The sequence below is a fragment of the Parasteatoda tepidariorum genome, chromosome 3 (genome assembly GCF_982258835.1).
Source record: "Parasteatoda tepidariorum strain Cologne lab strain chromosome 3, Ptep-v5.0, whole genome shotgun sequence".
Taxonomy (NCBI): domain Eukaryota; kingdom Metazoa; phylum Arthropoda; class Arachnida; order Araneae; family Theridiidae; genus Parasteatoda; species Parasteatoda tepidariorum.
This window is the reverse complement of record NC_141757.1, coordinates 68,865,748-69,154,105: the sequence shown is the minus strand read 5'-3', so window position 1 is coordinate 69,154,105 and position 288,358 is coordinate 68,865,748. Positions and strand designations below refer to the sequence as shown.

Here is a 288,358-nt window from a genome sequence, read left to right as displayed (position 1 = left end):
TTTGAATCTGCCTTATTACCAAACATCATAGATAACATATCATAACAAATACAGTAAATATGACATAACCTTAGAGAGGGGAGTTCGGGGATCTGAGGGGAGGAATTGCACCCAAGAGGACAAATTCTGGAAATTGTCTTAGCTAACGAAACTTTGTCATTGAGGATGAATTTTTTTATTAAGTGTTCACAAAAGATCCTCTTCTGTTTAGCACTTCACCTGCTTGGAATGTATCTGTCATCTTTCGAGGATTCACTGAGGGTTCCTGGATTTAATGGTTTTTCAGGAAAAGAAAAAAAAATCCGGGATTCAGAGTCAAATACGTCTGCCAATCTTCCATCATGTTTTTGGTTTTTGAGTACTAGTTCGGTGTGTGTTGAGGGTTCCAGGCGCCATGGAAGCCTTTTTCCATCATCATTGCTTTGGTAATCAACTATTTATTCCTCGAGTGGCCAATCCGGGGATTTCAACATTTCATCACGTTTAGCACTGAAGGGGAAGTTGTCTTGTAAGGTAAATTCTCTCCTTTGCCTCACAGTTGATCAGGCTACGAGAGCAGTAGATAGGAATTTCCTTTCGTTTCAGGTCTCTGTCTGGTCTTACTTCTTTTGCAGTTGGACCACAAAATAGTCAACTAGATTATCTGAGTTAAAGTTTGTGTTATGAAGAATTTCTTAAGGTGATTCATCATGTTTGACAGTCCTATCAAGAGTTCTTTCTATTTGGAGCTTTCAACAAGATTTCTCAAGAATTTCTGTTGAGAAGGGAACGGTGAGGGGAAAATGGAAGAACTTATCCTCAAAAGATACAATTCCAAGCTCAGAAAAACCCAAATTAACATTTTTAACACATATACATAAAAACATTCGTACAAAAATTTATGTTACTTTTTTTTTAAAACCTTATTTGTTTTGTTCGGTATCGAGTTTTGTTTGCATTTTAGAAATTGTTAGTGTAAGCTGTTCGATTTTTGTATTTAGATCATCTATTTTGGCTGCTGTATTATCTTCCGATTTAGCTTGAATTGCTGCCGCTAATTGCATTGGCTCAATTAACTTAAAATTTTCCTCAAACGTAAGAGTATGTTTTTTAAATTAATTATAACTATCTAGTGCGGTCGATGCAATTCCTCTTAACAATTCAACCCTTAAACCTTGCTTAGCAGCGGATAACAAAAGTTGTTCTCTATAACTTTCAAACTCTTCACCGCCATTACCTGGAATACAGTTATATGATATCCCTTCTAAACGGCTGAAAAACTGGCGTGCATTTTCACAAGGCAGCTGATATGCCTGTGTTAATTTGGTTATATACGAAGCCATATTCGATTTAGTTTCAAATCTTTCCCTTAACGACTTAACTAACAATTTAAAATCCTTAGTGTACCTTAATTCTCGCTGAGTGGATACGAATTCCTGAGCTTCGCCGATAAGGCGTAACGAAAGAGCCAAAATTTTGTCATTATCATCCCATTTACAATAGTCAGCAATCGAACTAAATTTATCTATAAAAGCAGAGAAATTAGAATTTCCGTCAAACGATGGGATCACGGGTAAGAACTCGGAAACTGTGTGACTTTTGACTACTGGAATAATGTCTATTGTTTTTACTCCCGTAGAGTTTGTAGAAAGACCTTCTAACTGGTTATCATTCATGTCTAGTTAAAGAACGGAAAAACCAACACTCAAAAAAAAAAATATATAAACTAAAATTTTTGTCTTAGTGAAAGTTTACCTAAAAATAATTGCTATTTCGAAAGCATTAATCTAATTAGCTTTGTAACCACTAATATCAATCTCATCAGGGGAATATATCACACATTCACATAAATATACCTTAATACCAGTAATACTAATAACAAAATAACACACAAATGAAAATAATATGCATCAAATTCAAAATCATTTGCTGAACATGACGTTAAAAAAAAGTTTTTTTTTTTCTAAATATTACTATTTACTGAAATAAAATTTTTCCTAACAGGTGTCTCGGCACCATTTGTTATATTTGCTTTATGGAGACATATAACAGTACCTAAAAATGTGTCTTTCATTAATTTGAATTGCGTTGTGAATTTGAATAACTAGTTAGTGGAGAAAAATAATTAATATTCCTTGATAATTACTCATCACTATCGAACCGTTTCATTAATTTAATTATGAAATTAATTAAGAAAAAATTAGAATTAACAATTTACTATTCTAGTTCAAGTCTAAATCAACACGTGTGGATCGACACGTGCTTCACTAATACTTAAATCTAATTGCATCTAGGCTTAGATTTCTTAATAAAATTATTTATCTTGATTTAATATTTTATTATTTTTATGCAATCAAAATAATTCAAGCATTTTCCTCCAAATAAATTATTTAAGCTAATCTAAAATCAGGTTCGAGCCTGTCAGGAAAATATTCAAATATATAACTAAAAACTACTAAAATCACAATAACTGCCTAAAGTGACTCAATTAATAACTGCTAATAAATGAGAGTTAAGTTTATATAAAATTACAATATTTATTGAAAATCATATTAATCATGTTCAGCTCAAACAATTAAGTATAACATTCCTCATGTGGTTTAACATTCTAAAACAATTAAGTATAACATTCCTCATGTGGTTTAACATTCTAATTTAAACATGACAATGAAAATCATTACTAATCATTTTAATACAATAAAAAAAGATTCTCTGGAGCAGGGAGAGATAAAAAAAAATATTAAGTTTTCATTTCATATTAAGTTAAATTAGCGCGAGCACGTGGCACAGCTACCACGAAGTTAAGTTTAATTATTAGAATTACTTATTTGATAGGATCCTACGGATTTAATAAATAAAAAAAAATAAATTAGTTTATTTAAATTTAGCGTTAAACGAAGCAATATGAAAAGAAATAGGAAAACTTATCGTGATGTCCATCGGGAGATAGGGACGCGTCCGTCCCGTCGCGTTAACTTTATTCGGACCCTGCAGGCGCCAGTCACGACCATCACCTCGGGAAGCTAAGAGAGAGAAAAAAAAAACTCTTCCTTCGTCGATCGCGCGCCACACCGTCCACGCTGCACAGGTTCGATGACGACATTATTTCGTCACAGCTATAGCTACTACCTATTGGTGGTTCGCTCGTACGTCAGAGCGGGAAAAAGAGAACTTGAAAACAGGGAATAAATAATTAATGAAAGGGATTTAGGGAAAACAAACATTACCTGCTCCAGGTTGAAATAATACCTTAACCTGCTTCCAGAGATTTAATACCCTAATATAATACATAGTTTTTCTTCATTTCCAAAATACTTGATTATACATTCACATACTTTATGATGTCTGGCTTTTAAAGCAAAGCCCAGCGATATAACAAAACTTTTAAAAATTTGAAAAACAAGGGCCTCCCTACTATGCATGGTTTCAATAGAAATTAGCTTCTATTAAACACACAAAGTCTATACATTTTTTTATGTATGTATATTGTTTGTTTCGAATCTTACAGCATTATTCTAGTAAAAAAAAGTTTCAGTTATGTAAAACACTCGGTAAGTAAACATATAAATCAAGTTATTTGCAATGCACAGAATAAAACTAACTGATACAGTTTTAAAAATACATGTGATAATTAAGATTTTTCTCTTAATGTATGAAACTAAAAAAAAGTTATAGATTATGAAATAAAACATTAAGAAATAAAATATTTGCATTTTATAAATTAATATAATTGCAATATTAATTAGCTAAAACAAAAACCGCCCTTTGTACTGTAGGTAACAAGTCTTACTTCTGACATTCTTCCTAAATCACATTTTGCAAATAAAAACCATTTCTTCATGAATTCATCATGCTCCTTATTTTCCATACCTTCATTTCAAGTAATTCAAAGCACAACAACCTGAATTATTTTTCATACATTAGAGAATGGCATTTGCAACTAAAAGACCTCGATTACTACCGCGCCTACATTCTGTACCTATATTCTATACCCTATATCAGTATATTCGGTACCTGTAACCACAGTATCTATCACCAATTGACCAGAGTTAATCAAACAACACTGGCGTCAATAGTATAGATGAAGATCTTTTTATAAGACTTTATCCTGGTATGAACATCCTGGTATAAGACGTTATCTCGCACAACCGGATACAGTAAAATTCAACACCAATTCCTTTATGGTGTTATAATCATGGGACACATTTCCATGTAGGTTTCAAAATTATGAGGAAAGAAATTAAATTAGCTGTAATATTAATTTTTTAAATTTTTAAACCTAATTTTTTAATCACTAGTTTCAATAATCAGAACTATATTATATTAAAGTGTTAATAGATATTTCAATCTAGTCTCTCATTTTTATTATCTCTTTAATTTAATCATTTAGCATTTTATAACGAAAACATGGTTTTTGAAAGACATCTTTAATTTATATAAAAAAAAAAATTTGCATTCAAGAACATATTCAAGACATTATAACAGAAGAATCATTTGGCATAAATACTGAGGTGTTCTAACTTCCTTCGAATACAAGAACATACAACTCTAATTCAGCATGACGTAGCGATCTGTACACCACGAGTACTTGATTGCTATAATAATTTGATAACAATTGAAGCAGTGGGTGTTATAGTTATTCTAACAATTTTATTTGAAAAAGTTCTCAACTTTCAAAATTCCCGTGATCTAAAATGAAACATTGGATTCTCCTCTAATGATTATTAACTAAATTTGGAGCACATAATAATTCTATATTTAGCTTACAATCATTAAGATGCAGCTAGTCTCATTGTAATTTTACAATTTCATTTAAAATTTAATTTATTAAAAAATTTTCTTCTCACTTTTCATCTTAAGTTAGTTTTAAAAATGCATTTATTTGTCAAATCTTCATAGGTATCCATTTGATCTTACTCTGATTTCAAATACACTTGATTAATCAAATAAAATATGCTATTGCCGAATATATATATATATATATATATATATATATATTAGGTTATTATAATTTATTAGCCCGAACATGTCGCACATGAGACTTTTAAATTTGTTAATATTTCAGTTAAATTTATGTAGAATAAATATTTGAAATATTTTATAAAGTTGTCGAAATAAATATTTGAAATATTTTATAAAATTATCGAAATAAATATTTGAAGTATTATATAAAGTTTTTTTATCTTCCAGGTATTCAACAAGTTTACCAAACACAGAAAGGGTATCATTATTTGGATGAGATAAATGAAAGAAGATTTACTATATTTTACAAAGATTTACAATATATGCACTACAATATTTTGTTTTGATATGTAATAAGTTTCAATACAAACTATTTTTATTGTTAAGTTAACACCATTTTAATTGTAATTTTTAATTCAATGTATACATTCAAATTGAGAATAAAGTTAGAAAATTTAATTTATTTATTGAGCTGATACTAACTAATGATACTAATAATTATATAAATTTCAGAATGAACATTGAGTTCAAGTCATAAAGTTTTCAATATTAAATTTAAATCAAATGATAAATTAAAAAATCTAGCTACATAACTTAAAGGTCAAATTTTTATGAAAAATGATAATAAATGATGTATCGTAAAATTTTAAATGCAAAAAAAATTTATTAATTAAATAATTAGAATAGGTAAAAAAAATTAAAGTAAAAAATTATGAAATTCTGAGAAAAAAATTTTCTTGCAATTAAATTTGCAAAAACATTTGGTGAATGCAATATAACAAATTACTATAAAATACCCACTTTACCAGTTTATACAAACTTTCAAATTTTTTTCCATTCATTGTGAAAAACTGTACATTCAAATCGAAATTGAAAATAAAAAATTACTTCATTAACGATTAATCTTTCTATACGTGCTGCGAGTGATAAAAATTTAAATGTTAAAGATACTTAAAAGTGATTTGTGTTGAAAAAATTATTCACGTGAGTTTATAATTCATATTTAGAACCATTCCGATTCGCGATCGCAACGAACTATAAGGGGCGTTGTTGTATGAGACTAATACCTGCGATTTCTATATGAACAGTCATTCAGTTACTCTGGAGACGTCGTTAATGTAGCACGTAAGCATTGCAACGTTCCCTCTTTATTGTGGCTAATTAAATTTAAAAAAGAAAAATGCTTGATATTCTTTCTGATGCAAACGAAAACAAAATGGTATCTCTTTTTATTAGAGAAGGAATTTCCAAAACACATCGGAAAAATATTTGTGTATTAACAGAAAAAATATGTATATTCTTATAAGAGTTAAAACCTAATGCCCGAGAAATAGTTTTACTAAATTTAATGATATAACATGAAAGGCCCATTTAAACTTTACATTCTATAGTTTTAAGAATCATATTACTTCAAAAATTAAAATGAACAAAAAGTATACATAAGCCTCATAATTTTATGAAATTTAATTTTGTAAACAAAGTTTTTTATCAACAATTTTTATCGAAAAATTTCAAGTTTCAATAAAAATCATTATTTAGAAACTAAGAAACGTAAAATAAAGAATGCTGACGAAACAAAAACAAAAAAACAATTCTTTTTTGTCGCCATTTTTAGTGCTACGAAAATTCGTCTTTGGGATTTGCCAAAAACAAAACAAGATGCAATTTTATTTTTTCAGGAGGGAAATATTTTACCGAAAAAACGAAAATGTACCAATTCCCACAACATGAAACTTTATTTCGGTAAACGTACGTTTTGGAAATGTTATTTCATTTGGAATCTTATTTATCAGAGTTCATATGGCGATATTATTGTTTGGAATCTATGCTAAACTCTATATCGGCTCATTTTCCACCGAAATCCGATTGACTATTTAGATTTTAAAAAAAGTGTTTTATTTTATGAATTGTCGCAAAAATTTTAAGTGTAGATTGGCGGCACTTAAAAACCGCCAAATCTGTAGCGGCGGTGGGGTTAATACGTAAGTACCGAATTTTTATTCCATACTTTTCTGAAACATATTACTTCAAACATTGGAATATACAAGAAGTATACCTAAACACATAATGTTATACCATTTAATTTTTCAAAAAAAGTATTTTGAGAACAATTTTTATCAAAAAATTATAAACTAAAAAACGAAAAATAAAGAATTCTTAGGATAAAAAAACGATTTTAAGAATTCTTTACATTGAAATAAAAACTTTCATATTGTTTCTTTTTTTATTATTCTTATAGTTCTTAATCAGATGTAAAAAACCATTCTGTAGAGAACTATCATCAAATGAAAAAAAAATATTTACAAGCAAATTTTTATTTTAAAAATCATTGCACTTACCTGATTTATAATTCCCGGAGAATTCCAAAATGATAAGTTCCTTGTTTGAAAATTTTATTCTCAAATAATAGATACATAGTTTATCCCTTCATTACTTTTAGATAGCATACTACACAGCAAAATTTTATAATTGATATGAATTTGAATATGTAGCTAAAAACAGAATAGCTGAATTCTAGTTAAACTTATTCTTTCAAAACTAAAAAATACTTACCAAGAAAACGATAAAAATTAATTAAGAATCAGCACAAATGGCACTATTTCAAGTAACTTGGATAATTTTTTATTGTTGTTTTCCGAATTATATGGATACAGAAATATATACTATTCGATAACGAAGAAGAATATGCAGGGATGAGAGTAATCAGAAAGTAAAAAAGAGGAAATCCAAGAATATATATATATATATATATATATATATATATATATATATATATAAATCGAACTTTTTTGTCTAATTTTTGTTTAAACTTGTAATCCATGTGATTATAAATACCAATATGAGGCTTTTAAATCACGTGCATATAAAACTCTACATCGGATTTAAAAAATGCGAAAATACAAATCATGATGCGTAATTTTTAGATCAAGATGCATAATTTTAAAATCGCGCGATATTACAACCGCAAAAACGAATCACGACATTGGATTTTAAGCTCGGGTCGGACCATATTAGATTTTTAAATCTCGTAAATACGAGTCATAATGTACGATATTTAAAAAGCGTAAATAAGAATTGCAATGCGCAACTTTTAAATCAGGTAAATACGAAAATCGATGATTGATACTAAAATCGCGTGAATAAAAATCGAGATATTTGCAGAGTCGGGACTTGGGATTTCTAAAAGGATTGTTTGAATTGTTTTTTGTTTACACAATAAATAAAAATTTACAAGATTAATTGAATGAACAAATAAATATTTTCACCACAATTCCACCTCTATTTTTTTTCTCTTTTTTTGTTTGCTTTCTCTCCAGAATACAAGAAGCAGCGACGTCTAAATTACGAAAATACGAGCTAACCGGCCGACGGATAAAAAATAAGGAAAATCTTATTTTCTGTGCGTGAAATCGGAGAAAATAGCTAATATAAGTAAACATGCGGAAGGATTAGCAGCTAGGACGTAGTTTGAATTTTCTGTTTTTCTTTGAAAATCGTAAATAAATATAATAATTTGACTTCAACGACTGAATTTTTTTAAAAAAAAACGGGATATTTATAAATAAATAAATAAAACGAAACTTTCAGAGAATCTGAGTTTTTGATAAAAAAGGCTGAAATTCGAGAGAAAAAACTGAAGAAAATCTCATCCCTGTATAAAAGTCAACCAGTTTTATCCCAAGGAAATGATTTTTACAGAAACTTCAGAGGGAGGAATGAGGACTTCAATAATTTCGCTCCGCGGAAAATTAAATTCCTCATAAAATATTTTAACTTGCGCAAAAAAAATTTCGGCGGAAATTAGCGGGGAAAGTGGAAAAATCAGAGAAAAAGCGGAAATCCGCGAATCCGCGGAAGAATCTCATCCCTGAATATGCTATAACTATTACAATTCTGTATGTTCTGAATTCATATTTATTCACTGGAATGACGAAAGCAATGTTGACTTCACTTTAATTCGTAATGAATTGAAGACAGAAGAAATGCATTTTACCTTAATACACACATCTGTAACAGTATCCGAAATCGGAAGTCATCAGTTGCAAGTTTGTTGATAATAGAAATTAAAAATTATTGAGGAATTTTTCTTCAAATGTTTGGCGTGTTCTGTTCCTGAAAGATTTACTAATATTCTGGAGATTTTTTTCAAGTTCTTCGGCCTTTTCCTTAGGGAAATTTTGTTTCTTATTTGCTGCTAAAAAATGGCGTCTGATTCAGTCAATGACTTTGATGGAACTAAATGAAAACGTGATAAATTAATGTCTGATATTTACAGGCTCCCGCTAGACGGCGTACTCGAGCGTTGCGATCGCGAATTATGAAATCATGGACATTGAAAGACTATTAAATGCAATAAAAAAATTGGATGAAAAGTACATTAAAACTTAAAAAAAGTTTAAGTCAAAGGCAAATGCATTACTTCTTAAACTTTAAAATGCCTCATAAATATTCTAAAACTGCTTTGTGTTATAAAGTATTTTTCCCTAAATAAGATTTTAAAAACTTTTTATATAAACTTTTTATTAATATAGCCTGTAAGTCTTTTGGCAATTGATGAAATTTTTCCCGCTGTCCCAAAACTATAGGGTGTTATATAAAATGAATAAAAATTTAATGAAAAATAAGTAAAACGTTCAAAATCTATTCTCTAATAGTAAGTGTAACTTTTATTTATCCATAGATTTTGTTAGCATTTCTTCATAAATACGATTTGTCCTGCTGGAAATAAGATTTTTGATGTTAAGCATATTTGTGATGATTCTGCAGCAATTGATTATTTCAGATCCTCAGCACTTTCATATTGCTTGCTGTTTCCATAAACATTTTTTGAAATGATTGCCCAAATGTTCTCTACTGTGTTTAGATTGAGTGACCTTGCTGACCAGCTCGTAAGTTGGATTTTCTTGGAATGCAGTTATTCTACTCTGAGTATGGAAGCTCTATCTTGCTTGCAAATCATTTTTCATCTAGGAAAATTTTCTGTTAATGTTAATAGGTAATTTTCTGATGTGTTAGGATAATTTTTGTCGTTTTTATTCCCTCTCTCAAATGCAATATCCAATTTTGAATCAAAATAAAATGTCAATTCACCACTGAGCCTTCTCTCATTTGGTGGTGCCAGTAATATTTATACCCTTCGGCACCATTCAAATGAAATTTTTCAACACAAACAATTAAGTACCTTACCAATACCATTCATAATTATAGGACTGCTATTTTGGAAACTGTAGATGAGTGTCTCTATTTCGCTTTTCCTATGTGGTTTTGATTCACTTTAACATATTTTTGTTATTTTTCAATTTAACCGAGATTTATAGATATAATAGATTTTGATTCAGGAGCATTGTCAAGATTAGATTTTTTTTTAAATATTTCATTTAATTAAAGAGGGGGATGTCTAATTTAACGGTATACAAATTCTTGCATGCGTTTGTAAAATGTAATTTTATGTGGGAAAATGCAAATTTTGCACGAAATCGGTCGAATAGTTCCTGAAAAATAGAATTTTTAAAAAGTCATAAATTTAAAATTTGATTTCTCAGAAATTATTCGACCTGTTTTGTACGAATTTTGCGTTTTTCAACATAAGTTTACATTTTTAAAAATGTATACCTTACATTGCAATTTTTTCAACTAATATTTCGGTAAAAAAATTATTAATAATTATAAAAAATTACTTTTTATATGAAATAATATTTGGTTGTACGAATATTATAATTGTGTACAAAAAATTTTCAATTCGCTTCAAAAATGTTTTCCAGATTATGGCGAAATATGCAAGAAGGTGAACAGAAGGTAAAAAATAACATAAAGAGATAGATACTTTCGCTAGCTGTCCTGACCAAACTTCTAGGACCATATTTCCCAGATTGCGGCTACTCACCCTCCTAATGTCTTGGAGAGCAAAAATCGGAATCTATCGAAAACACACATGTTTATTCAGAGAAAGTACGTTTTGTGCCTGTTTACGTAACTTAAAATATCTTCTGCAATAATTAGCATTATGAGGTCACCCCTTTATTCATAAAGATTGTGCCTTAGTACGTGAAAATCCGATCATTATATCTACAGTTATTTAGAGTATTTCGTTTATTTTTGCGCACTGCAGAGTCCAATTCCACAAGACGAATAAATTGATCCTTAAAGTCATATAAAAGAAATGAATAATTAGAGAATTGAGTTTAGAGGAAATATAAACCAATAGGAAGAGAGAAAATGCAAGAAAATTGGAAAAAAATTAATCAAAATTAGTGCTGGGTGACATCGGAATTTCTATTTTGGGATAATATATTGGATACAAAAAATATTGATATATCGTGATTATATTCCACTTAAACAAAAGTTACATTTTTTTACATGCGTCCATTTTTCTGTTAATCAAATGAAATTTTTTAATATCCACAATTATATTGTATTCAATTATTATCTTTATTTAAAATAATCGTGATATTGTCGTATTCGATGCTCATAGTTGTCGATAAGAACACTACACTACCGTATTCGATGATTATCGTTGTCAATAAATGATAATGATTATAATGCAGTATATTCGTTATGTTTCGTAAGATATAATTTTCCACTATGCATCACGAGAATACATTTTCAAATATTCTTTACGCACTGTCAAAAAATATCGATGATTCATGATTCCTCAATATATTGCTCAGATATAACAGAAACAAAGAATTTACGTAAAAGTGGAAGTAAAGGTGAACGAAAGAACAGAACACATGAAAATAAAACCATATAAGTAAGTCTTTTGAAGTAGTAAAAAGAAACTGAAAATCTAAATTTTAATTTCTTTACAAATGATGTTTAAAACTACAACTAACATTAAAAACAATTTTAACATCTTGAAATTCAAAGGATTGAGTTCTAATAATGCTTGACTAGTAAAGATTCCAAAATTTCTTAATAAACCGAAACTATTCTTTAACTCTTTTTTCCCAAATAATCATAATAAATTAATGAAAAATATCTATACTTCAAAAATACATCAATATATTTAATTACTAGGTTAAAGTGTGTCTAATTTCACATAATCAGTTAATACATTTTATATAAAGTGAAAAAAAAATTAAAAATTTTACCTACTCTTTTCATCTGTTATTCCTGAGAGTTTCAACTGCTATTCCATTTTAAAATATATTTCCTAAAAAAGGAACATATGAATATGCATTATATTGTGTTGATTACTATTTTTCGGAAAGAAATTGGATTTTCCAAATGTTCACGAAGATTTCTATAGTATTTAAGAATAGGTAATTCAAAATGTCAGAGCCCAAATCAGTTATCAACATACCATTAAGGAAAAGGAAGTATGAAACGAATGACTATAAAAATTACCGAATATAAAAACTACCGTACCTTGTAGTATTTAGGATGTAATAAAACACTCTTTAAATTATTTATTTGAGAAATAAATAATTGTGTATTTTATAAAAAAAAAAGTGAAATTGGAAAGTTTTACATTTTAAGGTTCAGCTGTTTTAAAATGCATGTTATTTTCTAAATAAATTTATGTATTTATCTTTATATTTTCAATGATAAAAAGGATTTGTAACGAAATCTTATAATGCTAAGAAATAGATTTAAAACTCTCTCTACATTTGAGGAAAAACTGATTACGAAATATTTATTTTCGCTTTTCGATCTACGGTGCTTTTTAAAAATAAAGTTCCTTTCTCTTATATACATGACCGACAACAGCAAAAAATGAAACAACTTAAGAAACCAGATCTAGTTGATTTTTAGTTTTTATTCGAAATTTTGCAATATATGTTTACGAGAATCGAAGGAAGAAAAAAAGGAATTTCGTACTGTACTCAAAATCGAAAAACGAAATTTTTTTTAAAAGTAACCAAAAACACACTCCCCTTTGTTGTGGTTTTTCCTCTACCTTTTTAAAACAGTGGAAACAGGTAATTCAATATGTCAGAGTTCAAATCAGTCACCATCAGATAATGATTAAAGTCTTTGGTTCCTTTTATACTTCAGCGAGGAAATACTATTTTTGGCGACATAATCTCCCTTGAAAAAAATTTAAATTTTAAAATACTAAGAAAAATATTTATTACCAGCTGGAAACGTTACTAACAACTTGAAGACGGTTTTTAATAAAAGTGTTATACATTTTTTTTTAAAATTAATCAATATTTTCAAATTAACATGAAAAAATCTATAATAATTAAAGGAAAAGTTTGAATAGCTTCTGTCAGTTTGTGTATTTCTCTTATAACTGTAGAACCGTTAATGATTTGAAAAATAGCTAGTCAGAAGTGAGCAATGTTACTTGAGTTGTAAATTATAAAAAATTATTTTTATTTATCATTCTTATTTCAGATATGTAAATGACAGTGAAAATGCTCTAATTTTTTTAGCCAGTCACTTAAAAAGAAATTCATAAGACAACTTTTATTTACATATGATTTCTGTATACTGCTTAATGAGCTAGAAATTTGTTTAGATTGGTTCAGGCTGCAAGTTCCATACCTAGAATTTGTGTTTTAAATAAGTTATAAATTCAATCCGTCACTCGTCATTAGAACTACACTGTTCACATACGAACTATTAAAAAAATTTCACGTTTGGCAGAAAATGTTTGCAGATTAGAAATTTGCGATAAAACGTATTAATATTATAAGACGCATTATAATTACGAAATTTAAATACTAACTTTCCATGCTATTACTTTTTTAATCTCAAAATTAATCTAACTAGCCCTCCAGCCTTCTTTTATTGAGTTTGATCGCGTCAAATAGGAGAATATTCTTAAATTTTTATTCTTATTTCTGTCTTTTTTTTTTTTTTTTTTTTTTCATGAACACTTTTTTACTGGAGCGTACGTTGCAGTTTTGTAGTATTAAACATTTTTGGACATTTTTGTTGGCAAATCACATTTTTAAATTGCCCGAAATTTTGAAATACTTGGTTTTGAAAAGGTTAAATGAGCTAGTAAAATTAAATCTTGCATATTGTACTGATAAATTTTCAAAAATGTTAATGTCTGTTTTCCCCCTTAATACGTAATAGTAAGTTTTAAAAAAAAATTTCACCGTGATTGCATTGTACTGCAAATGTAGATTTCATATGCCTGCATATATAATTTCATGTGCCTTTCATATGTAGATATATATATATGCCTTCCAAGGAGAAGTAATGCGTAATCTTAAGCTACAGAAAGCAGAAAGGACCCCCAGACAATTAAAGGTTCAGGTGAATCACCTTGAAACATAATCGAGTACCTGTCTATGTTTCCAATCGTATTATTATAGTTAATTTATTAAATTTAATGCTTATAAAGTTTATTTTTAGTTTTATTTATATAGTTTTTTTTAATTTATTTATTATTTTTCCTTCATATTTATATACATTCTCGAACCCACATACTTGTTAAGCACTCGAACTTTCAATTTTCTAAATTCCTCCGATAAATTCTGCTTCCCATTATGTGATTTTATGCACTTCAACTTCGATTTTGAATATTACGTTATATAGTCTTCCTCTGACTTGATGCTGGTTTATTTTTTTTCTTGGGGCAGTGGGGATATGATTGTTTGCGGTAATATACCGCCAATCACTGAAAATGCTCCCTCACTGGCTGCATGGTAATGCCCACCCCCCCTCCCCTGATGATGTTACCATGTATGTCAGTGCTTCCATTTTAATATTTTTCCTTTTTGATAGTTAGGCACATTTTAACTTCTTCTCTTTTCATAACTCTTAATTCTATTTTTTTTTCATGTTTTCTCTATATTTTTAACTTAAATATGCTTGTGGTTACGAATTCTAAATATTAATGGAATGGCTCGTTTTTCATTTACGCCATTTTTGATCGAAAACATCAGATATCTATTTGGAGCCCTTGATTAACAAAATCAACTGACTAGAAACAAGTTTATCAAATCAATTTAAGCTTAACAATAAAAAACATTCAGCAATATTAAGATAAATACTATATAACTGTACAGATATTATTTAGACTAAAGCAGAGGACTTGGGATTTTTTTGATTTAAATCGGAATTTTTTTTTATTTAAATCAGATTTCTTTTATTTTTATTCAAATACACTGTAAGAACTTTTATTTATGATTAAAAAAACTTTATAAATGTTTCATCAAAATTAAATTAATATTAAAACTATATTATAACAATATTTTAGAAGCTCTAACTTGCTGAAATAACTTTTCCTTATTATACATAGCTTTGAATGCATAGCACCTATTTTGAGACAAATGTATGATTGAAATTTAAAGACTAAATCAAATAGAGAATTTAAAGAATGCTTTAGGGGTTTGTCTAGGTTTTTCTGAAAGGTACCAATTTTGTGAAAATTTAGACATAATTTGTGAAAATTAAAAATTGTGTTAAAAAATCAACTCGAAAATATAGTAGAAATATGGATTTATCGTTTCTTATGAGACACAAAAATGAAATTTTAAGAAAAAGTACTTTGTGAAATTTCCTAAAGTTGAATTTGTGAAGGTACCGCTAAACGACAGTATATTTGGCCTGGACAGACCCCTGTACTTTAACTATTAAAACAGAGTTTTAATAGTTAACCATAATTTTACTTAAAAATTGTGATTTCTTTTTTTTCCCTGGATTTTTGAAATGACAAAATAAATGTAACAAATTGTGTTTATAAATGTAGTCATTCATCAAAAAATAAATAAATATGTAGCCTATATATTTTTGTATCAAAATATTCATTTTTAATCCTATATCAAAATAGATAAGTTAAGTTTTAAAAAATCTATGTACTCATTGTAATTTTTTTTTCACAAAATTTCTCTATAGAAAATCTGATTTTGTGAACATACATTATGAGAAAAAAAACAGTTAATAACCCTACTGCTTCAAATAGACTTTGAAAGAGATTGAAATGGAAGAGTGACACTATATCGGGAGAAAAATTTCTGAATTTATCAGCCTTTTTTTTCCTATTTTTAGCATATTAGGGTATTTTTTTTTTAATATAACCTCAAGCCTTAGAAAAATACATTTTCCACCAATAAAATATGATGTAGATTTTAATTCCACTTTTTTTCAATCGAAAGGTAGAATTTTAATTAGCATTATTTGAATTGTTTTGTTGAAAAAAAATTCATGTTTATTAATTACTCTCTACATCTATGCAAGTCTATATTTAGACAGCATTAAATGTGTACTTAAATATGTACTTTCAATCTCAATAATCAAAAGATTTTTAAAAATATAATTTCAAATATGTTGGAATTTAACACACACCAAGAAAGAAAGTAATTTCGTTAACTAAAATGAATTAATGCAGCAATTTATTTAAAATAAATTTTAAAACTAAGAAAAGTATCAATAATTTAAAACACTGTTTGTTAACTTTTAATATCAATATATATGTAAAAAAAAAACAATTGATTTAAATCAATGATTTTTTTAAAAAAATCGTTTGATTTAAATCAACAAACTGTGTGCCTAGAGGGGAAAAGAATTATATAAAATAAATGAATATTTACTGCACATTCTTGGCGATTTGGCATCTATGGTAACCCAAAAGCACAAGAGAAAAATGTTGGTTTTAGAAAATAGCGATCGTTTCGAATGACTCGTTTTTACTGTAAACATTGAAATCTTCTTCCATATTTTCTTCATTTTTTCTGAAACAAATAAAAAAAAAATTCAGTTTATTGTTATTTCTTTATTCTTGACGTTTTACGAGATGAAAACAGCAAACAGGCATTTTTCTTTCTCTAAACCCATAATAGTAAAAGGTAAAAAATAAATTTGAAACTGTTTTTCGATTATGACTCGGACAAAATTTAATTTAAATTTTGATTTTTTTAGAAAGATTGTATTTCATAGAAAAAAAAAGCTACCTTTAAGATTGAAGAGATTAAGTTTTAAAGAAATATAAGAATTTTATATATGAAACGGTAGATTGTTTTAATTTTTTCTTTGTTTAGCGAAATGAATTTTCGAAAACAGTTTCGAATTTCTCAACGTTTGACATTTTAGAGCGAGTTTTAATAAATATTTTGAGTGATGTTAAACTTATTTGAAGAAATAAGTTACGGTTAATGTAACAAAATACTACAATATAAAACATTATAAAATTAACAAGCAAATAAATAGGTGAAACTATTAAATGAATAAAAATATCAATATAATAAGATTTAAAAAAATATATTAATATTTTAATATTAATGAGTATTCGAAGTACAAAACCGACGTAATTTAAATTCAATTTTACGTACATTTATTTCATCAGATTTAGGTCGTTTGTCGTATTTATTTCATAAGATTATTTAATGTGTTTATTATTTTTAATTCTACACTTAGCTGTGCTCATTTATTTTATTTTATTTTGCAACCGTCGTTGAGCTGCCAACCCAATTTTTGGGTTTACGACTACTAATATTCAACTCCGTAGCCATGTAGTTTTGAACCCAATCCAGAAGACAAGGAAACTTCCGGATCAGTACCACCAGAGTTACGATTTGCTATGGGAACATGGAGGACTTTGTGACCCTGCAGATTTTACGGGCATCAGTCGCCATTTACTATACGGGGTTTTTCGGCCAGCGTGAATCGAATCCACACTCTTGGACTTGGGCCCACCCTGTGCGGTACCAACCAGGCTATCGCTCGGCCAAGTGTTCATTAATTTTATATATTTTTTATTTTATAACCGTCGCTGAACAGCCGACCTAATTTTATGGGTTTACGACTACTAATGTTCAACACCGTAGCCTTGTAATTTTGAACCCAATCCAGAAGACAAGGGAACTCCTGGATCTAGCATTGGGAGAAATTTGTCCTCGTGGAGGACTTTTCGTTGGAGCTGAACCGCATTTGCGTTACATAGAGAGGAATACCACGAGAACCTCCCACGGTTAGCCTGAGGGCAAGGGGACTCTAACCCATAATCCGTCTACCACTGAGGATATTTTACGTCTGCACTGTGGTTGGTGCAAGTCGGATGCGGAATTCATATCGACTGGGATTCGAACCCGGTTTGCCTCATTGGAAGGCGAACGCTCTACCCCCTGAGCCATCGCGACTCAGTGATCATTAATTATAAAGTTCATTAGTTATGCCTATAGTTATGCATTTTGATATTTAAATGAAAATGTGCTTAAATTTGCACTCAAAATAAAATGTGGTTCTATGCAAACTCCTTCCTTAAAAAAAAAAAAAAAAAAAAAAAAAAAAAAAAAAAAAAAAAAAAAAAAATTAGCTATTCATGGTAGTAAAAATCCACTAAGAGTGCTTGATATTTTGACGTGAAAACTTAACTGTTTAAAAGTGTTGAAAACAACTTAGTTTCATATTTTTTATATACATTTAGACCTATTTTATTTAGAGATATTTATTGAAATTCAAGTATAATAAGTTATTTATAATTATAATTCTAATTATTTTATATAAATTGCTATTCTTATTTCGTTTAAAATACTTACCTGAAACGCATCAAGATATTTCTAAGTTTCCTCAAAGCTCTTTTTACATTTTGCGATACCTTTTATTATATCTAGAATATTTAGCTCATACAACTTTTTGATATTCTAAGTTTCCCTCAATTTATTTCTATGTTTTAATATAAATTCAAATGTCTATTTATTTATTTATTTTTTAACTAAAATATCTAATTGATGTTTCACATTTTTTTTAATAAAAGTATTAAAAAGTTTTCAGAAATTATAAAAAACAGGCTAATGGTTTAAGTACTATAATTGAATTTTTAAAACTTTTAAGCACTTTTATTTGAAAGCAAGATTTTTTCCCGTTTTTAAAAATTTGACCAATTTTTTGCAACTTATATTAAAATTATTGCATTGTTAAAATTGTGATTTCTCTTTATAGCGTTGAAAAGAGATAAATATTATTTATAACGCACTAGATATTTATCTTTTCATTGCGTAACGTTGCTATCGTGTCACGTAGATGCATTTAAAAAAAATTCACCTGCCCTGAAAACTATTGCATTTTTATACAAAATCTACACTACCGCTCGATAATTTTATCCCCGATTCAGTAATTTTTTTTCTTAACAAAAGTATTAAATAATCGGATAATCCGTCTAATAATTTCTTATATCTCTGAGAATCGGACCCTAGTTCTTCAATATGAGAGCTCAATACCTTAACTAAGGTGAACCGCACCGCTTGCTCCTTGTTATAACTCGTTTGTTTGTCATAACGTAAATAAACAAACTCAAATTTAAGAATGGGAAAAAAAAGAAGTGTTTATGAATTTTCTCAAATTTTACTTAACATTTCTCGGTGAATTTTCTCAACTTTTATCATACAGAATGTGAACACATAAAAATAGTTTTATTCGTATTTATAAATAAAGTTTAAGAAGCTTAAAAAACTGTAATTTCTTGTACGTCCGTACATGACGTGGAATATCTGTTTTTGTTTGACATAAAAGTGAATGGTTTATCTTCATTACTATATTTATTAATAAAATACCGTGTTAAGGCTGTTATTTGTTGTTATTAAAATAAAGAAAAACTCCACAAACACGTTTTCTATGAATAACACTGGGAAACTTTTTTTTTCTTCTGTTGTATGAGTTTTTTTAACAATTCTTCGGTACTTTTGTATCCCTGATTTCAAATCTGCAATCTGTTTCCCCCACCAAGCTACAGTTTTCTTTTAATATGGCATCTTCAGGTTGGGTTTTGTCGAAGTGTACAAGTTTGAAAATGTTGTATGTAAGAGGGGGTTAAATAAGTATTGCGACAAACTTCTAGGGGAGTTAGGGCACATCATCAGGATTGCATGTGATCTTAAAGGGCTTTATTTTTTGACAACAGCTGTTTGGAACTAAAAATTAGAAAATAATTCAGAAAACGTGACTTTTTATAATATTATTTGCAATAATATTATTCAATAATATTTAAGAGAAATTTACATGAACTTCAGAGCGATTTGTAACGTTCTAGAAAATATGTCGATCCATATAGTTCTCTTATTTTACATGGATAAAATTATGTTTGTTTCTTTTATTGTATTTCACATACGATTTTATTAATTTTTATTACTATATTCTAATATATCATTGTGTAACAGGGTATAGAGCGTTCACCTCCTAATGAAGAAATCCAAGTTCAAATCCCAGAGATAGCTGGTTTATATGAATTCTGCTCCCGGCACGCACTGACCACAGTGCTGACGTTAAATATCATCAGTGGTAAACAAATCATGGGCTAACCATCGGAGGTTTTCATGAATTTCCTCTCCATGTCACGCAAATGCGGGTTAATTTCTTCAAAAAGTCCTGTACGAAATCCAGTTTGCTCCAATGCTTGATCCAGGAGCTCCCTTGTCTTCTGGGTTGGGGTCAATATTACATTACTACGGAGCGGGACATTGATAGTAGTTAACTCAGAATTTGATCTGCTGTTCAGTTCCAGTTACGAAATAAAATTAAATTAAGCAATGGTATTTTAGGAAATATATGCCTAGAAAGTTAGTTTTAAAAAGACATTCAATTAAAATAGTTTTTATCTCGTGATTATTTGAAAAATTAAAACAACGTGTTTCGTTTATTCAGAAATACAATTTGAAATTTGGAAGCTTTACATCCAATTTATCTGATTATTAAAAATTAAAAAAAAGGGAAGTATAGAACAAATTTTTGTACCTCTTTTTTCCTCTTTGTTTATTTTTATAGTTGAATTTTTCCCATGAGACTTTTCTGTGTAAATAAAATTTTAAAATTATTATCAAAGGCCAGATTTCTTATAAATAGAGGCAAAAAATGATCATTAAAATTTAAGCAGAAACATCATTATAGATAATGATATTTATTTCAGTTTTTTCTAGAGGAGAGCAAAGCATTATAAAAACAATTTAAAGCCGCCAAAATGTATCATAGACGCAGACGGAAATTCAACAAAGTTATTTTATTGAATAGAAGTGTGTAATTTTATTTTTGAATAAAGAATCAATTGGAAAGCAAACATCTATTAAGTGGAACGCAAACATCTATCTTGTCTCTGATAGATTCTGTATCAAAATTACAGCATAGAGCTCAAATGATGCCTATAATTATTCTTAATTTTGATTTACTTTAAAAGCATATTTAGTTAGTTTTTCCCCTAAATTGAACTAAGATTTGTTTTTTGTAGCAATTTCTATGCAGATTTTTTTAATACACATTGTAGAATATTAGTTTAAGCAAATGGTTAGTAATCTTTCTGTAACAAATAAAATAGATAGATATAGTTAAATATTTAAACTAAACATAATAAATTATTTGGAAATACTTCGGAAGGCTAGTTAAAACAACTATATACTTGAACTGCTCGTTTGAAAAAATAAGTATAGCTCATATGGTTTGTGTTGCAAATGTAATTTTGATTTTGAAAACCTAATTAGAATTTTTTTGTCCCTTAATTGATCTTAAAAGTTGTTTTTGAGGATATTCCGGGATGAGGATATTTTAATACGCATTATGTAATGTTAGATTTAACAAATCGTCAGTGAGACTTTTGTTTTAAATATAGTAAAAAAAGTGTGTTTGAGAAATGAACTTAGATTTAAAAAATTGACACATAATTTATATTAAAAAATGGACTCAAAAGAAGATGTTCGTTATCTCAAATGCGTATTTAGATTTAGCAAAATAAAAAGTTCACTAACGAAATGTAGCAAAAGTCGCTGAAATATATTCGCAAGTATCCGAAATATTTCAGCTATAATGCACTGTATGCTTCCCTTAAATTTAATAAAACATTGTAAATAATGAAGATGAATGGTACGTGACTCTGAGTTTTTCGTAATTAAATGTTTTAAGTAACTAAATTAAATGTACTATTAATTAAGCCAGCAATAATTTCAGAATTACAACATAGATGCTTCCTTACTAAACATCCTTTACGAAAATCGACTGTACATATGAATGCCTTTTAATCACTAACTAATTGAAGTAACATTTAAAATAAGATTCAAATAAAATTGAGCTTATTAAAATTGAAAAATTTACTAAAGTAATTTAAACTCTTACCATTTCGTTTGAATTGTGCAATAAAAACTGTCTAAGGTATTGAATTACAATAGTCATTGTCAAGATTTATAATAATCAAACGCAAATAAAGGTACCAAATCTAAGTTTTGTTTATAATTTATTTTTCAAACTCAACGGTGAAATTTTAATTTGAGAGTATTTCCTTTTTTTAAAAAATAACAATCCTTTCGTCACGAATCATATGATTTTGACGAAACGTGATCTCTCAACTATTTGAAGATGCTGTTTCCTCAATCCTTCGTCACCTCTATACATTCTGGATGCTCCCTGGCATTTTTTCCCATCTGGTTTTAAAATTGTTTGCATTATATAACAGAATAGTTACAGGCATACCCTCCAACTGCTACGGAATTTCCGTAGTTTCAGTAATCTTCTTTTCAGACGGTAGCAAAATTAATGTCTTAATATTTAAAAAAAATTAATTTTAGCGTAACTTGTCCACTATTACTTATAAAAGTGCAGGCCATATGGCTAGATTCTTAAGTTCTGATAAAAGTTTTATGAGAGATCCATTTGCTTTAAAAATTTCTACTTTGGTTCGCTACCACTAGAAAGAATTATTTTCAAAATCTTCATAAGTTGGAGGGTATGGTTACAGGTGTAGGTGAACTTACTTATTAAGTAGATTTCCCCCTGTTCAAATTCCGGTGATGACAGAGAGCTTATTCACCCATACTCCTTTTATTTTAAATAGCATTATATAATCAATGAATTAATCTATACTTAGCATTAATTCTAATGCTTTTGCAAAAATTCGTATCCCAAAATGACGATAGTAATTGCATTAATTAAACGAAATGCCCGCTTCGAGATTTTCTCATGAAATGGTTTTGTCAAAAACCAGCAAAATTTAGAAGTAAGCCTTTTTTTGGAAACACAAAAAGAACACCAGTGTTCAATGCTGTGTTTAATATCCAAAAATTATTAAAATGCTAAATATAATATGTTCCACGCATTTTAACCTAAATTAACACAAAATAAGGAAAAAAGCATGAAAAATATGTTTAAAATTCTGCTTCAAAGGTTTAAAGTTATGAAGTTTTACTTATTTGTTTTTATTTTATTTGTTATTTATTTTATATATTTATTTATTATTACTTTGTTTTATTCATTCTTATATTTTATTTATTTACTTTTATTTTTACTGATTTATTTTTCCGAAAGAGATAGTATACCATTTAAGTTTTTTTTTTTTTTTTTTTTGCACCGAAATCTCAAAAGAAAATGATAAACATTTCATTGTTGTTACACTTAGGAAAATGAAAAGTAAACAAAAAGCATCTCTCTACATATAAACATACTCGCATTTGGAGGGAGGGGAGGAAATACTGATTGTTGCAAAAGTAAATTCACTACGAGACTCAACAGCCATAATGTCTACATATTGCGGAACAATAATCGAGCACTTTTCCCTCTCGAGAAAAAGTGTCACTCGAATGTTATGTCTATTAGGGATCCCGTTTTGTTTCTGGAGGGGCCATTGGAACTTCCATCAGAAGTGTGCACTCAAGAGCGATTGGATGGAGGGGGAAGAGCGTGTGAAAAATGGTCGCTCTGAGTGGAAGACTGGTGGTTGTATACATAAGACGCATGATGGCAGTTTAACACCCTCGCTAGGCCCCCATTCATGTAAACTTTCGATAAAGATTATTGTTAGAAATCTCAATTTTGTGAAAAATGGTCTGAAGTGGATGAGGGCATCATTAATCCTGGGCGAAACTGAATGGACTTGTCTTGGATTAGATAAGCTGGCTTTTATTAAATTCTTTAAAAATGTAAACGTCAGAGTATAATGGGCAGTTGTCAGAATATTATTATTAATATTATTTAATTGAAAAGAATATCAAAAATTAAAAAAAAAAAATTGTTTTAAGAAATAATTACGTCTTTAAACCGATTTTAAGGACTTGAAATGTGTGATTGTTTCCTTTTTTGAAAATGTGGGAACTGATACTTTTTTTAAAATTGTATTAACGTTAAGTTTAGAACTTAAACATTACCCTAAATATTCGTTTTTAAAAATCTTGAATCATAACATTGGAATCGCTACGTAATATTTAAGTGAGTAAGAAAAAATCTATATCAAAATCTGATGAATCACTAATGATGAAGGTGAAGTGCAAAAAAAAAAAATTTTTTTTTTTAATGCCGAATTGAGTTTGGATGAATTTTTGATAACCGCTTTTCAACTCCTCACTGTCTCTTCTGACAATCAAACAGGTTTTGATTTTTTCAGTTATACTTATCTTAGTAACGATTTTTTGAAATGTCATTTTTTTCACTTTTGAATATTCTTCCAACACATGATGCTTAATGCATTTTTCCTCTAATATAAATATTTTTCAACATATAATGTGTACACAAGGAATCTAAAAATGTATACTAGGGGGTGATAACATGGAAAAATCCTGCATTTTCTTCTTACAAAACCAGTGGATAGCTATTGATTCATCTAGGACACTTGTTTTCAGCTAGTGGTCTGCAAGACTGTTTCAAAATCGTCCATGCGTCGACCGTATATGGAATCCTCATTTAAAAAAACAAAATGTTTATTATTCCAAAAAAAATTATAATAATAATTTTGAAAAATAAACAGCTTTATTTCGCCGCTTCTCGTAAATTTACTTTCAAGACAATTTTTTCTTTTTTTGAAAAAAGGGGAAATGGGAATGAAAAAAAATGATAAAGGGGAAATGGGAATGAATAAAATGATAATCTAAGATTAATTCGATATTGCGGGGAAATTGCAAAGCGCTGAGAAGGGCAATATTGAAAGATGCCACCTAAAGAATTACTTTTGTTAAGCAGAGTATGTCATATTCTAAATGCACATATGTTTAAAACAATTAAGACATATGCGCTGGCTCATTTTTTTTTTCTTGCTTAATGTAACTTTTCAATTTACAATTTTTTTTTCTTTACCACGAACAATAGCCACAAAAATATAAATGGACGATATATGGACGCTGCGAATCAGGGGCTTAGGCCGGGTTAATAAGGTTTAAAAAAATTACTAGCGTTTCAGACATGACATGGAATTGTGACAAAAAGGACAGGTATAAAAAAGTTAACTTGTCTCAACTTTTCATAATAATAATTTCAATATAATGTTGTTATTTTTTTTCTATTAAATAAAAACTTTTTACATCAATTTTGGAACAAAAGAAAACTATTTTACTAAAATTTTAAAAACGGCAGCAGACATGACACCCGCCTGCTGTTAAAGGAATTTACCAATTGCATTTCTAAGTTGTTTGTTTATTTTTTTTTTCAGAAAAATTGCGTTGGCAGTCACTTTTCGTGTGATTAATTTTTAATATGTTCAAAAAACGTAGAAACAGTTGAACTACATATAAATTAATTAGACTAATAACATGTTGTGAAGGCAGAACTTTTTACTTGGCAAATATTTTATAAATTCGAAACGATCGATTTATGTTATAAAAACGTTGGAGTATAATTTTTTTAAATCAAGAAAACTCAAAACGACTTGTCTTTCACCAGAGCTAAAACTAAACACATAAAGTTTTAATGAAAAGTTATTGCAAAATTTCTCATATAATGAGGAATTACTTATAATTTCAATTTTTCTTTATTTCTTTTTGCAAATATAATAATACATTAAGCACTTAAGAACTCCTTTAAAATTAAGCATAATTGAAAATTGATTAATTATAAGTTTCAAAATTGATTGAACTAATAATCTGTCTGAATCAAAAATTTTGCAAAGATATTTAAAAACAATTTTTCGTTTTGAAAAATCATTTCAAACATTAATTCGATCTCGTTCCTGACCCACTTCTCCATATTATTTAAAATATTATGAATCACTTTTAATTTTTTATATTTTTACTCTCAATTGCAACAAAAAAGTGAGTTAAAAGTTTCTTTTTATTATCCAATCTGATATTTGAGTGAAGGGATTAAGTGTGTCACAAAGTTTCAAATATGGTAAGACCCCTCATTATGCAACAAAGGGGGACAAAGAGATCTCCAGTGTTCAAGCATAAATAAAAGCAGCTGCCTTCGGTTCAAGAATTAAATGAGAATAATGCTTAAATTGAATTCGCCGCCCGTCCCTAAAATAGCTTCTAAAACGTGGTTGCGCATAAATACTTCAAATCAAGATGACACTTGACAAGCCCTATGCCACGTGCTCTCTTCAGAGATCGCCAACGGTTCCCATAGAAACGACGGTGGATCACGTGACTTCCCTAGGCAAATGTCATTTTACCTGAGAATACCACGTGATCTGCACTGTGATTGGATGCACTCAAGATACACTTTCTTCTCTCCTATACTCAAATATAACATTCTATTTCCCCCATTCTGTTTTGCTGCCTGGGAAGTACTTCGAATAAATTTCACTCCAATTTAAATAGAGAATTAATAAGAAAAGATTGATAAGAACGAAAAGAGAAAAAAAAAACGTTACAAAAATTTAAATGATTAGTGAAAATAATTTAAACAAGTAAACAAAAGAGGGAAATATGAGTAAAAAAGGAATAATTTTTTTTCGTAATTTTTATCGAATGCTGGTTGCAAATAGCAAGTTCTCCAAAAAAAAAATTACTAAAATTTTAATTGTTCTTTGAAACAATAACTTGCAGTGATTAATTTTTTTTTCTCTATATGATTATTTTCATTATACTTTGATTAATCCCCCTTCATATTTGTGGCGTTTTATTAATATAATTTAAGAAGGAATGGATAAAGGGATAAGTAAGATTTTTTTGAAAAAAGTTTATGAAATAATTTAAACTAATTTATTTAAAAATTTAGTTTTTATTCCATAAAAAAGAAAGATAAGTTGGAACTGTTTTAGAATGTTGACAAAGTTGCAGCAGAAACTTGATTAAAAGATTCAAAAAATTTTTAAATTTCAAAAAATCTAGTTTTTTTGTTAAGAGAACAATCTTTAAAATTTTCATGCACCGATCGTAGGAACTTATGCACGCTTTTTTTTAAAAACCTAAAATACTATTTTTTACGTGTAATTCCAACAAAAATTAAGTTTTCAAATTTTTTTTTTCCTTTAAAATTCATTCAGTCCATCTTTTCATTTTCTCTCAAGTTGCATTACATCAAATTCTAGTTTCAAGATGTAATAATTCCTAAACTAAGTGAGACAGGCTGAGGGGTAGCGTACTTGATTATAATAAAATATACCGTAACGTCATGATGTAAAGGCTTAAAAAAGTATCACATAATACAATGTGCCCCTCTCCCATAAAAAAAAATACCATAAATGACTTTTGATCTAATGATTGGATTTTCTTGCAAAAGGAACCTATCTTAATGGTTTCAGGTCTTAATCTTAAATATGCTTTTTAATTATTGCTGACGATATTTCATGTTATATACAAATATATAAATTATATGAACAAATAATTTGGAAATGTAATTTAAAATAATCACTTTGAGACTTTTCTGTTCTAAAAATCTAATTTTTTTATAGTAATTTTTGTATTTTCAAATTTATTCAAAAATATTTGTGTATTTATGATTCCTTTTACACTTGTCTTACAACCACCTAAAATGAATTTAATATCTTTTATGACTCAAAATTGTGAATTTAAGATTAAATAAATTAGGCATGTATTTCCTTGTTCCTATTGTAAAAAATGGAATTTAAATATATAATTATTAAAATTAAATTTTAATTACCTTAAACTCATTGCTCATTATTAGTTTTAATGTTTTTGCATTAAAAGAAAAAGTATAAACAATCATCACAAGGTACACAATGACAGAAAATGTTTTGAAAATAAAATAGAGGAAATTATCTTTATTTCCATTTAATTTTATTTCTGGAGTTCATAATATTTAAAGTAAATATTTTTTTTTTTAAATTGAGCTATGGAAAATAATAAATTAGTTACAAAGTTATTTAATTATAGAGTTGCAATCAATGCAAATAAGATTTAAAGTGCTCCAAGCAAAAATTTGGTGAAAAAATGATTCAGACTAACTTTAGACAGCGATAAAAAATAGATCAAAAGGCTTTGCGTATATAGTTTAGGTTAGATAGAAAATAGGTTTTTGCAGAGCCATCAGGATTGAAAGTACTAAAAGAAATTTATCTATCAAGTATTTCGCAGAAGTGAGCCATGGTGTCTTAGGAGATAAAACACTCGGCTCCCAGTGAGGTGAACCGGGTTCGATCCCAGCAATAGCTGGTGATGCGAATTCCGCAACTGACTCCCAACGACCACGGTGTTTCTTAGTTTTAGACCTCATGCAACTCGAATCGGGTTAGTACCTTCAAAAGTCCACCACGAAGTCAAATTTTTCCTAATACTTCATCCAGGAGTTCCCTTGTCTACTGCATTGGGTTCAAAATTACAAGGTTACGGCGTTGAACATTTCTAGTCGTAAACACTGAATTGGGTCGGTAGTTCAACGAGGCGATTTTAAAATGAAATAAAAAAGTTTCTCTCAGATATGAGCTCCAGCTGAAATGTTAAAAATAATAAAAAGTTTTTACATTCAAAATTATTTAATGTCAATCGAATCAGAATATATTGCAATAACTCTATTTATTGTTATTAAAAAGTATTTTATTTCCCTTTGTGTCAAGAAAATTACTTAAAAATTTCTTATAAGTGGCATATTTTATATATTCTGGAAATATTTGCATAAATATGCGTTAAACTTTAAAATTTACCTGATTTTTTTTTCTTTTCGTGTATGCAAGTAAATAAACATTTCTTCACAGCAGATTATTTCTTTAATTTCGAATCGGGCTCAACCAAAACTGAAAATATGACGATCAAAATTACAATAATTTTATTGCTTATATTCTAATCTGCTAACTTAGAATAAGTTTATTATAAGTTTTGCATTTACAAAATGAAAGCCGTAAATAAAAGCTGAAAAACAAAAGCCGTAAAAAATGAGAAATTTTCATTCCCAGTTTAATTTTGAATATTTTTTAAATTATGATAAAACTTACATTACAAAACTTAATAAATGCCCATAAAGTAAATATTCTTTCAATTTTATGTTATTATTTTTATTTTTCAGTGATAAACAACCGGAATATCAATCCAAGCAATGATAAATATATATACATTTTAAAAGCATCTACCAAGTATTACAAAAAATAAATTCATAATTTTAAAAATCATAAACCAAGACATATTCTTCTTATATTTAAGATATCAATCTAGCAAGGGAAATTAAAATATCTATAAAATAAAAATTATCAAAATTGATTGACCGTAAAAATGACTTGAAATAGAATCAGGAAAATGCAATAAATATTTTACCTGGTATTAACAACTTTTTTTTTTAATTTCAATAAATTTCTTGTTTTCATTCTATTTTAAGTATTATGAACTAAGACTTAGTCTTTTCACGTTTATGGAATCAATCAACAAATAAAAATAAAAACAACGTTAAGATGAAAATTATAAAAATTGGTTGATTATAAAAATAATTCAAAATAGAATCGATGAAATGTAACAAAATTCTACCTGTTATTAACAACTGTTCTTTAATTTTAATAATTATCTTGTTTAGATTCTAATAGGCTAACTTGGAATAAGTTAACAGTTTTTCAAACAAAGTTAAAAAAAATCAAAGACTAGTCAGATAGCTCTAAAAAAAATTTATTTACCTTTACAGTGGGAATGTGGAAAAACACAAAAGAAGCGAAATGATATAAATGAAACCGCTGAAAAATTTAGACATCAATTCAAAATTACTCCTCATGGTAATAAGAGTTCTTTAATTTTAATTTTTTTCTCTTCATTTTCAATCACTTTCCAAAACTTATCGTCTGCAGATAGTTGATATTCTTCCAAATAAAATTAAAAATATCAAACGATAACAAAACGTTTATTGGATTACAGTAATAAGCTATGTAAACTTGTGAACTTCCGTAGTTTTTAAGTTTTTTAAAAAGAGCAGACGATTTCAATTTTAAAAAATCTTACAATTTCATCAGAGACCTTCTAATTAAGTGTTAAATAACTTTGCTCCATTTATAGAATAGTTCTTTAATAATCTTCTCTCTCAGCGAATGTATTGTATGAACTAAATTAATTCAATACAAACAGCTGAAATTAAAACAAAAATTTGAAAAATTTATCATCTCAAAAAAATTTTAGAAAATAAAAATACTAAAACGTAAATAACTGATGGAAAGAACAACAATGCCATTAAAACTTCGAAAAAGAAACATCTATCAATTAATTAAAATTAAATCAGCACATAAATGACTGTTTAATTTCAATTTTTATTCTTTCTTTTTCGCTTGCTTTCCAAATCATTATCATCTCCAGAGAAAATCCTAAAAATTAAAAATAATAGCAGGTCCTTTATTTAATTGCAGTAATGAAAGAGACAGGAACTTGTATTTAAATCAGGAATAAAGTTAGTAGATTGACATCAATCATTTAAAAAAATTTGTCATTTTAACTAACTGTAGCATTCTAACCGGATAGGAAGCCAAACAGTATCAGTATTTTCGGATAAAATAAAGAAAACATTCAAATAAAAATATTTTTCTCTCAACAATATGACAGAGGTTATGTTAGCCATATTTCCATCAAATTTCAAGTAATACTCTCAAAATTTAAAAACTTTTTCATTTATTTTCGAGTTTGTTATCGTCATCAGAAAGTGAAAAGTTTCGCAAACAAAAGCTAAAAATATCAAACGATAAAATAATAAACTTCTCAGAAAACCGTGCGAGGAAGCACTTTTCCGTGACGATCCAAAAATCAGCGAACTACATCGTTCTTCTTCTAATGAGCGCGCCTGTGGTATTAATTAATTTCCAAGGAAACAAGTTGCAGAAAATCTTTAACCAAGCCATGCGACAAACAGAAAGGAGAATCGAAAAGGTATAAGACGCGACATTGATAGAACACGGGGGAGGGAATAAACTGAAATCGAACGGATCAAAAGGTGTGTGGGGAAGAGTTCCGCCCTGGGGGTGATCTTTCTTGACTGAGATGGAAAGGATGGAGCGGTGGTTGTATTTGGTTTGTATGTTTAGAGCCTTCGAGCCACGGGAGTTGACTAACACAGAGTCGCCGGGTCGGCCGTCACAAACATCGGCCGCTGATTGCGTCAATAAGGCTGAAAACACGCACCAAAACCGTGACCGCGGGCTTCTCTGTCATTAGTGTTGCAGTAAAGGGCTTTTCTCTTTCCACACAGCCCCTGTTTCCTTCAGTTCACGCCAAGGGTTGTCGTAAATAAGATATACTGGGGCGGTACTCTATATCTTTGATTGTTTGAAAGCGTCCTTCTTTACCAGTTTGCCAAGCAGCATATAATGGCGATCAACACACACGATACATGCATCAAACGATTTCTTTTTATTTTGCTTCTCCTGGAGAAAATTCGACTGTTTTCTGTAAGAATATATTCTTTTCCCTGTCGTTTAGAAAGAGAATACTTTTCTGTTGTATTTTTTCAGCAATGCGTATTGACTTTTCACGAAATGCTTAGGTTATATCTTTATAGTGAACTACTAAAAAAAAAAATTATATTTTCCGTTTTAACGAAACAAATTAAATTTAAATATTCTAATAAGATAAAATAGAAGTTCTGAAATACAGAGTTTCATTTTATTTTTTAAAAAATAAAGTTTTTCAATATTTTCACGAAAATCAATTGACTTCAATTGAAAATCAATTGACAATATATTTGTGTAATATTTTCTTACTGTTCCACTAAAAAAATTTCCGTTATTAGTAATAAAGGGGGAAATGAAGTGTAAGTATTGCAATAGAATAAGAAAATAGAGCTTCGAACTAAAAACAATTCAGAAAAGAAAAATACACTACACACTGAATTTGGGGTCAAAATAAAATATTGAATAAAACTAATTTGGAAGTTATATATCTGATGCATAATAAGAGTTTAGTAAAATTCATCTACAAAGTGCAAAAGGAAAAGCGGACCAAAATGACTTTTAAACTTAAATAACTTAACTTAATTGGTTGAAAGAGTGATCTCTAAGCTAATTAATTAACCCTTGAAAAGGCTACCTGTGAAAATCACTTAAAAGTGGTAAATTTTAACTAACATGAGTTGGTCGCGAGTAAGCCAAGTGATGCTAAATAAATTTTATCTTTATTCCGATGATATGAATTGCAAAAACGAGCTTTGCTTATTTCAATAACACAAAACCACTAAAGATTACAATATATAATATTAAATTGAAAAAAATAATTGAAACTATTTTGGCTATATTCATTGAAAAACTTAGTGGAAGAATCAGGTAAGCGACATTTTCAGAATGAAAAAAAGAAGTCGTAACCAAATTATTTTATTACCAATTTATTAGAAGGTGGGACTAATAATTCTTTGCTTTATTTTACTCACCACTGCCAAATTTGAAATAAAAATCACGCAAGCATACTAAAAGCTAATATGGATTAGTTATGTTAAGAAAAAAGCGAAAGCAACAGCAGTTTTGTTACATTAAACCATACCCATACAGACGCATCCACTTTATGTTATTTTCTCTAATTGAATAATTCCTCTAAAAATGTCATTCACTTGTTCTTCCATCAAGCTCTTGAATTGTGTCAGTCTATGCCTTTCAGCTCTGAGCATGATTGCGTTTTGTTTCTCAGTGCTGATTTATTGATTCTTTTGTTCTTTTTTTTATTCACCTCGTGTGAAGAACGGGTATTCTGTTTGTAATTTATAAAAACAAAATAAAGAAAATATTTGTACTTTTAACCTCTTTTAACAATCATAACTAGAAACAATCATAGTCTTTTACCTAAGTCTACTTGTAACACTGCACGTATTAACAAAATATTTTTTTATATGTTGATCATTAATTAATTAAATTATAAAACCTAAAAAAATTACGTATTAAATCACATCACATCTGTACGAAAATTGCCTATTTATAAAGAACTGAATAAATTTCACACAATGCACTGTTATAATTTGCTTATAAGTAAGTAATATTTAGAAAAAATATGAAAAAAAATTAGTTTCAAATATGTACCCTTCATCACTACTCTAAAAAAGTAAACCTTTTACAAAAGCAGTACTTTTTAGCACCTTATTATATCTGTAATTCTATTGGTTGTTATTCTTTTGAATTTTTAAATCTATTTACTAACTATTTATTTTCTCCTCTAGTTGGACTTCGCTGTAAAAATGGTTTCACTGCGTTTAGAGTCTATTTGCAAAGGAAAAAACAATTACGATTCATCGCTGTCTAATGTATCTTTTTTTTATTTATTTATTTATTTTTTTGCTTTTAAATCCAAAAATGATATGGATGACAACAAATAATGAAAAACTGACAAACTTTTTTCCTCATAAAAAATCTTTAAGACTGTTTGGCGTCTTTTATGTAAAAATTTCAATAAAAGACTGTTAATGCTATATAATTTTATAAGTTTTTACTGTTACTAAATTAATCATTTATATGGATATAATCTTATTTCATTTTCACAAAAATTGCATTACTTCCACTTCTTAAATATAAACTAAGCATTTTTTTTTTCATCTAAATTATCTTTCATGGCAAATATAATAGTAATTTAGAAAAACTTGATGAAGCTTCAATGCGTAAGTTTTTCGAATTTCAATAACTTTTCCAAAATTTAACTTAAGATTTTAAATATTTTCAAAAATTTAACATAAATGATTTAAATGTAAAAACTTTTTTTCTTTTTTGAATAATGAAAAGATCTTTCATAATTTAATTTTTCTTATAGCTGAAATTTAAAGAAAAAAAGATACTATGACAACTTGCGAACGTGATAAAAGTAATAAAATCCTATCAATGACTTGAAACAATTTTTAATAAAAATTTAAATATGTTTTTTTAAAGCCATGATTGTTCAAATAAATTTGAAAATAAAAAGTATTTTTAAATTTCTTTAAACAAACTTTTTTTTTTGGATTTTCATTAGAAAAAAATAATTTTTTTGATCATAAAAATAAAATATTTTCCAACATTCGAGTGCTTGTATAAATTTAAGCAACATGCTATACACAAATCAATTACCAAGCTTTAACTTAATAGGCCTGTTAAAAGTTGAAAAATCTTGCGAGCAAGGCGAAAATATTTTAATTCAGAGAAACAGATTTAAGGACGAAACGGTAAATAACTTTAAAACAAAATTTTTAAGTTATCAGACGATTCCAATTTAGAAAATAGATGTATCATTTCCTGTTTTTAAGTTGCAAGTAATACATACATAGTTACAATAATTTTGCTGTAACATAAGAAGTTTTTTTAGTATTATCTTATATTTGGGGTCAAATCACTCAGACTAAAATAGGTCATAGGTCGAAAATTTTGTTAGGAAAAACCCTCCAGAACCCGTAACTACGCTTAAAATTATAAACAACATTCATATTCTTTATGCTTGAATATTAATTAAATGACTAGAAAATCTTTTTAAGCTTGTTAACCTTTATTATACTAAGCAAAAAGAACTTTGAATTATTATTATTTTTTTTTAGTTTTGATTTAGAAAAATTGCATTTTTTAAAAAACATTGTATAATTTTTGCCATTAATAAAAATAGAGCTAAATGACTTTGAAGCAATGTTTAATAACCCGAGTACAAGTAACAAATATTTGGGATAATAATGAATAATATAAAAAGAGGGTTTTTTTAGCTTTTTTTTATACGTTTTTAAATTTATTTATTTATTAACTTTATTTACTCTTTACGTTCGTTTAATTTTATTGTTCCAACTGTTTTCGTTGCACGCACAATCTATTGACATAGGAAAAAACAATATTTATACTCTTTTTTCATCTAAATTATCTTTCATAGAAAATAAAATAGATAATTAGAAAAATTTAATTAAAAAAATTACCACAATTTTCTACAATAAAACATCATTCATAGTCTCTTAATTTAAAAGTAAATTAAAATGGGCTTCAATTTTTAAACCTCATTAAATAAAACAATAAGAATTTTGCATTTTTACAAATTTTGATTTAATCGCGTGATATTCTCAAAAAAAGTGTATTATTATTCCATCCTTTATAAATAGCTAAGTAACTTTCACACATTGTTTGCTAGTTTGTGTACCAGTAGCAAATATTTAGGATAATGATGAATGCCTAAAAGCTATAGTTATTGTTTTCTTGATTGCTATTTTTATGAATAATTTAATTTATTTATTTATTTATTCTTACTATTTATTCCTTCCGCTCTTTAGGCTTCACAGTCAAACTGGTTATTAATGCCTTCAAACTCAGTTTTCAAGGAGAGAAAAACTGTAACAACCACGCCGTTTTTTCATACAATTTATCTTTTACAGCAAATCTGATACCACATTAGAAAAAAATAATTGAAGGTAAAAATATAAACACTTCTAACCTATTTTGAAATTCGTTACAGCAATCATTAACATTTATGTAAATCTTTTGTAAAAGGCACTTTTAAAAAATATTTTAAGTTCTTACTCTTTAAAAAAATTAATCAATAAAAGCTGTACATTTTTTTTGAATTTGGATTTAATCATATTTCATCCGTACAAAAATCGTATTATTTCTACCACTTACAATTAAAAATCTTTTACATGATGTGTAAGAATTTACGCACAAGTTACGAATAATGATGAATATAAATTACTGCCAATCGCCTTTTATCACTCTTTCAATCAAGGTAAGTAAAAGAAAATAAACCTTTTTACTTTATTGTATCTGTGGTTTTTCCTGGCATTTTTATTAAATTTTAAATTTATGTAGAAGTTGACTGATATTTTCCATTTATTTGCTAGTTTTTTCTGTACAACTGTTTTCACTGCTGACAGAGTCTTTTTGCAAGGGAAAAAACAATACTTCCCCGCTATACTCACCTGAATTATCTCTCATTGCGAATTTCACAGTGCTTAAGGAAAAAGTAATAAGAAAATAATAGCACTTCTTACCTTAATTTAGTTACATCATTTGTCACATCATTACAATATACATCATTTACATCATTACAATATACATTTTAAAGTGAATGATGATGTAGAGTTTGCTAAAATTCCGTATCCTTTATTTAGCAGTCAATTAATCGCAGTAAACTATTAATCTTTATAATCGCGATATAACAAACTAATTTAAATATGAATAGATTCTCATCCGAAAAAAGTAAACGAATAAAAAAAGACTCTATATAATTCATTACGCTAATAAGCAATATTTATAATGCATATCAAAACTTTTTACTTTAATATTTCTGTGGTTTTCATTGTTTTTGCTTTTGTATATTTTTAATTTCTTTATTTTTTAATATCTTTATTCCTATAATTTTTGTTTTCGTTTACATTCGCCATTAAACTCTTTCCACTGCTGGGAGAATTTATTTCCAAAAGAGTGCATAAAATAATATGCCGATATGCAAATTTAAGAGCAATTGTGAAAAAACAAAGTAAATTTACTTACATACCAAATTAAAAGTATTTCTTAAAAAGAAGCATTTAAAAAAATTGAAAAATTGTAATCGTCAACTGCCGCATTGCAATTGCGCATGTTAATTATGCTGTTATTATTAATTATTCTGCAATTATTAATTATGCTGCAATTATTAATTATGTAATTATTAATTATGCTGTAATTATAGATATCATCGTAATTGTTCATTATGCTGCAATTATTAACATCGTCGACTATAATTATAGGTTCAGAAGCCTTTCTTTATAATCTGATACAACCATTCACTGTCCTCGCATTTTAACTGATTTAACTAGATCCATTCATCCACTGATTTAAGCATTCCCTGATTCAAACATTTCCTGAATCAAACTTTAACTGATTCTATCTTTCACTAATTCATCCATTTAGTGATTCTTTTCTTCAATCTTACTTCAATTCAAGAACACTGGGAACAAATTCTTGTTGCATTTACGCAGATGTTTGATTTTGTCTCGTTTGAGTGTGGGAATTTCAAAACTGAAATTGGTTTTTCACTTAAAGCTACAGTTTTTTTCTTTATAAAAAACTGTAGCTTTAAGTGAAAAACCAATTTTTGGACTATTTACATGACATTTTTTGCCTGTTATTGAAATGTACAGTATTAAAACATTATATATGTAACAGGAGTTGTTAATATGATTTTGCCACAAACTTTTAGGAGAGTTAAAGCACCTCATCAGGATTAAAATTGCAAAGAAACCCATGCCAGAAGTGTCATCGTACGCGTCTAGGCGCACTTACCTATTATGACCGGTTCAGAAGCATACGAAGCAGCGGTTCATAATAGATAAGTGCATTTAGCGGTGTATGACGACATTTCCGAGCATGGGTTCCTATGCAACTTTAATTCTGATGATGTGCTTTAACTCCTTTAGAAGTTTGTCGCAATATATACATTATCCTTTTTTTATGTATAACGTTTTTTTGACTTGTATTTTTCGATTTAAAGAAAAAACTAAAATTGTCCTTTAAGAAAACTGTAGCTTGGAGATAGAAACCGATTGCTGGTTTTAAATCAGCGACGTGAAAATATCCCAGATCTGTTTAAAAAAATCTTGCAACAGAGAAGGAAAAAAAATTGTTCCCCAATTCAATTCGTTTATTGGCTGATTCTCTGATTCCTTAATATGCTATGTTAATCATTCTTTGATTTCCTAATTTGGGATGGTTCATTCGTCTTCTTTTTTTCTTTTTCTTTTTTTTCGTCAACATTGTCCTTAATTGTCTAGCTTTATCAAAAATCTACTTCAATTTTTTTTTTCATCTGGTTAGTAAATGCATATATTCAATGAATTTCGGGGTTGTTGAATTCAATGGAAGAACCAGGCTCTCTCTATCATGTCATACATAGGGGTGGCAGTGCTAGTAAAGGAGGTGCATAATGCTGACATCATTGCCACCATAAGTTACGGTGGCTCACGGGGAAGAACACTTAAATCCTAATAAGGTACCCAGGTTCGAATCCCAGCATTGGTTATTCGATACGAATACTGCTGCGGGCTATCACCGACCCCAAATTTTCTCAGTAATAAATGGAATTCTCTGGTCATTAGATCAACAGCAAAAATTTTTCGAAGCTTTCATCCCCATGTAGCGCAAGTGAGGCGTAAATGAATAAAAAAATCCTCAACAAAGACAGCTTACTACTCTTGTCTTCTGAGTTGAGTTCAAAATTACAAGGATATGGAGTTAAGCATTGATAGCTGTAAACTCAAATGTGGGACGACAGTTCAATATCGGTTATGAAATAAAATGAAACATTGTTAGTTGCGAAATTGTGAAGTTTAAACCTCCACGACCTCTTCGGACAATAACTGGCTATTGCGGTAGTACCTTACTTTTTAAAATAATAAAATGACAAGATTAAAAACATTAATAAGCAGATTACAACTCTGTATTCCTTATAACATTTAAAATAACAATTTCAGCAAAAAATTTTTATATTGCGCTGAATCTACCAATTTTAATATAACTCAATATCAATTTGATTTCACAAAAAAGGTTAATGTCAATCAATTTCATAATTATTTAATTTTCGTAAGAAACTAATGAAAAATGCATTTTTTAAAACAATTAAGTAAATACTTTAAAAAATCTTACGCTATACAACATTTATGAAGGCTGCATCAGATTTTCAAATAAATAAATAAGTATGCATAAAATTTCGTGTTTAAAAACCAAATGAAAAATGGCTATGGTATAGTATTATTAATAGGAATGGTTGCTAAAGTAAAGCGAAACTATGATAAGGTTTTGAAATAAGACAAAAACAGTCTTAAAAATAATTAGGAGGAAAAATATTTAAATAAACATTATTAATTACCTCTCTTATTTTATTTTTTTCATTTGTAGGGCTTTTCTGTAAAACTGTTTTTACATCTAGCAGAGTATATTTGCTAGGAAAAAACCATACCTTAACACTTTTCTCATCTATATTATTTTTCCTTGCATTTCTAGCAATAATTCAAAAAAAAAAGAAATATTTAAAAAAAAAACATTTTTAATCTTATTTAAAATTAGTTAGAACATTCGATTTCTTTTACCAAAATCTTAGTGTAAAATAAAATACCCAAAGCAATTTTGCAAAGTATGGCATCATCACAATATTATGCTTTCAACAAAGCAGTATCTTTGCAAAATTTTTAATATTTTTATCATTGATGAAAAACTTAAAACTCTTCACCCAGATATTTAGATTTACCTAGATATTGGAATATTTAGATTCAATTAAGACAGAGCCTGATTAAATGAACCACTGGTCCTTAAGTAGATTTTTTATTTATAACCAACGTTGCACAGTCGACTCAATTCTGATTTTACAACCATCAATGTTTAAGTCTGTTGCCTCATAATTTTGACCAAACCCAGAAGCCAACCAGACTTCTTGATCAAGCATAGGGGAAAACTAGAACAACTTTGTGGAGGAAACAGCGAAAGCCTTCCACGATTAGATTGACTGCAAGGGGATTCTAACCCATGATGCATGGATTCTAATCCATCTATCACTGTCAGCACTGTGGTCGGTGTAACCCGAGAACAGAATTCGTATCGACCGGCCACTGCTGGGATTCGAACCTAGGTTACTTCCCTGGGAGGAGAATGCATTGTCATCCAAGTCACAGCGGCTCTCCACAAGTAGGTTTTATTTTATTTTATTACCGTCGTTGAACAGTCAACCCAATTTTGAATTTACTGCTACCAATGTTCAACTCCATAGCTTTGTAATTTTGAGCCCAACCCTGAAGACAAGAGAACTCCTGCATCAAGTATCGGGAGAAACGTGCCTTCGTGGAAGACTTTTTGATGGAACTAACCCTTATTTGTTTTACTTACTACATCTGAAACTATTTTTATAGAGCATTTATTCTATTTTGTAAGTGGTGTCGAACAACTGATCAATTCTGAGTTTACAACTATCGAAGTTCAACTCCATAGTCTTGTAATTTTTAACCCAACTTAAAAGAAAAGGGAACTCCTGGATTAAGCATTAAGTTGAATTAGCCTTCGTGTGGGACTTTTTTAATAGAACCAGCATTTGCGTTACACGGAAAGGAGAACCACGTAAGCCTCCCTTGGTTAGCCACACGGCAAGGGGACTCTAACCCATGATCCTTCTACCACTGAGGATATTTCTTAGATCGTCATACACAAAAATTAACATTAATATTAAATATTCAACTGCCGATTCCTCTGCTAAAAATTATTTTGTGGGCCCTGTGAAATTTGAGACCCTATTTGTCCTTGCAATAATCAGACTGTATGAGACACGAAAAAACATTAAATAAGCTGAAAACTCAACAAAAAAAAATATCCTTTTGTCTTTTTTCTTTCAATTTTTTTCTCTGCTTAAACTTTAAATATAAATATGGTACTAATGGGCCTTTTATATTCAAAATTTTCCCCTTATTTGCCTGTATATTTTTCCATCCGTCCCACTTCCTCTCAAACGGCAGGCAAAAGGCGATGCAATGTACCGCATTCAGTTTATTAATATCATATCCATGAAGATTAGAATCAGGATAATAGTAATAATGAAAATAAAAAAATAAAAAGCTTCTAGAGGTTTATTGATTAAAACCGATCAAGTTTTAGATCCCACATAACAAGAGAGCTAGAGGTCTTTTCATAAATTCCATTTCCAACTTTATGCAAAAAGCTTTCTCAGCAATAGAGGTTGTAGATAAACATCATACACGCGCAACAAGATCTTGGGAGCAGATTAAGCTCCATAATAAAGCTTCTTGCTTTTGTGTATTTTTTAAGCTCTCATATTGCATTTATGTAATGATAGAGGCGTATTATGATACCAAAGGAAACGACCATTTATAAAGGTTTTCCTCTTTGTGGGGATGGCAGGGTACAAAAGGTTGTGAAGGATAGCTTGTTTGGCCAGGTTGGCTCAATTTGTGATTCTTGTCATCTTCAAAATGTCATTGTCTATTGAAGCGTGCTCGCATAATGGCTGTTGGTCCTATACAATGCGCAAATAGCGGCCATTTTGCAGTGCTTATTTGGAGAGACTTTTATGAATAATGTCATCTTAATATAAAAGCTAAGAAATACATTTTTTGCGTTAAAAAAAACTGCAAATATTATCTGCAAAAATAAGTGCATTAAAAACAAATTCTTTTCAATCAAAATAATGCTATCGAACACTTGAATGTTCCAATGCGATTTAAATTTCAATTCAGTTATAAAAATATACACTATAAAAAAATCTGCTATAGTACGGAAAATTTAGAACAGCAAAGTTGTCAGAGATTATCCGTATGCTACGGTAAAAACACTACAGAAAATATCTTTAAGAATTAGATATTTTTCGTAGGTCAGGGTAAGACAGCGAAATTTAGCATGACTTTTTGACTATATACCCTCTGGTTTGCATAGTGAAACAGATTTATAAAATTTTGATAAGTTTTTTAATTATTCTATTTTCTAAGTGATTTTTCGCGACTTATGAGAAAACGAAAACCATCACTTCTGAAAGAAACGCAGTAGATTTTATTTGTAGATTTATTGTAGATTTTTATTTGTAGATTTGTAATCGTTTTTTTTTTTATCGTTAAACTCATACATTCCAAAGCTGGAATTTCCTGATATGATGCCAATTCCTTGACCACCATACAGCACAGACGGCATCTGTTTCAACGTATCAAATTACTTGTTGCCGCTTTGATACTAAAATTCTTCATATTCAGAACTGAAAAAGTCTTCACCCAACGAGTACAATGTGTATCAATAATTGCAGATTTTGTTCGCTAACAAAAAAAAAGACCTTTTTTTTCTTTTACAGATTACGATGTAGTTTAATAGTAAATTTTTTGTAATTTTAGAAAACAGGGATTTTCAATAGGAAAGTTACAGAATTATTATTTTTTTTAAGAAAATTTTTACTTTACAGCTGCGATTAGATTATCTATTCGGTTAGTAATTCGTAAAACTAATTTTCAATTAGTTCATCTTTATGGTTTAAATAAATTGAAATAACTTTTCAAAGTTCTACTTATGATGAATATTTTTTTAAAAATTATATCCCTTTATTGAGAATTGTATAAAAACAAATTTACAACTATTAAACGAAAGAAAACCTAAATGCTTTGATTACAATGCACAATACTTCAATAGAAATTTTATTTTTAATTTCTAAAATAATCGATATGATAATCGAATAATATACGATATGATATAATATGATAATGATAATATATATGATAATGATACGATAATCGATAAGATAATCAAATGATTTTTTTTACATAATATCGCAAGTTCATTTTGGAAGATGTTATATGGTTCTTGAGTAACAAAAATTCTCTAGAAACCGAAAATGGACTTAACAGCAAGATTTTACTCCTGAGCAGAGAGATAAAGCACTCAAAATATGGTGCAGGACACGATTTCTGGGCTTTCTTCCAACACAAAAATTATCACTTAATTCACCAGACTTGAATCCAAAGAATTTTTACAATTCATCGATCTTCCTTTTCTCTGATACCTTGTAGATTTACAAATATGACCTTTTTCAGCAGAGTTCAAGTTGTCCTATCTAAAAACAAACCCAAGTTGTCCCATCCGAAAACAAGCCCAAGTCATCTGATGCGGTAAGTTTTGGTAATATTAGGCTATTTGTATTACTTATAGACTTCTTGATTAAACAAAATTCTCCATTTCTCTCTCTCTCTCTCTCTTTTTTAATGGTTACCATTAAGTCCAATAAGAGCTATAAAAATATTTATTATTGTCTTAGAATTTAATAGTTTAGATTAACCCTGTTTAATAATAACCATGAATAATCAATTACCAATTACAAATTTAAAATTATTATCCTTAGAAATAATAGCACTAAGGGATACATAAATTGATCAACGTTCTCGAAAGCATAAAAAACTTCATATAATAAATACAACATAAATATATAAATGAATGAGTATTCGCTTAATAATTTAAATTAGTATAATTCCTATATTTTCTCACCGATCACATATTACAGCAAAACATTCTCACGATAATATTCTAAATAGTCCTATCCATCCCAATTTATTAACTTCCACATGGTACATCATTCTTTTCATCTAGCTTTACTTTGTGCACCGCTTGTTGTACCCCGAAGATCATAAGCGTAGATATCCCAGAAAGGATGGACGACAACGGTTATCAATTAGGAGAACGTTGCTTCAGAACATCTGCTCGAACACTTCCCACGATTTCATGCTCTCTTTCACCCCCTGTTGCTCAATACTGAAGGGATATAAATGAGAATTAAAGCACTGAAGGGCAATTAGGAAAACAAAAATGCTAAATGTATGCAGAATTACAATTTTAGAATCGAATATTATGATTAATCATAGAAAAAGACTAATGGAAATCGACATAATTAATTTTTGTAAGTGTAAAAGAACATTGAAGTAATGAATTACAACGTTTTTACAATCACAATTGAAGAATCCACGTAAAAATCATTATTTCTAATACAAAATATCACGACGCATATTTTTTTACTACACATTTTATTTTGTGTACAATAATATTATTTTGAATATTGTCTGAAGAGAATATTACTTTTTGAATAATATGTGGAGAGAATATTATCTTTTGAATATTATCTGTAAAAACTATAATTGAGCTAGAAAATCGTCGGTGCGTTTCTAAATCTGGACAGAATTCGAAATACTTGCTTTCGAAAATGTACACAGCTGAAAATGTGTGTTTATAAAAATTGACACAACTCAAAATGCACTTTTACAATACTAAGCAGTGAACCTTGAATTTCGACGCCGTTTCATATATTGTACAATGATACATTCTGTATGTATTCATATACAACATATATAACTATGCATCTAACTAAAATAGTAGAAATATATGCACTTACCTAAAATATATGCGCGCATATACTCTAAACAACCCAACAATAAAGAAGAGACACTTTCGGCTTTTGACAGTTTTTTTTAAAGTTTTTCCAGAAATACTTAAAGGATTATTTTGTAACTTTAGGTCATGCGATTTCTCATACTTATAAATAAAGTTTTAAACTTTCAGAGGTTTGAGAGACTAGTAATGAATTACGAACAAAAACAAGTATTTCTGAACACACTATGATACATAATTTAACAATAAGCTTGTAACTAGTATCGATTAATTTGGTTGTTTTCGATAATTAAATAAAATTTTGTAAACTTATCATTATTATATTTACGGAGATATATACATCTTTATGAAATAAATAACTAATCTTTTTGTTTTAGGTTATTTTTCTATGGCTTTAAAAATTTTCACTAAAATGAAACAAAATTTTCGGAGCAATTTTTAATGTATTACTAAATTATTATTTTTAAATTTGAATAAATTTGTCAAAAATTGCACAAGATATGAGCCTTTAAAATAATTCTTTCATACTACGCAAACCCGGGAAAAATTTTAAAAACAATTCTCATAATTTTGTAGTGAATCGCGTTTAATAACTAATAAAAAAAAAGTCCGATTTGAATATCTTGAAAATTTAAAAAGTTTCTAGCAATTTTTCTAAATAGTTTTTTTATTTTTCAAAAGAAAGCTCTGAATAATAAGAGGTTTTACACAAATTTTATTTTGTATTATCAGACAGAATTTAGTAGTTAATAATATCTTACGTTATTCGTCCGTACACACAAATGGGATGATATAAGGAAACAAAACATATTTTTATGGGGTATGATCTCCTACAATGCCAGTGTCATTTTTAATAAATCTTGTTTAATTGTATAAAATAGAATTTGTGAAAAACCCTTTATCGTTAAAAACTTTCTTTAAAAAAAGGACAAAAACTACTTAGAAATTTATTAGAAACTTTTTTAATTTTCAAGATATTCAAATCGGACTTTTTTCATTAGTTATCAATTACAATTCACTACAAAATTTTTTAAAAAAAATTAGTTTTTTCCGCGCATGGGTGGTATGGATAATTACTTTAATTGCTCATATCATGTGCAATTTTAAACGAATTTTTTTTTAAATTTTAAAATGATGATTTTGATATAAGTTAAAAATTGCTTCAAAAATTGTGTTTATTATTTTTAAAAGTCATAGCGAAAAAATTATGCCAAAAAATTTGTTTTTTTTTTTTCCATAAAAATGTTCTTACCTCCTTAATACTTAAGATAACGAAATTCATTTAATTATTGCAAATAATAGTAATTGATGGAAGTTGCAAGCTTATTAAAATATTTTATGACATAGGGTATTCAAAGATACTTGTTTTCATTCATAATTTATTGTCGATCCCTCAAACAGCTTTAAAATTTATTGATAAGTATGATAAATCGCATGATATAAACGCTTCTAAACTTATATAATAATCTTCTAAATATTTTTCGAGAAATTTAAAAAAAAAATTATCAAAAACCTGAAGCGTCTCTTCCACAGCTAAAATGCATGTAAAAATATTATGTTATTATGTACCTAAATTTTATGTAAAATTATATAAAAATTATGTATGTGCAAACAATATAAGACATGGTAGATATGTACATACATTGTTTATACAATGCATGAAGCAATGTACTTTAAATGTATGTAGTAATGTATAATGTATGTCCAATCATACATAGATCTGATGATTAAAATTCATACTGTAATCGTACGCTTTCTCAACTTATAAGAATTACATGTAATTATGACTGCTTGCAATTCTATCATATATTTTGAAATCTTGTAATCATGATTACATATAATCATATATTTTGATGACTTGCAATTTTGATTTCTTGTAATCGTTTCTTAATATGAGTAATAGTAATCATGATCTCGTGTAATCAGATATCATCTTTACTTGCAATCGTAGTTATCTGCAATCACGATTGCAAGTAATCGATTAATTAGTTTTAATTAACTGCAATCAATGACAGTTGATTTGAGCGATGAACAGTTTGAGCATTGTCCATTTTCGGAAATGCACGATTTAAGCTTTGTCCATTATTGAAAACACGCATTTCGAGCTGCATCGCATCCAGAATTAAAATCTCAACAACGGTTTGTTTCATTCATTCTTAAAATGTTTATTAGTCCTACTAAATTTTAAGATAGTCCGTAAAAGTAGTAAAATTAAGGTAGCTAATCCTACTGAAATTTAAGGTAGTACAAAATTCTTAATGCAAAATTTATGTCGGAGAAGTAATCTATATGAACTTGCATTCCATTTCAGTACCGTTCCTAAAAAAAAAGACACATTAAAAGAAAAGGTGGATTATGTAATGCTGGTTAATAAATTTGAATACTAGATCTGAAGTAAGCTAAATGAAAAAGCTCTTGAAGATTACAACTACTACTATCAAATCAATAATTTTAATATGACGAAACCATTTATAGCTGTTTATTTTAATCAAAATCAATTTCGTTTGACCGATTCAGTGTAATGATAGGGGTATGTCCGGTTATATAATCTAATGTAAAAGAACCACCATCGGAGGTTTCTTTATCCATTTACTAGATAAAGTCTTCATCTAGAAAGGAAAATAGCCGGTATTCAAAAACATTAGTATCTTCTTTTGAAGAGGGAACACTTTTAGTTCATTTTCTATGCGAGGGGAACGCTGTCGCTGAATAGATTAAAGGGTATGATACAACTAGTTCATTAGAAAATATTCCAGTAATACTACTTATAATGTCAAGTGTTATTTTTTCACTATATTCCAGTTTTTATAAATGAATTTATCTATCGAATAATGTTTTATTTTATAACCGATATTGAACAGCTGACCCATTTTTGGGTTTACGACTATCAATGTTCAACTCCCGTAGCCGTCTGAACCCAACACAGAAGACTATGGAGCTCCTAGATCAAGAATTGGGGCAAACTAGCCTTCGTGAAGGGCTATTTGATTAAACTAACCCGCATTTGCGTTACGTGGAAAGTCATCAAAACCAGAAAACCTCAAACAATTAGCCCGGCAGGAAGATAATTCTAACCCATAATCCGTCTGAGGATATTTTACGTCAGCACTGTGGTCCTAGTAAGTCGAAAGGAGAACACGCATCGAACAGTCATCGCTGGTATTCGAAACTTCGTCACTTCATTCGGAGGCGAGAGCTATACTCACTGAGGCCCCTTGGTTTTGTACCGAATAATGAATATATGCATATATACATTTTTACATTATTCAATATTTTTTGAACTCACTCCAAAATTCTTAATAAGTAGGGAGCTTTGCTCCTCCAATTGCTCCGTAATCATTTTCATTCCTTGAGTACACACTTTCATTTAAAAAAAAATTAACAGGTTAAACAAAAGAACTACATATATGAAACAAATATGCTCCAAACGTCAGAATTTAATATTTTATCGATGAAAAACCTTTAAACGCAAAAAATAATATTAATCCTATGAGCAACAGAAACTACATTAATTCTACAGTATGAAACAAAAAAAAATTCAGGTACCTATATCGGGAAAATATTGAGTCTTTATGTCCGTCAAGGCAAGGCCAGGATTGACATAGCATTTTTATTGATGTTGCAAAAATATTTCTTTAAAAATGACATACCTTCTTTTGTTGCATGAGAAGAATTTAAAATAAAGAACTTTTCATCGCTTTTAAAATCTGAATTATCGGATCAAAATCTGAATCAACAACAAATCATTATTTGATACTAGCTTGTGTTAATTTACAATTACAAAAATAAAAACAAAATTGTCCTTTATTTTAATGAATAAAGGATAGGGAGGAAGCAAACAAATACAAACACACCTCAATAATGTATCAATATGCATTATGAAGACACTTTTTTTTAAATTTATTTTGCAAATTTCAAAAGATTCAAACATTTACGTTTCTATCGACGGTGATAAAGCGCCAAACCCAGCACAAACGTTGAAAATCCTGCAAAATTTCCCCGCAACTAGAATTAACAAGGCTTAAAGGTTCGTGGGCTCGTTATTTGGTTTCTGACACCTCCCAATCTGCACTCCATCTCGTTAAAAGTATCCCGCTTTCTGTCAAGCCTTACGTGACAATCTTATGGGGAATTCCTTTCCCCACCCCTCCATCACGTAAAACTTCAACCCCCCATTTCCATTTGATGCTGGAAAAGGATGCTAAATATATGCGGTTTTCACCATGTGGTGCGTGCTTTTTTGATCTTGCAGAAATGACATTTGTTACATCATGATGAAGATGAAGGTTATCATTGAAAATTCATATTGTTATCGCTTTTCGCATCTGCGAATTTCAATTCCTGATCTTGACATTAAAGATGCGTTTTGTGTCATTTTTTCGCATATTTCCGCAGAAGATATTCGTTGTTTAATATTAAAGATTGAGTCGGTTATGAAATTTGTCAGATATATTCTCTATATATTTTCGTTCGCAAATTTTTATTTATTAGTATTGCAAAATTTATCTAGCCAGTATTAGAAAATTCAACTTATAAATAAAGTGTGTAAATGAAATTAGATAAAATACTAAAATATAAACGTATCTTCAATAAAGCACTCGGGTGTTTGGGTTATAAATAAGTGTGTAAATAAATAAAAAGAAAAAACAAACATTTTTACAAAGAAATTTTCATAAAATTTGTAAAATCAAAACCCTTTTTTTTTTAATTTAAAACTATACTAAGAAAATTAAACTTTAGCATGTGATGATTTATAATAAGAATTTGAAGCTTTCAAATCGGCTGTTACAGGTTTTATGCGTAACAGGTTTTATGCGTTAAATCGGCTATTACAGGTTTTATGCGTTAAATCGGCTATTACAGGTTTTATGCGTTTCAAGATTTTCTCCTTAAGTTCTATTTTTTTTAAATTATTATACAGTAATGATATTTCTTGAATAAGACTGAAATTCTTTTTTCTTTTTTTGGCAATATCGACATAATTAAAAAAAAAAGCTATTGAAAATAAAATAAAAAGGGGGTGGGGACTACTCCAACATCCATAGCTGCCAACATGGTAATTGTTCATGATATTTGTTCATGGTAATTGTTGCATAATGTACTAAATATTTTACCCATAGCAAATTTTAGGGATTTTAATAGTCATTAAAATAGAAAAACTACAATATTTTCTAGTTATGATTGACATTAATGAACGTGAAATGCTTACTCATAATTTCGAATATTAATAGGCATTTAATTCATCAAAGATTGCTAAAAGATTTCTCAATTATTTTAAAAAGAGAGTTCTGAATAAAAATTAACTGAAAATTTTAGAACAAAAAAAGTTTGTAACTGATTTCTACAAATGAGGTTCGCTTCATTATGTATCAGTAATACTTATTTAATTTTTAAACAGCCAAGGATGCAACAACAAGGATGCGTAGTCATATTTTTCAACAAAAAAAGCACTTTAAAAATATTTTTAATCACTTTCCAAAAAAAAAAATCATAATTAGGATCTGTGCAATAATAAAGATTGTTTTCTTATATCGTTTAAAATTCTTAATTTATAAGCATAAAATCAATAAAATTCAAAAACATTTTCAAAAACTTTTAAAAGATAGTTTTTAAAACTTTTAAAAGATAGTTACATTTTGCAGAGAAAATTGTGAAAATCATGCATTTTTTGTAATTTAAAACTATAATCGACGCCGCAAAGAAAAAAAAAATCTCTCTTTTTTTTAAAAAAGATAGAAAATTAAGCACTTTTTACAAACCTCGAATTAAAAAAAGCACCTTGAAGGGCTTTTAAAAAACGTAAATCAAAAATAAGCACCTTTAAGCACTTTTTAAAAACGCTAAGCACCCTGTTCAAACAAGCAAAAATCTATACAAAAATTCTATTTCAATAGGGATTTTTTTAGGAAACTTACTAAATATTAGGAAATTTTCTAAAATGTACAAAAAACAGAATTTTAAATAAATCAGTAGACCAGGAGAAATTGGCAAATCCAGTAGAGTTGGCAGTTTGAACATCTAATTCATAGATTATGGGGCAAAATATATAATAAAACACACATTTCATGAAACAATATTTCAGTCGACTCTTTTTAATTAATTTTGTACATTTCAATTTTATCATTCGCCGTTTCAAATCACCAGAAACCTGCTTCACCACCATGTACTCAAAAAATTTAAAAAAAACATTGCAAAAATGAGTAATAGCATTAGTTTTCTCCTTAAAAATTAAATTAAAAGCACATTTAAATGAACTCCTCATTTCAAATTCCTCCGAGGATTATTGGGTTTCGATAGAAACCCTTTTTCTTAAAGGATATCAGTGAAAAAGCAATCCATGGCAAGTTATCTTTCAAAAGCATTAGTTATTCAATTCCTGCTATTATTTCACACTCTCCCTACATATATTTATATATCTTGTTCAAATTTTCATCGCTAATAAAATACTTTTTATTCATCCACCCAAGTGCAAATACATTTTTTAAACTTGTAGTTGACACATTTTTCAAATATTAATTTCTTAATTAATTTTAGTTTCATATGACTCATGTTGAAATACGCCTACTAATGAGAACCAAACCATTCATAAAAATAACCAAGTTTGATGGAGTATTTGTTGACCTAAGTGGGAATTGACTAAGTACAAGAAAAGTACAAAGTACAGGAAAAAAAATTAGCACAGGAAAACCTAGAGTAAATTATGTAGTTTCTAATGCTGAATTTATTGTGTTTTTTTTTTCCATTTAAAATATCTAATTGCAAACAAATTAAGAGAAAACTTCTCCTTCCTCTCTTCATAATAGCAGCATTTGCAAATTTATTTGCAATTTGATATTTTTAAAAGAAAAATGCAAGCATTTAAAACTGCAAGCATTAAAACTTATTTTAGGTTTATCGTAAATCGTATTAGGTTTATCGTACCGTTTCTATACCTGAAATTTTAAACTACTGATACAAAAGAGAATTTTCCATATAAAGATATTCCAGGGTTGCCACTCAAATCCGGAAAAAAAATTTCCTGTACATATTATACAAAATAAATTAAGAGGAAACAACAATTACCGTGGTCTTGTGTGAGCTATATTGGGTTAACAATATTTATTAGTTTTGATTGTTGAAAAAAACAGCAGAACATACTTCAATAATGCTATAACAAATGAAATAGTTTAGTATGGCTGAAATATCAAAGTTAAATATCCCATAGATTACACTTTGAGAGGTCACCATTCTTTAAAAGACAAAAATAAGAAAAAAAATTCCCTGTATTTTCCCTGTTAGTCAAGAAAAAATCGAAATTCCCTGCATTTACCCTGTTATTTTAGGTGATTTTCAAAATCCCTGTATTTTCCAGGTTTTCCCTGTTCTCCCTGTGGAGTGGCAACCCTGTATTCTCATGGTATAGCGCCCTCTTAAGGGTGTTAGTTCCTTATTTTTGAAGAAGTAAAACCTAAAGAAGAAAAAGATGACCGCCATATTAAAACTGCAGGAAACCATTGAGTGAGAAAAGATTAAGAAACACGAAATGAATATGTTGTAATATATATATATTTAAAAGATATTTATTCAAATTAGTTTTATCATAAAAATATTTGTTAACTTATATTTGACATCATAGTAACATACGAAAATAACTGCACTTGGTGCAGAAATATATATATGTATATTGTTAAGAGATTCTGCTTTTTATTATACATATTTTAACAATAGTGCAACATTTAAATAGGGTTGTTACAGAAACACTAAATAAGAATCCCAACAAACAATCAAATTTCAATTTGGCAAGCTTAAATCGCAAGAAAAAATCATGTTGAAAATTAAAATAACTGAGATATAAAGTATCATAACATTAAAAACCCAAACATGATATAGGTGACAAGAAATATTTAAGGTGTATATTAGAGAGAAAAAATATAATTAAAAAACAGCATTATTGCTATACAAATCTACAAATCTATAAAATAGATGTTACGATTCATTCGCATGTTTTTTATGCTGCATTTTACACATCTCAGATTAAATATAAAAAATAAAAAAATGTACAAGAGATCTAAAGTGTGCTTGTGACAAAATTATTGCATATATTTCACTTAAATGCTTCAACGAACAAAGCAAATTTAAATCATTCTTTTACATAATTGTAATAATAAAATCGGAAATAATTTGATACTGGCTTTAAACAAGGGTGCCCTACCAAAACCACTTAGCGAACATGCTAATAAAATAGTTTTCAAAACTCAAATTACAATTAGAAAAATTAGTTTATAAAAATTTATTTTTATATATTTCTGATTTTTTTTTTTACTTTTTAAAAAGATAATTTATTTTGAAATCTGCTTTGTATTTACAATCTATAAAGAACACTAAAAAGTACATTCAGAAATGTAAGTTAAAAAAAAGTTTTATCAAAAAAATCTTAATTTCCACATTTTTAAATCATTTGACACTTCTAGCGAGTGAACAAATAAAAAAAAAAGGTACGACTCTCAACACCAAAACTGCAATAAAGTAGACTTCACACATAACTACCTTCTAGTAAAACAATATCTAAGATTAACAACAAAACAATTTAAACATAACAGTGAAAACTCTTATATTACTCATCTCATATGGCACTTTGAACTATTTACTGTGATTGAATGTGTATAAAAAGTTAGATCTTCTTCAAACAATTAATGACACATTGAAACTACCAATGACATACAATAGTCAGCTGATATTTTTTTTTATCATTTTCATAAAATTGGCAGTGGGAAAGGTACAGAGATCATACCCCAAATAAGGCAATAAACACTTGCCGTTTTTGTGATTGCAAATACAAAAATAGCTTTAAAAACAGTCCATAATAGTTTTGAATACCACACAATACTTTACAGTTGAAAGAAATTCACTAAACTGAACGTCTAGCACTATTTTCAAAAAATCTGGTATTAAATAAAAAATAAATATAGATGTTACTATAGCAAAAGCTATATACATTAAAAGCTTGGGCTTTAAATTATGAACATTAAATAGATAACATTTCATGTGACTTTTTCAGAGACACTACACACTTATAAAAATTGCGATAAGGCAAAAACCGGTTTGGATTTGAATATTGTTGAAAAACCTGCTAACTTTTTCTATTTCTAAAGAAAATTTTCTCAAGGGGTAATGAGATGAAAATTGCAGATAAAAAAACTTTTTTCCCCAGAACCAAAACTTGTCACTGTATTATTTATCATGTATTGATCTATATATTTAATTTGTTTATAAGAAGTGCTGATCAATATAAATTAAAATTAAATTTATACATTGAATGTATGAAAAGAAAAAATATGAATTTTGCCACCACTTTAAATATAAAAATAAACACCTACGAAAAATCCATAAAAGTTGGCAAATAACTAAATCAAAAGCAATCAAAGGAACAATGAATTTAAATTTTCAAAGAAAACAGAAATTTTGGCAAACTGGGAACACTTTAGATTATTTGAAAGGATGCTTCTAGGTAGAAAATATTGGATATACATGTATTTTGACTTAATCATAGTAAAAAAAATATTTAGGAAGCATTTTGAAATAAATGCAGATTCCTTATTATTAAACTAATGTGACGTTTCTCCAAATATACTTTATGTAATAAAACACTTCTAATAAAGTAAGTATAAAAAAAAAAGTGTAATAAATACACTTACTTAAATTACAGAGACACTGAAAAGTTATAAAAAGTGCATTAAGGCAAAAATCTGTTTGGCTTTAAATAGTGTTGAAATTACAAAATGTGAACAGCACAGTAAAAAATATTATTTCAGAAACAATAACTTTCTGAATTTTTGAAGAAAACATATTTTTACAATCAGGAAATAATATGTAATCATTTTTTAAGAAATATTATAATATAGAAAATTTGGGATACACATGTTTTCTAAAAGTGCTTAGGGAGCATTTGAAAATAAAAGCAAATTCCCCACTATTCAATTAGTGTCACGCTTCTCGGAACATAATATTTCATAAATACAATTCTATAAAAATGTTTAAGAAAGTTCAATAAGTAAATTAATAGCTGCCAATAATTTCATTATCAACTCAAATTTCAATAACTCACATTGAAATCAACACAAACCCAATGCATTATTCACGGTTGAAATTTAAAACAATTTCCTAAGACTTTTTGATAAATCTATCAATTATGGATAAAAATCAAGGGTGACACTCTTCAGAAATTACAAGACAGAACATTTTTTTTTTATGAAATTGTTTCGTTAGGCAAAGTGACAGTATCTGAAAATATTTATCACTTAATATTTTGAAGATATGAAAATTAGTAAATGGCATTTCTGATGCCTGATTTAAAAATTTCCATAGTAAACTAATATTATAAATTAATGGATGGCCCTACAATTCACCCTTAAAAAGAGCCATTCTTTCCTATTAAGTTCTACCGTTTCATAGAATTTAATTAATCAATATACTTTCATCATAAATTTATGTAAGACTTAAGACTATTAGTCCTGAAAATTCTGAAACCAAAAACAAACAAGAAAGGCAAGAAAAAAAACATATCAATCAATTTTACATAATTTGTGGACAATTCATTATGTCAACACGTCATAATTTTACGGCTGTTACGTTAATTTTACAGTTTGAGATAGTAAGAACAATGTAATGCCATTGTTAAACATTTTTAAGACAATTGGGACTTGAAAACTATAAGCTTATGCTTAAATCTTAATATTGCTGCATGACTTTAAAAAAAAAAATTTTAAAAACAGAAAGATACAACATAAATCTATCTTGTGTTTAAAAGAGTGACACCTTTGCAAAATACATAGAAAAAAAATATTTTAATACTTAAAAGGATTAGATATTATAAATATTTTAATACCTGAAAGAATTATAAATGAGTTTTTTTCCTTATTAGTCTTTTGCTTGTACAAATTAGTATGCTACATATTACTTAAAAGTTATACAACAATCCATTAAGAAATAATCAGCCTTGCTTCAGGTACAGATAATAAATACAAACAATCAGATATTAACCAAAGTTTTAACAGGGAAAATTGGTGTTAAGCATACAGTTATTTCACATTTCTGTGTAAAAGATTAGTATGTATCACACTAGGGGTTTCCAAAGTTTCTATGGATCCATCCATGGATGTAGTAAAATTACCTTTGCCTGCAAAAGCTTGAGCAATTTGTTTCTGGCTGGGGAATATAAACTGTAACAAAAAAATAAATAAAAGGTTACATTCAGAAACACATTAAGAGATTTTAAAAATGTCTCCTTTTTAAATAGATTGTTTGATTGAAGAAATAATACAATAAAGCTAAAAACGAGAATCGGAAAATACTCGGACAAAGACTATCATTTACCATTTTTTATATTGTTTTTGATAATATGATCTATTTTAACAGTCAGTGACAAATTTTAAGCAATTTTTAATTATTATAATATTATTTTATTTGTCTTTTGGCACTTAGATAATTGAAGAGTAGGCGACTATGAAAATTTGTAGAAATTATCTCACACAAGAAACATCTGTAATTTACACATTTTATTACTGTTATTTTATTTTTATTATAAAAATAATTCTTTTGTCCATTCATATTTCGTCTTGTTAGAAAACTTATTAAAATTGTCAAGACTTTCTAAAAATGCTCACAAACAACCAATTAAACATTTTCAAAAGCTGCAGAAGAAAAATCAAAATATAATTAAAGTTTCAGTTTAACAAATAAAATAACAATTTTAATTTAAACAGTAGAAAAAGACACTTACATTAGTCAAAACAATGTTCACCATATTATCAATAAATGTACCAACATGATGAGCTTCTCCAGTAAACCTAAAAACAAAACTAACAATATATTGCTTACCTTTTAAAACATAAAAAAGATTAATTAAACTGAAGATGGTTCCAAAAATAACCAAGAGTTTGAAAAATCAAAGAAACACAGAAGCATCTAGAAATATACCATTTACTACATTCTGCTTAAGAAGCCAGGTGTTTATTCAGCATTAACAATGTTTTCAAAAAAACCACTATTTGGAAAAACTATAAAATAAAAATGTTTTAAAAATAACCACTATTTGCAACAACAACCTGGCACAGTCGGAGGAGAAAATTATAAGATGGCCACGCAAATATTTCAATTTAATTGGTCTGACATGTAGCAAAAACATTGATCTATTTTTTCCCAGTTAATAGTGTCTGCTAATAATACTTTGAAACTTGGCACAAAAAAATTATTTGATTTTCTAAGCAAAATGTAGCAAACTATGCATTTTAATTTTTTTGCACATTTCTTTAATTGTTTGAAACACCCAATATTTCAATGTTCTTACCTGCAGTAACCCCACAAGCCCAAAGCAACTATGGTGAGAACCATAAAGAAATTTATTGATACAGCAAATGCTTCTAATCCTAATGCTCTTAGTAAAGTAGAATTTAAATAACAGATAACTATGATGAGAAGTAGAGTTGCAGGAGTGCGAACAGCATGAGCAATCTGTTTGCCATCATTGAATCGAACAAGGCTACTGTACATTTCATCTATTTCCTGAAAGTTAATAAAAATGTAAAGATTAAAAAATTAATTTCATGACTAATTTACACATGATAAAATTTAAACAAAATTCAGTTTTATTATGTTCATCTAATTTGACAATATGTTTTCTTTTGGTACATAATATGCTACCAAGATACAGATCATAGTTTCAAATTTTTAATTCTCTAGATTAATTGTTTTAGGAAATTATGGGGTTTCTGAATAATAACTGGTAAAATGCAAAAAATGCTTTTGTACTTTATTATAAATAGGCTGTATTTGAGGTTGAATCAGTTAAGAGCGAGTTAACTTTTTCTTTATACAAACGTAAAAATATAAAACTAACAATCAGGGTTCGTAAAAATATAAAACTAAGAAAAGATGATCAATCTAGAAAAAAATTAGTACCCTTCACAAAAATCCCAATTTCAAAAAAGTCCCTTAATCCAACCCTTAAAAAGACCCTTTCTCAAAATTTCTAACTTTTTTAAATACAGTCAGACCTCGATATAAGGTCACCCTAAGGGACATCGCAAAAGTGACCTTATAAGCGGGGTGACCTTTTAACCGATTCATTAGCAGTTCATAACTAAGCACGTAAATAGTACACATTAAGACTTTTTAAAAATGTTTATACAAACGAAAACAATCAGCCATAAATTAAATATTTAAGTCAATAAATTCTAACAGAATTAGTAAAGAATTAAAGAAAATTAGATTTTCAAAAAAAAATTTAATTTACAATAAAGCTGTTTAGAAATTTCCTCAAAGTGCACATACATACATTACATCTTACCTTATTTAAAATAATCATTTTATGCAGGTCTGTCTTGTTTTTGGTTTCATTTTTTGAACAATGTTTTCTAGATTTTGTAACTTCTCAAAATATTACTCAGCTCCCTCATGATTTTTAAAAAAATTTCGTATCACATTTATTGCATTGGAGGCTTCCATATGGGTTACAGCTACAGTCTCAGGATCACTGTCGTTGTCCTCACTGACCACAACTTGTGAAAAAATTTCAGAAATTGTAGCTTGTTCATTGGCTGCAACATTTTACTAGAACTCGAGAGGCCTTGTAAGGAAGTTAAATAGGCTTTTGTTAGAAAAGAGCTTCCCTCGCCTCAGATAACAATGACCTTATAAGCGATAACGATTTTTAAAACTTGACCATATATCCGATATTTTGCAACAAAGAATTCCTATTTAGTGAGCCAGGACTTTGGAAAAGTGACCTTATTTGCGGGGTGACCTTATATGCGGGGTGACCTTATATGCGGATGACCTTATATCGAAGTCTAATAATTAATATATTATATAATTATTATTATAACTTAATAATACTGTAACATAATCCAAATTGCACAAATGAGAAAAAAAATTTATATATTTAGTCTGTTTAAAAGACAAAAAATAATGAAAAAATTCCAAACAAACCTTCACTAATTTTTCTTTGAAAGAATGTTCAAGCTCTTCATTTCCCATTTTCTTTGTTTCTGAAAATTTCTGTAAGGCAATCTGGCGAATTTCAAAGTGTTTTCTCTCCAAAGTTTGATGGTTAACAAATGGTCTGTCACCACCACAAATCTAAATATTATTAATTGCATAATAAGTGTTAAGAATATATTGTACAATACATCAACTATAATTAATAAAATGCAACATTTCGCTTTATCTTAACATTCTTACCTTCTTTATCTTAACATTCTTACCTTGGGTGCAAAAATGCACAGAAAATCATAGTTATTCCTTTCTTTTATTTACTTATATATTACAGACATTTCTCCATTATTTACTAAACATATTACACTGATATTTTCCTTAGCATTTATCAGAAATATGGAACTCAGAATAACAAATATAGGAAATTTATATTTGCTATTTCAATTATTAAATATTTAAAAAAATTGCATGCTGATTTATGCCTTTTACTTTTATCTATATTCCTAATAAAACTTTTTTTTCTTATGCTCCTACAAATTGGAAAAATCTAGACTAGAATTTCCATTCAGATTATTACTGGTCAGTTTACCAATTACTGGTCAGTTCAGTTTGTCAAAAATTCGCATTAAAAATGTATATTCGTAATGTAACTGCATTTGTAATTAATACTTAAAAGCTGTATTTGCAATACTTGGGCATATTTAAATAAAATCCTTTTTTTAACAGTTTCTTCATAGAATATTATTAGGAAAACTAGTTTTCTGATAGAAAAAACAACCAGGTTGTACATATAACTGCTAAAAGTTATATACAATAATTCAGTTCCATTGATGCAACTCAAACTCATGTATATAATTTTTTTAATTGTAACTTATTCTTATCATTAAACTTAATATTATATTTTATTTTAAGCCTAGAATTTAGACAGGGTTACACATCTTTGTTAAGTTTTTGATTAAAATGAAAGCAAATTTCTTGATAATTTGATAAAAACCAATTCTTAAATTCTTTCTTTCTTCAATCTTTCAATTCTTTTTTATAACCATTATGAGCTGTGATGGCTCAGTGGTTAAAGCACTGAGCTGTTATTGTGAAGGGCTGGGATTCCTGATGGGTACCAGCTTGTTTAGGAAGTAAGAACACTATGAGCACAATGTAGACCACATTGTAACCATCATGTAATTGGCCCTGCAATTGCAAAGCCCTAACTTCAATGACACCACACTGGTCCACAACGGGCTGTTGCGGAAATTGTTTGCTTTTATTATAGCCATTATATTTTAAATAAAAATAAAGTTCATGGAATTAAAATAGCATATGCAATATTTTGCAAAAAAAATTCAAATAATATAATATATAAATTTCATAAACAATATACATTTAAAAATTAACAGTAAATTAAAATATGTATATGAAAAAAAAAACATAGTACAATAGTAATGCTACAAAATAACAAATAGATGAACATAGGAACAAGCACTTTTTAAAAATACTGACTTTTAAAATTATTTTTAAAAATTACCTTTTCCATTTCAGCAGAGTAGTATTCTTTTGAATTTGCAGCTGCTGACAGGTTGTTAGCTTCTGCAGTCGCCTTAAATAAGAGGCATTACAGTGAAAAAAAATACTGTGAAACGTTTTAAGTTTTATATAATGTATTTGCATATGGTTCAGAAACAGTATAATTTAAAAGAGCAAAAACAAAAGAAAAAAACATTAAAAAATTTAACATTTAGTTTTTAATTTTTTCATTATTATTAAAACATTAAACCCTTTGAAAGTGCATATTTTTCCCTATTTTAAATACATTGAAGATTAATAAGTCTTTCAGCATTTTTATAGGGAAATTAATACGTATCAATTTACTGTAGTCATTCCGAATTTATCATCAACTGATTTGAATTAAAATATTTTTAGATAAAGTGGGATTTTAAAAACTTGGATGCTCCATAGATTACTTTGGAATGAACATTAACTATAATTATAAAGTAATTTTATAATTTATATAAATAATCTAAAAAAAATTATCTCCTACATTTATACTTGATTTCATGGATTTTTTTTAAATAAAGTCATAACTAATTAACGAGAACACACTTAAATTTCTTTTAACTATAAATTTCTTTTAATGTGAACTAACTTTCAATGCCTTGCCAAATTGAATACCAATATAATGCTTTAAGTACTTATAACATGAATCTGCTTAAAATGAAATCTTTTTCAAGGTGAACAAAAATTTCATAAACCTTTGAAAACTTTTACATTTATCATGAACATAAAATTTAATTTTTTGCTGATAGATGAGAAAACTGATAATTAATTTGATTTCATTTAGTATAGATATTTAACTCTTTGCTTATGGAGGTTGCATGTTGAAGCCTGTCATTCTGGTTCACTTGTCACACTAGCCATAAGTAAATGATAAAAAATATTCCATATATTGTGTTACAGTGATGATTATTTTATTATAGCAGTCAATACAAGAGTTGAATGAATTGAACTGAATGTGAGGGAGGAATAAATTACTTAATATGAAATGGAAAATATAAAAAAAACTTTTATAGATTACTTGAGAAATTCAAAACAGGAATTCATGTTTAGAAAATTCTGCATACGAGAAATTAAAATAAACCTTTTTAAGCATTGAACACCTTAGATTCAATGTGGCATTATGTGAAATAACTAAAAAAATTAATGCATAAGTCACAAATACTGAAAAGCCTTTCTCTGTATTCAAGTCTTTATGAAAATATTTGTACTGAAATGTATGGTAAATATTTATTAGTAATTACATACTTTGAGAGATTTTTCTCAAAAACACATTAATAATAAACATTTTAAAACTTACATTCAGCATAGACTTAGGTTCAGGCAATTCCCCGCCTTTGAAGATTTCCACATATGCCTAAAATAAATTATAAAAACTTCAGTGAATAACTCACATATCTTTAAGCATTTTCATTCATATTACTAAATGGGTTCCTAAAGTAAGTGGATGCATGGAACTGATATTTTAGCAATTGCTGCCCTAAAAAATAGCTAATATTGCTTAAAAATAAACAAATCATGGATGAGCAATAAGTTCACCCATGATTACTAAGCAAATTCATAATACATTCAACTGTGTGTTAGTAATTCATTTTTACATTTTCTTTAATATGATAGTTACTTATAATAAAATTACAAAAATCAATATTAAAAACTTTTATGATATTACATAAATCATTATTAATTCCTCCTTCTTAAATACAATTAAAATACTAGAGTGGATTTTAAGAATGAGTTATGTAAATTATGCTTATATTCTCACCCTCTTCTATTAATTTTTGGTTCATTGTCTAACTCATAAGAAACATTCGTTACATGTATATAATAAGTAATATATCTCAAACAAAAATTATATGACTGAGGGCGCTGTGATAAAATTTTTAATCTCATCTGAGTTTCTCCCGATTTGAAAAAGTTTGGCAATCTCAGACACAATAAATGGAGTGCTCAGGACAATATAGAAATGGAAGGCTCAGTTTTTGATTATAGGAATTCCTGAACTAAGACGTATGTTGTCTGCATGCAGCAGCTCTTATTTTTGTAGAAAAGTTTTTTTGCTAATATTCATAAATGAAAAACAAAAACTGGATAACATTTGATGGTGTGATTAAAGTACAATAATACCTCTTTTTTATCCAAATACTTCTGTTAACTATAAGTAACAATGACAAGTACATAAATATGAATCACGAATATTGGATATTAAACTCGCAAGAACGAATCACGATATTGGACTTTTAAATCACGTGAATAGGAGGTGCAATGCACAATTTTTAAATCGTGTAAATACAAATCGCAATGCACGATTTTTAAATCGTGTAAATACAAATCGCAATGCATAACATCTGAATCAGGTAAATGTGAAAATTGATGTTTGATAATAAAATCGCATGAATAAGAATCGCAATATTAGCAATTTCTTGGGCTGTTCCAAATATTCAAAGTAGCGAGAATCCGCCAAAAAAAAATTTAATTGGCGAAAGAATCACATGTATGCATCAGTCTCATTAGTGCGGTTTAACAAAATTTTTCAACATTTTGTTGGATTATAAGATTTTGATTAGTGGAAGTTCGCAAACCAATGATCTCGAGATACGCAGAATTCTGTGACATTTGCAGAAAACTCACATGCCCTGCCTCAAGTTTTTTAGGCCTAGACGAATGATATAAAAAAATAAAATAAAAAAACGGAATTCCGGAGTACGTCTGGAATGCAATCATACTTCTACATTACAAATTTCTTGTCAGATAATAAAAACCACTCACTTTAAAGTAATTTATTAGGTCCTTGCAAGTAACATCACGGCCAGCAATCTGTTTTGGAAGTAAATTCGAGGGTGATAACAACAAGGAAACTAAATCCTGTAGAGATTCCTTGAACTCACTACGAATAACTACAAATAAATGTTGGTGGTTTATATCTTTTTGTTTAAAAAAGTAATAATTTATATAAATTTTCAGAGAAAAAAATTTGCCAAACCAGAAAGTCTTCCATCAAAGTTAGGACTTGATGCTACTTCAAGTCCAGGATGGGGCATAAGAAAACATCCCACGTCAGAAAAACAAGATCGGATGTGCTTACGAAGTTGTTGAAGCTGAGGATGTTGCTTCTCTGAAATCTAAGTGTTATAAAAGAGGGAAATATTTACAAAAGAATAGAGTGGAATATTTAAAAGAGAAAAATATTCACATTCATAATTGTATAAACACTCAATTAGATTTTTTTTTTTTTTTTAAAAAAACTGCTACATTTAATTTTTATATTTCCTTATTACAAGATGAAAATATCAAGACAATAGTACAAGCAAAATTTTGTTTCAAGAATTTTTTTAAAGGCACAACTAATAACTCTATACTAAGTAATAAACAAAACCAATCAGTAATAATTAAAAATATTATTGTCATTGTTTAAAATATATTTTAAAATTAAATAGCCAATTTCCTTCGTATCTACGTTTTGATCCAATTGCTATAGACTCTATAGTCATTACTATGTTATAATACAGCCCTCTATACTATAGTCTAGAGGGCTGTAATGGATATTTTGGATCTCGCAACAGAATTACATATGTTCTTAAAATGAAAATAATGTTTTACTTTCAAAAATCCAGCATAAAATACAAGTCCTGATTCCATTATGTCGTCAAAAGCTTAATTTTTATACTACTTGTTTTGTTTCTTTCTAACTATATTTTAATAATATTTAAGCAACTCTAAATACAAACATGATGACGCTTAAATTATTTTGGCAATGTACTTTCAGCTACAATTCAGCGAGTTGAGAGAGAGTTGAATTTTACCCAATAAAAATTATGAGTCGGAAAAACAATTTTGCAATACTTCGATAGCAAAACAAATCTGTAACAGAAACATTGTTTTCAAAACCCCTAGTAATATGAGAGTCCCAATCAAAATTTTAAAAAATATATAAAGTTAAAAACACGCAATACCAAGGACTATTTAGAAGAGATGTCTGTATTATTGTGCTTGTTAAAAACCTGCTATACTAAAAAAGTAACAGTCCTTGGTGTACTTTACCTCCAATCTTCTATCTAGAAGCATCTGCCCACCAACAGCACCATATTCGGCTTCATAAGGAAAACTCCAATCACGCACCAAAAAGACCAATTTCTAAAAATAAATAATAAAAATTCAGTCATTAATTGACATTAGAGAAATTCAATCAGAAAAATTGTTAGAAAGATTACTCAAGACTTTTTCAATTTAAAAAATACTATCACTGTACCTAAAATTTTACAGAGTGCATGTTTTTCACCAGCAAGAATATTATATTAAAAAGGACACTAAAGTATAAAGACACTGTTTTGAATCATTAACACTTTCCAGCCCAAGATGTTGAAGGCAAGGACTCTTAATCACCAAATTTGATTGATTAGGTATAATATCACCATAGTAATTTCAGCTATTTGAAATTTGTTGTTACAAAAATTTCCATCCTCTGTATTTATTTTAACAACCACTTTTTTCAAACTGTTAACTAGTAGCAATACTCTTCAGCAGCCATGAAACCTTACCTTTCTAGTAGTAATATTAAAATGTAATATTTAACATTTGATATTGATCTTCCATAAATTAAATACTAAAAATAACCAATTTTTTAAAAAGGTCAATTTCTTGCACTTATTAACCTAATTTTTAACACTCAGCTTTAAGTAGCATGATAATAACATATTACATTTTTAAAAAATATCTATTACATTAATACACACAGGCAAACACTCCAAACCCAAAATTATTTCACACATGTCATTAACTAAGTTTATTTTGACACATAAAACTATTAATGTAGTTAATATATTGCTAGCTAGAGGAATAATAGTGTTAAAAGTCTTACCTGAAATGGTTTTTCATCACAACCTTCCATAGCTAATCTACCATATTCAGTAAAAAGCTAGAAGAAAAAAAATTAAAATATACAATATTTTTAAATACACCTAAAACATATAATATCTATAGCAAAATAGAAAATCTGTCAATGATAAAATATGACACATTCCTTATTAAACTAGTTATAAAGATTTGTGGGCTTATAAAAAAACTCAGTCATGAGGTTGCAAAAGAGAAGATAATAAGAAAAGTGTAAGAGATTAAAATAAAAAAAGGCATGGAAAAAAAATCAAGAAGTCTTATTTTGAGAACAGTAATCTTATCAACTAACAATAATTCAGTTTAACTTCTGATTCATGAGAGAAAGATATCGAGTTTAAGCTTTCTTGCAAATGTTTTTAATAACATAATTTCCTCGAATTCAATTAAATAAATATTCAAATCACCTGGTTTTTTTCTTTTTAACATACTAAAAGTTAAGAATGATGTGATCATAACAATGATAAATAAACACTTTAAATGTGCTGCCATTAATAAAATTAAAAAGACATAACCCCAAAAAAACACATGAAAAATTTATGTTGAACAAATTTTTTGTGACTTTATAGAGCTAGCATTGCCTTACACTGAAGCACTAGGCATTAATAGGATTAATTGAGTCATTAAAAAATCTTTTTAACTATACCATCTAGTACCAGAATAAAATGGGAGGCAAACTAGGGTCGGTTGACAATTTAGACCTGCCAACTTTATTGAAAAACTTTTAATTACTGTATTGAAAAAACCTGCAAAGTATTAAGGTAAATTGAAAGACACAATCAAGAACAACAAGCCAAGATAAAAAGTAATAGAATAGTGGGGAAGGCTAGGGCACATCTAGGACTGATGTGCTAGTAAAGAAAGCATTAATGTATTAAAATAAAAATGTTGGAAAAAAAGAATATATCCTTACCTCCAAATGTTGCAAGTCATATTCATGAATATTTTGAGACAAATTATAGACCTAAAAAATATAGTGAAATAAAGTAATTTATGAATTAATAATTAATGATTAAATAAATAAATATATATCAGTCATAATGAACTATTTTACTTATCATATAAAATTCAATTCAATGCAGTTTTTAATCTCGATATTTTCAACTGTTTTAATTATAAAGTTAATGCTTTAAAAAAAACGGATTTATCGTAATTAGGAAACCATACTATATAAAATTGTTAAGATTTGCATTTGACGAATACTTTTGATATTTTACTAATTTATTGGATAATAATTAGAAATCCTAAGCGCGGGCCCTGTGTGTGTATATAGATACATACAGTGAAACGTCTGGGAAAGACCACCTCTATGTAGCGACATTCTCTATGTATCGACCTCCTCTATTTACAACCACTTTTGAGAGGCACAACATTTTTTCCATAGACTTTGTGTTGAAGAAAACCTTTAGGAGTAACCATTGAAAACTCTTCCCACAACCGGGCAAAACGCCTGCGCTAAATACAGAGAAGGTCATATAAAGAAACATGAAAAATGTCCACAGAAAATATAAGCAAAATAAATAAGTAGATTAAAATGCATTCCGAACATTTGTGTGAGGCTCTTATTTATAGAGCTCTTTTTGATGATCTCTGAAAGTGATCTACAACCTCATGTTGCAGTCAAAGTGCACTAAAGATGATTTATTTATTCTTAGATTTGAATGATTTATTTTTGATTTATTAATGATTTATTTTTAAAGTTGAAAGTTAAATTAGTAAAAAGTTACTTTAGAAAAAAACTAAGCATCTTAAACAAACAAATCTCTTCTCATCTTTTAAAGTTAACTAATTTTTATGTCATAAAATTAAATGCAAACTAAAAAACATAATTGTTTAGTCAAAATAGTTCTATCATTCATAATTGGAAAATTCGCTCTTACACAACATTATATCAGTAGAGATCATTTCTACTGACACACTAAATTTTAATCATTGACCCGATTTTCATGACGTCACACAAGTGGCGTTTCTGTACCAAGAAAACGACACTGACTAAAATTAAAATTGTTTATGAAAAATCATGCACCCTCGCTAACATTTTGAAGTCAATGGAGGTAATATCTAAGAACTGCCAACCTCTCTTTTAATTTTACTGGGGAACAGAGATTAGTCGCTTCCTAGAGGTTTCACTGTATGTGTAAATATATCTTTTTTAAATACTGCACTACAATCTATTCACCTTCATTATAGGTAATAAAAATAAAACATGTTTCACTAGCACCAAAAAAGTTAGAAAACAATAGCTCTTTAAATATAATTTTGCATTAACAAAAGTTTTATAGTACAATTGAAAAATGCATAGTTTCCTATACACTCAGAAAGAATAACCTGGCTATTTTGAAACTTATGACGTAACTAGTTTTTCCACTCTCGTCTTATTTATGAACATAAAAATATTACAAATCACACTTGTCATTAAAGTAAAAAGTAAATATTTTTGAAAAAAAAAATATTACAAATATTAATAAACAAATTAATAAATCTAAATAAAAATAAATTTAATATGATAAATCTAGTATAAAAAGAAATTACACAAGATAACTGATAAAAGGAAATATAAATAGTAAATACAACAAAAGTAAAAGATAACTGGGAAACAATTATTGTCATTTAGCATATATTTCCAAGATGAGATCTTTCTCTTGTGTCTTAATTTCCTAAATCTTGAAGAAAAATATAGATATTTCAGTAGTGCAATATTTTTTTACTAAGTGTTACATTTTAAAAAATGTTTTTTGAACAATGTTAAAATATATTATTTATCAAACAAACAGCATACTTTCTGGGAACAAATATGAATTTTTTTTTTTTTTTTTTTTTTGATAGATTTCAATTCTTAACCCTTGAAACAATGTAGGTGCCAACTGCAAAATGTGATCCCTACATTTTGATTTTAAATTTATTTTAATTTTTTCTTAAGTTTTTTTATACATTTTTACTACAGGAAATAATTGGATTATTTAGGAACAATTTTAAAGATTAATTTTAAATTTTGTCATAGAAAGCTTAACACACAATGGTTTAAATTTTTATACAATAAAAAAAAAAAAAAAAAATTTTTTTTAATCAAACAATAATAAAAAAATGTATTTTGGTTAAAAGACTTTTACAATAGTGTGCAAAATTCCTTTGACTCACACATTTTTATCTAAAGGGATATAATAAAAAGGCAATTTTTAAAAATATTCCATTAAGAGCTATTTGCCTCTCTTTTGATTCAATTATTGGAAGCCTATTTTTCAGATTTCAGTATATTTCAATGATAAAAATTGTAAATCCAACAAAATAAATAAATAAACATTTAATCCATAAATATGATAAATACAGTTTTGAATCATTTAAAGAAGCTGCAAATAATCTGGCTAAAAAATTTTTTTTTAAATTCATTAAGTAAAAAGTATAAATGTTAACCTGAATTGAGCTTAACATGGTACTCAAAGCAAACACCGTAGCACACTCTTTAACAGTGGAACTACTATCAAATGACCCTTGAGTATCCATTAAGAGTACTGCAACCTAATAAAATATAAGACTGATTAATTTTATTTAAAAAGTTAAGTCATATTTAAAATTAATATATATTTAATAATGCATATTTAAAAAAAAATACTTGATAGACAGTAAAACCAATTTACCTATGGAAATGGATCATATGGTAATCAATTATGCTTTTAGGAATAAACTGTTTCAAAGAAAATAAGATAATTTATTATTTTACAGTACTTAACTATAGTAACAGATTTTAGATTAAGGATGTGATGTTTCTGTTAAATAATTAAGTGCTTTTCATTTAACTTTTTTTTCTTTTTCATATTCTAATGAGCAACAATTTTGTTTATTATTTCCAGAGTAAATATTAGAAATTTTGATAGCATTAGCAAAATAGCTGCTGTTCATACAAATGCTGAAATCAAAAAATAAACACACCTGTCAAAATATATTCTTATTTATTCAGTTTCATTTACCAGGAAAAAAGAAAAAAAAATTCTTTAAAAGCTATTTTTTGTAAAGATATAACTAGGAAAATTATAGAGACATACTTCTTCACCAGATTCTAGTTTCAGAGGAAAAACTTTGCTCCATACTAATATTCCAGTAGTATCTCTTTCTGAACCACCACGCCATGAAAATCCTTTTAATGGTTCATCTTCATTACCTAACCAATCACTAGCTCCCTGAAATAATGCATAAAATTCTTGAAATTTATCTTTTTACAGTAAAATAATTTTTAAAAAAAAATATTTATGAAATTCACCAATTAAAAGTAAAAATAAAATATTGTTAATCAAAATTTGCCTTCAGCCACAATAGTTTCGACCCCCATTTCTGAATATTTTTTCGCCTTTTGTGACAATTAATAACAGGTGGATTCATAAACCTTATATTATTGACAAGTTACACATTTTTATGTCTTAGGTAGTAAAGATAACTTATTTAAATTTATTTAACATGAACCCATTAGTACCTAAATAAAGATTTTGCAATAAAATTAAGTATAATAATATTTGATGTAGAAAAATTAAATAAAAAATTACTACAAAAAAAAATGCCAAAAAACAGGGTTGGCAGGTTTTTGACATGTGACAGTTTTTGACAGTTTAAACCATGGTTTAAACCGTCACGTCAAAAACCTCACTGTCAAAAATGTCAAAAACCTATATTCATATGTGAAATTTAATTAATACATAAAATTTATATATTTTTTAAAGGATAGTGTTTCTAAATATGTTCTAGAAAAAATAAATTTAAAATTTTGAAGAAACACTTATATTTTGAATAGTAACCAAAATCTTGTACTTTTGAAAACTCACATCTTTTGTAATATTATGTTTTCATTTTCATGTGTTATTGAAAATCTGCAGTGATATTATTAAGAAATTTATTTATAACCAAATTTAGTGTATAGTATAGATTATACTAAAAATTAGACATTTTTAAAGATAAACATTAGCAGTTTTGTACATTGGTCATCTTCTTTTAAAGAAAAATCTTTTTAATATTCTTTTAAATCTTCTTAATAATCTTTTTAACATAAGACAATACAAATTTAAGTGCTTTCTGTTAAATACACAGAGTAGTTAGTGTCGATTTACAGTATATTCAGCCTATTCATTTACTATGCAGAAAATTTAGTTTATCCAAATACTTGTGAATTTCATTTTGCTGAATACGATATAGTTTTGTTGAATATCTAAATATTCAGCTGTTGAATAATTACTTCTTGCTTTCAAGATATGCATTATTTGTATTCTTAATACAAGTGGAGAAAAAAAATTAAGAGATAAAAATTGTTTTAAAATGATAAGTGTAATAATTATAAATAAATATAATAAACAATTATGAATTATATTTATCATTATTCATAAATATAACTACTTTTAAATTCAAATTAACATACTGGATAATAAAGATATTCGGTATAACATTAAAAAAAAAAATTTATACACTTGTATCTTATATCAAGTTTGTATTTATACAACATAACTTGTAAGTTCCTGATAAATATTAGTTATATGTTCCTTATATGTCAAAAATGCATAGTAATAAACTTTTAATTTTCTTAAGTATCAAAAAGAAGAAGAAAATTTTTTAAATATAAATATTTAAACAATTTTTGTACAAAATTTTTCTGCACATGCATTTGAATATAAATTTCTGAGATTTTAAATCTGTTATTTTACCTTAATTTTAATTACAAAAATATTTTAAAACCTGCTGATTACCTATAGTATAATTAAATTTCAATATAATGCATGGCAACTTTTGGTAGTTTTGAAGTTTATATATTTTCTTGGCAAACTTCAGTTTTTGACATTTTTGACGGGTTTTTGACGGTTTAAACCAGTATTATACCCTTGTCATGTCAAAAACCACTTTTTGACGTCAAAAACCCAACCCTGCCAAAAAAGTAGTAAAATTTGTAAAATATTAATACTAAACTAAACAAAAGAAAGTTTTTGAAACAGACGTGAAAATAAAAAGGCTACTTGTATGTTCAATAGAATACTTTATATGTAACTACTCCTATTTAAAAAAGTTAAGAGAAAGCAGTACATAAACGTAATTTAAGTAAGCTTATGCAATGCATTTTAACAACTGTCCGTAACTAGACACCACAGCCCCTCCCCCTAAAAAAATGAATTACCTTTAAGCTTCTCATTCTAAAAACTGTTAGCAATAAATATCTTTAAAAAGAACTACATTTTCATATTTTGCTTTTCTCATTTTACTTTAAAACTTATTTGGTCTTTTTTTAAAATATGAATTGAAAAATTGTAAACTAAGAGTTTAATTTTTTTTTCTTAAAAAAACAAAAAAACAATAGGAAGTTGATTTATTAATGATGTTTAACATTTTCTAATTTTATGAAGTTATACACAGACTAGATAAAATGAAAAACTTTCTACACACACAAAATCTCAATTAAAACTCTCTGCAAGCAAATGATTAATTCTTGTAACTAGTTTCAACCCTTTTGACGCCACCTCATTTCAGCGAAATATGTGTTAAAAATCAGGATTTTTTTTAAAAATTTTTTTAATTTTTATAAAACTCTACATTGATTCATTTCACAGGGATGAATGAACAGGGGTAAAAAAAAAAAAAAACTAAAAAGCTGAAATAGAAATTCAAAAATGTTATGTGCAAAAACACTTTTTAAATAATTTAAAAAATACATGAAATTTGACGAAGAAATGTATGCATTTTTTCATAAATTAATATTTCATGAATGAGCTTATTTCAAGCAAATTTAAAATAATTATAAAAGCGAGATAAAAATAATAGGACCATTTAAATTAATACATTGAAAATTACAATTTTAGAACATTATATGCATGGAACAAAATAAAATTATTTTATAAATAAAAATTACGATTTATTTATTAATTGAAATTTTAAGCACAGAAAATGTAAATACAAAAAAAAAATTTAAATAAATTTTATTTTTACAAAATAAAATTTAACTTTTCTATTTTGAGGCCTTTTATATTCAAGGGTAACATGGCACTGCTCCACTCATTCTAATGGTAGCTAAGCCCTTGGTAGTTGGCCCAAGGGAGGCTACAAGTAAAACCTTTCATGTGATTTTTTATTGCTTTTATTTTTTGTTTCTTGTGTGTTATTCCCAAATTTTCACCAACATTCTACTAAGATATGGATACGGAAATCTTTCCCTACTAAAAATGTTAATATAAAAGGGATATATAATACATGAAGAAGAAAAAAATTGACATACCTGTGATTCCAAGAATCTTAGCATAAAGTTTAATAAGAATGACTTTCCCTTACGAAATGCTCCAGCAACCGACACAACCACAATTTTTCTATCTTTGATGTCATTATTTAATAGCACATTTCGTAAATTTTCTTCAATGAGTTCAAAAGAGTGATCTTCTGCACTTACGATGGTGATAGCTTCACCCCTCTCTTGATTCATTTTGCCAAAGAAGTTTTAAGAATCTGAAATGCAATACTAGATTAAATATTAATAAGTAAAATATTTCGATAAAACGCACTCAAGTGTCAGCCGGTAAGCATTACATATACAACACGAACTAATTCGATATATTAGTGATCACAGAAATAAAACATAAGTATTCATATAACGAATTATAATTTCGAGAGCCTGCAATACAAATAAATTATTTAAAGGGATAAATGTTGAAACTGTTTTATTTCAAAATATTTCCCAGTTAGCATAAACGAGGAAGGAGGAAAAAGTATTATCTTGATAAACGACTAATACAATACTAAGCTAAATTGTAAAATAAACGTTTGAAATAAGTCAAATATGATTTTAATAACCTTTAATATAAAATTTTCTTTTCCATCCAAAAATATATTAACTGTTGAACAGATTTTTCTCGCTCAATATTGATATATCAACATACAGGTAGCTCACGTGCATTTGTTTGACTCCGTCAGCAATAATAAATACGTCATTTCCCGCTACTACGTTCACTATTTTTAATTTTAAATTTAATAAACTACCAGTAATAGTATAATCTTTAGAAGCAAAATAAAATGACTATTTACTTCTTCAAATATAAAATCATTAACTAATTATCACTTCACTCAAGTTCAATTTAATCTACTTTTAGATAACCTACAGAAATGGATGTTGTTATGGGTTTTGTTTTGATTTTGTTCGTTTTCTTCGCAGTTCATCTTTTCCTTCCCATCATGCCTCAAACCTAAATTTTCAATATCGCACTGTCTTGGCTGACCGCCCTCTTATAACCCTAAACTTTGGCGATCAGCTGAAATGGGTGATTGCCAAACGAAATCTATCGCCAACTGCTCGGATGCCCGCTTTTTGAACGTGATTGAAAATGGCGAAAATGTTTCAGCTGGACGTACTCGGAATGATTAAGCAATGAAACGAATTCGCTAGGTAAGTCATATTTTTAATTGTAAATTTACTATATTATCTCCAATGTTCTTTCGAATGCTAAGAGCTGCACCATTTGCTCAATTAATTTAAAATGCCTTGGATATTTTTACTTGCTACCCATATATTGCAACTACTGAAATCAGTTATTTTGCATCTATAGTTTCCTGTCATATCATAAACAAAATTATTTTTCAAAGCCATTTTCTAGATTTGATTGAGCTGGATTTTATATTTTGTCATCATGAAAATTTTATTTACAGGTAATTCTTATTAATTAAAGATTTATAATATAAGTGTATGTTTTAAAAGCATTATATTTTAAAAAATCATGAGATTTTGTTAATATTAAGAGATCATACTAAATTTCCTGAAAATGCAAAGATTTAGAATTTAAATTACATAGTTTGTTTTCCTTTATGTGTAAAATTTATGTATTTTTGAAAATCATAAACCAAAAGAAAAAATTTTCATTTATCAAAGTTTTTCCATGTTTCCAGAAATCTTTAGTTAGATTGTCTAGAATTAGCAACGCAGTTTAGTAATGAAATTTCTTAAATTTAAATGATGAGTTGATTTACGTTTATTTCAGAGACATAATACAAAGAGATTTTTTTTCTAGAAAATATATTAATTAAATTTTATTTTGATAGGAAGCTTTTGTATTGAATTTTCTTCATAACAGGGGAGAGTTCTTAAATCATATTCAAAATAGTTTTGTTTCAATTTTATTATAAACTTATGTTAAAAAGAAATTCTAAATATGAATCTGTAAAGAAACAGAAAAATTCTTATTTTGAATTTTAGATAATATTTATCATTTTCGTTCACAATTACTGCTCTTATTATTCTTTTAGATTGTCTAAACTATTACATAAATTATGAGCATGCATACTATAATCAAGAAATTTTATTCTATATGTATCACATTTATGTGCAAAACAATTTGTACACATAATTTAATTTTTATTTCAAATGCATATAAAATTATTATATTTCTTTAGAATATAACTCATATTAACAAATTAATAACAATTTAAATTAACTTATTTAGATTTTAATTTGAAATTAAATTTTTCATTTACTACAAACTATTTATATTTTTTTCTATCTATAATTTTTATTTTCTCAAAATTCCAAGATTTTTTACAGTTAATGTTTAAGTCAAAAACTACTATGTAAACCAAACCTTGCTTATTTCTTCTGTACTTCTGTCCCCTTCACTCTTTTTACTAAGGGATTCCATGGTGACATATTTAACTGTTTTCTTAAATGTTTAACCTTATTGAGATATTGATGTTGTCGCAGATGAATGTATTAGCAAAGATGGCATTCATTAAAACTGACAGGGCAATATTCAGTCTGTGAAGAATGCATGACTAAGTTGCTAAAAAGAAAGTGTATGTATACACGACTTTATGTTTACTTATATATATGTTAACTAGATTCATGAAAACATTGTACTCTTGTCTTGACATTTAAGCCTGATCAAACAAGAGAGAGTAGTCAAAGAACTGCATCAGACTTAGCACTTTGATGCTGTAAGGAAAAATATTCAGTAGAAAGTGTTTTTTTCCCTGATATTCTTCTTTGTACTACTTTACACAATGGAGAAAAATGTTTAGAGGCAATAGAATGTTATGAGTTAATTTAAGTACTAATTCTCACAACGGTTGTGGTTCTGCCCCTGAGGGACAGAGGGAAGATCGCTAAGAACATTGCCCCTGAATTATAAATACTCTTTCACTTTAAATATATTTGGTATATACAAAGTAACATTATACAAAACTAAGTAGAGAGATTACTGTAATAAAAATTTGTCTATTGCACAGAGATTCATCTAATTTTATTCTTTTTTTAGCTTAAATGACAGACAGATTAAGAGGAGCCAATACGAGTATTTCAGTTAGTATCAGTAGTTAGTACTATTGCTACTAGTATAATGTTTTTTATTTTGATTATTCAACTAATTGTATATTAACTGTGGCATTTTAAGTGTTTTAGTTTTTTTTCTTCAACTATATTGTTGTAGTATTCTGTTTGCAAATTAAAATTTTAATAAAATAATAAAAGTCAAAATAAATATCTTTTAATGTTTATCAGTATTTGTCTTTAATCAAATGTAGGTTAAGAAAAAGTCAATGTTTTGCTGGTTATTATCTTCCTCTATTATTATTAAACAATAAATTTATTAATATATTTTTTATATTAATTATTTTAAAAATTATTTATTCTATTTGCTTTATCAATTTTAGAAATTTATTATTTTAGCATTCAATCTCTAAAAATAGTGAAAGATTTTAAAAGTATTTAAATCTTACCTCTTAATAAATGAATTATCATGCATAAGTATTCAACATGGTTGATTTTTACTTATAAAACTTTCAAAGTAATGTAAGGTCTCTTTTTTCTCCCTAAATGACATATGGGCTAAAGAAGAAAACAGAAAAAAAAGCAATGAAAAGTTTATAAACTTTTATTATTAAACCATATTTTTGTTAATATTGGTTTGATGCTGTGGTTATTTTTTAAAGATTTGTATTTTCCCCTTTAAGGTTAACATAGTTCTTGTATCAGAAAGTTAGTTGTTTATGTTATTTTTTTAAAAATTTCTTATTTCAGCCATCAGTCTGTTACTGTCTGATCGGAAAAACCAGAATTAAGTTTGCAAGTTGTGTGGTATAAGAGGCAGTCTAAAAGAAATATGAGGTTTGTTTTTTAATATTTGATTCTATTTAAATTTTACTTGCTGATTTAGTAGTATTAGCATAATTCATAACACAAATATTTATCATGTTTTCAAATAAACTACAGTTACATAGTTTGGGCATAGTTATCCAGTAGCACAGTTTATTACTAGCAGTTTAGATGTAGAAATCATTATTTATTTCTCTTGAAACCATTATTTATTTATTTCTTAAGTTATACTTTAACAATACAAAGTTGAAAAGAAGCCCCTTTTTTTCTCTTTTGAATAAAAGGTTAAATTAATAGTATGTTACACCCTAAACTTAAAGTTACCAATAAGAAGTTATCAACTTTCCTTGATTTAGCAAGTTGAAGCAAGCCAGTCATTGGCAATTTTTTTATTTTTTTTATTCTAAAATTAGAACTGAAAAATCAAGTATTTCTTTCCTTATCAATGAGCAAGAAAAGTATTTTTAGAATATAATTTTGCAAAAAAGAAATTAATTGCTTTTGTATTTTTCAGCTATTTTATTGCTTCAACTCTTTATTTATTCTGTTTTTTAATTTAAAAATCAACTGAGGATGCAGATTACAACAGTTTTGGCTGTACCAATCATTTCAATTAATGTTATTATAATGCTTTTTTAAATTTGCTGTTGTGTTTTTGTCAGAGTGTTGTGTTTTGTAAAGTTTTGAAAAATTCTTGGAATTAATCATGGACTTGGTAATTTAAAATGTAGATTTTATTATATTGCTAGTTTTTGAAATTTGGATTACATGTGCTAAAGTTTTTATGCTTACATACTTCATTATTTGTTTGATGATGCAAGAATAACATTACTACTATAAATGATATTTTTAAATTAATATTAAGAGCTCATTAATTTTAATAATTGAAAAAGCACAAGTTGTGTTTCATGTTTTGTATATGCAGTTGCAATGCTAATAGTTTTCTTCCAGGTTGTTATGATCATCAGTTATTGTGATGCATCCTTAAATGTAGAGAGAAGGCTCCTTCATCGACTGAATTTTCAACCATGCTGGCCTGAGAATTATTACGATTTCCAGGTCAGTGCTTGTTGAAATTCCAGTTTTGATCCCTCGTGTCCAGTTTTCTGTCAAATCAACATTAAGAAGGAAGTTATGATATTGAATAAGTATAAATTTTAATTTGTTTTAAAGATATATTTAATCTTGGTTTGTTTACGGAGTTAATATATTACGTTGTACTATATTTTATATTAACCTTATCTATTATTAATATTTATAGTTTTATATAAAGAAAATTCTATTAAAAATATATGTATATATAATTTATATGTATTTTAATATCTTACATAATTATTAATATGGTATCTCATCAAATTTTGTTTCATTATTGTCGCATCATTATTTTTTACACATTTTTTGTGGTTAAAAGTCCAAATTATTTTTTGTTGTAGTGAGTAAAACAATTAATTGCAAGAAATATGAATTTCAATGTACTTTTACTATGTCTTATTGCCTTTATTAAATTTTACATACATTAAAGTTTTAGATTTTGTGTTTACGTTTTTTATTATTTGTAAGATTCTACTTATTAAACATTTCTGTAAATGACATTTTTAAATCTAATATTATAGTTCAGAATAATATGGAGAGACTAGTATAGAATTTGAATAGTTGAGAAGAAGCACAAGTAAGTAGCAATTGTATCACAAATTGTAATTTGTGCGTCTTCGTGTTTTGCATATCTAGATTTGTTGCAAGTTGAGACTTTCTTTTAATCAACTAATCAGGTGTATCCTTTAAAAGCTCCTTCAGCATGTCTTTGTCTTAAATGGGAGTGATGAAATTGCTTGTTATGACCATAATTTGTCGGAATAGAAATACCTACTGGAATACATGCTGTCAAAGACTTGTGTTGATGCTGAGTAAGTATAAGTGTCACATTTCTTGCCTAAATAATTGTTAGTGTGACAATTTCACTTGCTAGTCATTTATTGTTGCTGCCTCTCTGCATAAATCTAAAATTGGTATGCACCTCCGACATATTTTATATTTGTAGATATTTTAATCTCTTACATTATAATTAATTAGGTATCTTTTTCATTGCATTATATCTATGTGGGGTAAAGCAATTTTTTGTGCTTCTAATTATTATATTGGATATAGTTACTTATAATAGTATGAAAATATGCATATTTGAATTAGTTACTTGTGTATATTGAATATTATTTGAAAGGAAATATGAATGACTAATAAGTTATACTTTAATAATACACGGTTGGGAAGAAATCGGTTTTTTTTTCCTCTTTTGAAGGTTAAATTAGTATATTACACCCTAAATTTAAAGTTACCATTAATAAGTTACCAATTTTCTTTGTATAAATATCTTCAAATGGTATAAAAAATTGTTTTACATTTTATTATATTGCTACTTTTTAAAATTTAGATTACATGTGTTAAAGTTTTCTGTTTACATACTTCATTACTTGTTTAATGATGCTATGATTACATTACTACTATAAATAATACTTTTAAATTAATATTAAGAGCTCATTAATTTTAATAATTGAAAAAGCACAAGTTGTGTTTCATGTTTTGTATATGCAGTTGCAATGCTAATAGTTTTGTTCCAGGTTGTTATGATCATCAGTTAATGTGATGCATCCTTAAATGTAGAAAAAAAGGCTCTTTCATCCACTGAATTTTTAACTACTCTGACCTGAGAATTATCAGAATTGCCAGGTCGGTGCTTGTTGAAATTCCAGTTTTGATTCTTCAAAAATTCTGGGTACTCCAAATCAACATTATGAAGGAAGTGGAAATATTGATTTAGTATACATTTAAATTAGTTTTAAAGATATATTTAATAATGCATGGGTTATTTACAGAATTTATATATTATATAGTAGTATATTTTATATTGACTCTATATTAATTTGATTGAGTTAAGAAAATTGATTCAGGGTTATCTTTATAAATATAATGCTTTTAATTTATTTTTTTTTTACAGATTATTACAATTTTCAGGAATCTTTTCATGAGTGGAATTTTAGAACTTAAGTGACTTTTTTGTAAGCTGTACTGTGATCGTTTTCTTCTAATTAGAAGAATCTGTTTGCTTCACTATTTATAAAAATTTATGCTAGGCTGTAATTAAAGTGTAGAAAATTTAACAGTTACTATGATTTTTCATGAACATTATCAATTAGCTCAATATCAATATTATCAGTATCAATATTCTATGAATGAAATATGTATATGAAATGTATATGAAATGCAAATGCATACTAACAATGTACCACAAATTATTTTATAAGTAATATATATGTGTGTGTGTATCTCTTTCCATAATGATTGAACGAAAGTTCTAAAATATTTATTAAAAAAATTTATCAGGGCCATGAAATTCAGCTAATTATGGAGCAAAAAACCAGGGTTGGGAATTTTTAACTTAATTTTTTCAGTGGTAAAATATTTTAGGCAATTAATTAAAGTTGTTTTATTAGACTATTTAAAAAGTATTTCATAAAAACGTTTTCTACCATTAATATTTTAATAAAAAGTAAGAAATTTCCCTTTTTCCTATACATTATGTTAACAAGTCTACTTACAAATATAAATGTATTGGAAGCATATGTATAGGAGTGAGTTATGCTGGCTCTTTGCTCCTCAGTTCTATACATAAAAATGCTGTTCTTCAGAATTATATAATGTCCTTTTTCCAGGGTAGGTATATAGTTCAATTACTTATAAATTAAAGATATCTTGTTTTATTTTTCTCTTGACATAATGAAAGTTTTAATATTAAAGAACATGGAAATTCTTATGAAACTTTTAGGCATAACACAATATACTTATAAATAATGCAGTATTGGATAAATGCATTTATTACTTTAAAAAACTTTAAAAAAAAATTAAAAAAATATCGAATCCCTGAAAGAACCGATTCAGGTTTTTTCAAGGAATGGGTTTTTCCAATTTCGTCTGATTTTGTCTTCATTTCTTTAAATTTTTGTAGTTTAGTCTTGCTGCATAAATAAATACCATAAATTTTATTCCTAACCAAGCCATTAATAATAATTATTTAAACATTTCATTATCTATGTCATTAGTCACAAGTAACAATACTATTTTAAATGAGAGTAAAAAGGTCCAATTACCTTACCTTTGTAGGATTTACCTATTCTGTTTTAAAATAGAATTATAAAAAAAAACTGCTAAATGTTTTAACAAAGAATTAAATTATTTATTTTAATTCAAATAAAGTTTTTTACTTGGTTGTTGTTAATTTACGTCGCACTAGAGCTGCACAATGGGCTATTGGCGACGGTCGGGAAACATCCCGGAGGATGATCCGAAGACATGCCATCACAATTTTGATCCTCTGCGGAAGGGATGGCACCCCGCTTCGGTAGCCCGACGACCTGCGCGCGAAGTCGAGCACTTTACGGTAGCACAGTTTAGCGAGGACCAATACCGCACACCCTCGGTCCCTACGCAGACTGATCCAAGTGGTCACCCACCCGCACACTGACCGTAGCCAGTGATGCTTGACTTCGGTGATCTGCTGGGAACCGTGTCTTAACGTCCACTGCGGGACGGTAAAAATTTTAATAATATTACAAAATAGCATACAATGCCTTTTATGTAGAGTTTCATTAGAATGAATTTATTTGTAAATATTAGTTAGAATATTAGACTTAGAATATTTTCACATCCTACGAAAAATATAAATATTAAGGAATAGAAGTTCAAATTATATTATCAATGTTTGAATTTCCTTATGGGTGTAATATTCTAATTTAAAAAAAAATTGTTCATTTAAAATTAAATTTTACATTACAACCGAAATTTATTGTAACAAAAAGTTTAGGACCAGATATCAAATTCGTAGAAGTATGCTCCGAAATGCTATTGAAATATGGGAAATGTTGCAACAAGTTTTTACGGATTCGTTATCGAACTAATGAATGAACAACCGGTATAATAATTAACGTTGTAATGATACACTCAAGAGCCAAAACATTATGACCACCTCTTAATAACGAGTTGGCTCACCTTTAGCCCGTAACACAGTTGCAACCCGCCTTGGCATGGATGCCACAAGTCCTTGGTAGATGGCCGGAGACAGATTGTACCAGATGTTTAAGCAACGGTCACACAAATCCGAGATATTGCGACTCAGTGGTCTTTGAACTCTGAGCTGCCGTTTCATGACATCCCAAATGTGTTCTATCGGATTGAGATCCGGTGAGATAAGTGGCCAGGACATTAACTGGAATTCAGCGTCATGTTCCTGGAACCAGTCCAACACAATTTGAGCCTTGTGACACGGAGCGTTGACCTGTAGGAAAATTCCATTTCTAGCTGGAAAAACAGAGGCCATGTAAGGGTGCAACTGGTCCGCAATGATGTTCAGATACCCTGTAGCATTCATGGTCTGCTCTGCCACAACCACGGGCCCCAGTGACGCCCAAGAGAACGTCCCCCAAAGCATGATACCGTCACCACTGCCTGTGTATGACCTACAGTACATTGAGGGAGCAACTGTTCGCCTGGAAGACAGCGTATCCTGACACTGCCACGATGGGATGAATGATAAACCGTGATTCATCTGACCAGGCAACTCTCTGCCACTGATTCATGGACCAGTCGCGATGTTCCCGGGCCCAGCGCAGGCGTAGTTGGCGATGACGCTTGGTTAGCAAAGGCACACGAGTGGGACGTTTGCTGCGTAGCCCCATATCCAACAGTGCCCGCTGAACAGTGTGCTCTGATACTACTCTACTTGACCCTGCATTGTATTGGGCTGTCAGCTGAGCCACTGTCAGGCTCCGGTTTTGCTTCACCAAGCGAAACGATCCCCGACGACCTCTTTCTTTGATAGCGTGTGAAAGTCCAACACCATGTCGTCTACTGCTGGCTTCACCGTCATTCATCCACTTTGCATAAGCACTAACAACTGTAGATCGCGAACAACCCACGAGTCATGCAGTTTCGGAAATACTTGTTCCGAGCCTTCGAGCCCTTACAATCTGCTCTCTATCAAAGTCGCTTAGATCCGCAGCCTTTCCTATCACGCACAGAAGTAAGTGAAAGAATGATTCTTCAAACTCTCCAGCAACAGTTAATACCACTTCCACCTGATCACGTACCTTCCACGTCATCCAGGAGAGTTCGTTGCAAAATGTAGGGGTGGTCATAATGTTTTGGCTCTTGAGTGTATAAAAAATAAACTTCTCCAGAAATCTTGATAATTTTAAATAATTTTTTTATTATTTTATGTATTTCTTTAATAAATTATATATTAATGTCTTGTCTACAACCAATCATTTCTTGTTTACATAGCCTCTAAGATGATTTAAGGAGAAATTTAAGACAAAACAATAATAAAAGGATGGATACGAACAAAATTGATAAATTGGTTGCATATAAAACTATCCTCATTTGTCCTGATATTTAGTTTTCAGTCATCTCTTCAGAAGATCTTTGTTGATAGAAAATATCAATTCAAAGATTTTGTAAAAATCGATTTGAAGAATCAAAAGATTTAGAATTTTGATCTAACATCTTTTTATTCGCATAATAGTGCTAGTAAAAATAGCAAAATCTAATAAATCAAACTTGAGGACCGCACGCTGTGTATATACAAAGTTAATTTAAGCTCTGTGATTTTAACCAGTTTATAACATCTCAAATTTACAATCCGCTATTAATATTTAATAGGATAAATGTATCCTAAATTTAAACATTATACTATAACTTAATAGTAAAGTAGAAAATTTCTTAATTAAAAATTTTTTTTCTTTCTCCCTTTAAGTAGCACTAAAACTTAATTAACTTTATTTCAGATTCATTGCGCATAAAAAAGTAATATTCATGCCGTGTAAAATGCATATACAAATCTTACTTAACACTAGATTGCCTAAGGAAGTCATTTTGACCGCTTTTTCATTTTCAAAAATTGTACGAATAATAATGCATAAATTTTTTTCCCAAGTGAAGTAATTTTTATTCCCTTAATATTTATTATTAGCTTGTTATATAACTGTAGATAATATAAAAAATTATAAAAATTACATAAATTAATTTTTTTACACATTAGCCATTCTTTCAGAATGCAATCATTTTGACTGCTTTTGGGCAATATAGGTATATAGGTAAAAATACTATAGGTAAAAGGGCAGTATGGGTGAAAATTACATAAATTAATTTTTTTACGCATTAGTTACTCCTTCAGAATGCATAGTAATACTTTTTCAGAGTGCAATATAGGTAATACTAAGTTTCAGTCTTTCTAGTATTAATTAAAAATGTAGTAAAATTTTTGTGATATAACTTTACAAAAAGGTTTTCATGTCTCCTTTTCAGCCGTGTTACTGAAGACCGTAAACTCTTAAATTACCGGTAGAGGAATATTTAGAGTATGTATTTTTTATTGTTCTTTGTACTGCGCTGAAAATTTAAGGAGTTACTCGTTTTTTTTTTTTTTTTTTTTAAATCCTGAAATGTGCCTCAAGAACGATTGCAAAATTCACTTTTTATTTATAGCATGTGAGCAGAATACCTTTTCTTCGTATGGACTGAAAAAGGCAAACAGTGAATTAATCAGTGCTTAACCACATTGTGGAATATGCACAAGACAGAAAGACATAACAATTAAAAAAAAAGCGAAAATTTTTTAAATATTTTTATATAGTATTTAATTTAGCCTTAACGCTTGACTTTACATAATTATAATGAGCGAAACACATTTTCAGTTGTTCGTTATGATTAAACAGGGTCATGTTATGCACGAAAAAGATTTGCTAGATTTTTAAGAAACATATTATTTTACATAAAATGGTTTGATTAAAAAATATAACTAAATGTATTAATTTATATCAATTTATTTTAGAAGTTAAAACCCAATTTTTAAGCTGAAATAGTTTATCTACGCTAATATCTAATTTCAGAAAGAAATTTTCCATCCTTATAAGTTTTTTTTTTAATATCTAAATTTAATTTGTTAAAATCAATTATATATTGTTTATCTAATCTCTTCTGCCTTGATCTTATTTCCTTAAAAAAAATAGTTTTATTTTTAAAATTCAGTGATTTTTTTACGGAAAAAAAAAGGCAGTTATTGTTTAGAGAATATAACTATGATGAAGTTAAATTTATTCCTGTTCTGTTTTCTGCTCTAAATGAACTCTTATTTATCAAATCGTATACTGTTTATTAACTTTACTAAATGAATATAACAACAGTTATTAATTAGTTATTTGTAGAAAAAAATTATAACGAAATCATGTAAATATTAAAGAAGTTATCAAATACCTGAGTAAAATTTATATAAAATTTTTAAAAGCTTGTTTTATACATCTGAGAATGCATCCAAAGATTTTTTTATCGCTAAATAGTGTCAATTTGAATAAAAAAAATTTCAAAATTTCAGGAAATTGACTTGCATAACGAATAAAAGAAATTGAATAAATTTGCAATACATCGTAGTAAACTTGACATTTAGTGATAATCGATATACTTATATTTATTTCATTTAATGCCCAGACCAATCATATAAAAAATCATTATTATTGATAAAGGTTCAATTCTAAAAAAAGAACACATAAGTCATCTCTGCTAGAGTTAGCTAACTAGAAAAAAAATTCAAGTAAAGAAGAGTTAATCACTATATAGAATATATCATACAGTTATATTCAATATGAGTTTTACAATATTTCATTCATGTCAACAGGGTGCTCTACAAATGGGGATCTGAAATTTGCAAGTAAAACAAACACCATATTCTTAGAAGAATAAATAACTGGTGTTCATTTAGCATATGATACGAACATGCATGAGTAGTGCCTCTTAATGTAGTTTCTAGAGAGTTACGGGTGCGTGTGGAACACTTGAATAAAATGCTAGTTATTGAATTAACTGCTAAACGTCAGTCCTGAGATACAGTTGCAGATACATAAATTATAGTTTTGAAACAAATATTTATCACTCTAAACACAAACCAGCAGGAAAACTTCATGAAAAAAAACATTCTCACGTGCTTATGTAAAAACTGAGATATGCTTTTATCCTGACATTATATGTAATTAAATTAAATAAGTGGCAATGAATGATTTAAAAAAACAAACGTAACACATTATTAAAAAAAGAAGGAAAAAAACCAAAGCATTTACGCATGATATTGATTACTTTTTTTTTCAAACCTCTTCTTAACGTACTTTATGAATATTCAACTAATCATCTAAATAATAATTTTCTAAGAAAAATTACGATCGCAACAGAATTACATAATTGGGTATAAAATATTATACAGCTAAATTTCCGAAAGCAAATATAGAAGGAAAAAAAAATCTATACACAGAAATCAATACAAGTATATGTACCTTTGTACTATGTTAGCACTTTGTTGTAAAATACCTTGATAAGTATGAATACTATTTAATTCGTTAGAATCCGGAAGAAAGAAAAAGAGAGTACATATAGTATATTTATTTGATTTGAATTAACTCGCATGAGTCTGAAAAAAAAATACGCTTGCAAACCTTTCTTGCAACGATTTTTAAAAATAATTATTAGACGATTTCACCACTAATTTAAAAAACATATCATCAAAGAAAGCTCTTATTTTATTAAGCATTCAGTTAATTCCTTCTCCTCAGTTAAGTTCATTGACAGTTAGATTTTTATTGGATGTCATTGATACGTGACACCGATATGGTTGACACTGAGATATGATCACACACAAAAGTATCAAATTTAAATTAAATAACTGCCATTTTTGAAGAAGATAATTCAGTTGTTCTCTAATCCGGGCAGTTAATATATATTTTACGAATCCTTATAAGTAATGGAATAAAAAACGTGTGTAGGGATCAAATTAATATTTAGGAGAGAAAGAACGCACACGCTGCTGAACTTTGATCAAAAGCATGATATAACGAGGTTAATAAGAGATGAAGGATTAAAATCATCTGAAATTATTTTTATCGAGAACAAAGTTTTAAGGCGTTTGTGATAGAAAGCATATTTCAAAAAAATCAACAGGTATTTTTTGTCTCTTCCTGACTCAAAGAACATTTGGTTAGAAATTTTTTTTTCTCCAGATATATCAGATATACATATATCAGATATTTCAAAATACATATATCAGATATTTCAATATAACATATATCAGATATTTCAATATAACATACTAGAATAAGTTATTAGTAAAATAATAAAATCATAGGAACCCGAGTACTTAAGTTTTTTAATTTTAACACTGTAAAAAAAGTTCATGTTTATTTTATCATTTGGATATTTTCGCCATTACAAATATAATACTATTTGCTCGAATTTTATTCAGATGTTGACAAAAGACAACCTGATGAACCGTCAAATTTTCTAACAGTAATGTAGAAGAATCATTTTTCACTTAAAAAAAAATAATAATAATGGTAAGAAGGGAAGCAGAAAATAAATCAGTTTATTGAATCAAATTATACAGGCAAGTTCATCATAATTCCAAATTCTGGACGTATCAGTTTTATAATAAAGCATTTACTCTGGTTTTTGGAGTGGTTAATAATGGTATAAATATTTTTCTTCCTTGCTTGAATAAAAATTTGAGAAAACAATCATATTTTGCATTATACGTGAAGGGAAACCACGAAAATATCTTTCAGATCGCTTGATTCCATTTAGAAGTTCAGTAATCGCAATGAATTTTTTTTTATAATGAATCATTTTTCAGCATCTTTGAGAGACTTCTTTGTGACTATAACGAGATGTTATTCAAATTTTTGTAGTTTTTAACCGAAAATCAAAGTAACTCGCTATTTTAGTATCGGAATAAAACCATATTTACGTTATAAAAATAATTATGTTTATAAAAATAATTAAGTTATAAATAAATTAAAGTTAAGTTAAAATAATTAAGTTAATTAATTATTTTAATTAATTATTTTAATTAATTAATTATAAATTAAGTTAAAATAATTAAGTTAATAAATAATTAAGTTGTAAAAATAATTAATTATAATCAAGATTAAATTGAAATTAAAATTATCAAATTTCGCGTTACACGCTATGAAAAACAGACAAAAATGTTTTTCAGATCGCTGTTATTGGTATATAAAATAAAATAATTTGCAATTTAAGTATCGGAGTAAAAATTATAGATAAACATTTTTTCATTGTTATTATCCTTAATAGATAGGGTACCATCTTTCTGAACAGAACGAAAAGCTCTTCTTATTAACTCAACCCAGAAATCAAAGTGTGAGCTTTTTTATTTTGTGAATGTAATGAAACACCCTTATTATGCTTAATTCAATTCAGAGATCAAAGTAATTAACAATTTAAGTATCAGAATACAATCATATTCATGAAAGTTATAAGAATAATTTATTTTAATGAAGATTAAATTAAAGTAATCAAATTTGTGTTACATGCGAAGGAAAACCACGAAAAAGTCTTTTAAATTGCTTAATAGTAATAGGTTTCCAGCTTAATGTTGATTATCGCAATAAAATTATTTTTTAATAATCAATAATTTTTTTTTAATCATCTTTGATAAATAGTAAATGCTGTGAAATGCTCTAAATTTTTTTTGTACTTTTTTGAATTTTTGTAGGCCACCCAGATATCAAAGTTACTTGTAATTTAAATACAGGAATGAAATTATATTTTGAAAGACTTCTTGAATGAAAATAATTAGAATTTAGATTACGCACAAATGAAAACCATGAAAAAGTTTTAATAACTAACTAACTGAACGCTAACAGGCAATTATGAGACTCTATCTCAGCAATTATTAACATTTTCCAATTTATTGTTCTTCATGAAATTAAATGCTTTGGGCAGCTTAGATTGCTTATAAAACTGTTCTATTTTATTTTAATTATTTTATTTATTTTTTAGTTACTTTTATATTTTTTATATATTTTTAATAAGCACTTAAATTGTTTTTTTAATATTTATTTCAAGTATTTGAATTTCAGAACAATATAAAAATCAATTTTTTAAAATACATTAATTTTTTCATTTAAAATTTACAAATTATAAATCTTTAAAAAAAATTTGTTCAGATTTTTCTGGCACAGAGACAGAATGTTATTATTTATCATAACAATTTATGAAAATCAAATAAAAAAAATAGAGACCGGTGATGTGTCCAATGTTTCGTTCACCCTGACATCTGTTTGGTACAGTGATTGATCTTTCCATCTTTATGTCTTTGTTTGAGTATACGCAAGCAAAGGAGAGGATACAAGCATCTATATTCATTGTCTACGAAGTACTTCGATTGGTTTAAATAAATTATCAAACTGAGCATGCGCGTTATTAAAATTCCGCCAAGCAAAAATGCTAAAAGCGCCATTCTAGTAAACCTGACAAAACGATTAAGCGATAACGATGAAAACGATGATGTAATCGACCAATCAAATGCCTCTATTTATTAAAAAAGCGGTCAGCCAAGCAACAGCCTTTCAATATTTATTTTTTCAACGATTTCAAATTCTTTATAAATTTTATTTTAATTCATTTTCGAAAAGCAATTTCAAATAATTTTTTAACTAAGGAATTTATTGCAAGAATATACTTTACTGAGAGATAAAAATAATGAATTATAGAATTAAAAATGAACTTGCGTAAATTTATTTATTAAAATCGGAGAATATTATAAGTACCAAAATGATTTAAAATGTGCATTAACTAAAAATGTCATAAAAAATAATTAACTGCATTTTAAAAAATTACCGCAGAATGCGAGGAGCGAGAGAATAAATCTATGACGTCATTGTACATATTTCGAGAGTAAAATGATGAATTCTATATTTGTTTGCATTGAGAAAAAAAAGTATTTTAAAAAATCTCAAGATATTATTAACTGAAACACATGCAAAAAAAGGAACTCCATAACTCAAAAGCGTTTTCCAAAACAAAAACTAACTATACGACCTTGGAACTCGTTTGGTACCTCTTATTGTTGATGTCCAACACAACTGTGCTTCATGGAGGAAACCAACATTAATAACTCTATTTCAAAAATTTACTCACTATTTTCATGTTCAACAACAGATCAGAAAGTGAGTTTATGCATCACTCACCTTATTCTATGCTTAAATTTATTTCTGTGATTTATGACTCCTACGATCTTTTAAATTCTGTCTGCAATATTTTGACAGGTTTTGTTATTGGTAAATAAAGGAAGCTGTTTGTAGTTCTCTTACGATGTTGGAGCAAATGCGGAGTTAAAAGCATAGCAACAAGTTATAAAAGGCATTTTTAACATCACTTTATATTTTAATTCACGAAATACGAAAAAAAAAAATATTTTTTTGACGCTCTCTTATTTATTTGGCAAAATTGAGATATAAGCTTTCTTCGCGATTATTTTGTTTTACTACTTTCTCAATTACATCGGATGTTTACAAATTTATTTTACGGTTAATTATAAATTATTATTGCTGAGGAATCGAGTATCTATAATGATCATTGATGTACTTTAATATTATTGTGTAACAATCATACAATTTCATTGTCTGTCCCTGCAATAGGTATTGTGTAATCTTATGTCAAGATTAAAAGACTGTAGCCGAAGATGTATCTAATAAATGTTATTTATTTTCGCAATTCATCCTAAAGTTAATGATGCAATTGTACATAAATTTTATTAATTTTAATCATGATATTGTTCCCTACATACTGATCTTTACATGCATGTTGCTTCATGTTACCTCTTTGCATATTTATAATGTATTTATAGCTTAATGTATCTTTTATTATTTTAAAACGAAGTGATTCAGTGATAACGCATATGTGTGTTTATACCAACTTTGCCAACAATTCCCTTTATTCATGCCAAAAGTCATAGATGGGATGTGGAATAAAAGTTATGACACATCTCCTGGGACATGTAATTTTCCATCCAAATTATTAAAAAAAAGAGATAGAATTAGTGCTTGTTAGTTTTTCTGTTGTAAGCTAAATTAAACTAAACTATTTAAAAAATTCATTAATAAATAAAAAATTTTATTTCTTTTTATGTTTTATCAGCATAGGAACAGAATTAAACCATATTGGTGCCTTTTCTTGATAGAGGTGTTTGTTCAGTTGTAATTAAGACTACGATTCCTCAAAATACAATTTCATTCATGTTTTAAATAACTGGGGATATTTCCATATCATGATCTGTTAAGCCAACTACATCTGCCAAAGTGCCAAATGGATTTTAAATGTGGAAATTTTTTAAAGGAAAATATGTACAGAGAGAATTTTTCCTAGGAATAAAAAAGAGCAGGGCATTTCCTCTCTGAAAAGGATGCTTTGAGTTTTGAAAGGGCACTTGCTTAACACCATTAAAATGTATCAAAATGTGTATTATTATGTAATAATTGAATTTTGTCTTCAACAATTTTTAAATTACCCTTTCATAATATTTTATGCATATATTTCAAAAAGAAAGTAGTTTATAAAAATCGGCTAAACAGCAGTCTCTGTGCATTTTTTTTTTTTTTTCAAAAAAAATATGTAGTAATAAACTAACAAAAAATGATTAATTAATAAACAACTTAAAAACTTTTTTCTATAATTTAAACTGAAAATCTTACAAAAATTAACATTTAAAGGTGCATTTTTAAAAGGAAAAAACTATTTAAAAAAATAGTTTTACAATTTAAAATCACTTTAAAAATTTGTTATCCCCCCCACCAAAAAAAAAGATAGTTATAAAAATTTAACCAGTTAAAGTTAATCCTAACCGAGAAAATATTTGTAATTGGCGATCGAAATGGGCTGCAGGTGGCTTAGAGCAGAACTCTCTACCTATGGCAAGACATTGCATACTTTCCCCATTAGCCTGTGGAGAGTCATAGAAGAAGGAAATACGTTAGTCTCTCTCTTGATTTTCATATAGATTAATATCTTTTAAGCTGAAAAACTATATGGAACTGAAAACTACATTAAACATAGTTCTAAAGAAAAGCATCACAGAAATTTTAAAAAAAAATTTTATTAGATAAAAAGGAAAAATATTACATTCATTCCTATACTACTGAAAAGAGAAGGAGAGGGAAAAGAGAAGGGCCAAAAGCATGAAACTGGTTTCTCCCCAGATGGCGTATTCGAGCATTGCGATCGCCAATGGTAATTAAAATTAAACCTTATGAACACAGATAATTTTACCAGTGTGTAATTATTATTCAAACATTTAAAGTAATTATTTTTTAAATTTTCATTTTTAAAAAATGAATAAAAAGACAGTGATGGTAGCTTATTTTTTCAAAAAAAAGGTAAAGAGAGTGCATTTATTGGGATCAAAGGACAAACAGAATGTGCCATCCTTCAAAAATCTCGCTTAGGGAGAACACTAGTAGAGATTTGCCCAAGGTTGGCTGCAAGTTATATCCTTTGAGTTGGTCCATGGCTGCCTCGAAAGAAGGAGTTGTAGTTGAAGATGGGGCCTTAATACTAATAATGATCTTCAGCTCTGACATCACACATCATGATCTATTTTTCAGCTGGTTTTGAGTTAGTCTTATGCTGTTGATTCTAACGTGTTGTAAATCATTTATAAAATCGTCAAAAGTCACTTCATGACTTGGGAGATACAGATTGTACATCCTTGTTTTAAATAATTTCCATTCATATATTCTTTATTAATTTCTAATATTGATTTTTAAAAAAAAGAGATGTATATAAAAGCAATGATGGCTTTGTTACTATGCATTATCTTGGATGATAAGAACAAAGAATTCTAGTTTTAGAATTTTAAAAAATTTCATAAAATTGCTAAGCAATGTTTTCCAAAACTTATTTAAAATGAGTTTTATTTTACAAGTGGTAATGAAAAATAAATTATATATTTTATTTTGTTCTAGTAAAGTGCAACAGTACACACACCTTATATATATATATATACACAATAATGTTTAAGCTTTTGGTGAGGTTATGTCTTTTAAACACTCGATTTGTGAAAAAAATATTTCGAAAAACTGATAATAATAAGTTCAAATTAAATTAATTTAACTGCGGGTGTCTGACATAAATCACAAGAAAGCAAAAAATGAGAAATCATTTACAAATTGTCAAAACTAACTATGTGAATTTATTTGTAATTTAAATATAAACTTCACTGAATTTCGAAGCTGACATTTGAATAAAGAATTCTAGACAGTTCTTAACTTGTAAAATATGATATATTATTAATTTGAAATTTTTAACTTTGGTGACTGTTGAAAAATTTTTGGTGTTTGACATAAATTCTTAAGGTTAGATAAAAGTTTAAGTTAATGATAACAATTATAAATACTGAAAATTTCTTTAATCTATCTTAATGCTACAAACATTATTTTTTACCATTCAGCTTCTTAAAATTTAAATTGTCCTCTATTTCCTTTTCGAATACTATCATGCAAAAGAAAAATCAGTGTAATCGACAAAAAATTCAAAATTGGGATTTTTATATATTTGGCTTTTTTGTATAATAAGCTACTTATTGCAAAAGAACTTTTTTTTTTTCAAAATTAAATTTTGTTATATCATTTTTTTGGAAATTCTATTTCAGCTTTCATAGCATTAGCAATAGAAAGAAAATAGTTATCAAGCCACTTTTCTCAAAATCTACCGTTACTACTTATGTTGTTTTTCTAATTGCATGGCAGAATAGTTGGATCAATATCTTTTATAACATATTGTATCTTGTAAAACTTAGTTGAAAAATTGGACGGGACACGACCACTTCTAATTTTGAAATTTTCAGTCTTGACATTGTAATTTTAACTATGCAGGGTATATTAACAACAATGTAAATACAACTCATAGTTAAGCACTATTTCCTTAAAACTAATAATTTTAAAATTCCTGAAATAAAAAAATTAATAAAATTTTATTGCTATATTTATCACCTGCATAAAATTAAATGATAGTTTTGTACAGTTTTTACAATCTACTGTATTTGATGTATCAAAGTAGACGCTGTTCAGGGATGAAAGTTTTCCGTATTTTTACGGATTTCCGTCTTTTTAAAAAAAGAAACAAGACGGAGCGAAGCGGAATATTACTAATCTTCTATAACTAATTATTCTCGAAGGAGTTAAATCATTACTCTTTATTAATCACTCTTTTTTTATGTACTTTTATTTCAAGAATTGTAAATTTTTATTTTTTAATTAAATATAAATTGATAAATGTTTTAGTTAGTAATTAAAATTTCTTAATTTTTATTTTTAAAATTGATAAGTATAGATATACCGTAAAGATAGTTGTATACATGCAATATGTTTTTAATCAATATATCTTAATTTTAAGCATTGTAGACTTAACATTTATTAAATATCAACATTTTGTTGAATATTAATTTTACTATTGAACTATGTTTTGCTTGAATTGTTTTTGTTATTTATTAACAAAGTATTGACTTAGCTAAGTATTATTCTTTTTCTTAAAATGCTAGCACTTTATTTTATTAGAAAATTAAATGCTTGAGAAAAATTAAAAGCTGAGGTAATTTTTTCGTGAAATAACTAATTGCTTTGCATTTTTTGTTTATACTCCTGAATAACAGTAGGTTTGCTTAAATAAATATTGAATTTTTATTAGCCTTATTTGCATTTTGAGTATTTTAATTTTTATTGAAAAGTTTGTTCACAATTTTTTTAAAAAAGAATTTTATATGTAATTTTTTGTTTACTTAAAATTATTGGACGGGACACGACCACTTCTAATTTTGAAATTTTCAGTCTTGACAATTTTTGAAACTTTCACCCCTGACGCTGTTATTGATACATCTTTTACTTGTATTTAGTGGCATAGCTATCAGGGGACAAGAAAGAACTAATGTCCCTTGATGTAGCCTTAGAGATGCACCAAATTGATGAAAAATAATTCGAAGAGAGTTCCAGAATAAATTTTTTTCTCTTTTTCCCAGTCTCATTTGCTAATTAATGGCCCAATAATAAACTATGGATTAATATTCTAGGACTTATCTATACTACCTTCGGAATTTATCAGATCGTTATTTACCGAGGTTAGCGAGATAAAAGAATGTGTGATAGGTTTGAGGTAGTTTTACTCTATGACAAAGACATTTTAATCCATTTAACCTAAAAATTGAATAGATCATGTATTATTATTGTAGTTTACCTTGCATGTATTATTTTTTACAAACAAGACAAAAAGAAATAATGCATACTTATCACTCAATCAAAAACAATCATCTAAGTGTAATAGAAAGAATACTGTTCAATTTTAAACCAAATGGAATGAGGGTTTTTATATTGTCGGGTTACGCTGATTTAGAGTTGTGAAATCATATTCAATGTAAAATTAAATTAATAAATTTAGTTTTAATTAAATTAATTTTATTAAATTAATAAATTTAGTTTAAATTAATAAATTTGCAGAATCTAAACTTGTAACAGTCCAGAAATGTCCCCTTAAGTTTGACATTATATCATCTATATATATTATAGGTATATCAGATGCGCAAAAACTTAATTTATCCCTACTACTGTAAGCCCTAACTACGTCTTTACTTGCATTACCAAGGTTTGGTACTTACATTTGAATGTGTATGGCAACCCTTTAGCCAGCAATTGTGCTAACCCAAGTATAAGCATGTACAACAACAACAAACAGTTTCTAAATACGTATGAGTTGCTTTTCTCAAAAAATTAATAACTACAGAATATTCTGAAAAAAGATTTTGTTCCAAATACAAACACTTTTCAAGCTCTTCTAAACAATATGATGGGTTTAAAATGCTCTAAATTAAGTTGCGTTGTTTCTCGAAAAATTAAAATTGAGTTGCTTACCTCAAAAACTAGATAAATAAAATTGTTAAAATAACTTAAATAAATTTTCATTGATCAATTTTAAGTTCATAATAAAAATAACTTTAAGTACACCATAATTAAGCAGATTTTATTAGGTTACTGAGGAGAAATACGTAATTTTAAATTAACGTAAAGGAATATTTAGATGATTTCTATTCATATTTCACTTCCTTTCATAAAGAAAAAGCAAAATATGTGATGGAAATAGATGAAAACTAATGTAATGAAAGGAAAAGCAGTGGTGTCAGACGTAAAAATTATTAATTTAGTTCTTTTAAATAGACTATACAAATGAGGCTTAGAATCTTGCTTTAAAGGGAACAAATAATTATATTATGTTAAATCTCAGTGGTATGGTACAATCACGTAAAATATCAAAAGTACATCTTGAGAATTTTTTTGTGAATCAAATTGTGAAATGTTTCTACACATTTGAGCAAGATGACCTCAACACTAAAATGTTGAAGGAATATTTACAATCTTTAAAAAAATTAAAATGTTTGAACAGATCACAGTTAGCATTTATTAAATAAACTTGTTAGCTCTTCATCATACATTCTGATCTTTACAGCTTTTCGTATGTATGGTAATTCTTATTGCACTTACAAAAAAAATTACTTATTCCAAAAGAAACTGAAGTATATGTATAAAATTTATACTGTGTTTAAGTAGAATAAATTAAATTTTCGAACATTTTGTACTGAATTACATTTTGTATATGCTAATTCTGTAGTTAAAAAATGGCTGAAAACTTCTAATTTTAAGTAATTTTAGGTGAAAAAAAAATTTAAAAAGATAACTTGTAATACGTTTAGGTACGTTGTTTGTTTTATAGTTCCTGACATGGCCACTGCCTAGAAGTCGCAAAAACTTAGTAATTATTTTGGTGCAGGTAACAATACAAGAATCTTCCCGAAGTTGAAATTATATTTATTTATTTAATGCATTAAACCTTAATGTCAATTCAAGATACAATCTGTTTCTCTGCACAGAAAATTAGTTTTCCTTCATGTTGTTTAATAGGAATATCTCAGCAGGGAAAATTGTATATGAATTGACCAAGTAGTATATCAGTTATTGAGCCAATTATATCTGATTAATTTTAGAGCCAATAAGTTATTAATTGAATTTTTTTTTCTTTCATAGATAAGTATTGAAGATACAAATAAAAACTGGCACTGGACTAATCTTCACAAAGTAATGAAACATGTGAAAAATTTAGTTCAACCTTTTTGTCTTCACAAAGCTAAAAGGAAAAGTATGGAACAGGCCTACAAAAGCTTGTTTTTAATCATGCTTTCTGGTACTTTTATATAGAATGTCTGCCAGTGGATTTCAAACTGTCGCCATCTCTACTCCCACCACCCCTGTTACATCCTCTAACACATTAGAAAATTCCACCTCTGATCCTGATTTATCCAGCCAAGAAAGATCTGTAAATCAACTAGCCACGCACATGCTTCTAAAAAGAGAAAATTCTCCCGATGTATCCAGTCCAGGATATATTGTTGAGTCTGCACATGGCCATTCTCAGTCAATTTCACAGAGTATTGATGCAGATTATAACTCAAATTCCTTCAACTTTTCATATGGTATGTCTTTTCAATATTTGAATCTGTGACAACTTCTACAAGATTTAATTACTGTTATTAATATTTCTTCTGCTAATATTTAGAATTTTTGAATGAAATATTGTAAAAGAAGAAAAAAAACTTACGTATATTTAGAAGTCAACATTTTTAAATATAATTTTTATTTTGTTATTTTCTATATGTACTGTTGTAACTAAGGTGTACTTATATTAAAGGAAAACCTGATATAAAAGTATTTCATTACATGCAACATTAAAATTTTACATTTCAGCCTTAATCAGAACTATAAAAATAAAATAAAAATTTAACATATATAAAAGATTTAAGAAATTAAATTAAAAATGCATACTAAAAAGTAAAATATTAGAAAGACGGAACTACTTATTATGTGTGTGTGTGTAAATACAGTGAAACATTTTGTTATGGACATTCCTGCAAAATGAAGGCTTTTCAATGCGGACATATTTTTAATTTCCCATTAATCTTCATTAAATAAACCATTATGTGCATTCTCTGCAAAGCGGACACTCTTGTAACTGGATGTGGACAGTCATTTTTGTCCTGAAACATTATTTTCTATCTCTTCAAACTGGACACTATCTTTTTTTAAATTTGAAAAAATCTTTTTCCGTTTTAAATTGCTAGAAAAAAAAATATGAAACTTTTCACCATTTTTAAAGCATGTAAATTTTTTGCCTTATCCATAACTAAAGATATTGTTGCTCTATTTCACTACTAAAGAATCAATCTTTCGCCTGTCACCTTGCCTTATCTTTGCAAAAAAAGGAGAGAAAATGATAGATACTGCTCATTCGGACAGCGGCTTCTTTAGATCTTTTCATCTGGACGACGCAGATTATGAGACCCCACAAGCTGAAATTACGTCTTAAATGCTCTCAATGCTTCTTCGCCACTGAAATTTTTTTTCATTTTCTTATAAATTTGAAGACTGTGTTTAACACAGCCGGGATAAATATAAAAAAAAGAGAGAACAGCAATACAATCTTTGAGGTGTAATAAATGAAACATTTATTCAGACACTTGATAGATGATTAATTGTGAATATATAAACTCCATGAGTCCTTGTACTTTACAGGTAAGCATCTGTAAATCGCATCAGGTATTAACCACATTTCCTATCAAGTGATAGGTGCTAGGGGATGTAAACCTAATAATTGAAACACACGGAGGGGTTTATTTTATTCATTTCCAGCTAATGTATGCACCTAAAACAAACTCAGAACTAAACTAGATACCAATTACAAATTCAATTGTATCAAGCCTATAATTGTAAGAGTTTCATTGATAAAACGATCATTAAAAAAGTTTCATTTTTCACATTAAATATTATCAAAATAATTGGCAGTATTTCTTTGGTCAGTATATTCACGGCTTCTAATAAATTTTATTTATGTGTTTGCAGTTCCACAAAAAAATGCTTGATCATTTAGAGTTCCATAGGTATAAAAAATTAGGAACCACTGCTTTAAGTGACATTTTGTATTTGAAGCTGGGCTTTGCAGATTTTGAACAAAATTCAAAAATTTTGTATTTGCTATGCTTTGCTTAGAAGAATGCACACATACCCTCATTTTTGTTTTGGCAGTTGTTTCAGAGAGGCATATTTTTTCCATTAGTTCTTTTTAATGAAGATTATTTTTGGAAACAAATCCTTGTATCTGTTTTCTAAATAAAAAATTAAGAAAATAGGAGGGGTGGAAAAAAAATTTTTTTTGCATTTATTTATGCTTGTTCTCAATGATAACTTAAAAATTTCTTTAGAGAGGGTTGGAGTCAATACCCTCCTCACAAAACCACCAACGTTATGTATTATTATTTATTTTAATTTTAAAAAATGCTGCTAAATGTCACAACACAACTATTTTTATTTACATCTTAACTGTTAATGATTTATATATTTTTTCTAGATGGGAGCTTTTCTTTATCTCCTCAGCACAGTGTGGACATGAAGGATCTAGAAAAAAATGATGCTTCCAGTGTCATATTGTCTGGACAATCCTCTTTGTCAACTGGCTCTAATGCAAGCCCTAAGTCTTTCATGGCCCTTAGTATAAATGAAACCAAAAATGATAAAATGATCTCTGGATTTGATGGTCGGGTGGATGGGCTATCACCTTTGTCGGTGATAGCTGTTTCTGCTTACCAAGATGCTGGTCATCCTAGTCCAAATGTACCAAGCAGTATGCTATCCAGGACTCATGTGCTGCGTTTCCACCCTGGTAGTGACACTATGCTTAGTGCTTTAAATTACACCGAAAGCGATATGCTTCAGGAGGGAGGGTTTGATGTCCCTTCCTCTCATACTTTCAGCACTTTGGATGGCTTGCTTGGTACTGCCACTGCCCCTGGTATGCGTCTGCCAGATTTACTTGATGGTGAAATAAATCAGGAAGCATATATTGAAGCTGGTCAAGAATTACAGCTGTCTCCTCAAACTTTTCCTTCCGCTAATGATGCCTTTGCTGTGAGAGAAAATTCTCCACTTACTGGGCTTAGTGATAATACTTTGATTAAAGCAGGTAAATTATACATTTCTTTACGTTGAATTAATTTACTAGAATTTGTGCCTCATTTGTTGTTTCAGTATTTTACAGGATGTGTATGAACTTTCAAAATGTTAAAGCTTGTACATATTTGCTTCAATTTCTTGAAATAATTAATATTAAATCTTAAAAAATTACAAACAAACAAAAATATTTTTTATGTTATTGAGTTGTTTTTAAAAAGTTTTTGTTATATCTTCATATCTCTAAAAAGATGTAAGATTCATTAAACAATAAACTAATTCATGATAAAATTACTCAGATCCACAAAATTTTTCGGCTTCTTGTAATCTATTACTTAAAGTTTTAGTATCCGTCATACCAAAGTGATCTAAAATTTCCCACTATTACTCAGTACTATAAATCCGTTTTCATTTGAAAATTAACTCCAATATTTTACTAATCCCACATATTTTATTTCCAGTTTGTTATTAAGATAAATTTTACATTTTTCAGTTTTATTGGAATCTTCGGGTATAAATATAATATTATCAACATAGTTCATTATAAGTGTTAACCCTTTTTCCTTCTTAATATAATATAAACAGAGATCTGCACTTCATTGTTTTTCTCCAAAATTAGTCAAAATTTCATTTAATTTGTTATTTTAACACTTAACTGCCCGGTTTAAACCATAAAGTGATTTCTTTAGAAGAAGAACTGTTTATGAAGAAAAAAGAAATAAGTAAAATAAGAAAAAAGAACTGCTATCTTTTTTCTTAGGTATGCTAATGTCTGAATTTTCATTTACATTTAATTTAAAAGTTCTATCAAAGTAATCAGGACATTCCATAAATATTTTCTGTTTTTATTTATCTAAATTTACCTCAAGATAGTTTTGAAAGAATAAATTTCAATTTAAGAGTGAATAAAATGGAATAATTGGGATTCATATGATGTTTCAAGGAAAAGAAGAACGTGCTTAGATTTCATTTACATAGTAAGTAAAACAAGTGTAATTCCAGAAATCAATAATTTAATAAAACGTATAAGATCCTCTTTTAGCAAAAACTTTTTGTTGAAGCAAATGCAGCTCAATAAAAAGAATTTTATCTTTAAAATTCTTGCATTGATTTTCTTTCATTGAAATAACAAAAGAAACAAACAGTAGAAAATTACTCTTTTGATTTGCTCTCCAGTCACGTGGTTTTATTCTGAGGGAAAAAATTATCATTATGGATGCACTTTATTTACATTTCACCTCTATAGATAATAAAAATCTACATGTATATACAGTTATAATAAAAATCAAGACAATATTTAAATGGAATGAAATTTTTTGCAGAGATCAAGAACAAAGTCACTGAAAATGCTTCAACTACTCTAGTAGTAGACAAATTGAAAGTTAAAGCTCGCCCTGTCAAAGCTACTTCTCCTAATAGACCAGGAACTCAACCTTGTCCTACTTGTGGTAAAGTATTTAGCAACTCCAGTGCTCTAACTAAGCACAAATTAACCCACAGTGATGAAAGGAAATATGTTTGCCAGCTTTGTGCCAAAGCTTTTAAGCGCCAGGATCATTTGTGAGTAAATTTCATTCATTAAACTTTAAATTTTTTTCCGCATTTTTATTCAAACATGTTGTTTAACATTCATATTCTAAAATTATGTGATAATTAGATGGGAGAAAAAAAAGAGTTGAAAGAATATTCCTGCTTCCATTTAAAATAAAAATATTATTTATAATTACAAGAAGAAAAAGTGATTTACAATCCATTATCTAGCTATATTTGTGTAAAATTTCACTATTTGTTATTTTTTGGATAGCATCATAGCATCCCTGTGGAGTCGTCCCAATTCATTTGCTGTTAAATTTAAAGAAAACATAATATTGTGAATACTACTAGTAAAATAATATTGGAAGCTTTGGCATAGAATGTAATATAAATCGAAGTAGTAACCTAGAAGTTTTATTACAAATTGTAACCCCTTTTGCCACCTGTCCTTAACTTTGTACAGTTCTCCATCCATGTTGTTCAAAAAATAGTGGTTCCAAAAAAAAAAAAAAAAAAAAAACAGTGGCCGTTTAAGAATAAATAGTTTTACATATTTAGGGCTTTACAATATATTTGGAATCAGGGTTCGTTGATTTAAATCAGCTTGATTAAAATCACGATTTAAATCATGATTTAAATCAAATGATTTTTTTAAAAAAATCATTGATTTAAATCAACTAATTTTTTTTTATCTATATATATTGATTTTAGAAGTCAAAAAACAGTGTTTTAAATTTTTGATACTTTAATTATTTTCTTTTCTTAGTATTAAAATTTAATTTAAATAAATTGCTGCAGTAATTAATTTTAGTTAACGAAATTACTTTCTTGGTGTGTGTTAAATTCCAACACATTTGAAATTACATTTTTAAAAATGTTTTGACTCTTGAGATTGAAAGTACAGATTAAAGTAAACATTTAATGCTGTCTTAATATAGACTTGCATAGCTGTAGAAAGTAATTAATAAACATGAATTTTTTTCAAAAAATAATACAAATAATGTTAATTAAAATTCTACCTTTTGAATGAAAAAGCGTGAATTAAAATCTACATCATATTTTATTAGTGGAAAATGCATATTTCTGAAGCTTCAGGTTCTATTAAAAAAAAATTACCCTAATATGCCAAAAACAGAAAGAAAAAAAAGGGCAGATGAATTCAGATGTTTTTTTCCTAATATAGTGTCATTCTTCCCTTTCAAAGTCTATTTGATGCAGTAGGGTTGGGTTATTAACTGGTATTTTTTTCTCATAATGTGTTTACAGTATCTTTGACATTATCTGATTTTCTATAAAGAAATTTTGTGAAAAAAAATTCCAATGAGTACATAGATTTTCCAATTTTTTTTAAGCTTAACTTATCTATTTTGACATAGAATTAAAAATGAATATTTTAATATAAAAATATATAGATTAAATATTTATTTATTTTTTAATAAAGATGAATGACTACATTTATAAACACAGTCTGCTACATTTATTTTGTTATTTTAAAAATCAAGAGAAAAAAAAGAGAAATCGCAATTTTAAATTAAAGTTGTGATTTGTTAACTGAAACTTTGTTTTAATAGTTAAAATACAGGGGTCTGTCCAAGCCAAATTTACTACGTTTAACGGTACCTTTACAAATTGAACTTTAGGAAAAATGATAGAATAATCACACGAAATACTTTTTCTTAAAATTTTATTTTTGTGTCTCGTAAGAAACGATAAATCCATATTTTTACTATATTTGTGTTGATTTTTTAATGTAATTTTTTATTTTCACAAAATAGTTACCTCTCAGAAAAACCCAGACACACCCCTGAAGTATTCTTTAAATTCTCTATTTCATGTAGTCTTTAAATTTTAATCATGCATTTGTTTCAAAATGGTTGCTTTGCATTCAAAGCCATGTTTTATAATGAAAAATTATTTTAGTTAGAGCTTCTAAAATATTGTTACAATATAGTTTTAATATTAAGTTAATTTGATTAAACATTTATAATTTTTTTAATCATAAATTAAAGTTCTCACAGTGTATATGAATAAAAATCAAAAAAATCTGATTTAAATCAAAAAAATCCGATTTAAATCAAAAAAATCTGATTCTTTTGATTTTTTTTAAAAAAATCAAAAAAATCACGAACCCTGTTTGGAATAAGTGTTGCCAGACTCGATACACTGCTTCGAAAGGGTTAGATAAATTTAAAGATTGTAATGATTGCCCAACTTTGTATAAAAGATTAAATGCCTCTATGTGTACTTTGTATTGAAATGTCTCTATGTGTGCTGTGTAGTTCATTCCACTATTTATTGTTCATATAAATTTTAAAAAATTATTAATTTTATTAATTAAATTTTCCTTTTTTTAATATTTGGACTTAGAGGTTGGGCAGCTCCAAAGAGCAGTGCACATTGATCAGAGGTTTATTGTACCCAAACCCTAAATCATGATTAACAAGAAAACCTTTAAGCTGAAATGAAGTTCAGCAAACACCTGACAGGAACGTCTTGCAGTTCATAGGCCTTAATGCAATGTTGCCCTAAATGCTCACATCTTTGAGCAGAATAGATCTCACAATCACAAAGTATATGTCTTGAAGTCTCCTCTTCAAGATGACAATCTCGACAAAGAGGATTAGATTCAATACCCAATATGTATAGGTGTCTTCTGAGAACGCACTGTCCTGTGAGAAATGATCTTCCTCAAACAGTTCCTGTTTAGCTTAATGAGCTCTTTTTGATATAGACTAGGACAGTCACAATTCAGCATTTTAACTTGTCTCTGACCATCCGAGTGGCGCCATTGCTCATGGGCAATTTTGCCATAGAGCTTGAATATAGATGTCCTGAATGATGTGAGAGAAATTCCCAAAGCTGGTTCAGGGTCCCAGAAAGAAAATCGCACCAGAGCCAGCCCATGCTGCTTCATCAGCCAGCTCATTTCCAAGAATGCCCATATGTCCAGGTACCCAATGTAGGTATACCTTGTTATGAGTAGAGAGGTCACAGAGGACCAATAAGCACTCCCACACTAGTGTAGAGGTAAATTTGCATATTGATGGTGACAGGAGAGCAGCCTGACTGTCGGAACAGATGTGGATAGGCATATTTTGATATTCCCTGTCTAGGTATAGAACACAAGATAATGGCATAGACCTCAGCCTGAAAAACAGTGGCATAACTACCTAAGAGAAAGTGAAGTTGGGTATTATTATTGGAGCAATAAATTCCTGCCCCTGATTTAAGACCAAGCCTTGAACCATCAGTGTACCATATTAGGCATTTGCCTTTAAGCCACCGAGGAGAATTAAGCCATTCATCTCTAGTAGGAAAATGGATCTTGAAGGGCTTGTGAAAAGTGTATCTTAGTGACATATAATCACTAGACATAATAAAAGAGGGAATATCCAACATTTACGAAACAAGATGACCCCATGACAAGTGTTTGGAATATTCCTTCCATAAGAAAAGGTACATAAGACGCTTAATACCAGTTTGAGCTTCAATTTTAATAGCGTAGATTCAACGGAAGAAGCCCAGATAAGCTCTCCAGAGCAGCTGAGGGGGTCTTGAGACAGTCTGTCAAGGCTGCGCAGACCATTTATTGTAGTCTGTTAGTCTGTCTGACCTGACGGAGCTCATCCTAGTCCTAGACCACCAACTGCACCATGTGTGTTAATAGGACTAATAATCATTGAGTACACCCAGTAAACTATCTTGGGAGATAATCCCCAGGTTTTACCATAGCATTTCTGCAAGACCAGAAAATCTTCTTGCTCTGCGGATACAATATTCTAAATGATAACCCCAGTTAAGTTTGAAGTCATAATAAACACAGAGAAACTTGACTTTCTCATTAAGTTCCAACCTATAGTCTAGGTAATACACCATCACCTATATTAAGTTTTTCTGGTGATGGCCACAAGTCTTATCTTGGAAGGATTAACAGATAAGCCAGAGTCAGAGCACCATCTAGCTACTTCTAGAAATGCACCATTCATGATTTCAGAGACTGTTTTGCCATGCTTGCCTCTGACAACAATAACACCATCATCAGCATACCCAACACAGGGAATACGAAGAGTGGTTAACCGAACTAACAAATAGTCCATAATGATACACCATACCTGGAGGACAGCAAATTAGCTATCTACCTGGTGATGACCAAATTGATACCTCTGGTTTTAAGAGCTTTGATGATAGTCTCAGCAGATACTTTGTCAAAAGCACCTTCGATATCAATAAATACCGCCAAAGCAATCTTTTTATCTGAGAGGGTTTTCTCAAGCATGTAAGAGAGCTCATTTATAGCAGAGTCTGTTGACTTGCCAGGTTGAGAAGCATGCTGTGAGGACGACAGTGGCTTATCTATGAGTACAGAGTCTCTAAAATATCTGAATAAAAAAGCTTTGAATGACTTTCAACAGACAGGAGGTGAGGCTAATTGGTTGCCTCAAAGTAATTTTCCTTACCTGGTTTTGGGATGAAAATTACCCTCATATTCCTGCAAGAATGAGATATATACCCAAAGGCTATACAGACTCGAAAGATCCTACATAGAATATGTGCAAATATGTTAACCCCTTAATAAGCATTATAGGCATAATGTCTTCCATATAGGATTATTATAAAGATATTCTTTTTCTACAGAATGAGATCCAGGGAAGTGAGTTTTAAGTAATTCTCCACAAGCCTCCTCCTCTGACTCACTATATTTTCTGTTTGTAAGACAGATAGCATTTAGGTTGCAATTATAATCTTTCGTAAGGGTTTTTGCAACCTTTACGGTGGCAGAGATCGTGTTAATACAGTCACAGAAAGTCTGCCAAGAGAAACATTTAGCAGCCTAATAGCCTTATTATAGGTAGTTAGAGCGTTTTTGAGAACTGCCATTCCCCCGATTTCTTTGCTCTGTTAAAAAGCTTCCTACATCTCTTATGTAATTTACTAAGCTCAGAAGCCCACCAAGGAACTCGTCTTGGGGAGCTAGTGGACGTAACATTACAAGAAATATGATGTGAATAGAGTATGACGTTGCACTTGATCAACAGTCCACTCCACATCATTAACATTATCATACTTACCAGAAAGGTTTCCCATTTTTCTCCCCAGTGCTGTCCGTGTTTTGGGGTTCCTCCTTGTGACCTTCAGTCCAGTGAGGCCTTTAATGGAAAATGTAATTAGTTGGTGATCTGAAGCAGTAACTGCATGAGATACCTGCCAATCAGTAATGTAATCTGCAGAAAATAAATTACATAAAGTAAGGTCAATCACTTCCCTTCTGTTACTCGTAACAAAGGTGGGTTCATTGCCTTTATTGAGAACAAATAAGTTATAGAATGAAATATGTTCTATTAATGCATCCCTCCTCTGATTTCAATTACTACTGTCCCACACAGTGAGCATTTGCATCGCAGCTGAAGATGAGTCTGCAGCTATAACTACAGTGGCCAATCATTGCTTTGGCAACATCATCTGGTGGGGCTTTCTCCTCATAAGGGAGATAGGCAGAAACAATGACAGTCAGAAACTGTTTCTTTGTCATAGAATTTTATTTTAACAGCAACTAAATCCCTATGGAGAAAGTTGACAAGATTAAGGGCATTTAGATTAGAGTTAGCCAATCTGCGGGCTCAGGGAGGGTCACAACGGATATCATAAAAAGTATTAAAACCCTTGATGTTGAGGACCATATTTGGGCTACTGAATGTTTAAATACAGTGCTTTTTGATCTCATGTTCGCTACTTTTACAGCTCCTGACTCACAACACTGAGTATAATTAGAGTAAGAGTAACAAATATAATAAAAAGCAAAGAACCAAATTTTTAAATTAGTTATATGTTTTCCACTGGTTTTTGATTTGAAGTTGAAAAGGGTAAAGTGCCTGCCAACTTTGCAAAAAATCAAAATAGGTTAATAAAAAAAATTCTTTTGTTTAATTTCTCTTTTAATTGTTTAGTAATGTTGATTTTATTTGTTTTACATTATTTAGTGATATGTAAACATACCTTGAAAGTGGGTCCAGATTAATGAAATTTTTGAGTTACTTGTTTCTTGAAACAATCAGTTAATTTGAATCCTTTCAATTTGAATCAATCACAATCATTAAATTATAAACAAATGCCTTAAAAAAATAATCTCAAACTTTAACACTTCCTTCTTTCTTAAGAAATATAACTGGATTATCCTTCTACAGATTAAACAACTATTTAAAGAAAAGTTTTAAAACATTTCTATATTAATTTACATAAATACTAATATTATGTCCTCTAATTAAAATAATCCCAAAAAAAATTCGGCGTTCTTAAGAGATTATATAAATAACAATAGAAATAGCAGTGAAATGAAACTTTAAAATTTAATAAATCTAAAATGAATTTAAAATTTTAATAAAAAGTAAAGTTTTGCAGCTTTTTTTCTGGATTAAATCATGCAACTCGAAAAAGAAAAAATTGTAGGATATTTCCTTGTTTTTCTTAACAAAATAAAATGACCCAAAAGAAATATTGTCAGGTTCTAATGCAATTTGAATCTCATAAAACTAAAATTGTTTTTTATTATCTTGTACTTTTTATTGTAAATATAAAATGTAAATTATTTGCCTTATTAATGTCTTCTCTTACTGAAAGCCATTAAATTTCTTTTTGTAGGAATGGTCACATGCTTACTCACCGAAACAAAAAACCTTTTGAGTGTGATGCTGAAGGTTGTGGAAAGAGCTATTGTGATGCGAGATCTCTAAGAAGACATAAAGAAAACCATCATTCCAACACATCATCCAGTCTGTCAACATCCATAAGCAATCAGGTGTCTGTGATACCTGGTCTAGCCCATTTGGGTTTTAATGTGCAATCATCTTTCCCAGCTAGTGTAATTACAAGTAGTTCAAGTCCTGCTTTTTCAGAAGCTTCTTTGGTTAACAGAATACAATATGCACCACCACCTCCATCGGCGACTACATCTCTCGTCACACGTGTTACTTCTACTAATTCTGAAAGTACTTCTCGAACAGCGGCTAGCTCTATTGTTAGTTCTGTCTTACCTACAGCTACTTCCCACTTACAGTTTTTAACATTCCAACAGCAGTCAAAGAACCAACAGGGTACATCACCAAAGAATATTACCAAATCAGAAAGTAATTCTGTTTCTTCGTGGCAACCACAGACAATCAACACGGGTGCTTTGCTTCTAACCCAAAATTTCGGAGCTTCTCAATCACTAAATCAAACACAATCAGCGTTGATATCAAGAAGCTTTGAAGCATCTAATGGAGAACAAGGAAATTCATCAGGGTCAGAGCTTTCTCAATCACAGTTGCTCTCAATAAAACAAGAGCCTAAAAAAGTCGATGGGTCTCAAGATTCAAGAGAACAGATTTCTCTTGAAGAAGCTGTGTTGTCTGAGGCTTGCTTTGAAGTTGTAAATTCTTCAACTGGAGCTAAGCAGATTGTTGCCCTCACACCACAAGGGTCCATGAACTTGCAGTTTGAATCAGCTCCTGGTACTGTTGTTCGTATACAAGATGGAGATTCTCTGTATTCACGTTCATCTATGCAAATCGTAAAAATTGAACCTTCTGATCAAAGTAACACAAACTCTGTTCCAACAACACCCACAGTGAAAGAAACCACTAATGGATCTCAAATTGAGAGCCCATTGCTCCAGCAACTTCTTAATCTTAAGCAGCATAGTGATGTTAACTCAACAAGCATTTCCAATACCCGATCGGAGCATACTTACTTAACCTCATTGCAAGAACAACAAAAGCAAGTAAATTCCAATCAACAGTCAGTTCTAATGACTTCATGGTCTCAGGTAATTCTAATCTAGTAATTTTTATTATAAATACTTGCATTAAGTTCTTTTCATTTGCTGAATGGAATGAAGATATTTACATTAATTATACTAGGATTCATTGTAAAGTATTTTAACTTTAAACTAAAATGTTAATTACATCTTTATGTTTAATTTATGTAAAATGCATTTATTTTAGTAACTTCAATATTCCTGCAAGCAAAATTGCCATTGATTTCTTGCTTTAAAGTGTATTTAAGATTTTATAAGAACGATTATAAAAATTTTATGTTATTGATTACTGATATTCTAAGTTTTTAAATGGATGATTATTCTATCATAACTATTTCTGAAAATCTCACTAATAAGCTAGTAATGCAGGTGGTAAGTAAACATGCCTTTTTTCATTTGAAGGCATATGTTTACTTAGTATCTTATTAAAACCATTTCTTTAATAGGCTTCTATTAGCATTTAAAAATATTCCTGGACATTTAATAAATACAAGTAGTAAGTGTCTAAGCAATTAAAAAAATAATAAATAATGAAAAGATTTTTAAAAAATTGCAATACAGGCTTTTCTCTTCAAGAGAACTATTTCCATTCATTTTCATCTTTTTGTAAAATTTATTTTAAATCGTGCTTCAGATATTTATTATAGCAGCAACTATTCAGCTGTTTTTTATTATTTGCAAATCTAATCACTGAAATCAATACTACAAGTTGTTATAAAGCAAGTTATATAATGATGCTTCTTCTTAAAAAAATATTTTTAAGTTGTAGAATTTGGACATCTGGTTTCGTAAAATTAATGACTGTTCTTATTTTTTTAAGTACATATCCTGTACTACGAAAGAAAAGGTTAAAAGGCTTTTAATAAAATAGTGTTAATCTATTCTAATTTTAATAAAATATAGTAATGAGAAATAAGTTGAGAATTTTTATTTTAACTAATTAGGCTAGAATAATCAAAATCAATCTAAAAATTCAATAGGTTCAATTTATACTTTTCAGTTAGTCATGTTTAAATGCATTACATAGTATGTATATTCCAAAAATGTCCTAATTTGTTTGAAAAATGCTGTCTTAATGTTTTCTTTGGCCCTGATTTTATTGTTATTACAGCCAATAGATCAAGGGATGATTTAGAGAGTTGAAATATTTTGTCAAAAAACTTTTATTTCAAGTCTGTTATTGTTACATATAGCTTAATATAAAACATTTTATGAATTCTTGTGTGATTAAAGTGTTGTTGTTATTTATTTAACAGAAATCTGGAACAGTTAAAAAGGAACTTAAAAAATAGCTGGAAACAGCTATGGTCAAATAACTAAATTGGAAAGAAGATATTTGATTCACATTAGAAATCCCAAGCCTAGAAAATACTTCTAATGAAGTCCTAGATTTGAATTATAGATATCCTGTGTGATTCATAGTTATCATCAGTAGAAGAATCATTGAATTGTTTCGATGAATCCGAAATCTGGCTGCTTGAAAACGACAAACATTTTCTATCATAAATAATACTGCGATATCAAAAATATTTTAATCATATTTCATTATTATTTATGATAGAGAAATTAAATGCATTTGAATGTTTTTTTGAAACTTTATTATATACATAGTCTAAACTAAACTCAGTGGCGGGACAGCCCATAGAGAGCTAAGGCCTAGTGTCCCCATCTCAGTTTTCTTGACCTTTGGGATCTGAGGTGCAAGAGCAGATCTTCCGGTTGAGGGGTCAGCCCAACTCGGAATCGCCAGTATTTAGCTCATTTTATCAGCCCACTGAAGGGATCATTTCCCAATGCACCCTTAATACCAATGGTGTCAGATAATTAGGATTATTCTGTGCTAGTTACTTAATTTCTACTATTCCTATCAAAGAATTGTTTTCATGTATTGCTTAGTTAAGAATAAAGAACTAAAAAATAATTATAATGTAAAATTCTAAAAAAATAAATTAAAAAAACTCCTTTCAAATTATGAAAAATTATTTTAGCAATGAGTCCAGTTATAAACATATTTTACATCAGTAGTATATTAATGTGTATTTATTTACTCTTTTGTTTTTAGGTACCATTTGCGGGTACTAATGCAAACTCATCTTCAAGATTCAGGTAGGTTTTAATATTTAACTTCTTTATTTTACTTTAAAAAGTTTTTTTTTTCAATAAAATTAATTTTTTATTAATTTCAAACTCAAACCTATATGCATGTTCCTGGAGGTATTCAAGAATAATATTTATAATTTTGATATAGGAAACGAAAGTAAAATATGTGCCCTAATTAGTTGTACATCAAATTTCATGGATGCGAAATGATAAAGCAAAAATTAAAATCTCTTAGTAAAAGCAGACTTGTTATATTAAAAAAGAATTTTTTTGTTAATTTAGTTGTTTATCAGAATTTTTTTATTATACTCTGAGCAGCAGTTATGACTCTTTCCAAACTTATAGCTGAAAGTTTTCATGCATCAAAAAATTTCCCCCATGTTATTCAATGGAATAGTAGTGCATAGCAAAGAAATTTTTGTACAATTTTACCCAGAGGCAATACTCATTTGTAATCTTGTGGCAATTTCTCTCTGACACCATATAAGAAAAAGCAGCTTTCAAGACACTCCAGTTTAATTGATGAAAATATTAATAAAACTATAAATTGTTGATGTAAACTGCAAATGTTTCATTTTTATTTCCTTTTAAATTTTAGTGCTCAGGATCCCAAACCAGTTGAGTGTAGTCTGTGCCAAAGAAAATTTAAAAACATTCCTGCTTTGAATGGACACATGAGACTCCATGGTGGATACTTTAAAAAGGTTTGTCTAAATTTATTATAGTACTTTTCAGGTTTGTAATTATTAGTTGTTGTTTTTTTTTATAATTTAATATCTGAAGTATAAATTGTAACAGCCTTTCACAGATTTTCAGTGTGTAAAGAAAAAAAATTTCAGATTAACCTCTGTAATTAAAAATATAAGTGTATAAATTTTTTCATAAGTAGCTTTTTTATGAAAAAAATTAATTAAACATAGTTATTGTCTTCAAACATTTAAATACGTGTTTATTAATTAGTTTTAAATTATTTTTCTGATTTAAATATTTATTTCTTTTAATGATCTTCGTATCATTTAATAATTCTTCAAGCATAATACTGAAAGTAATGTAGTCAAGTATAAATGACTATAATATTTTAAACTGGATGTATGAACTAAAAAATAGATAATTAGATATATCTTTAGTCCTGAGAAGAATGTTTCTCCACATAAACATCTGAAACTTTTACAACAGCAATGCCTGTTGTATGATATAGATATATGAAGATAAAGTAATTATGATTCATTAAATTGTGAATTCTGTGCAATTCTAGCTGCTGACTTTTCCTAATGATACACTTAATTTTATTTTAAAAAATTTTACTATGTTTAACAATTAATTTATAAAATTATTCCATTATTTTTAATTTCTTTTGTAGGAAAATGAAGCCAAAAAGAATGAAAAGAAAGTTACTAATCAAACCCATCATCCACCATTACAAACAGCAAGCACAAATGTTAGGGCACTTATTGAGGAAAAAATTAATCAAAAAAGAAACTTTTTGCCTCAGAACTCAATGCAAAATCAAACAATAACTACCAGTCAAGCTCAGACATTTGATTTTCAAATAGCACAATTAACTAATCAGCAAGAAAATACAAATGTCATTACCCAGGCTCCTCCTATTCTTGGTTCAAATTCTCAAGAGACTACTGATTTTAATAATTTTCCTGATTCTAGTCAAGCATCTGATCTCAATTCTTTAACAGATAATTTTAATTTGCAAACAAGTGATATATTTAAAAAACTAAACCTAAAAGAACAATTTCGAGTACCTCATCCCCCCATCGAAAAGCACCGACGACATTCAGACTCGGATCATTTTATACTTCCTAAACGCCCTTGTACAACATTTACAACTAGTGCTCTAGCTGATTTGTTGCGCAATAGGGTTGTTGCTAAACGCACATGTAGAACTGGATCTGATCCTGGTGAATCACTTAATATGGACACATCGTTTTCAGATTTTGCTGATTCTCTTTCAACAATGTCTGTGAATGAATTGTCCAAATTCCAATCCCTTGAAACCTCATCTTTGACTAGTGCCATTGACGATGCTGCTAATGAGTTGCATCATCACAATCTTACTGCCATAACGCCAGAAGGTACTGCCTTGCCAGTCTTGTCTGCTGAAGATATACCAGAAGCTCAGCCAATGATTATGAATATGAGAGATATATCTGAATTAGATACTCAATGTCTGGAGCGCAATGTGTTTTTTGATGGATCAAGCAATGATTTAGGAGTTGGACAAACTTTTCCAGATATCTCAGTTAGTGAGCTTGAAATGATGCAATTTGCTTCTATAGTTACATCTTCAGCCGCTCTTCCTACAGAAATCAAACCTGTTAATGGGGATAAGATAAAAACTGGTGATGATAGCAACGATGATGATGTCTTTTTAAGTCCTACCAGTCTTCCTACAAGTCCTATGAAACTCAAAAAGAAGCGTAGACCTGAGGTAATCTTTACTTACTTTCATCCTATCTTTTGGTTTTAGTTTTGATCGGGCATATTATTCCAATTACATAAATAAAAATTCTTTTGGCTATGATTCAATTTTTTCCCTCTATAAACTCTCCCTTGCAGCAGTATTGCAGTTCAAAAATTGATTTTTTCTTTTGTTTTCTGTTAAAATTATTTTAAACTGCTCTTGATTGTGCAGTACTAAAATTATTCATTACTTAAAAGTAACTCTTCCTAGATTTAAATTTTATGCAGTAGTCGGAGAAACTGCATTATTTTTGTAATTTACTACATCTACTTCGTTACAAATGTAGTTAACTACAGCTACTTTTTCTTAAATGTAGTGACTGCAAACCACTTTCAAAATGTAGCAACTACTTAGCAACTTTAAGAAGGTGAACTTTACTGGAGAACTTAATTCACGGCTATGTTCAAAATGGTTTTTAATGAGAAATTGGCTTACACTGAATATGAGGGAATAATTAAGAAAGATTTATTCATGTTTATATGAGCCAGATTGTTATTGCAAAGCATTTTTTTTTTTAAATTTGTTTATTTAACCTTCAAATTTTTATGCCTTTTTCGAAAGCAAATATTTAATATAAGGAATGCAAAATTTTCAAATACTTGCGATTTTTTAATGTTTTTTTATTTCTTCTGAGAAATAAAGTACATTGAAATATGTTCTCTTCCTTTTAAATAGCACCAATGTTCCCATTCGTTTCCTCCATGACGATGTTGCCATATATGTCAGTGATTCCACTTTAATTTCCTATTAATATTTTTGCTTTTTGATAGTTGGTTGCTATTTCCAGTATTGCTTAGTTCACTTTTTTTTTTGAAGAAAATTTATACACAGACATTGTCTTTTAGCTGGTTATTAATTACTTTTCAGAAGTTTCAAATTTTATAATTATATAATCAAATATATAGCCTAATTGCTAATATTTAAGATGCAAATATTCACTGTTTATAAAGCTTTTAAAAATTACTAGTCTAACGCTATCATAACAAAACATTTTTGAGGGAAGGACATTTTTCAGCTGTTAAAGTGAGCAAGATTGTATGAAAAAGCAAAATGGAAGAAATCTTTATTTATGTCTGGTATTAAAACATAAAAGTGAAAAAACATGTATGTGTGTGTGTATATATATATATATATGTATATGTATATTGTTTAAATTATTAGGTCATTGAAATTTTCGTATTCGCATTTTATAATGAAATGGATGATTTATACTTTGTGACAATTAATATTCATCTGTTTTTAGCCGTTATATATTCCCCCCTATGTGAACACTTGTGGTTATACTAGTAGACTTCGCTCGCCCCGCTTGTGGGATCCCTCTAATCCAGACCACAAGAAACTCAGTCCTCCTCCATATACTCCTCCACCAATGCTTAGTCCAGTACGAAGTGGCTCTGGTTTATTTTGGCACATTCTCAGTGGATCTGGTAGTTTGACTCCTAAATCTGCACCAATAACTCCAAGCTTCGGATTAAGCCATAAAAGTAATTAGTTTATGTATACATAAATTCTTATTGTATTTATTTTTGTCATTATTTTAAAGCAGAGCATGATTATTTTTTATTTAAACAATTCTCATGTTTTTTTTTATTTTGTGGTACCATTTTCTTTTTTTTTATTTCCCGAACTCTATTAAATCTAACAATTTTTAAATTATGAAATTTTTATTGTTCTTTATTACTCTACAAAAATTAGTTTTGGTCTAAAAATGAAAATAGTCCAAAGTCTAAAAAATAAGTATAAAATTATATCCATCTATGTAATATCATAAGTATTATATCCTAAGAATTTAATACTTAGTAATAAATTGCTACTACAAAATAAGAAAGTTACTATAAATTAGAGTACTGTTGAACCCAAACTAAATATAGTCTAAATTTTTTTTTCATAAAAAGCTACCATTACATGTATGTGTGTATATTTGTAGGAGGTAGCATTGTTTTCAATATTTGTAATTAATGTTCAACTTTAAGTCATTTGTTCTTCTTTTTCACTTGAAAATATAATTCATTATACGTGTTTCTTTTTTTTTTCTCATAGTGAGTGTAGGAGAATGTACACCAGAAGTTGAAGAAGATATAACCGAAGCACCTGAATCTGATATACTTCCGTAAGTTATTTCCTCTTGTATATTTCTATTTAAATTGCACTGTAAGCTCTTGATTTCCCTCAGAAATATGTGATTCATGACAAATAATCCTCAAAGCTGCCAAAAAAAATTTTTTATTTACTTTAAAAATAAACTTTTGTTAGCTATTTTTATTAACAAAAAAATTCTATTTCTTTTTTACATGTGATTAAATGCATAAACTGTTGAATACATAATAAAAATTAAAGCAATTCAATAACAAGAGAAAATATACAGACAAAATAGTCATAAGGGCATAGCTTTCATTCATCCTATAGTGACAAACAGGTGAAATGAAAAAACTTTCTATAAAATTGTGTATCTCACAATACTTTTATCCCAAGTATTTCCATCTTTAAATATAATGCTGCCCATAAAATCTATCTCAAATTTTTTTTTCTCTTTTACGTTTTGTATCTAACTATGATGCATATTAATGTAAAATGGCATTTTTGTAATAAATTGTATCTTCTTTTTTTCACAGGCATGTAAATATTGGCTCTAATTATCAAGCAAAAATACCACCTTTTAATCGTAAGTATGAATAACATACATTTGTTTCTTTTTTACACCCACTTTAAAATAATTAGAACTTTCTAGATATTATGTATGCATAGTTATTCACAGAAAAAACTTATTTCTTTGTTCTTAATTTTAGAATTTTATAAGATTTTAAAATATAATATGCTTGACTTGTAAATAATTTTTAAATGATCCAATTTGTACATATTATTTCTTAATGTAGGAAAGTTTATTGAAGGAAAAAGTACTTGAGCTACATTAAATATGATTTTAGGTTATTGTTTGCCTTGGTAGAATATTGTTATTGTTTTTTATTTAATTCTAGGATCCATACACAATGTGAAAAGAAAAGTAGGCAAACTCTACAAATTTTATTGTTGTTGATTTTTATTCACTCATACTTAAAATTTTCAAACATTAATTTTAAATAAAACTGTTCAACTAATGATTCATGAGAATATCTCATTTAACTTTTTTTTTATAGCCCCTTAGCGTTGTATAATAAAAACTGCAATTACAACAATGCATATTAATTTAGACAAATTTCTTCACCTTATGCAGCATAGTTTAACTTACATATATAACAAACTGTTGAAAACATTTTTTTTTAATTATTACTTACTTTTTTGGAATACTGAAGATATTTCGTCTTTGAAAATGTTGATAAAAAAAGTTTGAGCCTTATTCAAAAGCTGTAATTTCATCTTTAAGATCTCATTAAGCCATTTTAAAGCATTGATATTTATGAAACTTTTTTTTTTATTTCATAAAATAAATTTCTTATTATAGCGAATTTCAAGGATGCACTGCTTGTAAAACATAAAGCTGATAAAGTTTGGGATCCTTCTACTATGGATTCTCTTTCTGAAGAAGAAGGTAATTTTATTTGGATAAGTAATTCTCTGCAAATAGGCTAAAATGATATAAATAGAGGATATTTCAGTTTTCTCTGTGGAAAAATAAATAAGTTATTTATTCAATATATAGTTTGAAGATATCTTTATTACATTATCTCATAAGTTTAAAATATTATTTGAAATAAATATTTTGGAAATTTATGAAATTTCATTCTCTCACTTACAAATACAAAAAACATTATTTTTCATTTAAATACCTTTACTGTTACGGGGCGATATATCCGGTGGTTTTTTTGCTACTTAAGTTTTTTTTTTTTTATAACCGTCATTGAACAATTTTGGGTTTACGACTACTAATGTTAAACTCCGTAGCCTTGTAATTTTGAACCAATCCAGAAGACAAGGAAACTCCTGGATCAGTACCCTCAGAGGTATGATTTGTTATGGGAAATCTTGATAATAGCTGGCAAATTTGTGTACTATTCCGCCTCACCCAACCTTAATGCTTTTGTAAAGTATCCACATTAGTTAATGAAACATGGGTAACTTATTAATAATGCAAATGAAGATTAATTTAAGACTCAAAAAGTTCTCCTTTAAAATAATCTTTTCCCTATGCTTGATCTCTTATCTTCTGCGTTTGGTCCAAATTTACAAGGTCGATCTTTGATTGGTAAAAATCTATTATGAATCAGCCATTTAATACTATGAATAAAATAAAATTATTATTCTCATAAGATCATCTATGCTGTTGCAGAAAATAAATTTTTAATCATTTCACTTTAATGTGAAGTGGAAAAACGGGAAAAGCTCAGTGAATTAGTTTTAAAATCTCAGTTGAAATGCTGCTGATTTTGAACTCATTAACCTTAAAAAAGTGCAATGATTTTTCTTTTCTTTTTTTTCTTTCGGTCAATAACAATGTATTTTGATATTCTTCTAATCAGCCTGTTGCAGTAGATATCTGATATGAGTTCCTGCTCGAAAGACGCAGGAAAAAGTTAACAAATTGTTTTTTGTTTGTTTTTTTAAATTCTTAAAATAGGATACCAAAATCTCTCTGGTCATACAAAAAATTATATAGTCATGTAAATGTATATCAGTGTAAAAGTGTATTTTATTTTCCCTGATCACTTGTTGTATGGTTATGTTGAGAGGTCATGATTTCATTCTTATTTGTAGCAATTGTAAACCATAAAGTCATTGAAATATATTAAATATATGTTATTGTTTTGTTTTTTTATTTAGTCGAGATGTATTTAGAACTATCCTGCTCTGCAGTTGTTCCTGGTGGTGGAAGAAATAAGGAGTATGCATTGCATTTGCTTCAGATGTGTAAAGGAAAAATTAAAGTAAGTAACATGATTAGCAAAATTAGTAATAATTAATAATCCATTGTATCAGGTTTCTAACATGTTGGTTGCAACCAATGCACAGATCAGGCTGTCTTTCAAAGTGTACTAAAGCTTCTTGAAAAGGAAAAGAAATTTTCATTTATTTATTTTCTATATATGTTAATATTATTTATTTTCTCTATACATTATTTGTAAATATGTTAAAGTAGTGATTTGTAAATTTAGTTAAATAGATCCTACTTTTTCTCATCTATTTGCTTGTATTTTGGGTTTTCCATTATGAAAAACAAACTTTTTATTTGCTAAACATAATTATATATACTAAAATAATGTTAACTTCCTTGTAATTCAAAACCAATTTTAGTAAAAACTTATCAAGTATGTTAGTATTCAGTGTTGATAGCAGTCTGCAACATTTTGTTTCTTATAATATATATATATATTTTTTTTTAATTTCAGGATGCAATTCTAAGCTTAATGGATACTGGCCCAAAACTGTCACCGAAGCATCCACTTTTAACCTTTCAGTATTCAGGTAAAATTATTTTCCCAGACTTACCTTTACAGATTATATTTTATAATTGAGACAGTCAAATATTGTTTTCTTACCTAATATTCAATATAAATGTTGAATGGCAAAACTTATTTAGAGTATGAATTCTACATCTTAAGGATTTACAAAACTGCTTGAACTTTTTTCGAGTAAAAACAGCTGTTAACTAGTGTTAATTTGTTGGGGTTTTTTTTTTTAAAAAAAATTATTATTAATTTTAAGAAAAAGAAAGATACTGACTCAGTCAGTTGCTTGCCCTGAAATCTCCATATGAAATTGCTAATTTCTCGACTATTGCACTGTGAAAGGTAATATTGAAGCAATTGAAATGCATTTATTTAAATTTTAAAATTTTCATCTAAAACACATTAGCATTTTTTTTCCTTGAAATTATGTTGCACATTTGAATTATCAATTTGTTAATGTGGTATCTTGAATGGAAACAATGGTTTTTGTATCAATTTTTCATTCAGACTAGTTTTAGTTCTATGAAATATCATGAAGCTGAATAATTTTATTTTTTTAAAGTTTTAGGAATATTAAAAATAACACAATGTAAAAAAAATGGTAACTGTGCAGTATTTCTCTCTTTTTAGGATGTATAGCAGAACTAGACTTTTAATCTGGAAAGCTTTCGTTTTAGCTTAAGTTTTTAAATTAGAATGAAAATTTTTTTATTTCAATTATATGTATGTAATATAGTAGCAAATGGCTACAAATGTATGAAAAAAATTTTTAATTTTTTTTTTTTATTCAAAATTTCCAAGAAATTTTTTTTTTTTTTTTTTTTTTTGCAAAAAAAAATATGCATTAAAATGCAACAAATGTGCATACTTTGATAAATAATAACATTTTAAACTTGCCGTTTAAATTTGAAACTACTCGAAGATTTGTTTGTGAGTATTACTGATTTGAAAAATTTAGCTTTGAGAAAAACTCTTGAAATTTTTTCGGTGCATGCAAGGGACTGTGACAGGCTACTTGAAAACAGCAGTAAAATATTTTTCCTCTTTTTAGTCCTTTAACATTATAATTTTAATGTAGTGAAGCACCTTTTAAGCGAAAAAAATTCTAGTATCCTAGCTGATATTAGTAGCTAACAATTTCTAACTTATAGCATATCAATACCTCTTAAGTTTAACTGAATGTTAATTTTGCATAATGAAAATAGCATATTGAGAGGATCAACCTCACTCATCCAGTTGAGTTTTAAACAACTGTTCATTTCAGGTGATAAAAGATACATTGTGATAGTATTAAAACTTGTCAAGTATTCAACAACTTTTCAATGCTCTTAGACACAATTTCTGGTTTTAAACAAATATAAGCTAACAGCAATGTATTTCTAAAATATAAAATTTAAAATAGTTATATTCTATGTTATATCTTAAAAACAATATTTGTTGTATTATTTTTAAAAACAATATCTGATGTATTATTTTTTTTTTCTTGATTTGAAATATAAATGTTTTTCTAGAAAATGATCAATGGAGCCCAGAAGAAATTGAAGCTTATCATCAAGGACTACTTAGATGTGACAAAGATTTCTTCAGTATTGCCAAAGATGTAAGTAATGAGGAACTTTTATCGACATTTCAACTACCATCAATGTCAAACATTTTTAATTTATTTCTCTTCAGAAGTTTATCGAAATAATGTAATAAGCAGGGCTCAAGGCTGTCCTTTCCAATTCAGAGTACCTTAGTTTCCTTTAAAAAAAAGTGTCCTTAATTATTTTTTTAAAAAATCCTTAAATGAAATCCATAATTTAAGAATTTTCCACATTTTTGTTGAAGTTAGGAGGAAGAAAGAATAAATATTATTACATTTCTGAAGAAGGTTTAAAGAAATTTGAAATTTCATTATATGCTATGCGATAAAGTTCATCACAAAATTAATGCCGAAGTCTTTATAGCTTTTCAAGTTTGGAATTAATTTATTTCCATTGTTGGTGACAATAACCTGTGATTTGATTGCATGAAAACATTCCATGTTGGAGAAATATATTTAAAAAAACCTTTTTCCCCCCTACAATCTAATCACTATCATACCATAATGTTTTAAACAGAATTCTCATATTTTGCTAATACTTAATGATTTTCCGTCTTTAGACTCTCCCGTCTTTTTAATTTTTTTTTTTTTTTTTAAGTCTATTAAGTACAAGTACTATTAAATCTATCAACAATTGTGTATCTCCTAATTCATGTCCGTATTTTACAAATTACTCCCATTAGAAAATCTCAGTGTTCTATAATTGTCCTTAAATTTAGGGGAAATTTAGTCCTTAATTTTTAATTTACTTTGGACTACCAACCCTAATTAAGTTCACATTGATTAAATAGCGGTGTATAATACAATTTCAGTAAATAATAATCTAACAGTACATATTATGTCTCAATATTTTGATGAAGGTACAAAAAAAGAACCATACTAAATAAAATTTTATTTCGAAATTATTTTAAATTTTTCTTATGACAATTCTTCACTTTCTTTATTTAAATAAATTTAGCAGTTTAATTTTTTTTCCAGATTCCAACAAAATCTGTTAAGCAGTGTATTCAGTTTTATTATTTGTGGAAAAAAGTTTGTCCTGATGAATATAAGAGAATCAGGCTTATTCGAAGAAGAAAGGAACAAGAAAGTCTTTATTATAATTTAAGGTCCAAAGAAGATATGCAGGAGAATGAGGAAAAAAATAAAAGAAATCCATCTCCTCCTACTGTTAATGGTCGAAAAAATGCAGAGGTAATTTTTACTTAGTTTTTATGAAATTTAACTTTAAGTGCAACATTACATAAAAAATGCATGACAAAATTGAATAAAAGCATAGATAGCACTTGTTATTTATTTATAAAATTGTTTTTTACTCAAATGCTTCATTAGGTATTACTAATGAGTACACTAAACAGGGCTCAAAATGAATAGTAATCTATTGATCAAAGGCGGCTAAAATTTGACTTAAACCACAATGAAAAGTCATAGTCACCAAACCAATTACCATCAATCAAGTGTAAAGGGGTGGTATACAGAGCTGATTGTGCTCCGGAAGTTTTACGGAGATCGAAGGTCCAGAAGTTTCAGAAAATCATTGCTCACAGAAGTTTCCGGAAATTAAATTTTCAAAGGTGGAACATAAAAACACAGTTTATTTTATTTGTTTGTAAGGGAGAACCAGAGAGATACTTTATAAGCTTATATTCATGATTAATATTCATTTTTTATCAGTAAATAGTTGTTATAATCATAAACTCAAAAAAGAAAGACATATTTGTAAATTTTAATTGCTTCTCCAGGTCATCATAGGTATGTGTAAAATTTTAAATATATTTTAAGTAAACTAAGTAATATTGAGAAAAAGGAAAGAAAAAAACTTGTTTAAATTTTTTTCTAATTTTCAATGTAAACTGTTTTTTTTTTTTTTTTTTTCCAAGAAATTTTCCAGAATTTTGACTTGGGCTCACAATTACCCCTAGGTATACTTATTTGAATTTTTTGTTTAGTGTGTTGGTCTGTGCTTCTGTCACAAAATAGCATATTTATACTTTTGAATAATACACATTCTCTGTAATTTTGCCTCTAAATTCATTTTAATAATTCTACTTTTTTTTTGTTTCCTAGTGTTAATTATTTTTTATTCCTGTTAATTTGTCTGTTCATGATAATTTGTTAATGCTCTACTTGTGTGAAATACATAACATTTTACCCATTCAGAGAAATATGATAAAATTTTGTTACATAAAGCTTTATTTTCAATACATTGTGATTTTTAAATTTATTATGTTTCATAAATTATAAAGTTTTTTTTTATCTAATAGAACAATACAATAGCATGTGAATGGACTTGTGAAAATGATTATGAACGAAATCAATCTTTTAGTTCCCGGTCTTTTGAATCAATAACTAAATTTTCTTAATTTCTACCTTTGCTGAAAAATTGTACCTTCCATTATGAGTTCCCTTTCCTCAACAGAAGTGTTTTAAAAATTTTATAAAAATTATTTCAGGAATCATCGGAAAAACATATTACTGTTAATGGAACAGCTTCTGAAGTTAAGACATGTTTTACCACAACAGCATCGTCTTATTCTACTTCTACTTACAATGGAACTGGAATTACCTCGACCTATGAATTCACTCCAGAACCTTTAGAAAAATTTCCATGTAAAATCTGTGGCAAGTAAGTGCTTTTTCACATGATTATATTGCTTCTGTTAGCTTCTGGTATGAATTAACTCCAGGTAACTAAAATTTAAATCAGTGTTAACTTATCATTCAAATTATGAACTAAAAACTCAGTGGCACGACAGCGCGTAGAGGGCCAAGGCCTACTGTGCCCATCTCAATTTTCTTAACCTTGGGGTGCAGAAGCAGATGTTCCGGTCAGGTGGTCAGCCGAGCGCGGAACCCCAGTATTTAGTTCCCAAGCCAGCTTGGTACTCATTTATCGACCCACTGAAGGGATGAAAGGCTAAGTCAACCTTGCCCGGCCCGAGGATCGAACCCAGGACTTGTGGCACAGGAGTGTGAAGCGCTACCACTCAGCCACCGGGCGTCATAACCTACAAATCATAAACTACAAAGTAAAAAAGTTATTTTTGTATTTGTTTTAAATAAATATTGTAATTTACCCAGACTTTTACTAAAAAAAAATGTTCTAGTATCTTTTATTTTTTTTTACTTTCTTACTTTTAGCTCCCAAGACTGACCCTATATCTTTTTTTTTTTTATTTCCAATGCCCACCCGTGTTAACATTTCGTCGATTCCTGGATTTACAGGGCAGATTTGTTGGCCACTCTTTTAGGGCCAACATTGCTCCCACAGTAAGGACAGATAGTACAGAGAATGAAACAACATCCATGCCTTGCTCAGGATTCGAATCCGGAATCTTCCTGATTCAAGGCCTGACCCCTACACAGTCCAGTCCAGTGACCCTATATCAACAAACATCCATATGGTCACAAATTCATATGATTTTTTTTAAGCAATTAAGTGCAAAATAACGCATAACATAGGATTACAGTTAACTCTAAAATAGAACATAAAAATTTTTAAATTAACCAAACAAAAATCAAATTAAAAATTAACTCATAAAATTATAATTGCTTGATTTTTTATTATTTAAAGCAAAAGTACTGTAGTATTAACTTTCCAAGCATAGTATAAAAATGCATATTCCTTTTTCATTGAAGTAACTCACTGAAAAGATAGATTTTATCTTCCCATTGTATTAACTTCATTTTAATTCACGTCTTTTTTATAATAAATTAAATTCTCAATATTTTAATACATTTATGATTTTTTCTTATTGAACAAAAATTTAGGTAAAAGAACTTTGTAGCGTCTTGACTGTTCTTATATGTATATTTTACACTAAGTAGTTACTGCTGAAATATTTCTATTCCCTACAAATTTTGGTAAAACTTGCATGCTTGAACATGTGGGATGTTGAGCGAAAGTGCAAAGTCTCTTTAATATTGGTATTGGTTACAAAGTGGAACTTTAAAATAATTATTGTTAGTTCTAATTATGACATTTCAAATTACCCATATTTTTATTAAAAACTCTATTTCATTATTTTAAAGCTATCTACAAGTTAAAAAGACTTTAATCATCATATGTTCAATAAGAAAAATTTAAAAAGCTATCCTATTTTCTGGTGTGTTTGTCAACTATTTCAACCTGTAAATTACAATCGGAGACAGCAAGTCGACCATTACACCAGTAATAAAATCAATCATTTACTGGTTGTGAAACATTGATACTTTATAAAAAAGCAGGGAGAATCTCAATCAAGCCTAATTTTCTTGTAGTGAATACTGTTAGTGTTATAGTGAATGCAAACACTTAAAATCTGAAACCACCGCATATATTAAGGGTACCAGTAAGTCTCTATTTTCCTAGATGTTGCCTAATAGTCCCTTTTATTACTGAGAGGCATAGGTTCCACTCTCCTGTCTTTAAAATGAAAATCTATCTTGAAAAAATGGGCTGATAGAATTTCATCTTTCAATTAATTATGAATGTCAATTTCAAAAGAAAAAAATCTTTCAATAAATTTGTTTTTCTAAGAGTTTAGTAAAAAATTATTTTCCTTGAATATTTGTTTAAAAAGCTAAAAAATATTTCTCATTAGAACAGGAATTATATGAGATTGCTCTGAAAATAACAAAAGGATGATAATGTCATATCTTGATAAAAGAGCAAGATTGAATTAACTATTGTATCTAACAAGGATGCAATAGTAATAGGACCAAAACTAAGATGTGCCACCTTGCCTGCATTATTCGGGAAACCAGATTTCTGGTTGTATCTCTGGAATCCAACCAAAAATCTCCTAAATGTCTATCAATATAATGGACACGTGTAATCTACCTCCCCCCGATTTTTTTTTTTTTTTTCCATTCCACGCTGCATTACACGCTTTTCCCCCATTGTGCATTAAATTTGAGCGGCTGCCACAACCTCTTTTCTAATCATTCAGATTGTTGGAAAGATGATGATGTTAGTGTAATGTTCTATTTATAGTTCTGTACCATAATACCTAAACTTTGCAATCATTCACCAGGGTTCCCACGGTCCTTGAGAGTCCTTGAAAGTCCTTGAATTTTTTTTTGCTAAATTTAGGTCCTTGAAAGTGCTTGAAAAACGTCTTAGGTCCTTGAAAAACTTGATAGGTCCTTGAATTTGTCCAATACTGCTGGAGGCCCTTTTTATAAAACACCCGCGGATATTTCTCGTTCTTTCTGTTTTGTTCCCGAGCTCTCTCATGTGGTTTTTAACGCCACCGTTTCTAACCGGGCCTAGCGTCTTGGTGTCTGCCAAGCGCGCGGAGCACAGCAAACAATCAATGCGTTCGGGGCGAGACTCCGCTTCATCTTCTGTCGCATATGCTTAGATCTTCTTTTTTCTTATCGAAACTGGAATACTCTCGAATTTCATAACAATATGTACCTTGTAGTTTTCAATAAATTTGCCGTTTTACCATCCGCACTTGTCCTTACGTTTGCGTCATTTCAAAACTTTATTGTAAAGCGTATTCGCAAAGGCACGGCTTTGTATTTGTGTTATGTAGTTTAGACTAGTTATGCCTGGGAAGTGCTATTTTAATCCCCAATGGATGGATAATCAAGCTTATTAAGAATGGATTTTATCGATGCCCGAAAAGAAGTTCAGAGCCAAGTGCCGATTATGCATGAAGGAGATCGATATCGCGAAAATGGAAGAATCTGCTCTGAAATCACACATCAAAGAAAGGTAAAACAAAAAAGCAGTCTCATGCCCTGAGTTCTCTTTTTCCAAAGACATCAACATCTAATTCATCTGGTGTAAATACTCCTTCAACATCATGTGCCCCATGTGAAGCAGAAACTTTAGTGGCCGAGGTAACATTGTCTTCTTATCTGGTCAAAAGGAATGTGCTTGATGCTGAAATTCTCTGGAGTCTGAAGTGCATCACTAGTAATTATTCATGTAACTCCTGTGAAGGGATTAGTAAATTGTTCTCCAAAATGTTTGCTGATAGCTGTATAGCGAGACAATTTTTTTGTAGTGCCACAAAGTGAGCCTATTTGGGCTCCTTTGGATTGGCACTATACTTCAAAGGGATTCTTATAAATGAGCTGAAGAATGTTGATTGCTACACTGTACTCTTTGATGAGACGTTAAATCAGTCTCTACAATCTAAGCAGATGGACATTATTGTAAGGAATTGATAATAAAGTTTGCACTAAGTATCTTACCTCCCAATTTATGGGTCATGGAACTGCAGAAAATATTTTGTCCTTGTCATGCCTCCATGTTGGGATGGCGCTGTCATCAAGGTAGATGTTGTAAAAAGACAGAGGAGGGAACGCTCTGATGGAGAGCGGAAGCGAATTGTTTAGGTGGATTGGTTATAGTAATTTTCTTCAAACTTCATTTTTTTTCCTTTGTTAATAAATATTTGTGTTGTTAACTGGTTACCATTTATTTGGCCAATTGTGATTTTGGGAAGTATCTGAGTGAAGAAGGGAAAAGGAGGAAAAATTATACGTTATATCACAGCACGCTCTCTTTCGAGAACCAGAGCATAAATCAAGGTATGAGATTTATCATATTCTGTTTATGAAAAACAATTAAGAATTGTGAATTTGGGAAGTACCTGAATGAAGAAGGGAAAAGGAGGAAAAAAGCAGAAGCGAATTGTTTAGGTGGATTGGTTATATTAATTTTCTTCAAACTTCATTTTTTTTCCTTTGTTAATAAATATTTGTGTTGTTAACTGGTTATCATTTATTTGGCCAATTGTGATTTTGGGAAGTATCTGAGTGAAGAAAGGAAAAGGAGGAAAAATTATACGTTATATCACAGTCCTCTTTTTACAAATGCATGGATGATGGTTAAAAACTCTCTAAAATACTTCAATTATCCATGGATGAACCCTATGTCAATTGGAAATTCTATTAGAAGCTTCAGTGTGAATTAAAAGAGAAATATTCCCACCAGGTCATATTCATTGGCAGTTGTGGATTACACATAACGAATAATGCTTTTAAACATGGTGAAAATGGGATATGTTCCTTCTAATTTTTATTTTCAGAAAGAATTGTTGCTGCATAACATTTAGAGAAGGTTGTGTAAATTATGGATGAATAATTTCAGAAACGATGCTTAATCGAGGAGAGGAGGGGGTTATGGAATACCTAAGATTTAGCTCTGTCTTTCATGCAGCCTTCACATGGAAATACACAGGATTAAAGGATTTCACCATTAACACCTCATTACCATTAGTGATAGATTGTGCTGAAAATGATTTTGTGAATTAATCTGTAAAACCAGTAGGGTTGTTTTTAAAAATATATAAATTTTAGTCCATAATACATATACTCTCTTCTCTCTATATAGGCAAAGCATTTAGGTATTATATTTGAAATTAATTATTGCCACAACAAGCATTGTTGCTTCTAGTAAAATAGAAGAGAATAATTTTTAAAATTGGTCTTAGATTAAGGTCCTTGAAAAATTTTGTTGAGGTCCTTGAAAAGTCCTGGAAAGTCCTTGAATTTTAATCTCATCATAGAGTGGGAACCCTGTTCACTAATTAAGTTTTTCATGTGGTGGGCTTACTAGATTCAATGATAAAGCATCTTAACTTTGATATTTTTGTCTCTCTTTTAATCATTTGATTTTATAAAGGAAAGATTTAATTGCGATTTTTAAAAGCGCTTTTTGTACCTGAGGAACCTTCTACAAGTATTTAAGGCTTCTTTTTTATTTTTTGTATTTTATTATTTTTTGTACAACCCTTAAGTAAAAATAAGTGTTCAAAACATAAATATTTTTTTTTCTCTTTAGAATATTTAATAAAGTGAAGAGTCGCAGTGCGCACATGAAGAGCCATAGACAACCGGATAGTGACAAGAAGAACAAGTATGATAGTTGAATGGAACTTTTTTTAAGATACATATATATATATATATATATAAATATATTTATCAATTTGTATTCCACATTGTTGGGAAAAAAATCATGAATGTCCTAGAGTCATTCGATATTGAATATTTGCTCATTTTGTATTGTTGCCAAGATTTTAAAATACTGCAGGTTTGGGGCTGTGCTCAGATCAAAAATAAAAACTTGCCTTCTTTTGCCTCAATACCTTTGTTCATCTATAAGGTGTATTTTGTTACAGAAAAAGAGTTTTAGTATGTATTCAATCTTTATAATAATTAAACAATTCATTATCTCATCTTAAAAATATTCTTAGTAAGTGGCAATATTATATTTATTTGCTAAGATAATATTATAAATAACGTTATATATTTTAATAAGTATACAAATCATATGCTTGTATACTGAAACCGTCCTAAGAGTTTTGGTGCCAAATTTATTTTAAGTTATTTGCCATTTCAATACTTCTGCAATGAAGCCAATTTGTTTGTTATCGCAATTAGATTTTAATATTTAGTTTTGATGGTTTTTCAAAATCAAAAAACTTTTCTTGTGGCTCAGTGAAATAATAATTACTAATTTTCATGGAGAGGGAATTGAAAACTTCGGAAAAAATATTTTTTATTGGTCAATTTAGCCACAAATTTATTTAAATAGTCTATTTCAGAGAATAATTCTATATTATAATACTATATTCGATAATTAATATAATATACTATACTATATTCTATAATTAAAATTATACTGTATGAGTTACAATGTTTGGCTTTAGTTTAAAAATCTATGGATGATTAAAAAATTTTATTATATCAGGGATGATACAGCTGTGACAATTGCAACAAAATGTACCAAAACATATTTTTTGCACTAAGCTGTGAAAATGTTTGCTGAAATCGAAACTAACTTTGAAAACAAAACTAGCTTATCTCTGGAAAATCTGCAGTGTCCATTGTGTGGAGTTTGTGGTGCGTGGTTTAAAATCTTTTTTTTTTCCCCATTGTTATCTGTTATTTTAGTTATTGGCAGGGATGATTGTGTTCTGTTTCAAAAAGCCTGCAATATCCGCAGATTTAAGTTTTTTGTCCTATAGATTTTTAAGGAAAAAACTCATCCTCATTATTTTATCTGCAACGACGCGATTTTTGTGTTGGTTATGATCCACTTAGGAGATTTTCGTTTGTTGCACTTAAGAGCTTCACTAAGAGAATTTCTTGGCCATGATCTTCATGTGTAACGTTTCACCAAATTTTAAAATAGTTTATTGCATTAAATTTATTATCCTTAATGCTTAACTACTTGTTATTTTAATGTTTTATTATTAATATGGAAGTTTTATATTTTACAGTCTTGTGTATCTCTTTGAATTTAAAAATTTTAAGAACCATCATTTTGATTTCCGCCTAATGCTTACATGATTAACGATTCATTGCTTGACTTTTTTTCTTTCTGATTTGCAAATTACACATCTCAATTTAATCTCAACTTGTGAATCCCATTTCCAATTTCTGAATCCCCACATCAACCATGTTTCCTATGCAATAACACTTATCACACAGTTATAAAATCAAATCAGGCATTTTTAAAATCAAACACAGCAAATCCTTTTACAAGATTTAAAAATAAAGCACGATTCGTGTTCATACAATTTAAACTTTACATATCACAGATCATGTACACGCAATTTTAAAATCAAACATCATGTTTATAATTCATGCAATTTATTTTAAAAAGTTGACTATACTAATTCATGTATAAAAGATGAGTTATGTGTGTTATTTGTAAAAATTTGTGACAATATTATTAAATATCAGTTTAAGTGACATTCTTTTAATAAAAAAATATATAGATAATTTTGTACATAAACATATACTTTCCTGACGTTATTTATTTTAGTAGTCCGATCTAAACTTTGATTCTAAACTTATTTATTTTGAATTTTTAAATGAATATGAACTAAAATGTTTGAACTTTTTTCTATCTTCTATATGCATGTGTAAAATTAATGAATCTGTTATTTAATATCAGGCAGTTTTATTTATCTACCCAATGTAAATACAATTGGGTAAATTTTACCTGTAACAAGAAATTTTTAGAGGTAAAATACCAGACAAAACCTTACTTTTGCTGAGACACTTTCCGTTTTCGCTGTATCATCCCTCTTACAAATTTGTATTTATTCATTTTAGTTATAGAATTAGTTGAAATTTTTTTCAGAAAAATTTTAATATTTTTTTAAAAAAATTATTTTCACAAATTTCAAAAATTTCTTTAAAACAAATAAAAAATTCACTGAAGTATTTAAAAGGAGTCACTGAGAATAGCATTCGTTAATTTTTATAAATATATCTAGTTGCGTTAAAAATTTAAAAGTTTATGTTGCCACAACTTTTTCTTAAAATTTGCAAACAATTTTAAGTAATGGTAAAATAATTTTTATAATTGTAAAAAATATAATGCTGAGTCTATGATGGCTTTGACAATCCATATTTCTTTATTATAGATATTTATAGAATGATTGATTATTCTCTATCTTTAGATAAAACAAGTGTGCAATTCAATCCTAACTTTCCTATATTTTTTATTTTATTATCATTTTTCTAAATTATCATATAAAATTTTGACTGACTTATATAATATTATGAATATTGATTGTAGTTATCAGTTAAAAATTATATACTACTACTTTGTATTAGTTTTTAATTATTGACTTATTTTTTAAAGGGTTTACTAATTATTCAAAACTGCTGTTTTCAACCATTATTAAAACAAATGTTAGATCTTAATTCCACATAAATGAAGATAATATAACTCATTTTACAACAAAAAGAAATCGGGTTTGACTTAATATCCTAAAATAGTGTGAAATTTGTGATTCAAAATCTATATGTTATGTAATATATAAGTGTTACTGTGTGTATGGACGTATATAAATATTTGTTTTATGTTGTTTTTAATTTGATCCCGGTGATTCGACATTTTCAGTAAATGAAAAAATATACTGTTCGATTTCAACTAATGTAAGTAAGTGGAAATATGTTCTTTTTTTTTTCTTGTGTGTGATATTTTTATTCCAAAGAATGTTAATGCTGTAATAGGTAAAATATCACCTCTTCAATTTGTGATGCAAAATATTAGATAAATATAAACAAAGCATTCACATTGAATATATGTTTGTGTGCATGTTGTGATGTTTAATCGTTCTGTACATATTTAAATGTAAAAAAAATATCATGCATTTTGACAGAATGAAAATTTATAATTTCAGTACTACATCTAAAACATGTTCATGCATAAAATTGTTTTATTGATTCATTCCAAAAGTTAATATATCTATGAAAGCATTTTAAATGCTTGGTTATTAGAGGTGATTGTAAGTTTATCATAAAAATTTCAAAAGATAATATTTCCTTTACATTACGGATTTTATTTAAATTTTTTACACTCCACAATATTTTTATTACAAAAAATTTAAAATTTGTGCTTACATTTTCATCTATTTAGTTTCATATGCCATCCACAATCATGCACCTAGTGGTGTGTAATGATTTATTTGTAGCATGATGTTTATTTATTTTATTGATAATTTATGGAACACTGACAAAGAACTTTTGTTGCATCACTCTATCTTAAGTGTTTATTTCTTTAATTTTCCTCTTGATGCTTTAATTGCAAACATTTTCTGAAATATTTAATATATAAATCAGATAAATATCACATATTTATCATGAATGCACAATTTCATGTTTTATAAAAATAAAAGTTCTGTATATAGAAATTCAAAGATGCGCATTGTTATCCGTTGTGTAAATTATTTTTTCCCATAAAAGTTTCAAATATATATTTACTTCTCTTTTACTTGTTCGATCAATCTTATAATCTAATGCGTAATAAATTTCTATATCTTTGCATGTCGTTAAAATTGTGTCTTTAACAGCAGGCAAAAAGTATTAAATCAAAACATATCCCTCAGTAATAATCTTAATTTTTTTAAATAAAATTTCATTGTATTTATTCTTAAAATGCACTTTCTCTGTTTTAAATATATTTTTAACAACAGATGTATATTATTGAAATTTATTAACTTTTAATGAAAAATTAAGTAGTGTTTTAAAAGAACACTTGAGTTTTCAATTTTAAAACATATTGAGGAGTAATAAACTGTGATATTCCAAATTTTTCTAAAAATTTAGATTTAATTTTCCTAAATATTAATTTAATTTTACTATTGGAAGTTATTTACAAAGTATTGAATGTTATTGAACACAAAATTTCTATTGTTCTGAATGAAATTCTTGTTTTAAAGAGAATAAATATTTCAGATATGTGTATATATTGAAACAAAATTAAGAATTCATAAACAAAATTTTCCAAATGCAAATTGCATTTATTTGTTAAAATTATTCTCTTCTAAAATGTGAAAAACTCAGAAAAGCTTGTAAATATGATATTTACTTATTCACAGTTGGCATTGTTGTATCTGTGTATAAATGTTATGGATGATGTGTTATTTGTACCATGTATCTATAGTAAGCTAATGTTTTTGATTTTAATTTTTGAACTTACTTTCCTCTGATGTGCAATAATTATTTAATTGCACAAAAAAATCAATTTGTAAATACTTTTTTGTAAATTTTCTTGAGAAAACATTGTAAATAGAATTTTTTTAAAACCTCTTAGTGGCTACATCCTGTTTTTAGCCAAATTTATTCAATGGAAAAATTTACTTAAACCATAATTTCATTTCATTACTCAATATGAGGATATTATTACTTAAATTTTTAGTTCTTTTTGTTATTGTTAATCCTATGGTGATATTCTTGCACTTTTTTAAAATTAAAAACTCTCATAATACTTAAAATTAAGACACATAAGTAAATAATTCTTTATTTAAATGAAATTATTCATAACTATCATATTCTAATTCTGCTTGCAAACTGAACTTTATTTCAGCACAATTTTATTGTTAATCATGTCCTCAGTTATGTACGTTATATTAAGGTTGCACAAATGAAAAGTAGATAGTGTAGGAAATACAGTACCATACATAAGAATTATAAATTTAGGTAAGAAAAGTGTACTAGAGAATGTGTAACTGATAAACCACTTCACATTTAATCTGAATATAAAGTTGTGCTAAGATGAGTTTGTATAGACTAGAACAGTGTGCAATTTACAATTTTTATTGTGGAAGTTGAATCTATCAGACATTTATTCTTAAACAATTGTATTTGCCTCAATGGCTCAGAGGATAGAGTGTTCGCCTTCCAATGTGGCGAACCGGGTTCGAATCCCAGTCGATACTAATTCCGCATCCGGCTTACACTCACCACAGTGCTGACGTGAAATATCCTCAGTGGTAGATGGATCATGGGTTAGAGTCTCCTTGCCATCAGGCTAACCGTGGGAGGTTCTTGTGACTTCCTCTTACTCCTTTCCATGTAACGCAAATGCGGCTCCACAAAGGCAAATTTCATCCAATACTTTATCCATGAGATCCCTTGTCTTCTGGATTGGGCTCAAAATAACAAGGCTACGGAGTTGAACATTAGTAGTCGTAAACCCATAAAATTGGGTCGGCTGTTCAACGACGGTTATAAAATAAAATTAAATTAAAGCAATTGTATTTATGACAAGCATAGTTACGAAAACAAGCAACTATGAAAAGACAGTGTAAATTAAAAGCATCAATATTGGAACTACCAATACCCAGCGAATTTTAAAAAAAATACCTTAATAACAGTGTAAGAAAAATAATGGCACCAAAAAGGCGTACTAAAATTTCAGCTCTGTAAACAACTTTCTCAGTGTCAGAACACAGAAAAACGGATGAAAATACATGCAGAACAAGTTGCAATAAGCAAAAAAGTAGTTTAACCAATAGGAGAAGTAGAACAAGCTTGAACAAAATAATCAATATAAATTAAGGAAGATAAGAAACAGTTGTAGATTGAAAAACTCCAAATTGGTAAGATATAAAAATAAAATAAATTTCCTAAAATCACATACTACCTTCTTCCACTAAAAAAATCACAGTACCTCTCCTTCTGTTCTGGATGCATCCTTTCTTTATCCACAACTTTACATTCTACCCGCATTACTATCCACAACTTTACATTCACTTTAAATGTTCTTGTGTGAACTGATTAATCAGTACACTTTTCTTACTTTGTTTCATAACTCTGAATGGTAATTCTGTTATCACTATTTTTGTGAAGTGTTCAAACATATCCACTTTTCATTTGGGCAGCATTTATATTTATAAATTATTTTGCTTTGAAATAAAATTCTAAAGATCTGTTAAACATTATCAGGTACATTTCAAATAAATCCTCATTATTTATTACAATTTATATTATTGCTATCAAACTGTTCATTACTAATATTCATTATTATTTAAATGATTTTTAATATGAACAATTATTGCACTTGTTAAGATTCGACTTGTCGTCTAAAGTTTTATTCTGTACTTTAGGTATTCTTTAAAACTGGTTAATTTTTTTTTTATTTAGATACTGTGTCAAATTTTGTAAAAATGTGTTATTTATAAAATAGTTAGTGAAATTATTTTAGCTTTAATTGAATTCCTTTACATGGCAGCTGCGAAAATCTTATATGTCTTGTGCATCGCTGTTTTGTGCTATAAAATATTTTAAGTTATCTATTGTGATTCCACTTTTTATTCATTGTTACATTTACTCTATATGCTTTTTTGAAGCTTCTGAAACCTTCGTGTTTCTAATCTTGAAAGAAAAGTTCTACGGAAATGTCACTGAGGTATTGTGCAAAGCTACAAAAATGGATCGTAAAATTTTTTTATTTAGTTTTTTTGATAAATCGTCTCAATTTCAATATGTACATCATGAAATCATAAAAAAATAAATAAATAACTTTTGTTTTGTCCTTTCTGACCTATTTATAGTTTGGGACAATTCTTCAGTCTAATTTCCAATTATGAATTAATTTTATTCATAAAATGAGAATCATTTATTTTAAAATTACGAATCAAATGTCTTACGGATGATTCTTGGCAAAAGTAGCCTGTAGTTTAGACATAAGAGTAGGAAGTATGTTAGTTTATATATTGATTTTGAAAAATTTTAAATTTAAAAACTAAATAGAATGAGATTAATCATAATATTGTGGAAAAGGAAAACATTGTACTGTGCTCTCGTATGACTGACTGAGTTGGAAAAGTGAGAATAGCACTACTGTTGCAATTGTGAATTGGAGCCATTAATTTTATTCTGGTTCTTTGAAGAAAGTTGGCACATATGAATAAAATTCCAGTTCTAAATAAAATCAAAACTAAGCAATATTCTGAAATTGGCATGTTTAGGAATAAAATAAAAGTTCACTATTAAACAGATTATAATAATTTTCTCACCTAGTGTTACCTCACAACTTAGGTAAATTCTTCTAAATTTCCTTTTGGTTTAAGAAGGATATATGTTTCACCAATATGCGATTGCTACTTTTTTGTTAACCTCATCTAGTGTTTGTTGCAATACAGCTAAGTAGAATTTTCTTAAATTAATTCCCTTTTTGATTTAAGAGAGATCGTTTTTTATCACCTTTTCACGAATAGACCATAGCTGCTTTTGTGTTAAACTTTTTCATTTCTTTTTTTTTTTTTTTTTTTCATTTGCTTATAAAACAAACTTTTTTAGTAATTATTTATAAGTTGTTTATTGATATAAGAAAGATATTTAACTTGCTTTTGACCAAAAATGGATAGTAAATAATATGATATTAGTTTTTTTTTATTTATTGATATCCTTATTACCACTCAGCCAATTAAAGCAATTGCTTGGTAACCCTTGAAACTAATTTTATATTTATGCATATAGTTAAGGTCAGAAAGGATTAAAGTGCTTTATTAGAAGCACCAGAAATAGCAATTTTACAATCAGAATTGATAGATTTTGAACTGTACAATTAAACAAATTACATTGTTAATCCGATAGTAAATTATGATTCCTGCTACATCATCGTTTTAAATATATCTATACACATATTTCCCCTTTGTAATCAGTACCTTCAGCATTTGAATTAATTCTTGAATGTTAGATCAGCTATAACAGTGCTTGCTGACTGTCTGAAAAGCCTATTCAAAGGAACATCTAGTAATGGAGTACTGATCCCAAAGAGACTCCCGAAACATTTAATTTCATTTTTGACACTCTGCTGCTCCTCTTGTAAATTGCTTTAGCCCTCTCTTCCTATATTGTAGAATTAGTTAAAACCAATCTGAATGTTTTGCAAAAGTGATTAGAATTTGGAAGAAGAAGGGAAAAAAATATCCATTTTATAGCAAATACTTCAGGACATTTTCTATGTCTCTGATATCCGTACTCCTTACAGTGAGTGTCTTGTAGATCTTGATTTCAAGTCACAATAAAAAATGCTTACCATGTAGGCATTTGTTGAATGTATATAAATAACTGCTAAGTATTCTCATTGAGCTTTTTCTTATGATATGAATTTGTGATAAATCAAGTTTTTTAGATTGCTACCATATCATTTCATTGTTCTATTTTTCCAACATAATAATTCACATTATTAAAGCTTATTAAGTTTCTGTTTATGGTTATTTTTGGAAGAAATTTTTTTTTTTCCTTTTTAATGTAATAACAATAAAATTTTGTTGAAATATTTTTGTGCCAAATCTCTGGTTACATGGAAAAATTTTAATTTGTTATAATTTTTAAAATTCTTTTAGCTTTGTTGATGCTTTTGAAGCTCTGCTTGAGTTTTTAAATAGCTCTGTTAATTGTTGAATAATCTTTTTTATGATCATTCAAGTTACCCTAAATTTCCTTTTCCTGATGAATGATTATTATTTTTTTAAGCATATTACTTTTTGTTATAAATATGTTTTTTATTGTTATTAATTTTTGATCAACTAAGTTTTATTTTTTCCAATGCTGATGCAGCATATTTCCTATTAAAAGAAACCAGTTCCTTATTTTGCTACTTAAAAAATCTGCAATTTATTTTTTTATTTTCCAGATGCTTTTTCTATATCAAGATTTAGTTTCAAATTAATTCAAATATATTTATTATTACAAATTTTACAGCATCTTTAAAATGTCTTGAGCAAATTTTCTTTTATTTGTATCATTCAAGCTCAATTTTTCAATTAATTCTCATTGTAAATTATGGGCATTATTTCTATTAAAATAGCTATGTCATATGTGGAAGAACATATTTGAATGTCTGCAAAATTTATACAAATTAAGAAAAACAAAATTTTGTCTGTATTGTTATGACATAAAATGAACTTTTTTTCACATGTCAAACCAATTCATTTTCCTTTTACTTATTTCAATCATAAAAAGGTTTTTAAAAATGAAATTCCTAACCCTATTACAGTAAAATAAACTAAGTTTGCTCATTTGAAAGTATTAGCTGTAAATTCAAAAGCTTTAATAATTGTATTTTTCTCTGATTGTTGGCTAATTTTTATTTTAATTTGATGTTTAAAATAAGTATCAATGAACTAACATATTTTCATTTATTTTTCCTATGCTTATAATCTTTATGTATTATAACACAATTAAAAGCTTCAAAATTTTAATCAAAAACTTGTGATACATTTTAATGTTGGGAACTTATTCTAAACTAACTGGAATTTTTTTTTTTTTTTTTTTTTTGTACTTTTTATCATGTTATGCTGTGAAAAAAGTTCACACACTTTAAAGAAAAAATCAATGAGCAATATGTTCAGTTGTAGACAAATCCTTAAAATAACTAGTTTCTAATGTTTTATAAACTTCATGAATTTTTTACAATTATTGTTATAATATAATTTAGTATGAAATGTATTTTCAAATAACAATTTGACTTATAATTAATCTCTAACTTTTTGAATGAGTATATGTTTAGCTTTTGAAAGTTTTTATCTATCCATCCATGTCAGAATTGTTTCTATTTTGATAAAACATCAAAATATCTATCTAAATTGAAAAGAAAGAAAAATTGTAACCATTAACTGGAGATTGGTAAATTCATTATATTCTTAATAACCAGCATATGCATATACAGTGTACTAATTTATCATTAACAGGATTAAATGTTCAATTTATTTGCATGATTTTATCATTCATGCATGTGCTCTAAGTGTAAAGTGTGTCTGTCAGTGTGCATGTAAGCATTTTGGTTCTTCAGCACAAAAGTATAATCTATTCATGTTACAGAAGTATTCTAAGAGTTTATTTTTTATGATGAAACCGCAGTGTTCTTTATTTCATGTGATTATAACCATGAAGTAAAAAAAGGGGGGAGGGTAAATAAAAACTATAGCTAAGGTGCTTCTACTGTTCTTATGCATGCTATACTTGTCATTGTATATTTAATGTGTATGATTACATGTACAATATACTACTACAAACAAAGATGCCTAATTAGAAACTTGTGTTTAAATAATTTCAATTGGATCAATTTTAAAGGGTTCACCACTTTTTTAGTAAAAGGTATTTATTAATAGTTTTTTTTATTTAAATATAATTCATACTGATAAATCTTTACTTCTGAAAAAAAATTCTGTTGATTATAATATTTATTTATGTTTCAAACTAAATGTTCATTTAAGAATCATAAAAATTGATTTTGAACAATTACACATAAAATATTTTATTAGTAACTTTGGCAATGTAATGTAGAATGTAATATTAATTATGAAAACTTTTAACTTCTTATGATGAGAAAGCTAAAATTATTGGTATATTTCCAGGAAAATTATAGCTTATTATTAACAATGTATTTGAAAAATAGTTATCAAATTAAAAAAATCAAGAAAAATACTAAGTCTTACCATTTCTTAATATAATGGCAAATTTGGACTAAAAACGTTTTTCATATTTATCAACTACTTTAGTTAAAAAAGTTTCTGTCTTAATAAATGATTTTTTAATTGCGGTATTTATTATTTTTATTTCATTATTCGAATCTCTATAATTGCTGTCACAGTACAAATAAAAATTGCCCAAGTTTTTAAGTTCTTTTTCCATTGAACTTCAACAAATCAGTTTTTTGTTTGTTTTCTCTTTCAAGAAGATATATGGGCTCTTAGTGATAATCTGAAAGTAAGCTATACCTTACCTGCCCATCAAAGGTTGTATAAATTATTGAGCTTGCCCTTCTAGAGTTTTCTGAAATACCTAGATGCAAAATCAAATATATTTCTCTAGCTTATTCCTTTTTTATTTCCGGGATTATGTCCTAAAATAAAAAAAAATTTCTTCGCTATACAATACCTTCACGTTAACAACTCATAATTACATGAACAAATGAAAAAAATTTTATATAATTGCAGCTTCTTATTTGCCTTCCATCATATTATTTCTTCATAAAAATTACATTTTATTACTCTATTAAATGTCTTTATTTTCCTCCTATACATTATGACTGCTTCATTGCATTTTGATATTAAACATTGATATAAACTTTTATTGATTAAATTACTATAAAATATTTAAAACAAATAACATAATCATTTTTAAATATTTTACACTTTATATCACACTAAGTCAACTTGGAACTGTAATTCAAAATAATTATTACAAAATAAAAAAATTTAAATGGAACTTAAACTTATGAAGTTTCCCTAGCTATTTACAATGACTTTTCATTCCATAATTAATTTTACTTCAAATCCAAAGATAACTTTCTAAAGCTATTTGATGTTTTTAACAAGGGTAACCCTAAAATCGGAGGAAAAAAATAATTGCATAAGTATCTTTATTTTCTCTCTCTCGTAATATCTTAAAGTGAAAACAAAAATCAGTAATCCAGAGATACTTCAATATTTTTCACTAAAGGTTAGCGCTAAAATTTTGGTAAGGCAATAAGTTGATTGATGAGAACAATTTTACTTTATTTTTTAATTCAGTTTAATAATTAAATGATGTACACGGGTACTAAATTATCTGCAATAATTCTTATATGAGAAGTAGAATTTTTTTCTATTTTTTCCAATCATCAAGCAAATAATTTTAAGTTACATGTGTAAGCATATTTTTAAACGATAAAGATGAAAGTTGTAGCTTTCTTTAATAAAATTGCAAATATCTTAAAATAAATTAGAACAAAATATTCTGATTGTACATGCATACAAATTAGTACATCACATAGACTATTACACACTGCTAAGTTAAACTAACATGAAATACACAGAAAATGTAAGTTTTCAGAAATTTATAAATTTTCTAATTAGCTTTTACTATTACATTATTTAAACTATAAAAGTGTAGTTCCTAAAAAATTTCTTCAATGAAGTTGATATTTATATATGTAGTCGTAATTCTGATGATATGTATAAGTAGTTTTTAGCTAGAATCCAAAAAAAATATTTTTTTCGAAAAAAATCAAACTATTTCCTCTAAATTGATCTTTTTTATAACAAATAAGATACAATAAACATAACTGATTAAATTCGTTAGTAATAATTTAGGAAGAGTAATTTAAATATAGGGAATATACTATATTTAATATGGTAAAAATGAAATTGTTTATGTTATATTAAGTTTTACTTGATAAATTCCACTTCTCTGTTATATTTATATCACCTGCTACTTTTCTTATGAGAAGTACGTAATATACCAAATAATTTAAACTATAAGTCACTGCAGGTAAAATAGCATTAGTCATAAATAAATAATCTTTTAATTGCAGCAATATTTTTTTTTTTTTTTTTTTTTTTTTTGCTTTACTTAAAATCGTATTTACTGTTGTCACAGTACAAATAAAAATTGCTAATGGTATACTTTACTTGCTGAATATTGATAATCACATATATTGCTCAACATTTACCAGTTACTATAAATCATTTGATATTTACATGACAATCAAGCTAGATATAATAAAATTGTTTTAAAAATATTTGAAAAATATAAATAAATATAACCAAAATTTGAATTCCAGTGTTAAATTAAGGGAGGGGAAGCCTTAATGTTTCTGGGCATCTTTGTTGATATATAGTATGTTATTGCATGTGCAATACATGAAAATCATGAGGTGCATTTATGTACTTTTCTTATTTCCTTTATGAAATATGTTCAATAACTGGATATGCTCACAAGATCTTTTATCTCTGTACAAATATTTTTGTATGTGCATTTGCAGCCTTTCATGCATGGAGGCTTTTTTTTATTATGTATTGTCATTGTATCTTCATATACTTTGGTCTCATCATTAAATCACTTTTGCTTTTTGTAGTGTATTGGAAGTCCATTTAATGTTTATATGATGTTAATATAAAAGTCGACCTTGTAATGTATTTGTATATTTTTCTTGTATATATATAAAGGGTCCTATTTTTCTTGTAAAAGTGTATCTCTATTGATATATAATTCTGTACAGTGTGAAATTAAAAAAAAAAGTCTGACTATGTTTTGTTTTAAGAAATGCCTTTTTACTGTTCCTGTATGTTTCCAAATGTGTACAGATATTACCTGAGTGACAAATGTATTTTAATACAAAAAGTCTATTACTGTTCTCCCTTATTGTCAATAAGTAAGCATCGTACATGGTGCTTATGTTATTCCTCTCTGTGTTTTATTAATTTTCTTTTGTTATATAGTTTCTTTTTTATTGTATTGAACTGTGTGATACTATTCAGAATTTCATGTATTCTTGAATGCCATAAGTTGTAAAATTCATCTTTCCCCTGTGCATCAACTGTTTTTTGGATTGTTGGACCTATAAGATATGTAGATGATTAAACTCATTGTCTCTTTGCAGTTAGTGTGCCAATTATTTACTAAATTATAATGAATTAATATTTTATTCCTGCCTTAAATGTGTTCCTCGAATTTTCTGATTAATACTAAGATTATTTTCTGAAAGCCTAAATATAAAAAAAGAAATTTAAGTTGCACAATACAAAATATATTTGCAATAAATTAGGGTAAATTAACAGTAATATTTACAAAAATTGGAAAAATCATTTTTTTATTTTTTTTTATTATTATTAATTTTTTACATTCACCAATCAAAACTCCAAAAAAAATATATTAATAGTAATTACAATATTATTAAAAAAAATAATATTATAACTTATTACAAGCTTGTCTCTTTTAGTTAAGCTTAATCCTTCCTGGAATTCATAAAGACTAAGGTGAAATTTAACTGTCAAATATCATATGAAGAACAAATTTAGATCAGTAAACGTTAAAAAGAAAATCAATTTTTCTAAATTATTTTTAGCAGAATAAGTCTTTCATCATTATTTATACCCGTAAACTACTTATTTTAAAGTATTAAAAGTTATTTATATTAACATAAAGCTAAATGGTATATTTATAATTGAAATCTTTATTAAACAGGGAATTAATTTACATTCTGCTAATGGAAAGTTATAATTTTAAAGCTTCATGTCACTTCAGTACTCATTTATTTCTCTCTTTTAAATATCAAATAACTCTGGTATTCAAAAATTAAAACATTTTTTAACTAAAAATAATTTTTTTGTAAAAAAAATATTATTTATATTTTCTAGGATATTATTTCATGTTTCTTTATTAGTAAAATCATGCTTGTACAAATAAAATTCCAAATACAACATACATTACTACATAGTTAACTTTTAGGCTTGTGTTTAACTAAAAATAAAAACCTTCAGTTAAAATGTTCTATTTCGTTCCCATGCAAACCCAACAATTGTGAAAGCTCAAAGATAAAAAGTGATTGGGATAATGAAAATTTATGAATTATATTTGAAACTGGTGGAAATCATAAGTACAATAGTAAAAAATCATTTTATGATTCCAAAGCTACAAAACCCCTATAATTTTAGTTTGCGATTGAACAGTCAGACTTGAATGTATCAATCACAAATCTGTATCACTAATCGCATCACAAATTAAAACAACAATCCTTTGATATATCAGATAGTTGATTTTAATTAGTGATTAGATATTGCCGATAAATTCATAAAATTGGATTACTGTATTCATAGATTATTTCTTTGAAACCAGTAAATTTCGACAATCTCTTGTAGCACACAGGTTGGAATACACTGGTTTTGAAGAAATAATCTATAAATACAGTTATCCAATTTCATTCAAAAAGCTAATGCCTAAAATAATTAAATCATATTTCTTATTCTTTAAACTACCTAAAAAAAAATTCAACAATTTTGAATTTTCTTTCTAACTTATTTAAGATCCCAATTTCAAATAAGCTTAAAACCCCAGCTAAATGAATCCAATTTTTAAACCAAAAACTTAGATAATATATTTAATTAAGGAGTCTTCTCTCTAGTAACCATCAGTTATCTCACTGTAAAGCTAATGTTATTCATCAAAAAAGTTCTTTCAGGTGAGAATGAAAAATAGGAAATCCCTTTTTCCTCAGCTCTAAACATCAACATTTTCTTCTTAAACACTCACTGATATTTGTTCCTGCATTAAGTATTTATCATATCTCTTTTAAACAAAGGTTGATTTTGCATTTGAAAAAGTCTTTATTTTTGATACATGATCATTGTCATAAACTTAGGTGTTCAACCTGCAGAAGTGGTTAACTTAAGTTTCACTGTATATATTGTATTTGACTTTTTATAATTGATATACAGTGTATTCTCGCTACAGTGACATCCGATACAACTCCCACTACTACAATATTTTGTGGTCCTGGGGAATTTGCATATAAATTAATTATCTTTCTCAATATAGCGATTTACACGATTTTTTTTTAATATCTCGATGCTATTTTTTTTATGATAATTCAAATACAAAAAAGAATTCTTATTTTATCTTAAGCCATTTTTTCTGACAAGAGAAGACTCGCTATTGATTTTGTAATTATTCCTTTCCACTAATGTAAGAATGGCTATTATTCATATTTCAATACAATTACATCCTTCAAACAGGTGGAGACAACCCAAAATGCTTCCCTTCTAGAAAATGCCTCTCATATCTACTAGAATGTAGATCACAGATGTAACATTTCTGTCTAATCTCATTCCATTTATATTAAAACTTGATCATGAGCAAGGAATGACCACACAAATCACATTAACGAATCAAATAATTTCATACTTTAGGTTCATGAAGTTGGACAATTCCATGAAAACTCTTCATCTTTCAAGTCTTGAGTATTTGATTTTTTAACAGAACATTTTCTCATACACATTTTTCCCTAAGACGGCAGAAAGAAAGCAATTTTTTTGCCCAAAATAAACTTAAAATTATCAATGATATATAAATAAATTTTTCGTTGCGTAAAATGTAAATAATATTTTTTAAAAAAATATGTTCTCAAACTATGTAGGCCCTCCATATAGCAATATATCCCTCTACAACATTGTTTCCCAAAATATTGTGACGAAATTTTATCGAAATGATAACAAGATAGCAGATTCTTCATTTATTGTGTTTTAGGAAGAAAAAAAAATTTCTTTTTAGAAAACTTCTCGCATGCAACATTTTCATGTTTAAAAGTAAAAAATAATTTTACTATGAGGCTGTATCAAAGTAAGATTGCAAGGAGAAGACTTCACTGTGTTTGCAAGCACAACCAGCCATGTACAGAGATGTTAAATAATAAAAATAAAAAATTTTCTTCTTTAATTATTTCCTGGTTTATTTTTTCCTTATTAGGATTAGCAGAATTCATGATTTTTCTTTTTTTTTAAATTGGATTTTTGATTTAAGTCAATCTTTTTTTTTTTATTTGATTAAAATGTGCTTTTAATCATGCCAACTTTACTTTCTGATAGCATTTGCTTTTTCAGTACTATTTCTTTCCTGGTTGATTAATGTTTCAACTTTCTTTCGTTTCCAGTCCATAGCAATCCTATATTTTATGAGCAATTTTCAAAAGTCTTTAAAAAATCATATCAAACAGCCAGATCCCTCATTTCATTTGAACTATTTCTTAGTTTAAATCTTTCTATTAAAGTCAAAATTTATAATTTACATTTTGCACTAGAGTATCAAAAATGTGATTTTGCTTTAAAAAAATTTTTTAACAGTAAGAGTAATTACGAAAACATTACCTCCAGGCAAGGCACTTTTCTCTTTTCAGCAATAAAAAGGTAGCAGATGTAAACATGAAGGCCTGTTTATTGTAAACATTGCAGATTCTTATCAATTCTAGAATTTTATCAATAAAACTTATATTAACTGCTACCTAGACAAGTGCTACTTGTCATAACTTTGGTGATAAACAGCTAAAAGCGTTGCCTAGTTTTAGATAGCGTTTTTCACTACCATTTCTCGTTGAACAGTATGATACTTTAACAAATTGAATTTAACTATAAGTGCTGGGCCGCAAAAGAAAATTTTTTACAAAAAAAAAAGTGACTAACTCTAATTGTAGAATTTAGTGTTATCTCCTTGAAAACACTATTTTTTAACAAATTGAATCAGACAGTAGCACATGAAAAACTTCACACAGAAAGGGACAAACTCTAAGTCTAGTTTAAAAACTTTCACTAATACAACTTACTAATATATTACAAAATCCATTATGATTTGAGTTATATAAAAAATCAGTTAAGGGAAATATTGGATTACTTTTATTGGAATACACTCACATTTTTAACCATAAGTCGGCAAGCTAAGCAAATAATTACATATTTTTCAAAGGAAAAACAAACTCGTGTACTGATAGTTTTAAACAAGGACTAAATTATTAAGAAAGACTGTATAAACAAGTACCATTTCACCAGTGCTAGATTACCCATTAGGTTTAACTAGATCACGGCCTGGGGCCCCCTTAAAATGGATTTTTTAAAAAATAAATTGAAAAGCAATTTCTAATTTAGTTGACTTTTATTTTGACGATTTGGAAGATTTTTATTCTGAACTGAAACAGTTTCAGAGTTACATAAAATCAAAATTCCCATCAAAAACTCAGTTCACGAAACTTTATTTCAAGACAAACTTGGATCTGTTTTTCCAAATGTTGAAATTGCTCCCTCACTATTATGATAAATTGTTCTATGGAGGGCTCATTTTTAAAAATGAAACGAATCAAGAGTGAGCAAAGACGCTTCATGTTTCAATAACGATTAGACATGCTAAGTTTGGTGTTTATTGAATCGGATGTTTTCTGTGAAACTGATTTTGATAACACTATAAATAAGTTTATTCATCGCAAGAGCAGAAGAAAAGATTTTTGAATACCAATTTTACAGTAGCATTGATTTTGTAAAGTGTTAATAAATTTCTAATTTTTTCAAAATGTTATGGTTATTTTTTAGTTCTAATTTAACAAAATAAAATTTAATTTATTATAATTTATTTTTATTTTAAATATGCTTTCTTAAATGAAAAGATACATAAATACTTTTATATTTGAATAAATAAAAAATATACAAGAAAAAAAATTAATCTAAGGGTCCCAAAAATTGGAATGGCGTACGTTTAATCCAGTACTACATTTCAAGAATGATTTAAACCTTCCTATCACTAAAATTTATATCTCTGACTATGAGATCAACCATCTTTATTTTAACCCTTTCAAACATGAACAAATCTAAATTAGATTGATACTTTGGATTTTCCACAGGCAAACTATACTTCGTTTCACCTCAAGTTGGCATTGGAGAGAAAGGCAGGTAGACTGGATTGCAGCTGTTGTCATGGAAACTGAGTTGCTCTAAGATAGTTGGGGGTGTGAGGTAGCAAAAACATAGAGAAAGTGGCGTTAAAGAAAACAAAGCGCCGAATTTGTTTTCTTTTTACCAAGAATCTTACTAAAATTTTAGCAAAATACAGAAAATAACAAGATTTTTCTAGAGCATTTCTAATAATAATTTATTTAAGATACTAATTCCAAGCTGATTTCGTATTATAATTTTTAAAAACAAGATTTTTTATTAATATTTTTTAACTAAACGAAACAAAATTATATTTAAAGAGTTTTTTTATTAAATCTAAGCAAACTAACCCAAAAAACCTCTCTATAAGAAAAGATGGCCTTTTTCTTTTCTTAAAAAAAAATCTCAAGTCTTTAAAAATCTGATATGAAGCTTAATTAATGGCTACAAAAACGAACTAACAAAAAGAAACAAGTTAACATTCAGTAATTAGAAAAAAAGGCAAAAAAAAAAAATCTAACACAAAATTACAAAAAAAAATTAACAATCAATACAAAAAAATACAAATAGCTATAAAAAACGAGCTAAATATAAATAAATAGCAAAATTAACAAATAATAACTAATAAAATCAAAAGAACAATTAAGTTACGCGTGTGAAAGAAATTGAAATAAAGCGCAAAGACAAGGGGACTCGAAAGAGCTGGGTGGCCAGTGCAAAAACATAGCTAATGCGCCAATTCTTCTTCTTCAGAAACTAATTCATTGCCAAACTAAAACACCTTCCTTGTACATTCGCCATTCTGAGAAGGTACTTATAAGTTAAATACATTTGAACACGATGAAACTTCTAAAACATGTTTTAAGATACATATTTCTTATTATACAACATTTATTTATATTTGTACACACATTTAAATTGTAATTATTCTAAAATAGCTAAGAACTACTTTTCAAAGGCGTAGTATTACATTTCCTACCTTTCCCTGTAGTGCCAACTTGAGGTGAAACAAAGAAAAACTTACTCATCCTTATTTGTGCCAATATATTTAAGAATTCATAAATTTTCAAGGTGCAAAAGGGGCCAGAGATGAGTTCAGGCTTGCTTTTATAGGTCTGAACCTGAAGAATTTCAGAGGCAGGAATAAGTTTTAGGATTACTTAGAACCTAAGATATGCGTCAGAAGAAAGCCAAATTTTGTTTCGTCACTTAGCCCTAGATATCTAAACAAGAAAATTAGTCATTAAAACCTTTTTACCACTTACTTATTTAAAAAAAAAGGGGGGGGGGAATAGACTGAACTCTAAAATGACTTAAATTAAAATCTAAGTCAAGCTAAATAATAGTCATTTAATAATTAGTGCTACCTCATAAAGTACTGCAGAGTTCTGTAATTTTTAGTACCTTATAAATGGTACATATTTTATACTTAATAACTGGACCAAACATTTGTTGAAAAGTAGCAAAACAGTTTATGAAATTTTTATCGCAAGTCCTAACTTGAAACCATTTTTCCATAAACGAGTATGAGAGAGTCTAAGAAACCTATTATGCATTCTTACCTTAAAGTTTACGAAAATATGTGAACTAATAAAACTAACCTTAAATCATTCAAACAAAAGTACTTGTAACTAGTGGAAGAGGCATAAAACTTGCATACAAACCAAAGCACCAACTTTCAATTTAGCAAAGAACAATTTAACTTCCCTTTTACCTTAATTTTTTTTCCGTAACATAACCATTTAAAATGCTAGCTATTTATTCATTGAGTTAAATAAGAGAAGTTTAGTTATTTACTTATTGAGTTAAATAAAAGAATCAGTCAACAGGCAGAGTTACGTTCAACACCTAACATAACTTTCCAAAATGGATATTATTTCATGGACTGGGCCACAAGTAGGATTGGGAGATTTTCGTATTAGGAGCTATGGCAGAATACTTGGCAACTTTCGAGCAGCGGCCCACGAGAAACTAAATAAAAACATCACAGAAAGAGACCAACGCGAAAGGTATAACAAGTAGCCACCCCCGGTCAAATATTTACAAGTGTTTTTTTTTTTTTTTTTAATTTTCAAGTTTAAAATCTATTTGGCACCTTGGCGACTGTAGTAACAGATCAGGATACAGAAGTATCGCCTAATTTTTTATTTTTTAACTTTACAAGCTCAGAAGACCTTTGATGTCTTGTGTCTTGGCGATTGCAGTTGGCGAGAACAGGTACCAATATGATATATCATGAAATTATTAAAAATATAGGATATAATAAACGCTTTAATCGTTGGCTGTTACATTATTTTATTTAATTTTACGAAATATCAATACATTTATCTTATACAAGCACATTTTTGACAGAAGAAAGTCAATTTGTAACAGGTTTGCCTAGATAACTTCAAAGTAAATAAACCAAATAGATACAACAGCGTTGCTTCATAACTATATATAAGTTAATTATTTGGTGAGATGATGACGCACAACTAGAAAAGGTAGGCTGAATCCACTTCCAAAGAATAACATGAAGTACAAAGTGAGCTTGTACCTATTGTTGATACTAAAAGGCAGATTATCACCGACTTCACCACCATGTCCTCCTCGACGAAGAGCAGACGTAGTGAAACTTCGGGTAGCTCTCAGAAGATTTCTTACAGCAAGCATTTTGATGAATATTTATCTCCAAAAAATCTAAGCAAACAACCAGCAATCTAAATTAATTGCAAGTAAAGATATTGTCCATTAACAAGAGGAGAGAATGTAGCAGAATTCTTCAATAACAAATGAAGAACTTACGTTGTACCAGTCACAGTTAAATAAACATAACATATTATTGCATAGCTAAAAACTTCTCGAAATAAACCTGAGAAACATAAAATAGCTTTGAAATCAATTTTTTTCTTATTAAAAACCTTCTTGTTAAAAGTTTTCCTTAAATAGAGTTTTACCGATGCATTATTGTGTTTACACCAATCGAAGAGAAAAAAAGCATCACAAAATCCAATTAAATTTTACTATTTAAAAAAAATTTACAGTAAAGATAAACCTTTTAATTGAAAAAAGCCAAAATTTTTCGTTGCTGTTGTTCATTAAAACAAGATTTTCTTAATCTGATTTGGCAACAGTCTTTTTAAAAAAATCTGAACGTGCTTTGTTTTATTATGAGATTTATGACTGGCTTGCTTATTTAAATAAATTCTTAATCCTCTATTAATATCCAATTTGCACTTTACGTGTTCCTTATTTTACGAAATTTATAAATTTCGGTTCTATTTAAATCAAATTTAGGAAATTCAGTTTTCGTCTGAGGTGTTACTTGTAATGTAATGGCTGAATATTAGCATGGCTATTGCTGTTGTTGATAGCAAAAAAGTCATTTTCACTGGGCGAGGTCAAACCAAATTATTTATTTACAAAAATATATTTCAGTGGCGCCAATTGTAGCAGAAAATAAAATTTTTAGTTTTTGTATTCATATCACTTCATATTCCTACGAACTAATTAGTGCTAGCTACTCTACATTGTCGTCGTACTAGGACTGACGCTGATTCAGCTGAATTCTAATTTTTTGAAATTCTGATTTTTACGTCAACATTTGACTTTAAGCTATGGCTTGTGCAACACTTAAAAGAAGTTGTGAATGGGATCCTTTACAGAGTCCTACAGGAAGAAGTCCTAAACGTCGCAGATGTGCAGCAGTTATGTCACCATCGCCAAAGATTTTCAAATCTTCCTCCGAACCTCAATCTCCATTCGGAGAAGTTACTTCCAAACTAACCTCAGAGCAGATAGCCCAGAATATTAGAGATGAAATTAAAAAACTCCATCGAAGAAAGCAACTTCGATTTGAGTCAAGCGACAGCTCTGATAGCTCCTCCGGAATATCTGCTCCAACTTCCAGTTCAGGTCTCATGGCTCCTACATGCCGGGATCAGCCACTTTTCACTTATCGTCAAGTTGGTATGATTTGCGAGCGAATGATTAAGGAAAGGGAAAATCAAATTAGAGATGAATACGACCGCATCCTCAACGCTAAATTGGCCGAGCAGTATGACACTTTTGTCAAGTTTACTTACGACCAGATTCAAAAGCGCTACGAAAACTCTACTCCCAGTTATTTATCTTAATCACTTCTATTTGCGAGTTAGAAAATATTAATGCTACCGAACTATGAACTTGAGGTAACATTCAAAAAATTGCTGCATTGCCAATATAAATTTCTTGCTTTTACTTTTCCTTCCCAAATCTAGATATATATTTTTGTTTTCCTTTATTTCAAAAGCTGTATTGTATAGCAGCCAGAATATATATAATATAATGAATTTTTGTCTCATTGTATGTGTGGATGTGTCTTTAATAAGTTCTTTTTGTTACCCACTCATATATGTTAATATTCTGCTGTAAAATAAATAACCGTATTGATTGTTTATACAAGTGACAATTTTGTGTACAGTAAGTAGCCAGTTGTGAATTTTTCAATCACCAAAAAAAAGGACTAGTAATGGTGGAGTTTCCGAATTGGATTTGCTAATCAGGTGTGCATCGAGTTCTAAGACTTACTTTGAACTCTTGTAACTCTTAAGCTATGCAATATCTGTATTGATTTTGAATATAACTTTATAATTTATTATGTTACTTCAAAGTGCCTGGTACGAATTTCTGAATATTTTTATTTGTGTGATGTAAGATTGTAAAACTTCATATATTCCATTAAAATTCTGAATTATTTATCAAATTTTTCTAAAAGACATTTTACTCTTTCTTATAACTTGTACAATTTCATTTGTAGACAAATTTTGCTGTACTCAGTTTTGAAGTAATCATTTGCAAGGCTAAGAGGCATAAAAAATATTTTGATCTTTATTATCATTTGCAAGAAATTTGTTTGCTGTGCTTGATTGATGCAATGGTTAAATAGAACATTTATTTTGAGTATCAGAAATGGATGCCTTAAAATTTATAGCTCAGTGTTAGTAGATATAACTTGCAGAAAATTTTATACTTGTACTTCAGGCCTAAAGTAACCTGTCTTAAATAAAGTGTTTGTTCTATAGCATTTGTTTTATCTGGAAATTTCTTTTAAAATTATAAACCAGTTTCATTTTGTTTTTGTTACTTCATCTAAGTTTTGTTCATTTGTATAGATAGAAGACTGGTTTATACTTGCTGGTGCCATTTCATGAGCAAAAATTCTTATCATATCTAATAAATTCAAATATTCAGTAAATTAATAAGAATTAAAAGCCTAAAAAAGTATGTTAAAGTTTTTGTTAATAATTTATATGAAGTACAATGGAATTATGACCTCGCAATATTTTTGGCATTTCTTAAGTCTCCCATTTATATTATAAGAAATAAAGAAAGTCAATAGAATTTCAATCCTCTATTAAATATTTCATTTATAAGCCTGTAAAGTAAGAAACAATTGGAAATGATAAAGAACTCTTAATGCTAATTAATCAAAATTTTATTCTACATATTTATAATGGGCATGGCCCCCTCCTCAGTAATTTGAAATCTCTTTTAGTCCGACTCACTATTTCAAACTAATATAGAAGATTTTTCTGAATCGTCATCAATTAAAATTCTTTGAAAACTAGAAAGGGAAAACAAAATTAATCTTTTTGCATATATTTAGCATACATGATAAATATTTTGCTTATATGTGAAATTTCGAAAGTTATTGCGTGTGTATTTTAATTTTGTCCTCCTCAAACATTGTGCACTTGCGATGCACATAACTTTTATGCATCTTTTATGAAAAAATTTTATTTGATAAGTACTATAACAGTCAATCCATGTGGCAGAATTTTTTAAAGCTTTCTGCGACACTTCTCTCTTTTACTAACACCTTTCTAAGAGACATTTTTAATAGTAGCATATATATATGTTACTAACTTATAGTAACAGAAGCACTTTCTGTTCACAAAAAAAAAAAAAAAAAAAATGCTTTCATGTATAGAACAGAACAGTATATATATAATTTTACTTATAAATGTAAGATTTTTTTTTTTTTTTAAATCTAAATATGAAAGAATACATATTCTAATATTATTGGTGGTATTCTGTTCTAAACAATATTAGTATAGTTCACCTGATTTAAATTTTTGCTATCTGGAAACTACTTTTTATAATATAAATCTGAAATTCTAGCTGAAGCCAGTCATTGCAGAATTTTTTTATTTTCGAAAAAAAGAAAATCAGAAGCGATTTTCCACTTCTGATATGCGAGAAGGGCATTTTTTTAATATAATTCTGCAGAAAGGGGGAGGAAATATTTCAAAAATTCTGCAGATAAGAAAACCAACTTCTTTGCTTCCCAAATAAAAAATTCTATCTTCAGGAATTCTGTAATGTTCTGCGACAATGTAGCCACGTTCTGTCACGGACAATCAATAAGGAGGGATGAATTTTGTAAGTTAATAAAATATTAAGATATATGGGGTTTAGTAAACAAGTATTCCAAACTAAAAAGATTTCTTATAACACTGAAATAATCATAATTTTTTTTAAAAAAATTCTTATATTAGACAATGTAACCATGGACGGTGATTTTCAGATTAAAGGATGCTTTACTATTTCCTTCGGCAAAACTTCTGGGTGTGATCTACTTTCTCATCATTTAGTTAGCGTGTGTTTTCTTATTCATTTCTGTCTGTTTCTTGTTAGAACTGGCAGAAGTTTTAGTAAGACATTTGTTCGCTTAAACAACATATTTAAGATAAAAATTAACTAACTATATGTAGACAATAGTACTACAAACCAGAAATAAAAATTTAATCAAATCAAGGTTGCAAAATTAGTGATTTTTATGAAAATTAGATAATTATATCTCTTGAAATTCAAAATGTGAATTAGTTTAAGCAATATTGCCTTAATATTTACCAGGATCAAATGATAGAATAGATATCCTATAAATTATTAAAAATATTCATTTCACATTCTTATTTACTTTTATGTTTCCTTTGCTAAAAACAAAATCAAGTGTATAAGAATATCACCTCAAAAAATAAGTTAGGAATGATTTTCTAACAAAATTTTCTAGATCAGATTTTTCAGGAGCAGGGTTGCAAAAAACCCGGGTTTTTGTAGAAAAACCAACCCGGGTGGGGTTCTATTGGGCTTTTCTGGGTTTTTTATGGGGAGGTTTTCGAAAGAGAGGGCAGGGATAAGTACCTTATTTTAAAAAAGCTTATTTTAATAAATAGTAATTAAGTTTAATTTTATAAATTTACTTCATATAGATAATTAATACAAAAGAATTGATGTGAAAGTCTGAAAAAAGTTTCTTCTGATATCACGATACAAAATGTTATATGTGCTCACATACATCACACATTTGAAACTTATTTTAACACAGGTTTATTTTTTATTTATATTTTAATCTTAAAAAATGTTTGAGGAAAATTTTTTATTTGCATAGAAATCAAATCAATGGTCATACAGTCAAATCTAGCCAGCAAGGTGACTCTCCAGTCTCCAACACAACTAGTTTCTTCACTGTAGGTTAATTTTTTTTAGGCTAGACTACATATATATTTCAATAGAATAGCTCTTTAATATAACAGAGGATGAAAAAAGAAATCAATCTTAGAAAAACCCACTGTAGGGTGGGTTTTTCAGAGTGGGTTTTACCCAGTAAAACCCGGGCGGGATTTTTGCAACCCTGTTCAGGAGTTCATCTGTGTCATCCATATTTACAGAATTAATATATTTAATTGACTATTGAAAACTTTTATAATTGTTTTGTTTTTTTCCTTGAATTGTCGGGAAGAAAAATAGTTTTACAACTAAGTCTTTTATTTAACATTTTAAATAGCTGGGTAGAATTAAATTTTGAAATATTTTTGGTAAAAGTTCTGTTTGTTAACTAATTAGATAGATTATTAAGGTTTGATAATTAAAAAAATCTTGAATATAGTTAAAGTTGATAGGTTTCATTTGCAATCAACTGTTTAGCAGTTCAAATAATTTTGTACTCAATGATATTAAAGCAAATCCATTGTGGAAGTTTAATAAGTTAGGAATATGTATGAAAAAGGCATTACATTAAGTAAAAATTAACAAAATAGAGATAAATTTTATTTTGCAAAGCTAAGTGTTCTTGTAACATTCTGTTTGCCAGAAGAGATGTGGCTCCACAATGCTGTTTATGACCCACAACTTGATTAGCGTTGTGTACTAACTGCCTTTAACTCTCAGACAAGCTTAGAACTACCACCTGAGATAGAATCACAGTATTTAACATAGACTATTCAGTGTTTATGCCACTGAGCAAAAGTAAATTTACTCAAAACTGTTTTCAAATTATTTTGAATGGTTAGTTCTTGGAAAAAACTAAAAGATTAACCTGAATACATTTCATTTGATTATGTTCAATGGCTTGGAAAACTTCAGAAGAAAAGAATTTTAAATTAGTTCGAGCAATATTCTGCTTTCAATGTTTTTAAATAATCTTTAGATATTCTAAAATAAATCTCTCATTCGATTTATAAAAATCCACTAACTTTCATGGTCAAATAGATAGGTAACTGAGTATAAGCAAGTACAAGTTTCTAAAATAGAATTTTGAAATTTCCCCGTGTATCTTTCCACTTATGTCTACGAGACAATGAATGAACAAGCTTAGTATTCTAAAGAAATTTTATTAAGATATGTATTTAAATTAGTAGTTCTATCATTTATAACATTTTTCTGCATTTTATAAATTCTAAAAGGTCTCGAGCCTATAATTGTTAAAGAAAATTATATTGTGACACAAATAAGACTTACCGTGTTTTATTAAATTTTTTATGTTTTCAGCTGACGTTAAAGGGAATTATAAATTTCATAGTAAAGAGCACAATTGATATTGTAAATATTACAAGTACACATAATAACAATATAACATAGTGTGTTTTCTAAGATTTGGTGTAAAAATAATTTAACACTAGTACACCAAAACTTAAATTTTTAACATTTATGGCTCCTGTGCCAAACTATGCGATTTTCTATCCATATCTATCAATTCACAAAATTGTCTGCTTAACACAGCATTTCTCTTTAATAATTTTATTTTCAATTATCGTTCTCTTTAGAGAATGTTCAATCAACTGAAAGTTATACAATATTTAACATGGCGTTTTTAAAAGGTGCTTATTTTCGTTTTTTAACAGCCCTTAAAGGTGCTTTATTCATTGGATGTTTTTAAAAAGTGCTTAATTTTCCCTCTTCCAAAAGGAGATTTTTGAAAAGGGAATGTCGATTTTTGCCATGTATTATGTAAAAGCATGCTTTTCACATTGTTCTATTCAACGTTTTCACGATTCATTCAAAAACAATTTTGGTGTATCGTCGGTAGTTAGCATATGGAAGCGCCAATTATTTTACATGTTTGATGAAATACTTGAGAGCCTGCATGTGCATCTACTAAGCTGGGTTTAATGAGATTATTGCACTCTCATATGCAACTCTGCTGCATTTTGCAAGATATTCTCAATTTCAGGCTTCATTTTCCACTCTGATATTGAACCAAAGAATCTCTTGATCATTTTATAATGGCTAATATAATCAAAAAAAGAGTTTTTTGTGAGAAACTAGTTATATTATCATGATCATGTAGACTTTAAAAATTATTTTGTCAATGTATATAGTGCTTAAAAATATTTTTTGAGTGCTTAAAAAGTACTTAAATGGTGCTTATTTTTTGTTGAAAGATTTGGCTACGCATACTGTTTGAGTAAATCTGAATGGCTTTGGCAGTGGTTAGAAAAAGTTTATTTTAAATTAAGAAATTAAATCACAAAAAGATGAATAAATATTTTTAAACAAGAATTTTTAAAAATAACAATAGTTTTTTTCTGATATGATGGGAGCATTAGAATTTATTTGAGCTCAGAATTAGAATTTATTTTGTTGGTAAAATGGTAATTTTAAGAAACTGAACAAATTTCACCTAGCTGGTTTTATTTCTGAAGTTTAGGAAGTGATAAAAGCCTGTTCTTAGTATAGTGTTCTAATTTTAAATTTAACTACACACTGGTTTATGTAACTACAGTTCTAAAGCGTAGAGTTTTTGAAAGAAATGTTTTCAAATTTATTTCTGCCTTGCCGTAGTCACTGAAATAAAACTTGATTTGCATATCCTTCTCAGATATTTGTTTTAACAATTTATTGTGTTTACATAATTCTTTAATGTATGTAATTTACTAACTTTTTCTAACGTAAAATATAAATGATATCTGTGTAATTTTTTATTTAACTAGGTAATTTTATTGCATTTAGGCATTTTAAAAATACAATCTAATGTGGATTGGAAATTCTAGGTCTTACGATTTTTTTTTTCTAAAATTCTGTGTGAAAATATTTAAAAAATTGTGGATACTTCAATTTTTTTTAAGTTTTGTACTTTACATATTGCTTCGTATCTATTGTGGCATTGTTAAAAGCTTACTATGAGTTACTAACTTCGGCTGCTAAAAAGGTGGTGGTGATTAAGGAAGTGTAAAAAGGATGCTATGAAACCTCGATATTACGAAGGCAAAGGGAGACAAAATATTTCTAAATAACATAAAACTTCAAATCAAACCCTAAAACCTGTCTTAGTGTAAACTTTGGCAACAATTTTCTATTCTATTTTTGCCTTTATCCTCTCTTGACACTTAATCCCATGCAACCTTTCTGAATATCTTATTTAACAGTTGGTTTCTCTTATCTAATTTATGCTCGAATCTTAGGATAGATTGAGTTAGTAAAATATTATTGTGGCATATTAATTAAAAGCATGATTTTAAAATTTATATCAAAGTTGAAAATAAACAGGCATTTAATTCCCTTTCACACAAATTACTTATATGTAAAAGAAAAGCTAAATTCTGAAAGTTATATCTTGTATCGGTTGCTTAACATTTATCATATTGATTTCTAGAGCTAATTTCTAAATTTTGTTTTCGTAAAAACTTTTTTAATATCAGTTAAACAAAGTTTTTGTATTATATTTTTTTAAATTAGACTTTGTTATTGCAAATTTTGATCATGCGTGAGTTTTTTTTTTATTTGTTCAAAGAACCTAAAATTTGAGTACTGACAAAAGCTACAATATATATATATAGTCGAACATGATCCACTGTTCCCACATCTTAGTTTTCCTGCAAGTATTGTATTGTTTTAAAGCTCCCATTTAGATCGTTCCTAATTCTCGTTTAGAGGATTCTTGAAACTATCAGAATCCCGCATGTTTGGGTAAATTGACTCAAACAGGTTTGATGTTTTTACATCATTTGAACAAATGTTGAAATTTGTGGTGTTGTCAGTTCAAGAAATGGTTGAAGAAGTGCTAAGTGATACTGATGAAAATTGAACTGAACAAAACCAATTAGAGCAAACATTTGCAGAAGGCCTTGTAGCCTACAAAACAATGAGGAACTTTTTGTATTCACACGAACTTTCTGAAATTCGACAGGAATCTACAACAAATGTCGAAAATTTATAGTTTGTGCTGAAAAGAGAGAACCAAATATTTTAAATAAATAAATGTATCTATTTATCCTTTTTTTTTACAGGAAGTACTTAATTTTTTTATACTTATTGTAAATTTATTAATTTTTATACATTTTCTAGTCATTACTTGATATGTCTCTAGTCATTACGAAGTAATGAATGGTCCCTTGAGAAACGATCGATCAAGGCTCTACTGTATCTCATTATGTAGACTTAAGTAAGTTGGGCAGTTCCAAAGAGCAGGGCACATAGAGCATCAACCAGAGGTCTATTATACCCAAACCCTAAATCGTGATTAACAAAAAAGCTTTGTAGCTCAAATAAAGTTCAGCAAACACCTGACAGGAATATCTTGCAGTTCCCATGCCTTAATGTATTTCATTATGTAAGATTGCATAAGTAAAATATTTATATATTTTCCTAAATTTTAAAAATTTTCTTCAGTAGTAGAACAACCAGCCAATTTTAATTTACAAATAAAGTATGTAAACAAATCACAAGCGAGCTTTGTAGCGATTGAAAGTAGAAATCAGGTTAACATTTTACGAAAATAAATATTTTCTGAAGCAATATATGCATATCAGACTTTTTAAAAAGGGGAAACGGAGGGCAAATATAGTCTAATCCCCATAGAGGTGATATGTAAATAGAGCATGCACATCAATAATTTTTCTCCTCATTATGACACAGGACTATTCGAGAAAGAAATTTTCTACTCTCAGTTTCTCATTTCAATAAAAGTATCGATGCAGGAATTTTAGTTAAAAATCTTAAAATATGGTGTTTTACTGTGCTACATTTGGCTGCACAAAAAAAGTTTGTTAAAAAAAAGGACCTTATACATTTCATGGGTAAGTTAAATTATCACCTTTTGAAATTACAATTATTTTTTAAACTATCCTGAAAACATCATGAGAATCCTATTTACTTCATTTTATTCATTCTAAAATCCAAATGTATACTTTTAAAATTATCTTAAAAATAAATATAAATGAATAAGAACAAAACTTAACCATAATGTAATATAATTATTCAGAACTATCCAGTATTAATAAGTTTTTTTTTTAATTTTAGCATTAAAATATAGTAGGTTAAAAATTTTGACATAACATTGTTGTTTCTTTCCTTTGCTTGTTTGCATTTATTTTTTATTCTTTATAATGCTTTTTAAAGAATTAATTTGTCGATATTTTTTTTTAATACATTGAATTAATTTAATTCATAAAATACATTTGTTCAGAGAGAAGATTTGATAAAGAACTATTCGATTAATAGAGCAAAGATTTTAAACAATTATAAGTTCTTCAATGAAATTGTTGAATCTTTTTACATTGCTTTAATACATGAAAAAATAGAGAAAACTAACAGTGGTATTAAAGCTGATTAGCCTTTACAGGTGTAAAGTTTAAAATCGTAAAATTTAATAGTGGATTTTTTTTAAGATGATGCAGATGATTCTTTATTCGCAATTTTCATTTTATTTTATTACAACAAAAATCATTTCTTGTAAATGTTTTTTAAATATTTCAAATACTTGAGAATATATCTGTGACACTACAAGTTGCAATACATTATAAAATCAAGTTGGATTAAAATGTAACTGTGCTTTTTGTTACTTAAATATTGATAAATAAATAAAAAATTATTATACAGGGCTGTTACAAAACAACTTACTATGTTTCTGAAAACTAATGAATCAAATTGTAATAGTTCTATTAAAAGATACATTTTAATTGTTTTTAAAACCATTCAAAAATTAAAATTTTCTTTATTTTGAAAAATGTAAACAATTTGGTACAGTTTATATGTATTGAAAAATTGGACCTATGAAGTACAACACCAGCAGATAGTTTATAAGAAAAGTAGCATGTCAAAGTTGAGCTAAGTTTCTCCTCATAGGTTGGATTGTAAACTAACATGAAGTTAATTAAATACAGCACCGTATCGCACATGGAATTAGTTGAGATAGAATTCTTTCTCGTCTTTTATTTAATTTAGATTTATTATTTGTTTGTTTTATTGCAACCACAAGATATTTTTGTTTTGTGTACTTGGCAACTTCGATGCATAATTAGTTTATGTACTACATCTCTTCAGGCCTGTCTTTGTATTAAGAAAGAAATATATAGTGAGAGAATTGAAATCTATGTGTAAGAATATAGAATGTATCACTAACGACAATTGATATTTGACGGACGCGGCTTACTTGAAATAGAAGGGGAAAAACAGTTGCTAACGTAAACAAATGTCGCATTTCAATACCCACACTATGTTAATTGCATGCATTCCATTTTGAAAAAGTTAAATAGAAGGATGTGGAAACCACGCTTTTTGCACAGTTCGACATGGTAAAGAATAAAAAAAAGCATCTTTAAGGGCTTTAAAAAGCGAAAAAAAAAAAAAAACACCTTTAAGCACTTCTTAACGTTACGCACCCTGCCCTGTTTAAATAATTCATTCTAACATTTAAATTATGTAAACCATACTCTGTTACTTCCCCTATACAAAGCAAGTTTGCATATTCTTTTTTTTTTTTTTATTTTTTGCCCAACTCAATGCTACTAGATAAAAGTATGATTTAGCATCTAATCCACATGAATTATTATTGTAATGACATGGTAAAGAAAAATTCTTGTTTTGGAAACTGCAAAATCAAACACTTTTCAAAAACAACATATGAAAAAAGTACTTTTAAGGGCTTTTAAAAATCAAAAATAAACACTTATTAAAAATAGTTTATTCTTATGTCCTAATAAAAAACAAGTTTGCATACTCCTTATTTTTTTATTTTTGCCCAACTCAATGCTACTAGAAAAATATGATTTAGCATTAAAAAGCAAGCATAATTTTGAGAGCATTTATGTGCCGGTCAAACAGCAAATAATTATAATATTTATTAAGTTATTATTTTCCACAATTTGTGTTATAAAATCGTACATGCTATTAGAAAAGCTTAATTCCTGCCTCCTAAGTCACAGATAACATAGGAAGCAGCACATCTGTGGTAACTACTTTGCATGGTTAGTGTGCTGGCAACCACAATCAGCAAAAACTTAACTGGCTATTTTACCTATTCTCCCTCTTACCCAAAAATGTAATCTGCTAAGATCAATGGCAATAATTAAACAAATTTTCAAATATACACACTAAACAGTTTTTTAGCCAAACAATCGATAGATGAACCAGTTTTCTCATTTAATAAGGGTAATTCATGCTAAACTTCATAAAAGTAATAAGTCATTTTTCATATTTTAAGAGTAAATCAGTAGATAAAACGGTCTATTTAAAAAAATCATTTATAAAATTAGTTGTTTAAAAAACTGAAGAGTTAACAGCAGGATTACTGATTTACATGATTTATTCCCTTTATTGACTGGCTCATGTAGAAAAGAAAAACTTAACTATAAATGATATTTCAAATACTTTATTTTGTAATGAAACATTGCACTGACACAAGTATTATTTTTTCAAAATAAAATTTTAATCATTAAAAATGAATGATGATGCTGTACACATGCACCTGATCAATTTAGTCAGGTGGACCTAAAACATTAATACTTACAAAAAGTGTTAAAATACAAAAATTATAATTCACAGTACATTACTTATATTTTAAAACTTAATTTCAAATGAGTTTGTCAAACCTTAGGTAAATGTGAAGAAGAAATTTCACTCTTATCCTGTATATTTATAAATAAGAATTCTATCAAGCAGTTTTAAATTAAGTTGAGTGGTGGTACAGAAATCAAAGTACAGTAAATCAAACTTAAAAGAAAGTTTTGCCAAAAATAAATGCTAAAATTGAATACTTTAGAGAAAAGTTACAAAATATTGGAAAAATCTTCAAGTAAATTTTGTAAGACTTAAGAAAACATTCTTTTTTACAGGACTGAATTAAATTTCTGCCAGTTTACCACCCTTTTAAAACAGATGCTAGGCTCATTCACATAATGATGAATTATAAATAAATTACGAAAAAAGAGCATATACAAAAAAAAAAAAATGTATGTTCAAAAAAATAACAGCAAAGCATTCTGGTATTAAGAAAACAAAATACAAATAAGAACAATCCTGTCATCGAATTTAAACATGAGAATCACACAACATACATTTCAAATATTTCAAGGGTCAGCAAAGGTTTTGAATACCTATTTTAAGAAAATGTAGCAGTCAATGAAAACTTTAATGGATTGAGGCAGATAAAAAGTCAGTTTAAAAAGAAGTCTGCTAGTTACGAAACATTTAATTAGTAGCATATAAAATATACATTTTATGCTAAGTTCACAGAGCTTGTAATTATTAAAATTTTAAAAAAAACATAACATTAAGTGAAAAAAAATTTACTAAACCATTTTTTGACATGCTGATTCTGATACCCACCGAACTTTCTTTCCAGATAAGCATATTAATAGACATCCAGAAGAAAAAATAAAACTGCTTGTTATTTTGGAGCAATAAAACTGATTTTTGCACTGCATCAATGCATCATGAATGAATATCATTTATTTTGGAGTAGTTTGGCATAATTTCAGCTATTTTGGAACAATTTAGCAAAATTTGCACAGCCGTTCTAATCATGCTATTATTCTGATATAATTCAGATATTTTCTTCTGCGTACATCTCAGTTCATTGTATTCCCCTTGGGAATTGTCGAGAAAAGATTTTTATGTTGTTTGAATAAATTAAAATTGCTGACCCTATATCTACACATAAAAATAAAAGTATAACAAATAGAATCTAAAAAAATTATAAAACTACACAATTTCAATTGTAATTGAATTTTCATTATAAAAAATTACAATTAGATACAAATAGTCACAAGTTATTAACTAAAGGCTTGTACAACGCTATTTATAATAAAACTATCTAACAGAAAATCATAAAATAATAATAGCGACATATTATTTGAAAAAGAAAAAAAAAGCAAATTATGTTTAACAATATTGTTGCTCCTGTGTTCGTTTATATTTTTTCTCAGCTTTAACCGTGTCCTTAAAGGAGAAGATTTTTCTAAAAACCTAACACACAAATTTTAATTAATATAAAAAAATATGCATTGAGAATACTAATTTTCTTCATTTCTAGAATGATAAGATTTAAGAATTGATATTTTTTTTAAAAATTAAAACAAAAACAAATAATACATGTATAATTAAAATAGTTTAAAAAATTTAATTTAACATGAAGATTATATGAACTGTGACACATTCAACACATTTGTGATTTGTTAAAAGCCAAAGAAATTTTTTCATTTAATAAAATAGTCAACAACTTTTGATGTAAATGTTGATTTCAATATAAAACTTGGTAATTTTTTAAAACTAATTTAGGAGCTAATTATTTAGAAATAAATATGTATATATATAAATAATTTTTTTCTTTCTTTTTTTCGTTAAGATAAAAGAAATTCTTTGTTATAATTTCCAAATTAAAAGTAAGAATTTAATTGAAATTACAGTAATTGGTACTTCCAAATAATGAAATACGATTCAATAAATTTAATTTTACTATTCGGATTAAAAATGGGTTAAAATATTATGCCTTTTCAGTGAAAAAATTAGATTTTGATGCAGAATTGTGAAAATGTAAGAAAAAATAAGGAGCTAACTGAAAATTAAAACAAAAGAAAATAAGAGACAACTGCAAGAATAAGATATAAAACCTTTCCTTAATTCCAGACCTGGGATTAAAATCTATATTATTTAGGTAAAATCTGCAGTAGATGGCCTCTCTAACTACTATCTGTTCTTATTTGCCAACAATCTGTTCTGCAATATTTAACATTATGATTTTAAATAACTAAAATACATTAAAACTTATATGAATAAGTAAATCTGTACTACTAAAAGGTTCATAAAGACAACATTTGTAAAAATTAAAAAAAAAATTAACAAGGTTGAAAAAAATGGAGTAATTCAAACATAAACAAAATGATTTAACTTTAAAATTACAAAATATGATTTTAAAAGGAAATATGTACTTGAGTGCACACAATAATAAAATGTATTAATGAACAATTTATCACAAATATCCATCGAAAGAATCAACTCATTATATAAGTACAAAATTTTAAAGATTTTTTTTTCTTCATATTTGTGCAAGATCTCCTTCTTCGAAAGAGTCACGTAAAATCTCTGTGCATTTAAAATTATGAGATGTGAGCAAATATATGAATGTTGTATAAAAACCATAAATATATATTAACTATGTCACATATTAATAAATGAATACACTGATATGAGCAAATGTCAAAATGATTAATAAAACAATACAATAAAAAGTTCCTTTAAAAGGATAAAGTTCAATTGAACCTTTAAAATCCACTCATCAGATGATGATCATGATATATGTACTTGAATTACATACAGGGTGAGAAAAAGAAATGAAGATGAGTGATTTTAAAATATGTAAGGTATGAGACGACTGCGAACTTTTTCTGTGTAATTTTTCCATCCAGGCCCATATTTTTCGCTGCATTCTTTTTCGATTCTGAAGATTCGAAACACTAATGCAAGAAATAACATTGCCAGAGGTCCATAGGGTACAGCATGGGTAAAACCTGAAAAAGAAATTAATACTTAAAAATCAAATTAATGCAATTCTTCGATTATTATTTTTTTTCTTAATACATAAACGGATTAAAGCTGCAATGAATAGCACAATAGTTTATGACATTATCGAGGAACGTTAGTAAACATAAACAACCTATCTAATTATTCTGACTTAAAATTTAGTGAATCTAATCTGTCATTTGTCTCAAATGAAATACTGATTGCAATTAACTGTGACTGAAATTAAAGGCCTGTTTATGCAATACAAGTTCGTGAATCCGAGAACTTTGAGACATTTCTCTCTCCAAGAAATTGGATGATTCATTGACACTATTCAAGTTCTTGAATGTCCCTGATTGGTCAAATGAATAACTTACGCATGCGCATTGTTCATATTCACATTATAAAATCATACTAACATTAATTCAAATAAAATCCTAATAACAGAGTTTCCACAGAAAAAAAAATGAACAAAATAGTTGCTTTTAGTAGCCTAAAGCATGAAAATAGTTGCCTAAAACTATGAAAATAGTTGCTTAAATAAGAACAAAAATTCATCAAAAATATGACTAAAATTTTGTTAATGGCTTATTTGTCATATACCATAATCCATTTAGTCAAGTTGGTGGCAAATATGATAATTTTTATATAAACGTTAGTGTTCTAGCACTAAATTTTTAATAAAGAAAAAAATTAGCATATTTGCAGAAAATTAAATAACTTTAATTACTAAAATTCATTCAAAGAATACCTTTGGATTAAAAAAAAACACTTTTTCTAAAAAATTTTCCCTTTTATCACTAATTGATTTAGCAAATATATTGTGAAAAGTGATTACCCAAATTCGAAATTCATGCATCATAATATCCTATTAAAAATTAGGTTTTTTAAAATCGTGTAGAATTTCATAGCAATAACCGTTGAAAAGGTGATTGAGAAGCGAAAGACCTGCGATAGAATCTGTGCAAATTGAACGCATTAAAAAGTGAAGACTCAAATTTGCAATCTAAATTTTTTTTTTAAAATTATTTATTTTTTTTATTTCTATTTTACATTTTTTTAAGAAAAGAAATTCAGTGTGTTCAGAAGATTTCACGTGGTGCAGGTTTTCAACCCAATTTATACTAAAAGACATTGCTAGGAGTACAGAAAAGTCTCTTAATAGTCTCCTTTTCCTGAAAATACTTGGTTTTCTAGCCTTTTCAGGCAAAAAAAGTTGCCATAGTTGCCTCATGCTGAAAATAGTTGGATTTTAGTCGTCTGTGGCAACCCTGTAACAACACAAATACACCGTAACAGTTTAATTTATTTAGATTATATAATACATGAAAACGGACAACAAAATGACATAATCAGATGCCTGCTTACTGCTGTCACGAAACTGTAGAAGCTGATTTGTTATGGGAAAGAAAATTTGGACTGAAAGTAGAACATGCTCTACTACCATCCAGTACTTGGACGATCATTTACGTGATCCAAGCAAAACAAATTTCTATCAATCAATCTTGATCAAAGAAGTTGAATTGTATAAACAGGTCTTAACATGCGTACAATACTATAGAGGAAGTAATCAGAGAAAACTATATGGAATATACATTAATTATGTATTTATACTCTATAACTAGTTATTCATCACATACTCACTGACATGCTAAATAAATATTGTTACATTCTAAATGTTATTTTCCTTAAGAGTTTAATATTTTGAGTAGGTCTTACTCTTATTTTTTATTGACACCTTAAAGTTTACAGAGATTTTTAATAATAAGATAGGGGTATTATTTTTTTTTTCTTTTTTACAATAACAAATAATTAGTTGGGAATTAAGCAGGGATGGGTTACCACTCTTTACTTAGCGAGACAAAAAAAAAAGGACAGCAATTTTAATTAACACACTAATTTGGGATTTTGACAGCAATTTAAATTAACACACTGATTTGGGATTTTGACAGCAATTGTCAAATAAAAAAGAAAGCTTAATGTTCAAATAATTCAAGAACATAATTGAACGATCACTTGTAATTTTATATGTATGTTTATTTATAAATGCTTCATACTCCTAATAGCTGAATTATTCCTACACCATAATTTTGGGGTTCGACATGATGGTTAGAACCAGATAGAACAGTCGATTGTCAAAAACTTGCCAACCCTGGTATAAAGGTTTTAAAATTAATATAATTCCTGATTAAATGCTTTAGAATAAGATTCAGACATAATTTAGGATATGCATTTAGTTAAAATCTGTCAATCTTCCCAAACGAAATAACTTAACACGTGCCTCAAGCACATAACTATGACCATCGCACAGTGGGCCAGCATCCAAGGTTTCGTGGCCAAAATTAGTATTTCGATAAAATTTGTTTCAAAATTAGGGGGGGGGGGTTTATTTAGGTTTTTCATGTGCAGGTAAATTGAATTCATAGTTAAAATTTTGAAATACACTAAAAATACCAACAACAAAAAACAAGATGGCGACTGAAATATGGCGAGCAATATATATATATATGTATATAGTACGTTTAAATAATTAAATATAGCAATGATAATATAATAATTTTCGTAATTTTATATTAAAAATGAAAAGCAAATTATAATTCCGAAGTAATATTACAAAATAGCACAAATTACAAAATAACACGAAAACGTGAAGAAAAAAAAAAGATTTTTGTTTTTCGGTATATTTAGTCCACCTTTACAATATGGGCAAAATAGGGCAGGTTTTTTCAAAAGAAGAAACATCAAAGAAGACAACAAAAAAAAGTTTAGCTAATTACCTCGTGAAACTTTTGGGAGAGAAGTTTCGAAAGTGATTCAAACATTGTAAAATGTCAATTGATAAGATATAAACCGTAAGTTTATCAAGAGTATCAACTAATCCAACAAATTGAAAAACTGTACTATAATTTCAGACTAATTACTCTGATAAAAATAAAACAGAAAGGTGAAATTCCTGTATATATTTCTGAAATTTAAATTTAAAAGTTAAATTTAAAAAATTTAACATATTTTTCACTACATTGTACTCTCGTCGGACCAAAAAGTAAATTATAATGTTTGGAATGATTATGAATACTTAATTTGGGCAATATTAAAGCTGCCTAAACATTTTTTTTAGTTGAAATTTAATTTTTGACTTCTGGCCACAGATCATGGTCTTCTGGCCCACTGTGCATCAGCTTAAATATGCAACATGTAAAACAAGAAAATTGTATTATTGACAATAACCTAGCCAAATAACAATTTTTTTAACGAGGACAAATTCATTACAACCAGATATGAACACTTAAGGACAATTACAAATTTTAATTTAACCAGAAATATATATTAATTAAGAGAATAAAAAAAGAGGAAACTAGGAATGATCCACATTGAACTTTTACAGATTTAATAAAAAACAATTCTCAATGTAAATAGACAGAAATTTAATTTTTAAACACAGTTAGATTTGCAAGTAATTTTAGAGGCCCTAATCAATTAAAATGGAAAAAAAAATAAAAAAAAAGAGAGAGACTAGATTAACTGATGAAAAATAAAGATTGAATTAATGTGGCACATGTTTAAGATGGATTCAAAAGAAATTTATACAGAGGAAAAAAATATTATATTTGCTCATTTTAAAATTAAACGGAAAAAAAAAAGAAAAAAGGATTGCATCCTGAACATAAAAAAAAAAATAAAAAAATAAAAAATAAAAAACTAGCTATCCTTTAAAAGAAATAAAAAAAAAAATATTGAAATTTAGCTTAGGATGGCAAACTTGCGTTCTTTGCTATCATAGTCGGGGGGTAACACTGCCAATCTTCACGTATTGTTTTCAAGAAACAAACTTTGCCTTTTCTTTTTTTGACTAAAGTCAGTAGCATTTGCAATGTCCTGTTGTTAATTGCTGCTTAATATTCAGCCACTATCATAATTTTTTTTTAATTATTTATTTTGGCTAATTTTCTAAGATTTAATTTATTTTGATTCCCTATCATTTATTTCTTGTTCACTACTATTGAACTATGGAACACTGTTAAATCTTAAATCTAATAATGCACAAAGACATAATTTGCAAGCACACATATTATTCATTAAATAAAATATGATTTTAAAAATATGTTAAATAAAAAATTTCAACCTTAATCATTCACTTCTTTCAATCAGTTAAAATTAAAGATTACAATTTTTGGGACTAAATTGTAATCTTGAACCAAATAAAAAAAAAATTTTTAATTGTCATGCTAACGACCACTCTTGCAGAAAAAATCGTGTGGTCACACTTTATTTCAAGATAGAAACTATGCAAACAAATTATTTCTGTTTAAAATTGAATCCTGAAAAATGCTTACCACAAGAAAGAGTCCAAGCAATAGCCATGATCAAAAGCCCTAAATAGTTGGGATGACGAACCAATCCCCATCCTCCAGAGAGAAGAAGCCTCTTGGATTTTATTTGAGTGGGAACAGAATCATGTTCTACAAATAAAAGAAGAAAATAAATAATAAAACTATTAACTTGCAAAAACAAAACAATTGATATGATCTAGAGCTTGATCCAGTTTAATTAAATTATTATCTTCAATGGAATCCCAATTTTTATCGTGTGACTGTTATTAAATAATTCAAACTGCTACATAAGCACAACTGTGCATTTAATTGAAATAATTTAAAACAGCTTTGGAAAATAGTTCCTCAATATTTTTATGGCAATTATAATTATTAACCATGATTTACAAAAATAATAAAATAAAAGTATTTTTATCAAACAATATAAGACAAAAAAAAAAATAATAATTTTTTTAATGCAATTTTTAGAAGAAGCTTTCAATACTGCGGTGAACACATAATTTGCTAGTCACCTGCAATTTAATATCAGTTTTTACTTTATAATGTACAATAAATTTAAATAAAAATAAAACAGCTACATATACAAGTCCTACATGAAAAATGAATTTGGTTAAAGGAATATTGAATGCCAAAATGTTATGACAGTGTTTCTTAAAAGTAATTACAACACATAACATTCTAGTAGTCACAGACACGTAAATAAACCTTATTGTGTATTCACATACTTAGCATGGCTTTCCCATATGGATCTCTCCTAAAATTGTGCTTCAGGTTACTTGATGTCAGAAAAATATAGTATCCAATCACTACAATGAAAAATTGATAAAATTTTTTTATTAAAACCATTTTTAACATCATAACTGTGTTTAACATTATACTATTATACTTTACAACATCATTATACCTTGCACTAATATGAGAAATTAGTACAATAGATTAAATTGATTAATTGAACCAGCATCAATGGCTCCTAAATGTTTTTTCTTAGTTGTCAAAACAATGCAGCAGCGTAATTTTAAATTTTTGTTTAAACCACAATACTAACTTTTTTTCAGAACAGAAATGCTCTGTAAATACATATAAAACTCCGAAAGTTATAATAAACTTATATTTAACTTGTTTATTTTGTGTGCTTTTTATTAATGAAAAATAAGAACAAATCGTTTTTCTCATTTTCATGTTAAAAAGTTTGTCCAGAAATAATGAACATCATCTTCTAAGTTCTCATGCACGTGATTAAGTTTATCTAGAAATGAAAATGCTTTATCATAGACGAACAAAATGACAAATACCAATTTTAGGGTTAAAAGCATAAAAAAAAGGAGATTAAGAAACTTCTCTCCTTTAACACGTGTATAGAGCCTAAGCATGCCATACTTATAACTTTCGGTTTTCCTGCAGATACTCAGAGCACATGACGTAATATTTCTTACCTTTTGTATAACTAGGCCAAGAGTTGTATTGCAGGTGCAAAGGTATTTAAAAAGTTAAGCATAAAAAATGACAATAAAATTTTATTTTCTAGACTTCAAATTTGAGTTCTTAGAAGCTAATTACTAATAATAATCGCTTATTTCAAACCCTGATTATAGTGACAAGACTTACTGTTCTCAAATAGAAAATTTTTAATCAAACTGTTCCTTGGTATTGTTTACAAATAAGTACTAAAAAAATTTTGAGCATTTCCACTGTATGAGACAATACACTTAAACATGTATTTGATCAGATAAAAATTGGAATATTTATCCCCAAAATTGCTCTTAAAAATGTTCTCCTGAAATTTTGAAACGAGGCATCAGGGTTGCTACTCAAATGGAAGAATAAAATTTTTATCTAATGTAGCAGCATATAATGAACCACAAAAAATAAAAATTTGCCATTAATGCATATTATATATTTTAATTAATGCCAGATGGGAAAAAAGAAGCTTCTGCACAGGAAATATGTTACTCGATCAATGTTGGTCCGTGATGTTGAGAACAGTTTCAAAACATTCTGACTTTTCCAGCATAGCAACCTTGGGGCATACCAATATCTAACCCCAAACACTGCATACATATTTTTAACTTTCACATTAAAACTAATTGGTTGACTCATTTGAAAGCGGCAAATTTATAAAATAAAAAAATATTTCAGTCTACAATGTTCGTTGATTTATTAATCTAAGAAAAATTATATAACTAGAAAGACAGCAGTTTGAAAACGTGACTTTCCAAATGCAGAATTATTACAAGATCAGGAAATATTTCCTTAAAATGCTTTAAAATATAAGCTATAAAGAATTAATATTATATAACAATTTAAGAGTACAATATAATTCTGAGCTGAAAAAAATCAAATTAACTATAAAACCTATACTTACAAAACAGAACTACAATAACTGCTACTGCTGAGTAATACCAGTATAACGTCAAAGAGGTCTTAGTTTCATAGAGATAGTGGTAAATATTTGGAGCTGCTAAGCCAAAAGGTACAAGAAATCCAGTTGTCAAAATAAAAGCATATCCCACAGTATCAGAAGTGTAAGTGTAAGTACTCAGCAATTTTTCCTACAAAATAAATTATTGCATTTTCAGTAATTGAACAATTTAAACATACAACAAAAATGAAAAATTTGCATAAAAATTCTGAAATGGAAAAATTACCTATTCAAATACATAGCTATTATAAAATTAACTTTTCAACCGATAAATTAGCATGTTACAATTTTCCTTTTAGAACATTTTTGCTTTCATTAATATAGAATATCTATAGAAAACAATAAGCATCTAATAAACAGATCACTATGTTAAAAAAAAAAATTATAATAATGCAAAAACCAGAAAAAATGCTTTGCATACACAAATTGTTGAAACTTACCTCGCAAAACAACAAATGGAGAGCAAAAAGGATTTGCATTCCCGCAGTTAAACCTAAAGGAATTGCAGAACGAGCACTTTTCAAAAGAAAATATTTCATCAGAATACTGGAATTTAAAAGAACCTAGAATAAAATGTTACAATAAATAAAATTTCAATAAATTAAAACATTGATCTGATTAACTACTATACTTACAGATCCAATCAATCCTGCACGAATAAAACTTGTTTTAACATCAATTTTCCCAAATAGAACAGGATTTGTATAAGAACCACTGTAAAATTTACCAATAAAGGGCACTGAAATAAGAATGAAAATAAAATAATCAGAGGAATTATTAAAGAAAGGGGGAAAATATTATGATGGAAAAATATGCATTTAAAAAGAACATCTCATATTTCATTAATTTTTCTTAATATTTTGAAAATGTATAAAATCAGTCTCTAGAATTAGTAGATTTAATTTTATTCACAAATTATTTTTGATTCATAATAAATTTTAAAGGAAATATATGCATAAATCCAATCAGGTTTATGCATATCAGGGTTGGCAGGTTTTTGACACGTGACAGTTTTTGACAGTTTAAACCATGGTTTAAACCGTCACGTCAAAAACCTCACTGTCAAAAATGTCAAAAACCTATATTCATATGTGAAATTTAATTAATACATAAAATTTATATATTTCTTATAAAGGATAGTGTTTCTAAATATGTTCTAGAAAAAATAAATTTAAAATTTTGAAGAAACACTTATCTTTTGAATAGTAACCAAAATCTTGAACTTTTGAAAGCTCACATCTTTTGTAATATTATGTATTCATTTTCATGTGTTATTGAAAATCTGCAGTGATATTATTAAGAAATTTATTTATAACCAAATTTAGTGTATAGTATAGATTATACTAAAAATTAGACATTTTTAAAGATAAACATTAGCAGCTTTGTACATTAGACACCTTTTAAAGAAAAATCTTTTTAATATTCCTTTAAATCTTCTTAACATAAGACAATACAAATTTAAGTGCTTTCTGTTAAATACACAGAGTAGTTAGTGTCGATTTACAGTATATTCAGCCTATTCATTTACTATGCTGAAAATTTAGTTTATCCAAACACTTGTGAATTTCATTTTGCTGAATACTATATACATAGTTTTGTTGAATGTCTAAATATTCAGCTGTTGAATAATTACTTCTTGCTTTCAAGATATGGGGGAAAAAATTAAGAGGTAAAAATTGTTTTAAAATGATAAGTGTAATAATTATAAATAAATATAATAAACAATATTAATTATATTTATCATTATTCACAAATAAAACTACTTTTAAATTCAAATTAACATACTGGATAATAAAGATATTCGGTTTTCATACACTTGTATCAAGTTTCTATTTATACAACATAACTTGTAAGTTCCTTATAAATATTAGTTATATGTTCCTTATATGTCAGAAATGCATAGTAATAAACTTTTAATATTCTTAAGTATCAAAAATAAATTTTTTTTTTCAAAATATAAATATTTAAAAAAATTTTGTGCAAAATTTTTCTGCACATGCATTTGAATATAAATTTCTGAGATTTTAAATCTGTTATTTTACCTTAATTTTAATTAAAAAATATTTTAAAACCTGCTGATTACCTATAGTATAATTAAATTTCAATATAATGCATGGCAACTGTTGGTAGTTTTGAAGTTTATATATTTTCTTGGCAAACTTCAGTTTTTGACATTTTTGACGGGTTTTTGACGGTTTAAACCAGTATTATACCCTTGTCATGTCAAAAACCACTTTCTGACGTCAAAAACCCAACCCTGATGCATATATTTATTATATGCATAAACCTAAATGGATTTATGTATATATTTCCTTTATAGTTTATGGTTAATAATTTATTAAAAAATGATAGTAATTTCTAAAAATAAAAATACTTTTCTATAACTTCTTTCCTTCAAAAAGCAAATTTAGTTAGGCAAAGAAAACAGTCATAAATGCAATTTAGAAATTTTAAAAATACATGTAGTATTTGGTCTGAACATTGTCAAAATTTCAGGCATGAGAGTGGGTTAGGCCTATCAACTCAAATCATGAAAAAATAAAAAAAGTATGCAAAACTATTTTGCACCAAAACAAATATATATATATATACATAAGTTTACTTAATTATATCAAGTTTTACATCTGCTTACATAATTATTTAAAGTTTTTTTTTAATTGTTTACTTCTTTTATTTATTATTACTTGCACATGGCAGTCTAACAAACTGTTAGGTTTTTATATATGAGTCTTGGTTAAAGAGAATAAAATAACAATTAAGTTTAGAAGTTTAGTTTTTGCTTTTAAGTTCAGAAAGTCAGAAATTCCGCCATAAGGCAGAAGAATCTTATACTTGAAATTTATAACATATGCTTAAAAATATAACCCAAAATTATGTTTTCCCAATTTCAGACTAGTTATTATTATACACATAGAATTTAGGTTATTTAGTAAAAACAAATTAATTCAATGGTAAGACAAGTAAAAATATAAAAAATTATTTTATCAAGGAAAAAAAAATTCAATAAAAAGTAGTTAACATAAGTAACATAATAGTTAACATAGTTACATAATGGCATTATTACCTTTTGTGGGTACAGAACCATGTCCCTTTATGCAGTGAGTGATGTATAGAATGAAAGAAAAAACAGCACAATAAATAAAAGAGCTCAATGCAATCGGCTTGAACTTATCTATACCCCAATTCATGTTAATACCAAAATAAGCACAAACTCCAAATATTATCATGCTGCAAACTAAGTAGACCAAACCTGTAAATAAACAATACAATAAATATACATTAAGATAAAACTTTGATTATTGTGATTTAAATATTAAGGTTGGCAAACTATATACAAGAGTGATTCTTAAACTTTAACAGATATACACCTGGAAAGATTTTACTTTCACAGAAGCTGTCCCTACCTTTCATTTCAATTTTACTAACAGACCACTTTTGAAAAAAAAAAATTTTTTTAAACGCAGCAAAATCCTAAATTTTTATATTTTGCACAAATGTAATAAAAAAAATATATGACTGAAAACTAAAAATTCAAATATCAAAATATATTTAGTAAAGCTTTCTAGAAAAAGTGCATTGTGGATTTGGGATGTCAAGGGTTCACAATTTCGCGACAAATGCTATGATTGTGGGAACAAGGTCAGCATTGTACAGTTTAAATTTATATCTTGATTCTATAAAATTCATAAAATATGCCGAAAACTAAAGATTTCAAAAAAATTTATGACAGTAAAAGCAAAACAAATCTTTAACAAAATTAAATCGAATTGGAAAAGAAAAAATCTCTACATAAGAAAATTAATATGAGGGCCAAATTACATGACCTTGGCTTTTCTTTAATTACTAACTCAAATCAAACTTTTTTGTTGTTGATTGTTGTTGCATTTGTTCTATTTATCAATATCTAAGTGCGCATATTAATAGATTGATGAAGAGGTAAATAATCTGCTCACTAATCACGGATAATTTGTTTCCTTTCCCTAAAAACAAATTTCTTAACTTCCTAGAAAAAATTCCTAGACTAAGCCATTCTGTATTGTTTCAGCTAAACTTTTGTGCTTTTTTTCACATTTAAATTTGACGATAATAATCGAATTCCAAAAAATGCGCTTAAACAACAGACCTCCGTGGTCCTCAAAAGATAACGGCAAATTATGTTGAATTAAAAAATTCAAAGAGAGGTTCCGCTCTTATTATATTGGCTTTCATTCAGAGATCCCGAAAACATTTCTTTAATGCTTTTACAGTAGGTAGAAGCAGCACCATTTGTTCAATAGCATTATCCTTCCACATGACGTAAAGAATTATTTCGGGCTCTATGCGCTATCGAAAAATCACCTTTGCTAATATTACAATACACATTAGGGAACAAGTGGATAGGTTAAGTGGAACAAGTAAATACAGGTTACTCTACAAAATATTCTTTCTGTAATATCCGCCAACGCTTTTTGGAAGACATAATCCTGACTCCAATCAGCAACTAGGGCTAGTATGGAGCAAACGAAAAAGTAAACTTCGCATGCTTGGGAGAAACTATTCTAGGAAGAGGAAAGAAACATTTTTCATTCTCACTGCAACTAGAAAGGTGAGACCACTCAACCAGTTCCAGCTGAGCAGGTTAAGTGACCAGCATATGCAACAGCAAGAGCGCTGATACAAAAAAACATCCTTCACCAATGGGAGGGGAAAGTGCAGATTGTGGAAGTAGGCAGGAATACGATTTTGTGACGTTATGAGCGAAAAAAATGAAAATAAGCTGTCAGGTTTATTTTCGGAGAAAAATTAATACCTTTGTGGATTATAATTAATACCTTTGTGGAAATTAATACATCAGAGTCAGAAGATCCTTCCAGAAATTCCGGGTTAGTTACCAATTATGACTTAACCATACAAGCCCACTCACCACGACAAGGCGGTAATACCAAATGGTGGGTACAGTTCAATGAACTTGCAAAAAAAAAAAAAAAATTATTATATGTAGATGAAATAGTATAGCTGAACTATTTTCAGCGTAGCCAAATCTCTCAACAAAAAATATTTGTAAGCACTATATACATTAACAAAATGCAAAATAATCTTCAAAGACAATACATGATCATGATAAAATAACTAGTTTCTGACAAAGAACACTTTTCTTGATTATATTAGCCATATAAAAAGATTGAGAGATTTTTCGGTTTTATTTCAGAGGGTGTAAAATGAAGCCGGAAATTGAGAATATTTTGCTAAATGCAGCTGAGTTGCACATGAGAGTGCAATAATCTCATCAAATCTAACTCAGTCGATGCACAAGCTACGCTCTCATATGCCATAAACCAACAGTAAGCTGAACTGGATTGTGGTTGAATGAATTGTGAAAATGTTGAATAGAACAATGTGAAAAGCACGTTTTTGCATAATGCATGGCTTAAATCGACATGATGAAGGAAAAAAAATCTCACTTTCGAAAAGGGAAATTTAAGCACTTATTAAAAACACCTATTGAAATATGCACCTTTAAGGGCTTTTAAAAAACAAAAATCGAAAAGAAGCACCTTTAAGCACTTTTTAAAAACACTACGCACCATGATCTTTAAATATCTCATAGATTGCACTTTGAAAGAAGAATATCAGAAAAATTTCCCTTTATTTTCCCATTTTATTAAGAAAAATTTGAATTCCCTGCTTTTTCCCTGTTATTTTAGTTGATTTTTAAATTTCCTGTTTTTCCTGTGGAATATGAACCCTGCTAGACTATCTGAAAATCAAAAGAGAAGGGTATAGACAATGTTTTATTTGGACCATGCCATTCCTCTGGGAAATTTTAAAACCTTTATTTTATTAGACATACATACCATGAAGTCTATATTCCATTGCAGTTTTGCTGTCCAATGATGGAAATCCAAGTACTTTTTTACCAAGTGGAATGAGAGGTAGCAAGCAAAGTAAAAGATGAAATGCAATTACTGATGCCAGTGGAATTTTTACACTGTTTACCAAAACAGACCATCTCGAGAAGAAAGGAGGCACTTCCAAAATGGTACAAGCTTTCTAAAAAATAGAAAGATTTTAGATCACTTAGTGAAATTTTGACATTGTCAAAGAGTATCAGGCCATTTAAGTACAAATCTAAAAACATTACAATTAAAATTTGGCTAAAATAGAGAACCAGATATCAGAATTGTATTTTAGTTCAAGTTATTGTAAAATTTAGTCATTGATAGAAGAGTTTGCCCGCAAAATGCAATTTACCACACAATTTCTTTTTACATTGATTAATAATTATCCATCAATTTTGTCTTATTGCATTTCGGACAGATCAGTAAAGAAAATCTTATTTTACACAGAATGCTAATAAATTTCATAGTAACTACCAGCACTGAAACAAGAACTGTACCAGTATCTGAAATTGGTGTGTTATGATAAGCAGATTAAATTATAAGGGGTCTGTCCAGACATTTTGTGAAAGGTCCGTTTTTGTAAAATTGTGAAAAAATTACTCGTAATTTGAAAATATAAAATGAACGTTGAGTCACATTCTTTCAACCAGGGTCCGGTTTTTGTAAATTTGTACAGATAGGGTCCTGTAGTCGCATAAAACTTTTTTTTAGGAGTTTTTAAATCGTAAAGACATTAAATTTTAAAAAATAAACAGCAATTCCTGTTGCTAAATTAGAGATGCAACATACAAATATTTGGTAATTAACCTATACTGCTGAAAGCAGAATATTCATTTCGGACGAATAAAGGAAGAAGCGTTTGCCAAAGACAAAACTTAGTTCATTTACATTTGTCCTTCCCCCCCCCCTTCCTAGGAAGGGTTTATTCGATTACCAAAACAATAATGAATATAAACAAATTTGTGAAGGGTCTGATTAAAAAATAAATTATTTTGTAAAGGATCCGTTTTTAAGTTAAAATATTATATGAAGGGTCCGTTTTTATGGAAAGATATTTTGTGAAGAGTCCGTTAACGGACACAAATTTCTTCTAAACAGACCCCTTATTATGAAATAAAAAGGTTTTTGTTTAATATGTAGAAATATTTTAAATAAAAAAAAGCAAACAGGTGCTTCTTATACTCACGGTCGTGCAAGCAAATATTAAGAACAAAAGAACTGCAGGGAGAAAAAATATCTTCAAAAGCGTAGAGAGAAAATATGCAGTCTGCCACACTTTAGAAATCTGTTTTGGCCTTGAATCAATTTCATCCTCCTCTTCTTCTTCTTCGTCATCATCTGAATATTTAGCTTTTGAGGGAAGTTTCTTACTTTCAAACTTCGATTCCAACTGTCGTTGAGTTGACTAAAAAAAAGCCAAGAACATATGCTTTAAAACTTACACAAGAGAGATTTTAAATTAGAAATGCACATTGTATGCCCCTAAAATAGTTTATATGTGGCACTTGCATTCTAGTTAAAAATACGATCAGAACCCTGAAACACTAACTTAAGGAGGAACAGTAGAATTGTTAACTTAGTTCAGAAATTTTATAATAAATAAAAAAACCAAACAATACATAGTAGGAAGTATATACAAAGAGAGCAGACATATTTATATTAACTACAGATAACATACAATTCTATTCATAAATTTCTATTGTATTATACATTCCTACCCTAAATAGGCAGAACAATATACAATTTACTTTAAATGTCAAACAGTGTTTTTATTTTTCATCTAAAATTAAACCATTTATAACTTTGATACTTTCAAAAGAAATACAATTACTTTAACAGTATTAAAGATTTCTAACTCATAATTGAAAGACACAAAATATGTTAGTCTCTTGACAAGCTCAAAAGTTGTCTTCAATTTATCTTCTAGTCTAAGGCAAATATAATTAACACTAAAAAAGTAAATAAAAACATATGTTTTCCTTTCAAAATTTGAAGAAAACTAATAAAATAATCAGAAATGGTTTTTTTTTCCTTCCTAGACATAAATAATTTTGTTAATGTTTTTTTTAGTTTATAACGGGGAAAACAGCAGAGACACAAAAATTAGAAAAATTCAGTAGAGTAGATAGATTTTTACGCAAATAGCATTAAAAATAGTAGAGATAAGTAACCCTTAGTAAGTAACTAAAATTTTAGTTCACCAAAAGTATGCTGATGTATTTAAGGCATAGGGTAATATTAATATATAACTTGCACTGTATAAGAAATCAAAAATCAGATCATATAAAAGAAATTGAATTTAGCATGCTCACATAAACAACATGACTTAAAAACTGCATTATTAGATAACATTTTACTTTTTGCATGATCAGATCAATAAGCAGTTTAAAAAACACTAAATATCCAAAATACAGAGGTATCAACAGTGATTCTCAGGGATGAGATTAGCCAAAAGGCAAAAAAGCTGAATTTCCACGATAGTAAATTTTACGCAAGCGCAACCCTTTAATAATAAATTCCAGACAGTTTAAGGTAATAAATAATGTGTTGACATACAATTGTGTACTAATCTATTATTATATAAATGATTACATTGATACTTAACATTTAGTGAAAATAAAAATTACCATATGAGAAAATAAAGCTGGAAATTATATTTTTCCTCAGTTCACATTACTTGAAAAACTACCTGGTTTAGCAAATTAAAACTACTGAGAATATACATTAATATTTCAATTCTTTTAATAAATACTGTTATGTGATTTATAGCAAATATATCAGTAATATTACTTTTTAAATTATATTGGGAAAAAAAACTTTAACAATGGACCGAATCATTATGTTCATATTATAGTCTAATCTAACTAGAGCCCTTTGAAACATACTAAAATTGCTATTTTAGTTTGAAAAATTACATAACAATCAGCAACTGTTTAGATAATTGTTTTTTATTTGATAAGAATTTTGTATTTTATAGCATAAATAACAGCAATTATAAATAAAATTTTGATGATGAGTTAATTAACTCTTTTTCCAAGAAAAAAAATTAATTAAATCCCTTTTTAAGTGATTGCTTTTGTTCGCTACATCTTTTATGTTTGGTATATTTAGTCGTTAGTCCATCTTCAAACATCTTGTGACAAATCCTATTTTTTCTTCTTTGCAAGCACAGAATGTAAGTTTTGAATATATTCCCTTCCAGTTTCACAGTCACAGTCACCTTTATTGTAACTAACTAAAAAAAAAAATTTACTTCTTACAAGAATCGCGATAGTTGATCTTAAAATTGCGTGAATATGAATAACAATTATGGATTTTGTATTCACATGAATATGAAACTAGATATACGATTTTGAAAATGTGAAAATACAAACTGGGATATAGAATTTTTAAAACGTGTAAATACAAATCACGATTGATAATTTTTAGATCGCGTAAATACGAATCATGATGTGTAAATTTTAGATTGCATAAATAAATATCATGATGCATAATTTTTAGAATGCAAATCCCAATGCCTTATTTTAAAATCACTTATAAATACGAAAATAAATGTTTGATATTATAAACCGCATGAGCAAATCAAGACATTGAATTTTAAACTTGCGTGAATACGAATCGCTACATAGGTTTTTAAAAAGATGTAAATACGAATCACAATATCGGATTTTTAAATCTCGTAAATAAGAATCGCAAAGTACAATATCCAAATCGCGTGAATAAGAATCGCAACACGCAAATATGAAAAGCTATGTTTGATATTAAAATCGTGTGAATAAGAATTGAGATATTAGCAGATTCCAGGCTTGGGACCTCTAAAAGGCTTGTCAGAAGCAGTTTCGTTTGAACTACAAAAATCGGATCTATCTGGAGGGCGGGTAAAAAATTCGGAAAATCTTATCTGCTGCGAGTAAAAGGGGAGAAAATAGCTAAAATAAGTAAAAATGAGAAAGGATTGGTAGCTATGTAGTTTGAATTTTCCGTTTCTCTTTGAAAATCGGTGAATTTTCTGAAAAAGCGGAATACTTATGAAAAAAAAGTGAAATTTTTAGAAAAATCTGAATTTTTGATAAAAAAGCTGAAATTCAAGAGATAAAAGTGAAAAAAGCGGAAATCCGCTAAAAAGCGGAAAAATCTCATCCCTGGATTCTGCTAAAGCTTGGATATTATAGGTTTGTAGGACACAGGACTTCCATAGTTTTAGGTCATTTTTTAATTAAAAGCAAGCTAACATACAAATTCTCAACCTTTATATCCATCTATTAATATTCACATTCGTATTATTTTATATACTGATAAGCAAAATAAAAAATTTTAAATCAAGAAAAATTATATTTGTACTGACGATGTAATTTGATATTTAGAATCATTCTACTTTTCTCCTTAATTTTAATTCTCTCTTAATAAAGGAAAATAAAGATTTTTTACACACATTCAAAGTTTATATTTTGTCCATTTTTTTACCTGCACTTGAAAATTAACCGTCTCTTTTACAAATTTTAAGCATATTTGCCACGTTCTTTATAACACATCAAGAGGATCGCTGATTAATTTAAAAAATTTTAAAAAAAAAGACTAAAATATCCAAAACATAGTGATAAATTAAAATAGTTACCACCCAAGTTTCTTAATTTTTAACTTAGGAAGCACTTCGAAAGCTTTTTTTTAAAGCTAATTTAATTTAAAAGATAAATTAAAAGTGTTTTGATTATACTGAAGTAGTATTTAAACCATTACTAATTTACATCAGCAAGTTGTATTTTGTTGCAGCTCACAGAAAATCAATTAATTATTTATAATTTTTGCATTGCACACTCCTATTTTAAACAAAGTGAATCAAGAATTAAGAAATACCTCCATGCTTCTCAAAGCAGAAAGTCGCTTAGAACGAATTCCTTCGGTTGTGGTTGCGGTAGCCTCGGCTTTCATTACTGATGTTGTCTCTTTACTACTAAAATAGCTGTTAAGCTTTACAATGGGTGATAAATTTAATGAAGTTAATGTTTCTCTGCTAAGAAGAGGTTTTTTAACACTGTCAACAACATCTTTTGATACACTGTTAACGTTTGAAGGTTTTTCAGTTTCAACAACTGCTGTTTTAGAATTATCTTCACCAGTTGATTTTTTAGATCTGCCAGATTTCCTTGCAGGTGACTTCGACCTCGATCTTGTTTCTCTTCCGGTTGATCTGCTACGATTTCTTGTTTTTGAACGATTACTTTTGGTTGAAGTTTCTTCAGTATTCTTTTCAGGTTTCTGAAGTTAAAAAAAAATATTTTAAAATTAGAAGTTTGAAAGAAAATTGAAAACATAATTCTAGAATGCCGATTGAAAAAAAAAAAATTATGGGGACAAGTAATGTATACATTTACAACTCATATACATACAGGAATTTTTCATTATATAATGCTTTCTTTTAAATTTAATATAAAAATACATATATTTTTAAACACAAAGAAATCCGGAGTAAATTGGTCAACTTTTCAGTTTTCATTTTTGCTTGCTAAAAATTAACCATATAGTTAGTTTTTATAAAAAAGTGTGAAGAATGGACCAATGCGCTTGGAGGACAGAGAAGCTTGGCCCACTGAATGGAGCATGATTGAAAAAAATATATTCAGAAAAATATATTATTGACTTAACAAAAATATATTGAAGGATATTTGCATTTAAAATTAAAAGAATAATAAACATGTCCTTTTTAATAAAAAAGGTAAATAAATAAATAATTCCAACAAAACACAATTATTTATAAAATTGTACAAATAACAAGTACTTATACTCATTGATCTTACAAAATGAAGTATGACATATCAAACAAAAGCATATAACAACAAAAGTAAGATATTTCCAGAGTTAGGTTCATAAAAAATAAAATGTGCATAATTATTTATAAACATTTGTTGGATGTAAAAAATATTTTTAAAACCATTGTAAAAAAATTTAATTCACAATAGAATATTAAAAAACATACAGACACAATCGTATGCTTGTCAAAATTTTGTTTTTTCTCAAAATTCCATTTAAAAAAATGTTTTTCCTTTTTTCTTTTTTTAATTAAAATACACAGAAAATTTTTATAAATCTACGTACAAAATGTTTTTTTTCTCCCAGAAGTAAATTTTAAGTCCTGTCACAGTTTAATAAAGGTAAAAATATATATATTTCTGATAAATTTTATTATTTAAATTGAATGTATAGAACTGCTCTAGTGTAATTTTTGTAAATGCATATTGGTAGATATAGTTTATTCATTTATGTATGTATATATATATATATATATGTATTTATATATACACACACACACACAAATGTAGATTTATTTATATATACATATTTTTTTTGAAATTTTTGTTAACCTTTAATTTTATAATTCGATTTCAGATTTAATTAACTTTAATTTTTAAAAAATATTTTTGAAAACTTTTCGATTTCAGAAGATACATAATTTATATCTGTAAGAGAGATAATCAAACTGTACAATTCCAAAATAACTAGAATAATGCTTTGAATAAATAAAGTTTTTCTTAATTATATTGATGATTCAACCAACCCAGGTTTTCAGTTGATCAACGAATACTTTAAGCAGGAGGGCAGAATATGTCTGATCAAGAGAGTAAGGTTCAGGGGGAAATTCAGGCTGCTCTAAAGAAATTTTTGGTTTAAATAGGAAAAAAAATGCTAAAATATTTTCATTGTAAAAAAAAAAAAAAAGAGATGTAGAGGTAAAGTTTTATAAAACTTAAAATGAACCTAATATGATATACTTTGAATTAAAACTTAAAATAAAACCTTTTAAAACTTGGAACATTACAAAGAAAATTATTACAAAGAATTTTATCTGTATTAAAAAAAAATAAGCAAATCTATTTACTTATTTATTAGTTTTAATTTTGATTTCTATTATTTTAAATATGTTCACTAGTTTATTCAAGAATCATTTTAAATCAAATGATTTTATTTTAGCTATAGAAAAAAATATCAACAATCTTGTTAACTTAAATAGAACCAGTGTGAAAACAAAGCTGTTAGTGTTCATAAATTTCACCAAAAGAGAAAAGTACTGAAAACTATGGAAAAAAATACTTTAAAATTTAACAGCTCCAAAACTTATTTGAAAAAAAAAAAAGAAAAGAAACTTGGAGCAAAAGAAAATAATAGGGAGCAAATCATAATTCTAATTGCAGTAGTTTTCTTTTTTTTTTACATATAAAAACAGTGAAAAAGAAACTTTAATAATTACAAATCTAATTAAAAAAGGAAGACAACAATAGTAAACTTCTTATTTTAAAATCGTATATCAGTGAAAAATTCAACCAAAAATGTGTCAAATGTAAATTATAACAATGTTTATGTATAATTAAATGTAATATGTAAACTGTGTAAAAATATGAATTTACACAAATTTTGCTAATTTGTCACTGAATTCATGAAACAAAAAGTATAGTATAATTTTTCAATAATAAATGTTCATAATAGTCATACGCATAAATAATATAATTTTATAAATGTTATTATGAGTTTATAATTAATCAACATTTTTTAAATTTTTACTTTAAAACTATATTTTCAATTTTATAATAAGCACATACCTTAATATCTGCCAACTTCACAGATGAAATAGTTCCATCATTCTCAAACTGAACTTTGCACACAGTTTTTAGGACATCAACAATTTTTCCATCATAAAATTTCTTACTTCCAGCCCATCGAGCTTGCACTTGATCACCTTTCTTGAACTTAGTCGACATTTTGATTCATGGACCTGAATAAGATGGTTTATAAAATATAACTAAATCTGCACATACATTTTAACAAATTGTGAAAAAAATTTTGCTTGAAAGAATTGAAATAGGCCCATTGCTTGAAGTTTAGAGCTTGACTAATTTTCAAATAAAAAGACAGATAAAACAGAACAAAATATAAAGATTTTATAACTTTGATACAGTAATTTTTTTTTTTGGGGGGGGGGGGGGAGAATGCCTTTTAAAGTTTTGCAAAGCAATTACTAACTCCAGAGAACCATTCTGTAGAAAAATTATACCGACTCCGACCCACTAGTCTATAATAAAAAGTACATTTTTTACATTATGTTCAGGGATTTGAATTTTGTAAAAACATTTTTAAAGGGCAATTCGCTGAATATATATATACATTCAGTATTTTCCTTAAGCATTTTTAGAAGGGCGGGTTGTCTCGTCTGCCCTTTGATCCCTAAAAATGCACCCTTTTAGCCCTTTTTGAAAAAATAAGCCCACATCCTTTCAAAAGCGATGCCTTTTTATTTTATCTTTTCAGGAAAAGATTCATTTACAGGTTCTTAACTACCTGTTTGTATAAAAAGTACACTTTATTATTACACTTATAGTTACTAATACTTATTTCACTTTAAATTTTGCCATTATTTTGTTAAATAAATATCTTTTATTCAAGAATGTATCTTTTAATGTATCTTTCTAAAGAGCTTATGAGTCTCTCATTTCGCATTAAAGAGATTATTATCGCCAAGAATCACGCACTTAATCTTAAAGTGCGTAAAAATATCACATTTTGAAAAAATTGTGATTTAAGATAAAATTGTCACAACTAAAGCAGGGATTATTCATAAGTACGATTCGGAGTTTGTCGATTGTAATAATAAATATTCTGTTAAAAAACTAAATGGACATTAAAAACTATGTAAACATCCCAAACCGTTAAAATGGTGATCAACAAAACCACATGGACAATAAAATTGACACATATCAAGTATTCAAAAAGTAATTCTACAAAAGGCAATTCAAAATTTCACATGTATAATAAAGCATTTAAAAAAAATGTTGAAAATCGGTAACAATAACTGACAAAAATGCAATCATAAATTCACGTGAGATTGTGAGTGAATCGCCAATAATTGAGTGTGAAATGCGCAGTTCGAAGCTAATCAAACTAATAAAAAATGCCAATCAAACTAATATCAATTAAAACATTTAGATTTTAACAACGACATGAAAATCAGTTTTAATAACTACCGAAAAAACGAGCGGCAAAACCACTCGGATTCACAGCGGAATCTTCGCAAATCGAGTAGATTGAAGAATGATTACTCACTGAAATGTGTAATTCAGAGCTTTAAAAACATGAAAATCTGTAAAAAAATTCTTTCGAAATAGCGCAACCACATGGTTTTATTCATTATTAATTGAAATTGATGTTAATTATCATCTATTTGTTTGTTTATTTTTTTATTGAACTAAAATTTTTTGATTTGTTTAACTTAAAGACCTATTTTCAAAAAAATCTTTTTTCCATGCCTGCCAAAGTCCCAACAATTTTGGATATAGTACTTTCCACTATATATTCTTCACCGTAAGATTCTGTTTAAAGTCTGATTTCATTGATAATAAAGGTTTTATCCCAAAAATAATGAATAAGTTATTATATTTCAAAATATATAAAATTAGAGAAAGGATAAGAGAAACATTAAATTATAATTTTCCATTTGCTTTATGTAAATCATTTGCTGGTAATAATAATAATCTTTGATATGAACAACAGCACAAGCCTTCTTTAAATGATTTTTCCAGTGAAGTCTTTTAATGTAAAACTAAAAGGACGGAATTGCTCAATTCAGGGATGAGATTAGCAAAAAGGCAAAAAAGGTGAATTTCCACGCTAGTAAATTTTACGCAAGCGCAACCCTTTAATAATAAATTCCAAACAGTTTAAGGTAATAAATAATGTGTTGACATACGATTGTGTACTAATCTATTATTATATAAACGATTACATTGATACTTAACATTTAGTGAAAGTAAAAATTACCAATTGAAAAAATAAAGCTGGAAATTATATTTTTCCTCAGTTAAGAGACAATTATTACTTGAAAAACTACCTGGTTTAGCAAATTAAAACTACTGAGAATATACATTGATATTTCAATTCTTTAAATAAATACTGTTATGTGATTTATAGCAAATATATCATTAATATTACTTTTTAAATTATATTGGAAAAAAAAAGAACTTTAACAATGGACCGAATCATTATGTTCATATTATAGTCTAATCTAACTAGAACCCTTTGAAACATATCAATAACAGTGAAGTAGAAATATATAGTCAGGGGTCTGTCTAGGTCTTTTTTAGAGGTACCTATTTTGTGAAAATTTAGACATAATTTGAGAAATTTAAAAATTTTATTAAAAGATCAACACAAATATATGGAAAAATAAGAAAATATTTAAATATTTTTCAAAAATATGTTAAAAGTATTTTGTGAAACTACCGTTTTTCTTTAAATTGAATTTGTGAAACTACCGTTTTCCCTAAAATTGAATCTGTGAAGCTACCGCTTAACGGCAGTAAATTTGCCCTGGACAGATCCCTGATAGTAACTCCTTAACATACAAAAATTGCTATTTTAGTTTGAAAAAATACATGACAATCTGCAACTGTTTAGATAATTGTTTTTTACTTGATAAGAATTTTGCATCTTATAGCATAAATAACAGCAATTATAAATAAAATTTTGATGATGAGTTAACTCTTTTCCCAAAAAAAAAAAAAAAAAAAATTTAATTAAATCTCTTTTTAAGTGATTGCTTTTGTTTGCTTGCTATCTTTTATGTTTGCTATGTTTAGTCGTTAGTCCATCTTCAAACATCTTGTGACAAATCCTGTTTTTTCTTCTTTGCAAGCACAGAATGTAAGTTTTGAATATATTCCCTTCCAGTTTCTCTGATGTTGTAACACTTACATACACACTTATAATCGTCGTTAGAAAAATAGTCACCTTTATAGTAACTAATTTTTTTTTTAAATTTACTTCTTACAAGAATCGCGATAGTTGATCTTAAAATTGCATGAATATGGATTATTATGAATTTTGAAATCACATGAAAATGAAACTAGATATACGATTTTAAAAATGAGAAAATAAACTGGGATATAGAATTTTTAAAACGCGTAAATACAAATACCGATTCATAATTTTTAGATCGCATAAATACGAATCATGATGCCTTAGTTTTAGATTGCATAAATAAGAATTATAAATTTTTAGAATGCGTGAATGTGAATCCCAATGCCTTATTTTAAAATCACGTATAAATACGAAAATCAATGTTTGATATTATAAACCGCATGAGCAAATCAAGACATTGAATTTTAAACTTGCGTGAATACGAATCGCTACATAGGTTTTTAAAAAGGCGTAAATACGAATCACAATATCGGATTTTTAAATCTCGTAAATAAGAATCGCAACATACAATATTCAAATCGCATGAATAAGAATCGCAACACGCAAATATGAAAAGCTATGTTTTATATTAAAATCGTGTGAATAAGAGTCGAGATATTAGCAGATTCCAGGCTTGGGACTGCTAAAAGGCTTGTCAGAAGCAGCGTCGTTTGAACTGCAAAAATCGGACACATCTGGAGGGCAGGTAAAAAATTCGGAAAATCTTATCTGCTGCGGGTAAAAGGGGAGAAAATAGCTAAAATACATAAAAATGAGAAAGGATTGGTACCTATGTAGTTTGAATTTTCTGTTTCTCTTTGAAAATCAGTGAATTTTCTGAAAGAGCGGAATACTTATTAAAAAAAAATGAAATTTTTAGAAAATCTGAATTTTTGATAAAAAAGCTGAAATTTGAGAGATAAAAGTGAAAATCCGCTAAAAAGCGGAAAAATCTCATCCCTGTCAATTATATTTTCCCATTAGCAGTATGTAAAATAATTTGCTGGTAATAAACATAATTCAATTTTACCCATTCAGCTTTTGTTTATTTCAATATTCTATTCAGTGCTATGAAAACTTATTATACACATAAATATTATACATAATGAAAGACTTGTTCTATCCAGGAAAACTTATAATAATTTATTTCCTTTCATATATTCTATTTCGAAATAATTTACCTTTCATGGGATATTCAACTGACAAGTTGCCGCCCTTTCTAACATGTTTAGTTTGTAATAATTTAAAGAATAATTTCTGGATTGTTAGAAATTATTAGTTCCATTAGTTAGAAAGATAAAATATTTCAGCTATATTATTGTCCTGAAATAATATTAAGTACTGATACACCTTATCAAAATATTTAGCTGGTAAATATAAAAATAAAATTGATTTAAATAAAATAAAAATCTTATTTAATCAAACAAATCAGATTATTTTTAAAAAATCATTAATTTTTCTAACTATGCTTTATATTAATAATGCTGATTATCCATGACCATCAGGAATAAATTTGGTAAAAAACTAAAAAACAAGGTTAAAATATTTTGTTTTAACCTTTTTCAAAAATGTTACAAGTAAAATTTTTTAATAATTAAAATATTTGAATTTAAGCAAAAAAAAAAGCATATCTGCATATCCAACTATAGCTAACCTAGTATATATCTAGCACAGTGGTCCCCAACCTTTTTGTACCTAAGAGCAAATACCAGAATATCGATCGAATGGCGGGCACCACTTATTTTTTCAAGATAAATTTATAGTTGGTAGACATAGGTAATAATACACACTACATATAGCGCACAAAAAATTAAATTTTAAAAATTAATTTAATATATTGATACAATTAATATTAATATTTTTTGTAAAAAGAAATATTACTAAATTACTTTCAAAACATATGAAGTATAAAAATTACTTATAAAATACAGTGGCATGTGGTGTTTGGCATGGCATTTCGCTGGCCAGCAATACATAATTGGGAGAATATGATGCTCTTTTTAAGAATGGAATTTATTCCTTCAACTATTTTCCAGAATTTCTCATGTGATATAATAGTTTTGAGGATAATGTCATTCTGAATATCCACAATTTCTAATTCTGAAATGTATGTTGCTATTACGGTTACGTTTATTTGGTTGGTAAAAGGATTAACAAAAAAGTTATCAAAGGCTCGATGATATTAAATTGCTGAAAGCGCTTTTTAAATTGATCTTTAAGCAATTAGAGGTTGGTGACAAATGTTAATAAGTCAATTTCACTGTCACCTATCAATTTTTTCATGCTTGGAAAATGCACAAGAAACTTAATTTTCAAATGTGATAACCACAAAACTAGCTTAGCTCTGGACGAGTTTACAGCCTCTATCAATTTTGCTTTATGTTTGTCCTTTCCTGCAGCTCCAAGTTTAAATAATTTAGTTTTTCCCTTATGTCCGTTCTGAAAGACAAATCTGCTAGCCAAAGAGGATGTCTTAGTTCTAAAAATGTTTGATTTTTGGTTGCAAGATAATTTTTTATTTATCCAATTAAATGTAGAAATCTATTTTACCTTTACTGAGAAGTATTTTACCTTTACTGAGCCGGCGTACTTTAGCATGTATTTTCATAGCATTTATTGGGAAAATGGAAAACTGAAATATTTTATCGTTGAGCACAAGCCGCGGGCGCACCTAGATCGATTGACGGGCGCCATGGTGCCCGCGGGCATAGGGTTGGGGACCCCTGATCTAGCATATATCTAACCCAAGATTTAAATAAAAAATATCAATACACAATTTTTTTTACGAACTGGTGTATGCAAAGGTTAGTGACTGATTTTTAAGTAACGAAAATACAAATCCCAATGCAAGATTTTTATCTCTTAAAAAAGTATAACTTAAAATCTCATTGATACAGACCAGAAAAAGTAAGTTTAAATCACAATGTACAATTGTAAAGTGTCTGAATGTAAATTTAATTACTGTTTGCACTCGCAAAAACACGGATCGTTTTCTCCGGGATTCAAAAAAAAACCAAACTTTTTTATCAAAGGCAGAATTTTTCTTATTATTTTTCATTTTATCTAAGTCTACTGGCAAGTTTGGCAATAGGCTATTTCAGATAATTACAAATTGTTTTTTGACACCCTATGATTGCTTTTTGGGTCACTCAATGCTGAAAAATATCTATAAAGGCTGTTATTTACAATTATGTTATTAATTTGATAAATTATTAAGAAATTTAAACCGTATTCTCATTTTGATAGAAGTGAGTATAAAATTGTCTAGTAATTCTTAGAAAATAAAGATGAGTTAGAATCTTAATTTTAAATACTTAAGAATGAAATTTTTTAATTCTCGATAAAAATAAAAGATCAATATATTCTTATAAAAATTTCTTGTAGTACGCATTGATACTGAACAGTTCAACTTCCAATATTTCAGCGCTCTCATAACAGCGGGACATCAACATTTAATTTTGAATATTTAGCAACAAAATTCCTAAAAAATTTTATAAAAATAAAAGGAAAATACATTCATAGTTAAGTTTTATTTAAATGATGCTGATCAGTCTAATCGTACAAAACTCCCGCGCTTTCATATCAGCGGGAGATAAATGTTTTGAGTAATAAAAATAGGCTAATGCAGACATCATAATAAAGGCACAACTTTTTAATAACTATTTATGTACTTAAAAATATTTTAATCGAGGTAAATATAAATTACAGAGGAAAACATACTACTTTGGAGAATCAAGCATTCAATAATGGCGGATATTTTAAAAACCGGTAAACACAAAATATACCGGTAAGAATTTTTTTTAAATATCCTTTAAAATGAGAAACCACAAACGATTGAACAAAATCCTACTAGAGTAATTTATTAAAAAATTACAAAAGCTTCAACACTCCATCGGCTTAGATAGGTATGATAGGTACCATTTTCATAAACAAACTCATGATCACCTTAAATATTACCGTAAGATTTCTAACTCATTATGTAATGTAATCAAACAATCAAATATGCATGCAATTACATTTAAAAAGTTATATATATGCGGAACTGTGTTCACATAAAATAAAAATTTAAATTTAAAGAGATTTATTTACTTACGTTTTCAAAATCAATGTTAAACTCCAGCATAGGACGCTTATACTAGATTTGACAGGGGAAGAGACGTTGATTGGATAATTCGTATGTGCTTTTCTTTTGATTGGTTCTCATTGCAACTCCTAAACTGTGTTTAGAGCAAAGCATCCTTTTAAGTTTATTTGTGTCCCAGTGGGGTCTGCTGTAAAATTAGAATGTCTCATTTTAGTTTTGCTTTCTTTTTTTTTTAATACGATAAAAAATTTTACGTATAAACAAGATGAGAAAACAATGTATTTTAAAGAAAACTGACCAAATATTTTCAAATGTTAGGTCAAAATTTTTTTAGCTTTTCATTTGCAAAAAATTTAATTGGTGACAAATTCGGATGCCATATTAAGGGGGGAGGGGAGGGTGAAAGTGACTTTACAGTTTTGTACATTATACATTATATGCTTTTAAGAATATGATATACTACTTATCAGAATCCCTCATTCGACAAATTGTTAAGAAACGTTTTCTATCGGATATCCGAAGTCAAGCATCACTGACTGCGGTCAGTGTGCGGGTGGGTGATCACTTCGTTCAGGCTGCGAAAGGACCGAGGTTGTGCGGAATCGATCCTCGTTGAATTTTTCTACAGTAAAGTACTCGACTTCACGCGCAGGCCATCCGGTTATGAAAGCAGGGGTGCCATACTCTCTTCAAAGGATCAAAATTGATATGACTTGTCCTCGAAATATACTCGGAGATGTTTCCCAGATCGTCACCGATAGCCCAACATGCAGCTCTTGGGCAACGAAAATAAGTTACTACTACTTATAAGGGAAAACCAAATTGCAATTTTATTTTTGCCTGAGAACACTACTATTATCTTACCTCCGGGTATCTCAATAATGTACTTTATTAACAAAGACATCTCTAGACTTGCGAAATACGTAAAAAGTGCACCGTAGAATAATAATTTTTATGACTCTTCCACACCAATGTATGTGTGGGAGACGAGTGCATTTCAACTCAGATATCTGAGTTGAAATGTTGAATACTCAATAATGCCATATATATGTTCTATTTGATTCAGATATAAATTCTTTCAAGGCATTCCTCAGCCTGGTCTATGTGGAGGTGTTATTTCATTAATAAAAACAAACAACGCAGCAACAGAACCTCTGAACAATCTTACATAGTGCTTGATCTCAGTCTTATACCTGGGTGAAAATAACGTGCTTCCCCGACAGACGTGCAGGTCTGGGTGACTGATCCAGTGTAAGGACTTCTCAATCTGCATGGTGATGAGCAGTGCCGTTCCTGGGGTGGCGAACGCCTGCGCGCAAGAATAATTTTGTGCGCCCCTATATACTATGCTTATACTTCGAATAGTTGAATTTGGCGCCCCTTAAATTGGGCCCCTGCGTGCGGGGCATTCACTGCATACCCGCCAGGAACGGCAATGGTGATGAACTTCCATTATGTTTGAGGGATGGTTTCGATACAGGTTCCTGATTATCTAACAGATCAAGCACACACATCGAATTGTTAAGACTGAATTGAAACTCATCAATGACTCCACCGCACCATTTTTTAGGAGTGATACAGCCTGTCTGCACCAGTTCATACGGGTCCCGTATCAAGAAGGCACCCAAGGGCGGCGCCAGTAGGGGGTCAGGGGGGGGGGGCTATTGCCCCCTGTCGGGCATCGTTTGCCCCCCTATCGGGACGAACTTAAATGTCGTCGGGAAAACACTACCGTCTTGAAACGAAATATAATTGCATTCTTAAAAAAATCTAGCTTTTTATTAAATTTTTTTTGTTAATGAGAATCAATTAAAAACGAAAATGTGTTATTTTTACTAGCACTTTACCACCAACTTCCTGTTCACTTTCCTCAGAAAAGTCTGAGGGACAAGTCTTTTGTTTGCGTCCATATGGAAAGCTATTCAACACCCCTGAGGGATAAGGGAAGACAAGAAGACTGCCCTAGCTCCTACCCCATCATACCATACTCACGTTACCACACTTTTTGAGACTGACTAATGCGTGTACACATTCTTCGCATTCAATAAAGAAAAGTATTTTGTTAAATGTCACACCGTTTAATGTAAAAAATTCGATTTTTAAATTATTTGGAAGTAGTGAAAAACTAAGTTTGTTCTGTCAATCTTTTTTTATTTTCTCTTAAATAGGGTTAATATTTATATATACTAATAAACTCAATTTTAATTGCTCATATATGAGTTAAAATATTAAAATAGACTACCAAGCTGTCTTACGAATTACAATAAAGAGGACCTGAATCATTCTGTAGTTAAAATGCACGTGCTATTCCATCAAAAATAGTTTTTCTAATCATGAAAAGACAATTTTAGACAACAATTTTTTTAATGTAATAAAAAAATTAGGATTAACAAAATGGATATACAAATTAGAATTGTAATCTTATTAGAATCGGAAAAGTTCATCTTCCTGTCGAGAAAAGTTAAAAAAAAAAAAAAAGCGATAAAATAAGAATTTAATCTATTACGCCGAATTTTATTTATTTACTTATTTGTTTTTTGTATTATAGACACCGCTTTCTCCATAATTGTGAGATGGAGGAATGGCAAAACTTAATATGTTTTAATTTCATATGTTTTAAAATTTAAAGAAACACTTTAAAAAAAATTTCCATTGAAATAAAAAATAAAGATTGTACATTTTTTTCCCTCGAAAATTTTGCAATGTATATCAAAACTAATTTAGTATAATTTTAACACACTTTCCATAGGTGCAAATATTTATTATTTAAACCAAAATTTCTTTCCGTATTTTTGCAAGCTGAAATACAGTCAAAGCTTGATATATCGAGATGTCCGATATTACGATACCTACAAAACATTAATATTTAAGATACAAAAATTCTTTGATTATAATGAGTTCATATATATATATATATATATATATATATATATATATATATATATATATATATATATATATATATATATATATATATATATATATATATATATATATATATATATATATATATATATATATATATATATATATATATATATATATATATATATATATATATATATATATATATATATATATATATATATATATATACATTGATGAGCAACGGGTTGCTCATCAATGACTCCACCGCATCTTTGTTTAGGGGTAATACAGCCTGCCTGCACCAGTTTATGCTGGTCCCACATCAAGCAAGCACCACATCAGTGTCTTCACCGATGGCTGCTACTTTTATCCAGGGCCCGCTTGTGCATGTCGCAGCCCCTTGGCAATGCTCGTCGCGCCCCCCCCTACCGTCTTCTAACTTCCTAATATATTTTTTCGCTAACACAACACTTTATTCATAATTACGCTGTTTTTTACTACATAGGTATATTATCACATTATTCAATAAAAATATTGAATCAAACGAAAAGAATATAAGTAATTAATATATGCATTTAAAAAAAATCATACAATAAGCTTAAATATTGACTCTTTTTTAACTTTTTTTGTTACAAAATCGTTCAAGACATCCTGAAAGTTAACCTTTTCCAATACATCATTTTCAATTGCCATTATGGCCAATGAATTTAAACGGTTTTGAGACATAGTTGAACGAAGACAGTTTTTAATTAATTTCAATTTGGAAAAGTTTCGTTCACCAGTGGCGTTTGTAATCATTAGACTTCTATATATTTGCAAAGCTGTCATTACATTCGGGAAAGTTGATTGTGCCATGTTACCAATATTTAGTTTGTAAGACTCTTCGGCAGGCTCAATTTTTTTTCCGGCGTCTTCTAATTGTAAGAAGAAGTATTTATACTGCACCATTTCGTCTATAAACTCAGGCTCAATGTCCTCGAAATAATGTTCCTTAAACTTTGTGCAAACCTGTCTAATTTCAGCGTCGGATTTTGTCGAGAAATCTGTTAGAAACCCAAACAGATCATTTATTTCCCGGTAAGCTTCTAGGGGCCGCGACACTTCTGTACACAGCATGTCTAGTACTGGCAAATATGTATCAACTTTTAATTTCTCTTTTCCTCTGAGCACAACTTCTTTTGCAGGTCCGTCATCGTTTTACGCGTTTTTCAAGCGTGTTGTGTTAAAAAAGCTGCTCTTGCTGTATAGTCATCTGATTAGTCGGCGTTAAAATTACCGCGATAAAATTGCTAGCGATTATATTACTGCGTTATATATGAACTAACTACCATAATATTAATATCTAATTTGGAATGCGTTCAGAAATGTACTAAAATAGCGTCGATGTAATGTACAGAGCAAGACAATCGTCATTGAAATTTCGAATTAAATTTTTACTGTTTAAGAAACATTGTCAATTTTTTTTCTCTGTATCACAGGGCCCCTGAACGTGGCGGGGCCCCTAGGCAGTTGCCTACAGTGCCTAATGGATAAAACGGCCCTACTTTTATCCCTATCTAATTTTTTGGAAGTGCTATCGGTCCCAGGGCTAAAGTGAATAGAAGGGCTAGTTCACTCCTTTGAAGAAACTCTCGCCGTGCCAAACTTCCGATTTTCGCCTGTGACGTCACGGTGGCGCAAAGCTTACGGTTCTTTTACTGCAGGAACGAAGCGTTCGGTCTAGCTAGCTTTAACTAAGATTGGAGCATTCCTTTTTGTGACATATTCCAAGACATTCCTTGTTTCCTATAATGATTTTTCTCAGTTTTGTGAAGTGAATTACAAAAATTTAAAATTATTTATGAAATGCCAGTTTGTGCGATAGCAACTTACAAAAATTCTGATAGAAACACAAAAGGAAAAAATATAATTTTCCACGTGTTCCCTAAAGTAAATGAACAACTATGTAAAGAAGGGCTTCGACATTGCAAACGAAATGACCCAGTTAATATTTTAAACATGAATGAACGAATATACAGTAAGCATTTCTTAAAACAAGATTATGAAGATGATATAAGAAATCGTTTGCTTGGATTGCCGATTAGAATGATTTTGAAATTCCTCTAACTCTATCAAGTGCTCTCTTATCTAAGGAAGGACTAATTGTTCCGTCAACAGCATGGATGGAAGTGTGTCAGGAATTTGAGAAAATTTTTCAAAGTGTGCATGGAACAGAAAATCAAAAAGTGTCATCAAAGAATTTATAAGTGAATTAGAGGGACAGTATCCCGCAGTGAATAAAACAGCAATACTCTTATTTTGCATTTTAGAACTTTTATAAGAATTCGCCCTCTATATTGAAATCGCCCAGATACTTGAAGAAAAAGAAGAAAAAAAAGACAGACGAAAAAATTAAAAAATGTCGAAGTCAAGAAAAATAAAAAATTAAATGAAAAGTATCGATAATTAAGAGTTAAAATTCTCCTAGTTTTATTACGTAGTTTTTAATGTAGTTATTCTAAATATTTATTTATTTATTTTAAAATTATATTATAATTATTTTTTTAATATTATTATATTCTTTTAAACTTAAATATCTATAACCAATTGTGAAATTTCTAATATTTTTATGAACCTAAATTATTATTTTGTTAGAATGATTAGCGTTTAAGGTTGTTTCCTAATGATGAAGTATAAACAAATTGCCATTAACATCATATTTTAAAATCAAGATTCTAAATTTAACCTAACTTTACAAGTTATTGTTATCGAACAATAGTATCTAAAAAAGTGTCGATGTATGCATAAAATTTTTTTTAATAACGAAAGTTAAAACTGGAAATTTTAAAATAAAGTATTTATAGCGTCATTTACGACAACTAGTAAAATATTTTTATTAGTTTAAAATGGTATTTAATTTAATATTTTGGCCAAGAAAATTTTTTAAAATTATGTTTTGAGAAGGAAATAATATGTTAATTGCATAAAGTTTGAAATCTAATATCAAGAAAGAGTCGAACTTATTTTTACAGAGAGAATGATACAAAGTTTTCATAATATCTTTGCTTGCGGTCTACGAGATCTGTGTGCAGCATGACGTTATGAGGAAGGAAATCGTAGCTTTAGCTCTAAGAGAGGAATGAACTAGCCCTTCGATTCTCTTTAGCCCTGTATCGGTCCACAGCTCATTTTTATGGATAACAATGCTCGTCCACATCGGACTAGGTTGTTCAAAGAATGCTTTGAATTCTTACATATTCAGAAGGTGCAGTGACCAGACCCGTCATATCTCCAGAATTTAATACTGTGTAGCATATTTGAAACCACTTGGAGGCTAAAAACTAAGCATTTTCACTGCATGCGTTTCGCCTATGTAAGCCGATGCAATTCGCGCATGCGCGAGCAATACATCTTACATGTAGTGTCCCAACATTCACATGTACATCTAGACCAGGGGTTTCCAACTTACATGAGGCCGGGGGCCGCAATTAAAAACACCAGTCAAATGGAAGGCCGCAACTTTATCAAAAACTATTTTTTTCGACTTATTAGGAATTATAACGAAGAAAAAAATTCTCGGGCATCTGAAATAAAAAAAAATTTCTTTTCTGCTCATGCCATATTCAATTCAAAGAATTTAAATAAAACCTGATATTCATTACCTCCTTTACGCGTTTTGAAATTTACAAATGTAAATAATTTCGTCCAAAATGAGTGGTTTCAAAAAGTTGGATCAGAGAATTTCTCCGAGAAAATTTCTGATACGCACATGCTAAATTATATTCACAAAATAAAATAAAAAATAAAAAAACATGCACGATTATTTTTGTGTTTGAATAAATATTTTCTTGGAGGCAAAACCTGAGAAATAAATTTTTTTGCACCGTTGGTAAGTTAAATTTAACAAAAACGAAGAAATTAAGTTTTTTTTTTAGCGAAAGAGAAGATTTTTTATGAAAATTGTCCACAAAAAAATGACAACTAATATATTTTAGTTCGCGGGCCACCAAAAGAGGGTTCACGGGCCGGATGCAAATGCAATCCGCGGGCTGCCAGTAGGTAACCACTGATCTAGGACAAATCGCATACAGTGTGAATTGCTGACATAGTTGAGTGCGTAGTGGAAAATGCTAAGCAAGCATAATGAAAAAGTCATCTTTGAACTTACAAGAATTTTTATTAAGCAAAAAACTAAACTTAGATACTAACTTAGACATTAACTTAAACTAAACTTAGACATCCTATAACTTTGTAAGAGAAAGCAATCCTCGAGAGTATTCTACTCTTCATAACATGAGGTAACTAAAGTCACTCCATACCGTCATGAAAATCACCAAATCTAATCTTGATTTGTCTTATACATACAGGCACATTTAACATCCAATAGTCCCGCAGTAGACTGATCGTTAAGACACGGTTCCCAGCAGATCACCGAAGTCAAGCATCACTGGCTGCGGTCAGTGTGCGGGTGGGTGACCACTTGGATTAGTCTGCGTAGGGACCGAGGGTGTGCGGTATTGGTCCTCGTTAAACTGTTCTACCGTAAAGTGCTCGACTTCGCGTGCAAGTCGTCGGGCTACCGAAGCGGGGGTACCATCCCCTCTGCAGAGGATCAAAATTGTGATGGCATGTCTTCGGATCATCCTCAGGGATGTTTCCCAGACCGTCGCCAATAGCCCATTGTGCAGCTCTTGTGCGACGTAAATTAACTACAACAACAACAACATCCAATAAAATAAAAAAAAACATTTGTATAATGATTGTAGAAAACGTAGCACACCTAAAATTAATATGTAAATTTTGTCTTTAAAATATTTTTAAATGTTCGAGTTCCCTCTTTCAGTGGTTTTTTGAACTTATGATTTCTGACTCGCCGTTCTTCTTACTCGAACCTTGTTCTTTGAAATTCGTAGTCAGACATGAATGCTCCTCATATTTATGAAGGAGTGAGATTTATTGTCAAATTATTTTATGTTGTCTCAAAACATTTGTTATCGCAACCAGCATGAGACAGCAGTGTTACCATGAGAAATCCTACCCTGCATTACACACTGCGTAAATGCTACTTAGTTGCATCATTTCTTCTTGCAATGATGATACCCATTACCTGTTATTGAGGTCGTGCCATTTAATATTTAAGTATAATGGCAAATTTTAAAAAGTAAGAATTTTGATGCCCTTATTAGTTACAATTTTGCTTACTGAATTCGATATGCTTATGGATGGGGTGATCTATGTTGCGTCACTACATACCTACTAAAAGTAATAATGTATCTCTCTATATTAAATAAATTAATTTAAAAAATTTTAAAAAAATGAAAATTTTTCTATGGGTTTCCAAAAAAAGTTCATAAATAAAATATTGCGGGTAACTTATTAAAATCAAGTTTGTATAGTCTCCGCTAAATTTCAAGGTATTATCTTCATTTAAAATTTATTTTAAAAAAGTGTCGCAAGAATTTGTTATAAAATTTTTGAAAAAAAAGCAGATGAAGAGACGGTGGTTTATTTGGATTTGATGTTGTTATTCGAAAACCACCGACTTTTTATCTGCTTTCTTTGAAATTCTATAGACATTCTTATAACATATTTTGATAAACTATTTATAACATGAGCATGATACTTTGAAAATTAGCCGAGACTTTATAAACTCGATTTTTATAAGTTACACGCAATAATTTATTTATTATTTTTCGTGCAGACCCATAGAAAAGTTAATGCTTTTTAAAATATTTTATTTCATAAAAAATAATGATTATAAAGCGGTTGATAAGTTAAGGGATCGATTTAAATAAGTTTATCTTAAAATTGAGCGTATAAAGATAATATAGAATTACGTTATATAACAACGAAACAACTCTTTCAGTTTCAAACTCTTAATTTAGGAAATGAAAAAAAAAATTTTTTTTTTAATTTTTACCTTAATGACTTTTATTAATTTTATGATAATTTTATTTTGATTTTAATCATTTTACATTATTTCAACCAAAAAATAATGAAGTCAATGAGGGATCCCAATTAGGATCCTACCACGTGGTTTTCCGGCCAATAAAAATGCACCGACTACAACAGAAAGTTGAATCAGATTATTTAATTAAATTTATTGATCACGTGATAAAGCAGTCTGACAACAATATAAGAGAACTGTATTTTTAACATTTATAGAGACAAAGGCTAATGTTAAAATTTTACGAAAAAAAATTTTTTTTTCAAATATTTCTTCTGAACGGAATTATTAAATTTTTTAAGCGATTTTTCGGATCGGGGGCTCTAAAAGTGCTTCTCGTAGTCTATGTTCAAATTTTAGAACCTTAGAACCAACGGTTATGGAGTTATAAAAGATTCAAAATAGCATTCCATAACAAGGGCAGACAAAATACTGAACAAATACAAAAAAAAGTTTAAAAAATCATAGTCATCGCTGCTGTTTTGCAAGCTCAACCTCGCGTTACATTTTGTCTTACTGAACGGAAACGATAATATTTACGAATGTGAAACTATATGGTGTTTAGAGAAATGTATTGGGAGGATGGAATAAAAGAACTGCAACATTCGATAACTAATTTTATAATTATTGATTGTTAAATTTAATTTAAATAAGAAGTGTATAATTCGGGATTAAGAATGGTGTTTAAAAACAGAACTAAGATAGATAAGAACTAAAATGCCATTCTGTTTAAGATGCTATTCTATTAAAAACATAAACATTACTATTCTTCTAAAAACACAGTTTATATTTGCTAAGCCTAACAAAATTAAAAACGAGTATACTTCTTGTACCTTGGGCTGGTACTTTGAATGGTCAAAAGTATGTGCAACCGGCCCAGACAGTGAATGTATGTATTCCTGCGGATATTACAATTTACAACATGTAAAAATTTTGATGTTCTGTATTAAACAATTGTTTAATTATTCCAATAAAATATTATTTAGTCTCACGTTTATGATTAAATTGATTTAAGTTAGCCTATGCAGACGATTGTAAATTAGGCAGATTATGCAGATTGTAAATTAGGTAGTAATTCTACGGATATTCGAATTAAACCAACTAACAAGTTTAAATTAAATGAACTTAAAATGACTGCTATTCAAGATACAATATCCAATAGTTGAAGGTACATCATAAATGATGGTCCATGGTACAACACATCGAGGCAAAAATTCTTACTTTAAATAAAAAAGATAAAAAATACTTTTTCTGAAGTACAGTGCGCAAAATAAAAAACGGACAGCCTTAAATAGCTCTTGATCTAATGATCGGAACTTAATAGCTTATTAGCTCGAGGGGGTGATTTCAAATATATCAATTAATAAGTGCAGACGATATTTTAAGTTACGTAATCAGATATAAAAACGTACTTTCTCTGACTAAACATACCTTTCTTTTCTTCTTTTTGACTGATTTTGATTTCTGACCTCAAAAATATATTAGGTTGCCGCAGTCTGAGAAATATGGTCCCAATAATTTGGTCAGGAAAGTGCTGCAAATTTTGGACCCCTTAATGTTAATTTTACTTTTTGCGTATTTCGCTATATCTCAATAACATTTTAAGAGAATTGAAAGAATTTTACACACAATTATAAAATTAGTTTATCCAAAGATATTGCCATGCAAAAAAAACTTTCTGCAAGCATCTATCATTTTTAAGTATTTTTTAAATAATGGTCAAAAAAAAGTTTTAATTGCAAGATATGCAATTTGTTGCATCATTTTGAAGAATTAATTTTGCGTGATAAATTGCGAAATTTGAAAGAAATCAGTCGAAAAGCTCCTGAGAAAGCGAATTTTAAATATCTGACGTTTTTGAAATTGAATTTCTCCAGAACTTTTCAACCGAATTCGCTCAAATTTTGTATTTTGCTATGAAAAATCATATTCCTTAAAATAATGCAAAGCATTTAATATTTTTCTACCATTGTTAAATAAAATAATAAAAAATTATAAATATTTACTAAAAGTTATTTTTTGAAAGAAATTATCTTTGGATAAACAAATTTTATAATTGTGTGCAAAAAATTTTCAATTTACTTTAGAAGTTCTCGAGATATGGCGAAATAAGCAAAAAATAAAATTAACATATGGGGTCCAAACTTGGGATTCCTATATATTTGAGGGGATAGCATATTTGAGGTAAACCCTCGAGCCGTTAAGATTGAGTTCAAGAACGTGAAGACCCGATCATTAAATCAAAAGCTATTCAGAGTAATCCGTTTCCCCCCCCCCCGGCTTATTGTTTATGACGTTTCATGCAGTACATGACATTTTTTTTTCACTAACGAAAATAATAATAATAAAAATAGACAAGCCTATAATATATTTTCAGTTCTATAATATATAAACGCATTATATACTATTATATAACAGATAACGTATTAAATTATGACTTTCTGACTTTGTATGTATATACATATAAACATATATTTCTCTCTTGTTTGCTATTAATTTTCACTTGAAAGACGAGTTCATTTCTCAGTCAATTCTTGTCTTTTAAGCTAAATTCAAAATTTCGAAAAATAAAGAGGCGAACGCTATTGCGTAATGAATAACAATAACGAAGACTCAATACTTTTATTTTTCAATTAAATTTATGTTTCCGGAGAAGAAATAAAAATAATTGGGGAACAATCATTGGGGTTAGGGGGGGGGCGAAGCGAGCAGAAGGCAAAGTCTCCTAAATTATTATTTAAAAAAAAAAATAATAATTCTTAATAAAGTAAACTGAATTTTAGAATTTTCAATTTTTCCACCAACAGTATTTTTTAATTTACATTTATCTTCAATATGAAGTAATAATGCACTTAAATGTTTATTATTCAAATCTGCGTTATCCCCATGGCTTTTCTTTTAATCATCTTAACTCTTTAAGCATTTCAGTCGTTTCCACCTTCCAAAACAATCCTATCCCACAATTCAATGTAGAACACAAACATTAAACGCTGCTTTGTTCTTGCATACGACGAAAGAGGCCCAAAAATTGTCTTTCGTAGTCTCCTGTTGCAGTTATGTGTAATTATATCTTAAGATCAAGAGGTCGCTAGCCTTGTGGAAGCTAACAAGGTCAACGATCCTAAAAATGTTGGAATCTCGCGTGATCAAAGGCATCTGCCCGTGACAAAAGGGCAGACGACTTTATTCACCCTCGTTTATCTAATAAAGAACAGTGGAATTGTTTGGCAACAAGGGGAGGGACCGAGCGCTGGCATTTTAATTGTTTGCTAATTGATCGTTGTAAAGAAGATTAACATTATTCGTTGGGTGTTAAGTTTATATTTTTATTGATCTAAATTTTACAGAAGGATTTGAAGTTTACCACTTGATGTTGAAGGAAATTTTAGAGTTTCTGTGGGATATGGAAATGGAAAATGTAGGATATAGCAAATAAAAGTCGTTCCAAACTCACAATATTGGTGCTCATGGCTGAAAAAACATTAAAAGAAATAAAGGTAAATTAATAAAAATATAGAAAAGTTACGAGTAAAATAAAAAAGAAAATTAAAGCAAACACAAGGTAGAAACATTTTGAGAAAAATTGTTCCAAAGAATTTATAATTACGATTTCCACAGTATGTAGAACTATGAAGAACACTGGTCTTAAATTTCTTAATATTTGTATAAATTTCGTAAGAGGGTAAGAGGTTTTAAGCTATAGTCCATTCCACCTTAAGTTGGCACTGGAGAGAAAGGTAGGAAATGTAATACTCCGCCTTTGAAAAGTAGTTCTTCGCTATTTTGGAATTAATTGCAGTTTAAATGCGCGTACAATTATATATAAATGTTGCATAGTAAGAAAAGTATATCTTGAAACATTCATTAGAAGTTTTTCATGTTTAAATGTATTTAACTTATAAATACCTTCTCAGTAAAGCGAATGTACAAAGAAGAAGGAGGTGTTTTAGTTTGGCGCTGAATTAGTTTTCAAGGACAAGGAATTGGCTCATTGGCTATGTTTCTACACTGGTCAGTCAGCTTTTCCATTCGCCTTGGCTTTGTGGCTTTGCTTAAGTGTCCTATCTCTTGTGCAGTTCTTATTTCGTTTTTTTTTTTTTTGGTATTTGATTATTTAATTTTCTAAATATTAACCTCATCTGTACAATATTTAATGAAAAAATTTTTCCCCTCAGAATAAATGAAAAAAAAAAAAAAAACAGCAACACCCCAATAGACAGGTCAATATTATTAAACTGATGACAGTTGAGCATATTTGCTGTGTAGCTAATTCAACATGTGATTTTATTATTATTTTTTTACGACAAAAGAAAAAATTGTTTTCGCTTTATTCGATCTCTGTAAAGATTCAAATTTTGCGTCTTTTGCGCCATGTTTAGTTCTGAAATACAATTCGCTTTTTATAGGAACTTAAATAATGTAAAAATTAAAGATTTTTAGTTTGTTAAATTAAAGGGACTTTTAATATTATCTAAAATACAATTTCCATAATAGAAGTGTTAATCCGTTAGTTATAAACTAATAAAATGTATAGGAATTGAAATAATTTCAAAAAAGACGCAAAATTTGAATCATTAAATTTTTTTAAACATCGAAAGGTTAATTTAAACCAATCAATATTTTAATAATTATTTTTGAAATACAAAGCCCAAAAAGCTGAGAAATCCTTTCTCTTATGTAGAAAATATTAAGATATTTCAGTATCTGACAAAATATTTCGAGACTAACTAATTCTACTATACTTAAATAACAAATTATACGGATTTTTCTCTTAAGCCTCCTTTCACCTGCAAAGGTCCTGAAAAGTAAAGTTCTGATATTTCAAAATAAGTATTTTCTTTTGAAGAAATGCGCCTACCCATCCAAGTAGAATTTCGCCTGATGAGAAATTGTGGATTGAATTCAATTCAGAGCTACCCCACAAAGAGTTTGCAGAAGGAACTGTCAACTGTTAAAATATTAAATGAATAACATGATAACCACCAGGATAGGTGGTTATCATGTTATTCAAAGAGTTCCTGTTGAGTCTAAGAGGGTGGGATATGGCAGCTGAAAACATGGGGGGAGGGTGAACAAACAGTACGCCCCCCCCCCATATGGATAATACTAATTATTTTTTTCAGGTAAGTTCTTTTGTCTCTTAGAAGCAAATATATTTCAGAAAAAAATTTTATAGTAAAAAAAAAACTTTTCTGAAATTTTTTTTTAATTTTTTATTTATAAAAGAAAAAAAGAACAGTAAATATTAAAAAAACATAGGTATGATATTTTTCATGATCAATGATTTCCTGCCTATGTTGACTTTTTCTTCCCCAACAAAACACCAATGAGGGATAAATTAATGTGCATTAATCTACAAAAAATAAGCATATAAAAATAAATATTTAAAACAAAGTATTTATGCGCATCTATGCATTTCGTTTTTTTTTTTACTTAGATTTCAGCAAAAAAGAATCTTGTCAAATATATTTTTTTCTGTTTAAAATTAGCTTCGTTTAATTAAAAAATTATAATAAGGAAAAAAAACAGTTAAGTATTATAAAACATAAGTATGATCTTTTTCATGATCAATAATTTCCAGCCTATGCTGACTTTTCCTTCCCCAACAAATCACCGATGTGGGATAAATTAATGTACATTAATCTACAAAAAATAAGAATAAGAATATAAAAATAAATATTTAAAACAAAGTATTTTTGCGCATCTATGCATTTCTTTTTTTTTTTTTTTTTTACTTAGTTTTCAGAAAAAAAGAATATTTTTAAATATATATTTTTTTCTGTTTAAAATTAGTTTCGTTTAATTAAAAAATTATAATAAGAAAAAAAAACAGTAAGTATTATAAAACATAAGTATGATCTTTTTCATGATCAATAATTTCCAGCCTATGCTGACTTTTCCTTCCCCAACAAATCACCGATGTGGGATAAATTAATGTACATTAATCTACAAAAAATAAGAATAAGAATATAAAAATAAATATTTAAAACAAAGTATTTTTGCGCATCTATGCATTTCTTTTTTCTTTTTTTTTACTTAGATTTCAGCAAAAAAGAATATTTTTAAATATATATTTTTTTCTGTTTAAAATTAGTTTCGTTTAGTTAAAAAATCATAATAAGAAAATCTGCTTTTTAAATACTAATTAAGAAATCAGCTTACAACTAGTATCTTAAAATAATAATTATGAGAAATGCTCTAAAAAATCGTGCTCTTTTCCGTATTCTGTACAAAATTTTAGAACGATTCTTGGTTTAAAAAAAAAAAAATCGGCGTTTTGCTTTCTTAAACGCCAATACTGGCCACTTTTTCTCCCTTTGTTGCTACCTCATCCCCGTACTGACTTAAAGAGTAACCCAGTTTCCATGTAATCCGGTCTACCTACCTTTCTCTCCAGTGCCAACTTAAGGTGGAATGGACTATAGTGGCTTGTAGCCTTGAGATCATTGAGGCCGAAGACAGTAGGTACTCCACCAGGCTTATTTGCTCACTGTAGACGAACAAGACCAAGTTGAATAATAAACAAGTCCCAAGAAAAGTGTAACAAATATATACTATATTTAAAATCTTAGCAGTAGTTTGGTAATCAACTGTATGTTTATTAGAGGCGAAATGTTCGGGGCGAGTTGTCCTCATTGAAAATAAAGTCATAAAAATCTACACATTACGAATCTCAAATGAACATGTAATTTAAAGGAAGAAGAAAAAAAAAAGTTAATCGCTGCCAAGGTTAAACGTAGTAAAAGTGGAATTAAAATAATCTAAATCAATTTACTTGTGAGAAAAAACTGAAAGTTATTTTTCTTATTACAAGTGAGTAGAAGAAAAAAATTAGAAACGCCTTTCAGTTTCATCATACTTGACAAATAAATGTGTTTTTTTATGATTTTAATACCAAGTCTATCGAGTTTCAAGTCAATAATGAATTGGCTGATTTTCATAATGTTTCGATTCGTTTTTACACGTTATAAATTTGTGACTTAATGTATAGATTTTTATGACTTCTTTTTTGAAAAAGATTCTAGAAATATATTAAAAGTGTTGATTGCGAAAACACTTTAAATAATTAATCTGTGTAGAATGCTGCTAGAACAAACATACATACTTCTATTCGTTATGTAATTAATACATTTACTTAAACTATTATTATATATTTTTTAATATCAGAGTAGTTAATCTTGCATGTTTTCCCGGAAATTCAAACCTTTTTTTTTAGCAAATTTGGTGTACTATGTTGTCCAGATTAAATAATACCGAACATATTAAATATCTTACCTAACTTTAAATCAAGTAAAAGCAAAGTTAAGCAAGCGAATAAAATGCATGTCAACGTAGCGAAACAAAGAACCGAAGAAAAAAAAAATTTGAATATGAATGATTTAAATTTAACATTTGAAAGGTAAATAAGAAATTTTACGATTAAAAGACCAAATCTTGTTGTCAAGCTAGTTATGCTTGAAAAACTGCAGATTCATTCCGTGCTAAGTTATGTACTACATTTTATTCCTTTTCGTCCTTATATTTTAATAAAAAGTCCCTTGCTTTTATTTTAAAAGAGTTCATTACCAGTGCATGATTTACTTTTATTTAAAAATCATTGATCTGATTCAATGATAATTAATTAAAATTATAAATTTTTAGCAACATTAAAAAAACGTACTTTTTATAGTAAATGATGAGTGCACTTAAAAACAAACCAAGCATTTCTGTGTTAGCAGGGTCTTAAATTTGCAGTAAAATGATAATTAAATATAAAAACGAAGGCGCATGGTCATTGTTAATATAATAAACCCAAACACCTTAATTCTGAAAATAAATAGCGTTATTTTAAAAACGAGCATTTACGTTTAATATTAACTTAAAATATTTAGTTTTTATTTTACTTGCATAAAAGTTAAGACTAATAATACGGTGCATTAAGTAATCGCTAAAAATACTAACAGTAATTAAAGGTGATTTAACATTAATCACTTTTAAGCAGATGCATTTATGCCTAGCGATTTATGTATTCAGAACTAGTAACTTCCTTTCAATATCCTTAGATACATATCCATAGTTAAAAAAAAAATTAAAATCTCTAAAAATTCGTTCGTGAAACTATTTCCTTTGAATACCAAATTTCCATCAACTGAAGGTTGTCATAAGTGGTTTTCCTTGCTTTAATAAGACGAAGAAAAAGTAGTTTCCAGTATAGAATTATCGAAACTCTAGTGTGACAAATAACGTTTTAAAGTTAATAATCTAATTTAATTGCTGAAGACTTCTAATATTATTATTCATTTTTTCACCGTAATTTTTATGCTATGTTTGATACATGTCTTTCCTCGATCGTCACAGATATTTTCCCCCTCTTCAGTGGGCGTAATCAGTAATCAATCTTCAATTGTCAAAATCGGAGAAGGAAAATCGGAGGGGTGAAGGACTAAGATGAACATAGGAGAGGGGTGCTAGAGGATTATCCTTTATCGCTTCTTACTTGCCAATTATTTGACTTAAAACTAACGCCAAGCAAATGATGTTCACAGTGTAATCCAGGTGGCAACGTTTATCATTTTTTTTCAAGATGTTTATCGCCAAACAGCTTTTAAATGAAATCGAAGTAAATTTCAGAATGCAATGGCATCATCAATCTATACTCTGGAATATAAGAGGTGACAAGCTGATAATAATGATGATTAGTAGAGGAAAGCATGTGCTGCTAAAAGTTTAGCACGTGCTTTTATAAAAGTTATTTTATTAAAATGTCAAAAACTTATTCTTGGTTTAAGTTTAAATTATTTAATTTCAGAGATTTTTTCATAAATGAAATAAAATAATTCTATATTTATCACTTCATATAAATGGTGTTTTAAAAATCATACATTTCCATGAATTATAACTTAATGTTAGTTAATAATTTTAGTTTGCAGGTTTTAGTTTAAGGTTTTTTTTTTATTATTATTATTTCGATTGTAACTTAAGAATGTTAAGTTCTTCTAATTGTAGTTATTTAGTTTAATTTACGTTGTAGTTATCTAGTTTAATTTAGTTAAGTTTAATTTAGTTCAAACTTATTTTTTATGACTATCATCTTGATTTATTTATTCGTTAGTTTACAATTATACTACTGCTTTATTAAAAATATATTTTGTGAATATTCCGATTATATTTGATTTGTATTATGTTGTACTTGTTGAAAAGCAGAAAATTAAGCTTTCTTAACCTTCACTTTGAAGATAAGAAATTTAAATATATTTTCAAAAATTTTAAATGAAAATTTAATTAAAACGAAGAGTTTATGTGTGATGGTCTTCGTTATAACTCCAGAATCGTTTGAGCTATCGTCCTTAAATTTCGACAGTTGATGAAGAAAGCAATTTTATCCCGATCTCAAAAGTAATTAAAAAATTTCAATTACATCTTTCAGGGGAGACTTTGGAAAGTGTTGACAACTTTGCCTGCACATAAACCCATTATGCAGCACTAGTGTGATGTTTATAAAGTACCCACTTAAATGGAAAAATAAAAGTGTAGTTATTTGAGAAAAAAATTTTATAGAAAGGAGAATGAAAAATGAATTGCGTGTTTTGCACATTTAATTAACCATGGATTTGCCCGGAATTGATTTGCACATAGTGAAAAATATACAAATTAACAAAGAAATTTTTATCGTATAAAGCAATAGAGCAAATATTTTCTTCTTTTATTATACCCAAATCAAAAAAATTTAAATCAATATTATTATCATGATTACGAAGCAAGAAGATATCCTCGGAGTAAATATTATTCGATAAACAAGTATAATCTTGAAAGATAATGAAATCATCAATAAATCTAAAACAAATGTAATGTTAAGAGTATAATTTTTCCATAAAAATGCAAAAATAAGATAAAGATTAATAATTAGTGAATATGAATTTATCATTAAATTCCTCAGTTTTCTATAATATTTAAATTACCAGTAATAATATGTTCAAGATCATCCTTTGTGACATTCATAATGGGATATATTAATCCTCCCTAAATTTTTGCTTATATCAGTATAATTAAATATTGTTCTACCAAGAGATTTATTTTATTTAAAGGTTTTAATAATCTTGAAATCTTTTAAAGGAAATAAAGATCAAAAGTATTAAGAAATTTGATATTAGCAAAAATAGGATTTTGAAAGTAAATACCGAAATATCACCTATCTGAATTTTCTTTTTATTTGGAGAAATTTTACTCATTTTGGCTTTTACAAAATCGAAACAAACGTGTTTCTAAGTCTATAGATTTTGAGCAGCAAAGCAAAATGTAACTTAAAGAAATTTTTTTAATAATTTAATGTTAATTCTTTCCCCTTTCTCTTTTCTTAACATTATTATTAAATTTTTTTAATAATAATGTTAATCCCGTCTTTTTCAGTAACTTGGGGCCCCGCCAAGCTTAAATCCGGCCCTGCGGCGCAGCAATTTAGATTTTACCATTATTATTATTAGTTTCTTCAGTAATAAAATTTTTACCACGGTGTAAAGCATTACCTTAAAGAAAGGCAGTCAAAATAGAAATAAAAAATTTGACATTCTGTTTTTTATAACATGAATAGAAAAACTAACGCAAAATTTTTTTTCCTGTGAGAGTGATTCTTAAGACGAACTGCTCCATCCTACGATTTGCATATGCGGAGGCAGGTTATTGCGATAATAGCATGCACGAGCAGTTCTTTTTACATATACATAGTTTCAAACCATTCAATGCACTTCGATAGAAAAGGAGCTTTACTTTTTAAAGGAGGATACTTTTTAAAGAATGCATTAAATTCTTAATCACCTGTTTAATATATAATAAATATATAAAAATGTTAAATGGATGAAAATGTTAAATATATAAAAACATTTCTAAAATTATTCTGCGCATGCATAGTCTGAAAAAACTACTTTAAAACCCCATATCTTGAAAAATTTTTAACAATTTTTTATATGAACTTAAAAATAGCAATTTCAATAGTGATTGAAAATGGTTCCGAAAATTTCGTTGATTATCTGCGGAGTTATAGCCCAAAAAGTTACAAGAAAAAAATTACTATTTTATTAAAATTTTAAGTATGGAGGGGTTTGCAAATAACAACCAAAGTTATCAATGCAAATTAAAATCTTTTATTTCACCTATCCATCATCAATCTTTTTTCAATCTTTCATTCAAATTAATTGCTTTATTTTTTGGCATAGGGTGTTCAAAAATACTTGTTTTCGTTTGTAATTCATTGCTGTTCTTTGAAAGCTTTGAAAATTTTTTTTTAAGTATGAGAAATTTCATGAACTAAACACGACTGAAGTATTTCTTGAGAAATAATTCTAATTGGATTTAAACTACTTTCTTTTAATTCTGCTATTCAAACTTTTTTCAATGTCTCCTACCACATAAATTATTGGTCCAGTTTTTATTAGATTTTTCCATGATTCAATGCTATTTTGTGGCATCTAATAAAAACTAAAAGTTCAACTTTACTTTTAAAAGAATTTTAAAAATGTAGTTTACAGGCGTTGTTTATTGGGATATTCTATGTGTAAAAAAAGTTTTCTGTACTTTTTTTTTTCTTTTTGTATAAAATATAATTTCATTTAAATTTAAAAAAATTTTGGATTGAGCAAATTGATTTACATTCCTTCATTTCGTATGACAAAAACCAACTAACTACATTTAATTTATTTTAGTAAAAGGTGATTTTTCTGAAAGCTAATAATTGTCGAAAAATTTATTTGCGAAAAAGAACAACTAAGTTTCAAAAAGAAAAGCTTCAAGATCAAGATTTTTGAAAAAGTAAGAAAAAAAACTTTGGATTTGGGAAAAAAGGAGAGTTAATTATAAAACCGCATTTAACAATGTTGTGCTTAATAATAATAAATAAAATTGCCGTGAAAATATTTTGTTAATACCATTAAAGACTATTGAATGATTTCTCAGTTCTGTACTGAACATGAATTTAATTTAGTTCGCAAGTCTGTATCACGGCTTGAATATCAATACATAGAAATAGTTTCAATCATTATCCCATAAAATCTTGAGAAAAATAATTAATTTTTCTAATTATGTTTTTACGGTGCAGTTACTATATTATGTTAAATTCTTATATGTGTTGCATTTTCAAACCTCATTCATACAGACGATAAATTTTATGGTTTAAAATTAATAATAATAATAATAACATTATGATCGATTTCATTAAATTTAATTGACTTAATAATTGTACTCAATGAAAAATTAGATTTGAACTACAATTAAAAAAATTCCTAAAGACTTCAAATATTTCTTTAATGCGATTGTTAATAACGACTTCCAACGTTTAGAAAAAAATGTTCTGATAATTGAAATTTTATAGTTTATTTAAAATTGCAGAAACACTACATAAATCTATTTCAATTCGCTAGACAAGATAAGCTATTCATGAAATGGCGGTAAGTCAAGGTACAGCTCTTTCGCTTCTTTCATTCTTAGAAAATTTTCCCTCTTCACTATTTACAAGCATGCCAAAATATTATATTAACCTCTTTTCATGACTCTAACGGGAAAGCTAAAATATTCACGGCTTATTATAAAACGCGCCAGAACATACCCTTAAAAAGGATAACCCTATAGTCTGTGGGGGAAACATTTTCAGCGTGTTAGGTGGGTCATCTTGACCATCATTTAGTAGCAGGTGTTCCTTTGTAACACTCCTCACAATGCCTTTTGTTTATTTTGGGGGGAATAAGTTTGTGACGGATCTTGCATGTCATCGTTTGATATTAATCTATAAGTAAATTTCTTTAAAAATTGAAATCTGTATTCGTAAAAAAAGCTCTTTTTGTCTAAATATGGAATTTTTCTGCCTTTTTTAAGTAATAAAATAAATATTAATATAGAGCTATTATGTATATACAATGCATGCAAAATTATGAAAAGAACACAAACTATAGTAACATTCAAATTAAAAGAGTTAGTTTTTATAAAATCTAAACTTTAGTGTTTACTATAAAACAAAACAGAAAAAAATTGAAGCAAAAATTATTTTATTTAAATTTAATATAAAAATTCTTGAAATTATTCTTCCCATTGCATTAGTTTCATCTCTATGGCAGTAAATAATCAATATTAGCTTGATACTTATGTTTCATAACGTAACTAAACTTCAGTATTTTTAATAGTCTTTAAAATTTTTATTTACACAGTATCTAATATTTTTTTCATCTTTCTATTTCTATGTCCTAACATTACAATTCTCATAATTAAGTAGTAGCACATACTGTTTAAAAATATTTTATTCAATTCTCGAGACTAAAGAATAAATTCTAATGTTATTTATTTATTTATTTTATCATTATTTAGCATAGGAGTTTATATTTGCACTTTGTAAAGTCTCAATTTAGGTTGTTTTTTTCTTCTCATAGGCTTTTGCGTATCCACATTATAGTGTTACATAAGAGAAAAACCTTTCATGGCTTTCTCGATAGCTATGAAGATCAGTATAGTTAACCAGAAACGTTTAAAGATAGAAAAAACTATTCTAAAAACAATCATTACCAGTGGTAAATGCTTTAATTATTTGGGCCAAAGTCAACTTTTGTTGAATTCTAAAGTTTGTAATCGAATTTGTTTGTAAGTTAAAGTTGAACTGCAAATAATTTTATAAATAAGTAATAACATAAATAGTTATATAAATAAATAATTATACAATACAATAACTTTAAACAAACAATAATAAATGAACAGGTATTAAAAATGTATGAAAATTTAAAAAAATGAGATTAAATGAGATTTTTCCTTTCTATTTCCAGAGCGTTAGATTTCAACTAGTCTCGAAAAAATTTAGTTTTCTGACGAGTATTTAGAAAGAAATTATGAACTCCCAATAATTTTTTTGTTGCAAGCGTTATCCTGAACGAGAAAAACGAAAGTGTCCACGATGCAAATCCACAATTCTTAAGTCATTCATCAATTATAAGTCAATCGGAAACTTTAAGACTATTAGCACAATACGTGAAAAATATTTTCTTAAGTGAAAGCATGCACAATGTAAGCTAAGTAATAACATCGTAAGCCATGAGCTTTCAAATCGCTTTGGTCTTCGGAAATGTTCGTATTTTTTGTTGGTCGTGACCTGGATTTTTAATTTTTTTTACAATCTTTAGAAAATCTCTAGCCGTAGTTGAAAACCTAAAATATGAAGGGGCGTTTTCCCCGTAATTACGATTTGTGAAGATCGCGAGAGCTTAGAATTTTTAGAGAAATCTTTGGTATTCTCTAAAAATTCAAAGGTAGTTTAGAGTTAGTTAAGACCAATATTTTATTATTTTTCCTTTATTGCTATAATGCATAAAAGTTGTATGAAATAGCAAAAAAAAAAAAAATAAATAAATAAAAAAAAAAAAAATTATACTGAAATTTTTATATGAAGATTTTGAAAACATGAACAGAATGCTTGTCATCCAAGAGCTTTTGTTCACAAGATGTATTTATAGTTAGGTTGACGAAATGCAAGAAAGATCGATTTTTTTAATATTAATCATTTATTCATTGCTGTACAAAAAAAAATATTACAATACTGCTCATTTAGTTTAAAAAAAATAATTGAAAGAAAAGCTTCGAAGGAAGTATACTTTACTCTATAACAAACTGCAAATCCAATAAAATAAATAAATAAATAAAAATAGCATTAAATTATTTACAATAAATGTAAAGAAAAATAGTAATAATTCCCAATTTTTTAATGAAATTTTTATGGGTGCACCTTAAGTTAAAAATCATTATTAATTATAAAGTTTTAGATTTAATTTTTCATTTTCTTTCTATACATAACTTGTCTTTAATAAATGCGGTATAGCATAATAAAGCTGTTTTCCAGCCCATCTACTCAGTTTTAAATTCCGATTATAAATTTACCCCTGTTGAAGTTGTTTCTCCCTGGTATTAATCACTTGGCAGGAAAGCAGAAATACGGAGTATAGCGGTAAAATGACTGTATGTAACTAAATTCCTCGGGTCTAATAAATATTCGAAATTTTAAGTAAATAAAAACTTTAACAAATTATAAAATTGTAGCGCAGAAGAAATATTTTTAATTGAATCTTAAAGTAACAGATAATTTAGGGTGAATTACCATAATTATGTAATAATCAGTTCAATACATGTATAGTGCCGAAAAAAAAAAAAAAAACAGACCATCTTAAATAACTTTTGATTTAATGATCGGATCTTCACGTTCTAGGACTCAATCTTAATGGGTCGAAGGGCTTACCTTAAATATACTAATTAAGTATTCTTGACGATATTTTAAATTACGAAATCAGACACAAATCAAAACGTATTTTCTCTAAATGTACAAACTGTTTTATTTTCCCCACGAATTCGAATTTTTAAATTTTTGACTAACATAATAAAATTTGATATTAATAATTCAATCATATACATAATTCATAAATCAATTGTATATATAAATCGAATTTTAAATCTACGACTTTTTAAATTCAATTTCTCTAGAACTATTCAAAATATTCGCTCAAATTTTGTACTTCACCGTGTAAAATTACATTCTTTAAAATAATGTAAGAAATTGTAAACCTTACAATTCAATATTTTTTTATTATTATTATTAAATGTAATAGTAAGAAAAAAATTAATAAACAACAATAAATATTTTTTCATGAAATTATCCTACTATAAACGTATTTTATAATAGTGCGTAAAATTGTTCCATTCGCCTAAAAAGCTCACGTGATATGGTGAAAAGCACGAGTAAATTATCACTAAGAAGTCCAAACTTTGCGCTGCTCTCCAGACTAAACTATGGGGACCAGATTTCCCAGATTGCAGCCCCCTTTTATATTTTGGGAATCCGACGAAAAAAAAGGTATGTTTATTCGGAGAGAGTATGCTTTTGTGTCTGATTTCGTAACTTAAAATATCATTTGCTCTAACTAACTAACATATTTAAGGTCAACCCAATAAGCTATTAAGATTGAGCCTTAGAGAATGAAGTTCCAATCATTAGATCAAAAGTTATTTGGGGTGGTCCGTTTATTATTTAAAAACTGTATTTTGTGCACAATAAGCCAATTTGTAAACAAAACTATTGATAATTAAATTCACGAAATTTTCCATAAATGGTGAATAGAGTAGCGAAAAGACAATTAAGCATGCTTTATTTGCAAGAATTTTTTAAGCATCCACTAGCAATGAAAATTTTTGACATATATTTAAACCCATCTTATTAATGATTCATAAGTCTTAACTGCCTGAAAACGATAAATAACTGCTAAAACCAATAGTTTTCGGACAGTTAAGAGTCGTGAATCACCACAAAAGAGGGCAGAACTGAAAACATTTAAACCTGATTGATCCAGGTAAACAGACAGGAATTAAAAGGTGATTGTTAGAAACACATGCAAGTTTCATCTGAAAATCATTTCGAAGTTTCAATACCTTCCTCGATTGTGATTTATTAGATTCCGATAGACTTTTTTTCCCGGCTGCATACTACTTTGTAACCTTTAATGGAAAAAAAAATTATAAGTTTCAAAAATTAAGTTTGAAAAGGTCAACATATTTAATCAATTTTCCACCTCCGTTTCTAATAAATATTTCGCCATTTCCTCGTCCTTTCCCCATATTAATTTGCCCCCATGTGGACTGATCGTAGGTCACTGTTCCCAGTAGATCACCACAGTCAAGCATCACTGGCAGCACGTGGCTGAGTGACCGAGGATGTGCAGTATTGATCGTCGGCCTACCGTACAGAGCTTGATGTCGAGTGCAGATCGTCGGGCTATCAAGGCGATGGAGCCACCCCTCCGCAGAGGGTCTCGCAGTGGACTGATCGTTAAGACATGGTTCCCAGCAGATCACCGAAGTCAAGCATCACTGACTGCGGTCAGTGTGCGGGTGTGTGACCACTTGGCTCATTCTGTAAAGGGACCGAGGGTGTGCGGTATGGGTCCTCGTTAAACTGTTCTACCGTAAAGTGCTTGACTTCGCGTGTAGGTCACCGGGCTATCAAAGCGGTGGGGCCATCCTCTCTGTAGAGGATAAAATTGTGATGGCATGTCTTTGGATCATCCTCAGGGATGTTTTTCAGACCGTCGAGAATAGCCCATTATGCTGCTCTAGTGCGACGTAAATGAACTTCAACAACAACAGCCATCCGCAGAGGATCTAAATTGATGGCATGTATTCGGACAATCTTCAGTGTTTCAGGGATGTTCCTCAGATCATCTCCTATAGCGTATTGTGCAGCTGTTACTACGAACCTGCTGTAATTAGCGAACCAGCAGCAACTACGAAATACTCGACCAACTCAGCAACCACGTTCTCGCTCGCACTTTTGAATTCGCATGCACGATTTTTCTTTTGCATAGATAGAGTGAGAATAGTCTTTTAGTAATGACTAAACTGTGAGCGGTTGTTAACTTGAAATTTTTTAACATTGTTTTTTCACTGTAACCGTACTTTTTTTTGTTTATTTACAACAATCTAGTTCTCCTTCACCGTGAATTTCTGATTTTTTTTTTTTTTCGAATTTAACAAGCATTTAAAATGAGAAATAAAACCTATGTTTAAGAATCAGGAATAGCATTTAAAGGAGGAATTTTTATTGTTTGGAAATTGATCACTCAAGAATATGTTCCGCTCACTATTATTAGCTAGGTGTAAAAAAGTATTTCTAAATTTTAATGATGGAAAAATTAAACTGTGAGTCAGATATTTCCTATACAATATAACTCACCCTCTCTATTAATAAATTTTTACAATTCTTCTTTTTTTATATTAAACTGAGTCTTCGTTATAGTGTTCTCATATAATTTTTGATTCTCAAAAGAAAAAAAATCATTCTTTTCTGAGTTTACAAAAAGTTAAAAGCAAAACCTGGTTTTTAGAAATTTTTTAATCATTTTTTTCCTCACTGCAACATTTGAATTGATCATTCTCAAACATAATAATTCTTCATTCATTAGGGGTACGAGATGTTTTCCAGAAATTATCACTAGTTCTGAAAAAAATTATTCTGATTTGATTACAGCATTATATTATTCTACATTTCTGATTTCGTATTTTATTTTATTAAATATGAAACTTGCATGAATGAAATTGGGGGATATTTCCGTATCCTGATCTGTTGCACCAACTTCAATCAATAAAGTGCCAAATAGATTTTAAACTTGCAAATTTTAAAAAAAAAAACATGTAGATGTTTTGCCTGTGGGTGAGTACGAGTTATACACTTCGAGTTCGTCCCTTTCTGTGATGTTTTTTTTTAGTTCCTCGCGGGCCGCTGCCTGGAAGTTGCCAAGATTATTAGTTGCCAAGTTGGAAGTTGCCAAGTGATTATTCTGCCACAGATCAGGATACGGTAATCTCCTTGAATGGTAGACAACTGTCGTCTAACTCATAAGACAAAATTCATTGTCTCCTCCGAGTAAGCTTAGTTTAAGTTTGAGGTCTGGCCCTCTTGGCAGATCGTTCTGCAGTTTTCTACTGCCAACATTTAAACAAGTAAAAAGTTTCTGATAATTATGCTTGCATTTTGCATTAGAGTATTTTATCAATTACAGCCTACCAATGTTGTAAACGAGCTATAGTATTTACACACATGTGTATAATGTAACACTTATGAATGAGAATGATTTGTAAATTTTGTTTATGCGTATGCAAAGCGTTTCTCAGTAATAATGTGAATATTAATTGAGATGCAATGTTTATAAGTAATGAAAAACAAATTTGGATGCATTTTTTTCTTCATTTATGTGATTACAAATCTAATTTAGTGATATATGCTGCCTGTTGGTATGAATAAATTAATATAATCTGTTAATACAAATATTTGTACTGCTACTTATAAATCCTATTAATGAATATCTTAATGTAGGGCTTATAAATCACATTAATATGGATTGTAACTCATAAATTTCTTTATTGTAAATCTAGGTTAAAGTGGATGATGTTTGATTTGTAAATAGTGGTAATGTGGATCGAAGTGTCCTATTCATGAATCTTGTTAGCACAAATTAGATTTTGTTAATACTATTATACATATTGTGATAAGGAATTTTTTAATTGCATAAATGAAAATTGCTGTGCATGAAGCACAAATGACTGTACAAAGTGTAATGTGCTATTCTAGATATAATAGAAATTCTAGAAGTGGCTATGCACAAGTCTAAAGAATTTTATTGGCTTAATACAGTGTTTCCCAAAGTGTGGTACGCGTACCCTTAGGGGTACAGGAACAGTGGGTACGTGTTCTTATTCGAAATATCTTGCAACAAACGAACATTTTATTTAAAAACAAAGCTAGCCATGAAAATTTGCGATTACATATTTTTCTATTGGCTATTTTTTGCGGAATTAACAGTTAACAATTAGTGGTGTCAACAGCCAGTTGTGATTTTTAACATTTGTGCAATTTTTTTATAGTAAAAAATACTTTCATTTTCTTATTAGTGGTACACAGTGTTACAAAAAATTTAGAAAAGTTACACAAAAGTCTTAAGTTTTGGAAACACTGGCTTAATGCTATTAATTGGCAAAATATTAAGAACACTGCAGTAGAAAGAATCTTTGTTATTGTTCTACATAAACCCATTCTACTTTGGGTGGAAAGAGGTTTTTTAATAAGTTTGAAAAATAGATTTTTCCAATTAATAGGCAAATCAATTAATGTAAACAAAGATAAATTAGTCATTCTTGAATAAAATTTATTTTCTTTGAACTTGTTTTTTTATATGATTAACGTTATTATGCTATGATTAATATAATTATACTATTGATGTATATAATTGCCGATAAAATCATCTGACACAGGATTTTTCTTTCAGATTCAGTGAAGGATTAAAAAAATTGAGCATCAGTAAATCTATTATAGAAAATAGCAGAAGTTTTCATAGAAGTTCAATATGCTGCGATTTGATGGAGTTTTTTGATGATTCTAAAAATTGGGGTGAAGAGGAAGTTAAATCAGGTATTGGACTCCTAAGTGTTGTACAAAGTTGGAAAACTGTGTGATATTGTTTTTGTTACAGACCAATTTTAAATTAGTTTTCATACGAAAAATGCATGGTTTTCTGTCATGGTTTTTGTAAAAAGTCACCTTTTATATTTTGAAAGACATTTTTTGTTAAATGAGAGCTAAGTTCATTTTTACTTTAAATAATATGTATTGAAGAAATACATCAGTTTCAAAGAAAAATTCATGCTTTAAATGGCAAAAATGCACTGCAGGAAAACTGAAAACTATGAGGAAGAGGAAACTGAAATGAAACTGTAATTAATTTTTTAAAAAAATTTATGAATATATTTTTGCAGTTGATTTCCGTGAATAATTTTAAACTATACCTAATTTTTTTATCTATATATTTGTTATATCAATGTTTAATAAAATGATTAAGGTTTTAATCTTCCATATTACAGACTTAAACCTCGACTCTGCTTTTAATTCGCATGTGTGAAAATTAGAATCTGTCTTATTGAATAGGTTCAAGGTTTAGTAATTTGAAAGCGAAGTAAATAGAAAAGCAAAGTAAATCATTAATCATGTCTTACCAGTCTTGGGCCATCTATGATCATTTGAGTTACTGATTTTATTTAATTTATTAATAAGAGGTTGAATGACAAGTTTTGTTCTTTATAGGCAACACAGAACAAAAATATCTTTTTTTTTTTTCTTCATAAACTGACATACCATAAATTTTTAAAAGGCATGTTATTATTTTTATGATTTTTTAAACAATACTAATAGTTTTACTTTTTATGTTAGTCATACTTAACAGAATTTGATATTCATTAAAGCATCAATTAAAAGGCTTCTGAAATAAATAATTCGAAACGTTTTGTACTGGTTTTGCGATAATTTATTGTATAATTTCAGGTACTAATTACACTTTACCTTCTAGCAAGGAGATATAAAGTGAAACTAATTATAAATCTACACATTTAATTTTTTTGTGCTTTACAATATTTTCTAGACAAAAAATGCATATCTTTCATGTTTAGAGCGTGTAGCTATAGATATAATAATTAATTGTCGTACTCCTTTTATAAATTTTACAAGTATTTAAATTAGTTTATCAATAAAAATTAAATTAAAGACTTAAGAAACTGATTTATTTTATTTTTTGTTGCTACCTCAAAAGCTGAATAAATTTTATTGATACTCATTCGATCAAAGTAGCATTATTTTTTCCTACTTTCAGTGAAATAATTTTGTATGAAACTCAATGGGATTAAATATTTTGATTTGTTTTATTTAAATGACATTTTTTAGATGTTATTTATTTTAAATGTGTTAAGAAGTTGAAAAAATAAAATATTCTGAAAGATATTTTAATGAAAGTGATCAAAGTCAGTGCTATTATTATTGTATTATGCACTCAAAGGGTTTACCTTACTCAGGTATATGCAATTTCTAGAATTTTGAAATGCATTTATTTTATACCTTTTTCTTATATTATTATTTTAGGAAGAGCTTGGACAATTGATGAGCTTCGGATCAAAAGTAATAGTGATTTACACAAATTGTGGTAGGTTTTCAATTATTTATTTTTTTGTGCATTTACGGCGTATAGACACTCGACCTAATGATTAGATTTTCACCTGTCAAGATCATGGTTTCAGTGAACTACCTAATCTTCATGGTTCAAGAGTCCTATCTCAGATATGCTAATTTAAATATGTTTGTGGAAAATAAGTAAAAAAATTACATACAAAATGTATTTTCTTTTGATGAATTTGAGTTTCAAACTCTTGATATAAGATAATTATAATATAGATGTTATGGTCCCTACATCTTAAACAAGATATAAATCAAAAATGGAAGCCTCTTAAAGTGCTTAACTTTTTGCATATTTTGCTGGAATATCCAAATAAAAAAAATATTTATTTATTTATAAAGCTTGACCATTCGTAATAAGTAAGTTTTGATGTAAAATTACAAACAAGTTTTATTAATGTGAGTAGAAGGGTTGTTATTTGCACGATTGGTTTTCTAGACATATTTGAAATATCGATATGCAAACATTAAAAATAGCATTAGGAAGCTTAAATTTTCAGAGTGCTTCCTGATTCATTGTGGTTATTTTATCCAAATTTGTACTTCTATGTAATTAAAGCCTGTATAAATTAGTTAGCATATTTCTGGAGACCCTCATAAACTAAGAAAGTTGCAATTTAGTAGGTTAAAATTGGATCAGTAGATCAATCAAATTTATTAATTTTTTAACTAAAAATTGAATTAAGATGATTTATTAAGTGTAATTTTTAGACATGTTTAAATTTAAATTTTTTTTTTTTTATTTTACTGAAACAGGAATTACATATTTATTTTGTTCAAAAGTTATTCTTGTAGAATTTATAATTAAATAATCCTGTTCATAAAAGTTTCCTCAGTTATCAGCTAACAACCCACTACCTGTTTTTACCCTCTAAGATGAAATATCTGACAAAAAGGATATCCTTCAGTTCTATAGTTGATTTTATTGAGTGGCAATCATTTCTTTCAAGTTATCCATAATTTCATTTTAATTAGATATTTCTCCCTATTTCATTCTTTCATAACTCCCTCCCTTCTGTTTCTCTAGAAAGTATAATAACACCTTTAACTTTTCTTCTTGTTTAGGTTTGATTTAAGTTTCTTAGATTTGTGGTTCATTTGACTTTTTTTCCATGTAATAATTTTGAACACGATAAAAATTCTAAATGTAAAAGGTATAACCAGCTGCAAAAAAACTTGAACTTTTTATTCATATATTAAAAAGCTATTTATTATACTATTAATTATATTCATTAAGACTAAACTAAACTCAGTGACGCGATAGCCCATAGAGGGCCAAGGCCTACTGTGCCCATCTCAGTTTTCTTGACCTTGGGCTCTGAGGTGCAGGAGCAGATGTTCCAGTCAGGTGGTCTGCCGAACGTAAAACCCCTAGTCTTTAATTCTCAAGCATGCTTGTACTTATTTATTCACCCACTGAAGGGATGAAAGGCTGAGTCAACCTTGCCCGACCCGAGGGTCGAACCCAGAACCTGTGGCACAGGAGCGTGATGCGGTACCACTCAGCCTGCGGGCGTCATATTCATTAAGAAGTTATTAATATTAGTTATAAAGTTAGTCATTAAAAGAAATTTTAATATATTTCAATTGGGTAATTGTTTTTAGATTTCATATTAAGAAGTGGCTAATTTTAGTATCATATTTAATAGTGGTGATTCCCGTATCCTGAAATGCCTGCAATTTTTAGGTAAAAAGGTGTTTTCAAAAGTAACAAGAACTTGTGTTTATTTTATATTTTGTGAGAAAAATTAATCTGGTCTTCAATATTGTTTACATTTAACATTATAGTAAAATTTAAGCTATCCAAATTAATAGGACACAAACCTACTTATATTGAGAATAATCTTTAAATTATAAGCGTTCATTGCTCTAATCATCCTTTTCAATCAATAAACTTTGAAAACCAAGATTATGAAGTGTAACATAATATATTTTAGGAAGTCAAAACATGAGTGTCAAAATTAGCTGCATTAGTGTAGTATGTAACTGAGAAATAATTAAACAAAATGAACTCAACTTCACCTACTAGAGACAACTTCTATTTGTTGCTCACAAAAATAGGTACTTTGTGAATTAAGTAGTACAAAGATTTTGTGTTATAGAATTTTTTTCTCTCCATATATGATCAGAAAACTTGCATGTAAGCTTAAAAATATTATCTGAAAATTTTCATTACCATGGTTATTTAGTATTTTTTTTTTTCTAATTGAGGTACTTGTTTATGTAGTTTGTGCAGTTTCAGAGTTTCCAATGAGAAAATGTCACTTTGTTATGTGGGCTGCAATACTTCTGATGTTGGTAGTAAGCGAATTATTAAATTGAAAAAAGAGAAGTAAAAGAAATTTTAAAATCAATTTTGATTGACAGAATTATTTGGATAAAAGAGGTTCTAAGAATCAGTCTCAGAATTGAATTCTGAATTGATCTCAATTCAATTATCTGAAATTCATTAATCACTCACTATAATAGATCAAAAATAGTTGTCTCATATTTTCCCTAGCTAATGAATTTATTAAAATGATTAACTATAGTAATGTAAGGGTGCACAACATTTTTGAATGAAGGACCACTGGTACAACTGGTAGACCAAAGAAGGGCCAATGATTCACCAATGAAAAATTTTGAAAAATAGATTAAATGTAGTAGTAGAGGTGCGCAACCTTTTTGAATGAAGGACCAGCAGGTTAAACAATTATGAACTGCATATCTTTCATTGGTTAAATTTGTATTTAGACATGTTCAATGTATAGAAAAAAGGGCAATAGATAATTTAATATCCTGATTTTGGACAAATTTTTCATGTTCTTTTTCAAATTTGAGGGTAAGCTTTGTTTGTCCAGGACCACATTGACAAGAAATTTGATGATTACAAGGTATCTGCGCACCTGGAAAGTCATGAATTTGGGTATTGAACAAAATTCGCCATGAAATGTCATGATTTTAACTATTTTTTTTTTTTTTTTAAAATCATGGATTTAGGTCCTTGAATTGGTCTAATTTTTAAAATTGAATCCCCCTCCCCAATTTCATGGTGTTTCGAGTATCTGAATTTCTAACAAAATCCCCACTCACAGTCATTTTTTATTAAAATGTAAAATGTTTTTATCATGTTCTTTAAAAATTTTGGTGTTTTTTCAAAAAATGAAAGCAAAAACATCATTTCTAGAGCGAATTATCTTTTAAACTTCTGTAATTTCAGAATTTTTATTATTTATTATTCTTATTTTATTTTATCAATTTAAAATTCTAGCTGAAGCAAGCCAGTCATTGGCAAATTGTCTTTTATTCCGAAATGAGAATGGAAAAATCAGGAGTATTTCTTTCCTTTCGGATGAATAAGAAAAGTATCTTTAGAATATAATTCTGCAGAAAAAAAGAGAAAAAAATTATTTGCTTTTGCATTTTTTTCAACCATTTTATTGCTCCAACTCTTTCTTTACTATCTTTTTTAAATTTAAAGTCTATAAATGTAAAAATGCAGAGTATAACAATTTTGATTATACTTATCATTTCAATTAATGTTATTATAATGCTTTTTAAATATATTGTTGGGTTTTTGTCGCAGAAAATAGTAACTTCCTTAAGTTATGTAAAATTCTTGGAATTAGTCATGAAAAGTCATGTATTTGAAAATCTAAAAGGTAGCAGATACCCTGTAAATATCAAGCTATTAATACCCAGCTTATAATATAATTCAGAGTTGTCTGAATTATAAATTTTAATCATAGGTTTGATTTTTCTTAGGCTAAAATCATTCAGCACTGCTCTTTTTCTACAGAACTAGATTTTTGGGAATCATTCTTTATTTGGAAAAATTATAAGTATCTAGTTAATGATCTTTCTTGTATCCCACCCTTTCTTAATGTTAGGAAATCTATTCTATTTTAATCTTTGGCACCCTGGAGTTTCTGCCAAACACTCTTACACTTATTTATTATCACTTTTCTTTTTATTATCTTCTTCAAGATTGTATCTATCTGTTAAATCATTTTGCATGTCTTTATCTATTTACTTTTTTACTGTCATTTTGTGTTAAGACAGTGAGGTGGGTTCTTGTTTAGGGAACTGAAACTATAGTTTGTCCGCTTCTGTGCTTCATATGTGTTTTATTCACATTGTTTTTTGTCTCAGTCTACATAGCATAAAGTTTTCCCTATCTTCTTTTTTGAAGAATTTTTTTATTTTGATTTTAAGCTTACAGAGACATTATAGTACAAAGGTTCCCCAACAAACATTTATGTTCACCTTAGTTCCATGAAATAGGTACTCCAAACGAAATATCTAAGTTTTCTAAACTTTTTCAAAGATTGCAGATCTTTAGCTTGGTTTCTAATAATTTATTATTTATAGGACTTAAAACAATTTTAATTTATGTATGTTTACTTTTCTTTTCAAAACGTTTTATAAATGTTAAATTAAAAAAAAAGCTTTAAAGAAATTTTGCAAACTATCTTAACAGGAAATACTCCGTATACTGGAATTATGCTGAATTTTATAAAAAATGTTTGAAAAAAAATTATAATTTTACAATAAATTAAATGTAAATGGAATTTTAAAAAAAATATTTTTGACAACATAATGGGCTAGTTAAGAAGAGAAAAACTAATCAACCAAAATATGGTGAATTAACTCTAAAAACTGGATAAATATTTTTATTTTTACTTCATAACATCTCATCTGGCAGCTTAAAAACCTATAGACATTGTTTATAAATTAGGTTTGGATATTTTTATAAAATTGTAAGCTTTCTTGTCAGTATTTATTTTATACAGCGTAATTTTTGTTACAACTTCAAGTGTGAAGCTATGCATTTTTCAATTAAATCATTTTAGTAGTCTATGCTCTTTACTATGGTTCCCTAATCAGATAGTAGAAATAGTACAGTCTGTGTAGTTCTTTAGTAGATTTATTATTATGACCACTACCTGAAGTCCTGTTTGCTATTCCATTGAATCAATGTTATTGTGATGCCCATTAGAACATTCAAGCTGAACCATTCATTCCAATATAGCGACCAAAGTTTTATATAATTTTTTTTATACTCATAAAATCACTTCAAAAACAGATGTTAAATATGTGCCTTCTTAACTAATATTTTCCTCATCAACATTGAGTCAATAACAAAAATTTCAGGAAAACTATTCGAACCACTATTTCTTTTGATGTTACTGCTCAATAAACATGAACTGTCTTGACTTCTCTACGAATGAAAAAAGAGTGACAGGACTAACTTTTCTTAACCTAGGAGGTCCTTGGGGTTTTCTATGGTCAAACGAATTATAAATTATTGATTACTTACCTGTATTTAAATATTGAAGTGTATATTGCACAGTCATTTAGAAATCAGAGTTTTATTATCACAATCTTTCAAAATTTCTTTTCAAAGAGTTATCAACATATGTTCATCAACCATACTGAGGTGGTTTATTTTGAAGTTTCAACATGTGGTATTATTCACATTCCTCTAGATTTTAGTTTTACTTAGTTCTTTGGAGATATGTTATTTAGCAAAATCGCCACTCCTAACCAACGTAACTCTTTATGCTTAGAGTGAAAATTCAAAATTTTATAGGAAATGGATATAAGAATAACATCAAACCCACAAATTTCTCAGTTATTCAAAATCCTGAAAGCACGTTGTATACATTAAAAATTGTGGTGTAATTTTAAAGATCTTCAGACTCTAAAGGCAGAAGAATAAAGAATTCTAAATTCATGACATCGTTCTTGTGAAGCAAAATTTCAAAATCTTTAAGTAACACTGAATGATTGGCTAAAGTTTATGCACACTGTTAAACGATGTCATTTGAAAAAATTAAAATTTATTTTTAACTTTTAAAGTCTTACATTAAATAGTACTTGTACTTTATCAACATAAAATACTGTGTAATAGTCAGTTTAATAATTCTATTTAAAGTGTAACATGTTTTTGCCAAAATAAATTCAGTATTTATACATTATTAGTGGATATTTTTACTGATTTTATGTAGTCACTGTATAACAAGTTCAGATTATAATGCCTGTTTTTTGTTTGGACTACAGGGATTTTTATATTGAGTGACAACTGTATTAAAGTGATAATGACTTACTTATTTATATTTTTATTTCCTTTTTAAAAGGTTTGTTTTATACAAAGAAAAGAATATGTTATTAACAATGGAACAGGCTGCTAAGGAAGAAGTTGAGTTGTTTCCTAGTCCAGAACGAATAGACAAAGTAAGTTTTTCTCTTAATTTTAGTTAGATTGCTTATTTATTTAAGGTTAGTTTAAATGTTATAGAGCTGTTTTACAATTGTGATTGTAAATAAATTGATTTTTATCCTAATGCATTTTAACATAGAACTGGTTTTTATCATATTCATGTTGAGATAAATATGTTTTTTTTTTTTTTTTTAAATTAAGTTAAGCATTACTATGTAATAGAACCTTGATTGGTTGTTTCTCATTAAACCATTCATTGCAAAGAACAGATACAAGACGAATGCAAGTCAGCATAAAGTATCTAATGAAAAGAAAAAAATTATGTGTTTTACAGCAAAAATATTTGAAATGCAAAAGGAGGATAAATAAAAAAAAAATTTTAATTTAAGATATATAGAAATTTTAGTTTGAATGCATTCTTTCCTTCACTACGCGAACAATAAATTTTCAGCATCCGTAAAATACTGTGGTTCTTTTTTTTGTAAGTTAGTGTGAATACAGAATGTTTCTCAATGTTTCAAAGACATTAAGGTCTTCTGCAAAGTTTGTGATACCGTCTTGCCATCTTCATCTGAGCCGGTATCTTCATCTGTACATTGAGCCAAAGAAAAGAAAAAAAAGGATATCAACCTTAATCACTGTTGTTCTAATAGCCAGATTTTCCTGTACTAAGTGATCTTAATGGTTCAAACAAAGGGTTAAGTATGCTAATTAAGGGATTCTAACTATTAAGTCATAAAATCAGGCTTAAAAACATACTTTCTGTAAATAAACATACCTTTTTTCTATTGAGTTGGATTCTTGATCATGAAAATATGGGGAGTAACTGCAAACTAGACTTTAGTTTATGGAGCTGTTAAAAGTTTGGGCCCTTAAAAAATATTCATGAAATTCGTTTATTGAAAGATACTTTCATCATAATTACATTAACTGATGGTTCAAAAAAATTGTTTTTGAATTGTAAGATACATAATTTTTTTATTATTGTATGTGTTACGTAATTTTAAATGACAAAATACAAAACTTGAACAAAAGTGGTCAAATATTGCATGACTTATAACATTTTTAAAAAAGTGGGGTTTTAAAATTGTCTTTCATCTTAAGAACTATTTGTGTTAGGTTACTTAAAATTACATAGTTGCAAAACTTTTTGTATCTTTCAAAATATTTGAATCTTTTGTTCGAATAAATAATAATAAATGGTTATTAAATATTATTCTTTACACAGAAATAGCTTTGCATAAACAAATTTTATAATTGTGGGTAGAATGGTTTTTTATTTTTTTAAAGAGTTTCCAAGATATGACAAAATATGCAGAAATTGATATTGACACTCCAGACCACTCTTCTGACTAAACTATTTTGACCATATTTTCAGATTGCACTACTGTTAAGTACTAATTAATTAAAAAAAATTTGAAGAAAATTTTGTTGTGAACATATTTTGGTTAAAATTCTTTTCAATCAAAACATGCTTAAGCAAATGTAATTTATTTTATTTCATCAATAGAGAAAAAAAAATATTAAAATTGATTTTCTACCAAAAAAGTTAAAACCTAATTTAAATTTATTAAGGAGTCAGTCAAAAATGGTGGTTTAAAAATGGTATCTTTACTTTGCTGTACTATGTTCAAGACATGCTTTAATTTGCTCAAGCGTCTGTCTAGGTTTTTCTGAGAGGTACCTATTTTGTGAAAATTTAGACATAATTTGAGAAAATTAAAAATTATATTAAAAAATCAACACAAAAATATGGATTTATTCTTACGGGATACAAAAATAAAATTTTAAGAAAAAGTATTTTGTTCCAGTATTTGTAAAGGTAAAGTATTCCGTTTTTCCTAAAGTTTAATTTGTGAAGGTACCACTAAACGGTAGTAAACCCCAGTTGCTGTTTTTATGTTTAAGACAAATAGATGCTCTTTTTATATTTAGGAATGGTTGAGTTATTATTGATTGATACAATAATTAAATTTATTGTTACTCATGAAACTTAAATTTTTTTCACGCTGCCCTCTTTTGAATTAAGTTGTACATCTTTGAAATATAATTTTCTTTTACCGCACTAAAAAAATAAATGGAAGTAAAATGTTCTCTTCAATAATAAATTATTCATCTCTTAATAATAGCAGAATCACTGAAATAACTAGTTTTGTGTCACTGAAAACTTGCAGTATCTCACCCATCAGAGTAGCAAGGACTTAGTGGTTGCATTTGCAATCATTTCAAAGTTTTAAAATGTTACATAGTGGTAGGGTTGCAAAAAAGCTGTTCTTTTTTAGTTTTTTAATCTTTTATATTCTATTATGCAAGATTAACATACACATATTTAATTTTATTAATGACTATTTAGTAAAATATCTTACAATATTAATTTAACTTTCTCTGATAGGCATTTATTCCATAAAGAGGTTAATGATATAATTTCTAATCCTTATTTGCTTTGTCTGAAATTGTTTTAAACCTATTTCGAATTCTTCCTAACTGTGCTCAAATTTGATTCAGAATAATTATTTTTTTTTTAAAATTACACTGAATTTTCTATAAATTAGGCATTTTTTTACTTATAAAATTGTACATAATGTGATTTGTTCGAATTAGATATATTTTTTAAAAAGTTGGACAACTAGTAATTATAGCTAATTTTATATTATTCTTCTATATCTTCTTATGCTGCATTAAATAAGTTGATTTCTAATCGAAGTTCTAAATAGTTTAAAATATTTGTCCTTAACAGTTCCAAGTTGTTGCTTCAAACTGTTTCAAAAGTGCTAATTTGTTCCAAATAGTTTTCAACATACAATCGCATTAATATAGTTATTAATTAATAATTTTATATCCCTTTATATTATTCCTAGTTTTGAAAAATATAAGTTCTAATAAAAGCTGGTTTTTTAATTATAGCCGAACTTTTTTAAGTGGTTTAAACCAAAATAAGCCGATCACCTTTTTTTGTCCTGGCTAAAATCCTGCATAGTATGAGAATTTTAGAGTTAAATGTAAAATAATTAATATTTTTGAAATAATTTATATTCAGTGGTGATCATAAATGACTCTTTCTTTAAAAATCAAAATGAAAGAAAAGAATATATTGTACTCTGATAAACTTATACTATCTAATTTATTCGTATAGAAGATATTTTGATGAACTGATTTTAGTAAAAACAGATTCCAGAACTTTCTTTCAATAACTGTTTTTTTTGTTTTGTTTTACATTGTTATCAGATTTTTAAACTTTAAGATATAAAGGGTATTTAGAATATAGATAAAATAGCATAAATTTAATTGGGATAGTCAATTTGATGTTACAAGTGTCACACACTATTTGTGGTGCTATCTTTTTGTATAATAACATCTCAACTTTTAAACTTAAAATTGATATTGGGACTAAATTTTGAATTTTAAACCAATTACCATTGTTCACTTCATTATTTTCTTATTCAAGTACTTAAAAGCTTACTAAAATGTCAATATTTAAAAAAACTATTAAAATTTTTTAATCAAGTGTGAAGTTAGGAAATTTTATTTAATTAAAATTTTATGTAATTTTTTTAAAATTCCAAATAAGGGATGTTAAAACAAAACTTTTAAGGGACCAGGAGTCAAACATAATGCTGTGTTCAGCAAAAATATTAAATTTCATGTCAAAAAGTAAAAATTTAATACTATTTTTAAAAAAAATGTGTGTGATACTATTTAAAAAATTTTTGAATGAAAAATGAGTTTTTCTTTCTTACTTGAAAAGTGAAAATTAAACTTTTAAGAGATTAAACATTTTAAAATTCAAAAATTTGTTATAACGCTAAAACTGAAAACATGTTTAATATGCTTTATTTTGATTTTCAGTCTGAATAAATATTTGGTTGCCAATTTTTTTATTTTTTATTTTCTTTAACAAATCAGTAAGTTAGCAAAAAAAGAAAATTAGTTTTAAAAACAATTATGAAATATATTTAATAAAATTATTATACATATTTTATGTGCTCCACAGGTTGAAATAAGTATGGAGAATTTAGAAGCTGTAGTACGTGAAAGAAATGAAGCATATTATTTATTAGAAACTGGGGAAACAGGAGAAAGACCTCATGGTTGGAAGGAAGATGAATTTGGAAGATTTAATTGGTAAGTTTGTTTCTTAACAACTTAAACAAATTTTTCTAGGTTCCTATACTACTTAAAATAAACTTTCTAAGAACAAGGTTTCTTTACAAGATTGAAAAAAATTGTAGATGTAAAAGAAACTAAAGAAAGATAAAATGTTGTATTAATTCTAAAAACCTTTTTTTTTTTTTTTTTAAATCATAAGTTGCTCTTTTGTTAGACACAATTCTAATCTATGATTAAAGGTTATTTGTTTTAAAATTAAAGTATTAACTTTATACATGAAAAAAATTTGGACAATAAAATAAAATATTTAATTTATATTATAAATAAGACACTGTGGATCTTCAGAAAAATTTACAGCTAAGCATTTAAAATCTTCACAATTGGAATAATTTAAATTCTTGCTTAGTTACTAAGTGAAATTTAATGATATGAAAAAAAAAAGTGTTTTGCAGTTTGAGTTAAGGTCAAAGTAGACATTTTAATTGAAATGTTTGAAGTTGAGATGGATCATCATATTAGTTATGTTATTGCTTACATTTTTGGATGATTTAGAGAGACCATCCCTAAACTTTTATTTTTGTAATAAAAAAGAATAAGAATATTTTAATTGAATAAATAACTGACCAAGTTTTCTTGAATATTGTGAAGTTTGCATTACCAAACATTTTAATCAAGAATATATATGTATAAATGACCAAAGAAATAGAGAAATTCAAATTTTTTATGCGACTTTAACCATAGCCACCGAGAGTGAAGGCCTCTCAGTAGATTTGTGACGTCATCCTCTGACGGGTTAGCGAAGCATAAGATAACGCGGTATTCAGGTTTGTATTAAGAGAAAACTATAATAAATAATTCAAACTTTTGAGCCACGTAATATATTTTTGCCTCAGCTAATTTAATAGCACTTAAAATGTTTTTCAAATGGTGAATTTTTAGCTTTTTCAGTTATTTTTAAAGTTATAACTCAATAAAATGAACCTGTAGGACTTCTTGATGCTTTTCAATAGAAATGAATGAATAGAAATGAAGAAAGCAAATTTAATAAGAAATTTTTCACTTTTAATTTTTAAATCTTGATTCCTTATAACTATTTTTAATATCAAAAGAATAAACCTTATTTAGGTGTATAATTTATTATTTTCTAATATATAATTAAACATTAGATTTAATCATATATTTGAAAATAAGAAATAATACATTTTAATAATGAAACGGATATGAGACAAATAAAAATATGTTATATCCTGGCAAAACAAAAAAGAGACAAATAGAGAAATAATAGTTTTATTGGCACATTTATGAAGTTTTTAATTTACATATACTCTTCCAGACTTATAAAATAAGCTATAAATTTGGGATAAAATGAGAATAGTATATAAATATATATATAACTTAGATCTCTGGAGCAAACTCAAAATTCATTTATCCTTAAGATTGCAAAAATCTAAATTCAAATTTTATTTATTTTTTCTTAAAAAAAAAGGACATATACTTTTCCAGACTTATAAAATAAGCATAAAAATTGGAATAAAATGAGAATAGTACGTATAAGCTGGAGCAAACTCAAAATTTATTTATCCTTAAAATTGCAAAAATCTAAATTTAAATTTTATTATTTTTTAAAAAAAAAAAATATAGTGTTTCTTTTTTAGTTTTAGTATAGATAATTATATGGTAGTTCAAAAAATAATAAAGAAAATATTAACATAACAATTTAATAATATTTTTTTGTTTGCCAGATTTGTACAAAAATATATTACAAGGAGGAAATATTGATTGGATAATTATAGGGAAAAAAACATATTCTAAGAAAATAGAGAAGATTTTTTAATATGAACAAACTACTTTGAATATTAATTAAAAAGTTGTCTATTATATTCTAATATATACACACTAGCAAGTAACGGCAGAATTTTAGATTGGTTAGCTTCGTGGGGAAAATTATAATGTTCGGGCTATATATATATATATATATATATATATATATACATGCCTTTCACAAAATGAGGGAGAAAATGATACAGAACGAAACAGTTTCAGGTACGAGTTTTAAAACGAATTCAACATAGTAAATAAAATATATTAGTTTACAGAACTGTCCTTAATTGGTATGAAATGTTAATTGTTAAAATAGTAAAAAAAAATTTTTTAAGGTATCAGCACAAAGATAACACAAATACGATTCATCTGTATTCGAAAGATTCATACCATATGAATCAAGAACAACAGTTTCATTAATATTCATTAAAATAATAACATACAAAACTTAAAATGGCTACTAACAATGAATCAAATTCCTTTTTTATTAATATAATCTAATGTACCGGAGTTTTTTTTTTCAAGTATGAATATTTATGAAGTTTTACTCATATGATTGTAAGCTATCGTTAAGAATAAATAAGCTTCAAATGCCAATCAACATTGTTATTAATTTTTCTTTCTTTTAAAAGTATAAAACTGAAGATTCTTTACTAGTTTTTTTTAAACAATATAAATGTTAACTCTTAATGACATCTTATATTTGTTTATATATACATTTAAACACGACAAATGATGTTTAAATTTGTTATTTGTTTTATTCCACGTCTAAGAGTTTTGCAAAAGCAGGAATGTTTTGCTAGTTTCATATTCTAATGTTTGCCAACAATAAGCAATACCTAAAGCAATGTAATTCTTAAATACAATTTATTTCAATATTTAATTAAAAAGCTTATTATTAAGTCTGCAAAAACGAATATTAAAACATGAAAGATAAATAACACTTACTCAACTATTAACGGATATTTGATAACTGTCTCGTTTGGTAGAATTAATCCATTTTTTTTCTTCTTAAATTTCCTCATTTTTTGGAAACCTAAATACTGATACTTTAGGCACATTTTTGTAGTTCCCTTTACATCTTGGAACTACACACGATTATTTTAAATCGTTTAAAAGGACAATAATTATTTTTCATTAATTAATGGAATTTTATTTTTTGAAAGAGTTAAGTAAAATGTTGTAGCAAAAACGTATCGTTTCTTATTTGCATTTTAGATTATTTTCTCTTTCACCTTTTGTAATTTTTTTTCCTTGGTAGAAACTTTGCTTTACAATTTTGTCAAAAGAAAATTTACTGATTTTTTTTAACCATAATTTATTAATTTACATACATAATTTTTATGTATTTTGTTAGTAAAACTGCAAGAAATAGAGACAAGATATGTGATTGCTACTAAAAATAATACACTATTCCTTTTTTCTCAGTTATTTAATCTATTCTGAGAAATGAGATGACTGATAAAATCATCTCATTTCAAGTTGAGAAATTATTTATTACAAATTAAGAAAAAGTTCATATTGATGCACAATTATTTATTTATTTTTCTCAATTAGTCAATCTATTTCATATTCTGATATAAAGTCATCTTATTTTAAGGTGAGAATGCCTCACTTTTTTTCAGAGGGTAAAAATAATTATACTCTTTCTTGATTTGTCCCATGTCTTTGAAAATTATCTCTTGTAAATAATAGAATATGACATAAATCTTATACTGCAATCAATAAAGAAAATATCTCTTCTTGTTTAACAGATTTATTTCAATAAACAATTAATGGATAAAAAATTTATTTGTAGAATATATTAATTTCGTTAAATTTATTATTAGTAGAATATTTAAGAATATATTTAATTTGAACACTCATGATTAGTGTAATTATTTTGAATTGAAAACTAATCCAGATACAGCAATTCATACAATGCCTTGAAAATTCATTTTCTTTTCCAGCTATTAGTTTTTTATATGAGCTTGCATCAATTTTCACTGAATTAAATTAAATTAAAAAAAAGCTTTGTATTTTTTTTAAAGCATTAAAGTTGTAAACAATCTCTTTTCCAAAAGCCTCATCATTTTCTTTCTTACCTTTTAGTGAAGATGTCTATATAAGAAAGCATTATTTAAACGGTGACCCAATTCCACTTTTATTTTAAAAATAGAGTTAAGTTTCACTTCATACGTTATAATCATAAATAATAATGCACTTATTAGACTTTAAGGATCTGTATCACAAAATAAACAAAATGAAGTTGAACCACTATTCGAAGAGAACTTAAGTTGATTACACCTAATAAAATATTAAAAAGTAACAGAATTTTTTAAGTTTTAAGCATTTTATAGGAAGTAATGTTGTCCTTGTTTCGCCTTTTTAGTGTTGAATCCTTAATTGTTATAACTTTTTTTAGTGAGCCATTGGAAGAGCATCTTATTCCCATGAAAGAAAACAAGAAGTTCCTAGAAGAAGATCTATTTCCAACTATGGAGACTGTCAATCCCACAGTTCCCGAGTTTTTACTTAAGCTATCAGAAAAAGAAAGATTCTTGAAAAGAATTGAACGCAAGAAACAGAGAATGCATATTAAGAAACTGTTCAAGGAATTTCCCAACATGGATATGGAAGCTTTACAAGAGAAATATCCTGATGTAGATGTATATCAATATAAAAAATATTTAGAAGAGCGTGATGAGCTGTAAATATCTGTTTGAATGCCATTAAATGTTTTTAAGAATTGTTGGTAATGTTTCTCAATAGCTTTTTAAGATTTTTGACAATCACTTTATTCTTTTTTTTTCTTATTATTCATTAAATTTTGCAACCAAAGAGAGTTTGGTGTGAATGGAAATAAAATTGAGAGGAGTCTTTTGTTATTGATAATACACATCTAGTTTAACATAATTTCTTTAAATTCAAATTATTTATAAGTTTAGCAGGAATATAATAGACAGTTATAGCATTGTTCCACTTTAAAGGAATTACTGGTTTTGTTTGACAACTAAATTGCCTATAAAGTCGAAAATTTATTTCTACTCATGATTTTTAGAAGATTTAAGCTTATACTTTAAAAACTCCTTAAAACTTATATTACTCCTTAAAAATATTCAAATCATGCTAAGTAACAACTAAAAATAAATTATCTAGTATACTGAATAAATCATAACTAATAATTTATTTCTCCGACTTAAAAAATAAATTTAAAGAAATGTAAATCTCTTACTATTTTCTAATTGAGAATGTTTAAATATTTACTAGTGTTTTAATGTCACTTTACTATTAATTTTAAAATAACACCTATAATTTTAATAATGCATTATTAATGTTATTTCTAAAAAACATTTTTAAAAAATTGCAGAATTTAAATAAATCAAGAGATATTGTGTATATTCAAACCACATATACATATAGAATGGGTAATCACAAACTTAATATTTTTTGAAACCAAAATTTAGAATTGCTCTAGTAAGCCATTATAAATTGTACCACTCAATTTATAAATTTTTTTCATTAAAAATACCCTTTTATTCAGCATAAAAATAGCTTTTTTTTCCAGATTTTTTTCTCTTTATTTGTATTTTTCATTGCCATTTGTGAACTACCCAAAATACTTGAAATTTTCCAAACAGAACAAGAAATTTTTAAAAAAATTTCCACAATCATCTAAAGAATACTTGATACTCAGTCAAACCCCGCTATAGTGAACTTTCGGATTTAGTGAACAAAATGTTTGGTCCCGTGGCTTGCTATACATGTATAATGTTATTTTTTGTGGATATAGTGAATTAAAAAAGTGAGGAAGTTGGATATTATAAACTTTTTTCTGTCTTCAACTGATTTTTTTTAAAAATAATTTTGAAATGCGTACTTCAAAATAAATACTTATACTGATTTTTAAAACCATCTATTGGGTGGAATATAGCGATAAGCATTTTTTCTTGTTTGCTTCTTTTATCTTACTTTTCCATCCCTAAACAAAGGCCAACCCAGGCAGATGTATGGACAAATTTTTCTCTGCACCAGGTGAAGATTACTAATTTTTTTTGTACACAAGACGAAGAGTAATAAAAAATAAAAGCAAGTTAACACATTTTTTGTTACTGAGTATTATTTTTCAGACATTTTTGTATTTCATTTTAATGGTCATTTATTTAAATAATGTATAATAAAAAGGAGATCGGAACCATTAGTTAAAATTGTTTGGGGAACGGATATAGTAAACCGAAATTTCGGTCCCTTGAAGGTTCACTATACTGTTTGACTGCATTTCTTTTTTATTCAACTTAAAATACCAGCATTCTCCTTAGCCAACAAAAATTTACAGTACTGCCAATTTGAAAAATTTATGTACAATGTATCATACATGGATAAGTGTACCACTTTAGACTAAATAAAAAAAATATAAGTTTTTCTCTTGCAATTAACTGTTATAGTCAGAAGCTTTCCCATTTTCAACATAACATATAATTAACTAATTCCAGTAACGTGGCTTAGATTATTGTTTTATCTATTTTATGCAGTACTGTGACAGTGGTGAATTTTAAAAAGGAAGTTTCTACATTAATCTGCCAAACTACTACAAATCAGTACAAAATTTTCCTTCCAAGAATAACTTCTACATTGATTAGCAAAGTAAAGGGGAACTTTGTTTGGAAAGTTAGGGTTACACATTGATTTTTAAGAATAACAAAATGCCCAATGGAAACATTACAAAATTTAATTGCTTATGAGCTATGTACAAATTTGAATTTAATACAATTTATGACAACACATTATTTTTCCTTTGATGCCATATGCCTCATTAGTTGACTTGTGAGCTTCTCAATTTTCTTTACATCTTGAGTATGTTCTGTCATGTACATAAAACACTAGAAAAAGAAGAAAAAAAAATCTTAATTTTTGCAAATAAACCACTAACAATGATAAAGTCAAGACACAAGACTCAATAATTACATCTACAACTCATCTTAAATAATAATGATTTAAATGAGGCATGTCCGAAAAGTTAAGTACCGATTTGAGAGACTGACAGAAAAAAAAGTTTTTCAAGAACAACATTTATTTTCATAAGAAAGAGCATTTTGGATACTATTTTTGTACATAAATGGTTAATAATTTGTTGCAGACAATGGTGCACGTAACAAACTTGTATATAACCTTGTTATGAAAAAAAAAAATTAACAAGAGAATAAATAAAGAGATGCCGCAATCGGAAACAGTCATTTCCAAAAACCATTTTTGTCATTGATTCCTGACAATCTTGTATTGAAATTTATAAAAACACATCACAAAGCATTCTCACTGCGTACAGTCTGTTTTCAAGAACTTTTTCTTATTCACTTTTGCAACCAAACCCATGGATTGTCAAATCCACTTTCATAAACCCACATCACCATAAATATCTACTACAAGTTGACAATAAACATTAGGTGGCTTAAAATTCATCAAGTCCAGTAACTTTAAAATAGTAAATATTTCTGAGGGCAAAGGTATTTAAATTTGTTTCAAAAATTCTCAAGATATGACGAAATTATTAACAGTAAGGAGTTCAAACTTTGAAACTTAGAATTTTATTTCAACAGATTTAGATAGTGATACATTATTTACATTGTTTTTAGTTCTAAATGTATAAGTTAAAAGTCTTTGGATGAAAACAAATAAAACACAACATAAATAAATTATATCTTGTTTAATTGCCAGATCTTTATTGGATTTATGAAAAATAAATGCCATGGCAAATAATATTTAGCAAAATAAGTGTAAAAAAATAAGAAAATTGTGGGCATTTTTAAAAATTAATATTAATTATTAGCAAACTGAAGGAATTTCAGTAAGAAGGAAAATAAATAAAAAATATAAAAACACTAATCTATAAAATGATAATCTACAAAGCAATTTATAAAGATAATAAACATCTGATCAAAAACTTACAGCAACATTATCTGTAATTTTAATGACCAATTTCCCATCACAATGGCGATACTTCATACTAAACCTTACCTACAAAAAAAGTGATAACACTTATTTAACAGTAAAAATATTTAATAAAAAAAAACAATAAAATATAATATTATAAATTCAAATAAATCCAGTGGTTAGAAATTGTTTTTTTTTTTTTTTTGTAGTTTATGAGCCAAAACGGTTCAGATAATTATAATTATGCTAATCTAAACCATTTTTTTCAAATTTTTTCTTTTACCCTTTAACTTTTCATGCCTACCTTCACAGTGAATAGTTTCGATTTCATCAAGTGTTTTAATTCCCGCTTAGAAATAAAGTACATAAAAAATTAGAGAAAATATGTTCCATTCCATTGAAATAACATTAATGTTTTATGAGTGTACATTTTAGCATGTGAAGATGTTGTCATATTGATAACATTAACTATTATTTATAATGGTTAGTTCAAATAATAGTGATACATAATTCTCTTTAATGCTCAGCCACAGGGGCATTCTCACTATGGTTTAAGTTTTAAGGAACTTAAATATATTTTTATTTGATTTTTTATGTCTCTCCATCCCCCCAAAAAATAAAGCCCATTTTCGCAATCATAAAAGTCTAAATTTATATTTTGACACAAAATTACTTTAAAAATTATATATTCAGATTAATATAATCATGATTTTATGTTTTAAAACTGCATAGATCTTTCATATTGCAATTTTCTCATATCCTACCTCTCACTAGATTTTTATGTTTGAAATCAGTTTTTGACTTTTATCATGACAAAAAGTTTTTTTTGACATTAAAAAGCCCATCTTCTCTTGATTCAGATTTAGCAGCTTTTTCACTTTTTAAGGAGTTTCTAGTTCATAAAATATTTCTCAATTAATTTTTTTTTTCACATCAAATTTACAATGTTTTTTTTTTTTCTTCCAGCTAGCATCTTCAATTGTACTTTATCATTACCATCAAGTATCTTATGCAGATTTCTTTAATAATGCTAGTTATGTTAATCCCTCACTTTGTCTCTACCCATTTTTCCCCTTTTCTTTTCAAACTGAAGTTTTACCAAGGACTGGCACACAAAGAGGCCATGGCCCCAGTCACCTAGTCGAAAGGAACATTAATTTATTTGATAACTAAAAACACATTTTAAATCTATTACTATTTATAAGTATGAAATTAAATTTCCTATCAATTAAATATTTAACTCAAGCAATACATTTTAGGAAGAATAAAATGCAATTTCAGACAAATTTTATAGTTAAATTTTAGATAATTCAAATAATTTTTGCATTTATGAAGAAAAAAAAATTAAAAATATTTTTTTGAAAATAAATTTACATTAGCATACATAATATTAAATAGAAATTAAAATATAGATTTAAATATTCTTTTATTTTAAATGGAATTAGCACTCTTTTCTGTAGTGAGGGGCATCTAATCGAGGAGTTGACCCCGATTATTAAAATACTTTTGCACACCACTGTTACCAAGCAGCATAATAAAAAACAATGAGCTTAAAATTTTGTACTTAACATGCAAATTTTACAAGGGTTTTTCAGAACTCAAGACAGCTTAGTTTAGAATGTGTCTGTAGATTTATATCATTAAGTATTTATCCATAAAAAAAATTCTTTTTCATAGTTAGTTATCCGGATGCACTTTAGCTTTGAACAAATTAGATATATGTCATTTTTTTAGATAAAAACACACATAATTCGGTGATTAAACTTTAATTTTTGTCTTCTTCTGGTTATCTAAAACAGTGGCCCCCAATTCCCGGAACAGTACTGACACTTAAAAAAACCTTTACATTTCTGACAACCAATCCTTGTGAAGAGAGATTTCTGAAGTGACAACAGCCAAAACAACGGAATAAGCTGGGCATCAGCAACCTACTTTAAGTGTCATTAACTCCTATTATTTAAATAAGGAACTGTCACATTGCAAAGAAACATGTTCAGGGTTCTCATTGATTTAGTATTTCGTCTTCTACACCACTACAGCCTAATGCAAGCCAAGGCTTTCTCAGTCTGCTTCTTCCAGACAGTTTAACTTGCAGCTAAATTTCTCCATCTCGAAACTTTCAGGTCCTTCTCCAGACAGTCCAACCAACTAGTTGCTGGTCTTCCTCTATTCCTTGTACCTTTAATTTTTGAAAATCAAAGTCTTTACGACAAAAAACATGTTTCAATCATCTGATACTGTATGACTTAATAGCTCTCAAAATGTCTGGTTGTCTAAATTTATTATACACTTCATGGTTATATAAATTTCTCTATGTATTATTTTCTTTCACTGCTCCAAAAATTGATCAATGGATTTTTCTCAAAAGCGAGTAATCTATTTTTTGCTGCTTTATTAAGCTCCCAAGTCTCACTGTCATACAAAATAATTGATCTAATAAATGTTTTATAAAATGCTTTAATACTCATGGAGATGAATTTAGATTTTAATTGGTTTTTCAGTTCAATGTATCATCTATTACCCATCAAAATTCAGATATAGATTTCATAATCATTAAATTAGAAAAGTTATTTTTTTATGTATATAAATAAAAAAAACTTATATTTTAAAATAGGAATTGAGTTCCAATTAGGAAATAAAAACTGTCAAAATTAGGGATACCTATACTTTAAGGCTTTTACTGTAAATAAAATATTCCACTGTTTCTTATTATCAGGAAAGCTCACTGTTAAAGTCATTTTACCTTTTTTCTGTAAGAACATAAATTGCCAAAATAACCGGGCAACTTTCAGAAAAAATTTTACACTAATGAAATAATGCTAACTATTTTTTGATATTTTAGAGTTTCAGAATTAATTACTTTTAATTTATCGAGAAAATATATTTTATAATGAAGACCCATGTTTCAGATCGTATATCGTCGTCATCATTACAATTTTATTTGATATGATAATTAAATTTTATTTAATGACACGATTATGGAAATAGAATTTCACAATGCATTCATACTTTCATTGGATCTTGGATATAAAGTCTTTCAGCAGATTTAGCAAACTCCTCCCATGTGGAACAATAAGGCATGCTGGTGTATTTAACTATTTTTTAATCTGTTCTATTAATAATACTATAAATAAGTAGTTATTTAGTTAAAAGATTAACTTGTGAACATACGTAAACAAATCGCAAAGCTATGAGTATTACTTCCTTTCTATGACTTCCGGTAGATCTCCACAGCGCCCTCTAGCGATCTGAAAGCGTCGGGAAGCTAAGGAAGGAGAAAAAGTCTGAAAGATGGAGCTGATATGTTCCTGAATGAAAGTGTTGGTCTTACTACCAGTAGAAATTTTGTGTAGTTAGCGTAGTTCTAGAAGCTTTTTTATTGCATGATATAAAAGGAATACTTACATACAGAACAAAATGACGTAAGTGATCAATTGCATTCCTAATTTATTGATTTGTTATCCCAAAGTCTGTGTATATGTTAGGGTTGGGTCATATTGTTGTTTTTAATTTTCATCTTCTTTGAAATGTTTACTTTCGCTTTTCATGTTTATTCTTTTACTCAATGTGAAAAAGATATGACGACTATGGTAGGTTGCGATCGATAGTTTTTACTTAAATTTTCATAAGTAATCTAGATGAGTCATAGCAGTCATTGTATTTTAACTGTTATTGGATGAGACATTTATTCATATTAAAGATGATTTGGAGAGCGATCAGATATTACCTAATTGGGCTATCTTGCTCTTCATCGTAAGCGAATAGCTTTTCCGAAATTAGAATGTGACTCAAGCTAGTGTTGTTAGTAATAAATTTTATGAAAACACGGGAAGCAGTAGCGAAAATTGCTCTTTAAACTGTTCTGTCACTCATCACGCTTTCATTAAGCATCTCATTCTAGAATAATAATTTATTTGATTAAGAGATAGTAGCGATTTAAAAGTCGATTTGTTTTATTGTTTCAACATATTATACAAAAAGGAAGTTTTTTTTCTTCATATAAGCTTTTATTGTTGACATTTACTAATTTATTTTTTCTTAGATATGCTTGCTATATAATATTTCAATAAAATATTTGCTTTGATAGTGTGTTCTTTTACTTTAGATTTGTGTTTAGAATACAGACAGTAATTTTAAAAGTGGTCCATTTTATGATTTTTTTTAGTTTCAATTGTATTTTTTATACCAAGTTCTGTGTAAAAGTATTATTATAGTTTTTTTTTTAAATAATTGCTTTCAATTAAAGAGTTTGCTTTAAAAAGGTTGCTTGACATTTTGCATTTTCCAAAACCAAGAAAGAAAAAAAGTGAGTTAAACATATAAAATAAAAGGTCTATTTTTTAGCAACTTGAATCTTTCTTAAATTCAGGCTTTGAACTTTCTTGGGTTCAATCAAAAAATGGTTTTCTAAAAACTGTGAATTATCTTTCTATTTTTTATTTTATTACAATAATTATTTTAAAACACCAAAGATATAAAGCTGAATAATATTAACTGTCTTCTCAATGAAGATAATTTATTTTCTGTTGGTCTTTAGAGAGAGTACTTCTATTATCTTCTTTTCGGTTGCCTTATTTTACTCTTTCTATAAAGAAAGAAAGAAATTAATATTTAAGGTGAAAAAGGAAAATGGATATTTTTATTTTATTATAAGTAATTTATTTAAATACTAAGGATTTTTTAATTGCTTTCTCATAATAATATAATGATTTTTTTAATGAAATATAATTCTTAGTGTCATTCAATAAAGTAAAATTTTCCTTTCTTTATTAAAATATTAAAGAATATTTTTTATTTTATGAAATATAGTACCATTCAATTCAATTAAAAGTTACCCTTATGATTATTCTGTTACAATAAGTAAAAGAATACAAAATATTTAATTCTATAATAATAATATTCTGTTACTATATTAAAAGCGTTTTTGTGATTAAAAGCATTGGGACCACTCCAAAGCTTTCCAGTTTAATCAATTATATTGAGTTGTTAGATTATATGAATGTGTTACTGATTAGCATACTTAAATCATTGTATGCAGCCCCCAAAGTATACAAAAGTAAGAGAGACACACCTAAATAATATAATTTATTTACTATTGTCTCTTTTTTTAAATTAAACATAGATAATTCTAAGTATTGAATCTTCCAAATTGATATAAATCTCCCCTAATTTCCTACTTACTTTTATATTTCTAATATTTTTTGGTAATTGAATACACATTTGAAGCTGAAGAAATAAAGACTTATCTAGATTTCTAATTCTGGAATGGCTTCTGAATCAATTTTTTCAGGAGGAGGTTGAAGCATCTACTTTTACCTCCAAAATAAAAAAAGTTCCAAAGCAAGGAAGCTAAAATTTATGGAAGCTCTGATTTCAAATTTATCAACCTATTCCAAAATGAAACGAAACCCATTCTGCTTTTCAGATTTATAGAGAATATTTTTTTTACGAGGTATTCATACAAATATTTCATAGAATCTGAAGATAAAAAATAAAATTAGGAATAATTGTTTCACACTCAATAACTTTGGATATGAAATTCAATTCTTTATTTATTGAATCAGGTTCAATCCAATTATTTTCTTAATCTTCTCATTTGAGTCATCAAGGAAATTGTGTTTCTTGTGTTTACAAAAAGATTTCAAAGGGTCAGTGAATGAAATGAAACAAAAAAAAATGCTAAAGCAAGGAAAAACTAAAATTCCTGGAAGCTCTAATTTCAAATAGATCAGCCTATTCCTAAATAAAACAAAACTCGTTTCTACCCATTTGTTCTAATGTTTTTAAAAGGTATTCATGCAGAGATTTCATGGAATCTGAAGATAAAAACGAAATTTGTTATCCTAACTCATTACGGTCTAATAGATTTTAAACTTTTAATAAGCTTATAAACATCCAATTTCTATTAATTTGAAAATTCAGAAAATGTTAGATGTGGGTGGGCACAGCCTTTAAATATTAGTAAAATTGCTTTTTTTATAAAAAAAATTAGTAAAACGTAACGTAATATTATTTCAAGAAGAAAGCCCTTACAATTCACATTATTTTTTGTTCATTATTTTTTTATTACTGTACCTATAATAATAATAAGTTGTATACCTATAATACTTATAAGTATACAATATGTTACTATAATAATAAATAATTTTAATCCCTTTTTTTCTAAAAAGATTCATACAGTGCAGGTTTATGTCTTCAAATTTCAATAAATTAAAATTTTCAATTCATACTGTAACATTAAAGCTTTACTAATACCGATTCTCAACTATGCTTTGTTTTAAATTTTAATTGATATATTTTCTTTTAAATGATTGAAACATGCATTGTTTCTTATTTTTACACACAAGTTTAATAAGAGAATAGCTTTACTTATAACCTGAATACATATAAGTATTGGAGGCATAAGATTACTTTTTAATCTTTGATAATAAATGATACAGTTTATGGAATTGTGCTAAAAAGTCGTGGGTGTCATTTTTTAATATTGTAATGATCAACCACCTTATTCAAATTATGCAGGAAAATATTTTTCAAGAAAAACATTGCAATTTCCTTGTTGAAAATAAATTTGTTCTGTATATTGTGCAGTTTTTTAATGGGAGCCACTGAAGCTTGTAAAGTAATAAACAATACTGTGCAGTTCAATGTAAAAATTACACCTTTGGAAAAAAAGCACGATTTGTTGCTGTTAAAAGCCCTACATAGTGGTCCAGTGTTACATAATTGCTGCTCTTAATTTCTTAATATATATTTTTAAGGTCTTCGTAAAAATGAGACTATATATTTACATTAATTAAGGTTCCCAGATATTAAGGTAAAATATTTACTCAGGTAGATCAAAATCAATCATGACGAAGGAAAGTTTAAACTTATCAAAATCTGTTTATTTTAGGATGAAACTAAAAAGTGGTACTATATGCATTTCAGTCTTACAATAAAATGGACCAGTGTTTGATAATTTTTATTCCTCAGTTTCATTTATATTGATTTAACTTCTGACTGATTTGATTTAAATTATTAATGTGACAAATTTTTTTTCTCAAACAGATTCCATAAATATGTATGTATATTTAGGTCAGTTGTGAGGGAACACCTTACATATATTTGTAAGACGTTAAAATTATCAAAATTAATCAAAATTATTTGATTAAGAAATAATTCTCTGCAGCCCTCAAATGTGTAAAATGTTTATTCCATTGATCATCTCCTCATTAAGGTTGTGACTCATCTTTATTAGGTTATGTTTGTGTAAATAATAAGACAGAGACAACTTGACATAGAAAAAATACATGTTATAATTTAATATTAATGCTTTACTGACCGACTAAATATAAAATTTACTCCACTGTATTCATTAAATTGTCGTCTTTAAATTATAAGAATTTGAACCTAATAGCTGGAACCATATAGTATGGATTTAGATTTGAAATAATTTGTAGTAAGTAACACATCTTGAGAGTCAACAAATGTGAATCCACCTTGTTGAACGTAAGGAAATACATTTTTTCAGTGGTATTCATTACACTGCTGTGCAAATGAAATAAATAATGTAAATGCTTCACGATTGATTCTGAGAAAAGTGGTGTGACAAATATTTTCCTTCTATTGCTAATGCTATGAACGCTAAAATAGAATGTCAAAAAACTGATAAAACAAAATTTATTTTTTTGAAAAAGTATTTCTTGCATTATGTCGTTTAGGATATTCCCTTGAGATTTGAGAAAGTTAAAATGCTTTTACAGTAAAACGAATACTGCTCGAAAAAATATTTTTGTGAACATTCGATTTCTATTAATCTCAAGTCATATTCAATTATTTGCCATTCCATCTTTAGCTCTTCTTATGTTTTTCCCTGCTTGAAGCATAAGAAATTAGTTTTAAAAATCAAGCTACACTCTTTTTTCTTAGGCGGATCATGACATCCTTGAGCATAATTTAAAAATTAATGTTTTTTTTTTAAGCAGAAAATTAAAAGTTTTAAATTAGACTACTTTGTTTTCTTAAGCGCATTTTAGACTTCCTTGAATGTGAATCAAAGGGAGAGAAATTAAGTAATCATATTGACGAAGTCAGGAATTTCCTTTGCGTAGCGTAGCGTCTTCCCTTCTTAAGTTCTTTCTTATTTTATTATTATTTTTTTATTGATTCAATAGCTAAGAGGAAGTAGATAAAGTTACATTTTTTAAGAGAAGTCTGGGGTAATCTCGCTTTGACTTGCAACGAACTTCGTTATCGACTTAAATGATAAAGATTTTGTTGCCTCATAAAGTTTTTTTTTTCTCCTCCCTTTTTTCAATAGATTTTTATTGTGGAATGTTAGCCGAAATTTATTGTACAGTGATGTTCTCAGTTCCTTCTATTAAAATTATGTTTTTTTTTTTACAAAAAAGAATTTAATATATAAATTAAAAATATATCAGTGACGTGAAATTCATCTTAAGGGAATAAAAGCCATCACGGCTCTCCCTCACTACATTGTTAATAATCATATAAATTAAATTTATCATTCTAATTAGAACTATTCCTGTAGTTATATTACACCACGTCAAAAATGCGCACGAAAAAAAGTTATCCTGAATAATTTTTGATCTAATGATCAGATTTTCACATACTAATGCTCAATCTTAATGGTTCCAGAGGGTAACCTCAAAAGTGCTGAATAGTGCAGACGATATTTTAAGTTACAAAATCAAGCACCAAAATATACCTTTCTTTTGACGGATTATGATTTCTGGCTCCCCGAAATAAAAAGGTAACCGCAACCTGGGAGTAAGGGTCCCAATAGTTTGGACAGGAGAGTGGTCGAAAGTTTGGCCCCTTTAACGCTAACTATCTTTTTGCGTATTTCGCCAAATAGTAATTATTTTATTTTGTAATAGTCGAAAAAATTTTAATGTGTAAGTTATATTAATTTTTGCATCAGTTTTTTTTAAAAAAAAATGTAATTTTGAGTGGTAAAAAGCAGAATTTGAATTAAATCGGACGAATAGTTCCTTAGAAATCGAATTTTTATAAAAGTTGGATATTTAAAAATCCATCAAATTTCATAAATGCAGTATTTTTGCTAAGGTGAATTCCTCTCAATTGCATTTTAAATCTCGGGAAAAAGAATATTTTATCCAATATAAAATATACTCGGAATATTTACGTCATGTTACTGTACCCATCGTATACAGCTAATTTTGTCTCAAAAGCCATTAAAGCATGATTTGGAAATTTTTTGATAAAATTTTCCAACTTATTTTTTAGAAAACGAAGAAAAAAGTTTGAATACTGAAAGCTACCTATTTATTGTGAAAGTTACTGAATGCTTATAGTTGTCGCTTACCGGATCGTTAAAAGCGAAATGTAGAGCTCGCTTCCGCTGTGACGGGATGTCGATTCTCTATACCAGAAATAGAGTTCTTTTTCTTATCGCTACACAAATTTACTTTTAAAATGCATATCACGCTTTCTCTAATCAATTATTTATTATAATTCAAAAGATGGCGACACTTTTTTTTCTTCTTTCTTCTCAGGTATTTAATAACAAACCAAACTTGTTTCTTTATCCTTTTCTTCCTTCATCTTTCCGAACAAGTTACATAGCTGCCAAAAATAATACGTTTTTCCTAGTAGTTGTGAAATAACAAATTAATGACTGTAAGCAGAAATTTATTTAAATAATTTATTGAATTCTCATCATATAATTGTCAGATCTTTTGTGTATGAGTTAAAATTTATTGACGACTATCATTTTAAATCAAATTTATTGAAATAAGATTAAAAACATGAAATGTCTTTAAATGTAAAAATAATTTTTCTTGTAAAGCTGAAGTTTTTTATTTTTATTTTACTATTTCATATTTTTCTTCTCAAAAATATACAAGGTTCAGCTATTTATTTGCTGGATTGATGTAATAAGTCCTGAAAATATTATGTGAATTACATATCCATTTGTTACGTTTCGATATTTTACAATTGTATGAAAATGTTTCAGAAACCACTTTTGGTGCCTTCTATTAGAATGAATGATCTCTAACACAAGGGCGGTGGGATGAAAACTTTTCACTTATTTTCGACACTAATGCAAACCACGAAAATTGTATTTATCTGATAGATTACACCACATTTTATCAGCTTCTTTAAATTTTGGAACATATTAAGATAAAACGCTGGCTCTTTTTTGCTGAACGTCCAGACGATGACCACAATTTCTTATGGTTCTTGATTAAAATTTATTTGCTACTCAAAAGGTCAATTCTGACGCTGTGGTGACATCCTTAAAGCTTGTTCTTTTTTCTCCAAATTTTTTGGTTTTAGATGTTATGTGGATGAATCATTCACCATAATCTTCGAACTAATTCCTTGCAGACTTGTGTTGAAAACGAATTCCAGCTTGATGTGGTTTGCCCCGATATTTCGAAAGCTTTTGCCATTATTGCTTCCGATAAATTCTTAACTATATTGATTAATATAGGTTCTCAATTAAATCTCGTTGAATGGTTCTTCTTATTATAATTGATCATTGTAGTGTAATTGATCATTTTAGAAATGCTTCTCTCAGAAGTGTAGGGGAGAATGGGGTCAATTGTAACAGGGTACGATTGTAACAGAGCAAAAATTTCGAGTTTCGGGTTCTAGATTTGGTTCCTAGGTGGCGCACAAGGTGTATTTAATAAATCTACATGTACACCCCTGATGGCAACCATTTTTATGTATTTTTGAAAGAGTTACATCACAAAAGATATTTTCACGCCACTCAAGTACTTTTTTTGGTATTAGAATATTATATTGTAGCAAAGTAATTTTGTTTAAACAAAAAAAAATAGTAACCGAATATGTAAGTGGACACTTTAATTAACATTTCAATAAAAAAAAGATTAGTTTTGCTAATTAACTAGCATTGTTTTTAACAAATGAAGCTGAAAAGGCGTCTTGGGGACAATTGTAACAATAAGTAAAGGGACGATTGTAACAGCTGAAAATAAATAATCTTATGTTTACAAACCATTACTTAACTCTTTAAGAACCACCAATAGTTTCCTATATCATTTATATTATGTTGCATGTGCATTATTTTATTTGTCACCTTTCACAGCATAAATTAAAATTTTTAACCCCTTAAAGTTAAAAGTTTAACCCTTTAGGTTTCTGCTCATTATTATTTTTACTCCTAAAATATCACTACTATTTTGATCAATAAAAAAATATATCACAACTATGATAATATGTATAATTAACTATGTTTTAGTTGAATTTATGAACTGTTACAATTGACCCCTTAAATGGGGACAATTGTAACAACTGCACGACTGTCAAAAATTGTTAATAACTAATATAATAATATTTAAAATCAAGTATTTATTTTTTTTTCTAGTAGAGGATAGTCTACTTTACTCGTCTGTCAATTAATACTAATAATATATTGGATTTTTTGTTAGTTAAAAATAGTTAAGTAAAAAATGTTACAATTGACCCCACTCTCCCCTACTAATTGTTCTAGAGGGTGACTCAAATCCTGGACTTGAACTTTTAATTTTATTTATAAATGATCTAATGTTTTTGAAAATTCTAATATTTGTAGATTTTTGAAAACTTTGGTGCTGATTAACATAATTTCGGGAACAATTAGTTAGATAATTAAGATTGATAATTATATAATTAGAACGTATATCCAAAACGTATTATCAAAGATTTTTCAAATGAACTAACTTTCAAAAATTCTCTATTTTACTTTTGATTGTTTAGGTGTTAGTAGTAAAAAAAGTTTTATTTGTACTTATACACGTAAATTAATAATTGTTTGGATTTTATTGCATATTTTAATGTTACTTTTTAACTAATCTGGATTTTTTTTATCACTTAAATAATTTAGTTTCCAAAGCTTACCGTATTATCGGTTGTTCTAAAACATATTAGGTATTTAAAAAATAAACTATGAAGATACTTTATTTCATTTTTATTCTTTCAACAGTGGAATATTGTTGCATTTTCTGGCGTCCCAGAAACAATAAAAATTATTGTATCGAAATAGTTCAAAATAATAAATTCTCTCAAAATTTTCTATAGTGGGTCTCAACAAATGACATGAAAAATTATTCGCTTGCTGATTTTGTGAATGTAATTAAGTAAAATAAATTGTTTTTTATAGATTATAAAGAATTTAACAGATTTTCTAGCGATCTTGATATTTTCAATGCTTCTTAACGTTTTTGAAAATTTACGTGTAGATGTTTTATTGTTACAATGAACTTTCTTTTTTTTTATTGGATTTTTCTTCTGAGCGTGTCTCCTCGATAAAATCAAATAAAAAAGGAAAATTTATTTAAAGAATGACGTTTACCGATGTCGATGACACTAAGAACGTTATAATTGAAGAGCATTCGGATAGAAAACTTTAAAAGTTGTTTCTGAAATAGTTATAGCTAAGTACAGCGGTGCTTTGCATCAGGTACTCCAAAATATCATGAATGGTCAAATATAATATTAACATGAGTTATTAAAAAATTTATAAAATACGCGGTTTTGAAAAGAAAAAAAAACTGTTATAAATGCTGAAGATAGTTTTCTATAATTATTTAATTTGGTGTATTATTTCAAATTGAAAGACTTAGTAAAAATACTATTGGAATTTTTTATAAATGTATATCTTTTCCACAATTTATTCTATATATCATTATTAACAAAATATTTTTTTTTATTAAAATATTTCTTTTTTATTAGCCTTTTACTAAAATTTTATTTTAGAAATATTAAATTAGTTATAGATTAAAATGGGAAGCAAAATTTGTTTGTCTGTTGGATTTCAAATCTACAATCGGTTTCTATCACCTGGCTACAGTTTTTTTAATGATAATTTTAATCTGTTTTTTTTTTTTGTCGAAATGTATAAGTTTAAAAATGTTTTATATAAAAAAGGGGTAGTACAAATGTTGCAACAAACTTCTAGGGGAGTTATGGCACATCATCAGGATTAAAATTGCACAAAAACCTATGCCCCGAAATGTCGTGCTCCTCCTGTTGTGAACTATTTCTTAGTGTGTCTCTTAACAGGTTACAACGTAGAAGAGCTCCTAGCCGCGTACGACGACATATTGGGGTGTAAAAAAAATAGACTAAAAATGTTATTTTAAAAAAATCAGAAGCTTTAGGTGGAAAACTGATTTTAAATTTGAAACCCAGACACCCGATTTCGGCAAGCTAAAGTATTTGCATATAGGCAAAATATATTCTCCAGTCTTATTTATTGAATAATAATATAAAGATAATTTTTACTGATTAAAAAGAAGTTATAACTTTCGGAACCTCAGAAATCCTTTCACGGAACCTTAGGGTTCCGCAAAACACCTTTTTGGAACCGCTGCTCTATAGTATTGATCCGTCGCAAAATAAGTTGGGTACCATTGGTTTGCTTTTTACAAAATTAGTTAAATAAGAGTTCAATTATCGTGTTGTTATTAATGAAACATTTTGTTATTCGTCAGAGCTCATTCTAGGCAGAGTAAACAGGGAGCAGCACCCTGCTGCCCTTTTAATCCAAAATAATCCACCCTGTTGTCCCTGAAGTAAATTAGTGCCCTGGTGTAATAGACTTCATACCCCTTTTGCCCTTTCTTTCCTCAACCCTTCTTTATTTTTTTCCCCAAACTCTACAATGGATTTCTTAAACTTTTGTTATTTTTAACTCTTTTTTATTTAGTTTTTCATTGCTGTCAATACATAGATACTTGTCTTTGAAAGTTTGCAGTTACTTCCGTTATCATTATATCAAAATTATTATTAATCATTTTAATTATTAAATCATAACTACAGACACTTAAAAGCATACATTTATTATTTTATTAATTTATGCATGCATTTTAAATACATTACTAAGCTAATTAGCTCATTAGTGGTGATAAGATTATGTTATATTTAATACATTAGCTAGTGATAAGATTATATTATATTTATTTGAATTGATTAGTAAATGAGAAACACACCCTAAATTTTTAATAGATATATTTATCGTAATTTAAAGTGAAGCATTCATCTTGTATTAGATCAACCAAAAACATAATTAAAAATTTTTTTTTATTAATATTGAAATAACAAAGAATTGGTTAACACACCATAAATTAAAATCTATTGAAATAGATTTTGATTCATTTCCCTTGATGCTGAGTGTTAGGGTAGGGGGTGTTAGGGAAAGTTGAATAGTGCTATTTAACAAATAAGGTATTATAACTACCCATGTCGTCTTTTTTTATGACAAATCAATTGAATCCAAATTTAGGTCCATAGAGGTAATAGTTATGAGTGTTGTATCGGTAAGTCTAAGTTGAAATTTACAGGGTTGGCACGGTATTTACCACGTGAGGTTTGTACCGGTATTTACTATGGTTTTCACCCTCTGTAAAAAAAAATTTCCCATCTTCAGAAAAATTTCTTATTTTTTTCTGCTTTTTCTGAGCATTATTGAAATAAGAATTTTGGAAATTGTTGAAAAATTTCTTCATATTCCTAATAAAAAAATATTTTGTCCTGATTTCTCTTTTTATTTTATTCTATGTTAACTTTTTTCTGTTGTAAAACATTATCATGACTCCTATAATACTGAATATAACAAGTACGGCCTATTATGAGGTCTTGTGCAAGATGCTAACATTAAATGTACAAAAACTGTTTGTTCGTAACAAGTTAAATATTTCTACCCTTCCGCTATTGCAAAACGTTTTTTTTTTCATGGTTAAGTGAGCAATATTACTCAATAAAGAGTAAAAGAAAGGAAACTTTTAGTATCTTTATAAGTAAAAGAAACTTTAAAAAAAAAAAAAAAAATCTAGTAAGATAACAATATAAAAAAGAGAAAAATAAACATTTTGATTTGTTCGTACAATCTTAACCCAAAATGTTTATTTTGCAAAAATTGTCAGCCACCCGCTAAGTTGTCTTAATTCCTAAAAGAAAAATATCTCGGCTGTTTTTGTAAATGCTTACTTTAGAAGAATGCACCTTTACTTTTGTTGATCACAATCCATCACGCTGACTATTTTCCACCTTACAGCTAATTGAGATCAACGAAGCTTATTATAATTTGTCTAAAACAAAAGCTCCTCTAGCCATTGGTCTTTGACTATGGTAACGAGGTATAACTATAACTATTTCAAGTAGGGGTGTGGGATCACTGTTTAGGACAGGTTTTTACTCTTGTCGGCGAAAGAAAAGGAATCTTTTTCTTCAGTCTATTGTGTTAGCTCTAGAGTGAAGAGAAACTACCCTCCAGGAAGTACGCTATTCTTGTTTCCATAGCAGCAGACGGCCTCTAACTTTGTGGCAGGGGGAGTTCTTACAGTAGACAAACTATATGTTTCTGCAATTCGTTGTTAGTTGTTAACTTGTTTGAGTTTTAATGCTAGTTGAAGTGTAGTGTGTGGAAGAGAATGCAGTACTACAAAAAACAATAACATTTAGCATTAAATGTGTATAATTGCTTATACGACTTGTTTTTTTTTCTCATCATCCAATCTTGTTTTATATTTGTTACAATAAATGTAATTAATTATAAATTATGTTTACATTAAATGCGTACCCATGTTATGTTCTAAAATAATGAAAGGTTAAATGTATCTTTCTTTCTTTTTTATTTATTTATTTTTTTTTTTTGATAATATTTTTTGTAAATTTATTCTTAAATATGCAGATGTTGAAAATATATTAAGTTAAATTATTTAAAGTATTAATTCTTATTAAGTTAAATAATAAAAAATTTAAGTTTGGTGACCACAAAATAATGTGAGTTTTTTAGTACTCTAAGTGTTAAAGTATGATTGGAACTAATAAAATTTTTTATAGAATAAGATCATTCTGAAAAAGAAAAGAAAAGTTTATTAAATTTTTGGAATAAAATTTTAGTTTATCAGTTTTGATAAAGTTGAAGAAAAAAAATGTTTCCTTAAGTAGACTATAAATTATAACATTTCAGATAGGTGTTTAGTTTTTTAAATTCTATAACAATAAAGTTTTTTAAGTTTTTTAAAGTTTATCATATATTGATTTATAAATTAGCCTAACTTTTGTCCAAAACAAAACATTTGTGTATTTATATATTGTCAGTGGTCTGGTCTTCTGACTAGATAATATCATTTTTATCTTAATTTCTAATGTATACATCATTGATATTCATTTCTGTTTTTCTTCTGATTTTTGAAAACTTATTACGTGAAAAAATATTTTTACACTTTTAATTCATTTGAACAAATGATTATTTTGGACAATTTTGATCCTAAAAATATACATACAAAGTGGTGAAATAAAAAAAAATTTTGTCCCTAATTTAATTTTATAAAAATAAATGACAAAAGTTTTATGAGATAAATCCTAATTTTACCATACTCTTATCATTACTGTTATTATTTAATGTTCCAATTCTTTTGTAAAAAAATAAGATAGAAAAGAAATTTTTTTAATTAAAATATATAATAATTTTTTTAAATAAAATTCCATATTTCTGCTCATTTGAGCTTTCCGGTTATTCAGTTATTTTTTGTATATAAGTACTGCTGTAATAAAGTTATGATATACAATAATGTAATTTGTAAATATGAATTTAATTTTTAATTAAGGGTTATTAGTTCATATTGAAAATCTTATACATGTATCAACTTTCTAAGTTTTCAATATTGAGAGGGTCACCAGGTTATGAGAATATTTAGTTTTGCAATTACTATTAGAATGATATATTTTGTACAAATATGGTAAATTATTTCGTAAATAAATTTAAAAAATATTTTATATTGGTATTATCTTTTTATTACTTTTACAAAACACAAAATTTTATTAATATTTCAAAAATAAGAGTTTTCACTAAAATCTGTATTTAGGGGCTGTTTTTTGCTGAAATGTTATGTATTTAAAATAAAATTTCAGAATGTAATGCTCTGAATCAAGGAATGTTTTAAATGCTAGGTTGAATTTTAAACACGTAGTTAGTTGCCAAGAATCATATTTCATTTTTACATTCATTTCGCAACCCAAATTTCAGCTGGCAAAGGCTTAAGTAGAACATTAAGTTTCTACTGAAAATAACTCTGTGAAAAGATCTCTTTGAGTATTATCAAATCTAAACAAAGTTGAAATTTAACGTTTTTGTTTAAAGTAAAATATTAACTGCTCTTATATACCTTGAGAATATAAGGTTATTTTTAGTTTCTTTAATTTTAAAATATTTAAAAATATTATCAAATTGTACATTTCATATCACTTTGTAATTATAATTATTTTATGTATGGGGCATATTTCTTAAAGTGTTAATTTTTTAATGTTTCATAAAATAACTAATAAATTTCATTAATGAAGGACATCAATGTTGAGCCTCATTATTGGTAGTGTTTTTTTTTTTAGTTACATGAAAAATTCACGGAAAATTCTAAATAATGATTAAGATACTGTATCTTCTTATGCTTAAATCGAAGCCAAATTAAACTTTACAAGAAATATTTTGAAAAAGTTTACTTTTTATTTTTAATAACTAATTTATTCAATTAACATTGTTATCGATAATTTTATTTTAGATGTTTTACGTTATTCGGAATTATATGTTAAGCGTTTAATCTAATGTATTGAAAGTCACAGACATTTTCCTTGCAACTATTTAGTCTTTGTTCTAAGTAACTAAACAAAAATGATATTTAGCTTTCATTTGTAAAAAAATAATTATAAAAAAGAAAAAGATTATCGAGTTTTAATAGTGTATTATAATACTTGTATATAGTTGTGGAAACATCCGCAACGTTGATCAGGGGTCTGTCTGACATTTTGAGAAAGTTCCTGTTTTTGTAAAATTGTGAAAAAATTACTCTCGTAATTTGTGAATATAAAATAAACGTTAAGTCACATTCTTTCAACCAGGGTCCTGCTTTTATGAATTTGTGCAAATAAGGTCCGGTTATTACAAAAAACTTTTTCAAGGAGTTTTTAAATTGTAAATAGATACAAGATTGCTCAGCACTGTAATATTATAATAATAAAAAATTAAATTTTCAAAAATAAACAGCAATTGCTGCTTCTAAATTAGAGATGCAACGTACAAATATTTGGTATTTAGCCTATACTGCTGAATGCAGAATATTAATTTCGGAAGAATAATGGAAGAAGCGTCTGCCGAAGACAAAACTTAATTTGTTTACATCCATATTTCTTGTTTTCCCTCCTGGGAAGGGTTTATTCGATTAACAAAATAATAATGAAGATAAACAAATTTGTGAAGGGTCCGATTCGAAGAAAAATAATTTTGTGAAGGGTCCGTTTTTAAGTTAAAATATTTTGTGAAGGGTCCGTTAACGGACCCAAATTTCTTCTAAACAGACCCCTGTTGATACAAAACTTTTATCTTGAGAACCTAACCTAGTAGTCGGTCAACTAAGTAACGCACATCCAACGTGATGAATAAATTAAAAAGTATCATCTAAGACAGTTATAAAAGTAACGTAAAATGAAATAAAGCTGTAGATGAAGTAATTAGAATTTGCTTTTTTTTCTAAGCTGTATATATTTTATAAAAATTCTATATAATGTTAAAGTCACTGCTTGAGTTGAGACCAAAGTTGACTTTGCTAAAAACATTTTCAATGAGTTTACTTTTTGGTGTGAAAAACAAATATATTTGCTTCGCTTCATCAATAATTTTATTTCATAAGTTTAATCGGATTATGTGTTATTCTCTTAATCGAATGTTCTGAAAATCGCCTGTAATTCGACATTTTCCTTGTAACAATTAAATCTGCTTTCCAATTGAATAAAATAAAAGCAATTTTAATTTTCGTTTGTGAATAAAAAGATTATCTTAGTGTTAATAATGTATCATATAATATGGTAGTAGAAACATCCGATACGTTGATACAAAAGTTTCTCTAGAGAACTGGTCAACAAAGTAGCACACATCCGACGTGATGAATAAAAAAAAAGTATCTACTAAGCCCGTAATAAAGGTAATGTAAAATGAAATAAAGCTGTAAATCTGTCGACTAGCGATTGTTTCGATTCGCAAACTTGAGCAATTGCCAGTAAGCGAAACTCCATTTTCAACGCTCCACTGCACTGAACTGAACACACACATGCAGACTTTAAAAAACAAAAGCAGACGAGGGCGACGCCCCCTCTATCTTGCATTACTATCCCTCTCAACTCCATCCATTCATTTTAATCTGTGCCCCTACATTGAAAAATGCCCGACTCCCAAGTTCTTGCGCAGCTTCTCACGTTTGACCACCCTGCCCCAGTTCTAAGCGATTCTGCCAACTTTCTCCGGACGTAGCTTTCCCTGCTGGAATGTAAGTGTGGCAGAGAAAACAGTTTTACGATGTTTTGCTGCGTTTCGGTCCTGACAGGATCTTGCGTTCCAGGCAATAATGGGCGGACAAGGTGAGTTGTGTTGTTTGTTTTTGCATGCGTAATTCTCGTTTGCGACAGTGTTTTCTTTTGCCGGCGTTTTAAAATCGCTTTGAATGTTGTTTGAGCCCGCTTTCCAATGAGATAAGCCTATGATATCAATTCAAGGTTTTCTATTTCAGTGGTGCATAAAATTAGAACTTTGGTTTATTTTTCAACCCTTTAAATTTTATGTACTTTCGAAATCCATTTGTTTTCATGCGAAACCGATTTATTTTTATTGAGGTCGAACTATCGTCTGCTAGACTGATAATTTTTTTTATTACCATTTTTATAGTTTGTAATTCGATGTAACGCAGGTTGCCTTTTACGAAAATAAATAAAATGTGAAAATAATTTCCATATTTATCATTGTATTTCTATGCGTTATCTTTTATCTAGCGCCAGGCGATATTGAATTTATATGCCTCAATGTATCGTGGAAAGTTGTTTTTCTTAGTTTTAAAATTTATTTATTTTATATTTTGCATAAAGTTTTAAGGAAAATAAATTTTTTACAATTAAATTTTACTTTATTTCCCAATTACAACCAAGATCCGAATCGTGATTCTTATTAATTCCCAGTCTAGATATACAATATTTACAATATTTCGAGAACAGGACTCTAGAAATAAAATAAGTAAATTACTTGTTAACCAGAAAATCTTTATTTATAAGCGATGGATTTATTAACCTAATAGCAGATTTCTTTTAGCTTCATTTTTTTTCTCTTCGATTTTCAGTGCAACAATTGGATTACTTTCGCTCTTTAACAAACTTTGCTTTAAATGTTGTTCCACTAGTTTAAATAATAGGATTGTAACATTTTTTCATTTATTCCTTTTTTTAAAAAATTAAACCAATCTCGTTATTTTCTTAGCTTGGTACTTTTTTTTCTTTCTCATTTTTTAACCATTTATTTGAAATGTTTCATGTTGTTAGTCTGTTACTTTTAGAAATATTACCGTTGTTTTTTTTACAAAGAAAAAATAATATTTAATGTTTGTTATAACCTTTACTAAATTGCGCTAAAAATTCTGTTACCCTGTTAATTACACTGGGAAACATTTTTTTTTTCTGTTGCATGGTATTTTTTTAACGGATCTTGTATATTTTCACATCCTTGATTTCAAATCTCCAACTCTTTTCTTTTTTTTAATGACATTTTTTGTCAATATGTGAACGGTTTAAAACTAAATTTCAGGGAGTTTCATATATGTTATGACAAACTTCTAAAGAATGGAGGCACATCATCGGGATTAACACATACCCGAAAATGTCATACGATGCTAGTGGCGCTTTCCCTAGTATAAATTGTTTTTTTGGTTTGCTTGTGAACAGATCATAAAAGAGAAGGCCCCCTAGCCAATTTCGACGAAATTTTCGGGCCAGGGCTGCTATACAGTTTTAATACTGATAACTTGCCCTAACTCCTCTTGAAATTTGTCACAACATTTGCGCAACCCCCTATTGCATATAACGTTTTTAAATTTTTAACTTTCGGAGCAAAACAAATCTTACATTTGAAATTCCCACACCCAAATTTGGCAAGATCAGGTATTTATATAAATACAGCAAAAAATTTGTTCCCCATCGTTATTCATTAGAAATTTTTTAAACTAAAAATTTTAAATATGAAGCCATGTATACCATTTAAATTTTGACAAATAGTTCTTGTAGTCACATTATATTGTTTAATGTAGGTTAAAGTGGTATTAACAATCATTTGTGTTTCCATCATTGTGTTGCTCAAATTTGAACATTGTTGCGAGAAGTCTCTGAAAACATACTTTTACTGCATTTGACCCATATCCGTTCAAGGATACATCGTAATTTCAAGATTAATCTTCATTGTTTTGTCAATCGGTTAAATATGTGATGAAAAAAATGGACCATTTCTAATTCTACGCGTAATGTTTAGAACTGTGAATCAAAGTATATGTTGATATTTATTAGTTTTATCTGGCTTGTAATGAAATGTCTTTTTTTTCTGGGTGGGGAAACAAATTTTTATACATCAAAGATTCAGAGTTGGTCAGTTTGCTTTGTTATACATTCTATTATATTTTCCTCGTTTTGTCGAAGCAACAATTTGCATTTGTGTTTTATCTAAATATAAAAAAAATTACGGTTGCAACTAGTTTTTGTTCAAGTTCGCATTTCTTGGTGAGAAAGCTTCTACATTCAGACTGCGCAATTTAATCATAATCGAGGCCTGTATATTATTTCGATTGATCGCACAGTTGTAAAATTGGGTAATTGTGGATTGCAATCATAGCATGGAAATGCGATTCGTTAATCACCTCAATATTAAATTTGAAATGACGTCAAAAAGGGATCCCTTCATTCTCATCACGATTTCTCAGGAGTCTCAGAGAGACAGTTATAACCATTTTTCACTTAAATTTGTTTTTCCCGCTCTCATTTTCGAGAATTACTTAATTTATAACACCATTCCGTTGTCTTTCCTTTGAAACGAAATCTCGTTTGAATTTGGCATATCCTTGGTAATAAAATGGTATACATATTTTGACCACCATAAGAAGCATAACACTGTTTAATTTCAAAAATTTTGCGTATAAATAACATAATTTTGCTGTATAATGCCGAGCCGATCAAAGCGGAAAACGCTGCCGCTGCAAAGCAGTACGCACCTACATATCAATAAAATGCATTGCAATTTATTTATATTTAACTAAAAATTTCGAAATCCCTGCAGTTTAGGCATTAAATCATTTAGTTTAGGCATCATTAAATCATTTAGTTTAGGCATCAGTGAAATCGCTGTTGGAATAGTGTTTAACTATAAATTAGACAATCGATTCTCGTCACGATAACAATTCTAACTAATTTATTCCAACACACTATTAGCAGACTGTATAATATAATATTTATACAACAAACAATATTATAACTTTTTGAATTGCTGAAACAGCAATTTTGTATGTAATTCATTAAAAAAAAATATTCTGTTATTTTTAATAATGACTCTTTTTTTTATTTAATTTATTTTTCCCTGCGCTGTGGTTATTTACTAGTTAGAAGCAAACTATCTTTACAAATCGGATACATATTTCAAAACAGCCAGTTGCGTCCGGCAATCGATATTCGTCATATTTGATGACGTATTCATTGCATGAAAATTTCGACCCCGGGTTTTCTATTTTTTCCCCCTACTGTGATGCATCTGGGAAGTCCCTACTCGCCTATAAAAGAATAAAAATGTAGGTGGACCCCTCACCATTTCAATTTACGTATATTCCACGTGCTCCGCGATCGATTCCACACGTCTGGCCAAGGTCACTGCTCTACACGCTCTCATAGAGATAGTTGGGTGGATGTCAGAACGCATCCTCATCTATCTAAATGAGATGTTCTCTCCTGAATATGTCACCCAAGTGTCGCCAAATACATACTCATCGAGAGTGCGCAATTATGGATTGGTTACTTTAGCCATTAGAAGATATCTTAATGTGCCGTTGTTAAGCAATTAAGTGCTCTCATGTCTTGTTTAGGGAGGGGATACTTTGAAGAAGCATATCTATGCATTGACCTTTTATTTATTTATTTTTCTTAGAAATATAGACTTGTGATTTTTTCCAAGATATTTTAGGAAATTTTATGCGCACTTCGTATTTACTCCTATGTGTTCTATTTAGAAATATTAATGGGCAACTTTTTTTTTAATATTCGAATTATTTATAAGCGTACTTTAGCTTTTGTTTCCCGATTTTATAATAGAAAAATGTAACAATTCTTTATAAAATTAAAAAAAAAAAATATATAGATGCTTTTTGACCGGGATGGCTCAGGAAATAGAGCATTCGCCTTTCAATAGGGTGACGAAATACGAGTCTCAATGCGAATTCTACACCCGGCTCGTGCCGACCACAGTGCTGACATAAAATATCCTCAGTGGTATACGTATCATGGGTTAAAATCCCCTTGCCGTGGCGCTAACCTTGATATATGTATTTTCGAAGTTTACCTCTCAATGTAATGCAAATACGGGTTGTTAGTTTCATTAAAAATTTCCTCCACGGAGGCTAGTTTGTCCAAATGCTTGATACAGGAGTTCCCTTTTCTTCTGTATTGGGTTCAAAATTAGAAGGCTAAGGAGTTGAGCATTGATTGTCGTAAACTGGGTCGGCTGTTCAACGCCGTTAATAAAATAAAATAAAATGCTACCTTCTACGTTTAGAAACGTCAGAAAAATATTTAAGGAAATCTCATATTACTTACCATATATTCCTGTGTATAAGTGGACATACTATTTTTGATTAAGCGACAGCGATTTTCTGGTGTATCGGATGTAAGTCGACTGCTGAAAAAATTTAACATAAAAATTTCTAAAGATCAGAAAACATAAAATATATATGTGTGTATATTAAACCTACAAAATTTTACTCAAATTATTGAAATTTCGCTTTGTCCTTTCGGTATATGATACATTTGCCCTTAATTATAGATACTATGGAGCGCTCCCTCAAATAAAGATGTATTAACAAATGTGGAATTTTTTTTTATTTTATTTTATAACCGTCGTTGAACAGCCGACCCAATTTCACGGGTTTACGACTACCAACGTTCAACTCCGTAGCCTTGTATTTTTGAACCAATCCAGAAGACAAGGAAACTCCTGGATCAGTACCCCCAGAGGTATTGATTTGTTGTGGGAACATGGAGGACTTTGAGACTCGACAGATTTAACGTGCATCAGTCACCATTTACTACACGGGGAGTCTTCGGCCGGCGAGGATCGAACCCACGACCTCTTGGATATGGGCCCAGCGCCCTACCGACCAGGCTATCCCGGCCTTGAAATTCTTTGGGTGGGGCTAAAGACGATTTTTGTGGGACTCGACTGGTAAGGATGAAGTCGAATCCTTTGCAAAGTCAGGATCCGCCCGACGACACTGCTAACGTTATCGAATCCCATACAAATGATGCTTAGAAATTTTTAAATTTGTAGCTTTTTCATGTTTTAAAAGTTTTCATTGTGTTATATTTTTTGTAATATTCTAGAATAAATTATCTTAACTTTTCTTATTCTTAATTTTTTTTCTTTCTGGGAGCAATTTAAAAAATTTTTTTAAAAAAAACTTCAAATGTAGAGATAATATGATAAAAGAAAATTCGAAGTTAACCGTATAAAACATATTAAAAATAGTTTTAGAGAGAAGTAAATTGATACTGAGTTATTCATATCTATCTCATTGCATTGATATTTCATGATCAACAAAAATTTTAGTGCTGGTGTAGAAGTCGATATAGCTGGTATTTTATATTATGTTTTCTTCTTAGAGGCATTAGGCCAGTTTTAAGTAATTGAATACGGAAGTAATTACTGGAAAGCTAGAAAAATGCTTTAAGATTTGTTGTTTTAGTTTATTATGGTTATTTGAAGTTTACCTCCTTTCCTAAGGTTACCTTAAGTTGCCATCTTGAAATTAAGGAGGGATTTTTTATGTTGAAATCATAGCTGATAAAACTTAGTTTCAAAAATATGAGTATTTTAAGGATAAACTGTCGAAATTAAAGATGGGCTGCATGAGGTATAGTGATGTTTCTTTTTCTCCGTACTCCTCCCCCCCCCCAGTTATTTTTTAAGCTTCATGTTCTGTTTGATTTAATTTTCCTTAACATTTCTTGATATCCTGTACGTTTTACTGTAAACAAACTTGTTGGGTGTTAATACGGCTCTGGTGTGCTCATTTCTCATATTTTGGTTTATAAAAAATTTATAATAAAATTTTTAACACTTTTATTTATTTTCTGATAATTTTAAGCTTGTTTTACCATCCTAGATAACCTTGATCAATGACTGTGAAATTGGTCAAATGTTTTTGACAGATTAATATATATTTTTCTGAAAAATAAAAACTTAAACATCATGCCTATCACTATTAGAAATTCCTTAAGGATGTCCATTACTGGCACACATGCCCTAATAAATAATAAAATAATGACCCTACTGTTTTCATAAGTTTCAAAGATAGAATTGTTTAAATATTTTCATTCAATATTTTAACAGCTTCGTTTTAAAACAGCTCAAGTTGTTCATATAATTATTACTTAAATGTAACATTATGCAACATATTTCTTAGAAAATGTCAAATTAAATGGATTATATAATTGATTATTTAAGGGTTTCTGGTTCCAAGGGTTCAAATATTAATGCACACAAGCTTTTAAATTAAATATACATTTCTACTTTGTATTTTATTATAAGGTAAAATTGTACACAACTTAAAGACAATATTTTATATAATAAATATTCATATCATAAATGGTTTTCAGCCGAATCACAGCTCAGTATTCTGTCAGGCCAAAGCTTTTCCCTTTTCAAAGCTTTGTTCTATCTCTAAATCATTCAATTTTTAAATGGTAAATTGAAGGATCACCCACTTTTTTTTTGGGGGGGGGGTACCAAAATGTTAAAGTGTTTTAAAAATTGTTCTGATTTTTTTTTTATTAGGAGACTTACTACTTAGAACATTTATGAATTTAAAATGTTTCGCTTCTTTTAGTGAACAGTCAATTGCTTCTGCTAGAGCATCTGTGATGGTTTATGATGATATGAACAAAAAATGGGTACCTAGTGGATCCTCAAGTGGTTTATCCAAAGTTCACATATACCAGCATCTGACAAATAATACCTTTAGAGTTGTTGGAAGAAAACTGCAGGATCATGAGGTGAGTATTTATCTGTCTTCAATGGAAAATATAATAAAAAATGTTCTTTAGGAATTATTGATTAAATATTGCCATGTGCTTATTCAGGATTTTTAATAAATATTTTATCATATCCTTATACTAGAAAAAAAAATTTAAGAAAAAAGTTTTCCTTTATTAAGAGGTTTTATTTATAATTTCATAAAAGAAATCAGTAATACATCGCCCTAAACTTTTATAAATGATTATGGATTAAGTAATGTTCCCTTTTTTATGCTATTTCATGTGAAAGGGGTTCGAACATAAAATGGAATTGCTAAAAAAAAGTATATTCTCACAATTTTTGAAAAACTTTTTCATCAATGTTCTTTCTTAAACATTTTAAATGAAAAGAACCTTTGTAAAATTATTCTTAAAATAATTACAAAAAAAAAGCAAAAAAAAATCATTGAATATTACAGTTGGATGACAAAATATGGGGTTTAGTAATGATCATGTGAAATTCAACGATGAAACAAATTCACATAATCTTATTGAATAGTGAATTTTTCAATCGTACAATTAAAAAATAATATAAAGTGTGATATAGTTAAATATTGATGTAACAGAGATTATTTGCACTACTATACAAGATTGAAAGTGTTATTCTTCAGTTGTGAAATTCATAGTTCAGATGAAATATATCATAAAATGACTCACTATGACTCACATAAGTATGTTTAGTTTGTTGACACACATGAATAAGCTTGCAATATAACACCAGAAAGTGATAAATTAATACCAGGATTTGCTTCTATCTTTTAAACGATTGGATTTAAAAATGTTCAATTGTATGTTTGCCTCATTAAAAAAATATTACCAACATCCTGATGCATCGTGATGTTTGAAAGATATAGCTTTGTTTTTGCTTATGTTGTCAATTGAATAAAATTTCAATTACGTTTGAAATTTCAGTTAATACAATTTTCTGTTAATTCAAACAGCAACAGTCTTAAACATTATTATCCCAAAAAGAAAAAAAATTATTATTTAATATAATAGTGAATTTTAGCATAGAGGAATGAGTTTCAGACCAATAGATTACTTTTTAAGGAAGATTATATAACATAACCATCATTTTAAGAAAGATTATATAACATAAAAAATAAAAAAATTATTAAGCCAAACAAGCCAAACAATTTTTAATTGTTTGATTGAATATGCAACCTAAAGACATTATTTCCAATTTTTTACGCTATTTATAAGATTAATTAGAAAAAGGTTTCTTCAAAAATTAATTATAAAATGTATATTGAATTTACTTTATTTATTATTATTATTTTGCATGCAGTTTTTTCTACAATTTATTAACTAGATTATACTATGAATATACTGTTGACTTGCTTGTAACAAAAGTTTAAGAACCATTGTAATTCATTCTTTCAATCAGAATGATTGTTAAACGTAAGTTTGCTAAAATTTGCAAAAGTGAATGTTGTAATAAATATTTCTAAATTAATTTCAAAATGTTGGAAAAAAGTACTTTTTTTATTTACACAGAAGAGGTAATAAAATGTGTGAGTTTCATTTGTGATTTAAATTTGTGTCATTCCTCTGTACTTGTTTGGCACACAATGCTCATGGTACCAAATACATAATCACTAAAAAAAAATTTATTCTAGGAAAGTTTTCAATTTCCCTGAAAACTTAAAAACTTTGGATGTGTATAGTTATAAAGTTCATTGGTGTTGCTGTTTTTACATCTTCAGGGATCTGTCTAGGTTTTTCTGAGAGGTATCTATTTTGTGAAAATTTACACAAAATTTGTGAAAATTAAAAATTATATTAAACAATCAACACGAGATTATGGATTTATCATTTTTTACGAGAAACAGAAATAGAATTTTAAGAAAAAGTATTTTGTGAAACTACTGTTTTTCCTAAAGTTGAATTTGTGAAGGTGCCGCTAAACAGTAGTAAATTTGGCTTGGACAGATCCCTGATCTTAATCTGAATTTCATCATTCTGAATTTTTATAGAACTCAATTATTTTTGTAATTAAAATTTGAACTTTGTGTGTATCTTAATCTTATTACGCACTTTATTAGAATTGCTTTAAATTTTATTTAAAATTAATTAGTTTATCAACTGACAATTTGTAACTAAAAACTGTTCTTGAAGCTTTCGTTTAGTTAGATGTACCCAAGTACTAAAAAGTTGTAAAAAGTTTTTGTAGAATTAAAGCCATTTCGACATAAAAAACATATTTACATCTTTACAAAAATAAAAGAGTATTTCGTCTGATTCAAATTATTTACTATTATAAAATGTAATATTACTCAAATTCAAATGTAATGATTTAAGTTGTATTTATAGTAAGTTATCTGAATTATTTTTGTCAGTCATAGTTAAGAATATTGTAAATGATTTGATAATGTTTAAAAGTCATTTTCATAATTTACAGTATTTCTCACTAATGTAAGATGTACATGTACAGTCTATCTTACAGTAATAGTTTATTTTCTTCTTTTTAAAAAATATAGGTTGTCATTAATGCTTCTATATTGAAAGGATTGAAATATAACCAGGCCACACCAACATTTCATCAATGGCGTGACAACAAACAAGTTTATGGCCTTAATTTTAGCAGTCGTGATGATGCAGAAGCTTTTGCTGTTGCTATGCTCAGAACTCTTGAAATTGTTAACCAAAATAGTAAGTTTAATAACACTTGGAATCTAAAAGTATGAGAGAAGTTTATAAATCCTATTTGAAGCTCCATAATCAAGATCATAAGATGTTTGCGTTCATTAAGTATTAGCATGAGTAACGAATTTTTTTAAATTGTTCGATTTGTAAATGTATTAAAGAAAATTTTTGAAAAATCTTAAACTGATTTTTTTTAAAAAGTTGTAGATTATTTTACTGTTTACTCAACATTTTCAATTAAAATTGAGCTAAAGAATTTTGGCAAAAATCAGTTTATTTTAAAAAAAAGTAACATTCTATTAAGGGGCCGTTCAAAAAGTACGTATATCCCGAAGAGGGGGATTTGCTATTTTGTACGATGGGGAGGGGGTATTATACAAAGTACGTACATTATAAGCATACACCAAATTTAAATTAGCCTTTTTTCTACACATGTATTATACATATGTTTGTTCTTGTATATTTTTTCACATGGCGACCACTTGTTAGAATGAGTAAATCAGTTCTCAAAAAAAAGTTGTCTCGCAGGATTAAAAATTGCAAACACCAAACTTTCCCCGAAATTTTTTCTGGTACCGGGTGAAAACATCCTCCAATCACAGCACTTCCGCTGCAAAATCCAAAACCTCTCCACCTTCCATTTCACGCGCACCCCCATCATTGTCCCCTCCCCCTGTAGATTAATTGTATTGATTGTAGGAAATTATTATGTTGATCAGATAAGATTGTTTTATTTATTGATTCAAAGATAAAGTTGGGTGTTATTGTTTAAATAATTTAAATGAATAAATTATTCTAAATAAATATTTAATTTTATTTGAAACATAATTTAATTTTTGTAAAAAAGGGGGGTAAACTAAGAAAATGTACATACTCTAAGGTACCTTATGTATAGTAATGTACGAAGTTAAAATTTCTTGTTAATTAAAATTTGTGTATGTACTTTTTGAATGGCCCCTAACTACTTTTTCATTGCTAAGTTAATATATGTTTGTATGTTTTAAAAAGTAATGTATGTCTTATATAACTTATGAGTTTATTCTTTTTTTAAAAATTTGATTCTATAATTAATATTCTTTTTAATTTGAAGACATGTCTTCAAGACCACCACCTCCTCCTCCCATGAATTCGCAACCAGTTTATCAAAGTATATCTGGGGACATTGAGTGCAATAATATTGATCAACAAAAGTGGTATGTATATACTTTCTTATTATATGTCAGTTTTTACTTTAACTAAAATCTGTTAAAATTCAAATACAGTTTGCGATTTATACTTACTCGCTAATAAACTGGCCTAAAATTGCTAGTGCAAGTTAAACATGATTTTGAAATTTACCAACTAACTTTTAAAGTAATTTAATTATGTAATAAAAGTAATTAAAGTAATTTACTCTGACATTTACATGTTTTTTTCAGTTTACTATGATTAACTACTGTATTGGCTAAAATACTCACATGCATGTTATGAACCTTAATTAGGCTATTGTATGATTAATCCTTATTTTATAATAATTTCTAAGTACCTATTCTAAAAGTTTAGGATGATCCTCTAAACTTTAATTACATTTAAAAATTAAAAAACTTATTTATTTAAATGACGAAAAATTCTTTAAATAATTTTATCCCCATAAAAATTAACAAATATTGCATCCCTATTTCTTTCTGAAATTTGAAACAAAATAATAATCAACTGTAAAATCTCTATATTTTCATTTAAAAACTGAAGCATGAGATATGATTTTTAAAAAGGACTGTACTGCCAAAGTATTCTCTAAAAAATAGGTTACTCTTTAGAAAGTATGTTAGATATAAAGTTTCCATAAATTTCATTTTATTGAAGACTCTTAGTACAAAAAATTATTTTGCATTCTAAGAAAAGTTTTAATTAATTTGTTATTATTACAAATACATGCAGTATGTTACTCAAAACATGCTGAAATTATTAACTAAAATTAAATATTGATATTGATATCTTTGCTATTCTTCTAAAAAACAATGCTGGTCAACATATGTATTAACTATGTGGTTGCAATTTAAATGCAGCATAGAACCCAATAGACTTATTTTGAAAAAAGTGTCATTTCTGTCAGATTTACAATTTTTTGTGCTTTAAAGGATATCATTCTAATTGACCTATGGATAACGTCAATTGTCTAGTTGAGCATGTTGATTATTTTGCATTAAGAGCATTTATCTTATTTAACTTTTTGTTTGTTTTTATTTTAGGAATGACAATGACACTGGTCGAATGTCTCATCAAGTACAATATGCTAGTTCTACAAGTAAAAATCTTCTCTTCTTAACACATATCACAATTGTTAATACATTTTGGCATTTTTTTCTTCTTGTTCTGTATTTTTTTAACATATTTGTAAACGTCTTTAATCAAATATTTCATAACTACTTAGTTTTAAAAAACTTAAATTCTTTTATTAAATTTCTTTTGAGCATGTTTTAAATTTATGATATTTTATATTATAGTAATTTTGTATAAAGAAGGTTTATTTCAATATCAGTGACATGCAAAGGGGGTGGAAAGAACTATGGTCCCACTCATCCAGCCAAAGTGGGTTATCGAACAACCAAAAACACAATTACAACCAAATTTTACAACAAAAATGTTCATGTAACTATAAAAAATTTAAAAATATTTTTTGATTCAATAAGCAAAGTATTTCAACAAGGATGAAGTATGGTTTTCAAATAAATTTTATTATAAAGTTTAAGGTCATTAAAATTTTAAATGTTTTTTTTTTTCGTTTTTTAAATTTAGGAAGAGCGAAATATTTTGTTTGAAATAATGAACTTTTTACAAAAGAATGATTTTTGTCTGTATTTATGTATGTAACATTAAAAGCTTCAACTAATCTTTTTATGTTATTCTTTTTCTGTAAATCCTTTTTTTAATATATTATTCTAATCGAAACATTTTCTTACACTTTTAAATTCACATCCTGTCCTTAAATCTATTTTTGGCTCAAGTATGCATTAATAAAGGTAAGACATTTTACCCTTTGTTTATTATGGGAATCATGCGACCTATTTAATAAACCAATTACAATTATTAATTTTTCCCTAAGATATAATAGAATAGGGGAAAATTCATTTGCTATTTTTCTCCAGGATAAAAACTGAAACACACAGGTTTTGGTGTGTGATTTGAGCTCGACCAATGATAGAAATGTTTTGAATATGCAATGTGAAGCTAAATAAATTATTTGGCTTCACATCTCAACCATGACTGCCACCCTTTTATGTATACATAGAAAAAGGGATTTAGATTACTATAAATATAAATCTTTCAAATCAATTTTGTTGTTGATCTTTCTCCACTTTTTAGCTGCATATAATTGAGAAATTAGCCCTGGTCATCCCTTTCACCGTGAACAATATCTTTAAAAAATTGGTTGTTAAAGAAAAAAAATTTCTGCGGCCAGTGGAGAGTATTCTGATACTATCTTCACATATGCCCCTCTTTGAAAAAGCCATGCATCTAAAAAATGTGTTAACGAACACTCTGTCAACGTATTCATATCCTTCACAATTTTCTCTGCTCTCTGTATATATAACAATGTAAATATTCTAAAATATGTGTTACATCATTTCTTTTTCTTTTTGCAGTGAATGGTACTCAGATGCCTGGTTCTCCTAGCAATACACTTCACAGAACATCTGCTCCAAATTGTGCTCCACCCGCTCCTCCACAACCTCCTACTCCTCCTATGCAGTCCAATGCTGCACCACCTCCACCTCCTCCTCCACCACCACCTCCTACTATAGGAATGCCCCCAGTTCCTCCTCCACCTATGCCAAACTCAAGTGGTCCACCTCCGCCACCAGCTCCTCCAATGTCTGGGGGATTTTCTAGCCCACCTTGTCCTCCTCCCCCACCTGGGTCTTCAATGCAGCGCCCTAACACTGCTAACATGTCTTTGGCATCAGCATTAGCTAATGCAAAGTTGAAAAAGACACAAAGAGTAGGTGTATTTATTTATTTTTATAGTATCTTATGTATTTTTAAAAAAAATTAGCAGTTCAAGAAGTTTCAAAACTTATTTACATTCTTTTGAAAATGGCAAAATATGACTTTCATATATTAAGTGAAAAAAGGGTGTGCAATATATGAATAAAGCTAAACAAATTGAAAAGATGGTAAATAAAGAAATATATCATTGCATTATTTGTGCTTTTCCCATATTGTTTAGCTTTCTTCTCATATTTTTTACTTGAAATTGCTTACCTTTAAACTTTTATTATTTTTGCCAATATAATTTTAATAATTATAATTTTAATTTATGTTATTTTTATTTAAATAACATAAATTGAAAGTAAATCTTTTCGTTTAAAATATTTTACCTTCGAAAAGTATTTTCAGTAAAGAAATTCAACCTTTTTTTATGCCAATAATTTTAAAGCATTAATTATGTACTATATGAGATATTATGTAAATATTGATAGAAAAATAGAAAATTTTTTGTTGCATTTTTACAAATGCTAGGTCTTGCTTGAATCGGGTGGGGATTTCAAACCTGAAATTAGTTTTTTTCTTAAAGCTACAGATTTTTTTTAAAGGACATTATTAGTCTATTTTTCATCGAAATGTACAAGTGAAGAAACATATTTAACAGGGGATCACATAAATGTTGTGACTTACTTTAAAGTCAGTCAGAGTACATCACCATTCACCAGAATGAAAATTGCATAGAAACTCATACCCAGAAATTATATTGTACGCAGCTAGGGGCACTTCCCTATTGTGACCTGTTCAAAAGCTCAAGAAGAAATGGTTCATAATTGGAAAGTGCCATTAGCTGCAAATGATGACATTTCCAGACATGGTTTCCTATGCCATTGTAATCCTGATGTTGTAACCTGGACCTTATGCAGCTCCCCATTATATGTAAAATTTTTAAACTTGTACATTTTGACAAAAAGGGGTTTAAAAATGACATTCAAAAAACAACCGTGGCTCTAAGAGGGAAACCGATTTCAGATTTGAAATCAGTGATACTAAGATCTGTTAAAAAAATCTCATGCAACAGAAAAGAAGAAAAAATGTTCTCCAGTGTATTTAATATAGTCTGCTAAAATTTTTATGACCAATGGTATAACCAAAAAGGAATTTTGAGATTTGAATCTTCACCTAGAAGTCATTCTTAACCTTAAATTAGCTGCCAGCCATTTAGAAAGGATATTTGATTGATAATCAATAATTATTGTTAAGAATTGTTTTTAGTTTAAATACTCTTATAGTGAAAATTTATTGATATTTAAACTATCAAGTTTAAAATTCTACCAAGAAAACAGCTTTTCTGACTGTTACTGTTTGTGACTTCTATAAACGGTTTGAAAATAATCAGACAGGTATTTAATTCTATCGCCTGAAAATACCTAAGTTTTTAATGAGGAAAAAAAATTTCATTTTATCAATTTTCTGAAATGGTAAATATTATTGAGCAAAGAACCTGCACTAAATTTTATTTTTGCAATGAAATGTAGTTAAAAAAGGCTTTAAAAAATTTACTGTTAATGAACAGAAATTTTTTTCGATTGCTATAAAAAGTTCAAGGATTGTAAGGTAGAGAATCAGTTGAAGATGGTCAGCAATCTGGTAGACTGTCCACTTCGATTAATGATCAATTTATTTTTTTAAGTCAGAGACTTGATATTCAGTCATCATCGTTTCTGTCAACCAATTTTGAAAGACGGTTTAAGGTTGTGACTCATTCCATCTGGATTTGTGCCAAGAACTTTGAATTTGTTCCAAAAGCAACTTGTTTAAATGATTCGAGAGATGCTTTCACTCTGTGATTCCTTTTTAAAGCACATTTCACTTAAAAACTGCTCAACAATCCAGTAGCATTTGAAAGGTGAAGGAAAACCAAAAGAAAATTGTAAAAGCTACTCAAAATTCTAGGTAATGTTAACTGTTTTCCTTAATAATCAGTATGTTTTGCATTCTGAATTCCCACTGTTTGAACAGATTGTCAACAGTAGTTCATTGAAGATTATTATTTGAGTGTTTTATAGCGTTTATTTGAGGCAACTAATCAAAAACAATCTGAATGGTAATGAAAAAAGCACATGGGTTTTGCACCACAATAATGCATTTTCTGACATAGCAACTATTCTGCGATTTTTGACAAAATATTCTTCTGAAATGGTACCATGGGATTTTTTGTCATTCCTCAATTGAAATTGCTTCTTTAAGGTCATTGTTTTAAGTTTATTAATCCGATGAAAGGAAAATTCAGTATGATCTATTAAGAAGGAAAAAAATTTTAAGGAATGTTTGGAAAAAAGGTTGGCAAATATTCATTAAAGTTGGTTGAGACATTAATAAATTTGGACTAATAAATTGATATCTTTTGTTTTATGCTATCATTCCGTGTACTTTTTTGGTCACAGTATTATTATTATATCACAAGACTGTAATAGTTTATTATTGTTTCTTTTAAAAAAATTAATCGTTTAAACTTTCAGTTTTAGTATATTGTTTGTAATTTTTGTTAGTGTCAAAAAAACTAGTTTTTATGTCTAGAAATTGGGAAATGGTTATTTTTAAGACAGTTTTGTCAAAATGGGTTGTTCTTATTTGCTGAAGAAAAAATGTTCTGCAGATATGGTTAGAAAATTTAAAAATAATGTTAGATTTTGTAGAAAAAGGATATTTGGGATCTAGGACTTCCAAATTTAATACTTTTATTCTTAATACTTTTTCCCAAAAAATTAGGCTCTAGAAAAATAATATAAATCCTAATTTTTTAAGAATTCGACCAAAAGTAGATATGTTATAATTAGAAAACGAGCAACTAATAAATATATTTATAATTTTACAAAGAATTAAAAGCACAATGCCATATCAGATGGCTGAAAGCTCAAAATCAGAAGATCTTTTCTAAATCTTCTTTTTCATAAATATGCATTCATAATGTAGATTAAATCATTTAAAATAACACCAATAATAGCAACAATAGGTCCTAATTTTTCAAAATATTAAAAAAAATATATATAGCTATGTATTACTTAACTATTAAAAATTTTAAAGCTTTTAAATTTGGTCTATAATTTTCTTCTGTAATTATTTTCAATTATACTTACTAAAAGTCAAAGAACTATTTGAGCTTTTGATGACAAAGCTATATAATGCAATGCTGTTTGAACAACTCAATTCCTTATAATTTAATTTTTAATAATTTATGTATGCAATTATTTCTATCATCTCATCTTTCTATAAAAATCTAGATACATTACATTCTCTAGATACTATAATAAAACTTAACTGGATGTAAAGGTTAACTTTAAACTCTTTCTGCAGAGTGATTCAATTGTTGATCAAAATAAAACCCCTGGACCTCCTAGTGGCATGGCAAGCATGATGGATGAAATGGCAAAAACACTGGCACGAAGGTAAATTAAATCTATTAAATTTTATCTAAATTATTATTTGGAATAATAAACAGTGTTATGTAACCACTGCACTTTCACAAATATAATGATAGAATAACATTAGAATTTCAAGTTAATATTTTAGTGAAGAAGAAACAAAATCGAAATTAATTAGACTCACTAATGAAACTACTCTCTATTTCTCCTGGCTGTCTATCACTTTTTGATGTTCTTAAGTCTCGCCTTCGTTTGTAGTGGTTAGATTTCTATTGCTTTTTCGTTTTTTCAACTTCTATTGCGTATATTCCTGATTTTTATACTCTTCAGTTTTGATTGTGATTTTAAAAATATATAATAAAATTGTTGATAATTGAATAACTATTATGCACTTGTTGAGAACAATGTGTCTTCAGCAGCTGCATTTCTTATATTTAATATACATTTTTATAATCCTATATAAGGACCTCAAATATTCGAGAAGGTGTGAAAAGTGATTTGACAAAACACGGTGTACTAATTGTCATTTTATACTCTTTTTTCTTTCTAAATTTTTTTGTTGTGTAATTGCCTGTTTTGAATTATTTTGCTCTTAGAACATTATTTGTTTGCAATTTACTTAGTGATAATCATTGTTACTTCCTTTACATTTTATCACTAAATATTTTTATAGTTATTTAAGTATAGTAATATATAAAGGAAAGAGAGCATTTAAATTTTTCAAATAAAAGTACATTAAAATTATGCTGTTAATATTCTTTCCTGCCTGCATGCTTTAAATTCCATGTGATACTTTTAACAATACAGACTAAATTTTGAGTTTAAATTCTATTAAAGATTAATTTATTTTGTTGGTAATTGAGTTTTGTTAATGCTATACATTATGACAGTCACGTTTTATACTTCTATTTTATTTTATAGGCGAGCTCAAGCAGAAAATTACCAAGGCAATGTAAGTTCTACAATTTGAACAATTGTTATTTCATTGTATTGATAAAAATGAGAATTTTTCTAATAAATTCGTAATTTCATTTTTAGGATTCCGATGGCACTGATAAAAAATGGGATAAAAATTCAAATGGCAATGGTGTGAACTCTGGATTAGAATCACCTAAGGGTAGTCGCAGGTATGAACAATGCTATAATAATAAATTTATCTAATATTGAAAGTTATTTATATTCAATGTATTGAAACGTATGTTTTCATCATGTTAAAAAATATACAAATACCTACCTCAAGGACTTAGGAAGCAAATCATCTAATTTATGCATGTATGATTTGTGAAGATTCTGAGTATTATATTTAAAGCCAGTCTAACGATACATTGCCCAAGAATCTGCATTGATTATTAATTTAGTTGCAATGAAATTTAAAAAGTCAGTTAATGGGATAATTATACAAAATATCTATCACTTTTTTTTTAAAAGTAGAAACTCATCTGTGAGTAAAATAATATGATATAAATCTCTCTATATAGATATTATGATTTTAAAGGTAAGTCATCTTTAAAATGGCAGCTGCATTTATATTAAAGAAATCCAATTCTTTCATAATCTATTAGGTATTCATGAAGTCTTTATTAGTTATAGGCACTTGTTAAAAATTTTTTTGTACCTGTTAAGTACTGCTAGCAAGACCTACGATTAAGGTGTTTTAAAAGTTTAGCATGGTATGAGAAAAATGCTAGGAACAATTTGTATCTACATCTCCAGGGTGCATAGCATCTTTAAAAAGTGCTTAAAGGTGCTTATTTTCAATTTTCGTTTTTTAAAAGCCTTGAAGTTGCTTTTTTTATTAAATGTTTTTAAAAAGTGCTTTATTTTCCTTTTTCCAAAATGAGATATTTTTTCCTTACCTTGTTGATTTTTGCCATGAATTATCCAAAAGACTTTGTTCTAATTTAATTCAACCCTAATCTATTTCGGCATGCCATTTTTCCTTAGCGTATGAAAACGCCAATCATTTTACATGTTTGATTAAATACTTGCGAGTCAGCATGTGCGTATACTGAGCTTAATTTATTGGCAAGAGATTCTCAATTTCAGGCTTCATTTTCAGCCCTCTGAAATCGAACCGAAAAATCTCTCGAGTTTTCGCTGATGGCCAACTGAACACTGTCAAAAAAAAATTTCCTTCTAGAGATAGAAAATTTTATTTCTCTTGTTAATTCATAGTTGGTGGTGTGCCATCGTCTTCGGCACTGGCAAGCTAATCGGATTCTCGAGAAATTCTATTTATGGATCAGTACCATAATCTTTAACTTGCCTTGAGGATCATTCACTAAATAGGTATTTTCATGTGGGTCTCTAGAGCAGTCAAGAATCCAAAAGCTTCATCGCCTCAAAATTTCGACCACCCTTTTATTCATAAAATTTGAGAATTTTGAGGATAATGTTTTTACTTGAGGGACCGTCCACCAATTGTATAAAATAAATTTTAACTTTTGTACTTTATTACCTTTTTTTTCTTATTACTTTTTTATTAATTATATTATTATAAAAATTTTCAGTATTTTAAGTTGTTTTATGAGCTAACTTAATAATATTTAGGGCCAAGATTTTAAAAAAGTATGAAATGAAAGGCTTTTAATATTTTAAATGCAGCAAAAAATCTTATGTTTGTGTTATTTTATTATGTTATAATAGTTTAGTAGGTCAACATTCTAGTCTATACAGCTGAGCATCATTCAAAAGAAACATTTTAAAATTTCTGTCTTATTCATACAAAATTGGAAAATAAACTCAGAGTACTGAGGGCTTCAAAACTATTTTTTTGTAATCACTTGCTTTGGGGAAAAGAAGAGCTAAATTGGTAAGAAATGAAAACTGGTTTTGCATATAAAGGATGAGATGATATTGTTTTTTTTTTTTAATAAGATAATTGTTTCTGTATTTTTATTTTTTATGATTAAACAAATTAAGGGAATAGATAAATTGTAATTTGAAGCATTTTTATTTATAATTATTTAATATTTGCTACACCAAAATTTGAGTTTCTGACAGTAACTCTTTTAAACATTAATATCTTACACGATTTTCATTGAATTTTTTTCACTTTTTAAAATAATATTTTTGTTATTAATTAAAAATTATTCAAAAATTTTGTTTAATTACATTGAATATTTTGAATGAAACAAATAGTTTTTTTATAAGCAAATAGGTTATAGTTTTTCAAAACAAATAGTTTTTTATAAAAATCTCAAGAATTATATTTAAAATAGGTTTACAAAATTTTATTTGCAGTTATTCCAAGCAATAACCAAATTAATTGATAGAAGTTACAAGTTTTTTGCTGTATTTTCTGTGATAGATAGTTCAAAAACACTCTTTTTTGTTTGAAATTTTATGCCGGTCTTTCAAACCTATGAAAGCTTTAAATTTTATTGATAAGTTTGAGAAACCGCATAATCTAAACTCCTCGTTATAAAATAATTCTCTTAGTATTTCTGAGAAATTTGAAAAAGTGTCAAAAACTGAAAGTGTCTCTTTTATTGTAGTGTGGTGTGCATACTAATGTGGTTTCTATTTTTAGACAAAGGATAGGTTCTATTGGAGATATGGATAATTTAAAAGCCAATGGTGTTGAGCCTTATGACATGGAAAGAATCAAGCAAGAAATAATGTTGGAAATAAGAATGGAAATGAATAAACTGAAACAAGATATTATTGAAAGTATGATATTTAATTTTATTTTAATTGCTAATTTGTTTTTAAAAAAATATGCAATGTTGAGGGTTAGTGATTAATTCTGAAAGAAAAAATTTTAACAATTTGTAAAGATAAATTAATTGGAATGTTTTCTTTTCGTTAAATTCTTTAGTACAACAGATTTGCCTAAATTTTTATTGTTAATCCTAATTTTGCTTTATTTGTTCTTGTTTATGCTTGAAAGAAAAAGCTTTGATAATTTAGCGGTAAAATGCAGAGCATGTTTTTACCCCTCTCACCAAACATGTGCACTTTTTTAGTCCATATTATTTGTGAAAATGTTAAAATGCCACATTTCTGTACATATATCCAAAGTGTGAATGTCAGGCTGTTTCAGCTAGTTTTGTAGAGGTTCATAACTCGTATGCACCACTTCTAGGCTATTGATGGCAAGCAAACCAAACACATAATTGCATAAACTAATTAAAACTAATTTTTTAAAAACTTTCAAGAATTTTATTTTATATAACGCATTAAGTGCCACTCTGTTATTTAGTTTTCTTGTTGTATTTAGTTTTAATTTCATCAGTTTTGTGTTTGCATATATTTATTTAATAATTGTTTCATTGAGCTTTATAAATGAGTACATGTTAATTAAGTTTGAAATAAATTAATACATTTAGATTCTATTTTATATTAGGAGTTTTGCTTATTATTGCTTGATTATTAATCATTTCTGTTTATTTAAACTGATTTCACCAATTTAAATAGATACATCAAATTTAAAGATTATTTAATTAAAAGATCACATAGATTTAGTTTCCAATTTTATTGAGATTAAAAGTAAACCTAATGTGTTTGCTTAATTTCAATTGCAACTTTATCCACAAACTCTTGTTTGAAAGTCTTCTTCAAATTTTAGTAACATAGTTTAACTAAAGAAACACAGTTTAACTAAAGTACGCAAGTTATTTATTGATATTGCTTTGGAATTTTAGTTTTTCTTATTCCAGGGTTCCCACGGTCCTTGAGAGTCCTTGAAAGTCCTTGAATTTTTTTGTTGCTAAATTTAGGTCCTTGAAAGTGCTTGAAAAACGTCTTAGGTCCTTGAAAAACTTGATAGTTCCTTGAATTTGTCCAATACTGCCGCGGCCCTTTTTATAAAACACCTGCGGATCTTTCTCGTTCTTTCTGTTTTGTTCCCGAGCTCTCTCACGTGGTTTTTAACACCACCGTTTCTAACCGGGCCTAGCGTCTTGGTGTCTGCCAAGCGCGCGGAGCACAGCAGACAATCAATTCGTCCGGGGTGAGACTCCACTTCATCTTCTGTCGCATATGCTTAGATCTTCTTTTTTCTTATCGAAACTGGAATACTCTCAAATTTCGTAACAATATGTACCTTGTAGTTTTCAATAAATTTGCCGTTTTACCATCCGCACTTGTCCTTACGTTTGCGTCATTTCAAAACTTTATTGTAAAGCGTATTTGCAAAGGCACGGCTTCGTATTTGTGTTATGTAGTTTAGACTAGTTATGCCTGGGAAGTGCTATTTTAATCCTCAATGGATGGATAATCAAGCTTATAAAGAATGGATTTTATCGATGCCCGAAAAGAAGTTCAGAGCCAAGTGCCGATTATGCATGAAGGAGATCGATATCGCAGAAATGGAAGAATCTGCTCTGAAATCACACATGAAAGAAAGGTAAAACAAAAAAGCAGTCTCATGCCCTGAGTTCTCTTTTTCCAAAGACATCAACATCTAATTCATCTGGTGTAAATACTCCTTCAACATCGTGTGCCCCAAGTGAAACAGAAACTTTAGTGGCCGAGGTAACATTGTTTTCTTATCTGGTCAAAAGGAATGTGCTTGATGCTGAAATTCTCTGCAGTCTGAAGTGCATCACTAGTAATTATTCGTGTAACTCCTGTGAAGAGATTAGTAAATTGTTCTCCAAAATATTTGCTGATAGCTGTATAGCGAGACAATTTTTTTGTAGTGCCACAAAGTGAGCCTATTTGGGCTCCTTTGGATTGGCACTATACTTCAAAGGGATTCTTATAAATGAGGTGAAGAATGTTGATTGCTACACTGTACTCTTTGATGAGACTTTAAATCAGTCTCTACAATCTAAGCAGATGGACATTATGGTAAGGAATTGATAATAAAGTTTTCACTAAGTATCTTACCTCCCAATTTATGGGTCATGGAACTGCAGAAAATATTTTGTCCTCTTTTTACAAATGCATGGATGATGGTTAAAAGCTCTCTAAAATACTTCAATTATCCATGGATGGACCCTATGTCAATTGGAAATTCTATTAGAGGCTTCAGTGTGAATTAAAAGAGAAATATTCCCACCAGGTCATATTCATTGGCAGTTGTGGATTACACATAACGAATAATGCTTTTAAACATGGTGAAAATGGGATATGTTCCTTCTAATTTTTATTTTCAGAAAGAATTGTTGCTGCATAACATTTAGAGAAGGTTGTGTAAATTATGGATGAATAATTTCAGAAACGATTTTTAATAGAGGAGAGGAGGGGGTTATGGAATAGTCATGGAATATGGAATACCTAAGATTTAGTTCTGTCTTTCATGCAGTCTTCACATGGAAATACACAGGATTAAAGGATTTCACCATTAACACCTTATTACCATTAGTTATAGATTGTGCTGAAAATGATTTTGTGAATTAATATGTAAAACCAGTAGGGTTGTTTTTAAAAAAATATAAATTTTAGTCCATAATACATATACTCTCTTCTCTATATATAGGCAAAGCATTTAGGTATTATATTTGAAATTAATTATTGCCACAACAAGCATTGTTGCTTCTAGTAAAATAGAAGAGAATAATTTTTAAAATTGGTCTTAGATTAAGGTCCTTGAAATTTTTGTTGAGGTCCTTGAAAAGTCCTGGAAAGTCCTTGAATTTCAATCTCATCATAGAGTGGGAACCCTGTATTCCTTATTTTAATTGCATAAATAAACTGAACATAGTTTCAAATATAATTAATTAACTTATTGTGACTAAATAACTTTTTCATGTGATGTTGCATAATTAGATAGTGTTAAGAAATTACTTTAAATTAGCACACATTAATTTTAAATAATAATCAGTATCTAAAATAAAATTATTGCAGAGAATAATATTAAGAAGATATTTATAAAAATTGGATGTATTTCTAAATATTGCTAGTATATTAAATACACCTTTAAATAAGAGATAAAATAATTTACAGGCTAACACAATTATAATTTTTTGCTAATTATAACCAAAGATGTCTATGTATGCATATCAAAGCGTCATATCATATAATTTATCTGTACAAAAAGAATGCATGAAGCAAGAAGACAACACCGTCAACAGGCTTTTATATAAAATTAAGATTTTCTAAAATCAACGCTTCTGTGGTGCGGTCGCTTAAGGCACCACTCACATCCTTGGAGGAGAGCTGGGGAACATGAATTCGATCCTTACAACTGGCATAAATACACAGCCATGTGCACGTTAAATCTGTCATGACTGTAGGTTTTCTTGTTGGATGTGGTCTGGTCAGTTTTGCAAGAAGAGTAGCAAGTTAGGCACTGTCCATGTAGTCTGAAAATGATGCAGCCCTTATAAATGAGGCTATTTGCTTGGCCATGGTTAGGTGATGTGTTTTGTTTCTAATTTGATGTTTTTACAATTTTAATTATTGTTAACTAAATTTATGTATTTGTTTTTGCTAAAATATGTTTTCTTTTAAATCTAGCCATAAGGAGTGAGCTAAATCGTAGGTAATGCCTCAGAGAGGAAGAAGTCTTTTATATGCAAAGCATTTGCAGAATGTACTGGTGTATAGAAGTTTGCATATTTGCCTTTCATAATGAGTTTCATACTGTACATAAGTGTGCGACTACTTTTGCCTTCTGAAAACTTTTATGTGAACTTTTTTCATGAATAAATTGTTCCCGTTTGTACTTTTTCTATAGACAAAACGGTTTTTTAGAACTTTGCTTTGGTTATTCTATTTTTTTTTTTTTTAAACATTCTTGTTGAGGACAAGCTAATGGTGTGCTTGAAACTTAATTCTATACTAAGTCAAAGTTTATAGTAAGATGTTGAAATCGTAGGGTCTATTTGTTTCCAATATTTTGAAGGTAAAAAGCACTCTTGTAAATAAATCTTTTTCACTGAACTTAAAAGTAGATTTTTTTTAATAAACATATTATTGGTGCTGTTAAATTTTATATCATAGATTGGTTCTCTTAGATCTTTTTAATAGTAAAAAAATAATTTAAAATGAAAACTTATAGTAATTAGTACTGTCGTGATACTGCAATTATAAATCAAACTGACGACATCTTCTTATTCATTAAATTTAATAAATACCAAACAAATTCATTTTCTTCCACTCTTCAAATCGTTTTATAGTATGATTAATAAAGCATGGATGTTAATGACATGACATTAAATAGATCTTAGTAACAAATATCAAATTTAATTAAATCAGAATTAAAAATAATTAATTAAATCAGATAGTTTAGTTAATACAAATAATGAATGTGGTAAATTTATCATAGCTTTAGATAACGAATGTGGGTAAAAAATATATGGATGTGCAAAATTAAAGTCAATTTCAGAAAAAAAAAATTAAAAAAAAAAGTTTTTATTGCCATTTTTATCCATGCTGATTGATGTTCTAATATGCCGCTTCTTTGTAATCTAATTAATTAATACTAATTAATAATAATTAAATTTTTATTGTAGAATAATAATGATAGCAATGAATGCTGGTTGTTTGGTGTTAAAATACTTGAAAGCAACGAAACTGACTGCTATTTCTTATCAAAATGTTTATTTTAGTACTCTACTGAAAAATGTTTTATATTTTAATCTATTAATGTACGTTTGACTTAGCATAAAGTCAAGTTTCCATTTTACCTGTTTAAAATTTTTCTAAAATAAGATCAGTGCCTTTGGCACAGACTTTTAGATGCTCTTCCAATAAGAATAATTGCATCGGTATTGCTAATAATAAGTGTGTGTTTATAAAATAAGCATTTTTTGTATTATGTATTGATATTCTCTTTGTTCAATAATAATAAAATAAAGTGCGGGTGATGTTCTTTTTTGAGTCAATTCTAATGACTAGTGTTACATGCTTGCTTTTTGTCTTGACACTGATTGTAATGTATCGGTTTTTTATTATCAGTGTAAAAGGTCAAAATAAGTTCCTCTTATAACATACATAAAATTCTTTATAAATTAGTATGTTAGTAAACATTAATTTAGGCATTTTTAATTTTTTATGCATTTTGTTCTTGCATTTTATTTATTTTTGTGTATTTTTGAAAAATTTTTAGTTTTTATTTAAAGCAAAATCTCAATTTCCAAAATAATAAGTTTTGGTAATAATATTATAAGTATAAATAAATAATATTTTCTAGTTTATTGAGTTTCTAACTAGTTATGTGGGCTAGTACTGGCAATTTATTTTTGTTCAGTGCTAATAATTAAACTATAAATTTAAAGTATCTTTTCTATCTTGCATTTACCTTACTTTAATACTAACTTCATTTTGTTAAAATTTGTTATCAAAATATACCCTAAGTTTTCTAGAATTTCCGTTTAAAATAGAATTTATTTTTGTTGATAAAAATTATGGAAAATTTTTTTCAATACTTTTTTAAAAATGCTGGACATTTTAGAATTATTATTATTATTATTTTTTTTGTCTTTTTTTTAGAAAGTGTAAATATCTTTTTGGGTTGCATTTTGAGTGAAGTGTTGCTTACTTAAAGTTTAACAACTTGATAATATGCATTTGTTATAGATATTAATACTGTGTATTCATAAAATATATTAATCTATCATGTGAATGAAAATGCTATGAGTGTCACTTATTATTTGAATATGATACTTGATGTGTGGCCATATTTCTCATCAAAAGTTCTAGAATTAGATCAAATTTATTAAACCAGAATTAATAACTAAAAAATTTTTTTAGCCTAGTAAAAAATGTTTTGTGATTCAACAAACAAAAATTATCACAAGCGTGTGCCTATTTTTTTAAAAAAGAATGTTAATTTAATTTTAAAGTTTATTAATTCAGTTTGCTGCATTTGGATATGGGATTTAAAATGTTATGTGAATTGAATATTAAAATTCAGATTGCTAAAGTGTTTGTAAATGTGCTGCTATTATTAAGATGTCAGTCCATAAGTGTAAATACTTTTATTATATGATATCCATGTGTATTAAATGTTTAAATGTGAATTTCAAAAAGTAAATATCAGATGGTGATAATAAAAAAAAAAATTGCGGTTACATATTTAAAAATTATCTATACATAACTACTTCAAAATTAACTTGTTTTACTGATGTTTATTAAGAATTCTTGAATTTTACTAACTAAGATAGTAATTTTTTAGTATTGCTTCATATTATAATAATTTTTACCAAAAGTAGTAAATATTTTCATGAATGTAATAAAACCTGTGTTTTTAAATTAAATTAAAATAATTAACTTTTGAAATGAATAATGGCATTTTGAATTTTTTGGCAAATATAATTTTTTCTTTAAAATATTATTTTTTTTTGTTCAATATTTAGTTTACTAATAATACTTATATTATAAATTTAATATTCAAAGTAGTTCTTTGGTTTTCCTAAAAGTTAATTGTACAATATTTATTGTTTCAGTAACATATATTTTAAATGGTAATAATCTGTGTGTAATTATTCCCAAAATTGTAATTGCACAGTAACTGATATCTACACCATTCATGTAAATAGGTATTCATAAAAACTCCATTAAGTTCCTTTTTTTTTTCTCTGAAATTCCAAAGACTTATAATGTCTACATTTCATGATTTAAATGTTTGCTTATTTGCAATAATTCAGAGTTTATGAGAAAACAAGGCTTTCTCTTGCCATTGTATATATTAAATTGTTAATCATATTGTAATCCTTTTGGCATTAAAATGTGGTAAAGTTCAGAAATACCAAATTCAGCAGATATTATCTAAATCGTCCTCAAAGTTATCTTATTAATTTTAAAAATAATACTTGTATATTACATAAATTTAAGATTTACATTAATGATGACACATCTTATTTTGTAAAAGAAGCAAATACATTTGTTTATTTTTAATATTGGTATCAGATAATAATCATTTTTATATAAACTAATGGTGCAAAGGCCCGAACTGTCATATATGCTAGTGTGCTATAAGAAATATCATAAGAGGGGACAATAGTCCCAAGTCTTGACATTGTAAAAAGGTGTAAAAAAAATTGCACGTCTTTTAGTGAAGGAATATAGAATAATTGGAGCAAACTTTGCTAGTGTATATACTTTAAATTAAAATAACCTAAATGAAATATAGTGTGTTGGCCTAATATTGCATGACCAAAAAAGATTCAATTTTTAAATTTCAAACTACTTCATCGGTGTTATAAAGATTTTCTTTCTGAACCATTTGATGAATATTGCATTAACAGCATTTAAAAATAAATTTTAAAAGTGGTTAAATATTATAATGCATTCAAAACTGTGTAATTGCAATTAAAGAGAAATAAATCTTCCTCTAAAGTCTTTAGAGTAAATTTTTAAAGTTAAAAATTTAAAAGATCTTTTCACCAGTTATTTATTTCTTGTTAAAAATTACTTAAACATTTATTTCTTTAGTTTATTAATCTCAGTCAAAATAATTTATCCTTAAAAGAATAGTGTTTTTTCTTCTAAATTTTCCTCCCATTAACACACAAACATTTGTGTTTACTGATTCAATCTTACTCTGTGTTTGTTATTTTCTGGCTGTTTTCTTTTTCAAATATTAAAGTGTCTGAATCTAACATCAGCTCCGTTTTCACTTAGCATAATAATAATGTTCCCTTTTATAAATTTAACCTTAATAATGTATCCTTTAACTTGTCTCCCTTTGTAATTCTCAAATATTTTTAATGGCCTTCTTTCATATCATCAACAAATAGCGTTTATAAGTGGGAAAAAAAAATTTCAATAAACTTTTTAAACCTGTCTGTTTTTATTCCTTAAGTAAAAAAAATGCTTTAATTATCTTTTAATAGTTATTTTTTAATATATTGAAGAATCGTAACATTCTTAAAAAGACAATATATGATTTGTCATATTGCTCACTTTTATTGTGTTATGTTATGCTTTTAGCAGTATTTTTGTTCGTTAATTTTTCTACTTTTATATTTAAATATATTTTTAAAAAATGTGGTTCTAGTCAGTGTAAAAAAAAAAAATGAAATTGTAATTGTTCATTTTTATTGTTAATTTATCGTATTACTACTTCGAAAAGAGAAGCAGAATGAGATTATTGAAATATGTAGAAGTAGTTGTGCATTAATCTTTAACTATGCAAAATCATATCATTCATTATGCAAAGAGTGTAGACAAAACGAATAGAGTTGTCAAAGCTCAATACTGATAGTGCATAATGTTATTTGAACTGTGTCCTGTCTTTCGGAAAGCTCCTATTTATAGAGTGAAAATGTTTAATGTCTGTGTATAGTTTTCAGTTTTTTCACTTTGGTGTAAAATTAAAAAGTATTACCAATGCAAAATAAAGACTGATTATGCAAATATTTCTCTCCTTATTTATTATTCAGCATTGATATTAACTAAAAAAGTGCGTCTAGTCACATGATCTAGTGCGAAACCACCACAACAGGAATTTTGCGCTACCTGAATACTTGACCAAAAGCACTTGTTTGAAAGATAGAACTAGTTTAGTTTATTTTCTACTGGGGGATACAACGTTGAATCGGTTAAAAAAATTACTCATATTGAGAAACCCAAATATACAATCACAAATCCAGACATACAAAAAAAGAGAAAAATAATGATGAATTTTTAAGCATTTCTTGCTTTTGAATTTTATCAATGGTAACACTTAATCAAATTTTCATTAAAGAAAAATATTTTTAATAAAGTAGTAGAAGAGAGAAAAGTTTTATTCAGGTTATTCAATAATGACCCCTTAATATACATTTTCAGCTTTGTCTAAAAAGAAACGAAGGAACAAATGTACATATTAAGGATTGCAATTTCAATATTTAGACTGAAATAAAGGGCTATCGAATTCTGGCATATCACTACTAGTACAGTAAATATTAAGTGCCCTCCTTTTAGTAAGTAATAAAAAGTTGCCAGATGCACTTCGAATTTTGGTGGGAGAGGAAGAACTTAAGCCGTCGTAAACATGATGTTTCCAAAATAGTTTTTTAAGCTCGAAAAAATGAAACCTCCAAATTAATAGTACGATTGACTCGTGTATGA

At 28.0% G+C, this 288,358-nt stretch overlaps 7 protein-coding genes and 1 long non-coding RNA gene across 18 annotated transcripts; 5 read left to right on the top strand and 3 right to left on the bottom strand.

Annotated features, from left to right (window-relative positions):
* Positions 1–51,284: 51,284 nt before the first annotated feature.
* Positions 51,285–72,376, bottom strand: LOC107454173 (atlastin-2). Of its 4 annotated transcripts, none has more exons than XM_016071263.4 (15): positions 72,259–72,376; positions 71,385–71,608; positions 68,188–68,322; positions 67,559–67,663; positions 65,061–65,111; positions 64,116–64,172; positions 63,299–63,391; positions 62,241–62,379; positions 62,027–62,154; positions 60,561–60,617; positions 59,235–59,306; positions 57,707–57,856; positions 56,067–56,281; positions 55,500–55,566; positions 51,285–54,939 (listed from the first exon to the last, which is right to left on the bottom strand). In XM_016071263.4, exons 2-15 carry the CDS (start codon positions 71,583–71,585, stop codon positions 54,799–54,801), a joined length of 1,611 nt encoding a protein of 536 aa, XP_015926749.2. In that variant the 5' UTR covers positions 71,586–71,608; positions 72,259–72,376; the 3' UTR covers positions 51,285–54,798. The 4 variants fall into 4 exon arrangements, with proteins under 4 accessions (XP_015926749.2, XP_015926748.2, XP_015926746.2 ...); XM_016071262.4 differs by having other exon boundaries at positions 72,185–72,343; XM_016071260.5 differs by having other exon boundaries at positions 71,954–72,339.
* A 709-nt stretch (positions 72,377–73,085) lies between these two features.
* On the top strand, positions 73,086–78,380 carry LOC147813887 (uncharacterized). Of its 3 annotated transcripts, XR_015432594.1 has the most exons (4): positions 73,086–74,444; positions 75,162–75,248; positions 76,177–77,140; positions 78,226–78,380. It is a non-coding gene; the product is annotated as an uncharacterized LOC147813887 (long non-coding RNA). The 3 variants fall into 3 exon arrangements; XR_015432595.1 differs by lacking the exon at positions 76,177–77,140 and having other exon boundaries at positions 73,091–74,444; XR_015432593.1 differs by lacking the exon at positions 78,226–78,380 and having other exon boundaries at positions 73,091–74,444; positions 76,177–77,490.
* A 9,577-nt stretch (positions 78,381–87,957) lies between these two features.
* LOC107454180 (uncharacterized) lies at positions 87,958–127,155 on the top strand. Its single transcript, XM_016071274.5, has 18 exons — positions 87,958–88,288; positions 95,183–95,628; positions 97,557–98,168; positions 99,478–99,715; positions 106,325–107,489; positions 109,543–109,586; positions 110,179–110,284; positions 110,941–112,023; positions 113,300–113,540; positions 114,097–114,166; positions 114,669–114,718; positions 115,496–115,582; positions 116,812–116,915; positions 117,378–117,453; positions 118,949–119,037; positions 120,001–120,216; positions 121,476–121,648; positions 126,806–127,155. Exons 2-18 carry the CDS (start codon positions 95,355–95,357, stop codon positions 126,891–126,893), a joined length of 4,716 nt encoding a protein of 1,571 aa, XP_015926760.1. The 5' UTR covers positions 87,958–88,288; positions 95,183–95,354; the 3' UTR covers positions 126,894–127,155.
* A 21,382-nt stretch (positions 127,156–148,537) lies between these two features.
* Positions 148,538–150,492, top strand: akirin. Its single transcript, XM_016071257.5, has one exon. It carries the CDS (start codon positions 149,045–149,047, stop codon positions 149,561–149,563), a length of 519 nt encoding a protein of 172 aa, XP_015926743.1. The 5' UTR covers positions 148,538–149,044; the 3' UTR covers positions 149,564–150,492.
* A 9,830-nt stretch (positions 150,493–160,322) lies between these two features.
* LBR (lamin B receptor) lies at positions 160,323–191,113 on the bottom strand. Of its 5 annotated transcripts, none has more exons than XM_016071272.5 (12): positions 190,911–191,113; positions 183,688–183,860; positions 180,950–181,351; positions 177,282–177,500; positions 176,051–176,246; positions 173,281–173,466; positions 170,852–170,955; positions 170,657–170,779; positions 170,160–170,346; positions 168,523–168,603; positions 167,801–167,926; positions 160,323–163,474 (listed from the first exon to the last, which is right to left on the bottom strand). In XM_016071272.5, exons 2-12 carry the CDS (start codon positions 183,844–183,846, stop codon positions 163,314–163,316), a joined length of 1,944 nt encoding a protein of 647 aa, XP_015926758.3. In that variant the 5' UTR covers positions 183,847–183,860; positions 190,911–191,113; the 3' UTR covers positions 160,323–163,313. The 5 variants fall into 5 exon arrangements, with proteins under 5 accessions (XP_015926758.3, XP_015926759.3, XP_071037041.2 ...); XM_016071273.4 differs by having other exon boundaries at positions 190,538–190,916; XM_071180940.2 differs by having other exon boundaries at positions 190,692–190,915.
* A 26,010-nt stretch (positions 191,114–217,123) lies between these two features.
* On the top strand, positions 217,124–236,096 carry mRpL47 (mitochondrial ribosomal protein L47). The gene is made up of 6 exons (XM_016071231.5): positions 217,124–217,380; positions 219,504–219,646; positions 221,144–221,204; positions 227,353–227,449; positions 231,427–231,557; positions 235,768–236,096. Exons 1-6 carry the CDS (start codon positions 217,310–217,312, stop codon positions 236,054–236,056), a joined length of 792 nt encoding a protein of 263 aa, XP_015926717.3. The 5' UTR covers positions 217,124–217,309; the 3' UTR covers positions 236,057–236,096.
* Positions 236,097–238,053: 1,957 nt separating this feature from the next.
* Srp9 (signal recognition particle 9) lies at positions 238,054–242,493 on the bottom strand. Its single transcript, XM_087159496.1, has 3 exons — positions 242,280–242,493; positions 239,286–239,354; positions 238,054–238,222 (listed from the first exon to the last, which is right to left on the bottom strand). The coding sequence occupies exons 1-3, from the start codon at positions 242,349–242,351 to the stop codon at positions 238,127–238,129; spliced, it is 237 nt and encodes a 78-aa protein (XP_087015622.1). The 5' UTR covers positions 242,352–242,493; the 3' UTR covers positions 238,054–238,126.
* A 7-nt stretch (positions 242,494–242,500) lies between these two features.
* On the top strand, positions 242,501–283,602 carry ena (ENAH actin regulator enabled). Of its 2 annotated transcripts, none has more exons than XM_016071268.4 (11): positions 242,501–242,692; positions 265,190–265,355; positions 267,857–268,028; positions 269,113–269,215; positions 270,251–270,306; positions 271,646–272,001; positions 275,343–275,434; positions 276,332–276,362; positions 276,449–276,537; positions 278,943–279,082; positions 282,818–283,602. In XM_016071268.4, the coding sequence occupies exons 1-11, from the start codon at positions 242,688–242,690 to the stop codon at positions 282,844–282,846; spliced, it is 1,239 nt and encodes a 412-aa protein (XP_015926754.1). In that variant the 5' UTR covers positions 242,501–242,687; the 3' UTR covers positions 282,847–283,602. The 2 variants fall into 2 exon arrangements, with proteins under 2 accessions (XP_015926754.1, XP_015926752.1); XM_016071266.5 differs by lacking the exon at positions 242,501–242,692 and adding an exon at positions 258,302–258,653.
* The last annotated feature ends 4,756 nt before the right edge of the window (positions 283,603–288,358 follow it).

Coding starts and splice junctions, on each gene's coding strand:
- Srp9 (XM_087159496.1), bottom strand. CDS start 242,351: ATGCCTTATTGTTCCACATGGGAGGAGTTTGCTAAATCTGCTGAAAGA. Junction 239,355..242,279: donor ATATCCAAGATCCAATGAAA/GTATGAATGCAT, acceptor CTTTTTTTGTAG/GTAAGGTTTAGTATGAAGTA. Junction 238,223..239,285: donor AAATTACAGATAATGTTGCT/GTAAGTTTTTGA, acceptor TTCTTTTTCTAG/TGTTTTATGTACATGACAGA.
- LBR (XM_016071272.5), bottom strand. CDS start 183,846: ATGTCGACTAAGTTCAAGAAAGGTGATCAAGTGCAAGCTCGATGGGCT. Junction 173,467..176,050: donor AATGGAATATAGACTTCATG/GTATGTATGTCT, acceptor GTTTATTTACAG/GTTTGGTCTACTTAGTTTGC. Junction 170,780..170,851: donor GTGCAGGATTGATTGGATCT/GTAAGTATAGTA, acceptor ATTTTATTCTAG/GTTCTTTTAAATTCCAGTAT.
- mRpL47 (XM_016071231.5), top strand. CDS start 217,310: ATGTTCCGCTCACTATTATTAGCTAGGTGTAAAAAAGTATTTCTAAAT. Junction 217,381..219,503: donor AATGATGGAAAAATTAAACT/GTGAGTCAGATA, acceptor TTTTTCTTTCAG/ATTCAGTGAAGGATTAAAAA. Junction 231,558..235,767: donor GAATTTGGAAGATTTAATTG/GTAAGTTTGTTT, acceptor AACTTTTTTTAG/TGAGCCATTGGAAGAGCATC.
- LOC107454180 (XM_016071274.5), top strand. CDS start 95,355: ATGTCTGCCAGTGGATTTCAAACTGTCGCCATCTCTACTCCCACCACC. Junction 95,629..97,556: donor TTCCTTCAACTTTTCATATG/GTATGTCTTTTC, acceptor TATTTTTTCTAG/ATGGGAGCTTTTCTTTATCT. Junction 110,285..110,940: donor ATGGTGGATACTTTAAAAAG/GTTTGTCTAAAT, acceptor TTTCTTTTGTAG/GAAAATGAAGCCAAAAAGAA.
- akirin (XM_016071257.5), top strand. CDS start 149,045: ATGGCTTGTGCAACACTTAAAAGAAGTTGTGAATGGGATCCTTTACAG.
- LOC107454173 (XM_016071263.4), bottom strand. CDS start 71,585: ATGAATCAAGAGAGGGGTGAAGCTATCACCATCGTAAGTGCAGAAGAT. Junction 60,618..62,026: donor ACCTAATAAATTACTTTAAA/GTGAGTGGTTTT, acceptor AATTTATTTTAG/GCATATGTGGAAATCTTCAA. Junction 55,567..56,066: donor GGCTTGTGGGGTTACTGCAG/GTAAGAACATTG, acceptor TTTTGTTTTTAG/GTTTACTGGAGAAGCTCATC.
- ena (XM_016071266.5), top strand. CDS start 258,592: ATGTTTTGCTGCGTTTCGGTCCTGACAGGATCTTGCGTTCCAGGCAAT. Junction 269,216..270,250: donor AATATTGATCAACAAAAGTG/GTATGTATATAC, acceptor TTTTTATTTTAG/GAATGACAATGACACTGGTC. Junction 279,083..282,817: donor GAAACAAGATATTATTGAAA/GTATGATATTTA, acceptor TTTTAAATCTAG/CCATAAGGAGTGAGCTAAAT.